This window comes from Natrix helvetica, assembly GCF_964273705.1.
Source record: "Natrix helvetica genome assembly, chromosome: 5".
Classification (NCBI taxonomy): Eukaryota; Metazoa; Chordata; class Lepidosauria; order Squamata; family Natricidae; genus Natrix; species Natrix helvetica.
In genome coordinates, this window is record NC_138551.1 from 52,175,480 (window position 1) to 52,425,728 (window position 250,249).

The window sequence follows — 250,249 nt, forward strand, 5'->3', positions numbered from 1 at the left end:
TCTTTTCCATTCCGGGTCAACAAGTCTGTAGTAACCTAGGAGGATGCAGAGGAAGAGGAGAAATAACTGAGTTTGCATCAGAACACCTTATAATGCATTCAGTGAGATTAGCATTTGGTTGACGTTTGGAAGGAAGAAAAACACACACATATACAGTAGACCACTTCCCCAATGATCTCATTGCTGCCTTGGATGATTACTTGTGCATCTAATTCATTCACTGGCAATGGTCTTAAAAGACATTTACAGAAAGCAATAGTTAGGGAGCTTTTTGCTCAGATAAGAGGATGGGCAATGGGAGGGATGTATACATATAATATAAAGAACACAGAAAAATAAGAATACTCATGTCCTTTGCAATACTGGAACATGGTTTTATTGAATAAAGCTGAATAGAGAATGATCAAAGGCTACTTTGGAGTGAGTGGTTAAGACATGAGGCTAGAAACCAGAAAATTATGAGTTCTAGTTCCACCATCAACTTCCAGAAAGCCAATTGGGTGATCTTGGGCTAGTCATTTTCTCTCAGCCCTAAGAAGCAGACTAAGAGCCGGGGTGGCACGGTGGTTAGAGTGCAATACTTCTGCTGATCACAGGCTGCCTGCAGTTTTGGCAGATCAAATCTCACCAGGCTCCAGGTTGACTCAGCCTTCCATCCTTCCGAGGTCAATAAAACGAGGACCCAGATTGTTGGGGGCAAAATAGGCTGACTCTGTGAACCACTTAGAGAGGATTGTAAAGCACTATGAAGCGGTATATAAATCCAAATGCTATTGCTATGGCAAACCACTTCCAAACTCTTGCCAGGAAAAGGATAGTCCAGGCAGTCACCAGGAATCAACATTGACTGGAAGGGACCCCCCCCCCCCCCACAAAAGGGAGGGGGATGCTGAAGATACACAGAATGAAGCACTTCTTCACATAATGTAGCACATTACAGGATCTTGTTCCCTTTGTTGATCTGATGGCAATCATAAAATAATATGGATTTAAAAAACAGAGAAATTAATGAAAACTATTTCAATGTGCTATTTCCAAGATAAGAGCGAAGGACAGAATGTGAATTGAAAAGTCATGAATCTGATGCCTCTTCTGTTCTTAACTTTGTGGGGGTTATGGAAAAGTATATAATCTCTGCAGTCCAAATTTATAAACTCAGATGCAAATATATTACTTCAGTGAGACCTAAAGCTAACAGAGAAGTAATAAGAACAATATCTTTCCTGGCGGAGTTTGAACTACAGTGTGCTGTACACCATTATGAACTTTTGGAGAAATGGCCAGGTATTAAATAAATAAACAATAAATGGAAGTGAAACCATCTTCAATATGAAGTATTTTGATCTGAGGCTTAACTATAGTTGGTTTTATGAATAGGATGATCTCCGTGCAAGGAAAAATATTGGGTTTAATTATTTAGAGAGAACAGGTAAGCATTTCAGATTATATGTGTCTTTACGCTACTTTTTCCATAAATATCTCTAAATGGGGATGAAGGACTTATGCATATCCAAGTGATGCATTTGAATGGCTCTTAAAAAAAATTCTAAATCACACAGTTGAAAGAACAATATGTCTTAATAGCAACTGTATTTTCAGAATTCATTTCTTAAAATAAATTATGCAGTCATGTAATATAGTTTATAAAAACAATTACTTAAAATATATAAAGTGATGCAAGTCAACAGCAAAAGAGACTGAAGAATACTTTCAAATAATAAGCTCATAATAAAATGATGCGTGTATTAATTTATTACTTTGTTCCCAGTGCATTTTGAGAGCTTCCTCAGCTGAATATTCATTTCTAAAGTTTCCTAATAAATTATCCGTACAACCTTATCTCAGAAATTGAAATCAACTGAAATGTGTTTATTTGATATTGTAACTGTAACTCAAGATGGCAACCTTTCCTCCTCCTTCCTTTTTCCCACAACAACAACCCTGAGAAATGGATTGGTTTGAGAGAAACTAACGGGCTCAAACTCACTTGGCCAGCTTTCTTGCCTAAGGCAGGACTGTAACTTATAGTCTCCTGTTTTCTAGACCCCGGCATTGACTGAAGCTGCATCAAGAACCAGAAATTAATTCCTAGTCGAGATTAGATATTAACGTGGATAGTTTGCTTACCATTCGAGGTCTGCCAGCAAAGATCTTCCCCTTCTTAAGTAGCACTTCCTTGGCATGAAGGTAATCGTTGATCACTACTGTGTAATGGGAACCCATGTATAGGGAGAAGACACTACCGTATTTTTGCTGCAGACTGCAAAATAAGAGATGGGGCTGCTTGGAGCCTCCTAAATGCAACAGGCTACCAATAATTGGCAGGGAGGGAAGGCTCCTGGGATAGTTGAGCTTGGAGTCCAGTTTCCCTCTTGCTACTCTCCAGAAGAACAAGACAGCCAGCATCAGGAACAAGACAACCAAGAGAATCATCATTGTCTCTCAGTTACCTGGAGAATTGGCGTGCGGTCCAGAAAAAAAGAAGCCAAGTGAAGGAGTCTCTCTGCATCAGCCTACATGTGGACTTTTATAAGGGGTCCTAGCGACATCATCTTGCCTTGATGCTGGTTAATCTTTAGCAGATAATATAATCTGGAGCGATTAGCCTTGCTTCCTGCCAAGAAATCAAGAGCAAGCTGCATCTCATTTGAACTGACCCGAACTAAACAAATCATAAAAATGTGTGTCCTTGCAAGAAATAAAGGGTTTTTTAAAAAAAACTTTTCTTGTACAATATTAACATTTATACTCTATATTTTTAAAAAGATCCTCAATATGCCTAAAACTCCTCAGGATAACAACAATAGTAGTATTAACAATAAAAAGAACAAAAACAGAGTGAAGCAAATAGATACAATAATACACTGGCAACTAGCAATACAAACGGCATGACAATACAGGTATCCTCTGTTTATGGTCATTTCTTTATTGACTATTAGAAGTTCTAGCATGTTGAAAAAAAGTAACTTACGATCAATCCTTGCACATGATCATCAGAGCACCCCCATTGTCATATGTTCAAAATTCAGGTGTTGGTAACTGGCATATACCATATTTTTCAGAGTATAAGACGCACTGGAGTATAAGACGCACCAAAGTTTTGAAGAGGCAAATTAAAAAAAAAGTAGTTAGGTAGATAGAGAGATAGAGAGGGAAAGAAAGAGAGAGAAATACAGTAGGTAGGGAAGGGGAGAGAGAGTAGTTAGGTAGGTAGGTAGATAGGTAGATAGATAAAGGGATAGAGAGAGAGAGAAATACAGTAGATAGGTAGGGAGAGAGAGACTAGGTACGTAGGTACGTAGGTATATAGAGGGGGAGAGGGGGAGAGAGAGACAAAGAAATAGGTAGGGAGAGAGAGAGAGTAGGTAGGTAGATAGGTAAGTAGGTAGATGGAGAAATAGATAAATAGATGATAAATGATAGATGATGATAGATAGATGATAGATAGATAGATAAATAAATGCAATAGGTAGGGAGGGAGAGAGAGAGTGTAGGTAGGTAGGTAGATGTTTCCAGGTGTATTTATCCATGTGCTGGAGAAGGAAATCGCTGACAATCTGCAGCACCTAAGCCTTTGTTTCTGCTGGCACAGCACTTGATCAATGTAATTCTCATCAATCAGTTAAACAGCTTTCCAAAAGGAAAAAAAAAGTTTTTGCACTCTGCAAACCTCCCAAAAATGACCCGTTTTTCAAAAAAAGACATGAATAGCCTTGGGGGGACTTGCAGAATGCTCCGGGGGGGGGGGGAGGCAAAAATGAGCAAAAAACTGCTGTTTTTTTGCAAAAAAAATTGCATGCATAGCCTTATGGAGGCTTATAGAGTACTGCTGAGGGCTGCGGGGGGGCAAAAAATGGCCCGTTTTTTGCTCATTTCTTCCCTCCCCAGCTCCCAGGAGCTCTCTGAAAGCCTCCATAAGGCTATGCACAGCCATTTTGGTGAAGGGGGCAGGGCTTCGGGAGGCCAAAAATGCTGTATTTGATGTATAAGACGCACCCAGATTTTCGGCCTCTTTTTTGAGGAAAAAAGGTGGTTCTTATACTCCAAGAAATATGGTATTTACAACGATTGTAGAGTCCTGGGGTCACCTGATCACCATTTATAACTTTCCCAGGATGGAGCATTGCCCGTCTCCTGTTCATCCATCTTCTCTTATGTTGAAGGAAGCAAGAGAGACCCTTTTCCACCTCCTTTGCCTGATTTCTCTTCTTTAGGAAGAGCAGCTTCACCCATCTGGTTTCTGTTCAAAACATGGACAAATGTAGCAGTAAAAAAATCCTCAATAATCAGAAAGAGCAGATTTTGGTTAAAGGCATCCACTATGATGGCAAGAAACGTAATTTGACATTCAAAGCTATTTGGTAGACACTAGATGGAAGACTAGAGTTTTATTTACAGGTAATCCTTGACTTATGACCACAATTGAGCCCAAAATTTCTCTTGCTAAGCAAGACAGTTGAAAAGTGAGTTTTGTCTCATTTTACAACCTTTCTTGCCAGTTGTTAAGTGAATCACTGCGGTTGTTAATTTAGTAACTCAATTGTTAAGTGAATCTGGCTTCCCCATTGACTTTGCTAGTCAGAAGGTTGCAGTCGGTGATTACATGATGCTGGGACACTGCAGCCTTCATAAATATATGCCAGTTGCCAAGTTTCTGAATTTTGCTCATGTGACCATGGGGCTGCTGCAATGGTCGTACGTCTGAAAAATAGTCATACGTCACTTTTTTCATGCTGTTGTAATTTCAAGCAGTCACCAAATGAATCTTAAGTTGAGGACCACCTATATTCATTTTATTTTATTTATTTATCTATCAAGTTGCTAAGCTGCCCATCATGCCTGCATACTGATTTAACCGACTGGACATAAAATTGGCTCTTCCAATTTGACTGACATAGCAGCAATAATGTCCATTGGGAGTGAGGGCGCGGGCAATGGAGATCAGGGTGATAGAAGCACTGTTGCAGTAATACCGATATTGTAAGGTATCACACAATCAAAAGTGTGGAACTTGTAGTGCAAGGCTGTGATGCTGCTTTCTTCAGAAAAACTAAACAGAAGGAGTTTGGTGTAGACTAGAGTCTAGATCCGAGATGGAGAACCTTTTTCGCCTCGGGTGCTAAAAACATGCGCCCTATCGTGTGTGCTTGCGTGCCAACCCCCATAACTTAATGCCCTCCGCACCGTGCCCCCTGCACATTCATGCGTGACCCCCCCCCCCGCTGCCCTGCACATGTGTGCATGGCTTTCTTGAGCCTGGCGAGGGAGAAAATGCCCCCCTGCCCCCACCCGGAGACCCTCTGGAGGCCCATTTTTCAACTTCCAATGGGCTCAGTAGGTCCGTTTTTCGGCCTCCGGAGGCTTCAGGAAGCTTCAGAAGTTCTAGTCTGGCCTTAGGAATGAAAGCTAGCAGGGAATCTTTGGGCCAGTGGCTTCTCAGTCCAGCTCAGCCCACAAGGTTGTTATGGGGAAAATAGTTGTAATAGTATTATATATGTTCACTGCTGTATTTATAAAGTAATAAAAGTGGAATATAAAACTAATAAATAAATGAAATAAATAAAACAGAGAGAAGCTTCAGCTACCTGGAAAGCAGGTAGCTGCATTAACCAAACTTGAAAGCTATATGGCCAGTTTAAAAAAAAAGGGGGGAAAAGAAATCATACTAAGAATCACAGGCGTTTCTGTTCAATGGATCTGTTCAAGATTCAGATCTTGATGCATAGACCCTTGTCTATGAGCAAAGCATGACAATATTTCACAATGCCTACTACGCAGTTAGTACATGGCTTCTCTTTCAATCAGATAAGGCTTTCTCAATTGTAAACTATGGGATTTAATGCTAATCCAAACATAATGCTTAAAGGTATAATTGAAATGCATGCATATCTCACAGTTAACAAAATTTTCAGTTTCACTTTAGTCATTGTTTCACTAAGGGCTCTTAACTATGGCATTGACTCCCTATCAGTATACCATAAAAATGAAGTATGGTAATTTTCTGGTGATTTCCAAAATTGGTGATTTCCCAGTAGGTTTACTGCAATTTCAGGAGCTGTTTCTGTTTCAGCAACAATTACATTTTCATGCTCAATTAATAAGCCCTAACACAAGCATATTTTTCTTCCTGCCATTAATCAGTTTGTTTCAATGTATCTACTCCCAGATTCCTCTGTCCACTATTTACCCCTAAGCAGAAAACATTGCTATTAAAGGCTACTTGATTTGTAGGAGTATATTTATGATCAATAATCTCATCAAAGATTGTGCAGACCGATACACCTGTCAACTGCCTTGAATTGGCCTGGGTAGTCATGGTTTGCAGGGACTAAGGATCATTTCACCCAAAACACATATCCCAGGAAGTGGGGCGACGGGGCTGGGGGTGGAGAACGCTAGGTTTGTATTTGGAAACAGGGAGCGGGCATCGCTACCTCCTCCTTCCCTCCAGCAGCGATGTCGTGCGGCGGACTCTCCGAGCCAAAGGCAGCGACTGCGGAGACGCAGCAAATCACGCAGGAGATAAAGTCACAGCTGGAAGAAAAAGAAAGCAGGAAGTTCAACATCTTCGATGCTGTTTCATATAAAACACAAGTGGTTGCCAGAATAAACTTTTTCATCAAGATCCATGTGGGGAATGAAGAGTACTTTCATGTGCGAGTGTACAAAAGGCTCCCCCATCAAAACAAGCCAATGGAGCTCACGAATTATCAGAGCAAGAAAGAAAAGCATGACGACTTGACTTATTTCTAAAGAGTCACTTAGAAGTTCTTTTCTTTTGATACATTCCTATGGGGTGTATATACATACATCTAAACATGTAGTGCTTATTTTGCAAAAGTTAAAAAAATATATCATTTTTTTACAAAGGTGTTACTGTTAAATCTGCACTACACATGTCTTAATTCTATTAAAAGCAAATGATGATATCCCAGGAAGTTAGAGGATTTTAGCTCTAGGAGAGCTGAAGCAAGTTGGTCGAGGCCAAGCCAATAATATAATTTCTTTAGCGAACCCAATTGGGCCCCTTCTCCAATTTTGCACCATTAGAATTTGTTCAATCCAAAATTTTAAGATTCGTCCTACAAGTCCCAAAATGTGTCTCTAACACCATTCTGAGACTAGAGACAGGCCTCATGAAAATGGGAGGGCAGAGTATGAGTGACCATACTAAACTATTGGTTCAAATTACCCTCCCCCCCCCTTGGTCTTGCCCCATTAACTATCAGGAATGATTTTCATTTCACATGGAAAAAAGGCAGTGGCAACTAAAATCTTGTCCATGGGTCTTCTTATCCAGGGCTTCTACTCAGCATGGCACAGGATTTGGCCAAAACACACATTAAATAGCTTGTAGCACACACAAAGCGCTAATTGGATCTAGCCAGGCCCTCAACCTTTATTGTCAATGAATGCTACAGGTACTCTGACACCCCAATGACATACTTAACTAATCTCTAAGTACCTAACCACTGGACTCTGCCTGTATTATAGAAACATTTGTATTAGGTCCATCTCACCATTACTGTTTTAAATACCCACAGTATACAGGACAATTTGGCACCTCCCTGCTGTTTGCAGATACTCACCCAACTACAACATCTAATGTTACCAGGTTCTTCCCAGCAGCACTTAAAATCTGTCAGATGATGAGCGATGCCATAAACTAATGAATATTTGGTTCATGTTCAAGAGTGATCTATACTATGACTTGGTTTTATATCTATTGTTTTATACTTTTTATACCTTTTAACTTCCTTAAAATTAGATTTCGACGTATCTTTTCTATATACATTTTTTACCTTTTTAAATTTACTAAGTGTTCGCAACTTTATGCTAATAAAGATTTGATTTGATCTACACAGTAAGGTTTGTACGTGCAATCTAAGTTACTGTGAGTGCAGAAAGTGTGAATAAAACACTCTGGTAGTGGCAGGGCATCCTGACTTCCTATATACAATTCACCAAGTAGAAATTATCAGTAGATATATACATAGACAATATTCCTTAGAGGGGCCAGATGGTATGTACCAGTATGCAGGAGCATGAATCGGCTTTAGGAGATAGTTACTGAAGCCAGTTAGATTAATTATCACTCTTTTATTTCTAGAAACTGCTTATACGCTACAGTCAAGCTCTCTTTATAGGTAGAATAGTATTTCCTTTTCAAAATTAGTCAAGTACATAAAGATATATCATATTTCATTGTCATTAATTATATACCAAGAATGACCCATATAATTGTTGGTATATGTTTATTGAAAATTCATTATTTTCTCTTTATTATTTAATATTTGTTATAAAATAATCATATTAATTAAAATTTAAACACTGCTTAGGTGTTTCTACCACCATTTTTTAGATTTGCTAACTAAAATCTTAATGTTCCAGTTATCACCAAACAAAAGTCCAAACAGAAACCGCATGAAAATCAGTTCCTTGTCCTCTACAATGGACAATACATACATAAAGTAAAAAAATGTAGAAACAAACATATGTGCATTTTGTGAAACAGGTGCTTGTGCCTTTTTAAAAACCCATGATGGTCCCCTGTGTATATGTCCTCTCAATATATACAATTGTAGAAAATTAAAAGGGTTTAAGATACTCCCAAACATTAAAGTACCCTTTGTCCAATGTATACAACGCAATGATGCATCTGCAAATACAGAATTACTTTTGGCTTTTACTGCAGCAGAATTTCCCATTTTCTGTGTAGTAAATGACAATTACAATAAAGTTGTGGGTAGAGGATACTATCGGGTAATGACTTACTTAACAATGATTACTGAATTAACCCAATTTATTAGAATTATACATCGAACAGAATGATGGTTACACATCATAATGAACTAACGCTGGTAGCTGAAGTCAAACGCTATAAATTACAGACTAGGCAACAATTTAGTACGGTATATGGTGCAAATCCAAACGCTGAATCAAAAGCAATCACACTTGCTATTGGGATGTATACTAAGTATTCTGCGGAGTAGAGAACCGATCAGTTTTTTTGTCTTTAGCTTTGGAATAAGTAATTCTGGGGCAAACAGTTAATACAAATATTTTAATTTTTTAAAATATACTATTTCCTGTATTGCGCAGGTAATATAAAAGGCAAGCGGCTTTCTTTTTTGCATAAGAAAAACCAATAAGAACTACCGTAAGATGAAATAAGCTAAGAACAATCAACTCATTTGCCAAAACCCGTTCGGGGCGCTTTTTTATGTTTTTTTGACCCCATTTTCTATCCGTAGATGCGGTTCTCTCGCTTCCTCTGTGATTATTGTTAGCGACATGGCGGTAACTCCGGCGGGGATGGCGGTGGATGTTCAGGCACGATTTGGGCATTCGGTGAAAGGACTGCTGACCGAAAAGGTGACCAACTGCGGGACGGATATAATCGCTCTCACTAAACAGGTGCTCAAGGGCTCCCGAAGCGCTGAGGTAAGTGAGACTACTACACGGTTCCCCTCCAACTATTATTCAGTCGGTACAAGAGGATCGCGGTGTATGGTGGGATTTGTAGTCTCTTTGAACGCTTCGGCGGGCGGCCTTTTTAAGGAAAATACTGTAGTACTAGAAAACTTAGGGCTGACCTAGAGTCGCTTCGTTTCATGGGATAAAGATGGATCAATTGATTCTTCCCCTTAAATGTCAGGGAATGGAACCGATGATTTTGACACGTTTGGATGCTCAGTTACAGCCATCCGATATTATACTCAGCACCTTTATTTTAAAACTCAAATAGTTCAGACTTTTTGCCTCTAATAACTAAGTTCATATACGTATAGTGGAAGTGCTCGGCTGCTGATTTAATCAAGCAAGCTAATAAGAAAGAACGGAGACTTGGGTTTTCTTCTTGAGTATCATTGGTGTTGCTTTCTTAAGGTTAAAAGCCTATTTGTTTCTGCCCCAAAGACCCAAGTTTACTCTTTTGAGCAAACTCGCTGAAAAAGTGATAAATCCCACTGAGATCCTGTAGTAGAAATTAATATTGAATGGTGCTGGGTACGTGTTGCACAATTGCTGAAACCTGTCGGAAAGTAATTTCAGTAAGGAATCGCTAGGAAAGTTTGAATGTAAGCATATCTTTATGCTTTTCCGATGCATACAGCTCCCATCATCCTGTTTACATGACAAAGGTATTCGCAGGAATTGCATGGTAATACATCTGAAGGACATCAGATTGAAGCTGGCTTGGTATGTCTTCCACCAGCCCCAAACTTCAATCCTTGATTCACAAACAAGTAATTTACAGATTGCTTACCCTTAGGATTTGTCTGCTGAACTAGCCCAATTGATGATCAAGACATTTGAGACCGTCAATTTAAAAAAAGATTTCTGTAAATCACTATGTATATTAGCATAATTAATAATTACCATAAATATTGTACTATACCAAGAAGTTTCACTTATAGCAATAGCCCTTATACTTATATACCACTTCACAATGCTTTACAGCCATCTCTAAGCAGTTTATAGAGTCAGCATATTGCCTTCAACCATCTGGGTCCTCATTTTACCGACCTCAGAAGGATGGAAGGCTGAGTCAATCTTGAGCTGGTGAGATTTGAACTGCCAAATTGCAGGCAGCTGACAGGCAGCAATAGCCTGCAGTACATATCCACTTATATATCATTTATTATGAAGATTCTACATAATTTCAGAAAATCCTTTTGGTTCAGAATGTCCAGTAAGTTAGTGCTTCTGGATTAAATATGAGTTCATAAAGTTATAATTCCCAAATCCTATTATCTCCTGAAAGCTCACTATTAGCTGCATTGTCAACCTTGAATAATAGTGGAAGAACACTAGCTTGGAGAACATAAAGTTCATATCTCTAACAATGACTTTCATGTCGTTTAGTTCCTAGGACAGGCTGCCAGAAATATGGTGATGCAAGAGGGTGCCATTCTGCACTCTGAAGATGTAAGTATGGAATATAATACTTGTCTGATAATATTAAATACATGCCTCTATGGGAGTTGCAGGACATGTAGAAAAGGAAATATCAAGTTCAGGGTTGAAAATGAAAATATTTTTTTATTTATAAAGTTTTTTATTTTTTCATTTTCATATCACATGTATACTATTACATAGCCAACATCGTATTGTATTATTACATGTTTACATCAATTCATCTTACCATCAACTCCCAAAAACAATTATTGGCTCTTCTGCTCTCCATATACCATATTTGTACCTTATCCATCACTTTCTTCTCCCTCTCTCCTCCTCCTCCCTACTTCCTTTCTTCCCTCTGTCATCCTTCCCTTCTCTACTTCCCCTTCCTCTCTCCTTCTCCTCTCTTCCCTTGCCAATCCTCCTTTTCCTTCCTCCCCCTTGCCCTCTCTCCTATCCCTCTCTTCTTTCCTTACCTCTCTCCTCTACTTCCCACTCTTCATCTCATTTACTTGGTGTATTTCAGCTTCCGAGCAAGCTTTTGTGTTGATGGTATTTATAATTCCTTTTCAATATACATATTTAATTTTAGCATGCATCTTCCTTCTTTTAAAAAAATAGAACAAAAAAGTATACATATATTCATTGTGCTTAAAAAAAAAACCCGCCTCCCTGCCCCAGTCTAATTTTGGCCGAGATGTAGACCTGCTTACAATTCCTAGCTATTCTCATCATTATCTTTATATAATTATACATCCTTACATGCTCCCAATTTGTAGTTCTGTTTTTAAATCTCAATAGTTTCCCATTGTAAGTGTATTTCATGTTCCCTCTCCATTTTTCCATATCTTGGATTAGATTACCCTTAATTGTCTATAAATGGCAATCCTTGCTGTTCAACGTTCATTACAATTCCCTTAATCTATTATATAGAATAACAAGCAGTAAACATCTCACTTTATTCAGCATCTTAAAAGTTCTATATATGTCCATGTTTCATATATTTTAATCCATGCTTAATTGTCCTTCTATTGTCATATTCAATCAATTCGCAACTCAGTTTAATTATCATGTATAAAAGTGAATCACAAACCTCTGCTTTACAACCTCCCCATATCAGTTTTATATTTGTCCATATTCCATATTCCATTTTAACCTTTATTTATTTATCTTTCCATTATCATATTCAACCAGTTAGCAACTCCATTTTATTGTCATATTTAGGAATAAAGCCCTTATCCTTACTTTATATTTTCCCATATAACAGTTTCTAGTTGTCTGATTTTTTCCTAGTAAGTCTTTTGTCCCACTTCTCTGTTTCTGTCTTCTCCCTTTTCTTTGTTTTGACACATCCACTCTCTTCAGTTTTCCCCAGGCCATCGTCAAAAGGATATTTTATATTTCTCTTTGTTGTGGCATAATCTCCTAGTTTAATGTTCCTTATGCCACTAACAACCTCCAAAACTTCTTTTGTCTGCTTTTTATTCCCTTTTGTTGGGACACCTCTCCCTTTTACAATTTTCCCTATACCACTGTCAAGATCAATGAAGATTTTTGTCTGCTTTTTATTTCCCTCCATTTCTACCCCTTCATTGTCTTGCCCCCCTTCTTCTTTGCCTTCTTCTTTAGATATCTGCTTCTCCGGGTTCAGAATTCTATTTAGGCTTGATTTTAATGATTTTAATAATTTATGCATATTTTTTATAATTTCACGTAGTTCTTCAAATTCCCAGCTTTCCATGATGTCCAGTTCCAAAGTTACAGTTAGTTATACAGTTCTTATTTAAGAGTTCTGATCCACCTTAAACTTATCTGCTTCAGCTACTGTGGGAAAGAGCAATGGGCGCCATCTTGGTCTTTTTTCTTCCTTAATGTCCAGTTCCAAAATTGCAGTTAGTTATACAAGTCTTATTTTGAGGTTCTGGTCCACCTTAAATTTAGTTAATTCAACTACTGTGAAACCGGTAAAGAAGCCAGGGCCATCTTAATCTTTTGCAGAGAAAAAAAAAGGGAAGAAAAAAAAAAACCTTCGTATTTCCCAGTTCTTGACTCTGTTATTATTCTTTCCCTTGCCACCTTCCACCTCCGGTCGATTATAACTGCTCAAAATATATCAATTGGAACAAACTTGCCAACAGCCAGATTCGAGTATGTTTCTCTTTGTCTCCTGCTTTTCCAAATTCTGATTTATGGCAGTTGGTTAATTAAAACGTCCCGCACAGTCAAGGTTAGGTTATCAGTTATCAGTGAGAAGAAGTGTTTTTTTCTTGATTTTTTGGAGTTGCTTAAGATATATTAGTTGGAAGGAGTTCAAACAAAGTAAATCCTTCAGAATGTTTGATTTCTATTTCAAATCCAGATTTAGAGTTTGTATTTGAGTGGGTTTGTCACTTCTCAGCTTTCTCCTTTTCTGTCCGAATTTGTTTCAAACAAATTCGGACTTTTTTTGGGGTGCTAGCGTTTCAACCTTCCATTTTCCTTTTCTTTCTTTCTTTTTGAAAAAATCCCGATCTGACCATCAATATTATTTATGCTCTCAAGATTTCTTTGCCTTTTCCAGGTTTGATTTATGGCTGTGGGTTAGATAAATTTTCTTACCAGTCTTTCATCTGTTCCTCACCCTCCTGTTCATTTGCTTTGACTGGAAATCAGCATCTTGTCAGCCATGTTGCAGGCTGCCGCCCCCCACTCCAATTCAAGGGCAAATCTCCGACCTGTGAGGGACCTGTTGCCTCCCTCCTGGGTCTGATGAGACACAGCCCCTTCTTTGCCCCCCCCCAGGGGGGTTCTGATCCAAAAAAGGATCCCCAGAGTTGGTTTGTCAGATAGGGTTCATGTGAGGCTCTTCAGAGTTGACATCCCCCACGTCTGTCCAGCTGGAGAACATCCTATCGAATGAAAATGAAAAGATTTTTATGTTGTGCATAATACCAGTTAGTCATTTTAATAAATAAAGGTAGGAGAAATCATTATGACACAAAACATATGCATTTCCACACATATGCAAGTAGATCAAGATGAAAGTAGTTTTTGCTAAGGGAGCATTTGAATGAAATTATTCCTGAGCCAGCCTAGGGATCTAAATCTCCCAAAACTGGAGGGTAAAAATGAATATTGCCAAACAGAAACAGTCATTTGCGAGAAAGTAAAGCAAAAGCACAACTTTCTACTCCTTTCTCTTGTGCAGAAATTCTTAACCTGAGGTCCATGGGTAGATTTCAGAGGCTTTGGGAACTTGGATGGGAAAAAAATCTTTATTTTCACATATATTACTGTTATGATTTCGCTGTTGTTTCTTTTAAAAAAATACTTTGATAACTAATACGTTTTCTTTGTAATGCAGCCTATATCCATGTATTAAATTGTATGCATTTAAATATATTTTCCTAAGTGTCTGGAGGTTTCTCCAGAGTCTAAAAGGGGTCCATGCTGCCTGGTGCGCATGCGCGCACACACACACACGTGAATCCTATCAAGTATATCAAATCTCTCTCTGCCATCTACACCTAATTTTGCTTTGTGTTTTTTCTTCTTCTTTATGGGCTGCAGACATACCATATTTTTCAGAGTATAAGACACACCAGAGTATAAGACATACAAGGTTTTGAAGAGGCAAATATTTTAAAAAAGTTTTTGCACTCTGCAGACGTCCCAAAAACGGCCCGTTTTTCGCAAAAACGGGCCTGGTTTTTTTCTTCAAAAATAGGACATGAATAACCTTTAGGACTGTGATGGCGAACCTATGGCACACGTGCCACAGGTGGCACGCGGAGCCATTTCTGAGGGCACGCGAGGCATTGCCCTGTCAGCTCCAGTGTGCATGCTCCCGCTGGCCACCTGATTTTCGATAGTTTTTTTTAATCTCCGGAGGATTCCCTGAAGCCTCCAAAGGGCGAAAAACAGCCCAATGCAAACCAGAAATGAGGAGAGAGTTGCCGGAACAGGGGAAAGACAAGCGGCAAGGAAAGAGGCTTCTTTCACTCGTGCTGGCTGCTCTGTTCCCCCCTCCCCGTCCCTGCTACTAAAAAGGATCCTGCCTGATCGCTGGAATCCAAAGGGAAATGAGGAGAGAGCTGCCAGCACGGGGGAAAGACAAGCGGCAAGGAAAGAAGAAAAGAGGCTTTTTTCACTCAACGTGGCTGCTGTTGTCCTTTTCTCCATTTCAGTGCTACGCCATCGAGGTTGCCCCACCCACCATCGCCCAGGTCCTCGCTTCTCCCAAGCATTTCTTTGCCTACCTGATTTCCAGCTCCATTGCGTTTCTTGCCATCGTGTGCAGAGAAGCAAAGTTTGTGGGATTAAAAAAAAACTTCAATCAATCAATTACAACTGGGGGGGGGGAGAACTCGCAAGGTTGGAATTGATTGATTGAAGGGTTTTTTTTAGTCCCACAAACTTTGTTTTCCTGCCCAAAATGGCAAGAAACACGATGGAAAAATGCTACGGAGGGGAAATTAAATAGGAAAAGAAATGCTTGGGAGAAGTGAGGACTCGGGTGATGGTCGGTGGGGCAGCCTCCATGGAGTGGTGCTGAAATGGAGAAAAGGGCAACAGAGCAGCCACCTTGAGGGAAAAAAGCTGCTTTTTCTTATTTCCTTGCTGCTTGTCTTTCCCTCATGCAGATAGCTCTCTTCCTCATTTCCCTTTGGATTGCAGCGACCAGGCAGGATCCTCTGTGCTAGCACGGGGGAGGTGGGGAATCTGAGCAGCCACCTTGAGGGAAAAAATCTGCTTTTTCTTCTTTGCTTGCCGCTTGTCTTTCCCCTGTGCCAGCAGCTCCCTTCCTCATGTGTCTATTGACTGTAGTGCCCAGGATCCTCTTTAATAGGAGGGGGGAATTTAGCAATTGGACTCACCGCTGCCATAGTAAAAAGGGCCCAATCTTTACACAGGAGAATGATAAGGGAAGGTTTTTTGACACAGGAACACACTTGAGCACCACCCCCACCCCAATCTCTACCTGTTTGCGGCAGAACAACCTCTCCCCTCACTGTGTGTTAGCCAAGGGGAAGCAGCCAGAGCAGGGAGTGGTGAGGAAGCCTTGCGAAAAAATGCATGGTCAACACAGGTGAGGGGGGGCATTAAGTTATGTGGGTGGGCACTCGAGTTTGTGTGACAGCGCGCACGCATGTGCTTTTGACACCTGAGGCAAAAAAGGTTTGCCATCACTGCTTTAGGAGGTTTGTAGAGTGCTCCTGGGAGGCGGGGGGGGGGACGAGCAAAAAATGCCCCGGTATTTATTTTAAAAAAAAGCATGCATAGTGTTTAGGAGGCTTATAGAGTGATCCTGCGGGCCCCGGGGGGGGGGGGCAACATTGAGCAAAATATGGCCCGTTTTTTTGCTCATTTCTGCCCTCCCAGCCCCCAGCAGCACTCTTCAAGGCTCCTAAAGGCTACGCACGGTCATTTTGATAAAGGGAGCAGGGTTTGGGGAGGCAAAAAATGCTGTATTCAATGTATAAGATGCATCCAGATTTTCAGCCTCTTTTTTGAGGGAAAAAGGTGCGTCTTATACTCCGAAAAATACGGTACATAAAAGATGTACTGGATTTCAGCAACACCTTTATGTCGGTTCAGAGGCATTGTTACAAATATTATACTTGAGATTTACTGTGCTACACCTTTGAAATTAAAAGATCTGTTTTGAAAAATTAGCAGCATGGACTGGAAACTTGGGCAACATTGGAATAAGTATCTGTGGACACATTGGTATTCATGGATACCATGTTGGACTCTCAGAGCACATTTTTAGGCTTCAGCCTAATGAGGCCTTTTCCAATTTGATGTATTCTGATTGGTTTGGCTTCTTAACTCTCATAATTCCCTACTATTGTGACCTTTCCTTTAGGAATATGGGGATTGTAGTCTAGCACAGTAGAAGGGCATCAGACTATGGAAGACTAGTTTGGAATGATGCCTAGCTTTATATTTTTCAAACAGTTTATTTAGCTTTTCTGTATTTTTTCCAAGGAGAGTCTTTATCACTAACCAAAATCTCTACAACTATATTATTCATTTTTATAGTGTTAAATTGTAGTGTACAAATGGTGGTAGTTACCCAGATTGATTGTTGTCTATATTGCTAATCCTCCTAGGGGGAGAAAACAATTTTGTGTAAGAGTTTAATTAATTCACCATCAACATCTTGTAAAAGCTTGTGAAAGCAGTTATTTTAAAATTAGAGATTTATCAAAACACTATGTTTTTTTTCAAAACAGCAAATACTATAAGAGCTAGAAAAACCTAGTATGTGATTATTTCTCATCATGCAATGCCAAATGTTGATTGTATTGATAACTTAATTGAGGGGAAAAGCATGTACTTCATACCTATCTCTTTGCAGAGTTTAAGAAAAATGGCTATTATAACTACTCACCTGCAGTACCAGTAAGTATACACACTGCACATACTATATTTGATGGAATTTCTAGTCCCTAGAAATGCAAATAAATACAAAAACACACACCCTCTGGTAGCATATTTTCAAATTTAAATGTTTTATTAAAGGGCACAAGCCTTCATGAAGATTTTCTCATTTTAGTCAGATACATTGTCTGAAAAGATCCTCCTTATTATTGATTATTATAGAGTAATGTAGCTCTCGTCCTACAGCTAAGATATAGCTGAGAATGGTATAGAATAAGTTTTGCAGGGTGGTGGTTAGTAATCAGCATTTTATATTTTTAATGTCAGTGTTATTGCATCATTTCAGGGAAGAAGTGAAGCATTACAGAAGTAAATGATCCTTAAAATCTATGCAGAATAGGAGGATTTTGCCCTGATTTTTGGAAAATTGTGTTTTTAGGAATATTCCTGTTTTGTCCTTTACCCTCCCAAACTGGGGGAAAAATCTGATTTTTTCAGTTTCACTCATGGAATCTGTACACAGATATTAGGGTGCCATATGTATCCAATGACTTACCTGGTAAAGATTATCTGGGATGTGCTGGGAAACTCCAACTTCTAATCTTGGTAAGATGGGTGGCTCTATGAATTGTTTCACAGAGAAATACATTCAAATAAATGAATAAGGCCTATCCCTTAGGAACATGGCAGCTAGAAGCAAGTCTTTTCCCTCATAGTTGATTTGCATAGGAAGCCTCTTTTTCCAGGTAATGAAAAAAATCTCACACTCTGTCTTCTGGATGTAAAGCATAACATTCCTCTGTACTTAAGAGGAATTGCCTTTGCTTGTTTACGAACAGAAAAAAGGGCAGGATTTGGTTCAAAGGCCAGAGGTTTGGAATGCAATGAATGTATCCCTTTCCAAGGCCCCACTACTTACTTTTGTAGGGTAGGGCAATCCAATGCAGCTTTGGGGCTATATTAAGTTCCCTAACACTGGAACACTTTGCCCAAGGTACAAGCATTCTTGGATACCAACCCAAAGGATAGAAAATAATTAAGGAGCTCTGATGGGCAACAAAAATTTTGCTGCCTTCAGTTGTCCACTTCACAACACAGATTTATTTGCATCATTACAAACAATCTAAATATGTCAGTTATTTCTAGAGATATCAGTAAAGTCAGAAACCCGTTTGATTTCCACGGATCCTCAGCAATAAATAAGCACTCTTTTTATCAATTCAAAATTCATTTCAACTCACATTGTGTTTTTCCCCCCTTTAGGCAAGAAGCTATTCAAAAAAAGTAAGTACACTGTTTCTATTTGATTGGGAGATTATCTACTTCAGAAATCTTTATTACTGCTTTTTCAAAATTTGCTTGCATCCATTTTGTTTGTGTGGATGTTTTTTAAATTGCAAATTCAATAGAATTAGGATAATGCTGCCTCTTTACAGAGCTGGATTAATTTGCACTTTATGTATTATTAAATACTAAATATTAATATTCAATATTAATATTCACCACAATGACTTAATGCTACACTAAATACCTTGCTTTTAGAACATATATTAAAATGTGTGTGTGTGTGAATAACCAGTGAATCTCAGGTGATTTTTATGGTGAGAAGACTAAGCAGTTGAGTAAATCAGATCTGGAATTGTTCTGCCTTTTCCCATCTTCTTCTGCGTTTTTTGGAGAGGGGGGTTCCTCCTGATTTTTATGAGATTCTTTATTACTGAAGCTTGCAATCTGGAGTAAGTATAGTAGTGAAGAAGCTCTATTGGACACAGTAGCATTTGCCTCGTGAATAAATATGCATATGATTTCATTGGAAAGGTACTTTGTATAAGGACTAGGTCAAATTCATTCCACCAGTAAGCATCCCTTTTATGACTTTTAATTGTACTTAATCTTAGTTTCCTTGTCTTTTCCTCCCTTTCTATCAGAAAAATGTGAACTGCAAATTATACCGTATGTACTGAAAAGATTGTATATGTAGTATGTAAGTCTAATAGTTTAGATATTATAGCTAATATTTTGTTTGTATTAATTCACATTTATTAAATTTATTTGCCTCCCACCTGCCAAGGCCACATTTCTTGCTATAAGTAAATTGTAAGCTTTTAACCTTAATCAGTGCTATATTAAATATTTAAACAGTAATGTTTGTTACACATAGAAATAAAATATGTCCCATTATTCCAGCCTATTCACTCTTATAGTACATAATTTGGGAAGAGGAGTTGGAGTTCAGTGGATAAAAGCAGCACATGCCCCCTTATTTTATTCTGAAACACCTTTACGTTGTGGAAGTCTTTTTTCTCAGCAATTATATCTAAATATCCATGTCCACTTGTTAAACTCTTCTACAGTGTTGAACAGTCTTCAAATTTGCGGGATCAGCTGAGCCATCTGCTGAAATGAAGAGAGGAGTTTGTAAGAGGTAACAAACAGCTGGAAAAGAGTGGAAGGAAATACACAGTGGTGGTTTATGGAATACCTTTCCCTGTTCTACAGATGCACTATAAGACTGAGTCAAAAGTCATCTCCTAGATGTAATGCCACAAAGTATGTGCTTTGTTCTATAAGATTCTGATCTGGAAATGTGGACAATTTTTAAATTACAAACGTTACCTTTATAAGAGGGTCGGTACATCGGTGTATTAAATTGCAGATTCTCTGTGTTGATGCCTGTTTCTCTTTAGCAGCACTGATTTCTTTAAGAATTAACTTCATTCTAAATAATCAAATACATCTTGTTCTGGTTCTGAGTACTTCAATGGGTGAATTTCTCCTTTTTTTCAGGCTGTTTGAAAACTCTTATAGTGTAAATGCTTTTCATAGTATGGGATCATAAAAAACATACAGATAGTCTTCCACTTATAATTGTTCAATTAATAATAATTCAAAACTACAATGGCCTTGGAAAAAGTTACTTAGGACCTTTACTTGCACTTACGACCATCGCACCACCTCATGGTCACGACTGCAATTCTGGCATTTGGCAACTGGCTTGTATATACAGCCATCAGCATTCTGCATGATCATGAGTTGCAACCTTTTTTGTTGCTTTTTGACAAAAATTGCCCATTGGGAAAGCTGGATTTGCTTAATAACTACGTAATTTGTTTAATGATCACCATACATTTTTTTGTAGAAATGGATCTGACTGAACTTATGACCACAACCATTTATGATAGAAGTTCGGGTCCCAATTTTGGTTGTAAGTTGACAACTATCTGTACAGGTGTAGTTGGCTGGATTTATACTGGTCATGATGGCTTTGTCAACTGCCCTTGTGGGTAATTCCACAAGCTATTTAAAGCCTAGTATAATGTGGGAGATTAGCCATTCTGTTGAGAAGGATAACTCCCAGGGCACGCTACCTCTAATTCATGAGTAAAATGTCCACTAATATAGAAAAAGTTTAATCCTATCCTATACAGTGCTGCTGGGAGAATTAACTTGTATGTGATTTCTATGTGTGTATAATTTTTTTGCTTTAATAATTCCATCTTTGCTAAGAGGCCAGAGTGGAGGAGGAAAGTGGTGCTATTTAACAAAAATCTGTTCACTGACATTCTAAGAAACTCAAAGTGAATATCTAAATTCAAGGAAAGTACATGTTTTCAAGATCTGGACTCTTTGTTTTTTCCACTCTTATCTTAAGTTAATGAGAACACAGTCTGCCTAAGTAGAAATCTGGGAGTTTACTTACTTAGATTTGCTTAAATTCCTAATTTAAGCAAGTTTCTTTTAAAAAAGGCTTGCATACCTTGTTCTGTAACAATGCTTACATTTAGACTATAATCTTGTATGTAATAATAAATATATACACATAATTGGATTTATTTTAAACTTAAACATTCACAAAATTCTGTTTCTTGTTGCATAATCTGTATTGTGAATATAAACTGTGATGAAACAGATCTAGTGCATGTATAATTTATTTGCAAAAAAGGGCTAGGTTATATATATTTCCTTATGGCGATACATCTGCTGTCAGGTTTGGCCTTTAGAATCATTCCTTCATTCTCCATAGTGAGGGGAGGAGTATCCAAGATGGGTTGACCTTGTCCTCTCATTGATTGGGCTGAGTCAGATAAGCTCTTTAGGCTACGCCCTGGTGACGAGGTACTATCCAGTTGTCGACTCAGCCCCTCAAATGCACAAGCTGCTTCCACGTGTTCCCAGGGAGAGGAACTTTTTGAATTTGGAACTGGCTGCCATTTTGGAACCCCGTGATCCAAGATGGTGGCGCCCAGCAGCACAGAGGATGCCGGCAAGACTCAAGCCTCCAGCCCAGCAGCCATCAGCCCCACCGGAGGAGCAGAGGAGCAGCTAACCAGGTCAGAGACTGCTACAGAGGCTGCTAAGGGAAGAGGAGGAGGCAAGGCAAAGGCAAAGGCAAAGAGAAAGCATGTCTCCTCCAAGGGGGCCAAAGAGGCAGGCTGCAGCTCCAAGCCCCCAAAACCTGGCTCCAAATATGAAAGGCGGAGGCACCGAGCCTTGGAGCACATTTGCCACAAGGCCAGCAGCAAGAGGGCTGCCCCTGGTCAGGAACCTGGGGAAGGATTTCAAGGGATTCTTTCTCTTGGCAGGACTGCAGATAGGGACCCCCCCCCCCACAGGTGAGGATTCCCTTTGATAATTTGGGCATGTGGGGGGCTGCACAAGGATAGCAATCACCCCCACACTGCACAGCAGCGGGATCCTCGCCACAGCCCTTCCCGTCCACACCTGCTGGCACAGGGGCGGGAATACCACCCACATCAGGGATGCCCAACTTCCAGGATACGATCATGCGGGCCTTCCAACAGTGCATGGCAGCAACCTTTCAGCAGCCACAGATGCAGACCCAGGCAGCCCCCGTGCCTAGGGTCTCGGAAGGACTAGAGACTCAGGAGGAAGATTTTCCAGGATCACCTGCCTCTTCCCAGGGGGACAGCGATTCAGATTCCGAAGAGGGCGAAATTAGAGAGGATAGACTCTCTGAGGACGAAGGCATGCATCCTCCCAAACCTACCTTCTCTGGTTTGTTCCAGCCCTCTGTACAAATCCCTTCTGTTCAAGGCCAAGACATCTGCCAAGCTTGGCAACAGGCCAACAGAATCCCTGGTACAACCCCTGGGGTTTTCAGTGGAAAACATTTTCGAGGAGCAGGCCATCGAGGCAGACACGGTGCCCACACCCAAGTCTTTCCTAGACATGATCAAGCGGCAATGGGCCTCTCCCACGGCAGGCCCCATGCCCACTTCCATGGACAAGACCTTCTTCAACGTGGACAGGGACATGGCCCAGATGCTTTCTCAACCCACCATCGACGCGCCTGTCACGGCCCTGCATACACCTACTAACATGCCAGGGGAACCAAAGGATGCCCTGAAGGTGGAAGACAAAAAAGCTGACCTTGCCTTACAGACAACGCATCAAGCAGCGGCCTGGGCAGTGAGAGCAGCCACCACCGCCTCCTTCTTCAACCGGTCTTCTCTGCTGTGGCTGCAAGACCTGCAGCAGTGAATTCCCATTTCGAATGGCAGGGCCCATCAAGACATCAGCAAGCTGGTGGCCGCCACCCAATTCTCCTCAGATGCTACCCTAGCTGCAGCAAGGTTTTCCTCCAGGGCGATCGCCTCATCTGTGGCATCTCACAGGCTGCTTTGGCTGAAGCAGTGGCAAGCGGAAGTACGCCACAAATGGCTCGTGGCATCGGCCCCCTTCACGGGAGAATCCCTCTTTGGAGCAGCCCTCGACCCATTTCTGGTAGAGAACAAGGACAAGCGGAAGGTGCTTTCTACTGTTCACAAGAAGTCCAGCTTCAGGGCAGTGCCATACCCTAGACACCCCAACTCCCGGGGGCAGGATTCCTTCAGGGGGTCGGAGTTTGGGTACTCGGGCCCCAGGCAGTACCAGGGAGGTTTTTCATCCAGGCAGAGATACCCAGATAGACAGCAGAGGGGCAGGCAGCAGAAGAAGCCCTTTCTAGGTGGCGGAGGAGGTGGCGGTGGGCACTCCTTCCTCAAGAACTAGACCTAGACCTAGCTCACCTCCCATTGGGGGGCACTTGGCATACTTCCCCTACTGCTGGGACTTAACCTCCTCCGACAAGTGGGTTCAGAACACCATTCGGTATGGTCTCTCACTCAAGTTCCTCTCCAACCTCCCGAGTTCCTTTCGGAGCTGCCCTATCTCAAGCAACCCGACCCGGAGGTTGCTGATGCAGGAGGCCATCCAACACCTGTTGGACATCAGGGCCATCCAGCCAGTGCCTCTAGAGCAGCAAGGCCAGAGGTATTACTCTATTCTCTTTGTAATTCCTAAGGCCTCGGGTGGCTAGAGAGCGATTCTTGACTTGAAACGCCTGAACCATTTCATCTGCTGTTGGAGGTTTAAGATGCATTCACTGCATTCCATCCTGGAAGGGATTAGGCAGGGAGATTTTCTCACCTCCATAGACCTCACAGAGGCCTACCTGCATATACCCATAGCCCCAGAACACCGTAAACATCTCAAGTTCTGCTACCTAGGGCACCACTTCCAGTATCAAGCCCTGCCTTTCGGGTTGTCGTCTGCCCCTCGAGTTTTCACGAAGGTAATGGCGGCATTGGCAGCTCACCTGAGGCAGGTTCCTGTTCGAATTCAATGTTATTTAGATGACCTGCTGTTGCTGTCGCCACTCCTCTCAACACCCAGCTCCCGAGGTTTTATTCCAGGTATCAGACACAGAGGGTGGAGGTGGTGGACACTCTCCGATGCCCATGGCCCCAGGGGCTCCTCTATGCCTATCCACCATTACCCCTGATTCCCAAGGTCATACAGAAAATCCTGCGGGAGGGGGTGGAGGTGGTGGTGATTGCCCCACACTGGCCCTGGAGGCCTTGGTTTGCCAATCCCCAATCTCTCGGTGGACAGGCCCTGGAAGGTCCCCCAGGAGAGGATCTCCCTTAGCCAGGGATTGCTGGAGCACCCGGATCCTCAGTGGCTTCAGGTGACCGCTTGGCGCTTGACCGGAGCATCCTCCCCCAGGGTGAAGATTATTCACGTGGCTCGCAGACCTTCCATGGAGCGCATTTACGGCGCTACATGGCATGCCTTTTCAACATCGTGCAGCTCCAGGGTCACGATCCGGTTCGAGCCATGATCCTGTAGGTTCTGGACTTCCTTCAGGCGGGCCTGGACAGAGAGTTAGCTCCCAACATGATTAGGAGACAGATCTCAGCCATCTCATCAGAACTTCTGTGCGGTAGGTCTCAGATCTTGACTCACCTGCAGGCGATTCCTCAAGGGGGCATCCAATCTTAAGCCACCCACTGTACACAGGTACCCTTCCTGGGACTTGCATAAGGTGTTGGACGCTCTGACAGGCCCTCCTTTCGAACCCTTGCGAACTGTGTCTCTTATGTTTTTGACTCTTAAAGTGGCGTTTCTGGTGGCCATCACCTCAGCCAGGCAGATATCCAAACTACAGGCACTGTCTGCCAGGGAGGATCTCTGCGTGTTCCACCAGGACAGGGTGGTACTAAGGTTGGACCCCTCCTTCATCTCTAAGGTGTGCTCCTGCTTCCATCGCTCGCAGGAATTGATATTGTCCAATTTCTGCCTGACCCCTCTCACCCGTTAGAGAGGAAGTGGCATGTTAAGGAATATAACTTAAACCTTTGTAATTAATAATGATGGATCGTGACCTTTCCTGGCAGTATACTTCTGAATACGCAAAAATAAACCCGAAGCAAGATCTAATAAAAACATTTTTAATATAAAAGAAAGTAAAAAATACAAACTTGCTAACTGAATTAATTACATCTTGGCAAGAGCTATGTGCCTGCCTCCTTCGGCAGGCGAACAGAAGATCAGAAGAGAAAGTTGAGGAGGAATGTGAAAGTGCATGTGCAGTAAATCATTGTCAGATAAGAACTGTGACCTGCGCAGTAAATCTTCAACACAGCTAGCAAACCAAAATAAATGCAATGACATGGCACACCCTAGACGTAAGGAGGGCTCTGAGGATTTACCTCAGAAGAACCCGGTCGAACAGGAAGTCTGAAACCCTGTTTGTCTCTTTCCAGCTGGGATCCCTGGGGAACAAGGTGACATCCACCGCCATAGGCAGGTGGTTACGAACCTGTATAGTTACCGCCTACCAAGCACGGGGTCTGCAAACACCAAGCTCTATTACAGCGCATTCTACACGAAGCGCTGCCACCTCAATGGCCTGGGCCACCCAGGCCTCATTGACTGAGATCTGTAGGGCAGCTATGTGGTCTTCCCCCTCACCATTCGTGAGGAACTACAAACTGGACTCCTTTGCCTCTGCAGAGGCTTCATTCAGGCGTAAGGTGTTGCAGGCTGTGCACAGGGCGGAGGTGACGCCTCACCTGGCATAAAGTTTGTGTGAGCTCTTAACACGAGTAACCCTCCCTAGGGACGTGTAAGCTTTGGTAGGTCCCATCCTGGATACTCCTCCCCTCACTATGGAGAAAGGGCGTTGGTACTTACCTGATACGCCTCTTCTCATAGTGGGAGAGGAGTATCCAGCCCCTCCCTGATAAGGTTATGTAACATGAACGTTATGTTTGATGGTTGAGCTGTTCTATTGAAGAAATAAATAAAGGATTGAAACTAAGATAAAGTCTGGAGTGGATGACACAGCGAGTCGGATAAGGTTCTTTGCCGATAACTGGGTGGTACCTGGTGACCAGGGCATGGCCCAAAGAGCTTATGTGACTCAGCCCAATCAATGAGAGGACAAGGTCAACCCATCTTGGATACTCCTCCCCCACTATGAGAAGAGGCATATCAGGTAAGTACCAACGCCCTTTTTCATTGCTGCTATGCTTCTTTAATTCACCTTGGTGTCATTACACTTCTCTACTTAAGTAGTAATCTGCTAGTAGTTGATTTGATTTTGGAGAGTCTTGGAGATACTCCATGTTTACAATAGTGAGCCATTTTAAAAGCAACTAAAAGCAGAGCTACAGTTACAATATGCATTCAAAATATATTCATTATGTCAATTCATTAACTAGTAATGTTTTTCATAATGCCCTTTGAAAAAGTATTCCTGATTTCCTTATAAAATTGCAACTTTTTGTTTGTATACAGGAATTACATAATAAATGGTTTCATTATATTAAAATTATATTATTTGATCATTATTGGTAATGCTGGTTTTCATAACCAGTAATAATTGGAGTAACTGACGGTTATTTTTAATAATATTCTATGCATATTTAAGTTTTGGTAGATATTGTAATAAATTAAAGTTCAAATAAAATATTCAAAATAAAGTGTAATTATATAAAACATCTATTATACAAGCATCTACATTATACTTCACTAAAGTAAATGGAATGTGGCTAGGTAGATGTAGAATGTATAAAATGTATGTAGGATTGAATATGAAGCACTTAAACTTTGATTGTGAAAAAGCTAAGTTAAATCAGCAAGGAATATTTGCGCAAGGAGGAGGAAATTCACATTGGATGCTTGTTGATATTAGTTTTAATTCTGCTACAGTATTAACATGCAATTTTATTGCTTGTTTATTGTATTGATTTAATGAGTTGTATTAGAATAGGTAAAAGACAGCTGAGTGTTTGATTTAAGCAGTAGAAATGGTGAAGACTGCTATATAATCAGTAAGCTGATAGGGGAGAAAAATACATAACTGGAATGGACATATATTCCCAATAGGGGATAATTTTTGAAAAGATTTTTTATGACTTTTTGCTTAGATCTACACATTTACCCAGCTGTAATATGATTGGTTTGAGCTTACCAAGCTGTGTAAAACCTGTTTATAAATCATAGTTTATGGCTTAGCATATTATGTAAATTAAGCATTTGTGGTATATTTCTATGCAAATGACATTTTTTCTCCATCTCTTACAATAACTTTCAGAACAGACATGTTTATGATATCCATGCTTATATATCTTAGTGCTGGCCTTCAGGAGGCTAACTATTGATTTTTATTGGAGAAGGCAGGCTTCTTTGTCTGCAATTTGAAACATATTTAAACTTGCTTACTTTAGAAAATCTTGCTTTTAGTTTGGTTTCTTTTCCTTTCACCCATATGTCCAATTTTGGTCTGCTGCAAGAAAGCTTAGTTAAGGAATGAGAACTAGTTAGACATCCCCTCCCCCCTCTTCTCAATATAACTGCTGTCTTGTTCCAAGACTATTTATTCTGTTTAGGATGAAATTTGCTTTTGCAGCTATTTTTTGAAGTATCTAAGTGAGCATTCATCTCCTGTTACCTCTATTATGTGATTAATGTCTGTCTTATTAAAACGAAGTGACTTGACTGGGATACCTTTGGGGGAGGGGGCTAAGGGTAAAGTTTGAACTATCTGCATAAGTGTGTTAGAGTAAATAACAGTTCTTGGTTTCAAAAATTGCACAAAGCCATCAGTTGCTTTGCTTGCTTTTGGTTTAGTGTGGCATGTGTATCTAGCCCATATGCAAATCATGATACCAACTGGTGGCAAAAAGGAATACCTGAATGGGCAGTTTCTCCTCCTCCCAAATTGTATAAGTCTATCAAGCAAGCAAGCAAGCAAACAAACAAAACAGAAAAAGTAGGCACATTGATACCATAGAGTCTCTGTTTTATCTGTGTTCTTTTCTATAATTCCTTGGCTGGATTTATACTGGTCATGATGGTTTTGGCAACTATGCCCTTGTGAGTAATTCAATAAGCTAGTTGAAGCCTAGTATAATGTGGGAATTTAGCCATTCTCTTGAGGGAAAAACACTCAGGTATGCTATCTCCAACTCATGAGCAAAATATTTTGAACTGATGCAGAAAATGTTTTATCTTGTCCTGTGCAATGCTGGTAGAGAATTAACTTGTGCATGTCCTATAGCTGTAGGACAATCATACACCAGGATGTTCTTTTAACCTGCCATATATCCACATGATGTTGCCTTTATCTTATTCCCAATCTGTCATCTCATCCCTATGGCATATGTGAAGCAGCTTTAACTTGTCCTTAGCTGTTCTGATATAAAGGTAGTGTTTTCTAATCTTCTGTTTCACTATAAAGTCCTCATCTTTCTTGTCAGATATTGTCCAGGCATATTTTGAAGGTACTTATGTATAATGTAAAAAAATTAGGAGTGACTTACAATGGGTAGGAGTTAGAGGAAAAAAGACTATGAATGTCTGTATTAAAATAGAGATGGTTTTCAACTATAGGTATGATAATCTATAAAATGTAAATAGGCCAAGGTATAAGAAAACACAGTTTAAACTTGGGTTATACTATTTCAATTATATCTAATACAAGTGTTATCATGTTATAGTCACTGTTATGAATTCCTGTGTTACTATTTACCATGATTTTTTTCCTGGTCTTTGTTAGGAATGACTTTTGACCAATCTGTACATAGAACAACTTCTTTTGCAATTACCTTTTGAGGATTTCCCTCCTTATGGAGGGTGTCAATGATGGTTTTCTGCACAACTGTCAGGTCAGCAGTCTTTCCCATGATTGTGATTCCTACCGAACCAGACTGAGAGACCATTTAAAGGCTCAGGAACCCTTTGCAGGTGTTATGGCTTAATTAGCTGATTAGAGTGGGACACTTTGAGCCTAGAATATTGCATCTTTTCACAATATTCTAATTTTCTGAGATTGTGGATTTGGGGTTTCCATGAGCTGTAAGCCATAATCATCACAATTATGACAGATAGTTTGAACTATCTTACTTTGCATGTAATGAGTCTATCTTATATATTAGTTTCAAGTTGCATCACTGAAATAAATGAACTTTTGCACGATATTCTAATTTGTTGAGTTTCACCTGTAAATTCTCCTCATAGTGACCGGCTTTTTCTCCCTTGCACATATAACACATATATTGAAGAAATGATGAGGATAGATCTGGCTACCCACTTACTTTGATGTGTAAACTATTTGGATTGTATAAATTTATATTTAGAAGAAATTGATGAACATAAATGAAGCTTAAACTCTCTGGAAAAGGAAAGAAGCAGTTGTGCAATTCATAGTAGTATATTTTGAAGATGAATTCATGCTTCATATTCCCCAGGACCTTTTCAGTACATCCAGTGTGCTTAACAGGATCTTGACCTTTATCCTTCAGCCTGATTTTGGAGCTGGTCTATCTATAAGATTTCTGTTCTCTCTTCCAAATTCATCCAAGGAAGGCAAACAGCTGTGTGGCCTAGAAAGATAACATGCCTATTGATTTATGTTAGGAAAGGTGGAGATGCTGAAGGCCTCAGAAGCATTTGTTAGATAAGAAATGGAATCCATTTAGAGATTTGCTAAATGCATAACTCTTTCTCATAAAGCCTAGTGCAAACCGGTTACTTTATCCCTGTAACATGATACAAGTTAAATACCATCCCCTGGAGTGCCAAAGCTTGATTTTTCAAATATCTAATATGCACAGTATACATGTGGAGGGAAACACAAGCATTTTCATTTAAGGCTTAATGTCTACCTTGAGAAATACAATTTAAGGAAAAATTCTCTTCTAATTACTGTAGAAACCTAGAGAAAGAGTGGACAGCTTGCAGCCCTGCCCCTGCATAACTCAAGCCTTTGCAAATCTTTGCAAGTGATCAGTTTATATGTCGGATAAGGAACTTGCCCCCCCCCCCCTTGGCTTTCTGAATGCAAAAGAAGAAAAAGAAAGAAAACCTTAGAAAAGGACAGAAGTGAAATGGTGAGAAGAGAAGATGACTGGTATAGATTTATTCCAAACTCCGATGTAGTTACATCAGTAAACTGTTGAGAGAGAGAGAGGGGGAGGGAGAATTCTTTAATGGCCAAGTGTGATTGGACACACAAGAAATTTGTCTTGGTGCATATGCTCTCAGTGTACATAAAAGAAAATATACATTCGGCATGAATCATAAGGTACAACACTTAATGATAGTCCTAGGGTACAAATAAGCAATCAAATCATATTAGAAAACAATATAAATGGTAAGGATACAAGCAACAAAGTTACAGTTATACAGTCATAAGTGGGAAGAGATGGGTGATAGGCATGCTGAGAAGATTAATAGTAATAGTAATGCAGACTTAGTAAATAGTTTGACAGTGTTGAGGGAATTATTTGTTTAGCAGAGTGATGGCGTTTGGGGAAAAAACTGTTCTTATGTGTAGTTGTTCTGCTGGTCAGTGCTCTATAATGTGGTCTTGAGGGTAGGAGTTGAAACAATTTATGTCCAAGATGTGAGGGGTCTGTAAATATTTTCACATCCCTCTTTTTGATTCGTGCAGTATACAGGTCTTCAATGGAAGGCAGGTTGGTAGCAATTATTTCTTCTGCAGTTCTAATTATCCGTTGAAGTCTGTCTGTCTTGTTGGGTTGCAGAGCCAAACCAGACAGTTATAGAGGTGCAGATGACAGACTCAGTAATTTCCCCGTAGAACTGTATCAGCAGCTCCTTGGGCAGTTTGAGCTTGGCGCAGAAAGGACATTCTTTGTTGTGCTTTTTTGATGATGTTTTTGATGTTAGGTGTCCACTTTAGGTCTTGAGATATGATAGAACCTAGAAATTTGAAGGTCTCTACTGATACTGTTGCCGTGTCCTTGGCAACATCTGTGCCCTTGGAAATGAGTCTCATTCAGATAGGTACTGTAATCCAAGGGAGTCTCTCACAGCTGTTCAATTAAAGTTAGGATTTCAATAGATACTCTCTGTAGCTTCAGCCATTTTTTTTCCTTTTACAGATATACTCTCCTTGGGTTGCAACATATAGCCCTGTTGTTTTATCTCCAACATAGTATCTCCAACATAGCATCTAACCTTGCATTTAGCTTTCAAACTGACTTGAGAGTACAGCAGATTTTAATTAAATTCCAAGGACAGTATAGTCTCTCTCCGTGTTTGAAAGTGCTTTATACAATCAATTTATTCTAGAATCATAAGATACAATTTAATAAGCTCTAATTGGGTTTGCATGTATGAGAGAAAGGGCATGAAATGAAGTGAATTTACTACTTAATCAAAAGACAATTTGGAGAATGCACTTTGGTTGCACAATGGTTGCACTGTGTGTGCACATATGTGCGTGCATGTATAGGTACAGATATGGATAGAGCAATATAATTGTAGATATAGACACTGCCTTAGATATATAGATTAATTCAGGTTTTGCTATTAGAAAAAAAACAGGGTGGCAGCTGAAGCTCTCTATTTAGTTCCGCCTAATTTCTGAAGTAAATTTTTCCTAGTTTTGATTTTTGCCGCCATGTTCTCTAGATATATCTTATAGGAAAGAGTCCAGTCCAGTGTTACTCCAAGGAAATGTTGGTTATTTCCTTTTTTATTCAAACCACAGTCATTCAGGTCTCATGTCAATTGTTTTGTAAGTAATCCATTCAACATATTTTGTCTTTCATAATTTTGACTTTCACATAACAGAAGCACAGTCTAATGCAGAGCTCTTTTGTTTATTTCAACTTACTTTCTCCATGGATTTCCACAATTTTGTGTCATTTACTGCCATTTTGCAATGGTTAACTCCTTTCTCTATCCGATATAACTAAAACTTCTTTGCCAGTCCTTTGAGATGTTTGTGATAGCTAACACAGCTAACATTATCAAAGAAAATTTAAATATAACATTTCTGCGTGTACATATGCTTGCTATTCTGTCAAAAAAAACCAAACAAAAAAACCATGGTTGAGAGTCCTTAGTTTGATTTGGCATTGCAAATGTATAGCTCTGTTCCATAATGCAGTTCTAAAATATACAACAGCCCCATCTGCTGTACATTCATTATTTTTGCTTATTGCTGCTTTGTTATTTGATTCCTGGTGATTTCTGGAGCTGTTAATAATTGACTCAAATGTAATCGCAAAGTATGTGAACTAAAACTAATTTATATTTTAAAAATAAATTCTTTCTATAATGGATAAGCAGATCAATTACCAATTAGAAGTTTTACCACAAAGTGTTTATATATATATATATATATCCGGTAGTTTAATTTTATCTTTTAGTATTTTTGGGATAACAGAATATGCTTAATTTCCATGGCTTAATTAATTAAAATGTATATGTTATATTGATATATATTATATTTTATAATAATAATAATGAAAATAGTATACTATTATTAATATTAATATATTAGTATATGTAATATAACTGTTCTCATACAGAAATTAAGCAAAGCAGAAAGATGCTTCTAGTTTTTACATTTAATTACTTTTTTTAGTCAATGGACATGGCTGTCTGAATTGCATATTACAATAAGAAAAAAATAGGATTAAAAATGAATTGATTTATAAAGAGGAATAGTAAAGCGAGGGAGCATAATAGAAAAAATGCACTCTAGTATTATAATTTGGGAATTATTTTTATGGACAGAAAATTCAATAAAAACATATTTTATGGAGCTCTGTAAATGAGAGACAGATATATCCTTGCACCGAATAAAGGAGTTAAATCTCCATATTGAAAATCCTTGTTCAGTTATGATTCTTTTGAAGTGACTTTTCATTAATGATATAGTGCTTAGTTTACTTCAGAGGAGATTTATAAAGATTAGCAATCACCCTGAGGCTATGAGCCATCTCTGAGGAAGATCACATAAGTAGTACCCAGGGACAAAACCTTTTCTTCAAAATTTATTTTAATTTTGAAACTACAAATACCTTTTGGGGCTTAGGTATGCATGCTGTACACCTACCTTTCTAACTAAAATTATGCCATTAATCTCATCTTTGAATCTGAAGATCCAGCTAAACTAATTGAATGAAAGAAGGCAACTGAAGTTGCAGTGGATGCTATTTAGCCTTACAGTATAATTTTGAAATAAAAATGGAAAATTCAGCCTGAAATTCACACAAAATACACAAGAAAAGACAGGTTTGAAATAGGATAACATATAAAATAAAACATGGCCTTTAGATATCCTACTTAATTGATGAATATTTTGACATTGGGTGCAAATGAAAATGTCTTATAAGGGACTGCTTGAGAAAGTGCACAAGGCTTGCCACTATTACTTGGGCCAACTCTGTGTTAGATCCTTATCTCTTTTGGCTAGTTAAGGCTGCCGGGATGGGACTTCTGATTTGGTCTGGGTAGTAGCTAATCATTCCTTGAGATAGGATGTGGTTCTATTGGCTCTCAAGGAGGCGGTGATGCACCCTCTCCAGAAGGGGCCATTGCTTGATCCAACCAGTCTAGACAGCTTTCATCCAGCCTCCAACCTTCCCTTTTTGGAGAAGGTTGTGGAAATGATATTTTCATGACAGATGCAGAAGATCCTGGATGAAGCAAATTATCTGAACCTTTTCAGTCAGGGTTCAGGTCAGGTTTTAGGACTGATATGTCAGCAGTGTGACCATCCTTGCTCTTTTTGACCTTTCAGTGGCCTTTGATAACATCGGTCCAGAAGGATATCATGGATCATGGTGTCCTGGACTGATTTTGGGAGTTGGGAGTGGGTTCCACTCTTATGCTAGTTCTTGTTCCTCTGGGAGCAATTCCAATTAGTGTTCATATGGAGAGAGAGATCCAACCTGCATCTCCTACTTAAAGTGTGCCCCAGGGCTCAGTTCTCTCTCCTCCTATTTCAAAATCTAGATGAGGCCACTGGATGAGGTGATCCAAGGTTTGGGATTAAGGTATGATAATATGCTGATGATATCCAGATATCCATTCCTGGTCCTCGTACAGTATCTCCTAGCTGAATTGTGAAATAAGAGCAATCAAACTGATGGTATCAAGTCTGGTATATTTTTGAAAGTTTAAGGGTTTTTTTTCTCCCCAAAAGTGTGTAACTGATTAATAATAGAGGAAAGGACAGAATAAAGACCCATTTGATATTGGAACCAGAAAAATATAAAGTAAATCTCCAAATAGACTTTGTCTTCTATTCTTTCTTCCTTTCACTGGTATTCAAACGTATTTCTGAAAACATTCTAGCTGGGATATTTCCTCTAATTACTTTTGGCATCAAAGATGTTCTTTAAAGTAAGAAAGAAAGTGCTGATGCCTGTAAAAACCAGCTTCATTAAAAAGACATGAAACCTTACTGCGAGTCTTCAAAATCCTGTTGAGATTCCTGGAGAGTTTTATCCATATTTCCTTTAAGCCTGCATTGGTAAAAAGGCCATTCCTAAATGCCAGATCATCTACTGTGTTAGAAAGTCAGTGAAATTAAGAATTAAAAAACAAAACAAAAAAAAAACTTCCTTCACTTTTCCTGACTTTGTGGTTAACCCTATACCTTAGTTGCCTAAATCAGGAAAACAGACATTGTAGCCTTTTAGGGATAGGACATTTCTTTCTAGCTTTTCTTTTAGGGATAAATAATACTTTTTTACTACTTGTGAAGTTGTGGTTTACACAGTATAGTATACAGAATGTGGTGCAGCCTCTACAGGCAAAAACTACACAAAGTTGGCCTAGGTCTAGGTTGCCATCAGGCTAAGTCATAATGTAATTTATCTGGTTTTCTGCCTATATGGCAGCGATGGCGAACCTTTTTTGGCTCACGTGCCATAAGTGGGGGGAGCGCAAGGGGATCGTGTGCAGGTGTGCCGCACCCATAATGCAATGTGCAACCTCCCCAGTGCGCATGCACGCACTACAGGCACCCCCCCATTTTTTCATGCTTTTTTTGCCCTCCCCAGGCTCCAGATGCTTTATAGGAGCATGGGGAGGGCGAAAACAGCCTCCACTGCCCCCCCGGAAGCCCTCCGGAGGCTTCAGGGACCTTCAGGAGGCTTCCCTGAAGCCTCCAAAGCAATCAAAACGACCCTCCGAGGGTTGTTTTAAGTGCTCCGAAGGCTTCAGGGACCTTCAGGAGGCTTCCCTGAAGCTTTCGGAGCGCTCAAAACGACATTCCGAGCAAACAGGAATTCACTTCCGGTTTGCTCGGAGGGTCGTTTCAATCGCTCCGAAGGCTTCAGGGACCTTCAGGAGGCTTCCTTGAAGCCTCCGGAGCAGTCAAAACGACCCTCCGAGCAAACAGGAAGTCCATTCCTGAACTTCCGGTTTGCCCGTAGGGCTGGTTTTTTGCGCTCTGGAGGCTTCAGGTGGGGGAGGCTCTTTTCACCAGCCCAGGCTCCTATAAAGCCTCTGGAGCCTGGGGAGGGCGAAAAATGGCTTTAAAAAAGGGTGAACTCAGCTGGCCAGCGTGCGCATGCGTGCTGGCCAGCTGACAGGGCAGTGCCTCACGTGCCCTGACAAATGGCTCCGCATGCCACCTGTGGCACGCATGCCATAGTTCGCCATCACTGCTATATGGTGTATACCGGTGATGGGATTCAAATTTTTTTACTACTGGTTCTGTGGGCATGGCTTGGTGGGCATGGCAGGAGAAGGATACTGCAAAATACCCATTTCCTCCGATCAGCTGGGACTTGGGAGGCAGAGAATAGATGGGGGCGGGGCCAGTCAGAGGTGTTATTTACTGGTTCTCCGAACTACTCAAAATTTTTGCTATTGGTTCTCCAGAACTGGTCAGAACCTGCTGAATACCACTTCTATTGTGCACCCTTGTGGTTTGTAAAACATGGTTTACTGGGTTAAATAAATTGATGAAATCAAACTATGTGACCTAGTAAGTGTATGCTAATGAAACTGTGCTGTGACTGATGTAATATTGTTTATATTACTGATACAATTTCAAATTTTGCATTTTACTATGTCAATTAATGGATCATCTCATAGGAATCAAATACAGCGCAGGCCTATCAGAAAGGCCTACAATAATCCCGATGACCATCAGATGGTAGCAAATAGCTGACAATTTAAGTATCTTTTTGTAGTAGTCCAGAATTTTGCAGCTGGGATCTGGTAGCCATAGCATACAGTTTAAAGAACTGGCAAAATATATGCACATATGAATTAGGCATACCTCTTAGACAAATTTAAAAGATAGTCTTGGTAAATTAAGACAATATTCATAGATAATAAAAATTAATCCTGTAACTTCATTTAAGATTGTATTGTGCCTAGATTTGTGATACCTGCTCTGCAATAGTATTTACATTTTTCTGACTAGCATAAGGCAGCAAAAGACTGATTGCAAGAGGGGGAGAAAGGAATAATAAACAGATTATACTTTTTTAAAAATATATTTTTATTACTTTTACATTTAAAAACAATGCAATACCGCGGAGTCGGAGTGACCATACATTCACATTATATACAGCTAGTTTCAACCATTAACAGTTAAACTACTTGATACATTGTCTATCCTTCTGTCCAATCACAATATATGCATTTGTTCCAGTCTTGTCATCTTGTCTTATACCAATCATAAAATCTATTCCATACCTCAAAATATTCTGATTCCCCTTTATTTTTAAGTTCAAGAGTGAGCCTATCTGCTTCTACACAGGCCATAAACAAATTATACTTATGCCCAGTCTAAAGCATTATCATATCTCCAAGCATCTGAACAAGTGAGCAATATTTTGCTCTTTAGACTTTCACAGAAATTAAACCAGTAATTACTTAGTGATTTAATCAACAATTTATGTTATATAACATCACATTATTCTTCAATTCCAAAGTTTAAGATATTTAGAATTAATTCCTAAATAGTGAATTAAATATTCATTTTATGATAGATTTAAAAAATGTACGCTGTGTATTACATTTATTTAAAAGAAATAGAATTTTCATAATAAAAATGCATACCAGAACCAGAATTGGCAGCCTTCAGGTGGAGAATTTGTCCATTTTGTCTGTAATGTATACAAACTTACCCCTGGTCATTTCCCCCACAAAAATATAGCTATTTACCCTTTTGAACATGATGAAAGCAATCTTGATGACTTGGGTAAAAGACTGACACAATCTCTTGAGAAGCTATGTTTGAGACTGTGGAAAAAAAGTTTGGATAAAAGACTGGCTAAGATTTCGGCAGAAATTGAACAAGTCCGTTCAATAGGGAAGACATTTTAGAGAAGAAGTCCAAAACAAGGGACTTGGAGCTAGAGAGAGGGTTGGGTAATTTGGCTACGCTTCAGCTTAGTGAGAAGGAATTTTATTTGCAGTTTAGGGCTATTCCAGAGGATTCTTCTGAAAATATGCAAAAAAAAAAAAAAAAGCTTGTTCAGGCATTAGCTGATTTACTGAGCTGGGAAGAGCTTGTGTAGGTGTGTCATATGAATTCATGTTTTGCTGCAATGAGGAAAACAAAAAAGATATATTTGGCACATTTTCTGAGGAAAATAATAGCTACATAGTCCTCATTTGGTTAGTAGAAATAATATTGGGGTTAATTTCATCCAATCATACATGTCATCCAAGATACTAAAAGCAGAGCATTCATTGTTCACTGTACTACTGGAAAGTTCTATTTTCCAACAAAACAGATGTGGAGACTCTAGAAAGAGTGCAGAGAAGAGCAACAAAGATGATTAGGGGACTGGAGGCCAAAACACATGAAGAACGGTTGCAGGAACTGGGTATGTCTAGTTTAATAAAAAGAAGGACTAGGAGAGACATGATAGCAGTGTTCCAATATCTCAGGGGTTGCCACAAAGAAGAGGGAGTCAAACTATTCTCCAAGGCACCTGAGGGTAGAACAAGAAGCAATGGGTGGAAACTAATGAAGGAGAGAAGCAACTTGAACTGAGGAGAAATTTCCTGACAGTTAGAACAATTAATCAGTGAAACAACTTGCCTCCAGAAGTTGTGAATGCTCCAACCCTGGAAGTTTTTAGGAAGATGTTAGATAACCATTTGTCTGAAGTGGTATAGAGTTTCCTGCCTAGGCAGGAGGTTGGACTAGAAGACCTCCAAGGTCCATTCCAACTCCATTATTCTATAATTCTAAGATCAATCTTGACACGGTTAAGTGGATCATCTGGGGGTCTTGCACCCAGCTCCCTTTCCTTTTCAAAAGTTTGGAGTGAATATTGCTCTTGAGCTAAATATATAGGTTCTGACATGTACTTATGGAAAATCCATTCATACTTTATATGGGTATTTTAGTGGCCAGATCAGAAGTATAACGAGATGCCTTGCAAATATAATTAATCCACTACTTCTACCTTTAAAAAAACAAAATTAACATTTTAAAGGGTTTTTATTGGACAATAAAACAAAACATCTAATTTATGGTACTATTTAACATACTGTATAATGTTTTGATCTCATGAAAACCCTGAATTATATGCTGTGAAGTTATTTTTATATTATGTCACTTTATCAATATTAGATGTCTAATCCCCAGGAAGAGTGTGCAATAAAGAAATGTCAAATGAGAAGCAGGGGGTCATATAAAAAGCAGGAAGCATTGTGCCTGAAGCCTGTTAGAGTTAATTTTTAATTACTTTATTGCAGAACCTCATAAAATCGCTGATAAGAAAGCAACAACACTGCTGCATATTTTCACTTCTTTAAAAGCAACTCAGACTGATTGCAAACAAGTCTTTATCTTCAAAGCACACATTTAATTTACTAGAAAATTGTAGTTTTAATTTTTAATTTTTTTATCAGTTTGAGATCTGCTTAAGCAAAAGAGTACAATTAAACTTTATAAGCACTCATGGACAATGAATGAATAAACCTGAACAAAGACCTTAATCACCATGCCTCCATATAGATTTATATATGTGAGCATTGTCGTACACCAAGCAAAAAATGCCAACTATTTTGGTTTTTTAAAAATAACATGTAATGGAAAAGAGTGGCTAAGGCTAATGTTGCTCCACCTGTTTTGAGCAATTTAGGGAGAACAGGTTGTTCCCAATAACAACTCTCTCCTTGCAAAGATAATCCTCTCTCTGCTGCCTATTTCCTTCACTTGACCGAGAACCGTTGTCAAACTTTATTGGTATATTTATTTGTTATGTTTTTCTCCTGTTTTGTTCCAGGAGCTCAAGGCAGTTTACATGGGATCTCTCCAAATGTTTATCCCCATTACAGCTTTGGTACACTCAGGATGGGATTAGAGTTTCCATGGATAAGGATGGACTTGAACCTGGGTGACCCCAAACTGAGAGCAGTAACATAACTGTGTGCAAGAGGCTGATAAAAGTCCTTGGAGTGTTCTCTAGAAACTGATATCCTTGAAAACCACATTCCTAAGCATTTATATCTGTTTCTGGATTTGTTCTGTCCATAATTCAAATCAGAAAAGCTGTAAAGTATTTCAGGAAAACATGGGTAAAGGGCAGCATGTTGAAAGTTGCTACAACTTTCTAAAACAATACTGGTAGGATGTATTGATTTCAAACATGTATATAATGCTCATAACATTTTGCTTTCTGGGCCCCTTAAATTTCAAGCCTGTTATTGGGAAAAAACAGAAGTACCCTTCCCTCCAGGCACCAGACCAAACAGTTTCATTCTCTGTCCTATCCCAGTGCTTGGGGGAATAACTAGGTCATCACAGCCTTCCAGAAGGCTAAAAAGGTAAGGTATGTTTGGCATTTGAATGACAAGTTGTAGGTTGTATTCCAAAAACTGGGTGGGCAGTAAAAAGAGTGCTCATGTCTTGATTTCCAAAATTTTGAATCCCATAGAGGTTCCCTACTGCCTACATTCTCCCTCTGCATATGATAGGATTGCAAAAATTTGGCATTCATACCCCCCTTCCTTGTATACAGCATACCTAGGCATGATAAGCGGTCAATTTCTTTTTGCTTTGTATTGGGGTTTTGACTGCCATTATAAAGTAACATTTCCAGGAGTTTAAAAGTGAGGTAAGAGAGGTAGATGAATCTTGAAAATTTCTTTGCAGAAAGACCTAGTGCTTGTATTAATGATGATTTAAATGGCAATCCTAAATTTTACTGGACCAAATATTTATTTCTGTACAATTTTACTGGCACAGTGCTATTGGTTTTTAATATTGACAGCAGAGGGAGACATGCTTCCATGATAACCAAATTGGAGAAAGGAAACAACCAGCCCCAATAGCAGCAAAGGGAACAGAACTTTAGGATCTTTAAAAAGTATATTTCTGTCATCATATTTGTGAGGTAAATGCTGAAAAATGTTATCAAAACATCCTGAGTAGACCTTTATTTATTTACTTACTTATTCATTCATCCACCAAATTTGTACAGCTGCTCACCTCATAAAAAGTACCCCTGGATGACATACAACAAAAATATAATGAAATATTTAGTTAGCAGTATATATCTTTGAAAGCCAGTTTTGTGTAGTGGGTAAGGCAGAAACCAGGAGACCAGGAGTCGAATATATTATAAGTGCAATTTAAAAGGATACCTGTGGCATACAAGATCTGGGTTATTAGTGGAAATCCTAACAAAATTCACTCAAAACATATGCAGAACTTCCAGAATTTCATTATCAGTGTATGTTTGGTTTGATTTTATCTATGCTGGAATATTGGCTGCCATTATGAGATTCATGCTTGAATTGTGCACCGTAAGAATATTCTGTTTCAAGAATTTTCTTGTAAATAAGTGTTGTATGTTAAGGTCTACTTAGTAGAGTAGTGTAAAATAAATATGTCCAAAATAAATCTTACATAAGACAAATCCAATAAAATAGTAAATAAAAATCTTATGTACCGGTAATAGCTCCAAGATAAAGAAATATCAGAATAGACCAACCAAAACTCTACCATTTACTGTAAAATGCTTTGGCAAATAAAATCAGTTTTGAACTAGGATCTTTTTAAAACCACACATTTGCCACAGGTCAATACACTTAGAAGGGAGATTGTGTTGTTGTTTTTAATCTGATCAGGTTTACGCAAAATGGTAATGCCATAAAAACTCTTATTACTGGTCATGTTTGTTGTGGGCTTGCACAAAAAGAAGCAAAAGATAAGACAAAGCTGATAGGTATATTTTGAGAAATGGCTAAACAAATGGCCTCAGAGGAAGAAAATGAACCAGGACAACACAGTGCCCCCCGACTCCCAATTCTGGGATCATTCCAGGATTCCATTATCAATGATAACAAAGGCCATGGAGAGGTCAAGTAAAACAATGGTGGACACACTACCTACATCCTGTTCCCATCAGAGATCAACAAAAAGCATAACCAATACAATTTTTGACCTGTAACCAGGCTTCAATGCTGACTGAAAGGAGTCCAGATAATCTGTTTCATCCAGGATCCTCTGGAGCTGCAGCATGGCCACCTTCTCAACAACCTTCCCCAGAAAGGGAAGATTAGAGATAGGACAAAAATTATCCATTAGCATGGGATCAAGCAATGGCTTCTTAAGAAGGGCTGAACCACAGCCTCCTTAAAAGGGCTGGGGCATCACCCCCTCATCTAAAGGCACATTAATCACCCATACATCACCTGCCAGGAGACTTTTACCAGCCTGGAAAACGTGGGTCTAAAACAGATGGCTGACCTCACATTCCCTAGAATCCTGCCACTTCCTCAGGAGCAACCGGTGAAATCATTGCCAGATAACTGTACAAGGCCATAGGCATTTCCCTGGACCTGTGTCCACACTAGTATCTAACAGGAAATGAATCCGAGTGGCTTTATCTTCTAGAAAATCAGCAGTTCCTCAGTGTGCCCCTGCAGATAAACATTCAAGTTATTACCTTTACCCAGAAGGAACCAGGTCATCTTATAGAGGGTTGCTAAGTAATTCACAAATGCAATTTCTGCAGAGAAATTCTGGTTTGCCACATGAATAGTTATGAAGTGGGTCTTAATATCTCTGTTCAGTCAAGATTTTTCTTCATCTTCTGCCAGTAGTGCTTGAGATGTCCCTTGATATATTTAATCTGTCTCAGTTATTCCATCTACCATGGGGTATAGATCCATGAGTCAGGAGAGATGGCTTGGGTACAATCCTTCTTTAAATCTCTGTTATCCTCCTATTGCAGACAGTGAATTGGGTCTCAGCAGGAGGTCTTAGCTGACCTTCAATTATAATCTGCAACTCCCTCTGAAATCCATTTGAGTCCATATCTCAAAATACCAGTTTATCATGCAGCAATAAGTAATAATGTATGGTTTGGTTTTCCCTTGGGGTATTTTATGAATGCTATTTGATTTATAAACTATGGTTCGTGCTTTAATTTATACCATATTCAGCTTAACATGAATTTAGCCAAAAAGCTGATCCTGCTGTCCTTCTGTGACATAAAGACAAACAGTTTTGGAGGACATGGCTTCATGAAAGAGGCCTGAGTTTATATTTGGAGACAGTTGTCCTAGATTAAAATAGTGTCTTTCCTCTTCTTCCAATGCAATTTTTGCAGGAAAAAAAAAGTTCTACAGTGATTCACTATGTTGGCAATGACAAAGTTTCATGCATTTTGAAACAGTGGTAGTCCTGTTTTTTTCAAAAATAACTAGTGATGTTTGCATAAATGGTTGATTTAAACCAGTAATAACAGTCATGTTTTATCAGCTATACTCTTAGTTCTATCGAAAATGAAGGCATTGTAAGCTTTTAATTCTTCTGCATATGGATGTACTTTCTGGTTTTATTACTTTGGGATAGTTACAAGAGAGTCATTTTGTGTATTCCATGAAATATATCTATATGTAGAACACAAGACACTGATTTCCATTCCTTTGTGGCTGTTACCTATTTTCAGCAATTGGTAGTTGGGGTAAAATTGATTTTTGAGCTCTGCCAGTTTTTCCTTCTCATCTAGGTGACAGATCACAGCTCAGCCCAAGAGTGTGGAATAGGATTCGAGAAAGACCCCCCTCCCCCTGCTCCTCATAATCTTGTCTATGAAATGTCACTAGAATTGTCATTTGAATAGTCACTGCTGAACATGGGTCTACCAGGCTCCTGAATTCTGGTAAACGCTATCCAACACCTGACAGTTTATTGTGACAGGAGATGGGACCACAAATAACCAGGCAGGGGGACACTCAGTGTGCCAATCATACACCTCTGCCTGATATTTTGCTTCTTTTGGGGACAGAAGATCAATAACAAATCGGCTCTTTGGGGACAGAAATAGCTCTCGTTTTCTGGCACAGAGCACCTTGTGAGCTGGGAACTTGAAGCTGGGCAGTAAAACGAAGGGAAACCCCGGGAATCCACCAGTCGCTGCCTTTGAACTGTCCTACAGTTAAAGCTAAAGAATTGGCAAGCTTCGTAACTCAGGTTTTAGGTTTTTAAGGTATTGGTTTGTTTTAAGTATTAGGTATTTGGCTGTCGGGCAGCACAAATCGTGGCTGACATACCTTTCTGCTGAAAAAGAGAAAAGAACTGAAGGAACGAAGAGCCGCAAGAAAGTATTTCTCACGAGCAAAACGCCGTCGGGAAAATTCGGATGGGCAACAAAGAGAAGGTTGCAGGCACAAACGTAGCGTGCCGGCGAGCAATAAGGCGCTCATAGGCACAGTTCATCTTCAAGCAGAGCTCGCTTCGCGGTTAAAGAACGCTAAGAGGCCCGGTTCCGGAAGAAAACTCTCCGCCCCATTGGCTGATCCTCTGACCAATCTCCGTCGTCCCCCCTTCCGATTGGCGTTTCGCTGACTCCTTGTTAAGGCTAAGATATACACAAGCATCACGCGCTCTTTTAACAGGAAAGAAGGCCGAGAGAAATGTCCCTCCCCCCCTCCCTCCGAGCTGTATTGCGGGGTAATGATCAACAATATAGGCAGGGTTAACATCGGTTGGGTAAAACTCGTGGATTCTGGGAAGAAGCCCAGGATAAACCGATTCGAATGAGTCTCCTTGCCGGTCTCGCTGGAGAAGGGAGTGAAAAAACAACAACCTCCCCCGGCTTCAATGTGTACCGCAGGCACTTCTCTCCTCACCCGCCCCCAACCACGGAAAAAAGTGGAAGGCCGACCTACCGGCCGGCTAGCCCTTGTCCCCACCCTGTATTCATGAGCGACCTGATTGGACGATTGTTCTTTATCTGCACCCTCCGCTGCCTCGCTTGCCTTCACCTCATTGGTTGATGCGCACGCGCGCGTCTCTCTCCCCCTCCCCGTCCCCTTCGGGGTAGGGGTTGGAGCAGCTCCTGGCCCAGGCCCGGCAGTCGCTTGTCATCCGCCGAGGACTTCGCTACTGGTGGCCCTCTTCGTTAAGCGCTGCCACAATGAGGTCGCTCAGTTTACTGTGGCCGCGTTACCACTGACCTTTATCTACTGGAATATGGCCGCGCCGCTCCCCGCGGTCGCTCCCAGGCTCATGGCAGGGCCGGGGGGAGGCGGCGAAAGGGAGACGCGGATGCTACCGCGGTCGCCGCTGCTGCTGCCGCTGCTGCTAGGAATTCTCCTCAGCCGGTGCCTGGGAGAGCAGCCCGCTCGCGCCGCCGCCGCCTCTTCCTCCTCCTCCTCCTCCTCCTCTTCCTCCTCCTCCTTGTTGCCGGGGGCATCTGATTCTGAGGAAACGGTGATAATAGGGTTACGGCTGGAGGACACGGACGACGTGTCCTTTATGGAAAAGGGAGTGCTCCGGGTGAGCGAGAGAACTCGTGTCAAACTGCGGGTCTACGGGCAGAATATCAATAACGAGACCTGGTCCCGCATCGCATTCACCGAGCATGAACGGTGGAGGGATGGGGAAGGCAGGCGGCCGCCAGCTGAACAAGAGGACGGTCCGGTCCCCGTGGGCTCCATGTCGTCGGCCCCGCAGCGTTGCGGCATCCGGACGTCGGACATCATCATCCTCCCGCATATCACCCTCAACCGCCGTACCTCGGGGATCATCGAGATCGATATCAAGCCGTTGCGCAAAACGGAAAAAAGCAAGTCGTACTACCTGTGCACCTCGGTGTCTTCCCCTGCTATCTTAGGAGGGGCGGGGAGTGTGGCCGGGAGCCCCGGTGGTGGAGCTGGCATTATTGGTCCCGATGGAGGGCCCTGGACTGAGACCACCTGGATCTATCACGATGGTGAGGACACCAAGATGATTGTAGGTGAGGAGAAGAAATTCTTGTTACCCTTCTGGCTTCAGGTGATCTTCATCTCCCTCCTGTTGTGTCTTTCTGGCATGTTCAGTGGTCTCAACCTGGGACTTATGGCTCTTGATCCAATGGAGTTGCGTATTGTGCAGAATTGTGGGACAGAAAAAGAAAAAAACTATGCTAAGCGCATTGAGCCTGTGCGCCGCCAGGGCAACTACTTGCTCTGTTCTTTGCTCTTGGGTAATGTATTGGTCAATACTACCCTTACCATCCTGCTCGATGACATTGCAGGTTCTGGACTGGTGGCGGTGGTAGTATCCACCATTGGTATTGTCATTTTTGGTGAGATTGTGCCACAGGCTATTTGTTCCCGGCATGGTCTGGCTGTGGGTGCCAACACCATCTTCCTTACGAAGTTCTTTATGATGATGACCTTTCCAGCCTCTTATCCAGTCAGCAAACTGCTGGACTGTGTTTTAGGGCAAGAGATTGGTACTGTCTATAACCGTGAGAAGCTACTTGAAATGTTAAGAGTCACTGATCCTTACAATGATTTGGTCAAAGAAGAATTGAATATAATTCAAGGAGCGCTGGAATTGCGCACCAAAACTGTGGAGGATGTAATGACTCCTCTCCGGGATTGCTTCATGATTACTGCTGAAGCTGTACTTGATTTCAACACTATGTCTGAAATCATGGAGAGTGGATATACACGTATCCCGGTTTTTGAAGGAGACCGCTCTAATATTGTGGACCTTCTTTTTGTCAAAGACTTAGCTTTTGTGGATCCTGATGATTGCACTCCACTCAAGACCATCACACGTTTCTATAACCACCCACTGCACTTTGTCTTCAATGACACCAAGCTTGATGCCATGCTTGAGGAATTCAAAAAAGGTGGGATGATGGTGGCTGGTGAAGGGAGTGGGGAAGGAAAATGTGAAAAGGAGCTTCAGGAGTATGGAAGGTACTTGATTATAGCAAAGAAAGATGGAGTTCTGGGGATATTAAATTCTGTGCTTAACATTTGGTGTTTATATGGTATAGCTCAGAATAGTAAACTGATTCTCTTGCCTTCACATATTTTCCTTGTATTCATAAACTTTAATCTACCGCTCCCATCATTTCTATTCATATGTATGTTATTGAATGTAGTTTAAAGATCAGTTTAGGTTTTTCACTGTCTAGTGGTTATTCAGATATTACGTTGAATTGTAACTCCAACCTGGACTCATAATTTGTCTTATGTGCACCTATGTGCTAATATCTCAAGAAACAAGAGGAATTTATGGGTCCAGATTGTATCCAAATGTATAGGTTAAAGTAATAAATAACAAGCATTCTCTTTCAATAGAAATGTATGCCTGGTATGTGCATCATGCCATATATGAACTTTTACTTATCTGATGTTTAGCTTAGTCTTGAATTTATTATTATTGGCAACTAGTTTTACATCTCAGGTTATCTTTCCTTGAATAGCAATTTTTGTTTCCTTTAACTATTATAACTATTAAATAGTTAACTATTTGTTAACTATTCACTAGTTGCAATAATACAGCCTCTGTTTTATATAGTAAAAACATTTGGTAGATGTGTATGATACAGAGTTCTTACATGGTAAATGCTTATATACAGATTGAGTTAAAATTTTAGGTCAATAATAATGTTGGTTAATGTTGGCTTTTTTCTCATTGTGCACATAAACATGATTGGGAATTGTGATTATGAATCCTCAGTGTATCTATACTGTACATGAAAGTTAAAGTAAGTCATCCAATATTACAACTTTTATATTATGTTAATATTTTAGGTAGGTTTTTTTTCTATACATTTTGTGAAATGTCTTTCAATAATTTATATCTACTAACAGACATTGGCGTTAAATTGTCACTGTTTTTAACATCCCAAAACTTCTGTTTAAAACATTGTTAGTATTTTCCACTGCTAGCCTAGCATACCACCACTCTGCTGACATGATTGTCTCTAGCTGTAAAGAGAAACGTTTACTTAAGTATCTGATTCTGGTTGTCACAAAACATTGTAAACTATTATTTATTTAATTTATTATTGGTGCCTTTTTACTGCCAGGGATATTTTCTTCCTCAGCTGTCCAAATCATCTGACTTAGTTATGCAGTACGCTTGATTTTTGGGAGAGGAAGCTGGTCTGCTCTGCAATCATGAACATGTTAAAAAGTAGTTTGGTCTGTGTGATTTATATGAATTTCATCACATATTCTCTTGTATCTTGTTACATTAACTAGAAATCACTGATGGCATCTTCTGAATGATACTATCTTTTTCTCCAGCTTGGTGAGCAAGAGCATATTTTATTGGTTCTCCTGTTATGAATTTCTTTTCAGCTGCAAACTGTCAGTACTAAGACTCATTTAGAACCATTCTAAAATCTACTCGTTTGGCTGGACTTTGGGATCAATTAAGTTGGGAAGCCATAGTGAAAGATATACTGTTGCTTAGTTTCTGTGCATTTATATGGGTCAAGCACTCTGAATGTTTAGAGTAGGCTATCAATCTAAAGATAATTGTGATCAAATTCTTGCAGGGAAAATATATTTGAAGATAGTTGGATTCAACATCAGCTTGAGATTAGCATTTGTTCAGTATTTGGATAAACAGTTTACTGCTGGCGTTAACCTTTTCTCAAAGTGGTACTTACTCTGTAGCAATATCACTTAGACTTATTCAGCTTATTGCCGCCAACAATCTGGGTCCTTATTTTACCAACCTCGAAAGAATGGAAGGCTGAGTCAACCTTGAGCCTGGTGAGATTTGAACTGCCAAACTGCAGCTAGCAGTCAGCTGAAGTAGCCTGCAGTACTGCACTCTAACCAGTGTGCCACCTCAGCTCATTCAAACCCTAACCCTAACCTCTGTAGCTGAACCTTTGCACAGTTGGTGATTTGTAGGCAGTTAAACTGCTAGTTAGATTTAAAAAAGTGCCAGTCTGAAACACTTACCTTTAGCTTTTTCCATTTAAAAGTTTACCCACCCTTCAGTTTTCTATTCACTCTGGTTTTATTTTTATTTTCATTTTTCAAATGAATATGTTTTGGTGAATAAAATGTTTTGGTAATCTATTATGTATCTTCTATAACCATTTGGTATTTTCTATAATATGAACCAGCCTTGTTTATTGGACTTTATAATTTATGAAAAGTGAATTTAGTGAGATTGTATTGCAATGTAATCACGAAGCTGTAGCAAATAGTACTATTTTCCCATTTTAGTAATGGTTCAAATTTATAGAATACCACAAAAGCAGTCTTGTTGAATTTATAATCATATTTACAGTTTAAATTTATATAGCCACCCATCTTACAAGACTTTGGTTTTAATTATACAAAATAAATAGATTAGTGTAAGTATGTAAAACATACACACAGAGGCACAGACACGCACACACACAAACACACACACACTATAGAAGCTAAAATGAGGGGAGAGGATAGATTTACTAACAAATACCTGTAAAATAACCCTTTTGTTTTTCAGTCCTTCTACTCATTTCCTTAATCCATTTGTTAGAGGGTTAGATTATTATTAAGCACAGAAGGATTATTTCTCAGTCAATATACCTAGGTTGTTCAGTGGTATTAGTAAAATATATTATGATTAAAATGAAGATACCCTGGCTGCAAAAAATTTCTTCCGGGCAATAACAAGTTTAGCTAAAGATTAATGTATACAATTCTGTTTAGATATGTCAAATTCATTATATGTATTTATAAAAAATATATATTGCCCTTCTATATTGATACATAATATTTAATTCTTTTTTCAGAGACTTATATATTCTGAAAGGTTGCTGGTAGAGATTGATTTATTTTCAAAATGAGAGATCCTTAAATTTAGTAAACTATTGTAGTATTGTGTGGGATGGATTAAAATATTATCTTGCTGTCATACTGAAATAAAAAAGTTATTTTCCTTAAATGGAAAAATTGCTTCTAGATTAATATTCAAATTGTGTTGTACACTAATATACCTCATGCTGTCTTTGTTATTTTATAACAATTTCTTGCGCCTTTTGTTCTAACAAATCTGTGTAAAACAGTCTTTGCCAGTTTCCATTTATGTGATTGAGTCTGCAAAATACCGTAACATTATTAACACTAGTATAAAAACAAGTTGACCTCTATATTTTCCTCAACTTGAAATCAACCCCTCCCATAGATAAGCAGAACACCAGAGCAGTCCTACTAATTAAGCCTAATGTAATTAGTTCAATGCTTTGACACCACCTTCCCCCAATATCAGTGGTTTTGAATGTGTGGCCTAAAGTCCTTTTTTGTAAGATGCAAGACACCTGAAGGTAAGACACCACCAGCTTACAAATTAATCAACAGAGTCCTGCATTGCGCATAATGCCAGACACTTCTTATTATTCCCAATAATAGAAATACACACTGGATTGTCCCATTATGTCTGTCATTGATTAAACATGTTTATTAAATAAACCACACTAAGTGAATTCACATAATATGCTAAGAAGTAAATACAGTGGTCTTTTTTTAAAAAAAAACCCTGATATTTGGTTTTATGAACAGAATTTGGGTTGATCCTGTTCTACTTGTCATCTAATGATAGGAGTGGATGCATGTTGTTGAGAGACTGGTGATGTAAGTTAAAGTTTAAGGACTATCTGATGTGAATGTGATTAAAATTTAATATGAATTAGGATATGAATGTGATACAATCGGATGAAAATTTCAGTAATAATTATATTACTTGATTCTTTTGTGTATATTCATCCTGAGTGATTGGGAGACCATTATTAGTTTTAGTAAGTACTCTTGCATTGATAAAGTGTTTCATTAAGTATCATATTATGGTGAATGCAAACAAGTAGTTTCTGTTTCTTTTCTCACTCTACATTCTTGATGATGTAAAGGGAGTGTTAATATGTTTGCTTCAATTTGCATCCAAAGCTCTGAAACTTGGGGAATTTTTCTGTGCAAGGTTTGGAGTATCAGAAGGTGAAAAAGCTGCTACCAATTTCTACTTAGTATTGTAGTAGAGATTCAAAATAGTCTTTGTTCTGACAAAAGCACAAATAAGCCAATTTTGATTTTTACTTTGTGATGTTTTGCTGAAAAAGCAAGAACTGTTAGCATATTTAATTTAATTAATTTAATTTATTAAACTTCTAGACCGCCCCCTCTCCCCGAAGGGACTCGGGGCGGTGTACAGGTACAAATTTAAAAACCATACACTCGATAATATACATAAGTAAAATTGAATTAAATATCCCCTGTACAAATTTATAAAAATTAAAAACTTAAACCTTAAAACCAAACCATAAAATTTAAAAATACAGATTGAGGTGGGAAAGCTGGAATTAGGCCAGGCCGGCTAGATGAAACAGGTGGGTTTTGAGTTTCTGGCGGAAGGAGCGGAGGTCCGTAGTCGTTCTAATGTCAGGGGGAAGGTCGTTCCAGAGGGTCGGGCCCATCACAGAGAAGGCCCTTCCCCTGGGCGCCGCCCGCTGGCACAGCCTAGTGGACGGCACCTGGAGGAGTCCCTCTCTGTGTGAGCGAATCGGCCGAAGGGATGTATGGGGCAGGATACGATCCCGCAAATAGCTAGGTCCTGTGCCATGGAGCGCTTTGAAGATGATAATCAACACCTTGAAACGCCTTAAATAGAACTACGACCAGATTTTCCTCATTAAAAGAAAATGGGACAGAGAAAATTACTTTTGTTATCCATAATCTTAATGTGTATAAGACAGCTCCATTTTGAAAATAAATTATTTATGGATGGGAAAACAGTCCTTTGAAGTAAATATGGTACTGTATCGTTCAGTTGTTAGCATCTATACTTGGATTTTCCAATTGTGGGATTTGGAACCTTGATACCCTTGATCAAAACTCAAAGCTCTAAGTAATGCAACATTTGCTGCGTTCAAATTATGGTAACTTTTTTTTTTTTACTTTAGTCTTTCACAGAAGCCCATTAGGTCCTCTTGCCACCATAGGGTTCTGTGGACCACAGAGTGGAGTTATCCACTCCAATTATAGTGTAAAACTATAATCAACCCCAAGTTGTGTGACTTGCCTTGAAATCAGTGGCAAGTATTGTTAAAAATCTGATTTGAAAATAGACGTATGGACAATTTTTCACTTGCCTTCCTTCCAGTGGACAAGTGATTTTAATGATCCTGTTTTTGCTTGAGCTTTCACTAAAACCATTGGCATTTTTTCTTGTCTTTTTTTAAAAACTGGCTGTTCTCAGCATGTATGAGTTCAAATCCCAAGCCTTCTATTTCTTAGTTTACCACAAAAATTTAGCTTGAAATGCCTTGTATTTAAAACTGTAAAGCTAGTACACTTAGTGCAGACCACTCTGTATAGAAACTTTCCCAGAGCCTTTTACAACACTAACTTCTTCCTTATCTGTTGTAAGTGTAGACCCAGAGACTTTGAGATTTGCTTCTTGTTCTTGTTTTATCTTTTTGTTTGCTACTATATTACACTACAAGTTTGCTGAGTTTGGATTAATAACTTGTTTTGCCAAAGAGCACCCACATAATGCTGCTTCAGTGTTCTAGTAAGTTACATGGATATCTTACAGTTTTCTTTGAATTTTATTCAGGATAGAACAATAGCTCTAGAATACAACATACTTTAAGCCCTTACATTTTAAAAATTGTTTGAAAAAGAAACACTGGAATTAAACTACAGTGGGTATAAGGAAACACGTTGAGTTGATAGCAATTAAGTGTTTTAGTGGCTTCTTCCTAGTATGCAAATATGCTTATCTAAATAGGGCAAGTTCTGTACGTGAAAGCATTCAGCTGAAAACAAGCCAAACGATTCTTGAACTGAATATCTGGCAAATGCTGCCTTTGTTGGTAAAACATGATGGTGTCAGATGGTAGCACCTAAGCTGACTGAATGATCCCAGAAAAAAGTAGTTTGATGAGAGACTACACCAAAATCTTACAAATGTAGACTAAACTGGGAAACTAAAATGAAAAAGCAAGGAAGTTATAGTTGTTCTGTTTCTGTAAGAAAATATATTAATACAATGTGGAAATAATATGGAATATAATATGGAATAATATGGATGAATCATCACAAATTTCTAAGGCTTAGTATTATTGAACAATAATATAAAAATAAGCACTCCCTTGAATCAATATTATTATTGTTCAATAATACTAAGCCTTAGAAATCAGATTTCAACGTTTTTTTTAAATTGAGAAAATACAGGGAATCCTCAGCTTGTGACCATAATTGAGCCCAAAATTTCTGTTGCTAAATGAGACAGTTAAATGATTTCCCCCCATTTTACGACCTGTCTTGCCAGAGTTGTTACATGAATCATTGGAGTTGTTAAGTTAGTAACACGGCTGTTAAGTGAATCTGGCTTCCCCATTGACTTCGTTTGTGAGAAGGTCGCAAAAGCTGATTACATGACCCCAGGATACTGTAACTGTCATATGAGTCAGTTGCCAAGCATCTGAATTTTGATCACATGACCATGGGGTGTTACAATGATTGTTAGCGTGAAAAAGAGTCATAAGTCCCTTTTTTTCAGTTCAGTTATAACTTCAAACAATCATTAAACAAACTGTTGTAAGTCGAGAGCTACCTGTAGTCTTTAATGAATGTATTGATGGTCAGAGAAGCAGTTTTAAACAATCTGCAGAGACAACAACATTTAAAGTTTAATATTATATAGCAAATATTTTAAGAATAAACCATATGCAGATTAAAGAAAAGGCCATCACTTTCTCCTACTGAATTAATCCGTGCTATCTGTATACATGGAGTTGGGTAAGTAATGGTGGTAGAGAGAGATATTTGTGCTTTTCTAGATTAGCTGAACTAGTATTCTGGCTGGGGTATGAAATCATGAATGATGTTCTAAATTACAGTTCAGCAACATTTTGAGGTTTGTAGGTTCACAAACTCAGATATGTTCTGTTTCCTTTTGGTTGGTTTTAATGAAATTACTACTACTTTTCAGTCTTAGGTCATCTCTGGTCTATTATGAGGATAACTGGAAATAAGAATTTGGCCAGCTATATCTGGTGAATGTAATGGTGGGTTTTGAACATAAAGGGTTTTTTAATATTCAAACACGGGACCATCATTTTCTCTTCTAATACACGCATATAACCCTACGCAATCACATAGTGACTAAGGACTGAAGGAGGTTTACATTGTCAGAAGTTTAAATATACGATAAATCTGAATATATACAAAAGATTGCAGGCTAAATATTTAATAAAGACTATTAGCAACGTAGTGAAATCAAATGGAATTAAATTGCAATTTCTTATCTGGAATGAGATCCTTCTGTTAGAATGGAATTATTGAGGAGATTGTGTAATGTAAACTTAAATTGAGACTCTGAAATGTTTGGTTCATTTACATATAGGTTAACAACAGTAGTACAGGAGTATTGTTAGCTAGTGTTTTGATTCCTGGTCCACATCCTGATATTTTTTTTTAGGCTTCCCTAGTTCCAATAATTGAGCTCATAAAACTAACCATTGACACTGGAGAATGCAGTGCTATGAACCATGCCACGTCTAGTGTGCGTGACCTGGCACTCACACACTGATTTGACAAGGGTCCTAATTTGCAGCCTGCCAGCTACAAACAGTAGCGTATATACTAAACTCTAATGAACTGCAACTACCAGCACATGGCTAATGACCCCAGATCAGCTGGCTACTTTAGCCTGTCTGTTGCCAAGGTCATCCAGTTTAGATGTATTTGGTGGAAGTTTTTACCTTCTGAAGAGATGTAGAACGGTATGAATAGGTTTTACTAATTCAGCTTAAGAGAAAAATCTTCAGCTTTTTAATAAAGCAGTTGTGTTTGAGGTTTTTTTAATGTAATCTTCATAGGTGCAAAAATATCATCAAAGTTCCTAATACATTATTCATTTCTATGACATCATGCAGTCTAAGGCAATAGCTGAGAAATGACTGTTGTACCAGAAAAAAAAATACACATTCATTGTTCTTTAAAATAATTCTGTGCTCAAATAACACCAAAATGGTAAGATTGAGTTTTGAATAAAGCATAATAAAGAGCCCCTCTCAGAGAGAGATGGGTGGTTTAGAAATAGGGAGGAAATAAATAAATAAAATAAAATAAATAAATGTCTGATACTGATCTTTAATTGAAGCTTTGAGAATACTTTCATTTGTTCAAACCTGGAGTATTTTTAAATTTTGAAAAAAGATGCAAGAGAAACTTTTAGTATCAAAGTGTGATCTAAACCTTATAGAAATTTAAATTGTGTAATTAGCTACATGTTATACATTATCTCCCAGAGTATGAATGTGTATAATAAATAATGTAAAGAAAAGTATTAAATAAATATCCGTTTACTTTAAGGCAGTTTTTCTCAACCTCAGCAATTTTAAGATGTGTGGACTTCAACTCCCTGAATTCCACAGCCAGCATAGGAATTGAACTCCACATATCTTAAAGTTGCTGAGATTGAGTAATACTCTCTACTATGATACTGGTTCATCTAGGATATTTCAGGAGACCCATTTTTAGCAAGGTCTTCACTCATTTTGTGATTGTTATACATTAATTACTTTGCTTAAGAAATTCATACATTAAACATATTTAATTACGGCGGTACCATAATTGATTTACCTGTATCTTTCTTTTGTCAAAATCAGCAGGATACAAGTTGTTAGTTCACACCTAGTACTAAATATTTTAGATCTACATTTTATTGGCTTGCTGTAGTAATGAGATATGCTTGGACATTCTTATGTATTAGGCAGAAACACTTGCTACCCGTTCAAATAGGAATATAATCTCTCATGTGCATCCTTCTCATGTTTTTGCTTATAATGGTATTACACAAGCTTGACATACCAGAAATGTTGCAGACTATTATTTTTGTATAAAATACCATATTGTTGAACATTTTTGTTGTTAAGGACAAACTATCAAAGTATCATTAAAAATAATCAAATTTTGGATCCCAACCGAAATATCTGCCTACAAATCAAAGCTGTTTTCATAATTTTTACAAAACTTGGGAATAATAATGTCAGGTATTTGTATGGTCTCTTTTGCATACGGAGGCAAAATGCATGGAGAGATATGATTATCTTAGGCTTTTCTAGGAAAGTTCAAGTGATTGCTTTGGGATGGGCAACATAGATAACTTTAAATGCAAGGTTAAACAGAAAAAAAATGGGAGGAGGGAATAGAACAGCCTTGTTACAGAAATAGAAAAAAAATGAAATAGAAGTTATTTCTTAAGAATTAAAAGATAAAAAAATAGTTATAGTAAAATGAATGCTAAGAGTCTAGGATAGGAATGTGTACTTCTCAAATACATGGTAAAATTATGTGTATCCTAAAAATTCAAGATAACTTCAGATGGTAAATTATTATTGCTTGGATACTCAGTTGGAAAAGAAAGTTTAATGCCTAGCGGGGATGGATATTATATAGCCTATGTTGATTAATGCCAGCCATTATTTATAGGATATCTTCCTAGCTTCAATAGCTTTATTTTCCCTCCTGAATTGCTGTGTGAACAGTTTTGCTGTTAGCGTTAGACGAAGAGCCATTTACAGAATTCCAGGGCCTTGCAAGATAGGAGACTCTAACTTCATTGCAGATGTGCATATATCTTTCCTGACCCTCCATGAACTCCTTCCCATCCCATTCTTCTGAGCAGTTCTTCAGAAACATTATCTTTAGGCATTTGAGAGTAACAGAAGCATCAAATGTGTGTAAATGCAGCCCCATGTAAAACCTATTACAGTAGTTTTAACTGTACGGTCATGAGGGTGCTTTTGCCAAGTCCCAAAAGGTCCACAATGGACCAACTAAATCTGGGTAAAAGTCCCCATGACCACAGTTTTCAAGTGTCACTCCATTAACCCGGGAGGGTACCTAAATTGTAAACCTGCTGCTTAAGGAGAAATGTGACAATTCAGAGCCAAGATTGGGGCTGGAATTAAGCAAGTTTTATTATCGGTGAACTGTACCTCCATGTTGCAGAGATCTAATCTAATTTTGATCTATCAAAGCCCTTACTGCATCCAGGCACAAGGCCAGAACTTCAAGGGCATCACGTATATATAGTATCACCAGTGATATATAATATAGCAAGAATACTGCATTCTATACTGCTAGATAAGTTGCTTAGCAGCTATACATAGAAATTAAATTGCATGGATGACAGGAACAAGCCCTGTAGAAACTCACATTGGATTAGCTACTAATGCAATTTCTGTTTATCCATACTAGTCTGCTTTATATGGATCTGCCGTTGAAAACCACTTGGAAGCTTCAACCAGTCCAAAACGTAACAACATGAGTAATGATGAGCATGTCTTGGTAAGCCCATGTAACACCCCTACTTAATGAGATGCACTGGTTGTTAGTTTGCTTCTGGGCACAATTCAACGTATTAGCTTTATCTATAAAGTCCTACATGGCATAGTGCTTGGTTAATTGAGGTTACTTACCTGGTTACTTGATCTGCCTTGCATAGTATCTGCCTGGTTGATTTAATCTAGCAGGGTTGGTATATTCCAGTTCTTTCAATTAAATAATGCCATTTATCAAGACCCCAAGAAGTGTGCCTTCTCTGTACCAGTGCCTGTGAATCTAGACAGTCTGTACTTTGCTGATGTTTCAAAGTCCCTTTGAAGATCTGACTTTTCACTCAGTCTATTGGTAAGAGCGTATGAAGGACCATGTAGGTTATTTCTTTTGTTACCAACTTTTTTTGCCACCCTTCCTCTCTTTACTTTTCATTTCTGTCTATTGTTTGGGTCCCTCACCCATTTTAAACTTTTTATCTATAGAAAAGCAGAGTTTCTGGTAGTTGGGTGGCATATACATTCAATAAATACTGATAAGGACAGCATAGTCCATGATATTGAAGCAGTGGTGGGTTTCCAAATTTTTTAGAACCTCTTCTGTAGGTGTGGCCTGCTTTGTGGGAGTGGCTTGCCGGCCATGTGACTGGGTGGGAGTGGCTTGCCAGCCATGTGACTGAGTGGGAGTGGCTTAGCAGTCATGTGACTGGGCGAGCGTGGCCAACTTGTAAAATGTGGTGAAACTCACTTAACAATTCTCTTACTTAGCAACCAAAATGTTGGCTCAGAATCTCTGGCATTTGAAGCACGCAAGTCTTAAAGCTGTCAAGTTATAAGACCCTTACACCCCTGACCCTTTAGAAAAAAAACCCGAGGGGTGTTCAAACTTGACAGCTTTAAGACTTGTGAACTTCAACTCCCAAAATTCCTTCTCTCGCTCTTTATCTTGATGATGTGCGGACGGGCAGGGAGAGGGAGCTGGAACCGGTTTTAAATAGCACTGTAGATTTGTGGAACCTCTTCTACAGAAGAAGTTAGAACTTGCAGAAACCCACCCCTGTATTGAAGACTCCAAGGGGGATTAAAAGACCAGGGGAAGTGCATTCCTTCCAGGCCCCAATAAAAGCTCTACATTAAGGCAAATGTGCTATTTCTATCGTGCTCAAGTCTGAATCCAGAGGATACAGAAAATGTTAAATCTGAAATTTTCTGTAGCTGAATTCCTTATTACTATAAGAATCTTTCCTAAGAAGACGAGATTGGAGATTGGTTGATAATTATCCAACGTGGCTGAGTCAAAAGATGGTTTCTAAAAGGAATGGCTTCATTACCTCATTCAAGATGTTTGGCACTACTCCTTTCCTCAATGAAGGATTAATACCAACCTGCACAGATGTCCTAGATGGGGCATAGATTGAGCTAATAGGGGGAAGAGCTCCTATCACTGTGATTTTCCTCACAGCTTTGGTCTAAACAAGCTCAAATTGATGCCAGATCATTCCATAGGATGTTGCTCTGGTCATCTTGTCAGACCCTATCCAAGTGTAGTCAAGCCTAGGGGGAATGTAAGCAAGAAACCCACAGACAAGTCATAGTAGTCTGCTGGATTATCTTTACTCTCATCTTTCCCTGAATTAACCTTGAATAGTTCTGTCAAAATATATTGATACTGTAAGGGTAACAGGCTATGGCTGTGACCTCCAGTAGTTTTTGCACTGTACTACGCCATTGGCTCATGTTCAGTTTGTGATCCATCAAGGCAACCAGATCCTTTATGTATACACTGTCCCCTACTATTTCTTTTGTACCCCATTATCATACTTTTCATTTTTCTTAGGGCTCTATATTAATGAGCATGCTCATTATTCTAGCATGTCAAGATATTTCTGATTCTCAATAATACTTTTCTGTCATGTTGTCTTCTAGAATCTCATGGGAGACCACTGGATGCTTTGCTGAAGCAAGATATGATATACCTACTGCATTTTTATGGTCAACGAAACTGGTCATTCTATCAAAAAACACTTGTTCATCTGAAATTCCTTCCAATCATGTAATCATAGTTTTGCTATTGATTACATGTCTGGGTGAGAGGAGGAAGGGAATCACAGAATGCAGGAGTTGTCAACATTCTAAAACTGCTGCTGGATTGCTTCCCCCTTAGGGTAGCACTTTGGAAATTTTTCAGGGTTTTGTTTTCTCTCTGCCCCCCGGCTTGATCTGGCCCATTTTCAAACCTAATCTTTCTTTTCTTGACGTCTTCTGCCACATCAAATTTGTTTCTGTTCAGATCAGTTTTTGCAGAGTTATTGTCCTGAATGACAAAATTCTGACCCCTTTCACATAATATACTTTTAGATGTTGAAGATAATAAAAAGATTAGGTTCATTTTGCATGATTTGTTTTTGATTCCATAGTGGTTCTTGCCAAGCAATGCATTATTTTCTATATATTCCCAATAATCTGTGTAATGTTTACAAACACATGAATCCTTGAATTGTATAACTTATTTCTCTTTGTATTTATTTAACCATTATTGAACTACCCCACATCTTGCATATCACTTCCAGGTATATTTCTGATTTTCAGCATCACACTATTTTCCATAGTCTCTTCTCCCTCTCTGACAGGATTCAGATTTAAGGTGTTATGAATGAAGTTTGTAAGGCACATTACAAACATAGTTTTCCCAAGTCTTATAAGGTTCAGTCTATCCTGACATGTTCCAGAAGCAGACAGAGTGATCTACTTGAAAATTATCAATGCCTCATTATAAGAGAGACAGTTTCTGGTGACCTTGAAAGAAGCTGTGGTGAATACTTCCTGAAAAGGATTCACTGGTAGCGGAGAACATCAGTTGGTCTCCAGTCTCCCCTTTGTTTAGACGTTATTGGGCTGGTGACGGTGGAACAACTTCACAGTACCCTAGAGGAAACAAATTATCTGGACTCTTTTTAGGCAGGATTCAGGCTTGGATTTGGAATAGAGATACCATTGGTCACCCCCTAGATGACCTTTATCAAGGCCCAGATGAGATAATGCAGCCTTCTAATCTTGTTGGACGTCTCAGTAGCCCTTGATAGCATTGACCATGGTATCTTACTGGACTGTGTACAGAGGTTGGAGATCAGAAGAATTGATTTACTGTGATTCCACTTCCTCTTCAGTAGTTGGTTCCAATTTGTGGTCATTGGTGAAGAGAGATTGATGGCTTCTGAGTGGGATACTGTAGGGCCTGTCTGTCTCTCCCCTACTTTTTTGATAAGCTGTGAGGGAGATGCTGTCAGTGTCCTTTCCTCATGCCTGGAGGTTGCCCGAGTTGAGAGAAGAAAGAAGAGAAGCGAATAAGAGTGAATCCTGGTAATTGAGTTGCTGTTGATATATCACGGTTCTCTGTTGTGAAAAGTGTGCTTTGACAGGGCGTATTACCCATCAGACGGGAAACTTATAACTTCAGCTCCTGATGAAGTAGCAGTTGGAAGCTGTGAGCAGAGATGCCTCAATTGAACTTTACCTGATGTATCAGTTGTATCCCACAGTTTCATGCCCTTTATCAACTCTTAGTTGGATAACTGTAAACCATTGTACTTGAGGCTGCCCTTGAAGATTATTTGGAAACTACAATTGGCCTAAAATATAATGGCCCACATATTTTCAGCATTGTCTGTTCCATTTCCAAGCATTACCCACCCAATATTAAGATCAAATGGAGAAACTGTTATTGACCCCAGGTTTTCAGAAGGTTTGGGAGGTGGCTTAAGTGCTGGTTTTTGGAGCCTTATACCATTTTAGACAAATGGTTATCCAATCTTTTCTTAAAAACTTCTAGTGTTGGAGCATTTACTTCTTTGTTGATGTTTTGAGATTTACTAGAGACAGTTGTTTAGGGGAATCATCTGCTGATCTGATCATACCATATTTTTACTGTTATTTTTATTGTTTGCATTACATTAATTCTAGGTTCTCTTGTCTTATTCATGTATGGTATGTTACAGCAGCCCACTTATCAGATTGTCCTGGTTGCTTAACATCTGACTTTGTTAATCCAGGTCATGTCCAAGTCAGCATGACTCTCTTACTTCACATCATTCTCATTTTCAAGGTTGGCAGGAGAAGCATTAGGGGATTAGGAGATCCTTGACTCCTACTGCTAAGATAGGTATCAGCTGGTATTCAAACCCTGAATTCCCTTGTCATAGGGTGGTACTCTAACTATTGTGCTGTCCAGCCTCTGTCTGAGGCAGCAGCAGCAGACATTGGAGGAGGATCAAGCAGAGGAAGTGCCATGGCAAGACAAGACTTTGCATGTAATATATAATCAATCAATAGACATTGAGAAATCCTACCAGTGCCTGGAAAGGACTGGATTGAAAGACAGCATTGATGTACTGATCATAATAGCACAAGAACAGGCATTAGACAGGCAGTGGTAGTGAGGGTGGGTTCCTAACCAGTTTACTACTGGTTCGCTGAGCACGCCCTTCACCCCCCATTCAATTCTACCCCCTGTTCAATTCTGAAGCTGACCAGAAGTCCGGTTTCCCACCATAGAGTCTCATCCTAGTGTGGTGTCCTTTTTCCTTTACTTCAGTGGTTCTCAACCTTCCCAATGTCGCGACCCTTTAATACAGTTCCTCATGTTGTGATGATCCTCAACCATAAAATTATTTTCGTTGCTACTTCATAACTGTAATTTTGCTACTGTTATGAATCATAGTGTAAATATCTGATATGCAGGATATATTTTCATTATTACAAATTGAACATAATTTAAAGCATAGTGATTAATCACAAAAACAATATGTAATTATATATTGTGAAATATTTTATCATTTTCATTTTTATTCCAGTGGGTAGTTGTCATAGGGGCCAAAGAACACTTCTTTGCCCAGGGGGCCCATAATGCTGTTAAGTCGACCCTGTGCATGCCAGCTATGGACTTGTGCCATAGAGGATGCCAAGAATGTGTGGTGGAGCTGAGGGCACCAGTTTCCATTCCTGGCCCTGCCATCTCTCTGACTCACTAGCACACCCAGCATATCCATAAGGGAGAGAAATTGAAACTCCCCTTAGCCCTGCCAGGAACAGGCCTGAGCCCCACAGGAAGAAGAAGCACACACAGTGCCAGGTGTCTGATCTCTTTCCAGGCAAGGGTTGGCACAGCAGTGGGACATGCCAAGACAACGAACCACCCTTCCCACTGGACTCCCCACACCAGAGGAAGTGCCCCCTTGCTCTCTGCCCCCTGGATTGGGTGGGACTGGACTAGAAAGCCTTTCCTGGAGAGAAGGAGCCAGATGCAGCACACAGCCAGGGGTCTTGGGGCTTTGGCTGTGTGTATGTGTCTGTGTGTGCAAAGTTTGCACTCTTGAGCCTCTTGGCTGGAGAACTGATTGGAGGAGGTGCCTGGTGTCTAGCTGTAGCCTTTCCTGGCCTTTCTCCTTAGCCCAAAAGAGAAACGGTGGAAGGGAGCCTTTGGGCCGGAAGGGGAGCCAGGCCAGGAAGTCACATCCCCCTCAGAGACCCCTGAATGCACCTTGCAAGGTCATCTTTTGGACCAATCTGTTGCAGTTTGGAGCCACAGCAGGGTCCTCTGGTACTTGCTTGTCCTCCTGAGGTGATGCCAACATGACTAGACTGGCAGCAGGCCAGAGAGCCATGGTGGCCGAGGTCTAGCTAGAAACCAGTGGTTGTGGGCTGAAGCCTCCTTTGGAGCCTGGGGGCTTTGAGCCAAACCTACCTCATGGGATCATTGGGGTGGTGGAAAAGGAAGAGTTGGGAGTATTAGGCATCTACATCCCCTGTTGATCAGCAGGAAAGGCAAGGTAAAAATCAAATCCATTTGCTACCATTTACTTTGAAATAAATGCACAAAATTTCCTTCTTCTTGGCTCCGCTCTTCTGCCCTTTGCAGCTGGGGGGAGGGGCTCACCAAGCAGGCTTCCAAGAGGCAATTCTGCCCCCCCAAACATGACGAGCCATGTTCCCTGCTTCCCTTCCCACAGCGGCAGCGGTGCAGAGCTTGGAACGTTCGCGCTGCTCTGAGCCCTGAATGGGGGATCTGTCTCCCACCTCCAGCTCCTTCCTCTGGGCTGCACCTCCTCCTTCCCATCAACGCTGGCAACTGCGCCCGCAGCTCTGGTGGCTTTCCCGCAAGCGAGAAGCCGAGAACAGGAGCAAGGAGGCTGGTGTCTGGCGGCAATCCTTTGGCCACGCCCAATGAGGCAGCGACGATGGAGGAGACACTGAGCTGGCACGGACCTAGAAATATCTTCGTGTGGGCATGAAAGGCGGAGACAAGGTGGAGCTGGGAGGGCTGGAGGGTTGTGAGAAAAGCCGCACTAAGAGCCGGGCCTAATTTCTCAGTTCAGAGGAGTCCGGAAAGCTGAGGCTCTCTGTAAGCCGGGAATTGTTCTTGGCGGGCAGCTGAGGGACGTGGAGGAAGGCCCGTGATAGTGCCGACGCCTCAATTACCGCCTGGGGCTGAGACGAAGGTTCACTTAGCAGTGTCTCGGTTCCTAAGACCATCAAAAATATGTTTTCCAATGGTCTTAGGTGACCCCTGTGAAAGGGTCATCCAACCCCCAAAGGGGTCGCGACCCACAGGTTGAGAACCGCTGCTCTACCTATCCTAGCCGAAAGCCCTATCAATTGTGGAGCTGACCAGAAAACCCGCACCTTGCCATAGAGTCTCCTCCTGGTGCACCCTGCTTCCCCCCCAACCGGAAGCTCCTCTCAAAATTGTGGTGCCAATTGGCGACAGGGAGCCGCAGCAGAGGGATGAAAGAGCCACATGCGGCTCCAGAGCAATGTGTTGCTGATCCAAGGCCTAGACTACCTGTGGACTTTCCCATCTAGACCTTCCCAACTCCATGTAGGAGATTCCACAGATGATCATGAAGAATAACAGAAATCCTGTGAGACTTCCAGATCCAGACTGACAGGCAGGTTCTAAGCAGTTAACCACACACTGTGGGATTAGACGAGGACCAAAAATCAGCAGTGGTGATAGATGTAGCATTGCTGAGTGATTGCAACATCAGGAAGGAGGAGTATCAGAAGCTAAAGAAGTACCAGGGCCTAAAGAGGAATTAGGGAGGATGTGGAAACTAAAGGGCAAAGTGGTCCCAAATTCACATTAATAGCTGTGTTACTAACATCAGTTGCAGTGTTTCACAACAACTGTGGCAAGAAAAGTCATAAAATGGGGCAAAACTCACTTAACAAACGTTTGGCTCAATTGTGGTTATAAGTTGAGGATTACCTGTATAGTTGGCTTGGAAGCAAATAGGTAGAGTACAAATCTTCCAAAAGAATTCTAGTTTAACAGGTCAGAATTCTGGCAGTTGCTTTAGTGTGGTTTCTGTACATCACATCTGAGTTTGCAGTATCTCAGCAGACATCATTAGGACATTTTAGGACTTGAAAAAAGCTCTAGTTTTGTGTGTCCTTACATTAACTCCCTCTATATATGTCTGAAGGATTATTGGTATTTCCCTCAGTTCCTTTTCACTTTCTCTTTATTTAGCATTTAGGTTGCAGGCGGTATGCCACGGTATGGGCGTACTGGATACCGTTCTGGTACGGTGCTCTGGAGGGCGCCTGCCCGAGCTCCTTACCGGTTTAAAAGACTTAAAAGGTCTTTGGCGCTTCCGCGTACGCGCACGTGCATGTTCGGAGACTCGCAGAAGTTATAAGATGCATGCGCGCACTGTGTGTGTGTGTGCACTGCGTGCGTCCATGTGGACAACACCGGGCCTGTTCCAACCGGTATGTTCCAATCCACCACAGCCACCACCCCTGCCGTCGATCTTTGGAGAGCGTAGTTTCCAACTTGCTGGTCACCCGAAATGCCTCTCCTTGTTCCCGTCCCTTCAGGACAGTTCCGATCCACAAAGGATCTTTCAACGACGGTTTGCCGGCTGGGTTTTTGCAGAGCTTGGTGGAGCTCGCTATTTCCCCAGTTGAGTTTGACTTGTAGTCTTGGAGTTTCTAGCATATGAGCAGACATCATTCAAGCACAGGTGATGAGCAAATGTGTGAATAGTGCTTGTTCTCATAAATAAAAATATAAATGAAAATAACAGACATTGTGGAATATAGACAGTTTTGTGTGGTGGTTAAGGAAATAGGCCAGTAACCAAGACCTTTTAGTTCTAATCCACCTTTGGCACAAAGCCAACTGGGTGACTTTGGGTCAGTCGCTCTTTATTAGCCCTAGGAAGAAAGCAATGGAAACCACTGCTGAAATCTTACCAAGAAAACTGTAGGAACTTGTCCAGGCAGTCACCAGAATTCAGCACTGACTTGAAAGCACAAAACAGATTAACAAAAAAAAAAAAAAAAAAAAACAGGATCAAGGCAATCAAGCAGATCACAGCCATATAAATAGGATCACATCTGAAATGCTTAGGATTTTGAATACAACCCCCCTCCCTCCCCCAATGCTCCAGTATGTCAGAAAAAACTGAGTCTCATGATGGATGGTATTTTAGTATAAAATTAGTATTGCACAATCAATGACTATAATATAAGCATCATCTCATATCTCCCCAACTGTACCTTAAAATATTTTATACAAATCTCAGAATACTTTATTTGGAGAAATTTAGTAAATGGCACTGAAAAAATATGACGGTTTTTCACACTTACAATCTTTGTAACATCCCTTTGCTCAGGTGATCAAAATGCAGATGCTTGGCAACTGACTCATATTTATGACTGTCGCTGTGTCCCATAGGCATGTGATCCCCTTTTGCAACGTTTTGACAAGCAAAATCAGAATATTTTATATTCTGTAAGCCGCCTTGAGTCGCCATGTGCAAATTCCCTAAATAAATAAAATAAAATTAATGGGGAGGCCAAATTCACATTAACAGCTGTGTTACTAACACCAGTTGCTGTGTTTTATAACAACTGTGGCAAGAAAAGTCATAAAATGGGGCAAAACTCACTTAACAAACGTTTGGCTCAATTGTGGTTATAAATTGAGGATTACCTATACAGTTGGCTTAAAAGCAAATAGGTAGAGTACAAATCTTCCAAAAGAATTCTAGTTTAACAGGTCAGAATTCTGGCAGTTGCTTTAGTGTGGTTTCTGTACATCACATCTGAGTTTGCAGTATCTCAGCAGACATCATTAGGACATTTTAGGACTTGACAAAAGCTCTAGTTTTGTGTGTCCTTACATTAACTCCCACTATATATGTCTGAAGGATTATTGGTATTTCCCTCAGTTCCTTTTCACTTTCTCTTTATTTAGCATTTATAAATGTTTGCCCTTTTCCATGATATTTCTTGTCAGGTTGCACATTTTCACCACTTCATCTTGCTTGAGTGCTTTTGAGGTGGGCTTGACTGTACGGGGAGTCCTTACAACCACAACTGAGTCCAACTTTTATGTTGCTAAGTGAAACATTTGTTAAGTGAGTTTGCACCATGTTATGACTTTTCTTGCCACACTTATTAAGTGAATCTTTACATTTGTTAAGTTAGTAACACAGTTCTTAAGTGAATTTGGATTCCCCATTGACTTGTCACAAGATTGCAAGAGCTGATCACACAGCAGTCATAAATATGAACCAGTTGCCAAGTATCTGAATTGTGATGATATGACCATAGGGATCCTCCGACGGTTATAAGCGTGAAAAATGGTCACGTCACTTATTTTTGTAACTTTGAACAGTCATTAAATGTATCGTTGTAAGTCAAGGACTACCTGTATTAGCTTCAATTTTACAAGGCATTTTAACTCCCTGACATATTTTGGGATGCCATCAAGTGACTTTTGTTGACTTTTATTTGTCATTACTACCTTATACCAGGGCTAGACTTTTGTTGTTGTTATTACCACCTTGATATCAGAACTATATCATGTGTTGTGTTTGGCTGGGCTGTCCTTCAATATTGTGTTGATGGTAAATATAGGTGCTAATCATTCATATGTGTGATTGAGAAAGATCTTGATTAAAGTAACAAATTGCTCAGCTGCCCCTATGGTTCTTTAATTACTTGTTCATGCATTTACATGGGTCAGCCTCATAAAGTAGCCTCAAGGAATATAAAGCAGATAATAAGTCTTTTATAATAATAATAATAATAATAATAATAATAATAATAAATATTTATTTCTTAGCCGCACCCTCTCCCGAAGGACTCGGGGCGGCGTACAATGAAACATATGAAATAAATATGGACAAAACAAACATATAACAGAGACATATACCGAGACATACACAAGGAGGAGGTCGGCTGATAAATAAAACAATTAAAATACAATATTTAAAAACCCCTAGATAATTAAATATAATTAAAATACCCAGTAAAAGCCCGTCAGGAGCGATATGGTTAGATCAAAGTTGAGCCAGGCCAGCTGCTTGGAATAGGTGGGTCTTAAGCTTAATACGAAAGGAGCGGAGGTCAGAGGTATTCCTAATATCCGGAGGGAGGTCATTCCACAGGGCTGGGCCCGCCACAGAGAAGGCTCTACTCCTAGGCGCCGCCCCCGACACTGTCTTGTGGACGGCACCTGGAGGAGGCCCTCTCTGTGCGAGCGGATTGGTCGCAGGGATGTATGGGGCAGAATACGATCCCGCAAGACACATGTACCTTTTAGACACATGTACCTTATGAGCTTGCAAAATGCAGTACACGTTAGTTTTTAAAATGTTCCAATGCTGACTGAATACACGCTGGAAACCTATACAGGTGGGTATACAGATGACCACTTCAAGAATCATAGTAAGCAACCTATTAGTAGACATAAAACTTAAGAATAACTGGTCACCAAATGAGCAAGTTGTTGAATATGAGACAAATGATTGCAACTTTTTATTAGGTGCCAGTTGTCTTCTGAGTTGTTTGTCCAACAAAATCCAAAAGCTTAGATGATTTCCATTATTTCCACAATCATTTTCCTTCAGCTAAGCGATCCTCTCCAGATTTCCAGAAAGAGAAAATAAGATACCAAAAATAATTACATACATTGACCATTGCTTAAGTAGTATGCACTGAAGGATAGCTTATGGTATGTTTAAATATCTCTATTGTTACTGGATTTTAAAATGGCATTAACTATTTTATAAAATAATTTGCAAAAAAATTAATATTAAGTAATAGAACCATATTTTCTCTAAGTGATTAAGTGATTCTTAAACTATTTGACCTAACTACCATTTTTCCTGGTCTAAAATAATGGCACTGTACCCTCAACTATTGTTTTACACAAATGTCTCAGCAGCAACTGTCCCAAACTGTCTATAATATAAGAAATTACATTACCCCCAGGATATGCATTAATTCCCACATGAGGATAATAAGCCCAGTTTAAGAACCACTAGATGGAGTCTCTTCGTACAGATGATAAGATTTTTAGTACTGTGGAAAGAAGTTTGGCAACAGCTTGGTTTGCATTAGGAGTGTTTAGGATTTATACCTTGATAAAAATTACCATATGTGTGTGTGCGCGCATGTGCACACGCGCACTATATTTTTGAACTGTACTATGTATCTGTATCTATATCTATCCTGAAACTTTTTTTAACAAGCAGTTTTGCTGTATTTGAAAAAAAAAAACATGTTATACAGGTAGAAGAAAAAGTACCTGAGCTTGAATAGTTAATATTTTCATTATTGACAGTAGCCTGAGGTGTTAGGTTTTAACTTGCTGCTAAGCTGATATTTTGAACAAGGTCCAGTTGCAAAAGTCTTTGCAACATTTCTGCCTTCTAAATCATCATGGTTTTTAAAATTATTATTAGGGGAAAGAATCTGTAAGAGACGCTTCCGGGAATTAACTGCTCATCCAGCTCCTGATTCTAGATGATTTTGACCTCAAATATTATTTAAGGAACTGGTTAGAGAGAAAACAATTGCGATGGATTCCAGATTACTATTACATACACAGGTTCTTACAACTGTTTCAGAGGTACCCAATGTTTGGTTTAGCATCCATGCTAGCCACAATTTCTGTTTTAGAAGAAAATCAAAGAGTAAAAAGATGATAGAATGGAAAGGCTTCTCTATATGTCTTTAAGATGCTCAAGATCATTTATTTAAGCTTTTCTTATTAAGATTCAGATGTATTATTTTTCATCAACAGATTGGGTATGGTTTTGTTTTTTTACTTTTTACAAATTAGGAAAAAAAAACAATTCTATTTGAGGAAAGACCAGGAAATTACAGTATCATCTGATTTGATAATACAATTTTATTCAATGTGTCTTGCTCTCAGTGTGCTTTACTTCTGTACAGTATCCAATTGTGGATAGAGGATTGTGTTATTAGTCTAAATAGCAGGTTGTGTTATAGGTTAGGCTAATATCACGCTTTAGTTATGTGACGAGTTCAGAGGCTAGATAAAGGACTAAGGAGACTTTTCCCCCCAATAAATAAGATAACATTTTAATCCGATTTATATACCAGTAGTCCTTGATTTATGACCACAATTTCTGTTGCGAAGCAAGACAGTTGTTAAGTGAGTTTTATCCACAGTTGCTATGTGAAACAGTGACTATGCTTATGATCTTACTTCAGCTTTCCAGATCTGTGAAAGCCATAAATGTGATGATTGGATATAAAGTTACTTTTTCATCAACATTATAACTGTAAATAATCATTAAAAGTAATCATCAAACGAGGACTACATAATTCTATGAGAAGGAACAAATCTAAAAAATATATTGCTACATCATTTTAATGTTGTCAGCCATACAGTCAAGTGTTCAATTTTTTTTTTGCTGAAAATACGAGTGGAGATTGTATACAATATTTAAATATTGTAGTTATAACAATGTGACCATTCTAAGAGGCATGCACATGCTTTAAGATAATAAAAATAGCTTTTGATGCATAATGAGTTAGGGCAGGAGTCCCCAACCTCCAGACCATATACTGGTCCTGGTCTTTAGCCTGTTAGGTATTGGGCTGCACAAGCAGCAAGCGAACAAAGCTTCATCTGCTTGCGCGGGACCTAGGTTGCATGCAACACCTCCCCCCCTTCCCCCTCCCCGGTCAGTCCACGGAAAAATTGTCTTCCACAAAACTGGTCCCTGATGCCAGAATGGTTGGGGTCTGCTGAGTTAGGACACTGTCTCCTAAAAACGGATTAATATGAACTTACTCAGAAAAGCTATTACTGTATTCTAATTATGGAATATTATTATATTTTATTATTTAACCAGCTTTTGATCTGGCAGAACTCTTTGTAGAGTGTTACTTGTATAGATGAGTTATTTTTAGTAGTCCCAATTAAAGCAAATCCTGGCATTTGCTCTTTCTAAAACCCATGAGAGCAAAATTAAACTTGATTTCTAACTTGACCACATGCAGATCTCTTGGCTCCAGACAATGAGCTAGCACTTTCCCCCCTCCCCAATTCATCTTAGCTCCTGTGGTGCAAGACTTAAAACTTCTGCAGGTTTATGAAATAATATTTTCCTGGCTTCAGATTAGAGAATCAGACCAAGGGAAGGGAAGAAAAATTTCTGATTTTCCGTTGTACATTAAGATATTTTGTTAGTAAGGGATTTAATGGAACCCAAATGATAAGATTTTGTTACAATCTTTAGTTTTACTTAAATTATAAAAGTTTAATGTGAAAGATATAAAAGAATATTTTACCTGTGAAGGTTTATAGATTTTCATAAAAGCAAATGGATTATTCTGTATATAGGTACCAAATCAATTTCATTGCACAGGATTTCCCTATCTATTTGATTGTCTCATGTTACTTTGTCTATGGTTTATAGAGTTGCATAATTATAATGTGCCATTTATCAAAATTAGAAAGGCAGAATGAATTCAAGAGTCTGTTTAGAGTTTAGACCAGAGATATTCTTATTAGGTATTCTATCAGAAAAATATAGTAAAGAAGATTCATATTTGATTGTACAGATAATAACAACAGCTAGAATTGTATTTGCACAAAATTGGAAAACAGATAAAATCCTATCACAAGGAGAGATAATAAAGAAGATATTAGATTGTGCAGAAATGAACAGGTTGACATTGAGAATAAAGGACAAAGAGGAATCAATGTACTACAGGACATGGGGACAATTTTATGATTGGTTAGAAAAGAGATACAGATAGAAAGAGAAAGGAACAAAGTATAAAACAAATAACTCAGATGACACATTATTAAATGGGGGGGAATAAGAAAGAATTAAAATGCAAGTATACAAAAAATGATACAAGTGGAATTATTATTAGAAATAAAATGTAACAGAAATCTATTTGTATGAAAATATAAAGTTGGGAGTGCTGAAATGCCACCCCGAGAACCCATCAGAGAAAGTAAATAAGGAAGGGCAACAACGGAAAGGAGGAAGGATGAGAAGGGAAAGGAAGAAAGGGTAAAGCAGAAGAAGTAAGAGAGGGGAATTAAGAGTAGGAGAGAGGGTAAGAAGGAGAAGAGAGGAGGGGGGAAGAGAGGGGAAGAAGAAAAGAGGAAGGAGAGGAGGAAAGAAGGCAGAAAAGGGAGGTTGAGAAGATAGAAGGAGCAAGGTAGTTGCAAAATAAGACAGAGGCATGGGGTGGCAAGAAAGTGACCCAAACTATTCTATATGTTTGTAGGAAAATAACGATAAATATTTAGGATGAATAGATAAATGTTAATAGTAATTATAAGAGTGTATATTTGTGAATGAATTTGAAAGAGAAAAGACAATGGACCAACTGTTTAGAGGGAAACCTGAAGATCAGATGAAATTAATTGGATTGCTTAATACTGCAGGATAAGAAACAATAAATCTGTGTCAACAAATACACAGAAAAACCTACATATTAGAAAAAGAACAGTGTAATATTCGGGAAGAGAGAATGCATGGGCTACCAAAATAATTGCATTCTGAATTTTGTGATTCCTAACATAAGATTTTTTTTCTTATAATCTTACATGGAAGAATAGGACCATATATTTTATTCCCCCCCCCCTTATTAGTTTTACAAATAACTGAAGGTGGTGAACATACCAACACACCTTCATCCACCTATTTTTCCTACAACACAACCTGTGAGATGAGTTAGGCTGAGAGAGAGTGAGTGGCCCAAGGTCATCCAGCTGGCTTTCATAACTAAGACAGGAGTAGAACTCATGGTCTCCTAGTTTCTAGCCTGGTGCTTTAATCACTAGACAAAACTGGCTCTCACTGATCCATATTTTCTTATATTGAGAAAAGAATGCCAGAAAAACAAGCATGGAACGTTGGAATGCAAAGATGATGCATCATCAGCTCTGGTGGGCTAAAATCCAAAGGCATTCCACTTAATAGTTCTCTAGTCCCTCCCATTGATCTTCCCAAGATACGTTGAACAAACCATTTATATGTGGTCTGCTTCTTAGCAATGCTATTCAAGTGGCCATTTCTCAGACATCTCACTCATTTATCATCAATTTTCATATATTGTATCATGTCATTCTAGAAATCACTGCATGCATGACAGTGGTGGATTTCAAAATTTTTTAGAACCTATTCTGTAGGTGTGGTCTGTTTTGTGGGAGTGGCTTGGCAGTCATGTGACCAGGTGGGAATGGCTTGGCAGTCACGTGAACGGGTGGGCATGACCAACTTGTAAAATGTGGTGAAACTCACTTAACAACGCTCTTGCTTAGCAACCAAAATGTTGGCTCAGAAACTCTGGCATTTGAAGCACGCAAGTCTTAAAGCTGTCAAGTTACAAGACCCTTGCACCCATAACCCTTTAGGAAAAAAAACCCCAGGGGTGTTCAAACTTGACAGCTTTAAGACTTCAACTCCCAGAATTCCTCCTCCAGTCATGTTGGCTGAGGAACTTGGGCATTTGAACTGTGCAGGACTTACAGCTGTCAAGTTACATGACCCTTGCACCCCTAAACCTTCACAACCCCCCCAAACCCTAAAACTTTATTTTTAAAGCATTTTGCACCCGGGGAAAGTCAGAACGGCACACCAGCCACACACCACCTCCACTGACTTTGAAGTCTTTCTCTCATGTGGCCAAAACTCCTCAGCGCTCTTCACCTGCAGACACTCCTTCAACCTCTCATCTGTGGAGGATACGCGGTGGTTCTCCTGGAGGGGCAGCCAAGGGGCACTTTCTTCCACCCATCGAATAGCGCGTAGGCTGAGGAAAGTGAGAGGGGAGGGGGGGAGCTGCTCTTTTTTTACACTTCTTGGCCCGAAACAAAGTGGTGGCGAGGAAGGAGAGTCTGGTGGCTGCAGCAGCAGTAGTAGTGGCTGCGGCAGCTGAAACATAATCCCAGGCAGTCAGTTCCAGGCTTCAGGCAGGAAGTCCAGTTGTGGACTTCAACTCCCAGAATTCCTCCTTCCCTCGCACAGCTGCTATTGCCGGGGTGCTGCCAGGACAAGCAAGGTCTTGGGAGGGATTTTCCCTCCTCCTCCAGAGAGCCCATGCCGAAAGAGATGAAGTTTGAATGCGGGAAAGTGGGGGGTTTAGTGGCCTGCCTTCTTCGCTCGTTCGAACGGGCGGAGAAAGAAAGGAGGCATGCAATAGCTTGAGGGCGAAGGCCCTCCCCTTCACCCTTGGTGACGGGGGTGCTTTATCATGTGCCTTTCTTTCTCCATCTGCCCGAATGAGCAAAGGAGGCACCGGCCCCAAACCACCTGCTCACCTGCATTCAAACCAGCCTGCCTCCTCCTCTTTCAGCATGGGCTCTCTGGAAGGAGAGGGAAGGTTCTTTCCAAAGACCGGCTTCTTTCCTTCCTTCCTGTGGCTGGCAAAACAGACATTTTCACAGTGGTGGCTGAAGCACAATCCTGGGCAGTCAGTTCTGGCTTTCCCTTCCCAAGCATGTCCCGTTGCTGCTGGAGCCACTTTGCTGAATCCAGAGCAGCGGCGATGGCAAGAAGAGGATGCCAGTGAAGCTCTCAGCCATGGCAAGAGCCCCGCCACCACGCCAGATTCAGGAAGGGCGTGGGCTGGTTTGAATGCGGGTGAGTGGGCGGTTTGAGGCCAGCGCCTCCTTTGCTTGTTTAGGCAGACGGAGAAAGAAAGGAGGCATGTAAAAAGCACCACCGCCACCAAGGGCGAAGGGGAGCATCTTCGCCCTCGGCTATCGCATGCCTCCTTTCTTTCTCCACCCGCCCAAACAAGTGAAGGAGGCACTGTCACCCGCCCACCCGTGTTCAAATTAGGCCACCTCCTCCCACACGGGCTCTCTGAAGGGGAAGGGAAGGTCTCTCCCCAGACCTGCTTCCCTTACCTCGTGGCGCAATTCCGGGACGGTGGGATATTATTTTTTTCGCCAGTACGGGGGCGTAGTCTCAGCTCCCGCCGCCTCCAGTCCAGCCCTGCATAATCTCCCCACTACCCCATCGACCTGGGGACACTCCCAGCTGCAGTTGGCATTCTCCTAGCAATCCTTCCTGGCTGCTCCCCCAGAGTGTCACGTGGTGGTGCGCGGGCTGCTGACTGACCCAGGGCCCGCCCGGAGAGGAAGGATCAGCAGGAGAAAGCCAACTGCTGCTGACAACGGGGCACAAAGGAGCAGCTGCCCAGCAGCTGCCGCATCCTGTTGCAGGCACCCAGGGTGGCCTTGATGTCCCGCCTCCCTGCTGCCTCCAATCTGCGCAATCTCCCCGCCAACCCACTGACCTCAGAACACTCTGTTGGACGGCCTCTCCTTCACGTCCTGTTGCCAGCTGCAGCCACATCCAGGCAGGTGCTGCGCCCCCAGAGCTGTCACATGGCAGTGGCGCGTGGGCTGCTGACCATCCCATAGCCCACCCGGCTGCTTTTGGAGGGGGCAGGCAGACAGGCAGGATTTCCCCCACCTCCCTGACTGCCTGCAGCCTCAGCGCCTTGGCTGGGTGGGCAAAGAAAGTGTGTGGGCGGGGCAAGCATGGTGTAGATGGGTGGGGGGAGCAAGTGGTGACTTGGCAGGGGGGAGCGAGCGGGGGAGTGAATGGGGCGGGGGCAGGCCAGGGGAGGGAGTGTTCCGGTATAGGGCCTCCGGAAGAACAGGTACAGAAAGACACACTAAATTTCACCAACCAGTACAGCCGTACCGGTGTGTACCCGCTGAAACCCACCCCTGATGCATGAGGATGTAAGTTTGTCTCCCTCCTTGATTTTTTCACACTTCAAGTGAGGACCTTCATTGCACTGATTCATCTCACACCCAAAGCCAATCAGCCCATATCTTTTGCTGTGCTTAATTTCTCTCTGAGGGAGGAAAATAACTGGGTCCCTCCATCTTAGTCCAACATTTTTACCACTACAGTATATTAATTCCAATACTAAATCAAATTTAGAACAGCAAGAAAAAACTAACATCCTTTAAACAAAAATAGATGTATAATTTTAGGCGCATTATTAAAAATACTGTAGGTGTTAAGATTAAATTCTCTAAACTGAATTGGTATCTTCATTTTAAAACTAAGAAGGCTTCATTTTGAAATATTGAAATTAACAGCTATGAATGCCTTTTATTCAATGATTATAGAATTCTTACATTAAAAACTACAAATGTTTTGTATTTCAAAATTAGAATTCTCTTTAAGCTACAGATATTTAATTATAACTACTTTTTGGTCTGGTTTAAAAAATACCCTTGTGGAACTTTGAATGTAAAATAAGCTATAATTGATAGATAGATTATATGTTGTCAAGTAGTTGTTAACTCTTAAGAACCATACAGATTTTCTCCATGACTCCCTAGTCCTCTCTAACCTAGTCTGTCTGGTGTTTTAATACAATAATACAATAATACAATAGTAGAGTTGGAAGGGACCTTGGAGGTCTTCTAGTCCAACCCCCTTCCTAGGCAGGAAATCCTATACCGTTTCAGACAAATAGCGATCCAACATCTTCTTAAAGACTTCCAGTGTGGGGGCATTCACAACTTCTGGAGGCAAGCTGTTCCACTGATTAATTGTTCTAACTGTCAGGAAATTTCTCCTCAGTTCTAAGTTGCTTCTCTCCTTGATTAGTTTCCACCCATTGCTTCTTGTTCTACCCTCAGGTGCCTTGGAGAATAGTTTGACTCCCTCTTCTTTGTGGCAACCCCTGAGATATTGGAACAATGCTATCATGTCTCCCCTAGTCCTTCTTTCTCTTAAGCTAAACATACCCAGTTCCTGCAACCGTTCTTCATATGTTTTAGTCTCCAGTCCCCTAATCATCTTTGTTGCTCTTCTCTGCACTCTTTCTAGAGTCTCCACATCTTTTTTACATCGTGGCGACCAGAACTGAATGCAGTATTCCAAGTGTGGCCTTACCAAAGCATTATAAAGTGGTATTAACACTTCACGTGATCTTGATTCTATCCCTCTGTTGATGCAGCCTAGGACTGTGTTGGCTTTTTTGGCAGCTGCTGCACACTGCTGGCTCATATTTAAATGGTTGTCCACTAGGACTCCAAGATCCCTTTCACAGTTACTACTACTGAGCAAGGTACCACCTATTCTGTACCTGTGCATTCCATTTTTGTTGCCTAAATGTAGAACCTTACTCTTTTCACCATTGAATTTCATTTTATTAGATAGTGCTCAATGTTCAAGTTTGTCAAGATCCTTCTGTATCTTAAGCCTATCTTCTGGAGTGTTGGCTATTCCTGCCAGCTTGGTGTCATCTGCAAATTTGATGAGTTCCCCATTTATTCCCTCATCCAAATCATTGATGAAGATGTTGAAGAGTACTGGGCCTAAAACAGAGCCTTGGGGTACTCCACTGCATACTTCCCTCCATGTAGATGCAGTTCCATTGAGGACTACACGTTGAGTGCGGTTGGTCAGCCAGTTACGAATCCATCTGGTGGTGATGCTGTCTAATCCACTTTTTTCTACTTTATCTAGTAGTAGGTTATGGTCTACCTCATCAAAAGCCTTACTGAAGTCCAAGTAAACTATATCAACGGCATTCCTCTGGTCCACTAATTTTGTCACATTATCAAAGAATGCAATAAGATTAGTCTGGCATGATCTGTTTTTGACAAATCCATGTTGGCTTTTGGCTATTACTTTGTTTACTTCTAGGTGTTCACAAATTCGTTGCTTGATTATTTTTTCCAGAATCTTTCCTGGTATTGAGGTCAGGCTCATAGGTCTGTAGTTTCCTGGATCTAATTTTTTCCCTTTTTTGAAGATGGGAACCACATCAGCTCTTTTCCAGTCCTCTGGTAGTTCCCCGGTGTTCCAGGATCTCTGAAATATATAATTCAGTGGTTCTGAGATCTCGTCTGCTAGTTCCTTCAGAACCCTGGGGTGTAATCCATTCATTTATTAATGAAAGTCTAAAATCTAAAACTATAAAAGAGGGACATTGTGTCTTCTAAGATAGATGTTAACAGAGCAGCAATGAATAGTTCTGCTTTCAGTATCTTGCACTCAGAACTGGATTTTAAAGTACATCTTCATCATTGGGAGTGTATAGTAACTAAAGTCATTCTTCTAATACACAAGACTGTAATACAGCGGTTCTCAAATAGTGGGGTGCGCCCCCCTGGGGGGGCGCGAGGCTCCATAAAGGGGGGCGCGAAGGCTCCCTTTCCATCTGGGTGCAACGGCGGTGGCGTGGGCGAGGCATAATATATCCCGGCTTGAAGTGGCAGCGCTGGGGACTGCTCAGAGACTCATCAGAGCCGCGGGCTGGAGCTGTGCAAGAAGCCTGCTCGGGCGGGGGTGGGAGGGAGGGAAGCCTGGCTGTCCCAGGCTTCCCTCCCTCCCCCCCCCAGCCCAAGCAGACTTTTTGCACAGCTCCAGCCCGCGGCTCTGATGAGTCTCTGAGCAGTCCCCAGCGCTGCCACTTCAAGCCGGGATATATTCTGCCATGACCTCGGCGGCGTCTTTATGCAGGTAGCTCGCCTCCCCGCCAGCAGCTCCACCGCCAACATTCCGTCTGGAAGCGGAAGCGCAACAGCCGCTGTTGGGGAAGGGACAAAGGGGCGGCGGTCGCCCGATCTTGCCACCGCCACCCCTTCGCCCCTGGTAACGGCGACTGTTGTGCTGCTGGTTCCAGCTGGGATGCTGGAGGAGCTGCTGGCAGGGAGGGAGGGAAGAAAGGGAGGAGGGAGTAAGGATAGACAAGCAAGAGGGAAAGAGGAAAGAAGGCAAGCAGGCAGGAAGGAGGCAGAAGGAAGGAGGGAAGAATGGAACTGGAAGGGAGGCAGGGAAGGAGGGAGGGAGAAAGGAAGGATAGGAGGATAGGGAAAGAGGAAAGAAGGCAGGCAGGCAGGGGGAAAGAGGAAGGAGGGAACTGGAAGGGAGGCAGGAAGGAAGGGAAGGAGGAAGGGAGGGTGGAAGGAAGGATAGACAAGTAAGAGGGAAAGAGGAAAGAAAGCATGTGACTACGGTGGGAGTCGAGGAAAGACCGGTGTGCTATGTTATGCAGAGGTGTACTTATAACAATTTTATAGACAAATTATACTATTTACAGTCGCGCGGGGGGGGGGGCGCACGAAATGTTTTCTTCTTCCTAGGGGGGGCATGACAGAAAATAATTGAGAAGCACTGCTGTAATACAAGTTAAAGATAAGGCATTCCAATAACAACTTTGCCATGTCCTTTATAACTACTCAATTTTCATAACTTAGCTAGGTTTCTGGAAAAGAACTTCTAATAAAGATTGTAAGAGCCAGCCCGATAAATATGGAGCAATTAATCACTAGATAACTAGTTAGTGTTTTAAAGATTAATAACAATTAATCGTCTCAATTCCTTGGAATGTAAAGGTGTACATTTGGCAAGGTGGCAGTCAGTGATACCCAGACTAGACAGAATTGTTACATAAACTTCCAAGCCCATTAGAAAAATGGCCAAATATCTATTAACTTGGAAAAGCTATTAACTTCTGTAAGCCGCCTTGAGTCGCCATGGGCGAATAGGTGGCAATATAAATTTAATAATAAATAAAATAAAAATAAAAAAGGAAGAGTTTTATTTTGCACCACCGGAACTATCTAGAAGGTCAGTTAAATATAAAATCGTTCAATCATGCAGTCATTCAAAGTGAAACTAATATTAATTACCGTATTTCTCTCACTATAAGACGTACCTAACCATAAGACACACCTAGGTTTAGAGGAGGAAAACAAGAAAAATATGAATATGGAGTGCTGTTTCACTGTGAATATGGAGCGTTGAATATGGAGCAGCAGTGCAAGTGAGGGCAGGATGCAGCGCCTGAGAGGACCACAGAGGCAGGCAATGACAAAGATAGAAGAGGCGGGGTTCAACACTTTAAAAGGACCCTGCCGCCACGGCCCGACTGCTATTCACCAAAGGACCAAGTCCATTCGCTCCATAAGACTCACAGACATTTCCATCCACTTTTTTTTGGGGGGGGGGGAGTGTGTCTTATGGAGCAAAAAATACGGTAATTAGCCAATTGTAGCAGGATCTATATTTTGTCTGAATTGACTTTTTTCCAGGGCGCTGCTCTGGAGAGTCCAAAGAAGGGTTAAACACAGCCAATCTGCCCAGAACTGAATTGAAAACTTTAAGCCATGCCTCTGGTGCTGACTATCCTCAGATTTTTTCAATTCTGCAAGCCCAGTGGACGCGCTTTAAGATTTTCTCCAGTTCTAAGATTGATTCCTTGGACTCTCCAGAGGAAGAATAATTTTTTAAAACAGTATATTTAAGGATTTTTAGAGCAGGCTGGTGAGTTTAAATTTAAGTTTGTTTTTTTCCCTTTTTAATTGGGTTTTTCTCACCCTTTCGGCTCTCCTGGAGTCCGGGGCTTTGCTCTGGCTCCTAGAAGCCGCAGGCAGCTGTTGGGGGAAGCGCGTGGGTCGGAGTGCCGACGCCAGCGCTGTTGGGGCACCCCTACTGGGGGCCGATTCCCGCTGGAAGCCCTCCGTTGCAATTTGTGCTTCTAGCAAGTCAAATTGCGGCGTGGGCTTCCAGGGCAGCCATTTTGGCTTCTTCCCTCTTCAAATTTGGCGCGCAAAGCAGCGGTGAGTTCCGGCCACCATTTTGGATTGCGCAATCTTCCGGTTTTACTTTTAAAAGTTTTTTGCCGCAGCTGCCTGGTGCCTGGCTCTTTGCAGGAGCCGTGTGGAGTCAGACTTGCCCGGTGTGACCGGCGACCTGGGCCCCAATCCAAGCAAGTGATAGCGGCGTGGGATCGTGGCCTGCTGGGTCGCCTCCCTTACTCTCCTGCAGGCGCTGGGAGCGAATTCTGCTCGCGCCTAAGAAATTCCAAGCTACTTCAGGCCTTGCAGTTTCTCTGTCTCCTCAGGAGCATCGTGCTGCGGTGGGCTTTCTGGAGGTGGTGAGTGGTGGTTTTCCCATCCCCCTACTGTCCCAACCAGTGATTGTTACCATGGCAGATCAGGCCCCTGAGAGTTCTGAGGGTGTCTCTTCCAGAGCCCCTGTAAGACAGGCCGGGAAAGCTGCCAGGGAGGCCATTAGAGGGAGTAAGCCTTACTCCAGGCATGGGCCCAAGCAGGGCTCAGGCCTAGACAAAGATGCATTAAGGCAGCAGTTCTCAAATAGTGGGGCGTGCCCCCCTGGGGGGGGCGCGAGTCTCCGTAAAGGGGGGCGCAAAGGCTCCCTTTCCATCTGGGTGCAACGGCGGCGAAGGCGTGGGCGAGGCATAATATATCCCGCCTGGAAGTGGCAGCACTTCGGACTGTGGATTTTCATTGGAGCCGCGGGCTGGAGCTGTGCAAGAAGCCTGCTCGGGCGGGGGTGGGAGGGAGGGAAGCATGGGACCGCCCGTCTTCGCCACCGCCTCTCCTTTGCCCCTCGTACCGGGATGCCGCCAAGGGCCTAGCAGAATATATCCCGGCTGGAAGAAGCAGGACAACAGCCGCCGCTACCAGGGGCGAAGGGGTGGCGATGGCGAGGACGGGCTGTCCCAGGCTTCCCTCCCTTTCCCCACCCCCCCAGCCCAAGCAGACTTTTTGCACAGCTCCAGCCCGCGGCTCTGATGAGTCTCTGAGCAGTCCCCAGCGCTGCCACTTCAAGCCGGGAAGCGCAACAGCCGCTGTTGGGGAAGGGACAAAGGGGCGGCGGTCGCCCGATCTTGCCACCGCCACCCCTTCGCCCCTGGTAACGGCGACTGTTGTGCTGCTGCTTCCAGCTGGGATGCTGGAGGAGCTGCTGGGAGGGAGGGAGGGAAGAAGGGGAGGAGGGCAGAAGGGAGGTGGAAGGAAGGAAAGAAAAGCAGACACGCCGGAGGGAAAGAAGAAAGAAGGCAAGCAGGCAGGAAGGAGGCAGAAGGAAGGAGGGAAGAATGGAACTGGAAGGGAGGCAGGGAAGGAGGGAGGGAGAAAGGAAGGATAGGACAATAGGGAAAGAGGAAAGAAGGCAGGCAGGCAGAAGGGAGGGAGGTGCAAGGAAGGAAGAAAGCATAGATAAGCAGGAGGGAAAGAAGGCAGGCAGGCAGGGGGAAAGAGGAAGGAGGGAACTGGAAGGGAGGCAGGAAGGAAGGGAAGGAGGAAGGGAGGGTGGAAGGAAGGATAGACAAGTAAGAGGGAAAGAGGAAAGAAAGCATGTGACTACGGTGGGAGACGAGGAAAGCCCGGTGTGCTATGTTATGCAGAGGTGTACTTATAACAATTTTATAGACAAATGATACTATTTACAGTCGCGCGGGGAGGGGGGCGCGAAATGTTTTCTTCTTCCTAGGGGGGGCATGACAGAAAATAATTGAGAAGCACTGCATTAAGGCGACAGAAGGCCTTAGAAAAACAATTTTCCAAAGCCGAACAGCAGGCCCAATCTTCCCTTTCGGTGTCTCCTGGGGAGCCCTCCAGGGAAATTCCTCCAGCCCAGGGAGGCCCCATTTCTGATAGTGAAGAGGAAGGTGATTCCTTGGCCATGGCAACTTCTCCAGGCCATTCCATGGCTGATCAGGCTGATCTCTTTGCCTGTCCCTCTGATATGGAGGAGGGACCAGCTCCAATGGGGCCCTTAGCCCCTCAACAGCCGAGCTCCGGGCCCACTCAAGGGGTTCGCCCCATTGAGGACCAAGGGCCTAACCTATCCACTGAAATGCAGGAAATAATTAACAGGGCCATTTCCCAGGGCATTGAGGCAGGCATGCGAAAAGGTGGCAAGCGCACTCGCAAGACCCACCATTTGCAACCCCAGGAGGATCCCAGAGAGATGACTCCTAGCCTTCCACCCCCGTCCCTGCATTCTTCAGTGGCCTCCGATGAGTCAGACTGGGAGGAAGAAGAGGATTTTCTTCCTAGGCAGGAAGCTGAATTCTCTGGGGATGAGGCAAGCCCCGCCAAAAAGCCGGCTTTTTCAGGCTTATTTAATTTGGATAATTTCAAAACCATTTTAGATAAGGCTAAGATCTCAACTCACATGGGGTCCACCCCCCCAGCTCAGGTGGTTGTAGACCCTGATGATCTATCTGGGGATCTCTTTGAGGAACCCATTTCGGTCCAGGAAATAGTTCCTGTACCCAAGATGTTCCTCAATTTAGTTCAAAGACAGTGGGCGCAGCCAGCTACCATGGCTACCCCCAGCAGCCATGACAAGAAGCTATATACGGTGGATGCCAGCCTGGAGGAGCTGCTCAAGCTCCCTCCTATCGATCCCCCTGTAGCGGCTCTTACCTCCTCTTCTGTGCTCCCTCCTGACCTGTTGGAGGGGCTCAAGGCTGAGGACAAGAGAACCGAAACTGCTTGTCACAAGACCCATCAGGCAGCTGCATGGGCCATTAAGTCCTCCGCTTCGGCCTCCTTTTTCTCCAGGGCGGCTCTCCTGTGGCTGAGGCAGTTGTTGAGGAAGATACCTGCCAAGGACGTTAAAGTCAGGCAGGATATCAATAAAATCATGGCAGCCACAGAGTACACTGCTGATGCCACTCTGAATGCTGCTAAGTTTGCCTCGCGTGCCCTAGCGTCTAATGTTACTTCCAGACGCCTCCTGTGGCTTAGGCACTGGAATGTGGATATGCGCTCCAAATGGAAGCTTGTTACTGCCCCCTTTAAAGGGGACAAGCTGTTTGGTGAGGTCCTTGATCCAGTCCTTGTGGAAAACAAGGAAAAAAGAAAGTGATGCCATCAGTCACCAAAAAGCCTGATCGTAAAGGTCCTGGCTCTTACAGGAGGCAGGCCTTTCGGAGCAATGAGCCCTCCACCAGCTCCGCCCCCTATCATAGGGCGTATCCCCAGCAAGGTGAGCGGTCTCAGGACCCTCAGTCCTTTCGAGACAGAGGTCGCCAGCAGCCCTTCTCCAAGCGGCCATTTCGGGGGGGCTCCGGCTCCCGACCCTTTAGGAGGTATAAATGACCATCACAGGTCAGCTCCCATAGGAGGGCGGTTGCAGTTGTTCCACGCCATATGGGAGCAGACCACGTCGGACCAGTGGGTTCTTCAAACGGTCCGCATGGGTCTCACTTTAGAATTCTCGTCCCCCCCTCCCCGCCACTTCACCCGGTGTCCAGTTCCCTCAGGGTTAGTCAAAAGATCCCTCATGGAACAGGAGATAAGGCACCTCAAGGAGATCAGGGCCATAGAACCTGTCCCAGCAGGCCAGGAAGGAAGAGGGTTTTACTCCATCCTGTTTCTGGTCCCCAAAAACTCAGGAGGGTGGAGGGGGATATTAGATCTAAAGAGATTCAATCACCACGTGACATATCGCAGGTTCAAGATGCAGTCCCTCCAGTCCATCTTGGGGTGCATCAGGCCAGGCGATATACTAACGTCCATAGACCTCAAAGAGGCCTACCTCCACATCCCTATCCGCAAAGCCCACTGCAAGTTCCTGAGGTTCTCTTACGCGGGCCTCCATTACCAGTACCGGGCAATGCCATTCGGCCTGTTATCGGTGCCCAGGACATTCACAAAGGTTCTCGCAGCCGTGGCGGCTTTTCTACGGTCACGTCCGGTCAGACTCCACTGTTACCTGGACGATGTGCTCATTCTGTCATCATCGCATCAACAAGCGGTCAGCGACCTAGAACACACCATGCAGGCGCTCCGGGACCACGGGTTCACCATCAACCTGGAAAAAAGTCATCTCGTTCCCACGACCAGACTGAAGCATCTAGGGGCCGTCATCGACACCACCTCGTGCACGGTATCCCTGTCCCCGGAAAGGGTGGCCAGCCTTCGGGAGATGGTCGTTCAGGTGCAGCAGTCACGTCTAGTCAAGGTGGTTCAGCTCTCACAGCTCCTCGGCAAGATGATCTCGTGCCTGTCAATCGTGCCTTGGGCGAGACTTCACTCCCGTCCCCTTCAGTGGCTCCTGCTTCCATATCAAAGAACAAACGAAAGCAGCTCAACAAGACTGATTCCAGTTCCAGCAGAGGTACGTCGCTCTCTAAAGTGGTGGTTGTCTCCGGCCCTGTTAAAGGGGTCGCCATTCAAGGAGCCAGTCAGGCTCACCATCACAACGGATGCCAGCCTGTTCGGTTGGGGGGCCCACTGCCACAACCAGCTCGCACAGAGCAGGTGGTCCCCTTCCAAAGCCGCTCACAGCATCAACTGGCTGGAGCTGAGGGCAGTCAGGCTTGCGCTGAAGCGCTTCCAGAGCACCGTTCAGGGCCACCACGTGCGCATCATGACAGACAATGTCGCCACCAAGGCACACATCAATCGACAGGGGGGAACGCGCTCCAGATCCCTGATGAAGGAGGCGGAGCTCTTGGGTCGATGGGCGGAGAGGTATCTCCTTTCTCTTCAGGCGAAGCACATCTCGGGCACGAGCAACACCCAGGCGGACTGGCTGAGCAGATCCACAGTCGACCACTCGGAGTGGCGTCTACATCCGCTGCTGTTCCAGCAACTGTCCCAGAGGTTCGGCCTCCCGCTGGTGGACCTGTTCGCCACCGCGGCCAACGCGCATCTTCCGCGGTTCTTCACAAGGTTCCACGACCCGAGGGCGGAAGGAGTCAACGCGCTGCACGGCCCGTGGCCTAAAGGTCTGCTTTACGCTTTCCCCCCGCTACCTCTTCTTCCCAGAGTCATCAGGAAGATCCTAGCAGAGGAGGCGGAGGTGCTGCTGGTAGCACCGTGCTGGCCCAGGAAAACCTGGTTTGCAGACTTGGTGAGTCTTTCGATCACACCACCATGGCGGATTCCTCCACAGGACATCTCTCTCAGCCAGGGGCCCCTTCAACATCCAGAACCCCAGTGGCTGCAGCTGGCCGTCTGGCACTTGAGAGGGATCTCCTAAGCAGAGGCAATTTGTCAGACAAGGTGATTGGCACCATCCAAGCGTCACGACGGCAGTCCACGACGCGCATCTACGACGCCACTTGGAAATCCTTCGCCAGCTGGTGCACGGCTCATGGTACGTCTGCGCCCCTTGCTTCGGTTCCTGTCATCCTGGACTTCCTGCAGGAAGGTTTGGACAAGGGCCTGGCACCTAACACCCTGAGGCGCCAGGCGGCAGCCCTGTCAACCATCCTCTCAGTTGAAGGCTACGCATCTCTTGGCCGGAATCCGACCATCCGCAGTTTTCTCAGGGGAGCGACCAACCTGAGACCCCCAGTGGTCCACAGATACCCATCTTGGGATCTCAATGTAGTGTTGCGGTCCCTCATCGGGCCCCCGTTTGAGCCCCTTAAGACGGCCAGTCTCAGACACCTCACATTCAAGACGGTTTTTCTGGTCGCTATCACGTCTGCTCGTCGCATATCGGAACTGGCTGCCTTGTCAGTCAGAGAGGACTTGTGTCTCATTCGTAACGACAGAGTAATCCTGAGGCTGGATCCTTCCTTCATTCCGAAGGTCAATTCCTGGTTTCATCGGGCGCAGGAGGTGGTCCTTCCGGATTTTTGTCCGCATCCTCGGCACCCGAGGGAAAAACGCTGGCACATGCTGGATGTGCGCAGGACTATTCGCAGATACATCAAGCGCACGGCCAGTTTTCGGAAATCCGAATCTCTATTCGTCTCCTTTCAACCAGCTTCTCAAGGCAAGAAGGTCTCTTCATCTACCATCGGCGGATGGCTGCGAGCCTGCATTGCGCTTGCCCACGTTTTACAGTCCGTTCCTGTGCCTCGCAATATCACAGCACATTCGACTAGAAGCGCCGCCACCACAGCTGCCTGGTCTACACAGGCACCGATTGAAGAGATCTGCAAGGCGGCCACCTGGACTTCTCTGTCTCCATTTGTCCGAAATTACAAACTGGACAGTTTTGCATCGGCGGAAGGGGCCTTTGGGAGGCGTGTTCTTCAGGGCATCCATACCAGCGGAGCGACCCTGATGGCTGAGCCTTCCCGCCCTAGTGACAGTTAGCTTGGGCATGTCCCTTCTTTGGACTCTCCAGAGCAGCGCCCTGGAAAATGACCATTGTCTTACCTGAAGGGTCCTTTTCAGGGCGCTGCAACCGAAAGTCCACCCCGCCCTGGGGTCTATTCTCCGCTGGTGTTTGTGAAGTCACAGTGTTGTTTGTTGTTTCTGTTATTGTTGTTTGGACTATTTTTGACTTGTTCCATATTAGACTTCCAGTTGAAGTTTCAGCGCGCAACTGTTCCACGTCTTCATTGAATAAATCTGAGGATAGTCAGCACCAGAGGCGTGGCTTAAAGTTTTCAATTCAGTTCTGGGCAGATTGGCTGTGTTTAACCCTTCTTTGGACTCTCCGTTGCAGCGCCCTGAAAAGGACCCTTCAGGTAAGACAATGGTCATTTCCCCTGCCACTGTTCATCCAGAAACATTACAGAGTTATGCCTCATTCATTAGCAGTGCTCACACTGCAGAAGGCATTTATCACCTTACCTCCTTTCCTTACCATTTTCTCAAATGAAGAAAAGTCAACTTTTCTTTGAGGTTCACATTTTCAATAATGTTTGTATATCAGGAACTTTGCTGAGTTTTCTATGAGAATAGTTTCTTACTGTTGTGTTCTTCCTGTGTAGTATCTGAAAGAATCTACAATGATTTTCCCCTCCTCCCTCATAGATATTTAATGTTATGTTTTATTTCTTTATAAAATTAATTGACTGTCCATCTTACCACAAGGTAACTCTGGGCAGTTTACAACAATAAAATATAAATATAAATATATTTAAAACATAAATACCGTATTTTTCGGAGTATAAGACACACCTTTTTCCCTCAAAAAAAAAAAAAAAAGGCTGAAAATCTGAGTGTGTCTTATACACAGAATACAACATTTTTTTGCCTTCTGAAACCCTGCCCCCTTCACCAAAATGGCCGTGCATAGCCTTTAGGAGGCTTATAGAGCTCCTGGGGGCTGGGGAGGGCAGAAATGAGCGAAAAAGTGGTCATTTTTTGCTAGTTTTGGGGGGGGCCAACCCCAGGAGCACTCTACAAGCCTCCTAAAGGCTATTAATGCCCTTTTTTTTTAAAAAAAAAGGCCTGTTTTCATGAAAAATGGGCCGTTTTGGGGAGGTCTACATAGTGCAAAACCTTTTTTTTTAATTTGCCTCTTCAAAATCTTGGTGCGTTTTATAATCTGGTGCATTTTATACTCCAAAAAATATGGTAAGTTAAAACAAGTCAAACTTTGATTCAATTAAAAATGGGAGCATGTGTAAAATGGGAGGAGGTGGGATCTGTTGTTAATCAATCAACCATCTCCACTGTGATGTTCTCCCATTGGAGTCCAAGCTAGCTTGTAGAATCAGGTCTTTAGGCTCTTGTGGAAAGTCAGGAGGGTTAGGGCCGGCCTCACACCAGGTGGCATGATGTTCCAGAGAGCAGACACAATGGCAGAGAAGGCCAGGGATGGATTCCTACTGGTTTAACAACTGGTTCGCTGAGCATGCATGCACAGTTTACAGAATAATTACCTTTCGGATTGCTGCTTGGGAAGGAAAACAGCTGAGGCACAACAATCCACTCTGCCACGCGAGTCAGCTGAAAAGATAAAGGTAGGTAAAGCTCAGGGTTGGGTGGGTGGGTTTGCTCACAACTGACCTTCGGAGCTACAGGTTTACCCAAACTAGTCCGAACTGTTAGAATCCCACCCCTGGAGAAGGCCCTTCTCCTGGACTCCGCCCACTGGCATAATCAATCCAATGGGGCCTGCTGCATGCACCTCTGCTGGCATGGGTGGGACGGGCCAATCCCAGTGGGAAGAGACGGTCCTTCAAGTATCCTGGATCCATGCCATGAAGCGCTTTATAGGTGATTACCAAACATTTGAATTGCACTCAAAAGCAGACTGGCAGCCAATGTAGCACGTGGAGCAGTGGTGTTACATGGGCCAATAACAGCCTGTGCTGCTGCACTCTGCACCAGTTAATGGAACTTCCAGTATTCTGGTGCTTGAATATGCATTGTTTATCACTAATCTTTTACCAGGACCCTGCTTTGAAGCGTTTCTGTAATTTTAGCATAATGCTGTAAATTTATAGCCAGTCAGAATATTGCTTGAATGCATGGTTGTTACTAAACTTGGAAGGTTTTTTGCATGTAGGTTTACTGACCATGGTGTATGGTAGTTAAATTCTCAGAACTACTCTTATGGAACAACTTCCTTTAAGGTGTTTTTTTATAAAAACAAACCACTTGTGGAAATAAAATAATGGATGTAGATATGTGGATTATATGTGTGTATGGGAGGTGGGGGGCACAGAGAGGGAGGGAAGTGCCAGCAAGGTATTTTATTTTAAATCTGTAGAAGAAGAGATGTGGATTTTGTTCTGAGAATAGAAATAAGATCTGAGCATGTGCTCGAATGAAAGCAATTTGGAGGAAGTCAGGTGAAAATGGGTTGGATATGAAAGCTTATTATGTCCAATATTGGTCTAAGTTAAGTTTTTATGAAATGCCCAGACACAACTTTCTGACATCCTGTACTACATCTTCCTTTAAAAATTATATCTGTTAACGGTTTTTTTAAATGGACCTCATTCAGATATGTCTTATGGCTTTATTTACTTTATTTATTTAAACTTCTACAGGGGTATGGCAGTGGCCTCATACATGGATGTCCAGTTCAGCTATCCAGGTGATCACCTCTGGCATTCTTCATGCAGATCTTCTAAGGAACCAGAGAGCACTCGCCATGGGCAGTCTCGCCCAGTATATTCAATAGTTTGCATATTAGCACCACAGTGGCAACAAGGGAAATCTTTCCAGCCCCATTAATACAGGGCAGAGGCATGTCGTCCAATATCACATCTAATTCTGTCCAATTTTGTCCAGAAAGAGCAAACAGACTGAAACCAGGTGGTTTAGTAGAGTCATCACTAACGGTCATGCCCCAAGAAGGTAACTTGGACCATTCCTCTTTTCAGGCATTCACAGGTAAAACAGGGTAGATGTTAAATGAATAGCTGTTTTCCATGCTGGTCTACCGGATTTCAATCTTGTGATGGACTGTGCATTATCCTGGTGAATAGGGAGCGTCTTGTTGTTCAGCATCCTTGACCATAGCTGAGCAAGAGCTTGTTGTCTTCTAATTTGGGGCAGTATGATGTTGCTGAGTACTGGTAACCAGTGCACCAGGAGTGGGATGCAATGTGTAATATGGGATGCAATGTAGTATTAGTGAGCAGGTCTCAATTGATATATTATTTTTCAAATCTGGGCAATTTTAATGCAGATAAAGGAGTTTCTTTAAAGAAAATAATAATTGTTTTCACTATTTTCTACTCTGAGTAAGCAATTCTGTCTAGCACGAGTCCTCAGAGCTTGGGGGTAGAGTACATAAATGATAGGGTTGTTTTTTTTTTACCACAAAGAACCAGAGGCTTAAAGTGTTGCTCACCATCGGGCTATTTGCTGCGCCTAGCGACATTCCCAAAGCTTAACTGAAACTGTGGAGCTTTTATTAGTAATTAGCTTGTTGCGGCTTTAGGGCTTTGACTCAAGTGATTGTTTCTCATTGGGGGTATTAATTATGAATTACAAACCTTTAAACGCCTATGCTCAAGAATGTGCATGTTTGCAGATATGGCTGTATTGCTGTTCAGCTCTGAGTCAGAAGCACGTTGCCCTTATTGTTGTAATGAAATGTATAGAAATCATGTTTTTAATGTTAGATGCTTTTGAGTTAGAAAATGAGACAATATAGGATGAACAAGTTTTCTAGTTCCTAACAAGAACTGATAAAATAAATACAATAAATAAATAGATGAAGATTTTAAAAATAAAATGGAGAGCATCCTTTTTTTAGAGCATGCTATTTTTGAATACAGCTTAATGAATATGCTAAACTTGAAACTAAAGGCAAAACAAGTTCCTGCCCCCGCAAAATATTTGCTTTTAATATTTAAGTATTTTGTCTATGTGTCCCATGTATTCTTGAACAGTGACTCCATCAGGCTATTATCCTTGAAGGAATTTATTCAACTTGGGCAAGTGGCTTAATTAAATACAAAACTGAATTTTAAGCATCTCTGGCTTAACTGGTAACTAATGACAGTTTTCTGGGAAATGAGAAGAGGTAAAGAGTGCTTGGATGGAGTCTCTTACCTTTTTTTGCCCATGTTGTATTTTTGCAAAGAAAAAGAACAGAATTATGAGATAGGAGGCATCTGTAATCAACTATAATGAAGAATTTCTTCTAATATTATTGCACAAGAAGGATTCCTTGAAAAACACTGATGTATTACATTAGCTGAATTACTTGATAATTACTATTCACATAAACCCATACCTACTATTAAATTTTAATGTAGATTTTTAAAAATACAGTAAATCATGTCAGAGGTTACCTACCTTAACCCCTAAATAAATAAATAAAAAAGCTATACACCAGCATTTTACAGGACTGGCTTATGAAAGCTGGAATGTGATTAAGACAATTGTTGAACTGCCCTGTGGTTAAAAGACTAAATTTTGTATAAATATGTGTACTTTTCAGGTTAGCAATATCTAAATAGGAAAGTTATCACAAATTCTATATTTTAATTGTTTTTAATTTGTACTTAACATTTATGTAGCTATCTAGCTACAAACTATTATTACACTTTTCAGAAATTCATATGACAGTACTATAATCTACAGTAGTACAGCATATAATTTATAGCAGGGGTGTCAAACTTGCCACAATACATTGTCACATGAGATATTGCAACTTTCCCCCCTTCTCTAAAATGGGGTGAGTGTGGCTAGTGCATGACGCATCCAGCCTGTGGGCCGCGAATTTCACAGCCCTGGTCTATAGTGTTATACATATACCAAAATGAAACAAGTTCAGTTTAAGTATTTATTTGTTTATATTTCTTTTTCATCTCAGAGTTTATTTTTATTAACTCAAATTAGAGCTTGTTTTATTTTATTGAAATAAAGATTTTCAGGAAATTTTTATTTTTATTAACTCAAATTAGAGCTTGTTTTATTTTTATTAACTCAAATTAGAGCTTGTTTTTATTAACTCAAATTAGAGCTTGTTTTATTTTATTGAAAATAAAGATTTTCAGGAGTTGTACTATTGAAAATCCTCAGAATGTAAATTTTGTTTACAGTATTAGTATTGACCTAACCCAACAATTAAATTCATTGACAATAATTAACTCAATTAGCAATTTTATCTTATATAAAAACCATGGGGGCAGTTCTGATGTTATGTTTTTATATTGCTGATAAGTATGTGAGAATATTGAATGATTTTATCATTCTATTTTGGATTTTGTTGGATTGAGCTTCATCAAACTCTGTAATAAAATAGATCCTTAGCCTCACATTTACGGGAGTTATATTATACTCAATCTGCATGGTGTATTTCAGATTCATAAAAAGATCGTCTCCCAAAAATGGCAAAGACTACTATTGCCTCACAATGAAAACTGGAACATTTTAATATAATAGGTATATTCTGCGGTCCACTGTTGAGAATAACACTTAGATAGTCTAAGATGGTAGCACTTAGTATAAGATAGTAACACTAGATGGTTAAGGCACCAGGCGGGAGATTATGAGTTCAAGTCCCACCTTAGTCATGAAAGCCAGCTGGGTGACTTTGAGCCAGTCACTCTTTCTCAGCCCAATTCACCTCACATGGATTGATGTGTGGAAAATAGGAAGGTATGTTGTTCACTTCCTTGAGATATTTGAAAAAAAGAATAAAGATGGGATAAAAATAAATTAAATAAATATATTTGGAACCTACACAATATTTTTTGAAAAATCAGGAAATATGCAAGGGATGGTCATGTAGCCATATATATATATATATCAGTAAGGCTATGATTTTTTGAAGCAATGGGACAACAGAGGGGCTCATATGAGTAACCAAAATACTGTAAAATTATCATAATCCTAAAAAGCATATGTTTCTGTTACATTTTGCTTAGAGGATTCTTTTAATAGCAGTGGGGAACCTCTAGAATTTTATCTCTCCTATCAAGACTCTTCAACCTGCTAAATTCTCCTGTCAGGTGATGTTTCCCTCATTGCAATCATATTCTCCAAAATCCACATTCCAACCCTTCTTTGTATGCCTTTCTTTGAAGGAAAGGAAGGCTGCTTGAAGTCACAAAATATGTTTGAATCACAAAAAAAGGGGTTTCAGCATGTTTCTCATTCATACATTTCCAGAACATGACTATCTTTCTGCAGTTGCTTATTGTTTTCTGAAAATCTGCTATATCCCCTATGCAGTTTTGGGAGTTACTTCGTTTTGGAGTATCAGCGAAATGGCTAAACTTCATGTTTCTAGTGACTATGAGACAGCATGGTAAAGTGAAGCTTCAGTGAAACATTTGTTCAGCAACTGATAGTAAAACTTTGGCTTTGTTAGTTAAACTTTTTTGTGGGTAGGTTTATTTTTTAGTCATGCTTTGTTTTTATCATGGTTGAGTAAACAAGCCACAATGGACTGATTCATAAATGTTAATTTATAAGTCATGATAAACCCATTAGGGCTCAGTGCAAAATAAGAACCAGTACACTCAGGCCATCTAGTTGTTATCTAGGGTTTCCAGATATTTAACTGTTGACTGCTGTTGTGGAAAAAATAATAAAACATTATCTAATATTTTTATTTGGTTCAAAGTTACAGAGTTATTATTAGAAAGACCATAGTAGACCTCAAAATACCTCAGACCTTTTTCATTTGTTTAGTTTTTTTTTTTTTCAACTATGGTACATTATGCTGAACAATTGCTTCCAATGAACTATGTTTGAGGTAAATTTGAGTTAATTTTTATTGGCAATCCATTCATACTTACTTAGAATAGATAAGACATAAGAGCATTGTTTAATGGCAAGAATCCTGCCCAGGGTGGGCTTCAAAAATTGCAACTACAGGTTTGCTGCCCTGTTGCTGGGTGGATGTGGCCTAGTCAGCCTCCTGCAGCATGGCGGGGGGGCGTGAGCTTTTTCATCCTTCCCAGGCTTCTGGACTTCCAGAACTTCCAATAGGCCCATTTTTTGCCCTCCCCAAGCTCTGGAGACTTTCCTCAAGCCTCCAGGAGGGCGAAAACTGCTTTCCCCAGCTCCGGAAGCCTTCTGGAGGCCAAAAGCAGGCTTGTTTCCAGACTTCCGGAACTTCTGGAAGGCCCTTTTTTTGCCCTCCCCATGCTCCGAAGGCTTTTCTCGAGTCTCCAAGAGGGCGAAAACTGCTTCCTCTGGGGTCTGGAGGCCTTGTTTTGCTACCATGTTTTGGTAAAACCCTAAGTAAACAGTTGACATCTCTACATGGTACAAACATGATATCTTTCTGCAAAACTGAATGTGTGTTTACTATTTATTCTGAACCCATAATCAAAAATAGGCTGAGTCAAAAGTTACTGGTGGGGACGCCCATATTTGCTCAAGTTTTCCCATCAACTTTAAGGGGAATGTTGATGATTTTTTTCCTGAAAACTAGTAATGCTTGGAATCTACTCTACCTACTGCCCTATATTGTTATGTAATAAAGCGGTTCAGGACAGGACATGATTACTCACAAACTTTGTTGCTGAGGCATATTGGAGGTTGGCAGTCTTGGGAGCACGAATGATACCAGCTTATTTTTCTGCAGACTTAATTTTATTTTTATTTATTTTGTTATGACTGCCTTCTCCAGTGGACTATCGGCAACTTCTAAAATCTAATGCACAGTAAAAAGGAACGTTCAAAGGAAGAATGGTGGACTGAAGATGGGTCTATGAAAAGTGGAACTGACAACTGGTGTGAAAAGCAAAGAGCCAGCAAGTAGATTGGCTCTTTGGACCATTTAGAACAAAGACGAGGCTGTGAAGTCACCAACAAGTGGTCCTCATGAGGAGCCTGCAAGACAATGGTCCTGGGGTAGGAGGTTGAGCACTGGGAGATGAGGGAATTTTCATCTTGCTCAAACTGCGGTCAGCATCTTTGAAAGGGTTATGCTTCCTTTTCTAATCATTTTTATTATAAAATATAATTTTACAATAGTTATAAAGATAATATAAAATCCTAATAGATTTTAAAAATATTTTTAAAAAATAGGACATGAGAGGGGACTAAAGGTTTAAATTAAAGGAGAAGAACACATAAACTTAACTAACAGTTACAGAATGGCAAAATATTCTAACAAATAGAAATACTGATGATCACTTTTGAAAAATGGAGACATATTAATATTAACAATGTCAACAGCAATATCTGTTTATGGATACAATATCTGTTTATGAATTAAATTATGAAAAGTACACATTTTATCTGACAGGTTAGAAACTGAGTTGGAAGTTGGTTTACAATGGCAGGTTACAAAAATGACATGAAAAAAGATGTTACATTGAAGAGACAAAAGAAACGGACGTTTTAATAATTAAAAAGAACATACAAACAGTTAACTAAAAGTGACTTGTATAATTTATCTTTATTGGGCTCCCAAAAGAGATTTGTTAAAGCTTTGAAGAATCTCATGAGAAAGGATAAAGAAGAAATGAAAAGAAATCTAATTCTACAACATTATTTGAAGGACTAAGACTCTGGATTAAAAGTAAGAGGAAGGAATATAAAATTGGTTTATTATATCAAAGTTAAAATAGGTATGAAAACTAGTTTAATGTTATGGTTAAGACATCAGGCTAGAAACTGGGAGATTGTGTTCAAATCCTGCCTTGGACACAAAGCCAAATGGATGACCATGGGCCAGACAATTAATCTCAGCCCTAGGAAGAAGGCAATGGCAAACCACTTCTAAAAAACCTTGCCAAGAAACCTTCAAAAACTGGTCTAGACATTTCTAAGAATCGGATATAATCGAACAGAAGAAAAAATAGATATGTTGTTATTTCTGTTAATCCGTATTTTTCTGATAAGCAGGACTGAAATCACAATGTTTTATGGATTTGTTTAGATCAGAGATGAGATATGGGAAGAAAAGATAATTTGTTATAATTTAAGAAGAGGTTAAGAAGAGTTACTGAAATTGTTTGTTCTTGTGATGTCACTTCTTTTATGTTTCTTTTTTTCTTTACTGAATTCATACTTTTTTCATTTGCATTTTTCCTCCCCCTCCCTTTGCACCTTTTACTTGTTCTTTCTTTTTTTTCTATCTTTCTTTTAGTTTGTGTTACTTTTTACTATAGTAATTCAGTTAAAAACATAAACCCAGCAATATAGCTCATATCAAAAACTACCACAACAGTAGAGCCACATCAGTCACATACACTACCCAGTACATTAATCCCATGCCTGGGAACAAAGCCAGGTTTTAGGGGCTTCTCAGATCCCAAGAGAGTTGGTACCATCTATGTCTCTGGAGGGATGCTGCTCAGATGGCAAAGACCACAACAGAGAAGGCACACTTCCTTGGTCCCACAAGATGGCAACAGTCATCTTGGAAGGGATCTGGAGCTCACCCATTCTGCTCAAATGTAGGAGGCAGGCAGAAACAATTGGAAATAAGTTGTTCCTCAGATAATCTCCATAAAGGGTTCTAAAGGTGATGACTATGTATGGGTGTATGTTGATATATTCAGCTCATTGACTTATTTTTACAGTTACTATTGAGGTATAAAACTATTTTTCTGAATGAACCAGGAATTTGTGATATCTGATTGGATAATATTTGTATTAGCTATGTATTTAACTTTAAATGAATGGAATTAAGTATAGAATTCTCTCTTTACCACTTGTATCTAAAATATTTATTATAAAAGTGCATTGTAGATTTCTGTAATGAAAAAAGTTGTGTAATAGTTTTTACAGAAAGAGACCATATATAACAGGATAACACTTGGGGGAATCTGATGAAATAAATTGAATTCCACAAAATCTTATGTCCTAAATCTACATAAGATACCATGAGATGACATGTTGTAACACATGTACTTTTTAAAAAAAATTATTGAAACTTACCCCACATGATGAATTTCCTCTGTATATTTTATATTATTTAAATTTATTATAGACTGGATTTGACATTTTTACCCACATAGCTTTCAAAGGTGTGTGTGTCAGAGGTGGATTGCTACCGGTTTGGCCTGATTTGGCCGAACCGGTAGTGGTAATTTGGCCTGGGTTGCAGAACCAGCAGCAACCCAGGCTGGCCATGCTCCTGAACCAGTTCCCCGGTGTTTTTTAGTAATTTTTTCATGTTCTGTGCATGCGCCAAACAATTTATAATCAAGTGTGCGTGTGTGCAAAACGAGCCGGCAGCAACGCCAGCAGCAACTCACCGTGTGTGTGTGTGTGTGTGTGTGTGAGGGAAATGTGTATATACTGTTTTATATTTTAACATTTTATTGTATACCACCCTCTATGAGGAAGATGGGCAGTCCAAATATGTGAAAATTAAATGCAGTAAAATAATAAAATAAAATAAATCTGCCTATCCCATGACCTTTGGAAGAACTTGATATTTTAGTTCTGGGACCTGTCCACTGTTCCAGCTGTGTATCTATTGATTGGAATTTATTTATTTATTTATTTTATTTATTAGATTTGTTAGCCGCTCCCTCTCCTCGAAGGGACTCGGGGCGGCGTACAATCAAAGATATATATTTGCTCAAGTTATAATAGTGTTGATGCTATTTCCTTCACAGAATTTAGACTTTAAGAACTTCTTCACTCTCTTGACTTCAGTGTGCTTGATGATGTCAGTTTGTAGGGTACCCAGATATTTTTAATGATTGCCTTCATCCGGACTTGTGATTTTATTTCCATAGAACATCTTGATTCCTTCAGTTTTCACTATTTTCCCCCTATTGATGATAGGATGCCACATTTGTCCAGTCCAAATTCCATTGCAATATCATGACTGTATACAGTTACTGTTGGAGAACTATTCTATTTCAGATAGTATTTTTCCATACAACTTCAGATTGCCCATATAAAGGTGGTGGGATAGACTGGTATATGCTTTAATGTTTAATATGTCTTGATTAGTTCGAGACTGTTGACAGAAGAATCAGTGCAATAAAAAACAATAGTGGCAAAAGTGAGTCTCCTTGAAAGATTCCTCTCTTGATATTAATATCTCCCAGTCTGTCAGCATTGATTAGCAATCACTATGTCTACCATTGTGCCATTGATCTTTTCACAAAACTTCTGATGTTTCCATTGACTTCAATTATTTCTAGGCACTTGATTATCCAATTATGTGGCAGGGATTCGAATATCATCTCCTCCTCCTCCTGCTTCTCCTTCTGCTGCTGCTCCTTCCTCCTCCCCCCCTCCTTCTCTATTATGATAAAAAAAAACAGATAATTTGATCTAATTTGTTATTATTCCCTTTTGTGTTAACTCTTGCCCCAGTAAAGGCTTACTGTTATTTTTTCTTTTTTCGTTACTCGTGAAGGCTTACTATTATATATCAAAATCATCCTCAATAAATGAATCACTTTAGCAACATCATTTAGAAACAAATTTTCAAATGGAATGACTGTATTTCTATATGAAATGTATTTTGTAATAGATTGATGATATGCTTTATTATGGCCTTAAATCTAAAATATTGAACTTAATTCAGTTGCAAGAAGCTTCTAAGGTAGTAAGAAAGTTCATTGGACTATTTGACTATTATATTTTCTTCTAGTAAACTGTCACTTAGTTAAGTGCTACAAGTACACAATGTGCCATAAATGATATTGTATACAGGCATACCAACTGAAAATTCCAGACAAAAGGTCAGTGACATAGAGTCCATAGTATAAAACAGGTGGGGCCTGACGCAAATACACCTGCATAAATTACTCTTGAGTGGAACAATCTTGCCAGGAACATTTTCCATTTTCAACTTCATGTTAGAGTCATTAAGTCAAATGAACTTAAACTGCTGGAAAATTGCAACTCCAATGGAAAATAAAAAGGTCACTGTGAGTTTCAGGGGGTTATAGGTATACTATTTGACCCCTGTAAGATTTTATTTTAAATACTGTGAATCTACTGCAATAGTCTTACATAGGTCAGCAACGTAATTTTAGGTTTCACTTACGTTATTTTTAAATGGTTTGTAATTATGCATAACAGATAGGATCTAGACAACAGAAAGAGATGGGCTTTTCTGTCTTCTAGTTCAGCAACTAACAACTCCTGAGGGTCGGACACCACTAGAATGGCATGTGGCATAGAAGTTTGAAGAGAGAGGAAGACAGAAATAAAGGACTTACCACAGTTTCAGACATAATATGTTCTGCACATACAAAAATAGGGCTCCCTAATTTGGGATATTGATGGGCACATTCAGAATTTTGAAAATATATTCTGGCCTTGCAAAATGGCTTCTGGGGGAGGGTTGTTAGTTGTCCCTGAGATACGTACGTTTTCAGTTCTCCTAAGAGAATGAAAGCATTAGAAAGTGCTCTTTCAATTCAGCAGGATGCTCTGTGCCCAGCCTGGTGCTCACTTACTGCATGCAATATGTTGTTCTGTGCTATCCCTGCTAGCAGTTGCCCTTTTAATGGTCAGAAGAGGACATTCCAAACAAAGTCACACTGTGGTTATTTTTTAAGAAATCAAATAGAAACTTTGAGAATGGAAAACTGGTGGTTTACCTTACTGCATGTCTTCCCCTCCTCTCCCTTCAGTTAAAAGTTAGATGGAATAGGGAGCATGGCAGACCCTAATGGAAGGTTCCACAGGCACACCAATGACCATAGGATTTATAAATATAAATTTGTGGCTTTGAAAGCATCATCTGGTAGCACAGTAGTTAGAATGCAGCATTACTGGCTAACTCTACCCACTGCTAGCAGTTTGCTTACTAAACAAGGTTGACTCAGCCTTCCATCCGTCCGAGGATGGTAAAAGGAGGACCCAGTTTGTTGGGGGCAATATGCTGACTCTGTAAGCAGCCAGAACAACTAGACATAAGGACAGTTTTTCCCCGAATGCCATCACTCTGCTAAAAAACTAATCCCCGCAACACTGTCAAATTATCCACTAAGACTATATTACTTTCCTTCCTTCCTTCCTTCCTTCCTTCCTTCCTTCCTTCCTTCCTTCCTTCCTTCCTTCCTTCCTTCCTTCCTTCCTTCCTTGTACCTATCTCTTTCCTGGTATCTATTTCTTCCCACTTATGACTATAACTATGTTATATATAGAACAGAAGTCTATTCTATTCTATTCTATTCTATTCTATTCTATTCTAATGAACTTTTTTGAATGACCGTATGATGTTACTGTGTAATAAGTGACTATTTCCAGTAAAGTTCCAACTAGTGTTTCTCAACCTCAGTATTTTTAAGAAGGGTAGATATCAACTGCCAAAATTCTGGGAGTTGAAATTCACTCATCTTAAAAGTTGCTCAGTTCAAGAAATATTGCTTCAAACAAATGAATTGAAGTCTCTTAGTTAGTATATTTTTGCAGTCTCACTAAACGAAATAACTATTTTTTCCAAGAATTATTATCATCAAATTGAGTAAATTCAGTAAAAACAAACATAACAGTTAAATAAAGGATTTTTTTTCAGCGCAATTTGAGCAAATTAGGGATTATTGGTGATGTTAAACTGAACTCCAAACCAGGGGTAATTATGATTGGCCAGAACAGTCAAGTGTGTGGATTAATTAATTTAGTGTAAATGAAAATGCTCAGTTCATTTTATATTTATCCCAGAATTGCATTGAAAATATTTTGATGAAATTTGTGTAGTTCTTACTTCCTTGATTTTGCCCACCTATGTCGTGCTTCTCAGCTAGACTTAGGTCTTAAAATTTGCAACCAAGATGAAAATGTATATATTTTTTGCCATTTCATTTAAGATATCAGAAAGTTTCAGTTCCTTTTTGACTTTAACAGCAGGATTAATAGGTTAATGTTAAGTGAACATAATAGACTAGTTGTGACATAGACATTGATTTTCATGGAGATGCAAATTAACATACAAGCAGCTAGCACACCAGTTAGATGCTGAGGAATTAAACAACAGGATTTCTTAATAATTTCCTTATTGAACCTGGAATATTTATGTTTATGTTTGTAATGCCTTCTGGGGGGAAGACTGGAGGTCTCAAATCTCAGATGACTTCTATGTATTCATATCCTGATCCCTTGTCCTGTTTTGGATTGGCAGCTTGGCGATTCCTATAACTATCTCTTATTTTTCTAGCAGTTACCTCACCTGGAATCCATTAACTAACCCAGTGTGAAAGTCAGAGGCTGTCATAAAATATCAAATTGCAAAAATTGACATAATTTCTATAATGCCTCTTCCTGGATGTATGGTTCATAGGCCATATATCTAGACTAAAAGATTTGGCATTATTGAAAAAAAGAAAAATGAAATATAAAAGCCTAAGAAAATAAATTACAAAAGCTGTTCAAATCAAGAGAAAACAGTAGTTGGAAAAACCACACACACACATACCACACAGAGATAGACACACACACACCCTCACACACACACACACGAAATAAAATGCCCCAAATAGACCACAAGATGACACTGGGCTGCTACAAATAGCTTGTTCTTTGCCCCAAAGAATCTGTAAAAAGAGATTGCTTTTATAGTAATCTTACAAATTACAAGAACTTTCTAGAGAAAATTGTATATGCTCATAAAAGCCTGACAGATAGATTGATTATATGCCATCAAGTTACTGTGACGTGATGCATACATTTTCTCCATGAAAATCTGTCCCTTATCTGGTTTTCCAATTGTGCATTCATTGCCACCACACCTAAGACCTTACTGCTGGTTGTCATATTCTCTTTCCTTCTACCTTTCTCAGTCTAAATGCGGCTTGTAGACTGCAAGAATTATTCAAAGTTGATGGCAACTAATTTTTTACAACAATATAAAAGGTATATGCATGGATGTTGCTGGACAGACAATATTAACTTTAAATTGACCATACACTTTAAAGTGTATGGAAGAGTTTTATTGGGTTTTATAAAAACAAACCAACAACAGTATCTGGTACCTAAGAGTTGAATTCAATTCCTGAAGAGGAAGCATTCAACTTCTACCCCAAGGAACAATTGCATTCCATTAATGAGGAGTGTTGAAAGGGTAGGACAGATTTTTTATCATAGAAGAGACAATGGAAGAAAATGTAGACAAGGATTCCAATCTCACTTGAATCACAAGATTGTCTACAAAAAGAATTTTCCAATACCTCCACTCCAATATTGCAAGATGACAAGGTGGGCAGGCAAAAATTCTATAGTGTATAGCAGAAATGAAACTAAATAAGTACTTAGTGGCTACAAATACATTCTGATTTTTAAAAAAACCACCAGTAAGAATCATCAGTCGTCTCCTGATCAGTCTGCCATGGGACCTAAAAGAGAATACACAAAAATTTGGATCAAAGTTTTATATGGTTTAAGGATGTTATAATGCATATCTGTGAGCTGTAAGGCATCTGCAAGAGAGGGGTTTAGCTTTAAACAGATTTACAACTGTCAGAATGCACCTACTATCTCTAGCAAAAGGCCATTATTGCTTTGACAGTGTGATGTAGGACAAGGACTTTAACAGAGAAGTTTTAATACAATGCTGCAGAGAAGAAAAAAGATTATCTTGATGGTGGTATGCAGTACTATTGCCTAGGCAAAAGGGGTTAAAGCATTTTCTCAGTCCCTAATGGTCAGAGAACATCTGAAAATGACTCAATTTTTCCCTATTCAATGGACTAAATTTTATTATAACCCACCTCAATAAAAATAGTTGATAATGATAAACTTACAGCTGTCAAATTGATTAGAGATGGTTGCCCCAAGCTAAATAGGGGCAGTCCTATCAACGGTGAAACGTGCTTAGGCTTCTGCAGGCATGGCCTCTCACTGCTCCCATTGTAGCTGTAAAAGAGTGGTTAATGTACCCAACTAGGCCAAGTTTCCTGCAAACTCAGAAATTTGAGTAAAAAAAACAGGCTCATGTATGTGATCTTTCTATCCACTTATGTTCTATAAGATCAAGAAAAGATCACTTTGACCATTTTTGTTTTCTGATTGAAGAGGGGAAAGAATGTAAAAAAAGACTCAATTCTGACAAGAATACAGTCCAGTAGAAGGAACATTGAAAGACTGAGGTAGATTATTTTTTTATTTCTAAGAGAATCCTCAGTACAATTTACCAGGAACATCAGCATGCCATTTCAGGCTCACTAACTAGTTTTTTAGATGGCATTGCTAGTAAATAGACATATAGGTGGAACTATGTTTTGGTATCTTTCATCTGTGGAGTTGAAGGGTATTGATAATAGCCTTGATGTGCTTTGTGTGTTGGTAAGAAGAGGACCATTCCTAAGGGAAGCATAGCTTTTTTTTTAATACGTGAGCTTCAGATAAATTTGCAGATATAGTTATCTTCAGGAACCTCCTCTTGGTCACCTACCAAAGTCATTGCCAGGGCTTCTTTCTGTCTTAGAGAGTATTTTAATTTTAGCTATCATACTAAATGAAATAATCAATATTGTTATTTAAATTTTTCTAGGTCCTTATTTTTAACAGAGATAGCTGCCAGTTGGTCAAACAGTCTCAGCTGTTAAGAAGCAATATTCTCCTAGTCGCTGCTGGGAGAGTCCGGAGTTCTTCTATAGCTGCGGAGGCTGCTAAAGACTCTTCGGATCTGCCAACAGTCCCCGGTGCCACTCCAAGCCACTCGGAGCATTTTAAAGTGGCACGAAAACTCCTTGGCTGTTTGAATTGCGCTGCCTGGCTACCTGAGCAGGTTGCCGCTGGGAGGGGTCACTAACAGAGGGACCTTACTCTGGGTCTCCAGGCAGTTCCCCCCCTCCCCAGAACCATCATTCTAGCAACTGCAGGGTGTTTGGCTGTTTGACCTGGCCATACCTGCTTTAATTTGGGTGCGGATCTGCGGGCGCTCTGGACACTTCCATAACGCGTCATTTTGTCCTGCCTGAATTCCACCTCGTTCAAGATAGAGACTAATAACCTTGGACTTAAATTGACTGTTTGCTCCTCGCCACATACAACAGCCCTGCAGTGTTGAACTGATTGGTTTTGCCTTGCCCCTTCAGCATGGCATCCACCAACGTAGCCGAGGAGATGGATCAAGCAGGCCCAACTACCTATAAGCATAGCAGGCCAGGGACTGCTGGCAAGGGTGAAGGTAATGGGCACCCACCAAAAGGGAAAAAGGCCAAAGATGTCTAGGGCCTCTGCTAAGTTGGCAGAGAGAAGCCAGAGGGCCCTGGAGAAACAATTCCAAAAGGCCCAAAGGCTTGCTTGGAGTCCTACTCCTCCTGCGGAGGTTCTTGCCGGGCCTTCCCCGCCCTCCTTCCATAGGGACATTTCACAATCCCTGGTGGGGGGGGGGATTTTGATCTATCGTCAGACCACTCTAGGGCGTCCCCTAGATCCCCAAGCCTTTCCCTGGTGGGAGACTTGATGCAGGAGGCCTGTTCCCTCATCGAGGAGGAGGTCCCCACACTCCATGTTCCTAGATCCAGGGGCCATCACCCAGCTGAGGACCAGGTACATAATATCTCCAATGAGATGAGGGAGGTCATCGCCAGCACAATATCTCAGGGCATTGCTGAGGTCACTGCCTGCCTCGCCAGGGCTGAACTAAGTCTAGGCCGCAGACATCAGGTTCCAAGAACCAGGCAGGAAGATTGTCTTCCCCGGCTTCTTCCGCTATCAGCGAGTCCGAGGCAGAAGAGGGGGGTCAGGAGGCTCCATATTTGTCAGAAGACAAAAACCCAGCCCCTGATCATCCCACATTTTCTGGGTTATTCAAGCCTTCCATGTTCAAGGCCATTCTCACTAAGGCCAGGGCTTCTTCCACCCAGATGGGTCTCCCAGGGCAGACCAATAAGGCCACGACAGAGCAGGGCAATAAGGAGGCCACTGGATTCCAGGGTCCAAGTCCCAACTTCTTCAAGGAAAACTCTCCACCCCAGGAGTTGGTACCGGCTCCCCAGCTTTTCCTGGATGTCATCCAGTGTCAGTGTGCTCAGCCAGGGTCATTGGCCAATCCGAGTGGGGTGGATAAGAAGATCTACTCCATGGAGAGCAAAAATTGAGGATCTCTTAAAGCTTCCTCTGGTAGATGACCCCATAGTTGTCCTAACTTCCAATTCTGTTCTTCCAGCTGATCTGCTGGAAGAACTTAAAGCAGAGAATAAAAAGGTGGAGAAGGCCTGTCATAAAACCCACCAGGCCACCGTGTGGGCCATGAGGGCTTCCTCCTCCTCCTCCTATTTCAGTAGGGCATTGCTCTTCTGGCTCTGTAAACTGAAATCCAAATTTCTAGCTGGTGACACTAGGTTACGCCAGGATGTCAACAAAATTATTGCTGCAGTCGAGTACTCTGCTGACGCTTCACTTAATGCCACCAAATTTTCCTCAAGAGCGCTAGCTTCCAACGTAACATTGCACCGTCTGCTGTGGCTTAGACACTGGCAGGCATACATGAAGGCAAAGTGGAAGGTCCCTTCTGCTCCCTTCAAAGGGGGGAAGCTCTTCAGAGAGGCCTTGGATTCAGTCTTAATAGAATCCAAGGAAAAACACAAGGTCTTGCCAGCCGTTACCAAAAAGTCTGACCGCAAGGGCCAATCTTATTTCCGCAGGCAGACCTTTTGGAACGCAGATCCTCCAGCATCTTCTGGAGGATTTAACTGTTCTTATTCCCAAACTCAGGATTGAACCCACGATAGGGCGTCGTTCAGGGACAAAAACAAACAGCAGGGTAACTGCAGGTCATTTCGAGGGTTTTTTTCCGACCACTCCTTTCGTAGAAATAAGTGACCATCACCGGTCCCCTCCCATAGGCGAGCGGCTACAACTCTATGCCGACCAGTGGGAGGAGACAACGACGGATGTCTGGGTCTTGAACACAGTCCGTCACGGCCTTACCCTAGACTTCCTCTCTGTTCCCTCATAGACGTTTGTCCGCTGCCCATTCCCAAAATCACCTCACAAACATCAACTGATGCAGGCAGAGATCAGACATTTGCTGGACATAGCGGCCATTGAGCAAGTTCCCGTGGGGCAGGAGCGGGGGGGGATTCTTCTCCATCCTCTTCCTGGTCCCAAAGTCCTCAGGAGGGGTGAGAGCCATGCTGGACCTCAAGAAACTCAACATCCATCTAGCGTACAAGTGCTTCAAGATGCAATCGCTTCAGACCATATTGGGTTGCATCAGGCAGGGCGATTTTCTGACGTCAATCGACTTGAAGGGGGCATACCTGCATGTTCCCATTCACCCAGCGCATTGCAAATTCTTGAGGTTCCAATTTGCAAACAAGCATTATCAGTACAAAGCTCTCCCCTTTGGCCTCTCATCAGCCCCCAGGACATTTACCAAACTTCTGGCCGCAGTCGCTGCGCATCTCCGATCTCGTCCAGTGAGACTTGTTTGCTACCTGGATGACATCCTGCTCCTGTCGTCATCAGCGGTGCAAGCACATCGGGATTTCAATGTCACCATTCGCAAGCTCAAACACCACAGCTTTTCTGTCTTTCGTATAGCTATCACTTCGGCGCACAGAATTTTGGAGCTGGTGGCCCTTTAGGTCAGGGAGGACCTTTGTACACCCGGACAGGGTCATTCTTCGACTGGACTCGTCCTTCCTCCCGAAAATTAACACCTTGTTTTATAGAATGCAAGAGGTGATCCTTCCCGATTTCTGTCCCCACCCCAGATATCCCAAGGAGCGCGTTTGGCATAAATTGGATGTACGCCACACAGTGCGCATATATAGAAACAGGACAGCTTCCTTCCGCAAGTCAGAATCCTTCTTCGTATCCTTTCAACCTGGTTCCATGGGAAGAAAGGTTTCATCTTTCACCATAGGACGTTGGCTGCGTGCTTGCATCAAGCTTGCCTACGAACATCAGGCTAGGCCTCGCATAACCTCTCACTCCACAAGGAGCACCGCAACTTCGGCCGCTTGGGCCACGCAAGCACCCATTGAAGAAATATGCAGGGCAGCGACCTGATCCTCGCCATCTCCATTCATTCGCAATTACAAACTGGACTCCTTTGCAGCTGCTGAAGCCTCTTTTGGAAGGAGGGTCTTGCAACGGGTCCCCACGGCTCTGGCACAACAGGACAGTTCTTCTTCCCACCCTGGGACTACATAGCTTGGGTTTGTCCCATGCTTGGATTCTCCAAGCAGCGCCTAGGAGAATGTCCGTTGGCTTATCTGAATGGTAATTCTCTAGGTGCTGCGGGAGTGTCCAACCCTATCCTGGGGTCGTCCGCTGGTGCATGAATTCCACCTCCAAGGGCATAGCATTTATCTTTACCGCATCCTTCTGGGTCTCATTGCTTCGTTTTTTAAACTAGCCTTTAAAAGGATCAGGAGGCATAGCTACACGAACTTCAAACTCAGTCCTTGGGCAGCAAGCTGAAATTAACCCATGCTTGGACTCTCCTGCAGCGCCTAGAGAACGACCGTTCAGGTTAGCCAGCGGTCATTTTGCCAAAAGTCTGCTTTAGACTTAGCTGGCTAGATCATTGCATTATGAGAAATGTCAGAAGACTATGCTCACAGGTCACTTTGCTTATTAGCAAAAGTTAAGTTCCTGGTGATCACTAAACTTCTGAGAGCCATCTCCTATTAGAGGAGACAAACTGCAGTGCCAAAGAACAAGAAAGAGAATTATGAAGAATTGAATAACTAAGCTGGGGTCATTTTTTAAAAAGGAAAATCCATATTGTGGGCTTTCTGGTTATAGCAGGCTTGTTGTGGTTCTATCAGAAGGGTCAAATGAAGAAAAATATATGCCTCTGAATGGACGTACCGTGTTTCCCCGAAAATACAACCTGTCCTGAAACTAAAGCCTTGCCATAGTTGTGGGCTGCAGATCGTACAACCATAGAGCATACTCCCAAAGCGACATCCATCCTCCGTACTTTGAAAAAAGAACCCAGGTGGCGGGCGGCGCCAGCAGTGGAGGTGTCCTTCATGAGAGCGGGGAGTGGAAAAGCCATTGCGCAACCCCCTCCTCTCCAGCCATACAGAACCTCATTCACTCACCTAGGGGCATTCTGAAGGCACCGAGCTGCGGAAGGCGGAGGGCGGCAAACAGGGGCTTGCGTTGCTTGTTGCCTTCCGGATACTGCTAGGTCGGTCAGCGGCCGGGTGGCTACTCACGAGCTTAGTCACTTCATGGCTACTGTGTTGCTGCTGTGACAGTGCAACACAGCCACTCGACCCTGAGGCTGTGCCCGGCTCTTCGGGAACCCAGTCTCAAGGGAGCAGCCGCCTGGCAACCCAAAAATAATAAGCCCTCCCCTTTAATAAACCCAAGGCCATATTTTGTGGGTCAAAAAAAATATAAGACCCTGTCATATTTTCGGGGAAACACGGTACTAATGAAAATTATTGAGCATATTTTGAACTGGTAGATTTTGTAAAATCAAACAGCTCATTGGAACCACTGTTCATGAAGCTGGAGCTTAAATTTTTGAACATGAAATGCAAAAGCAAGAGTCTTTTGAGGAGACTTTGCTGCTTGGAAAAACCAAAGGCAATTGAAAAAGAGGCCAGCAGAGAAATGACTGCAGAAACTTAAAGAAGATAACAGAAAATCTGAGCAAACTATTATCAATACCAAAAGATTTTGGTATGACTGAATGTTTGAACAGTAACAAGATAACAATTTAAAGTAAATTCAAGTAAGAGAATTTATAAACTCAAATCCCTCTGATTACTAGATATGTAATTATAGTGTGTTTAAAAGTCATTTATAGTGACTTATAAGTCATTTAAAACAAGGTTAATGATTATATTAAAAGGTGGGCGGGTTTGCTAATCATGTCTGGATCATTATAAACACAATACAGAAACAGAAAATAAGCAGATATTTTAGTATGCCTAAGAAAAAGTGCCTAAGGCATAGGGGAATTCTATGAATTGAAAAATGTCCAGATTTTAGGCTTATTCCATTGTTATTATTAGTAACTATAATATGTAATATGAAAAATATTTTCCAATGTCTATTTCAGTATTTTTGAGTTCTTAGATTCCTTCAAATGGTCTCTTGAATTTAAACTCAGAAAGCTGTTCTCCATAGAAAGTGCTGACTTGATTGTTAGACTATGGATTAAAGAAGGAATGCTTTGAGCAAAACATCTATAATCCACAAATATTATTCATTGAGACATAAGTTTCATAGTAGGACATATTTTAATTTCTGAAAGCTTCATACTTACTGTAGGTTAAGAATGCTTTGGGGGCTCCAACACTCATTCTCAGACTCTGCAGTCAGTTATGCTTATCTAATACTCTATAAGACTATAAGTCTAAATAGCACAAGTTTAAAGGAAATGACAGAAATAGATACCGTATTTTTCGGAGTATAAGACGCACCGGAGTATGAGATGCACCAAGGTTTTGAAGAGGCAATTTTTTTTAAAAGTAGGTAGGTAGATAGAAGGATAGAGAGGAAGAGAAAGAGAGAGAAATACAGTAGGTAGGTAGGGAGAGAGAGAGAGTATGTGTAGGTAGATAGGTAGAGGGATATAGAGAGAGAAATTGAAAGAGAGAGAGAGAGAGAAATACAGTAGGTAGGTAGGGAAAGAGAGAGAGAGAGTAAGTAGGTAGGTAGATGTTTCCAGGTGTATTTATCCATGTGCTGGAGAAGGAAATCACTGACAATCTCCAGCACTTAAGACTTTGTTTCTGCTGGCATAGCACTTGATCAATGTAATTCTCATCAATCAGTTAAAGAGCTTTTCAAAAGGGGAAAAAAAGTTTTTGCACTCTGCAAACCTCCCAAAAATGGCCCATTTTTCGTGAAAAGGGGCCCGTTTTTTTTTAAAGGCATGAATATTCTGATGGAGGCTTATAGAGTTCTGCTGGGGGTTGGGGGGGGCAAAATATGGCCCGTTTTTTGCTCATTTCTGCCCTCCCCAGCCCCCAGGAGCTCTCTGAGAAGCTCCATAAGGTTATGCACAGCCATTTTTGTGAGGGGGGGACGGGGCTTCGGGAGACCAAAAATGCTGTATTCAGTGTATAAGACGCACCCAGATTTTCAGCCTCTTTTTTGAGGAAAAAAGGTGTTTTATACTCTGAAAAATGCAGTACATTTGTTTCCAAAATAAAACATTTGAGGATAAAGAAAAGATACCTGTCTCTTGGAAAATATGAGAAAGCTCCCATCTCCCTTCTTTATATGTGCTCAAGACCCAATACCAGCGATGGCGAACCTTTTTTGGCTCGTGTGCCATAAGTGGGGGGAGCGCAGGGGGGTCGTGTGTGGGCATGCCGCACCCATAACGCAATGCGCGACCCCCCAGTGCGCATGCGTGCACTACAGGTGCTCCCCCCATTTTTGCATGCTTTTTTCGCCCTCCCCAAGCTTTATAGGAGCCTGGGGAGGGCGAAAACAGCTTCCCCCGTCCCCCCGGACGCCCTCCGGAGACTTCAGGGAAGCCTCCGGATGGTCCCTGAAGCCTTCGGAGCGCTCAAAATGATCATCCAAACCGGAAGTGACTTCCGGTTTGCTCGGAGGGTCGTTTTAAGCGCTCCGAAGGCTTCAGGGACCGTCCGGAGGCTTCCCTGACGCCTTCGGAGCGCTCAAACGACCCTCCGAGCAAACTGGAAGTCACTTCTGGTTTGCTCGGAGGGTCATTTTAAGTGTTCCAAAGGCTTCAGGGACTGTCCGGAGGCTTCCCTGACGCCTCTGGAGGGCGTCCGTGAGGGCAGGGGTGGCTGTTTTCGCCCTCCCCAGGCTCCTATAAAGCCTCTGAAGCCTGGGAAGGACGAAAAATGGCTTTAAAAAAGGGTGAACTCAGCTGGCCAGTGCGCGCATGCGCGCTGGCCAGCTGACAGGGCAGCGCCTTGCGTGCCCTGACAAATGGCTGCACGTGCCACCTGTGGCACGTGTGCCATAGGTTCGCCATCACTGCCCAATACCCTTTGTCTCTTTTTGCTCTTTAATGCTTACAAGAACTATCAAGGAGGCAAAGCGCAATATGTACCAATAAAGGTTGAGAGATTTATGTTCAATGTGCAATCTTTATTTATGGGAAAATGTAGATGAACCAAACTATGATGGGAAAATTGCAAGTCTTTAAATATTCTCTGAAGGAGTGTGTTGAACTGATGTGTTAGAATTAGGTCCTTGACTATATTGTTTGATAGTTTTTAAGGATCTTTTGATAATTCTGAGCCTATGGATCGCTGCTAGTGGGAGTGTCAAGTTTCTAAGGATTCTCTTAATTTTTTTAATTTTACCTGTTCTATTTCCAGATGCAGTTAATGCCTAAGGTTGTCTATGTGCAGGGAAATCACATGATTTTGTGTCTTCTGACAGTATTTGTTGATATATTTTAATAATAATTCATTAAATGTATATGCCACCTGACTCTTAGCAACTCTGGGCTTCTTACAGTCATTAAAATATGTAAAGGTACAGAACAAAAAACACACACAATTATATGCAGCACAAGACAGAACAATGATGGCAAAGTAAATAAACCCAAAAGGGAACCAAAATGAAGAAAGGGTCATCAGTCATCCTCTCCAAAGACCTGGGAAAAGAGCATTGATATGCATTTTTTGATAAAATTGCACAAGTATCTGCTGCATTGAAAGATATTGTTTATTTCTGTTTTCAGTAGGTCAAGCGCATTGTAGCTTATCTGGATATTTATATAGCTCAAGGGTGTCAAACTCGATTTCATTGTGGGCCACATAAGGGTCGTATTTTACCTTGGGGTTCGACATCACTTTTGTCGGGGGTACCGTGTTTCCCCGAAAATACGCCAGGGGCTTATTTTCTTTTGCCCCACGAAATATGCCCTTGGGTTTATTATCAGGGAGGGCTTATTGTTTTGGGGCTGCCGGGCGGCTGCTCCCTTGTGAACTGGCTCCCGAAGAGCCGGGCACAGCCTCAGTGGCGAAGCAGCCATAAGGTAACCATGCTCACGAGCAGCCGCCCGGCAAATCCCCTCTCCAGCCGGGAAGAGCGCCATTCACTGACCTAGGGGGTAATCCCTAAGGTGCCAAGCCATGTGGCGCTCTGCCCGCCCCCCAGCTCCTGCGGCTTGGCACATTCGGGATACCCCCTAGGTCAGTGCATGGAGCTCTGCCCGGCTGGAGAAGTGGGTTGCGTGAGCGCCTGTTCCACCCACAGAGAGTCTTCCAGCAGCCGGCCCACCATAGAGAGCACTCCTAGAGCGGCCAATGCTGAAAGACTCGGCCCCGAGTTTTGAAGTTGCGCGGAGTGGAGCGGGGCGGTGGTGGGCGGCGGCGGGCAGCAGCAGCCAGCAGCGGTGGCCTGGGAGAGCTGCGCAAGGGCTTGGTGAGGCTGTGGGTGGAACAGGCGCTCACGCAACCCACTTCTCCAGCCAGGCAGAGCTCCATGCACTGACCTAGGGGGTATCCCGAATGTGCCAAGCCGCAGGAGCTGGGGGGCGGGCAGAGCGCCACATGGCTTGGCACCTTAGGGATTACCCCCTAGGTCAGTGAATGGCGCTCTTCCTGGCTGGAGAGGGGATTTGCCGGGCGGCTGCTCGTGAGCATGGTTACCTCATGGCTGCTTCGCCGCTGAGGCTGTGCCCGGCTCTTCGGGAGCCAGTTCACAAGGGAGCAGCCGCCCGGCAACTCTCCCCTTCGGCCAGGCAGAACGCCACTCCCCAACCTAGCGGTATCCCGAAGGCGGCAAGCAACGTGAGCGCTCCCCCCCCGGCTCCTGGACTTGGCGCTTTCGGAATAACGCTAGGTCAGTGAGCGGTGCTCTGCCTGGCCAGAGGGGGGGTTTATTTTCGGGGGTGGGCTTATATTTTTGCCCACGCGAAAAATGTGGCATGGGTTTAGTTTCGGGACAGGTTCTATTTTCGGGGAAACACGGTACCTGTGGTGGCCCGAGCACTCTGCCAGTGAAAACGGGCTTCAAAGCTCTGATTTTGGCTGCGACAGTCTCCTGCAACCCTCTACCAGCAAAACTGAGCTCTGGAGGGCCGCATGCAGGCCTCCCAAGCTCCGTTTTTGCTGGCAGAGGCACCACTGGCCAGTCCTTCACTGTTTACAGGGTGGCCCCAGGGGCCAGATCTAAGCATCCTGCGGGCCGAATCCGGCCCTCAGGCCTTGAGTTTGTCACCCCTGATATAGCTCCTTTTTGTATGCTTTAGGTTGTTGTTATAGTTGAGAATTTGGTGTGTATTAGTTGCTTTCCAGTGGACTTGGATTTGTAGGGTGATATTGCTTTTTCTGCTGACAAGATTTTTTAGAAAAGAGAGTTTGTTGTTTTTTATAAATCTGATTGTACATGTTTTAACAGTTCTTTTTGCATTATGAATCTATGTAGCAGATTCATATTTTGAGTTGACAGTGGGATGGCTATACTTTCTAACCACTTTAGGGTTCATCTGATAAATTCACAGATTTAGCAAAAAATAAATAAAAATATATTGTGTGGCGTAGATCTCCATGTTTTTATAAGCTTTGTGTGGTCAGTTATATTGTGTTATGTCGTAACACTGTGTTTATACCTTTGGCTAGTTTAGGTTTGATTACTATGATTAAACTCTGTCAATAAACACAGAAAATATTGCATTTGTGTCTGCTAAATTCAATTATATTCAGACTAGTTCTCTAACACATCACAACTATTTTGTATTTTATTTCTACTTTTTGCCTTCTCACCCATATTTAACTACCTTGCTTACAAGAATATCATGGAGTATTTTGTCACGTGATCTCCTGAAATAAAGATATACTATATCTACAACCTTTCCACAAACACCTGGGTTAATACCTGATTAAATAATGAGATAAGGTTAATCAGGCAAGATTTGTTTTGAGAAATTCTTGCTGACTTCTGGTAATTATCATAGTATCTCAAGGAATGGTTTACAGATTGTGTTCTTTATGAACTTTAAGATGGTACATAACATTTCTGCCAGATCATCATCAAGTTTCTTCAGTAACTGAGGATTCAATTCATCTGGGTCTGAGAATTTAAACTCAGAATAAATAGATATTCCCTGATCATGCTTTTATTAATCTAAAGATTTAATTCTACTTTGATTGTTGCATAGTGGGACACATCCTACCTACTGGAAATGACTGAGCCAAAATAAGAAGCTAATATGTTCATTCTTTTCCTTTTATTTTGAAACTATCTGGAGAAGCCTTCTTTATTGTTCTTAGTATCTTAAATCAACTTTACCTCATGTTAAGTATTAAACTACCTGACACTGCACATACTTGTTCTTGGTGCCTGCCCTTCTTTCCACTTCTTATATTTGTCCTTTTATTCTTAACAACTCAACAGAGTTGAAAAGAAAGAACACATAAAAAGAATTCTGCCTGTTAACAGGATGTCTTTCAAAAACAGGAGCAAATGTGTGTGTGTGGATAAGCCACATATGAATTAGAAAAGGATTTTGATATGGCTGGGGTCTGCAGGAATAAAATTCCAGGAAAAAAAATCTGAATATGGAAGAGGCAGTTGGGCAATTGTATACAGGTAGTGCTTGACTTGCAAAAGTTTGTTTAGTGACCATTCGAAGTTACAGCAGCACTGAAAAGAGTGACTTAAGGCCATTTTTCATACTTATCTACCATTGTGGATCCCCATGGTCACATGATCAAAATTCAGACGCTTGGCAACTGACCCATATTTATGAAGCTTGCAGTGTCCCAGGGTCATATGACTTCTGACAAGCAAAGTCAATGGGGAAGCCAGATTCATCTACAGTTATGTTACTAACTTCATAACTTCAGTGATTCATTTAGCAAATGTGGCAAGAAAGGTGGTAAAATGGGACAAAACCTACTTAATGAATGTCCCACCTACCAATAGAAATTTTGGTCTCAATAGTGGTTGTAAGTTGAGGACTACTTGTATATATATGGATATTACTTGATCTTAGGCAAAAGGTTAAAAAGCTTATACATATATTTTAGTGCTTAATGTTGAATTCTCAACCATTCCCAATAACAAAAGGAAAAATAAAACTTCCATAGTACAAATTAAAATAAATAACTATAAAATCATGAAAAGCGCAATTACAATTTTCCTAAGCATCAAGGATCATCAAAGGCCATTTGGAACAATTATGTTCTCAATATGTTCCTGAAGACAACCATGTGGAGGCCAATCTCATTTCAAATATGAGGCTAGTCAAATGAACAGGTAGAATACAGGAAAGCAATACTTATCAATGATTTTCCATTAGGTTTAAAGAATGTTTTGTCAAAAAAAAATTAAAATATCAAATGCTCTTTTATAAAGCTTCTGGGAGATGTCAAATAATAGGACTAGGGGAATCATTTGTTTCCCATCCTATTAGACATAATTGCCTGGCTGATCTCTTTAAAAAGAGTGAAACTATTGTAAAACTGTTATTTCATTCCCTAACTCTCACAGATAGATTAGAAAGATACCATGGTTAATTGAACTGTAGGATATCATGAATTCTAGAAGGATTAGAAAATACTATCTCTATCCAAGTCTTGACAATTATCAACAACAGTATCCTGTTTAGTCTCTCTGTCATTCCTAAATTTAAATTCTGACCAGCTGAATATTATCTGAGGTCCAGATAATATTTATCTTAGGATGCTTTTGGTTGTCCAACAACTATTGTCTTAATATCTTTCTGTGAAAAGAGAAGGTTAAATACAAGACAATTAGATTATTTGCAGTTTTGTTTCTACTGTTTCTACAGCAACTCTTAGATATGCAATAGTGATGAATATCTGTAGCTCGGGTGTAGGTTGAGGATGAAGGTTCGTTCTCTGAGCTTGTGGCTTGGTTTCTGAATGTTTTGTTACCAAGCTAGATAACATCTTCAGCAGAGTTTAGAGGATCCTCTACACTCCACTGAAGATGTTACCTAGTCTGATAATGAAATGTTCTGAAACCAATCCACAAACTCAGAGAACAAACCTTCACCATCACTCTCAGATATATTTACATTTTCCCATTGGCTTCTTCCACCATGGAAATGTATTTATTGATTATCTGTGTTTATTAAAATTTGCTTTCTTGAAATTAAAGAATCTGTTTAGCACTTATTAGCTTTAGTCTAGAACTCCAGCAGAACAGACCCCATTCTTCCAGTGTTTCACTTACTTTTGTTTTGTTGACTAGTTGTTCTTTCTATTGTTATTATCAATTTAAGGTTATTTCATCTTGTGTCTTCTTCATTCATTCATTCATTCATTCATTCATTCATTCATTCCATTTTTGTCCAGTCATTGTTTCTGAACAGACTTCACCTCCTGAAGAAAGTTTTGACAATCTTAGAGGGGATGAAGAGTTATTAAATTTATTTATACCTATTGTGATGAATAATGAAAGTTACTTCTGTACATATTTTTCTTTCTTTCTCTCTTTCTTTCTTTCTTTCTCTCTTTCTCTCCCTCTTTCTCTCTCTCTTTCTTTCTTTCTTTCTTTCTACTTTTCTCTTTCTTCTCCCTCTTTCCTCTCTTGCACTTTTTATTTTTTCTTTCTCTTCTCTTTCTTTAAAGTTATTTTGTATTCGATTTTACTATTACAGTCAAAAGTCCTAATAAAAATTGATAATAAAAACAATAACTGGTTTTTATAATAAACACACACACACATATATATTTAAAATGAAAGAAAGATTTGTCAATTTTCTAGATATTATTTGCAGGACCTAGGCAGAGTTTGTCTTTCAGGTATTATGAGGATAATTCAATTATCCTATCATTCATATTTCATGTGTCCACAAAGGACCTATGATTTGATTTTGTAACTGGGTATCTATTTCAATTGCATAGATTTTTTTTATTTTTTTTTAAAAATCCTACTGTATGCCTTTTTTCCCCCTTCCTCCCTAGAAGGGGGGTGATTGGGATAAGTGAAAGTCTTCCCGGACTGTCTCCTTGGCGTTCTAGAACGCCCATCGAGAGTTCCATTGGAGGGGGGGGGGAGTTTTGCGTCTCAGCGTTCCAAAGCTTTGATCGCAGAGATCCTGGAGCACCGGGGAACTGCCAGAGGACTGGAAAAGAGCTGATGTGGTTCCTATCTTCAAAAAAGGAAAAAAAATAGATCCAGGAAACTACAGACCTATCAGCCTGACCTCAATACCAGGAAAGATTCTGGAAAAGATAATCAAGCAACAAATTAGGGAACACCTAGAAATAAACAAAGTAATAGCCAAAAGCCAACATGGGTTTGTCAAAAACAGATCATGCCAGACTAATCTTATTGCATTCTTTAATTAGTGGACCAGAGGAATGCCGTCGATATAGTTTACTTGGACTTCAGTAAGGCATTTGATAAGATAGATCATAACCATTACTAGATAAAGTAGAAGAATGCGGTTAGACAGCATCACCACCAGATGGATTCGTAACTGGCTGACCAACCACAATCAACGTGTAGTCCTCAATGGAACTGCATCTACATGGAGGGAAGTATGCAGTGGAGTACCCCAAGGCTCTGTTTTGGATCTAGTATTCTTCAACATCTTCATCAATGATTTGGATGAGGGAATAAATGGGAAACTCATCAAATCTGCAGATGATACCAAGCTGGCAGGAATAGCCAACACTCCAGAAGATAGGCTTAAGATACAGTACAGAAGGATCTTAACAGCCTTGAACATTGGGCACTATCTAATAAAATGAAATTCAATGGTGAAAAGAGTAAAGTTCTACATTTAGGCAAGAAAAACGAAATGCACAGGTACAGTATAGGTGGTATCTTGTTCAACAGTAGTAACTGTGAAAGGAATCTTGGAGTCCTAGTGGACAACCATTTAAATATGAGCCAACAGTGTGCAGCAGCCACCAAAAAAGCCAACACAGTTCTAGGCTACATCAACAGAGGGATAGAATCAAGAGCAACAAAGATGATTAGAGGACTGGAGACTAAAACATATGAAGAACGGTTGCAGGAACTGGGTATGACTAGTTTAATGAAAAGAAGGAGTAGGGGTGACATGATAGCAATGTTCCAATATCTCAGGGGTTGCCACAAAGAAGAGGGAGTCAAACTATTCTCCAAGGCACCTGAGAGTAGAACAAGAAGCCATGGGTGGAAACTAATCAAGGAGAGAAGCAACTGAGGAGAAATTTCCTGACAGTTCGAACAATTAATCAGTGGAACAGCTTGCCTCCAGAAGTTGTGAATGCCCCAACACTGCTGATGCTGTTGATATTATAGATCAGGGGTATCAAACTCATGTTGTCATGGTGTCGTCACATGAGGTATCACAACTTCTTTCCCCTTTGCTAAAGTGGGCCTGGGTGTGGCCAGTGTGTGACACATCTAGCTGATGGGCCGCAAGTTTGACAGCCCTATTGTAGATACTAATTTCTAGTCCCATTCTTCAAATGGAACCTATAATATTTCCAATGTTCTGTAATATTTCCAATGTTCTGGCATTTTGTAAGTCTCAGTTAGCTGACACCAAAATCAGGCTTTTTTTTTTAGGGGGGGGGGGGAAGGAAGCAATAAAATATCTGTCATAATGCCTTGGGGCAAACTCTGTAACTTATATATTTGCACTGGACATTAGGACATATATATGTGAGAGTGACATTACTATCTATGTTATCATTATTATCTATAAATGCTTATGCCTTTACCTTTATTTGTATGGCAAGGATGTTATATGTAAAGTCTGTTCAAAGTTTTCCTTACCCACGATTTGAGAATGTGTGATACAAGTTTTATTTCAATTATTTTGTGCTACATAAATTCTTTTCAAAAAGTTATGTGAATGAACCATGTTATTTTGGACTGTAAGTAAAATAACCCTCAGATGCTTGAAATTGGAAACTGGGATTCTGTACCTTCCTGCAACCTTCTCTCTGCAGAGTCAACCAGAAAAGATGTTGCACATTATTGGTTAAATATAAACTGGAAGCACACTCTCACTATTGCTCCCTCTCTGTCTGCTATAACTGAATATTTCTGTAAATGATCACATTTCTATATTTATACTTTCCAATTGCTTTTATAGAAACAGTTTGAAATATTTGTCACATTTTCTAATGGTGGGAAAATCTGAGTGGAAAATTGTATTTTATTCTGGTGGGATAGTAAGGTAAAATAGCTATTTGGGTAATCTGAATTCTTTTTTTAGATGGTCACTTCAGAAATAAACTATATCTGGTTAAGTGGGGCAGGGCCAATGGAGGAAAGGAGGGAGAGACTCTCAAAACTGCCATGAACAACACATGAGACAACTTGAGAATAGATACCAAAGGCCATCATGTCAGAATCTTATGTCTATATTTTTTCTTCAACCTATGTATCATAGGTTAGTTGCCCCTAGAGTATTTATATCCCTTTTGAGAAAGTGCTTCTGTAAAGTTTCTTCAGCCTATATACTCAATGATTAAAATATTGAGTATAAAAGATGATAAAAAACAAAGTTCAGTGATAAAACTCTAGGTCCAAATAAAAATCTTTATCACCATATTGCTGACAACAAACTGAAAGTCATTTACTTATTTATTAAAAGTATTTTGAAGGTTCTTGCTATTTCAGTAGTCTACAAATCCATTAAGATCAGAACTGCCAATTAAAAAACAAATAGAGTGAGTTTATAGCTATAAAAAAGAGAGAGACATAAACTTTGTCAATGTGGCATACCGCACAGGAGAGATCATTCCATAGGACAGTTGCCACAATAGAAACTTTCCTCCATATTGCCATCACACAGTAAACATTGTTGGTGCCTGCAAAGTGGTATAATTGGAGATATTCTTTAAGATAATCTGTGCTGTTATTTGGTGCTTTCTTTGCTAATAGTTTCCAAGTATCTTAATCATCTGTCTTGTTTTTACTGAATCTTTCTGGTTTCTCTAATTCCTTAAAGTATTGTCACCAGAGCTGGACAAAGAATGATCTGGAAATGATGCAGCTTACAATCACTTTCATAAATGTCTATGGAGATTCTTAGTCATCCAGGTCATGGTTGTCCCAAAGGAGCTTTTTCAAGAGGCAACTGAACTTTCTGGGTTTTTTTCCTCTTTGAAGACATTTTGTTTCTCATTCAAGAAGCTTCTTCAGCTCTGACTAAAGGATGGGAATGGTGGGGAATGGAAGGATTCCTTAAATCCTTTGGGACAACCATTTTTGTACATCACTTTATAGTCTCCCATTGTGTATTCAATTGACTACTATTCCAAGAATTTTTTCAACATATACAAAGAGCCTAGTAGCATATTTTAACTAATATATTTTATTAATAGTATGATTGGTTTCATCCAACTGGAGATCAGATTTAGGTAGGCAGATGTTATTCTGTGCAGTTGAAACTATTCAACTGGGAACTGAAGATCTTCGCACCTTTAGATAACTATATACATTGCAGTAATTTTAGGACAATCCTAAATAGGGTAAAATCATGCCCTGCATTCTAATAATATATGTTGGTTGGAAAAGTACAGAGCAAAATTTGGTTTGCCGTTGCCTTCTCCCTAGGACTGAAAGTAGCCCAAGGTCACCCAGTTAGCTTCATGCCTAAGAAAGAACTCGTAGTCTTTCGGTTTCTTAACCATTACATCAAACTGGCTCTTTCCAAAATTAGTACTTGACAAATACCTACTGACTTCTGGTAATCAAGGATTCATAGGGTTCTTACAGGTGCATCTCTTTATGATCAGCCCTAGGCTTTCTGAGGTATGTTACCAATGATCAGATTACAATACCTAAAGCACAAACTGACACAACCATACCTACTTACAATAACATTTGTGAAGAAACATAACTACAACATGTATGTGTGTTTGTTTTAATGACTGAAAAACAAGAGTGAATTTGCTTGGTAGGCTCATCCAAATAGAGATTGACACTGTCAGTATCTTTGTTAGGAATCAGGAAGGGCCTTGAACACAACCAAAATAAAATTAAACAATGCTGCTTCATTTCTCTTCCTAGAAATCGATATGAGTTATTCTTTGTTTGTCCTAGAGTGCACCTAACTCTTTCTTTCCCAAAACCACATTGTTATACATTGGAAATATTTTTTAAAAAAGAAACTTATCCCATCTGGGAGAATAGAGTATAGAATTGTGTTTCCTAAGGAAGCCAGCTAACTGTCCATACTAGTGGTAGGAAAGGTAAGATTTTGCTCTAGAATTGTTCTGGAACTCACCATGCTAGAGATGCCAAGTATAGGAAATGAAAAGCAACATATTAGAATATTTTATTAAGTAGTTTGATTTATAAAGCTATCTAAATAGTCATGTAACTTTAAGGGGCATACAGAAATGGTTAAAAGCATAATACAACAATAAAAACACATGAAATAATCATCCAGAATATGAAAACTTAAAAACTTATATCAGCAATTTACAAATCTGCCTTGGTAAGATCCTGGTATCAAAAGCCTGATCATTCATTTGATGTATATAGTTTCCAATTTCATTTTTATGTGGCTACATCTGGCTTATAAATATAATGGAATGTGTGGATGATCTTAGGGAAAAGAGGGGAAGAGATGCTGCCAAAGAAACTATCAGACAAGAGACATAAGAGCCAGCAATGGCTTAATTGGGGAGAAACTTAGGAAGGAGCTGTGAGGCAGTAGAAGAGATGGTGGAAATTTGTACCTTCTTGCAAGATTCTGTTAATATAGCCTTCCAATAAAGTAGAATTAGCTCATCTAGTTGTTTCCTGTCTGGTTTACCCACAACGGCTGATATCGGTAGACCAAAACAAGAAGTACACAATATAAAAAAAAATAAAAACACATACAGTAGTAGCTGAGCATGATCTAACCCAGTGTTTCTCAACTTAGACAGCTTTAAGATGTCTGGGTTTCAGTTCCCAGAATTCTTCAGCCAGCTTGCACACTGATCTAACCTATCATTTCTACAGCCCAGAGATTTACTCTAACCCACATCTAGGGCCCCAGACCTGAGCAGAAATCTAAATTTTCAAGACCTTACAAAAGGCCAACAGGGACAAAGCCAATCTAATCTCACAGGAATGATGTTCGAAAGGGCAACTGCTATGGCAGTAAAGGTTTTCTTCTGCGCCCACCCCCCAGCCAATACTCCTTAGCTGACTGTACGTAGGGTTAGCCCTTCCTGCCAGATTGGATATGATGGATAGAAACAGTTGAGGAGAGACAATCTGGTAAATAACCTGGTCCTAAGCCATGAGGGACTTTTAAGGTGACAACCAGCACCTGAATTTAATACTTTCTGAAGAACAACCAAGTCAGGAAGGGTGCAGACTTTGGGGAAAGTGCTGTTCTAGAGAACAGAAGTGACAACAGAGAAGGCATACTTTCTAAATGCTATAAGGAAATGTTTCCTTTGTGGTGGGCATCTAGAGCAAGGAAGAGAGTCCCACAGATAACCATTTCCAATTACTAAATGATGAAGTAAAATAAAATTAAGCAGTAAATAAATTATCAACCCAAGAATTCTATATATAAAAACACATGAACTAGGTGATTATTCCTGAAAACTATATGTATCGATAGCTTTTTATACTTGGTATGGAATTTATAAATCCATGCAGAGAAGTGAAAATGCAGCCAATTGCATAGTAAGTTTGAGACACAAATAACAAATCCTTTATATAGTTATATATCCAATTACTTCTGGTTTCTTCATTAAGTTTACTAAGCAAGCAAGTTTACTAAGTGCTGATCTTACAGCAGGATTGTCAAATTTGATTATGTCACATGACGTATCATGACATATTGTGATTTTTTTGCCTTTGTGGAGCTGTGGTGGGCGTGGTCTGTGTGTGACGCAGCCTGTGGGCCGCCAGTTTGACATCCCTGTCTTACAGTAAAGGATCCTGGATTAGCATCTTTCTTTTATTTATCCTTCCCAGATACTGTGACCTAAAATCCAGGATTTTGATACCATATTTGACAAATATGTATTTCATTGTTTTCATTTTGGTAACTAATTATTTTGAATGTAAGATAATTTGTCAAACTTGGAAATATTTCTAACATAAGTTTATGATGCCACATTTAGATATTTATTATGCATTGGGGGGGAAAGCAAGTTTAAGTCTCCTACTTTCTCTGCTGCTGCTGCTTATTTTTTTAATTGTTATTTCTTATGTAGATTTATTTTTTATTTAAATACTAAAGTAGTGTAATATTAATACCCAAGAAGAAAAATTCATATCCATTTGCTAATAAATTACTGGACTTGTCTTCCTTCTGTATTATGGACAATCCTGTATTTGATACTTCAGCCATTCTCTTTCTATCAATAAAATGCTGATTCATTTCTTAGAATTATATCTCATCTTTCTTCATGAGCTCAGGGAAGAATATTTCTTCCTCCACCCCCAGGCAACATTTTGAGAAGGTAACTTGAGTTAAGTGATAGTGTTCAGCCCAAAACCTCCAGTACATTTTCCTGGATGAGAGGAGACTTGACACCCACCCCATACTCCCAGTTCAATCTTAACTGTTACTTAAAACCTCTAGTCAAGTAGAAGTTGTTCTACTTCTTGGTTTTCTTTAGATATAACTTTTTAAACTTATATGTTATCATCAGATGATTAGTTTAAGCTTTTGTATATTGATAGAATCAAATTCAGCATGCTGTTTCTGAAAGCTGTGAGATATAAGCTTTATTACTTCTTTCTCTATTTGGGTGCCCAGAACTGTAAATATATCTGGAAAGTAATGATGAATTTCACAAGATGCTGCACAATTGGATTTAAAATAATTTGTATGGTGTGAACTAGACTTTCGGAGGACTAGACTCGGTTACTGGGCAGGAACAAAACAATTGCAGACACAGTATTTCCAGATTCTGGAAATACTGGGGTACAAAAAGTCTATAGAAGTAGTCCCAAAAGAGATGCACCAATTTGGTCCAGTTTTAAAAATTACAGAAGCATAAAAATACAGCATTTCTTGTTGGTTAGTCATGTGAACTGTCTTCATTATAACTTCTGATGCCAAGTACAAATTTTATCTCTGAGCAACTCTTTACCTTAAGCATGGAGACAATTTCTTCAAAGAATTCAACACTTTGAGTTTTCTGAGAAGCAGAACTCGTAAGATCTGAGCTGCCAGCATTCCACTTTTTTACAGGTGGTACCAGAACAGAGAAGGCCAACACAAAAGGCAGCATTGCTCATTGTACTTTTGCTACTGGTAAGCTAAACTATGCTGTGTTATGTTATATTTTTAAGCTGCTGTGACCTGTGATTTAGGCTACAGTATTCTTCTATTCAGGATTGCATTATAGAGATATTGTGTCTCATACAGATAAAATAATTTTAAAAATAGATAGAGAAATATGTTATTAGAGAAATAACAATATTCTCATTTATTTTATTGCTTGGTATTCTGTCACATTGTGTAATTACTAGCGTTTCTTCACAAAAATGTGGCCTCATTTTTCCACACATCTTTTTTTGCCTTGTTTTTCTACTTCCCTTTCCAAATGCTCATAGTTTGCATGCATTCTTTTACCCCAGCTCACATATCTTCTGTATGTCATCACAAGCAAAATATGTCCCTTGGACTGTCATGCTCATCTCCTTTCCTTGTATTTTTCTATTTGTAGGAGTAACAATGGCAGCTATATGTGGTACATTTATTGTCCTGGGTCACGTGCCTTTCTTCTTTTTTCAGTGATGTGGCTGGCTTGAGGATCACAACTCATCACCTGAGGAATATGAGGAAGTGAAGGAAAAGGTAGAGGAGAGAAGGATTGTGCATGATCTGCTGTCTGCCAAAGATGTGGTTCATGAAACTAAGCCAAAGAGGTTCATCTGCCTGAATTATCTGAACTAGAATTAAATAATGGAACTTAAGTACCAGTCTGCTAAACCAGTACAGTGTAATGAATTTCCAGAAATGGATGCTGAAGTTCGCTGCCAGGGAGATAGGGTTCTCTTAAACGATTTAAGGATGTACTGAGATTTCCAACATTTAACATCATGTGTGAAGCAGCTGGTTCTGATCATTTATTGTTTTCCTCCATGGTTCTTGAAGATAAGACTGCATCTTGAAAGAATTCCAAGAATAATAGGGAAAAAAAGTTGATCTCTTTTGATACACAAAGCAATCATTCTTACAATGTGTTGTAGAAGTAACTTTGATTTTAGGGAAATAGACACTGATTCTGCCTTGATTTTTTTTAAAAATATAATGCCATTAATGTGGTACTATCAATGTTTGTCTCAGTTTTATTTGGCAATTGTAATCTAGATTGTAATTTTACCACTTTCATTTGGTGAAACAATATAACACAACATAGTGGTTATTTCTGGCACAAATTCAACATTTATACCCAAGTGTTACAGTGGAACTAGATGCAAGAAAAGTTACTTTTGACAGGTATTCAAAACCTTAAGGAACTCTAAAATGAATTTGCCGTTAATGGTGTAAGGTTCTTATCATCCCTTAATAAATTGATTATTAATGCTCATCTAATACCTAAAATTTCATGAAGATTTCCTCTGTTATTGATATGGCCTGTGAAACAAATTACTTTCCCTTCTGTAGTGCTTTTGTACTTAAAATGGTTGGCTAATAAATTGAAGGGAGGGCAGTATCAAAAGTGGCAGAGAGGTAAAGGTGCTATAGCTGTGATGGTGAACCTATGGCACGTGTGCCACAGGTGGCACGCAGAGCCATATCTGAGGGCATGCGAGGCATTGCCCTATGTCAGCTGCAGTGCACATGCTGATTTTCTGCCTTCCGGAGGGTGGGAGAGGCCATTTTCACCCTCCCCAGGCTTCAGGAAAGCCTCCGGAGCCTGTGAATGGCAAAAAAACAGTCCAACGGGCAAACCAGAAGTTCGTTCCTGAACTTCCGGTAGGCATGTTGGACCATTTTTCGCCCTCTCCAGGCTTCAGGAGGCTTTTCTGAAGCCTGGAGAGGGCGAAAAACAGCCCAATGGGCAAACTGGAAGTTCAGAAACGAACTTCCAGTATCCCCATTGGACCCGTTTCTTTTGCCATCCACAGGCTCCAGAGGCTTTCCTGAAGCCTGGGGAGGACGAAAAATGGCCCAACGGGCCTACTGGAAGTCCAGAGATTTCAGTGAGGCCTGCATGCATGCGGGGGGGAGCAGGGGGGAGATGTGCGTGCATATGTGGGGGAGGCATTGCATTATGGGTATGGGCACTCAAGGGCACGCTATTGTGCATGTGCGTGCCCTTTTGGCATCCGAGCAAAAAAACGTTTGCCATCACTATGCTATAGGGTAGAAAGCTTCAAAATGACATTGGATAGAGAATTTACTAGAGGATATCTATCCATCACGTTTCTGATTGTTATACTGCATATTGATGTCAAAAATAAATCTATTTGCTTAAAAAACTAAAGGTAGTTATGTTATTTAACATTAGATCCTTTGTTTCTTTTGCTTTGGATGCTTTTTCTTTTATAAGCTTGATGGATGAAAGTAACAGGTTACATTTTTGCATAATTAGCAGCATTTACTATCTGCCCTTAAAAAATATTTCTCAAAACATACGGGGTTTATATACATACTCAAAACAAACATAAAAACATTTAATGAATGCATACTCCAGATAGCATCAAGTTGAGATTTGAATTTACTCTGTTTCACTGTCTTAGTCGGGGATATAGATTTTTTTCTTGCCTAGTAGCAAGGTTGGTTCCCATGTGGTAAAAGGCAAATTTGGAAGAAATATAAATAAATGCACATTGTTGGCACCTTTTTTCTATAAAACAGTCCTATCTATGTAGAAACCTCAAATTATTAGAAGTGGCAATAGGTATTAGAAAATTGAGACATGTTGGCAATGAATTCAGGAGGCAACACTTTTAAAACTCCTAAGATCCTGAACTAAGTCAGTAATCTATTGCAGTCACACAACATTTTTCATTTGGTAAAGCCAGTGAATTTCGTTTCCTGATTTTAAAAGTTTAACCATGCCTTTTACTTATTGAATTGCACGCATCAGGATGAATGACTAAGGTGTCAGTACTTTCATACCCAATTATTTCTCCCAATATTAAAAATTAGATTTTAAAACATGAATAATGACTGTGCATTTTTCTAGCGAATTCTAAGAATTCTCTTATTTCCATATAATTTTGGAATAAAAGTTGATTGAGAAAGAGAAGAATAAAACATGATAGTCATTCATCAAGTTGCTTTCTCAACCATGTTACTGTTAGTTGCTATATTAAGTAGAGCGCCATTTTTGTTATTGTTTTTATAATGTCGTGTGAAACTTGACTATCTGTTTGTTCTCTGTCTGAACTTTCCAACACTCTGGTATAATGCCACTCTAGTAAGCTCAGTGGGTTTATGATATTACTCTAGCAGTCTCCATTTAGACAAGAAGTCATGTTTTGAGCTTGTTCATCATTGGGAAGTTTACAAATAAAAGAAAAAGCAATCTAAAACAGAACGGTTTGTGTCATTGATTTCCAATAGCTATTACTGGTGTAGGGGTGGGTTCTGGCAGTCACTACTACCAGTTCGTTGTGGTCGCGCCGCAGACGCTTGATGCGCAATGCAATAAAAATTGTTCTGCGCATGCGCAGAAGCAAAAAACAACATGGTGCTGCCTAAGGCCCCGCCCAGAGAACTGGTTCAGGGGCATGGCAGGCCTAGATCGCTGCCGGTTCCAACGACCCAGGCTGCCAAACCACTACCAGTTCGGCTGAACCGGTCCGAACCAATAGGAATCCACCACTGCACTGGTATCAATGTGCAGATATTTGGGGTTTCTTATTTTTCCTTATTTCTTATTTTTTCTACTTTCTTAAGATATTGATCTCAAAATACAAAATGGCACCAATATGGCAAATCTGACTGACGGAGTAAAATAATAATTAGAAGTAACTTTTATTAACTTAGAAAGGAAATGGACTATGGGTTCTCAGTGGAAATAGAATGTCCTTCAGAATTCCTATCCAGCAGGGTCCAGTGAAATTAATTGGCAACAACAAAAGTACTATGCTGACATGCTGAAGGAAATTAGGTTTCTATGAGAACTTCTATTGCTGCATTATAAGTATATTGTTATAACTAATACCCTTTTGTGCACATTGGTTCATTTTAAGAATCATAGAAAACATTTCCATTATTTCAGTTTGTCTATCTCAGTTCTTCTCTAAGCATCTAAAGAAACAAAAAAAGCTTCATTCTCTTCAGGATCTTTCTAATATTTTGTTCATTTTCCACTTCCTTTCTCAGTTTGGACAATTGTCAAATCTTCAGAATTAGTGATATTTTAATGTGGGAGTTGGAAAGATTGGTTTCAACTGTATGGTCAGAGAGCTATTGAATACACTATATGTATTTGAATAATGTCAAGTCAGGGGGGTGCTTGTTTGTTCTAATCATAAACAAGTGGAATGAAGAAAAAATGATATAACAAATGATATAAGTAGTTCTTAAATTTCTTTTCGGCAATCATATTTGGTTAACTGTTAAAGTAAAGAACTCATCTAGATTCTTTTCCGAAAAGTTTACAAAGTTTCCCTTTCCCTCACCACCTCAACCTCATCACCAACCTGCTTTATTATATATACATGTATTTATATATGCAGACATACATTTACATATAAACCTATCAGTGTCACTACTTGTTAACCCAAAAAACCATGATTTGTCTGGCAATGAATTTGTATAGATAACTTCAAAAAAAAACATAGGTAGTTGTTAGGTGGTCTGTAGTCTTTTAAGATTTCCTATTGATTAAAATTAATCCTCATTAATTAATATGCATATGCTTTGTTGATTAACAATTAAACATACCATGCTTCATTTCTGTTTCTAAATCTTTGGCACATGCTTCACAAATATTTCAGGAGTAATTATCTAAATTCTATGTAAAAATACACAATGTAACCCATCCATTTCAAATATGTATTTTATTGCTGCTTTTTACACTATTTTCATTAGATGCAGCCATGTCAAAACATACATTCCTGGGAAGAAGAGCATTATAGAAGTAAAGTAAGCTGCTAATTGTATTGCAAATTAACTAGCCACACTACCTAACATATCAATAGCTTTAGGTTTAGAGGTCCAATAATTTTTTCCTAATATTTGCATGTTAACAAAATCATTTTAGTGATATCGCAATGTATATTTTATTTCTTCTAAAAGGAGTTTAATTTCCATAGAGCTATAAAAGAGCAAATATGTATACTATTAAAGATTGGAATAAAATGTCCGTTATTCATGTTTCTAATTTACTGTTTTAAAGCATCAAAGTCTAAGATAAAAAATTAAGGGTAGTGAATCTCTATGAAACTGTGTGTTATTTATTTTCATTAATATGTTTTATTGACTTCAAATTTAAAATGTAAACTCATTCAAATGGATAGTTTAAGTCAAAATGATTCCATACCTTTACTTTTATCTGCACAAAATACTGTGCACACTGTGTTTTGCTACCAAATAAATCTCTGTTGTCTTTCTTTGACACAATTACAATAACTAGAACTTATGTTGATTCTGAGATATCATGTAACATAGAACCCATTTTGTGGATTGCAAATTGATAACAAAATATAATTATGCAAGGAAGGGTTTTCATTTTTATGGCCTAATGAAGTTTGTGATATTGTGCATAATTATAAATGCAAAGTATGATTGTAATCATGATTCACACTGTAAAGGTTTCTTTGAGACAAGCTTTGCCAGTGTGGTTCAGTTGGTATTTGAAGTATGGTCATCTGCATCTAAACGAGTAGCTCCAAGACAATCAGATTATGTAGTAGTTACTTTGGTGAGAATATCGCGTAAGAGGAATGGAAACTTCATTTTAAGTCTAATATTAGACCTTGCTTTGGAAAATTCCTTTTAAATGATCACAAGCTGGGAATAGCAAAAGAATTTAACTTTCAACAGACAGCATTCTCAAAGAATTTGCTTATGTTAGGTCCCTGGGAAAGCAGATGTGAAGTTTAGTGAACTGAATTATTTTGACCTGATGCAGTATTTATGTCAATTATTAAGGTCTTCTCCCTGATCTACTGTTTCCAGAATATCTTTAAACATCCATTTGCTTGATAGGATATTTTGATTGTTCGTTCAATAAGCCTAAGATATTTGAACCAAATTCTAACTTATACAAATGTTTTTTTTTTAAAAAAATGTTTGCATCTTCCATTGAGGTAGTAATCTAACATCTAGAATAGATATTAAAGAGTGAGTGTCTGAATACAACTATTTTTTTTAATTATGGATAATTGTGCTGTTGTTAATAAGGAATACTTTTATGTGATTAGTCAAAACATCAGTTAATTTATAGATAGCCCTCCTTTGCCAGCCACTTGTTCAGTGATCAGTCAAACTTATAATGATGCTGAAAGTAGAGACAATTAGCTCTCAAAGTTGTGGTCAACACCATGTCCCAGCAGTCCTGTAATCACAATTTGGTAACTTGCAACCAGCGCATGTAATGTGATGCTTAACAATCCATAGTGATTCACGACTGCAGTCAGATCTGCTGCAATTGAGTAAGTTGGCGCAGTCACGTAATGCCATGCTTAACTACCACACTATTTAGCAATTTAGTGACCAGTCCTAATTCCAGAGTGTAAATGAGGATTAGTAGTATTTTTCTTTGATGTACTGACATAATATTTAGAATTAACTGGGCTCCATTATGTTTCTATAAATAAGAACTGTCAAAAGCAGTGTTTTGTTGGGATATAATAAGAGCCATATAAATATGACTGTGTGACAAAAGCTTAATTTTTCAGAAGTTAATATCCCTTTTTGTATATTTTTTTAAATTAAAACTTTTGAACAAGAAGAAAAAAAAACTAACACAGACCAGGATAAAGTAGGGGGAGAAAAATAAAGGGAAAACAATGCAAAGAAGAGAAAAAAATAGAAAAAAAAGAAAAAAAGGTATGAAGAAGTAGCCTCCAATATTATTCAGAGCAGTTATATGTATAAATATATTTAGTCTGTCTCCAAAATTATCTCATTCTTCTTCTTTCTATACTCTATCCTGTGTAATCATCGAAACATTTTTGGTTCTTTTTTTTCCCCATTTTTACACAAAAATTCCAGGAGAGACTTTCAGTCACCAATAAATGTAGATAATGCTTTTTTTTTTAAATCAAGCAAGTCAATTTATCTATTTCAGCAAGATCTATTATCTCCACCAACCATTTCTTCATAATGAGTATGTCAAATCTTTCCAAATCTATGCCTATGGTAATTTTGCTGCAATAATAATTTATTGAAATGATCTTTCATAGTCCATAATGTTCTCTTAAACTACATACCAGTACATAAAATTTGACAAATAATATAAATGGATTATCCATGGCTTTACTGTGGTGAAAAGGGTGATACAGATGCAAATAATCCTTCATTTACAACCATTAATTAGTGGTTCAAAGACTGTTCAAAGAGTTATAACAGCACTGAAAAAAAGTGATTTACAACCAGTCCTTACACTTACAATTGTTGTAGCATTCTCACGATCACTTAATCAAAATTTGGGTGTTTGATAACTGTCCTATATTTACAATGGTTACAGCATTCTGAGGTCATTGCGACAATCCCAGCCAATTTCTGACAAGCAAAGGCAATGGGAAAAATCAGATTCACTTAATTACTTCATGTTTCACTTAACAGCTTGAACAATTCACTTAGTCACCATGGCAAAGAAGGTTGTCACAACAGAAATTCTTGTCCCAATTGTTGTTGTAAGTCAAGGACTATGTCTACTGCAATATTGGAAAGATAAATGTATAGCCCCATTCAATCAATGGATTGAAAACGTGATTACATTTACCGCCTATGGACAGATGGCCAATACAGGTAGACTTGGTACAGTCAAATATAATGAAACTTGGAGCTCATTTATACAAAATACAATCGGTTAAAAATAAATAATAGGGTTATATAAATATATTAGAAATTAATAAGTACAATCAAACATGCTTTAGAATGTCATATTTAATCTTCAGCCATTTGCTCTTAACAAATTATAGTCTTTACCTGCCCTTCAGTAAAATACTGTTTTGATTCTCTAAAATCTCAAGTGATCAAATTGAATTGTTTGTAGATGAATGGTATAGCACATAATAATTAGCAATTTAAATATGAAATAATATCCTGAAAAGAGCGCAATTGATGAAAGCAATTTTACATTTATTTAAAATTTAAATAATAGGCATACATAATGCATATTAGTATATAATTATGCATACATAATGTAGTACAAACTAGATTTTGTGCATAGAGGTTTCTTGGAAGATACGTTATTTGTTTGTTTGTTTGTTTGTTTGAGTTTATATGACTGCCTATTTGCTGCCAGTGACTCTGCGTGATTGATAAAAATATTAATATCTGATGTTTAAAATTACTATTTTAATATAAAGCTTTGTTTGTGCTTTGATATTTGGATATTGCTTTAATTGACTTTATGCAGGTTGGACTTGTTTTGTAATATATTTTATATATTTTGGATACAAAAAAAATCTAATTCTGTTGCATTTGATATGGTAATGGTGATAATCTTTGTGAAATGGTTAAAGATATTAGGAATATCATGTTTCTTGTTACAAGATTTAATGTTCTACAAGGTGAAAAACCTTAATGGGATTAGATAATTTGTGGACCAACCTACCCCCATTTTGTGATTCCCAGAGCACTTCCAGATTATACTCTCAAAATTTAGCAAAACTGCTAATCTGTAGCAGTACGATTTTTCCTTTTTGCTGCTTTAAAAATAATACAAATAATATATCCATTTTGCGCCTTAATTCCATATCCAACCTTCTCAAAAAATATTGAAAAATTGACTCCAACTACCTAATACTCAAATAACCCTACTTCCTATGGTACCCAAAAAGAAAAAAAATATCTCTAGTTATGCTTGCCTCTAAAAATTCTTGATAAACTTTTAGGTAGGTTTTTTTTTAAGCATCAGTATCCCATAAATTATATGGGGTTTTTTGGTATATGTTTTATTTACAGTTTTTCTTTAACAACCAACATTTTATTTTGTGGACAGTGTAATGAATAAGTTAACCTATTTTTCACACAGTGCTCTCCATAAATTATATGTTGTTGCATTATACAGATATAATCTGTGTATCATTTTGGAACTGAGTAGTCAGTCCTTTTGCTCTAAAGTCTAATTTCATGGTCTACTACTTTGTGCAGGTAAATCTCACTTGGCAATTGTGCAGCGGGTGAATAATGAAGGGGAAGGGGATCCTTTTTATGAAGTCTTGGGCATTGTTACCTTGGAAGATGTAATTGAAGAGATCATCAAGTCTGAGATTCTAGATGAAACAGATCTCTACAGTGAGTATTAAGCACCACAGTATTTGCCCTCAGAATTATATAAAGGCCTTCTTGTAATAAAGTTTTCTGTCTTTTTATTTTTTGAGGGAAATTACATTTTGAGAAGAATTAAATATGAGCTAAGATTAAAAGCCTAGCCCAATTTAAAATGCATGTGACTGCCTCTGTATTGTAACAAAAAGAGACGCTCTTATCACTGGCAGCTATTTTAGAAGATAAAGGACAATTTTTTCACCATGTGATCAATTTTATATCCTTTAACTTAGCCCAATGCTTTAAAATGATCTGTTGCTTTTATTCAACTATCATTCTTCTTGTCTTCTATACACGGTATTTGAGAATGTAAGAATATTGTCAGGAATTAGGCAGCAAAATATTGGATTAGCCCTCAGAAGCACTGTGTATGACTTCTCTGAAAATGTCAGAAAAGGTTTATTACCGCAGTGCATGGTTTGTAGTACCTCATGTGCCATCACTGCAGTTTGTTGTGGAAAAGAGGCGGACAGTTGTGAAAAAAACAATGTAGATTGGACTGCAGACATTTTGGAAGATGTACATGTTTTTTTGTTATGCTGTCATATCTGATCAAGCATATTTACAGATGCTGAACTGAGTAATAAATGCAAATACTGAGGCTGAATCCTAACAACGCAGAGCTTCAGTTGGGAGGGTGTGTTCTTCAATATGTGAATTTGGTTTATAATCATTGGAGGCCCAAATGAGTTCTGTGACCTGGAACATTGGTTAGTATACCAGCTATGCGTTTTCCTGGACAGGGGTATCTTCCACTAATGGGTTTTTAATGGAATGCAGGCAGCAGCCAAATTACTGAAGGAGTATCTACCGTATACACATTTTACTACTGCTGAAGTAACTGCAGTGACTGCCTATTAGTTTGTAAACAAACTTCACAGTATGCAACTTCCTAAATAGTTTGAGAAGAGGACGCTGAGCAGGTCACCTTTGGAGATATAACCTTGTGAAGTCAATTAAGGAGATCCTAGTGTTTCTGCAGTGACTACAATTTTCTGAGATCCCTATGCTATCCTTTCTTTAGGACACTTTCTACATTATTAATCAGTTTGCTTTATGTGATATACCTTAAGCTCCTATTAAACATTCTTTACCTATACCTTTTCTACATGAATGCTGTTCATTAATGTTTGTTTTATCAGATCTATATAGCTGCCCATCTCACACGAGGTGACTCTGGGCAGCATGCCTCAAAACCACTGGTTTATACATATTATAATACCAACTACATTAATTATTTAATTTGTTAAAATTGTTTTGTTAGAAACAATTATTGAAACCAAGATTGCAATAGGGTCAAAATCAGAATGTTATGGACGATGTATCCATGATACAGGGTCCCTGCTGTCAGGGGATCCCCAGGCCCGATGCAAAAAGCATGTGTTAAGACTTTCAGGGTGGCTATAAGGGTTGAGACTAAATCCAGGGCAAATAATATTGCAAAGGACAGGTGCTGTGGCAGAAAAGACTTTTTTTCTAGGTCCCACAAGACATATTTTTTTAATGGATGAGACCTACAGCATGACTCTCCTGCCAGTCTTGATGGGATGAGTAGATGTAATCAAGGAGAGGCAGTCCCTCAGATAACATGGCCTCATGTCATGTAGGACTTTGAAGATCAAAACCAGCACCCTGAATTGTATCAGGAGACATATTGGTAACCAATGCAAACTATATCACAGACCAAAGGTGTAATGTGTCTTTTTAGAGACATATATATTGCCTATGCCACTGCAGCTGGAGCTTCTGGATGCTCTTCAAAGGCAGCGGCATTGTAGTAATCCTTTTTGAAGATGACCATAGACTGAGTAATTGTGAGCAGAACCTCATGATCCAAGAACAGGGGCAACTGGTGCATAATACAAAGTTGTACAAAGCCCCCCCCCCCCCGCCCCCCAATGTATAGAATGCACAAATGATCTTGGGGCAAAAAGGGAAGAGATGCTGCCTAGGAAATAGATGAGATGTAGAGCCCCAGTGGCTTAACGTTAGGGAAAGAAACTTAGAAAGGACCGTTCCTGATGGATCTATCAGTTAAAAGTGACAGGAGGAAGTCTGTGCCTTCAGATTTGCAAGATTCTGTTAATGTAGCCTTCTTGTAAAATAAAATTAGTTTATCTAATCTTGTTTCCTGTTTGATTTTCCATAATGTCTTTATATGGGGGTCAGAATAGGAGCCTTCCTTTTGCAGCCTCCTTCACAAGTCCTCTGGAATCATGAAAGAGTTGAGGAATTCTCTAACTGGTTTGTGGAGGAGGAATGCTGAGGAAGAACTCTGTTTCTCAGGCAAACTTTACCTGATATCGGATTTCACCCAATGCTTTTTTTATGAAAAGGATTATTACATTATTTTGTACATGAAAAATAGCCAACAATTTAATCTGATCCCGTAACTCCATTAAAATTAATGTAGTTCTCCTATTAGCATAAAAAATGTGTTGGTACAAGAGAAACAAAAATGTCAATTATTTTTTGCCTATCATTATTCAAAGGAATGTTGGATTATTTTCTGCCCGTTATTTCTTTTCCTCATTGTTGTCATTATTTGTAAAGCCAGGAACACTTCCTCAGGGCCATAATTTTTAATGCAGAAAAGCAGCAGTGGGAGCACTCTGACAGGCCTTTCTTTACATGCTAGCCTAATGAAAACAGATCCTACAGTAGTTCGCTTTGATAAGGTAAAGACTTTGATCAAAAGTTACCCGACATCACAAACTTTTAATTAGATGGGTGGAGTTTCTCAGAGGTTTGTGAACTTTTATTACGTAAATAATAACAGCTTATAATAATTGGAATAAATGCAAAAATAATAAATTGGAATATAGAAATGAAATCATAAGGTAAATACTGGAGCGAAATGTAATGAATCTTTTTTTTTGTTTTACCTCTAGCTGATAACAAGACCAAAAAGAAAGTAGCCCATCGGGAGAGAAAACAGGATTTCTCTGCCTTCAAACAGACAGATAGTGAAATGAAGGTTAAAATCTCACCACAGTTGCTTTTGGCAATGCACCGTTTCCTAGCAACAGGCAAGTGTGGTTTTTTTCAAGTTCTTATCTCATTAGGGTCGAACTGCTAAATTGTTAACAGAGTCAATGAAATAGTGGATGGAGTAGAGAAGCTGTGTTAGGAAATTGTATATTGTGTCTCCTTGTTCATTATATTTTCCTCTTATACTTTATGTTCAGTCCTGATAGAAATTCTGAGAGTTTAACAGAAGTAGAGCTTGTACAACCTAAAATTGTACAAGAAGGCCAGGGTAAGGAACAGCATCACATTGCTTTCATAGACTTGATCAGGCTAAAACTGAACTGGATGCCACTAGGAAAACCATTTAACTTTCTTTGCCTTTCATTTAATTAAAAATAGTTGCTGGAATGAAACAACCATGCAGGAGCACTGTCTGTTTTCCACTTTTAACATATTAACGGAAGGGACCTTGTAGGTCATTAGAACTGAGGAGAAATTTCCTGACAGTTACAACAATTAATCAGTGGAACAGCTTGCCTCCAGAAGTTGTGAATGCCCCAACACTGGAAGTCTTTAAGAAGATGTTGGATCGCTATTTGTCTGAAATGGTATAGGGTTTCCTGCCTAGGCAGGGGGTTGGACTAGAAGACCTCCAAGGTCCCTTCCAACTCTACTATTGTATTGTATTGTATTGTATCTAGTCCAACCCTCGTCCAAGCAGGAGACCCTACCCATTTAAGATAAACCTTTCCCTTTTCTCTCCCTCCATTCTCCATTTCCTTTTTTCTTTTATATGTGTGCCTTTTCCCTTTTGGGAGGAAAAATATTTTAGGCCAGATTTCCAGAGGTAGAGAAGAGCAAAAAAAATGGAAGAAGGATGTCTTCTTTAATTGCTTCCTCCATTTCTGGTCTCTCTTTATGAATAGACAGATATTACCTGCAACCTAATATTGCCCAGATGGGTTGATAAATTCTTGGGCAGTCTGAGCAGTGACATGAACTTAATGCCCAAGGCACAGGACAGAGCTAATAAATAACAGAGATGTGTTGGCCTGAAATATTTGCCATTCCACTTTTATATTTATTTTAATAATATGGTAATCAATATATTGTCTTAACAAATGTACTGTACATTATCAATCAAGTTGTTTTTATGTTTTCAGAGGTTGAAGCATTTGGCCCATCCCAAATGTCTGAAAAGATCCTCCTGAGGTTACTAAAGCATCCCAATGTGATTCAGGAGCTGAAATATGATGAGAAAAACAAGAAAGCCCCCGAATACTACCTCTATCAGCGAAACAAACCTATTGATTACTTCATTCTAATTTTACAGGTCAGACCTATGATTATAAGCATTTGTTTCTCCTGCAACTCTCCTCTGACCTGCATGACTATTTAGGGACAGTCTCTAATGTCCGAAGGGTCATCATTATTCCTGCATTACCTTGTTATTTGTTCTCCCTGCATTGGGCAACTTAAGACTTGGTTAAGCAAGATACTATTCATCCTAATGGTGACTGAATGGCTTTAAAAAAATAAATGGCAGCTTCAGAGGTATTGGCAAAAGGTCCATTGGTAAGAGTGGGAGCTCTTTTTTTCAGTGCAAATAGTGGGAGGATGGAGCTGTGCTGGTTTAAAATATCAGGGGGAGGGCAAAAGTCAAGACAACAGTTCCTCCTTCCAAATTCTAGTCTGAGTCACTTTTTTTAGAAATACTTCAATCAACACCATCTTATTTAATGGGAAAATTATTATGTGTCTATTAAAATTTGGGGGGTGTCTGATTAAAGGAGCCTTGTATTTAGGAGTAGAAAGTACTGGTACTTTAAAAAAAATCATAATTACATTGATAAATGTCAGCTCTCTCCGGTAAACCAGATAGGAAACATGACAAAATGAACTAATTCTAATTTATTGTAAGGCTACATTAATAAAAACTTGCAAGTCTGAAGACACAAATTTCACTACTTGGTCCAATAAAGTGGGTCTTTCTTAAGTTTCTCTGACATAAAGCGACTGCAGGCTCCTGCTTCTCTTGTCTGATTGTTTCCTAGGCAGCATCTCCTCTTTTCCCCCAAGATCTTTCATACATTCCATAACAATAAAGCAGGAGATGAAAGAAAAAGGCACAATCTGAAAATGACCGAAGAAATTGCTGTTGACCCTTTTGAAGAAAAGGTGAAAATATTAGCCTATGTAAAAACAGGGCCATGTATTACATTCTTATTCAGTTATTCAATGTATTGATCACCATACAATTTTAGATATACTCCTAATTAATATTAACTACTTTTAATTAATCATTAAAATCATCCAATTAATTCCATAATTTAAGTCCCTGTAGATGTTTTCAAGTCACCATTTCCATTGCTCACTACGTTGACTAGCGATACTGAGAATTGTAAGTAACCAACATATGGAAGGTAATGTTATCTGAATTTTGGTTTTTGGCCATCATCAAAATAGAGTGAAAACCAAATTATTTTAAAGTAGTGGGAACTAAAGTAGTGGGAAACAATTAAGCAGCAAATATGCTTGAAAAATCACATTTCTTCCCAAAAGTAAATATTTTTAAGTCAATAACCAGAACAGATGACATTTTGATAAAATCCTGGTATGCATATTATTAACTCACGGCATTATTTTATGGGTAATCTGCAATACAAATTGGACTAATCTTAGTTTTGCCTAATAAACTAAACAATTATGTATACTGTAGTAAGCAAACAGCACCACCTACCGGTTTGCTTTTAAAACAAATGACAACAAAAAAACCAAACAATTTTGTGGTCTTTAGATCTGTTGTTTGACAATACTATTTAGTTTAATGCATTACTTTGGTGTTTTTAAATAAAACTGAAATCTTCTACAGTATTTCCACTTAACTATTATAGTTTTGATATTTTCACAAATCAATTCACAAGATAGTCTGAACGTTTGTTAGGAACAATATCTTTTTCATTGATAAAAATAATTTGATTTACACAAATTTGTTTACCTCAGATATCTATGCAGATGTTATTTTTAGAGAGAAAAATAAACTATGAATTCGGAAGGCTTTGTCTGATCGCCAAAATAACATGAAGAGTCATTAAGTCATGCAGAAAATTTGAAATATGGTCGAGATATGGTTTAGTATATTTTATATTATAATTGCAGCTTTACTTGTTTTTATGAGGTATTTTTAAAAGCCTTTAAAATTAGTCATAAAGAAAAAAAAGTTGCAAATCTGATCTTATTGAGCTTGTTTAATAATATATATTACTTTTGATTGAAAACTATTTCTGTATACTTAAAGAGTATATTTATTTTCATTTTACTTCTCTTGTATACTGAATGTACATGTTTTAAAATTCAAACAGACTTTTGTTCCAAGAGTTGCTACTTATACGATAGATAAAATACACAGTAGAAAATTCTAATAAATGATAGAAACTCCTTTGCTCAACACAAACATAGTGACTTGTTTTATACTAAAAAGTGAAAGAATCTTCTGTTCTTGGGGGGGAAATGTTTTTTTTGTTCCACACACAGAAATATACTTACCAATTTTGGATAATAGTTTATGCTTTTGATGTAGTCAGTGAAAACCTGTGCCACAACGTTTATATTGCATTAAAGTCCTTATATAATTAGGTGCTAAGAATGATCCCACCTAATGAATGTTTCAGCAAAAGCGTTTTAATCTTATATTACTAATATAGTTGTTTTCTTGGCCTCTGTGATCAGGATCATAGTCTATTCTTGAGTCATTTATCTGCTTAAGTCACCTCTAGCTTTGAATGAATGAATTCTTTGTTATAGCCAAAGGCCTACAAGAAATAAAGTCCAGACAGTAATCCAATACTGAGTTACATAATGAATAATACAGTGTGAAACAAACAGATTGTAAGATAAAAGCAACGAGGAATAAGTGCTATAGCTAGAGAAGGAACTGGTTTTGATAGTATACTCTTACTATTTATTGCTGTACTCCATATGTTACATACAGAATTTGGTTTATTTATTTATTTAAAAGATTTGTATGGCCACCTATCTAACCATTTAATAAAACTATCATAAAAACAGTAAAATAATAAAAACCCTGAGCCATAATTGTACCCCTTGAAATGTCCCCATTGAGGACACATCAGTCTCAATTGTAATCTTTCCATACCTTCTATGCACACAATGTCAGCACCTCAATAAAAAGTGAAGTTTGAATGGCCTTCTGGAAGACTAGAATGGTGTGGGGGGGGGGTCTGTCAAATCACCAGTGGGAGGGTAGGAGCAGCAGAAAAGGCATATTTCCAAGACCCCACAAGATTTCAGGGAGGAGACCTTGAGTATGCCCACCCTATCTGATCTAGTGGGTGTATATTCTTAGAGACAGGCAGTGCCACAAATAATCAAGCCCCATGGCTTGTAGGGCTTTAAAGGTGATAACACCTGGAAGAAATCAGGGAGCCAGTACAGTTTATACAATAAAGGTATAACATAGCTGAGCCTATGAGCACCCAATACTCTGGGTGCCTCTGTGTTCTGGGCCAGTTGTAACTTCCAAGTGACTTTTAGGGGAGATTTAGAGCTTTACAATAATGCAGCCACGAGGTAACGATTATGTGAATGATTGTGGTCCAGAAAAGAGTGCACAAACAAATCTGTAAAAAAACTCCCCTTGCCATGGCTATATATGCTCATTAAGCAAGAACAGTGAATCCAAGAATCCCCCCACCTCAAATTGCACATCAGCTTAGTTCAGAGAAATGCAATCCCATTGCTAGTCAAAGATGGCAAGTCACCATTCCCTGGTGGGCCAAACACCCAATGCCAATCTGGCAAGATTAGTCTGGGTTGAGTTGAAGTCCCCATCCAGACCCACATAGCCTCCAGGCACTCAGAAACACTGCAATAGCATCACTTGCCCAGCCCCAGTAGAGAGGGACTGTATAACGTAAGCCTCATTATATACAGCATTGTGTGAAGACATTTCATTTGTATCAAGTGTCCTTGAGTCAAAAGAGCAGGTACAAACTTTTATTGGCTTGTTGTAAATCTGCCTTCCAGCAGAGCAGAAGAGCAAATGTGAAGTCAAGCTTGAGAGAAGGCTTTGTGATGATTTGGGAGTTCCAAGGTGGCAAGATTCCATTTCCAGGATGCAATATTAAAGACTAAGGTCAACTCATTTGCTACTCAGCGTACCAGAAATTATTATTCAAAAAGTACCTTTATAGCTAAAGTTCTCGGGAAAGGATTTAAGTCAGTAATTTAGACTCCAACTTGAAGATTTTTAATGGTGCTCAAAATTTGTTTTATAACTCAAAAGGATTTTACCTTCCTCTGTGCTGAGTCTATTTTTCTCTCCTTTGCTAGATCTAGTCATTGTTTTACTACCTCATATCAAAATGTAAAGAAAATAACTTAGAGTGTAAATCCTTCTTAAGATTTTTGATCATTTCAAGGGATAGTTGCATTTTAAAGAAGATGATGGTTTCTCTATTACTCATGCAGACTTTGTGAAATGTACTGACAGTCTTCCTATAAAGAAAACTCTCATTATCTTTCTTGGCACTTCTTAAAAACTAGGTCATTAAAAATATAGCTAGAAATATCAATGACTTTTTCCCATTTATACCCATTTTGTAAAAAAAAATTCCATTTTTCTTTTTTTCTTGAAATTATAGTCATTTAAATGAAAAAAAAACCCAAATCAAATGTAAATGTGAGTGTGGGTCATTCTGTCTTGGCTATTTATATCCATACAGGCAATCCTAAACTTATGACTATGATTGGGACAAGAACTTCTGCCATAAATCATTGTGGTCATAAGTCAAAATCAGATCTGATTTTATGACCATTTTACAGGGGGTAGTTAAGTGAATCCAGCTTCCCCAATGGGTGTTGGCAAGAAATATATATCACATGACCGCAGAATGCTGTAAATGTGTGCTGGTGGCCAAGTTCCCAAATTATAACCATGTGATCAAGAGGGTGTGTGATAGTTGTAAATGTGAGTACTGATGTAGAACCAAATGGAAAAAAGTAAGCCAATTTTCCCAAGGTCGTCATAACTCTGAACTTGGTTAAACAAATGATCATAAGTCAAGGACTATCCTTATGTACCAAATGAAGCCGAACAAATTATTTCATTTAATCCAGTTTGCATTCCTGCTGTTGTTCTGGTCCTACCATAATTTCTCACCACACTGAAAAATATTTGACAATGAGATCAACTAACTAATTAGAAAAACTTTATCGGATTAAGAAGGATAAACCTTTGAATGTTTGTTTCAGTAAAATTTATTCCTGGTTGGCATGATGGCTGTAATATTATATCTTATATAGCAGTGTATATATCTTTATATAAACAATTTATTTATTTTATTTGTTGAATATATTTCTTGTCTTTTTTCCAGGAGCAACATATAGCTTAACAAAGAGAAATCTATTTGTCCTGTGAGCTAGATTGCACCGAGAGAAAGTAATTGTCTCTAAGTCACCACTAAGTTTCTATAACTAAGGGTAGTTTTGAACCTAGACCTTACCATTCCTACTTCAGTCTCTTAAATACTATTTCACACTGAGTCCTGGTGGTTCCATTTGATTTTCCACTTTAGGACCATGTCCAGGCTACCCTTTCTCAGTCCCATAGAATACATTTTCCACGGGACTGCACTTTCAGCTATCTTAAATCTTATTCTTTCTAGGATCCTCCTGAATTTCAGTCACGCAAATATCTTTCTGCCATTCAATAAGACATTCTATCATATTGACTTCATGAGTCCTGCTTGGGACCAACCTACCACCAGCCTTTTCATAGCTCAGAGGCTTTTTACACTTTATAATAATTACTCTTATAATAATGCTATTTGTTCAGCTGACTATGAGATGGTGCCAATTATTCATTTTTCTCACAGTGCACTTTTGGAAATACCTCCGCCTTCCATGGAAACTTGTGCCTCTTCTTTGATGGACAGGATTTACCAATAAGACTGTTGACCTTTCTTTGCTCTTATTTCCATTGGACTTACAGTGGGATACACATTTAGGCTTGGATCAAATAAATAATTGCTAGTTGGTAACAAAATGATGATGTCACATCTTTTATTTAGAACCTCTTTGCAAAGTTGCTTAAAGTTTTTAGTTTTTTTGGAATTAATCCATTCAGGTCACCTCAGAGATCCATTGTTCATATAAATAAGCACAGTAACATCATTCTCTGTCCATGATGCAAGTTACCTTGCAAATTTTAGAAAATATGTTTCAGCATTTTTGTAGAAATGCATCCTGTCAGAGAAGACAACGAAACCTCCATCCATCTAAAATCAGTCACATTCTTATAGATGATAACTCTATCATTGTGGTAGAGAACATTATTAAGGTTTTGCTTTAATAAACATTGAGCCAGCACAGATATTTCTATGGATCAGAATTAAATCACGATCCCTGTTGCAAACTTTTCTCCATCCTTAGAAGGAACCTCTCCTCCATGTTTTTTAAATTCACTTCTCTTTTGTCTCAAGATCATTTTGAATTTTCTTTCTGTCTTATAGAATATTAACATCAGTTTGGATCATCTACTAATTTCATAAATCCCTTCTATTTCTTCATTCGACTCATTAATATTAATGAAAATAGTCCAGGGCTAAGCTTTGTGGTATCCTATTTTATATCTCACTTCAGTTTGAGAAATGAACATTCAGTTTCAAGAATGGTTTGCGTGAGTCAGCTGATACTTGCTAATCAGACTGCCACAGAGTAGCTGATTATTATTTTTTTGCTAGTCAAGATACATTTATTCCTACTGCATTTCCATAGTCTATAAAGGAAGCTACCTGGTAAAAAAAATAAATTAGCTTTGAAAAAATTGTTCTTAATAAATCCACACTTTTAGTATTTTCCATATTATTTTCAAGTCTCTTAACATTAATTGCCTTAAAATCAAAATCTTCCCAGGTATCAGACTGACTGGTCTGCAGTTCCTTTCTTCTATAAGGACATTGCATTCCTTCTTCTAGTCATCTGTTATTTCACCTGGTTTGGAGAGTTTTGGCCAGATCTTCAGCAATTTCCTTTTGTTCCCTAGGATGCAATCCATCTGGCCCTGGAGATTTGAACTCATTGAAGGTCAGTATCTGACTAATATTTCTCACAAGCTTGAACTGGAAACCTGTTCCTTCCTCGTGTTCTTCATAATTCCCTGGTGGAACACATATTCTTTTCTCAGAGAAGACTGAGCTAAAATAGAAATTGAATAGTTTTGCTTTTGTTATCTGTTATCATTTGTTATCTTCAGTTAGCAGCTGGTGTACTATTTTCCCCTCTTTCTTTTATTTTAAACATACCCAAATCATCTCTTTTTGTTATTCCTGAGATCATTTGCCAATTCAGCTTATTCCGAGTTTTTACTTTCCTGATTTATTCTCTGCAAATTTTGGCTACCTGTACGTAGTCTTCTTTAGTGATCTAGTAGCTCTCTGTTCATTTTTAGCATTTCCAAATAGGATGTTTGAAGTGGTGAATCTCACTTGTTCGCATCTGTTAAACCCTGGTTCCATTTTAAAAGCATTCATCTCTGCTAACATTCATAGGGGGAAGGAGAAAAAGCTATTTAGATTTTATCCTCTAATCAGGACCCCAACAAGGAGAAAAGCACTGCACTCTTCACAGGCTCTCAGCTGAAGAAAGCTGTCAGCCCTCATGTGTGAATTCTCACTTGTGGTAGATTTCTGCCTCTGGGGCCTGAAAACCATGTGATTTCCAGAACTAGTGTGATGAAAGTACTAGTAATAAAGTCAAAATTAAGCAATGCAAAACCAAACTGAATGCCAAACATACTGAGATGAGTAATTGGTGGTAGTCTTTCCTGTTGGTAGATCACAGTAGGTTGTAGAAGAAAGGACAGCACAGAAATGAGTATCTGCTGGCTGTGCTACTGAGGAACAGCAAAAGTAGGCTCTAAAATAAAACACTTGGTAGATTTTCCTCCCAACTCAAGTGAAGAAAGCACTTTGCTATAGACATGATAGTAGCAGGATAAGAACTGTTATTGAATTCTATTATTTTTTTCCTTCTCTTAGGTTATATTTGTTCAGTTCTTAATAAATATTCCTATTTTTGTTCTACTTATTTTTAATTCACTTTGTTTCTCCAAGTTCCCAATGTCTTTGGTAAAATTGGCCACCTTCAAGAGAACCTAAATTGAAACATTGAGCTCTTCCCGTCGTAATCAACTTCTTGCTAGACTCTGTGAAGCAGCCCTCGGTTCCATCTGGGAAAAACAGGAGCCATTCTCTTTGTCCACTAAACATGAAACATCAGGTCCCAACAGCTTCTAAACTTTCCATTTTTTAATAGTTTTTTTTATTTTTATTTTTCAAAACAAACACAACACATAAAATCTTCCTTCTTTACATACTGTAGAAAGTGTTATTAGTTGGTTAGAAAAGGCTTTTGTGCATCTCTTCCACAGTCATCAAGCATAATTCATATTAACTCAAGTATTTTAACTCAGATATTTATACATATTACCGTCATTATACCTCCATTTTCATTTGACTATAATTGTTTAAACGTCCTTTATCATAAAATATACCAAGATTTAATACATAACCACAAACTGGTATTTCATTTACTATTTCTAAAATCCTCCAATGACACTAAATCCTTATGTCCTATTCTAGCTAAACATCCATAATATTTAATAACGAAGTTTTCTGTCCTTCTTTCCAAATCACTGATTACAATTTACATCCCATTTCCTTGTGTTGTACCCATAAATATATATACGTTATTATCATTATCCCTCCTTTATTTGACTATATCCTGCATCATATCATTTCTCCCCCTAATAATCAAGACTTAACTGAATCTAACTTAATACTTTTTTTAAATTAACCTTTATATATAATCCAAAAGGGTTTCTAATCTTCCTTTCATGGGTACCATTCAATATTCATATCCAATTATTACTTATCATAACACTACATATTGTATACATTATTATCATTATCAATTGTTTATTGAATTATATCTATTATCACTAAATTTCGCTAAGTGTAGCTAGTTTTAAATTATACTCTTCCATCTATCAACCTGTATCTTTCCAATAGCAAAACAGTCTCATATCTTCTGCCATTTGTGGTGTCAGTCCTCTAATCATCTCCTTAATCAACTTTGTATGGACTCCTCTTAGCAACTCTTTGCTTATAGAATCTCTCATGTAATTTCGATGCCCTTCTTCTGTTTCCTTAATCAGCTTATCTTTCATTGTCAGTAGAGTTATCAAAGATATTGCTAATAAAATTTCTCTCTTTAAATCCATAAATTCTTTTTTTTTCCTTCTTCTTCTGTCTCTTCTGGGGTAGATTTCCCCTCCATTTAATTCCTCTTTCAGTACTCCACTCTTTCCCTTTCAGAGACAAACCAATCGCCATAAATATCAGCAATTTTCATTTCTATATATTCATTTTCCTCTTCGTTTTTTAGGATTTTAACAGTCACTTTTTCCATTTGATTGGCATCTTCAACTTCTTCATGATATTTTGCTGTTAGTTGCACTAAAACTTTCAACTTCTCTATCCTCTCAGGTGTATCTGATAATTTCTGTATTTCTAAAAGTATCTTTTGCAGACTTAAAACTTCTTTCTGCTGTTGAAATTGTGCCATTATCTCCAGCTAACAAACACTGCTATTCTAGCTTAGAAGGTTTTAACAGAATTAAATATCACAATAACATTTCACCTTTACTTCAAAGGAACATCTGTGTGCTTTTCTTTTTAATCACTCTCTATAAACAAACTGAGACCTTGGAGTGCCAAGCCAGGATAATCAGTTTTAAAAAGTATTTCATTTTCCAATACACAAACTTCTAGCCTCCGAGTAGCAGTGTTGCAATGTATTTCTTTGTTTCTTTTTGTATCTTTTTTGTATTTCAAGTTTAAAAAAAGTCCGATTCTTAAATGAGTTAGAAAAACATCCACAGTAATGAAAGAGGAGAATTTTAGTCCATAGATTACAGAGAGTAGTAAAAGAAAAAAAATAGAAGAAGGAAACTTAATCCATTCATTTTAAAGGGCTTGCATAAATTCCATCTGTGAAGATAACATTTAAAAAGTAAGATAACCCACTGTCCAAAACCAGTCCAAATTTAATTCCGCCGCTTATTTCTTCTGTTCTCCAATTTAAATTAACATTAAGGTTTTTTTTATAGGCAGTCACTTTTAAAACAGTAAAAATTCCTCACCAGCTGGAATCACTTTCTCTTTCCATATCCTTCCGTTTTGGAGCCACCCCAACTTTATCAGCCAAATGGCTGGAGTTTTTTGTCACCGGTTTGAAGAACTTCTCTTCGATCAATCAGGGACTTTGCGATGTCCCTGAAATCACTAAGATGTATTCTTCCTGTTCACCGTCTCTGCGGGACGGTTTAGGTCCATTTGGACCACCCAGTGGCAAAAGTATTGACTGCAATCTCAGAGCATTGAGATCGCACGTCGTGTCATCGCGACTTCGGCTCCTCCCCTCAGCTTCTAAAATTTCCATTTTTGTATGCTGCTAATTAATTTGGAATTTGAAGCATGCAAAGCTTCAAAATTATAAATACCAGACATTTTTTATATGTACTATCAGTGTTGAACAATTACACAAAAGATAGAATTCTTTGAACCTGGTATAGAACTTGTGATTCTTAAAGTAACAATGCTATTTTCCCAATTTTGGAATTGATGTATTCTGCTCACATTGTACTTGCCATTTTCTTCCACTTTCACCACCAAACTGGCTTTAGTTCAGGCAACTACCTATCTGATCCTTTAACGCTTGCTTGCCTGGCCTTTAAAATAATGTTATGAATCTACAGAGGAGAAAATAAAGTTATGGTATATATTGGAAAGAAACATAAAGCATTCTTTCAGATGTCATTGGGAAATATATATGGCACTGTCCCACTTAGTGAACCTGTTTAATTTATAGCCAGAATGGTTTATTTAAAATGTTTTATGTTCAATTATTGAATATAATTGAGAAAAACAGCCTCTGAGGTATTGAAGGCAAACCAGTTATACTTGGGAACACATATAAAATAAAAACTATTTTTGAAAAAGAATAAATGTTTGCTGAGGTGAATGAATTAATGGGTCTGGCTAAAGGCCAGCATTTCCTCTAATTCTAAATAGGAAAGTTATCTTTTTTTTCCTCTGCAGGGAAAAGTAGAAGTAGAGGCTGGGAAAGAAGGAATGAAGTTTGAAGCTGGTGCTTTCTCTTACTATGGAGTGATGGCTCTCACAGCCTCACCAGGTAATTTTTCACCATCTCCATCTGAAACTGCTGTTAAGATAAATGATGGCATACTATATTAGCTTAAGTCACTCAACCTGGAAGAAGTCATATGAATCATATGCATTAATGTTTATTGGCAAGAAAGTACCATAGTACCCAGATGTGCTATTTTAGTGAAAATCAGATAATAAAATCATTGCTTTCGCTACAATTCACAAAGACAATTAACTTCTTTTTCATAGCAGATTGAAAAATAGCCTGATAGAATCTTATTTAGTTGAGGTTTGCAAAAAACAAATGCCAGTTTTATTCAACAAGGATCAAAATTGTTCAGCAATGATAATTTTGATCCTCTCACTTCTAGTAGGTGATAAATAGATTTGTTAAAACCTAAGCTTTGGGGAGTCATGACAGAGTATGTTAACAATCCATAGCAATGCATCTATCACAAGGATTATTTTTATCACTTTCTGTACTTAAGTACAGTATTTTACCTGTATCCTTCCCTGTAAGGGAAGAAACTGTTGTTATCCTGAAGTATTCTGATACAGTTTGTTTCAATAGAGAAAGACAGTATAGTCTTTCAGTAGGTTCAGACAAACCTATAGAGATTTATTTTTTAAAATCTTTTTAGAGCTAGATTTCCAGCTTCCCAATCAGATACAGCACAATTTATTTTTGTTAAATCAGATCAGGAGTAAAGGACAACTTGAGTCAAGCTCTGAAATTTCTCTTTGGCTCCATCTTTGTGCTACTGTTCTGTTGAGAAACCATTCTTGGTGCTTTTGATAGCAATATGTTCAATTTTAGAAGTATTTGTTAGCACATATTGGTGTTGCCCTACTCTCCTACTTTTCTCTGTATACCTGCTTTTGAAGGAACAAATTCCTTTTCCAGATATTTGATCACTTCCTTTGTTGGAATGACTCCTCTTCTTTTACAACAAGAAGGTGAAAAAAATTGCACGCTTGATTTCTGTATGGGTTGATATTATGGAAGTTTCTTTCTTTCTTTCTTTCTTTCTTTCTTTCTTTCTTTCTTTCTTTCTTTCTTTCTCATTTGCTATAATAATTTCCATCAAGATGGCTATTTACCTTCATTTCTGGAATAATTTAGAATTCCTGGATTAGGATTAAAAGAGTATGTAGCTGCTGCACTTGTTGACAGCAAAAGATTATAAAGAAATAACACTATTTTGTATCTGAAAAAAGAAAGCAAAATGATTTCTTTCATTTTTTGCAAGGATTGTTTTTTTTTAATCGCCTGTTTGAATAAGAGGATGAGCTTTGATTAATACTTATATTGTTAACACAAATATAAAATGCATGTGTTTTTATGGGGCAGATACTTCCTTTAAACAGCTTATGATGATATCTTCTGTTGTATATCTTTAACTTCTGTTAGTAAGATTATTCTAAAAATATTAACAGAACTGTATTTCCAAATTCAGAGAATTTTGAACTGTAACTAAGAAGTAACTAAGAAAGAAATATGTATTGTTTGACATCTGATTTCCTAAATGTTATTATGTTTTATTTTCCAATCAGTTTTTCATTGTTCTCTTTATGTCCTTTGCTTACACTTGAATTGTACTTGATTTCTTCACCATGGCAAACTGATTATGTCTTTAAAAATATTAATGTTTTCTCTGATTTTAGTCACATCTCTTTTTCCCTTCTCTAGTTCCTTTATCCTTGTCTCGTACCTTTGTTGTCAGCAGAACAGACATACTAGCCCCAGGCAGTCCAGGTAAATATTTTGCTTCTTCTGTACCTCTGTTGTAACTTGCACCTACCCTGTAACTAATTAGTAACAGTTTTATATTCTGCATATCATCCTTTTAGAGAAGAAATGGTTTGGGTATAATCAGGGTATAACCAGAAATAACCAGAAACCAGAAATGGATATAACCAGAATTAAAACTTATAACCATAATTTTTTATTTCTGATTAGATAATAAATGGATATTGAAACAAAAACGAATTGTGTCCTGATATTTGTTGGGTCACCGAAACTTCTGCCTTGACAGTTACCATTTTTCATATCTTTAAAAATACCACCAAAACTAAACATATTTTTGAAAGCTAAACAAAATATACAAATTGTTCTATTGCTATGGATTAGTGTAAACTCCTATATAGGAGAATATAATGAGTTAATTCTTCTAAAGCTCTAGGAAGAGTAGAAACATTGACTCCATGCAGTCTTGTACTCAGTGGGGTTTTCCATGTGGAGTGAAGCAACAAAAACGGAAGCAGTTGTTTAAAACGGTCCATATGTTGTCCCCTTAAGGTAATTTCATTCAGAGGTTGTCATGGATGAACTACTATATTCCTTGAACCAGATTGCACTCTGTCACAGTCTATATCTGATGACAATCATAGCAGTCACATTTGCAAGCAATGCCAAAACCAATAAACTGAAAATTCAGCAGATTTAATTCTTTTGCCGCTGTGTGTATTGTTTATAGGAAGGCCCATAGCTCAGTGGTATTCATGTGGGAGAATGCAGTTCAGTCCAATCCAGGTGGGGCTATACCAAAATAGTGACAGGTCTGATCTAGATCAATCAATAGTCAATGTAAACAATATTAGTCTGGATGGGCAAACCTCTTTCTTTGCCCAGGTCTTTAATTCTAATATATTGTTTCCACTCTATCTTTCTCTGTCAAGATTTCTTTGCTTCTTAAACTACTTTCAGCCACTTCATTGCCTTATTCCTGTTTCAGCCACGAAGCCCTTAGCTTTAGAATCCATAGAATCATGGAGCTGGAAGGAACCTTGGAGATTTTCTAATCCAATCCCCCTGTTCAAGGCAGGAGACCTTATATTATCCCAGAAAAATGATTGCCCAATCTTTTCTTGAAAACCTCACGGGATAGAGCATCAACAACCATGGGAGGCAAGCTATTCCATTGATTAATCATTTTCACTGTCAGGACATTTCGCCTTAATTCCAGATTGTATCTCTCTTTAACAAGCTTTCCCCCACTGAGTCTTATTTAGAGAATAAGTCAACTCGCTCTCCTCTGTGACAACCCCTCAAGTACCAGAGGACAGCTGTCATGTCATTCCCTAATCCCTCTCTTTATTAGGCTAGAAGACATACCCAGATCTCTTTATCTATTTATCACATGATGTAGCCTCCAGTTCTATCATCATCTTCATTGCTCTTCTCCGATTTTCTAGCTTTTGGTCTCTGGCTTCTCTGTATTATTATTATTATAATCAGAGTAGACTTTTGACACTTAATTATAGGAATGAACAACCTTTCCCATAATTTAATTCTTGTTTGGAAATTGGTTTAATGATTGATTTTCTGTGACTTCATGTATTAGGGGAGAAATTATCTAGGATAGTTGATACAAAGACTAAACTTTCTCCCAATTAATTCCTCATTTTTCAACTACTCCTATAGCTGTGTCATAAACAAACTGTTTGTGAACATTGAGCTAGAATTTGTTAGAATTCTTGCTTACTGGTTCTTGCTTACAGGTAAGTAGGAAAAGAGCTGTTGTTTGGTTTGCCTTTTTCCTGATGCAATGTCTCCAGTACTATATCATCTGTGAGAATTTAGCAGCAGATCTGATGGGAGAGGTGAGCTAGGGGATCGGCAACTACTGTAGGTGATGGGAAAAGTAAGTGCCCTTAGGTAGGTGGTAACAGCAGGAAATAAAATAATTAGTGCATATAAGGAACCACAGAGATGACCTTGAAGAAAGTATGCAATGGAAATTACAAAAACGTGATTTAAGCCTAGGATTTTTTAAAAAAGGCTTCAATTGAATCTGCCTTAATTATCTTGTGTATAAGATGGAGGGATAGTATTTGATAGAGGATTGTATTCGTATTGAACACCAATTTTATCTATTGTCCATTGCAGTTATTTTGTTATTTTTGCAGTGATATGCTGAGATGAACTTCCTATAATATGCAGAAAAACGTTTAAAATGGCCACAATTAAATTCTATTCCGCTGTTGGTGTTTGAATAGCTAACATAACTACCGTATATACTTGAGTATAAGCCGAATTTTTCAGCCCACTTTTTGGGCTGAAAAATCCACTTCGGCTTATACTCCAGTGAACCAAAAAAAAAAAAAATGTGGCTCTTTAAACATTTTAATGCGGCTCTTCTGTGTGCCGGGCGCCCACTTCCCTCCCTCCTCTCGGGCTTCGGAGGGAAGCTTCTGCATAAGCCCGGCGAGTGACAAGTCTCCCAGGCTGTAATTTGCCGAGCTGTACGCGCGCGCCTGTTTTCCACGGCGTGGAGCAGCGGCGAGATTCTGGGCGGCGAGCGATGATTCCGGGGGCCATCAGTGGGGGGGGCAGGGTCCCCCCTCGCGTTCCTCATCTTCCCGGATGGCCCCTGGAATCATCGCTCGCCGCGCAGAATCTCACCGCTGCTCCACGCCATGGAAAACAGGCGCGTGCGCACAGCTCGGCAAATTAAAGCCTGGGAGACTTGTTGTCACTCGCCTTTGCAGAAGCTTCCCTCCGAAGCGTTCCGAGGGAGGGCTGTAAACTTCCCTCCGAAGTCTTGGGATGTTCTGAGGAGCCCCCCAAGGCAAAACGCCGCTGCCAGGTAGTTAAAAGTACGTCTCTGATTCGTCTCTGTCAGTCTCTCTCTGATTCCCTCTTTCTCTCCCTCTCTCTGTTCCTCTGTCTGTCTGTCTCACTCACACACACACACACTTTTAGTAATTTTATTGTTATCTACCTGTATTTTTATTTTTGAAATTTACTGTGAGCTGCTGCATTTCCCAGCCTCGGCTTATACTCGAGTCAATAACTTTTTCCAGTTTTTTGGGGTAAAATTAGGGGTCTCGGCTTATACTCGAGTCGGCTTATACTCAAGTATATACGGTAAATACTACAAAATGATTCTGAAACTTTGCCAAGCTTCAGTAATTATGTGGCAATACATACTTGGGCTTTTTTCTTTCTTACAAATTGAATTTGAAATAGCAAATAGAACATAGGGATTGACTTCTGTTGGTACAGATTGCTTCAGCCAATCATCTTCGCTGGCCTGAACGAGATCCCTGCCACCTTGCACATGGCCATGGCCACTGAGTTTGCTTTCTTCATCCTGCTGATGAAATGTGCTCAGCTGCTGGCTGTGCCAGGCCTTTTTTCTGAGACCACTTGCAACATTTTTCCAATAGTGTGCAGCCTTGCGCAAGTTGTGTATGGCCACCTTGTGAGGGTTTGGAAGGCTTCAAAGCCTTGTGAAAAGAATTATTTGGAAAAGAAAGGTTTGATGCAGCCAGCAGCCTCACATACTTGGCCAGCACTAGAAGAAAGAAGATGGTGATGCTCAGCTATGGTGGCAGGGCCACCAACTGCGGGACACCAACATAACATAGATGGCAGAGAGATATGGATGGGGGATTTGAAGTGTCTTTTTGGTCATAAGTGTGAAAGGGCTGCCATGCACTCAAATTTTAATCATATGACCAGGGGGATACTGCAGTTGGAAATTTTGGAGACCAGTCATAAGTCAATTTTTTTTCAGCACCATCATGATTTAAAATGGTCTCTAAAAGAATGGTCATAATATGAGGACTATCTATATGAGTTTTGCATTATTAATTAACACCAGAGTATAATCACGTAGGTGAAAACTGAAACATTATTAGTTTCTCTTAGAGCATCTGTAAATTGAAAATTAAGGTTTCGTTTAGAATCATCAATCCGGCTTTCATTTTTTATTTTATTGACATACTGGTCTGTAAATAAGTTGCAAAATCATTTTAATTTCTCTTATAATTTAGGACATATTACTTGCTTATAATGCTGTGGAAAATGTTTCTAATCCCCCAGAGGTTTTACAAGCATTTGACATTTGTGAATTTTATATTGTTGTTATGTTATGTTTTATGTTGTGTTTTATGTTATGATATGTTTATGTTACATTATGTTTATATTAATTATGTTTATGTTATTCTAAACTATATGATACTGTTTTTATTAAAGTATTTTATTTTGAATTTGAATGCATTAATTAGTGTTCAAATACATTCATTTGTGTTCAGAGTGGTTTTAGAGGTTGAACAAGAAGATTTAACAAAGGACACACATCTACATCCTTTGTTTGCTGAATAAGCCACACAAATTTAAATTCAAGTAGCTTGTCAATTATCTCAAGTTACCCTCAGTCTGTCCCATGAACTGATGTTGGTTTTTGGATTTCAATTGCATTCTTCATATTTTTCTTTTTCTTTCCCCCCCAGCTGAAAATAAGTCACCACCTCGTTCTTGTGGCTTAAATCATTCAGATTCTCTTAATAGAGGAGATCGCATTGATGCCATGACACCAGCAATAGGGAATAGCAACAATCAGTTGAACTCCTCATTTCTTCAAGTATATGTTCCAGATTACTCAGTCAGAGCAGTCTCAGACATTCAATACGTCAAGGTATGAAAGGGGGAATCAATTGGATCTTCTACCTGTAGTTGTAGACTGGGAATATAGGTTGTCTAAACTCTTAATTGTCAACCAGTTCTTTTGTCATAAAACACTCAACACTTGGAAAGAATTGTTTTAGATGCAAAACATTTTATCTGTTTAGAGGTGATCTTGTACTTCTTTTAGGGAAGAACTAAATGCTAACTGGATAAATTAATGAGGTTTGCTCAGTTAATGGCAGTTTGAGAGCTATTGTTGGAAGGAATCAGCAGTTAAACAAATCCTCCTTATTGACTATACTTTCACCTGCCTTCTCTTTCCAGCTAATACTTTCTAGCCACTAATGAGTGGCTAGAAAGTTGGAATTAGTTGGAAATCTTATGTTTTTCTCTTCATATATTATTCTGTTTCCATATTGTTTGATTTCTTTTTTTTTATACTTTAAAGGCATCTTTTAAATTTAGCTAATGATTTAGACAATGATTTGAATGTGGGTGGGAAGGATGGGTATTATGTGTGAGAATGTGGATAACAGAGATAGAAAGATAGCATGGTCGTTTTTTATTTATTCATTCTCACTGCTGGAAAGTGTCTTCACCACTTGGTCTGTTATTAGCATATTAAAAATGGATTATAGGTGTATAGCAACATAAGAACAAAAATAGATTTGCAAAACTGAGACATCTGGGAAAATAGGTAAGGTACCAGAAAACTGGTGACAGGCAAATTCTGTCTTGAGCTACCAGATTCATTCAAATGAGCATTCTAGAAGCAAATGTCTGTGTATTTGACATTTACATATCTAGTGGGTGGCAAGTTATTCTGAACTTTTTATTAAATTATTTAGGTACAGGTGATGGGCTTGGGATGTGAATGACACAGAGCTAGGAGGTATATTGTAATAATTTCTTGATAGGTTAGCAGACAAGACTGAAGCTTAACAGAATAATGTATTTTTTATTAACAAAACAATCAAAGGTATAACTATTACATGGGTAAACCTGGATTGTTTCTGAAGAACTATGTAAATTGAGGGTGTTTTTTTGGCCCCACTAATAACAGAAGAAGGTGTTAAATGCAACTTACTGGATCGAGATGACACAGTTACAGAGGCTCCTGCTAAAAAAAAGTGTTGCCCTGGAAAACTATTAGTGTCTTGTTTTGAAGAGTCTGCTTGCCTAATTGATTTGTAACCTTTTGTTTAAGGCCCAAATAGGGCTTCTCTGTGTTCTTTCTGGTCATGGACCTTCTTCACTTTGTCTCCATCCAGTTTTGTTCCTTCTTTGTTACCTTTAAAGGTACATCTATTCCTCATTCAATTTCCATTCTTTGTGCATAGATGTGTTTTTCCTTTTTTTATGATTCTGTTTGAAGAATATGTATATCTTTGTGCATGTTCTTGTGAGTTACTCTGTGGGAGAGTGGTTTGTAAGCAGGTGAGAGAATAATTGGCATGTGCAAATGCAGAATCAATTTTATAAATTGTATACATTGCTAATAATTTGTGGTTGCTCAGTTAATTCTTTTTTTCTCCTGGTCCCTTCTTTTTATACATACAGACATAAGTGTGTGACATGTGAGTTCATTTGATGCCTCTAGTTGTAGACATTGTAGGAGAAGAGGTGTGTTAATGTCTGGTAGAAAAAAAAACAGGAGTTTGGTAGAATCTCATCTGATGAACTAAACTCTCGTTCATGACCTTATACCTTTTAATAAAGTCTATCAGATGGAAAAGGTATTAACTCCTGATTTTTTAAACTCATTTGGAAGTCTCCAAAATTGGTTTCTTAGCAATTAGTTGTGGAACTGGATAATGCACAAGAGTTTGCTCTGTTTATTATTATTATTTGTCTAGTCTCTTTTTTGAGGGAGCATGGGTGATTATAAATTCAGGATTATCTTTAAGGTAAATACAGTGGTTACAAAAAAACGGAATGTAATGTCTAAGGCAGTGTTTCCCAACCTTGGCAACTTGAAGATGTCTGGACTTCAACTCCCAGAATTCCCCAGCCAGCATTTGCTGGCTGGGGAATTCTGGGAGTTGAAGTCCAGACATCTTCAAGTTGCCAAGGTTGGGAAACACTGGTCTAAGGTATATATCTACCTGAATATATTAGCATTTGGAATATTATGACGGGTTCCTATCACAACATTTTGGTTTAAAACTGTGCAGGCACTTTTAAGAAAATAACTGCCAGAAAGTAGAAAACACCAACAACTTGCATTGACGTAATATCCTGCAGTGCAAACTTTGTACCAAGCAAGGAATTGCCTACATGATTTCTATGGGCTGGTCAAATTTATGACTCTATTTACTTAGTTACATATTTTTATCCAGTTTTTCTTCTTTAAAGCACTATGAATGTTATTTGAGAGAATAAGTGCTTTCAGTCAACTAGAATTTCTCCATATAGAGGGAGAAAAGATTTTAATTAGCATTCATAGACTGCAACTGTCTTTTGTTCTGCCAAATGTTGAGTATTCAAAAACTAGTGCTTTTGTACTTTATGCTATAATGAAACAAATTATTTTTATGTATTTGTTTAATGGAAACAAGTTATAATACGCCTGCTTTAATAATAACACTAATATACATATTGTCCTTTCATCAGAAGAGACAGTGTATAAAGGACACTGGGTTTAAATTTGCTCAGGGAATGGAATTTAGTCAACAGCCAGGAGTTGATAAAGCAAGAAATGAAACTTCTAGCTGCCCAGGGATTCAAGAAAGGAACCAATAGAAAATTGGAACAGCCATTCTAAAATACAGTATAGAGCATCCATTCACAAACGAAATACATTACTTCCAATTCAAAGTTACTTCCTACTGGTGAGCTAAATCTCAGAGGTTACAACCTTCCACCCTCTACCCAGATGGGTTGCATCATAAGATCCTCACGGAAGCAATAATGACTTCCAAGTAAACCTTTACTCCCAAGATTCTGTTTCTTGAGGCTCTGGACGTTTTGCTTCTCAGGCTTCTGGCTGATCACTCAGGCAATCTTATTATTCCTATAGTTTAAACATGGATTGGTGGCATCTTACCCAAGTCTGAGATGCAAAACACACATTCGTATGGGTGTTTCCACCACCCCCTTTTTTTTGTTTGAGTGAGAGCTGAGTGGTGGGGAACCACTGCCTTTTGAGTCTTTCCCCAAACTTGTCCTCCTTCTCTGAAGAAACCATGACATTGAGTATATTCAGAAATTTAAACCATGCCTAATATTGAATATAATAGACATCTATGGAATCTAATAGACATATATAGAAAAACCTAGTCCGTTCAAGGTCCTGATTTTTCCTCCTGGGGCTTTTCTCATTTGGGGAGTTAATCAAAGGCAGATTAAGAAAAACAGCTTTGTTCTCTTACTAACTACATAGAAAAGAATCCTAAATAACTATTATAATATGTGTCAGAGATCTCATTTTGCATTAATTTGAATAAGATGATTATGAAGGTATGCTAGTTTTCATAAAAAATAAATGCAGATGTTTTCAAGTACACTTTCTTTACAATGTGGCTTATTAAAGGTTTGGTTTTTTTTTGCTTTTCATCAGAGCAGGAAGCAATTTTTTATTAGGGTAGGATAATTTCAACTTATTACCTAGAAATAAGTGTTCGGATTTTCAAGTTAGGATCCTTTAAAATCTGCTTTTAAAAAACTTTATAGACAAAATACTGTGAAATTTACAGGGAAATTTCTGACAAATTTCAGAATCACAAAGGAGAATTGATGAAGAATAATAATGCTCCTTCCTGAATCTACTGGAGCATTTTGAATACAATGATATGAAAATTGGAGTTTTGATTCAGAAAGAAACATTTGGTCTTTATCAACCTAAAGAGTTACAACAGTCAGTTAGTTAAGCTTACAGAGAGAGGATTATACAATATTAGGGGTATGGGAGAGGAAAACTCAGATGGAGTTTGCAGCATGATTGGGCCCTGGAGCAATAGATGAACTTGCTGCATCACTGGTTCTAGAATTGGGGCAGAAAAAAATTAGAGCCATTTATTCTGCCTTGAATAAACAGAAATGTATTCTAAATGATCCCAAACTGCCTTGGAATTCAAAATTTGTGGATACTATTTTGCTTATTTTCAATAAAGGCAAGTTATGATGTATGCAGCATCAGGAGTATTATTATTAATTACCAACTTCTTTTTTTGTATCTTTTAATGTGCTTGGTATAGATCTCAAGACAGCAATACCAAAATGCCCTAATGGCATCTCGAATGGATAAAACACCTCAGTCCTCGGACAGTGAAACCACTAAAATAGAACTGACTCTTACAGAACTGCATGACGGTTTGCCAGATGAGATGGCAAATCTACTGAACGAACAGAACTGTGTAACTCACAACAAGTCCAACCACAGTATGCATAATGAAGGTACCATCTAGGAATTGTCACACGGCTTTCATCCTCTTTCTCTGATTTCCATCTTCGTCCCCGGTTCACCAGGACCAATCCTCCCTCCTTTGCCTTCTCTCCGACTGTGACCATCATTAACATGTGCTTATATCCAGAGCTCTGAGACCAAAGACATCCTGGGAGCAGGAGACAACACTGGGAAGAAATGGGAGCTCAGAGAATGAGAGCACAGAAAGAAAGAAAGAAAGAAAGAAAAAGAAACAAGCAGCAAACACCTAAGCAAAGCTTGGCAATGATGAGCCATCTTTTTGGGACAAATGGCAACATTATTCCAAGTGGAGCAGAATCAGGTCTATTTTTCCCCAGTTATATTGGTAATCCTTTTAAATATATGCTGAAAAGTCAACGCAACTGTGGTTTATTTTTTCAAGCAATATCATGAATCTTTTTTTAAAAAAATATTTTGCAGTGGTAAATATTGCAGGATATTTATTCCCAGTTAAACTCTACTGTATTATTTGTGACTTTGTTCCAATGGTCCCATCTTTCATTTATTGTTTTTCCCCTTAGATAAAATGACAAAGTGTTGTCATTTGTAGAATGTATGGTTGGGGGAAAATATGAATGATCCTTAAAGAACTTAACACAGGTTGCTCCTGAGACTGGAGAAAAGTAAGTGGCTCCTTAATCCTTCTGAGTTGTGCATGAAGACATGTCATTTAAGAGGCCATAGTTTTGAGTCCAGGAATAGTGGAATACATGGGCACCATATGAAAAAAGGAAGATATGTGTCCTGAAAAATTGCATATAGTATTTTATTTATTTGGGAGATAAGTAGCAATTTTTGCTGCTTCTCCTTTGCTGAGTGCATGTCTAAACTTTGGAGTATTTTCAGAGTCTATGTATTGTCAGTCATGCCACCCTTTACTTTCAACAAAGAACTTGTTGTAAAAAGTATGTTATTTGTTATTTAAAAATGCTGCTATGCTGATAGCCAAAGTCAATCCTCCCAAAGGCTTTGTTTTTAGAAGATAAATGCCCCTGTAGATGCTGCTGGGCCAGCCTCTTCTCTTAGATTTAAAAATTCCTTTTAAGATAAAGTCAGTACGTGTTAGAGGAGTCTAAGCTGGAAGAGAGATGGGATATGTTTTTAACAACTGGGACAGAATTTCTATTTTTCCATACATTCTTTCTTTAGAAATCCTCTTTTTAACCCAGTTCTTAATCAGCTGTTCAGAATTTTCATCAACACTTGGGCATGAAAAATGAAGAGGCAAATCTCTTTAGGATGTTCCCTGAAGAACGTGCTACCCCTCAGGAAGTTGCAATTTATTTTGTGGCATCTTGGGAGCCTTCTCCAAGGAATGGCTTGCAGTTACATATTTAAATAATCTCCTTTGACACTGCTGATGAGATCGTGAATTGCCTGTGCCAGTCTCTCTGCTTACAAGAAATATGACCATGAAAATCTAGTATTACTGAATGAATCAAAAGGTTCTATTCTGCAGAATAGCATTCAGGGCTGACCTCCAGAGTTGTGTTCGCTACGATGACCTCCTGAGCCTTGATTGTTTTTTTTTCCTGCTCTTACTGGAAGCCTGAATTTGCAGGGATACTTTGCAGATGATGTGTTGGTTCTTTGCAGATGTGGAGTCGGACCTTATGTAAATTCTCTATAGCTCTGCTTATGCAAATATCTTAACCCCAAACAGTTGTGCGCCTAAGTGAAATTTATTTTATTTTAGGTTGTGATTCTTATTTTGCAGTTTAATCTGTAAATATGAAAGAGCTGTTTTTTTCCCATTGTGAACCACAAGACTTTTTGAGTTCCCACGAAGCACACTGTTCTCCATTACAGTAGGCCATTGAGCAGGATTGACGTTTGAAACTTTTTTTTATTAGCGTAATACTTTAACCTATTAATTTTTTTCAGGCTTGTCATGAAATGCAGACAAACTACTTTAGAGGCTGCACAACGCAATGCCCTTGAATATTGAATTTTCAAATGTAATGTGCTGTTGAAAATGGTACATTATAATTTGGCCTGTTAGGACAAAGATAGATTCTTAACTGTTTTTGTGTCTGTATTTCATGTATTTCTTTTCATATTTTGTTCCCCATAACACATACTGAATTGTCCAAATGATTATGCTGGTTCATCATGAAAAGATTTTCTAGAACTTCCTAAATATTTTAAATATGTATATCAATATTTTGTAATTATTTCAAATCAGTATATATAGTTGAATGACTTAAGTATTCCAGTCCAGAGCCTAGATTTTAAGAGTGACCTCTGTCCCTGAAAAAAAAAAGGTGCCTGGAAGAAATTAGTAGCAGGCCATTTGTATTATATAGGCTTCCCAGCCAATGCCAAGCTAAAGGGGCTCTCAGTTCAAAAGAAGAGGTAATGTTTTAGAAGTTGATGTCTTTATATCTGCTGTCAAAATGTGCATTACAGTTGGACTTTACTTTCTGATGAGTGGTCTCCTTTCCTGTTCAAACTTCAAGATTCCATCATGTATTAAAATGTAATGTGTAAAATTAACATCCATTGGATTATCTGAATTTACTCATGTCTTTAAGAATATTACTCAATTTATTTAAATTCTGCTTTTCCTGTACTATGCCAATCATTTTATCCATTTTTAAAAATATCCAAATATATTTTGGGAAGTAATGTGACTTTCACAGTCACTTTAGACTGGAATGTTTGGGGCCTTTCCCATTCAAAACCACAAGGCAGGAAAAGTTTGAAATCTTTGACAAAACTTTGACAAAAGTTTTGACAGAAATCTTCCTGGCTTCTTTGTCCCATCTGCTCATGTTGTTTTCACTGTTTCTTCTTCTGGGATTTGGTAGCCAGCAATGGTCATTAAGCTTTTGTATAAGTCTTAGAGAAATATAATCCTTTGAACCATGTTTGTTTTTTCTTACACTAGTTCTTCAACTGCCTGTGAATTAGTTTTGCACTTACTAATGTGAATGCCTTATATCTTTTAGGACAATAGATTGCTAAGTCTTCATAAAGTGATAACTATTTCTTGAAATGTTTTGTTTGTGAGGTAAGATTTCAGAGATCATCGTAAATACTTCATTTGGTGGTTGGAGTTAGCCCCAAGTGTTTCTTCTCTAAGCTTGCATACTGTGGGTGTAGAAGATTTGCAAAGTTTCACTGATCTTAACCAGACACCTAAATCACAACTTTGAACATTTGGGCTGAATGTTCAACATTTGAACATTTAAGCATTAATCATCCAAGTGTGGCTGAAGATTAGGGCTATGCAATTTAATGAAGTGCAGTAAATCAAATTACATACCTTTGCATAATTAATTTCCAAAATATTTTGTATGCTTTCTCTTAAGGAGCTAAAGTTAATTTCCAATTCCATGTGAAGTATGTTGGCATATATGAAAGCAAAGAACAATATAACCTAAGTATTAAATCCTTTGTTTTTTGATACATAAGCATTAATCATCTGCTTCCCCCCCCCAGTATACCCCCTTTTAATGTTTATAAAAATGAAATATAGCATCATCTTACCCCTTCTAGCATGTGAAGAAATAGTACTTGTGCATAACTTTTTTTCCCCCATTTTCTTCATGTATAATTGTTCTAAACTTACCAAGTCTTGCACAGAGATTTTATATCTCTGTGTCAGGAATTAGTTCTGTGGGTTTGTGGTAATATGGTGGATAATATTCCAGGGCATTTTTTCACTGTTCTAGCAGCCTTAGGAAACAGGTAGCATAGTATCCAGCAATAACAATGTCAGTTGATCCAATGGTCACTAAGGCGTTTTTTCTCTACTGTGAAGCTCTTATGTGATCTTTCTGATCATATTATGTCCCCCTATATAATGCTCTGGAGACTGCTTTGAATTTGTAGAGATGGCTTTTCCATGTAGTGAGCTGTATATAAATAAGCTTCAGCTACATGGTTTTGGCTGCTTGTAGCAATAAATCCCTTCATATATATAAGCAGTTCTGTAATTTTGAGCAGCTCTCACATGCCGGTTATTGTGTGAATTATTCATCAAGACAGCCCAGATATGTAATTTGTCAATTAACAATGCAGGCGGAATCCCACCAGTAATTAACATGTTTTATGCTCAGGGCTAATAAGACAAAAGCAATATTGCTAGATCCACCATGGAGACACACAAACGCCTTGTCCCTCAGGTAAATGTAATAAAGAATTTTTGGAAAGGGTCTCAGAAACATTAAACACTTAATACAAGATAGCTATAATAAGGCCAGCATGTCCAAATGACTACATTTCCCTCAAGTGATGTGTATTTTGCTATTTTGATGTGGCAACAAGGGCAACTGGCAAGCAAGGAAGGCTTTAATTCCATTTTCAGACATTTTTCTAAATTGAGAAGAGTGGTGGTTATGGGGGTGGCCTGAACAAAGCATGAGAGCTTGGACTTTTGCAATTGAAACCAGACAACATTTGAACAAGAAGGCACATTCATGCATTATTTCTAAAGTCCAGTTAGAATCATTCTTACGTCTCTGTGTGAAAATCTCTAGCTAATCTGTGCTTTGTATTTGGGGATCAGATTAGCTGGCTTTTAACGAATACTCTTGCTTTAAAACCAAAATGATCTTATTTATTTTAAGTACCAAAATACAGTCCCTCCATTTTACTACAGAAGAAAAACATGTCAATTAATTAAAGTTTATTTGTTTCAGCCCTTGGATTCTGTACAGCATTTTCTGTGATCTTTAGAATGGGGCATCTTCATGATAACAAAAAACGGAGGGGGGGGGGATTATTTTGCAGCATTGAACACAGTCAGTGATTCCTTGTTTTGCCTCCTTTGGATTATGTACCATAATCTCTACTGCTTCCTCTGAGACCTATCCCCAAGAGTCTTTGCCACAAGCAGTTATGCAGATGAAGCTAGATTAAAATAGGCTGAATTTGCTGGTTACAGTTCATTTCCTTTCTGTAATATGTGTAAATTGTTATTGCAATAGGCAACCAGTTGAGATCTACATGCTTGCTGTATCCTTTTCCTAAATTACTTCTGGCAGTTAGCATTGTTTCCACAGAAGTGCCTGTCTACCTGCTGTAGTAATGCTGCAATGACGTATCTTTTTAGAAAGTGAGTGATACTAAACCATCTTCTGGTTAATCTTAGAATAAATGTAGACTGAATTAACATTACAGCAATGAGCCTTGAACTCAAAAAGATGGGAGAATGAATACAGGGTTAAAAATAATTTATCTTTAAATGTACGAGGTGCTAGAAAGTGCTTGAGCCTTGTGATGTTTTGCTGTCTTTAGAAATTGTCTAATTTTGCTTAGAAGTCAGAGAATTGTGCATAGTTGCACAATCTACATCTAGGTTAGCTCATGGATGAAGAAGGGAAATGTGTACACTTTTTGATGGGTATCTGTAGCACATTTGTGCTATTATAAATAACATGGTGCTGTATCTAAAGGCACAATAGGCGGCTAGGATTTGTTACTGAAACACAGTAGATATTGTATAGGGGTTTCCTAAGAACTGTTCTGTTATTTATGATGTACATTTCTTCCACTTATTTGTACTGTTTCATACATTGACATTTTATGGTTATTGTTATTTCTTAGCTGTAATTCCTCTTAGCTTGATCCTACCACTGTATTTACATTTCTTAACTGGCTGTAGTATTTCTAAATAACCTGTTTGTGGGTTTGGAGGAGCTGATGAAAAAACAATCACAATACGATTTTCAAGATTAGGAGTTAAACTGGTATTGTAAGGGAGAAGGTAACAATAAAGGTGAATACCATACTTCATGCGTAGGCTTAGAGCTCTTAATTCCATACTTCGTTTTTTTCAGAGGTTTATCTGGATCTCTACAGAATGTTCTTTCTCAAAAATATTTGTATTTCTCAATGAGCTACAACAGTACTCCCAACTTTTTGGGTGCCTGGGACCAGTTTTGTGGAGAGGTTTTTCTGTGGACCACAGGGGACATGGTGTCATACTCTTCCTGCATCTCGTGCGGGCATGGATGGGGGCTTTGCTCGTTTACGCAGCCCAGTTTCTGGTGCGCCGTGGACCGGTGCCAGTCCCCAGCCCATGGGTTGGGGGCCTTTGAACTACAATACAGTAGCTACACTTAAGGTCATAAATTGAAATTTAACTCCATCTCAGGAAAAGCTTTCCAATACAGTTATAATAGCTTTCTCCCCCATAAATGTTGCACAGAATTGCAGATTTATATAGATGTAATACAGTATATCAAAAGTATAAAGTTCCAAGCATTGGATTCCAGTTTTCATTATTACAGATTGTTGACCATACTTTGGTAAGAATTCAAAGTCTCCTCACGTAATTTATTACTGCACTCCAAAATATCTATACTTTTTCTAGGTTTGTTGTTAATGTTGCCTTGTAGCTATGCATTCTCTCTAAGTGGAATACCCCTAATAGTATTCCATACTATGTTTATATAATTTTTGAAAATGCACAAGTGAAATGTACACATTTAATAATCAATCTGTAATCCCAGTGGAGTACCATTACTCAAGTGGTATTGACAATTTATTCTATTTATTTTGAACTTGATTTATTTGTATATTTTGCAATTTTATTGAAAAGCAGTTTATTTCTGTTAGATAAATGTGTTTTTCCTGTTGACCTTTCTTTGTTTTAAGTGGCTTCTTCACATTCCATGCATCATCTTTTGTTAATAAGAGGACAAGATAGTAATTTTCTAAAAGTAGGTTCCAGGGAGAATGGAAGGCTTCTTCCAAAGGAATGTTTGACTTCCGAAAGTCTTTGGTCAGGATGTGACTTTGTTGTTCATGAATGGTTACTTGCAGTCTTGTTAATGGTCACAGTCACAAGCTAGAAAAGGAGAGAACATTATGCTGGTATTTGTTTTCAGTAGAAGCAAAACATTATCTTTTTTTAAAAAAATATTTGGGATGATATTAAGCTGGCCTTCCAATTTTCCTTCCCTCATGGTGTGATATTCTTATTCCTAGTGTTAATGGAAGATTTGGGTGTCCAATTAAGCCCCTTGTTATGGTATTATGTACTGAACAAGCTGATGATGGATTTTTTTTCTTTCCTACTACGAAAGACATATATTACATTTATTTTTAATCTAGATAAAAAGGCTGCAGTATTCATCTAAATCTAAATCTATCTAGAGAATATTAATCATATACTTCAGTTGTTTCTATGCATTTGAGTTTTTTTAAGACACCAAAAACAATGATTCCTTCTCAACTTTAAGTGAGTCATCCCTCAATGTTAGTAGAATGCCACACTCAAATAAAGCAACCAAACATTAAATTATCTCATTTAGCAAAAGTAAAGAAGTCTTCAGACTGCCAACGCTGTCTTTTTGTATCATTATTTAGCCTCCCCCCCCCATAAAGAAACTGAAATTCAGATTATGATTTCGACAATTCAATAGGATTCTGTCTAATCATCTTTAAATACTCTCTATAATGTATTTTATTTTATTTTCCTATCTTTACAATTTTTGGGGGGTAAGTTAAAATGTGTTTGAATGTGAATGGTTCATGTCATCTGGTGAACTTTCTAAGGATTTAAATACACCTCACCCATACCATGTCCAGTACCTAAAGTGGCTTTAACAGAAGAGCTGCTGGCTGAATTTGTACTGCAAAGTAGGAACCCTTTAAACAGATTTTGTTTCCTGCTTTCTTCTAAAAGAAAGTCAAAACTAATACAATACGGTATCAGCTTACTGGATAAATAATACAAATACACAATGCTTAGTGAAAACTACTTAAAATATTAAAATATATGCCTAATATGTGTAGATTGCTTTTCATTGCTCTCTCCATGTGACTGAGATGGCATGGTGACATGTCAATCAATCATTTCTGTACTAGTGGAATAAAATAGGAGGACCCCAACAAATCACTGTTAGATGCAATGACTATTTTTGCTGCAGCTGTTTTTCAGGACAACCAGAATGCCTTAGACACTGAGACCTGCATCCAGATTTACTGAAGCAATCTAGAAGGCATAAGTTAATTATATTTAAGACCAGAACAAACAATGGGCTATGTTTGGACTTACATGAATTAGTCTCCATTGCCACAATTGGATCTTTTTTTTTCTATACTTCTGGTTTCCTCAAATCTGCTCTGGAGGATCTAAATTATTTTGCTGTATATGATACTACTGGCGACAAATCCCACCTTCCAGCATTCCCCCATCTTTGAGCATCTTCTTTCTTATTGAATTATTGAGGACAAATTTGAAGGGGTGCTGGAAATGCTTGCTACCATTGTAAATAATATCTTTTAGAAATAAAAGTAGTAGTTGAACTGACTACGTACCACCAGAGCAGTTAAAAGCTTTTTTCCCAAACTAAGACAAGATGACTATAACCTGCTGAAAGGATTGATGGGGCAACTAAGAGCTGGTTCGCAAAGGCAGAAATCCACAATAACACAGAACAGGAATGCAACAGGTTAAGTGTGAGTTATTGGAACTCTAAGACAATCTTGATCTGTTGCCTATGGGCAGCCTCTTCCAATTCTGATTCCACTGATAATAGGCAGCTCATTATGATGTAGGTCTTCATCTCCATTCCAAGATTAACCTCTGGATGAAATTCAAATTGCCCACCATTGCCATCAAGTTACAGCAGAATGCAATGAGGTATAGTTATTGGGAGCTGAATATCCCAGAATTGCTCTACATTTCATGAAACATATGTACTTTTCATAATGGTTATTATCCCTGGTTTAGATGTTATTCACATAATATATTTAAACTTGCTTGTAAAACTTTTGTTAGCCAGTCTAACACTGATGACTTTACCTTTTTTTTGCAACTTCAGAAACACATGAAAACTGCTTATGAATATCATAATTTTTTATTTGCAGATCTGTCAGAGCAGTACCAGCTTATTCTGCTGATTTGCAATTCACTGTGTTTAATAATGGAATATAATTACTATTAAATGATTCAAAATAAAAATTGCAATATTTTAAAATAGGGCCTCTTTTTCTGTCTTCTATACACCAATGGCACAGAATGGTGAGAGATATGTTTACACTCCAGGAAACGGCTTATTATTTATATGAAAAAGAAACCCGGGCATCCTTGCACTAGAGAGTAACTATCAGAAAATGTGCTTTAATTTAACAGCCTGAACTAATTAAAAGGACAACAAGCCAAGCCCTTGGAGCCTTTTACAAATATTATGAAGCTGACCTTCATTGAATCTCATTCTTGGAATGGAGGTAAAAACAGAGTGGCCCAACAAGGACATCCTGTTGAAGGCGTTCTGTTTTGTAAAGGCTCTGGAACCATTTGATGCCACATATTCCAACTCTGTAGGAGTGAGCTGAGTGGCTACTAGCTGAAAAAAAGAATCTCACTCTGACACAGAGCTAAAGTTTTAGCAATAATAAGGTAATGAAAAGAGGCACAAATAAAACTTCCTTTTTTAAAAGGTTGTTATTTTCTTTATCTGGACTATATGAGCAGTTGTTTTCTCTGAGGTCATGCACGCATACAAAACAACCTCTTTCCCCCACTCTCCCATAAAATTTGAGCGTAAAAAGCATAGTTCTCTCCCCAGTAGAAATAATCAGGGCAAAGAATAAGCAAATGGCATAAGGTTCCAGAACACAGGCACCACATGCCTCCATCAGAATGACAAAGCTTTCAAATTTCAGCCACAGAAAACTACCTATCATACATCCAAGAACAGATGGTATATCATTTCAGAAATCATAACTTATAAAAATGAGTAGAAGCTGGAAAGCAGTAGAGCAAAGGCAGAGGACCGTGCTTGACCGGATGAACTGAAACCTGAAAATACTCCCATTTTTACACCTTCAGGATTGAGTAGAGAGAGAGAGATGACTCTCCCCCTAAAGGGTCAAATAACTATAATTGCTGTGATTACTGCAGGTCATGGAAATGTTCCTGACAGAGGCTATTTTAAACCAGTAGAGGATTAAAAAATACACAAACAAGCCTTCCTTTTTATGTGGGTGTGGGTGTGGGTGCATTTGTGCTACCTATATGTGGTCTTAATTCAGCCAGCACATTATTTGTATATATGGAACAGGTCTGCAAGGAATAAGCTTGCTAAAAATAAAGGGCTCCTGAATAGTTTTTGTTTGCTTGCTTGTGTATCATTCCCCACCTGGGGGGAATCAGTTCCTGCCAATTCCTGCTATAGCCACATTTAATGAAAGTATTTTCTATTCTTCCTCTTCTTCCTCTTCTTCTTCCTCCTCCTCCTCATCATCATCCTCATCATGGCAATGTGTAATCTCTTGGGGTGTTTGAGGGAAGAGATTGGGTGGTTTAATCTCACTAACAGATCTGGTGAGCTGATGTCGTTTGTCAGAATCTTTGAAGTCCACGGAAGTGCGATTACGGGTAGCCATTGGGGATTCAGTCTCATTGATATCCACATGGGTGTGCTCCACTGTTGACTCGTGTGGCATCTGCAATGGAAAAGAGAGTATCTTTCCCTCAGTGCTCCGAGAAATTAGGTGACTCATCAGCTGCATTACGCGCAGACACTAACATGGATTTTCATCTCTATACAAGACCACAAAGAAGCTTACAACAGCAAAGACAATACATTAAAACAAACAAATGCAGCAACATTGTATTAAGCTGCTTACATTTTGCAAAACTAAAATATATCACAAGGCAGGGCACAATCTGTCTCTCCTGCAGAGGAATTTGTCATCCTAGAGTGGTGAATATTTACTGATGTAACAAAAATGGAAGAGTTAAGTGAGGAACTCTTTGTATAGGAAAGCCTGCAATTTTTCTTTATGGAGGGCTAACTGACCCATTACCAACACCTGTTTACAAATTATTTCCCCAAGCACTCTATTGGTCATAAAAGTGATATGGGTGTAGATCTAATATATATTATATAACTTCCTTGTTTAATATGAATCAGTCAGATATAGATGCATTCAGGTTCAAGTCAATGTGTCTCCATGGGGAACATTTGTCAGAACTGCTCCTTAAAAGTAGGATTTCAAACTGCCCCAAGAATTCAGAAAGGAAAGTTATTTCAGAAAGGAGCACATTGGTCTACGACTCTACCCTGATCATACAGGTAACTGATTAGCCTCATTTTTCTTTTGCTGTATGCAATGTCAATGCTATACAGTAGGCTATATCTTCTTTATGTTGAGAATGCTTTACTCTATAACTTGAAGAGTCAGAAAAATGTCTGGACCATTCTGTCTTCCTGAATAAATGAGAATCTGTGTTTCAACTTACCAGCACGTGGGCAGCTCTGAAGAGGTAACTGAAGGGATAATATAAGAGGTTGATGAAAGATGCTGCATATAGATCTGCATACCGCATCACTTGACTAGCAAACAGCGTTTGTCGGGAACCACTTCGGAACAAACTTCCCATCATTCCGTAGCACATATCCATGTCATGAGTCACTTTCTAAAATCAGAGAATGAAATTAGTAAGCATTTGCCAGGATCAAACAAATCTTTCTAGGAGTGAGAGCTTTAATAACTATGTAAGGGATCCCCATTTAATTCAGGGGATGCTAATTCCATTGATTAAAAAGGCTGTCATTGGAAGCATAGAATAAACCTGTTCCTGCTAGACTACAAATAATGCTTTGTTCTTCTGAACCCTCTCATTCAGTTAGAGAACAAAAGCTTTTATAGATAAAAGCTTTTAGGAAATATTGTTCATGAATTAAGTGTTCCTTGTAGTAGCAGGCCATTAGGGCTTTGTGTTTATATAGCTTGACAACAATGGAGCCATTTTTAGAATAAATAAAATGGGGTGGGAAGCAATGTTCCCTCTAAGGTGCGTGGCTGCGCGGCCGCACACGTGGCAAGAAAACACCGCGCAGCAGTTTTCAACTGCCGCGCAGTGATTTCTATTGCCACATGCTCCGGAAGCTGGGGAGGTCCTTTGCAGGCAGCTAGAATGGGCTGCCCGCAAAGGACTTCCCCGGACTTGCTTTGATGAGCACGGGGCAACTGAGGGTAGTTGTGAAGCCCCAAAGCTCCCGCCGCCACCGGAATAACTGCTGCCACCTCCTCCTCCTCCTCTAACAGCCCTGCCGGATTTGGCGCCCGGCGCTGCAGCTGACTTGAAGCCAGCAAAGCTCCAGCCGGCATCCCCGCGCGTGGCAGCGCCACCTCCCCTCCGCTCGGAGCACCTGAGCTCAGCGCCGCGTTACCCCTGCCCCCTCCTCCTCCGCCGTGCTTTTGAGGAGCCATGAGGCTGCGGGAGCCAGTAGGAAGGCGGGGGGGGGGAGCAGGGGAAAAAAAAGCCTCATGGCTCCTCAAACAGCACGGCGGAGGAGGAGCGGGCAGGGGTAACACGGCGCTGAGCTCAGATGCAAATCTGGTGGTGCTGTTGGAGGAGGAGGAGGAGGAGGAGGTAGCAGCAGTTATTCTGGTGGCAGCTTGTCGGCATCTTCAGCAGCAGCCCTGCCCACGATGAAGAAACCAAAGATGGAGCAGATCCATGCAGATGACGTCGCTGCAACATGACTGGTGGAGGAATTCTGGGAGTTGAAGTCCACAAGTCTTAAAGCTGTCAGGTTTGAAGACCTCTGCGTTTTTTTTCTAGGGGTGGAAGGGTCTTGTAACTTGACAGCTTTAAGACTTCCATGCTTCAAATGCCAGAGTTCCTGAGCCAACAGGACTGGAGGAGGAATTCTGGGAATTGAAGTCCACAAGTCTTAAAAGCTGTCAAGTTTGAACACCCCTGGAGTCTTTTTTTCTAAAGGGTTAGGGATGCAAAGGTCTTGTAACTTGACATCTTTGAGACTTGCACACTTCAAATGCCAGAGTTTCTGAGCCAACATGACTGGAGGAGGAATTCTGGGAGTTGAAGTCCACAAGTCTTAAAGCTGTCAGGTTTGAAGACCCCTGGGTTTTTTTTCCCCAAAGGGTTAGGGATGCAAGGATCTTGTAACTTGACAGCTTTAAGACTTGCATGCTTCAATGCCAGAGTTCCTGAGCCAACATGACTGGAAGAGGAATTCTGGGAGTTGAAGTCCACAAATCTTAAAGCTGTCAGGTTTGAAGACCCCTGGGGTTTTTTCCCCTAAAGGATTAGGGGTGCAAGGATCTTGTAACGTGACAGCTTTAAGACTTGCATGCTTCAAATGCCAGAGTTTCTGAGCCAACATTTTGGTTGCTAAGCAGGAGCGTTGTTAGGTGATACTGATATTATATAACACTTTGAATTAAGCGGGTACCTTGAAGAAACATAACTTTGAGTTTCAAATAATACTGATTTCGTTGTTGTCTTAGGTGACATCTGTGAAAAAAATTCAGGTGCTCAGGCATGAAAATGTGCCGCTCAAACACTATACTTTTCTGCTCACATTGAAAAAAAATTAGAGGGAACATTGGTGGGAAGTACTAAACTCTAGAGCATACATAAAGAATGTTTATGGCCCAAAAACTTTTAGTCCCCCCACAAGCTTTATATATATTGTTGCCCCTGCCTTCTACTTTCTTTAGCCATCATCCCACTTGTTCAGTCTTACTTTATCTCTGATGCCCAAACCATAATTTTATCAATATAGCATGCACTCTCATGTTTTTAGTTCTTGTAATGTTTTTCTACAATTACTTTTCCTTAAGACTTGTTTACACATAATGGGGTGGGTGTAAAATATAGAGCCTTGGCATGAGGTCATATATCATACAAAGCCAAAATCAATGTGTAAATGTGGCCATGGCCTTCAAGCTTCCTCCTAGTTCCTCTTTTTCACTCATTTCATGGCCTACATCCTGTAGAACAGCCATTGCAGAATACTTCACTCTAACATCATGCTGAAGAAAGGGAGGTTTTAATAAGGGGGCAAAAAAGAAAACCACCAAATGGTGAGCATTACCTTAATACGCCTCTGGATGGAACTGATATCGGGACGTTCATTGCTGCTACTATCCAAATGCCTGTTGAAATTTAAAACAGTAAAGAAGTACATAAGGGGGTTTTAAAAACTAACATGGAGAAAGCAAAGACTTATTTAGGAAGGTGACTGGGGCTCACACATAGCTTCGTTTTCAGATTTTATGTTAAATCCGGAAGTCATTGAATTGATGCAGCCACTGTAAAATGGTGAGGTTATAATGGCATTCTGAAAAGATGCAATATGTGGCTTATGCTGTGTGAATGAAAAAAAAATTCTTACTTGTATAGCTCAGCCAAAAAGATGTCTAGACTTTGAAGTTCTTCGAAAAGGCCTAAGTGAGGAAGAAAGTAAAGGTCATTTCCAACTGGAAGTCAATGAAGCAAATAAGCCTGTCTATCAGGCAGCATTATTTTCACCAAAAGAACAAGAAATGTCAGGCGGCACAGATGCTTGCTTGCTTGCTTTATAATGGCAATATGAAATCCTACTTGGAAAACCACCTGCAATTGTCACAACAAATGTCACCATTTTTTTAACAAGGTGTATACATGACAATTCTTATTCTTCATTTCTAGTCTCTGAATGGTAGGAACAATTACAAGGCTAAAAAGAATAATATGCTTGCAGTCAATCTTTCTAATATTTCTGCAATACAATACAATAGTAGAGTTGGAAGGGACCTTAGAGGTCTTCTAGTCCAACCCCCTGCCTAGGCAGGAAACCCTATACCGTTTCAGACAGATGGCTATCCAACATCTTCTTAAAGACTTCCAGTGTTGGGGCATTCACAACTTCTGGAGGCAAGCTGTTCCACTGATTAATTGTTCTAACTGTCAGGAAGTTTCTCCTCAGTTCTAAGTTGCTTCTCTCCTTGATTAGTTTCCACCCATTGCTTCTTGTTCTACCCTCAGGTGCCTTGGAGAATAGTTTGACTCCCTCTTCTTTGTGGAAACCCCTGAGATATTGGAACACTGCTATCATGTCTCCCCTAGTCCTTCTTTCTCTTAAGCTAAACATACCCAGTTCCTGCAACCATTCTTCATATGTTTTAGTCTCTAGTCCCCTAATCATCTTTGTTGCTCTTCTCTGCACTCTTTCTAGAGTCTCCACATCTTTTTTACATCGTGGCGACCAGAACTGAATGCAGTATTCCAAGTGTGGCCTTACCAGGCATTATAAAGTGGTATTAACACTTCACGTGATCTTGATTCTATCCCTCTGTTTATGTAGCCTAGAACTGTGTTGGCTTTTTTGGCAGCTGCTGCACACTGTTGGCTCATATTTAAATGGTTGTCCACTAGGACTCCAAGATCCCTTTCACAGTTACTACTACTGAGCAAGGTATCATCTATACTGTACCTGTGCATTCCGTTTTTGTTGCCTAAATGTAGAACCTTACTCTTTTCACCATTGAATTTCATTTTGGCTACCAAATGTCTCCCAAATGAAGATATCTAAGAGAGTTGGGGACCTCTCAGAATTATAGTTCCTATTTTTGGACCTCTCATTGTTCTACTATGTTCATGTTTTTATCTTTCCAATGTAAAGGCAATTGTCTTTATAGTCTTTTATTTAAATAGTTGCCTGAAGCAACCTTGTACATTTTAATGGAAAAGTCGGGTATGTTTTGAATATAATAAAAACAAGAAACATCAGAAGCATTCGTGCATTACTCCGAACGCTGACAACATTATTGTCAAAGGAAATAACTTCTCCCAAATATCAATCCAAAATATATTAGGAAATGAATTAGTTTCCATAGGTGTCAATATCACATTTCAGAATGATCTGGAGAAGTTTCTCTTTCCTAATAGACAGATCCACCCAAATAAGTAGACTGCAAATAATCCATTGGGAACAAGGCAAGTACTTTTCCAATTTTTGTATACCCAGTCAAATCTGAGGTTAGAATATTAAACACTCACAGCTTTTGTCTGTCCAGACATGAAGTTCCTGTGCCAGTTCTGGAATCACTAAAAACGTTCTCCAACCTTGGCGTTTTTTAGACTTCAAAATATCTCCAAATATATGGTCACCTATATATAAGATGTCTTTGCCTTTGGCTCCCAGGAGATCGCATACTGTGTCGGAGGAGCCTGAGGAGATAAGAGGAGAGTCTTAGGAGCGGTGATGCTTTTTGCCCTTCACAAAAATCTAAAATGTAATGGTGGAAAACTCTTTGCTTTTCATGTGCTAAAATAGTTGTGACTGGAAGAAGTCAAGCACATTTATATGTAACTCTTGCCTGCTCTGCTTTACTGATTGGAATGTTTTCATTTTCAGCCCAGTGCTTTCAAGTGGCAAGTTCAAGGTCTCTCTCCCTCCCTCTCTCTCTCTCTCCCCCCTCCCCCTCCCCTAATGCACAGGCTGGATGCAATGCATGATACATGTATTTTATTCTGGAGTATACAAAATCTGAAAAATCCAAACAAATCTGATTTGGAATGCCTGGCCCTTGGGGTCTCTCTGATGCATTCCTTAACAGCAGACATGAAAAGGGATATGTGAAAGTGAGGGAGATACAAGCTTCTTCTTCTTGTTGTCCATTTACAGCCACAGATTAGGGATGCTGGCACCTATATTTCAGCTAAATCTGAAAAGCCATGGTTTGTCCGTCCCTGCCATAAAGACTACATACAATGAATTGGAAAATAACTGTACCCAGCAGTTTATCCTGCATAAATCTCTGCTTCCATCAACAGAGAATACTCTTGCTCTATAGATGATATGACCAATTTCAAACTCTAACTGAAGCGGACTAAAAGCAAAATCCCTTTCTGTACTTAATAAAATAAATAGCTTTGTCTCTGTTTTACCTCCAGAGTAGACAATACCATGCTGCAAAGGACCTGTGTAGGTTCCAATCTTCAACTTGCCAGTAACCTGCAAAGAAGGAGACAGTTGTTTTCATGAGCCACTTTCATTTTCCACTTGAGGGGATAGGAAAGCTCAATGGAAAATGTGAAATTTGCCTATATATCATCAGCACTCTTTCACTATCTCCTACTCCTGCCTCAACCTTTGTTAAAAACAATTTCTGCAACAGCAAGTTTTCTGTAACCTACAAATGATTCCAGGAAAACACTAGCGAGAATAGCACAAACCTATACTGCCAAATGGTATCGTTAATACAAATGGTGATCACAACCAATTCCTCCTGCACCAAAATACCTCCAGCACAGATCTGGCTTTGACATATTTTACTTCTGACAAATGAGGTAGGTGCAATTGCAGTGGAACTGATTTCTAAATGAGGATTCCTAAGTTGTTTGTAATAGCAAAAAGACAGCACAGATTACAAGAATACTTAAAGATCTATTTGAAAATTATGCTGTGTTTTGGAGGAGGAGCCAACGTCGTGATGATACGGACGTGCGGTCTCGATGCTCCAAGACCGCAGCCGATACTTTTGCCACTGGGTGATCCAATTGGACCTAAACCGTCCCACAGAGACGGTGACCAGGAACAATATGTCTTGCTGATCTCAGGGACATTGCAAAGTCCCTGATCGATCCAAGAGAAGTTCTTCAAGCCGGCGACAAAAAATCCAGCCATTAGGCTGATGAAGTCGGGGCGGCTCCAAAACAGAAGGATACGGAAAGAGAAAGTGTTTCCAACTGGTGAGGAATTTTTACCGTTTTAAAAGAGACTGCCTATAAAAAACTTAAAAATTTAAATTAGAGAACAGAAGAAATAAGTGGCAGAATTAAGTTTAGAATGGTTTTGGACAGTGGGTTATCCTACTTTTTAAATGCTATCTTCATGGATGGAAATTATGCAAGCCTTTTAAAACGAATGGATTAAGTTTTCTTCTTCTATTTTTTTCTTTTATTATTCTTTGTAACCTATGGACTAAAATTCTCCTCTTTCATTACTGTGGGTGTTCTTCTAACTCATTCAAGAATCAGACTTTTTTTAAACTTGAAATACAAAAAAGATACAAAAAGAAACAAAGAAAATTGCAACAATAACACTGCTACTCGGAGGCTGGAGGTTTGTATACTGGAAACGAAACACTTTTACTTTTCTCACTGATTATCCTGGCTTGGCACTGCAAAATCTCACTGCTTATTTATAGAGAGTGATAAGAAGAAAAGCATACAGATGTCCCTTTGAAGTATATCTTTAACCAGAGAAAAGTGAAAATAAAACGTTATTGTGAATCTATGCTTAATCTTGTTAAAACCTTCCAAGCTAGAGCAGCAGTGTTTGTTAGCTGGAGATAATGGCACAATTTCAACAGCAGAAAGAAACTTTAAGTCTGCAAAAGATATTTTCAGAAATACAGAAATTATCAAACACATATGAGAGGATAGAAAAGAAGTTGGAGATGTTTATCAAGTGGAAAAAGTGGTGGTTAAAATCCTAAAAACCAAAGAGGAAAATGAATATAAAGAAATTAAATTTGCTGATATTTATGGTGATTGGTTTGTCTCTGAAAAGGGAAAGAGTGGAATACTGAAAGAGGAATTAAATGGAGGGGAAATCTACCCCATAAGAGACAGAAGAAGAAAAAAACAAAAGAATTTATGGATTTAAAGAGAGAAATTTTATTAGCAATATCATTGATAACACTACTGACAATCAAAGTTAAGCTGATTAAGGAAACAGAAGAAGGGCATCGAAATTACATGAGAGATTTTATAAGCAAGGAGTTGCTAAGAGGAGTTGATTAAGGAGATGATTAGAGGAATGACATCACAAATGGCAGAAGATATGAGACTGTTTTGTTACTGGAAAGATAGTTTGATAGATGGAAGAGTATAATTTAAAAGTAGTTAAACTTAGTGAAATTTAGTGACAATAGATATAGTTAAATAAATAATTGATAATGATAATAATGTATACAATGAGTAGTGTTATAATAAGTAAATAATTGGTTATGAATATTGAATGGTACCCATGAAAGGAAGATTAGAAATCCTTTTGGATTATATATAAAGGTTAATAAAAAAGAACTAAGTTAGATACAGTTAAGTCTTGATTATTAGGGGGAAAATGTTATGATACAGGATATAGTTAAATAAAGGAGGGATAATGATAACAACGTATATATAGGTATGGGTACAACATAAGGAAACTGGATGTAAATTGTAAACAGTGATTTGGAAAGAATTAGAAAATTTTGTTATTAAATATTATGGATGTTTAGCTAAAATAGGACATAAGGATTCAGTGTTATTGGAGGATTTTAGAAATAGTAAAGGAAATGCCAGTATGTGGTTATGTATTAAATCTTGGTATATTTTATGATGGACGTTTAAGCAATTATAGTCAAATGAAAATGGAGATATGATGATGGTAACATGTATAAATATCTGAGTTAAAATACTTGAGTTAGTATGAATTATGTGTGTTGACTGTGGAAGAGATGCACGAAAGCCTTTTTGTAACCAACTGATACACTTTCTACAGTGTGTAAAGAAGGATGTTTGTTTTGAAAATAAAAAATAAAAAAAATATTTAATAAAAAGAAAATTATGCTGTGCTTTCTTAATCAAACCAACTGGCCCCAACTTATTTCTATTTTGCTATTAAATATAGTTGCCGGGTTATTATTTTTTTTAAAATGTTTTTGGTGCCTGAACTGATCCCTGCATTTTTCTGGCAAAATTTCAGTAATGACTTGCCAGTGTCTGTTTCCATGGGCTGAGAGAACATAAGAGGCCCAAGGTCACCCAACAGGACTAAAACTTATGGTCTCCTGATTTTTAGACTGAAGACTTAATCACTACTACCCCAAAACTGGATGATATAAATACACTTAAGGGCTGATATTCAATTATTTTCAAAAGGGGAAAAATTATACTATGATGTCCACACCCATATTCTACTTAGCAAAATAGTAATATTGTCTCCTCTTCCAGATGAATCTTAACAATGTAGACTTACTGTATCCACCTGCCTCAAGACTGTGCCTTCTCCAAAAAACAGAGGCTTGCGTGCATCCACAAGGATGAGATCGAAATAAGACTGCCATGGTCGATGGGAGATACCTGGCTACATTAAAAAAAAAAATAGAAGCACATCTCATGTAAAGTTCAAGTAAACAAATAGTAATAATTCATGTAGGTATTGGCTAACGCTAGTTTTGCAGCAAACACCACTAACTGTACTCTGTACTACATCTAGTCTGATACTGCAGCTACTACAATTGGTTAATTATAGTGCTTGACAAGATACTAAGAAAATATCATCTAGAGAATTCATGTTTCCTATGTTTCCCAGTGATTCGTTAATTCAGATATATGATAACATCAGAAATATAAATCCTAAGTAGAAGTATTATTTTGCCTAAGGCTCTGATCTCTTATATATTCAACATATAATTGCTAATATTAATTGTGTATCTATTAATCCAGGATATGCCATTACTCCTTTTATCTAAGCTGTTTCTACAATAGAAATGCAAATAAGTAAACAACTAACATTAAGAGGAATCAGTGCTGCTGATTAAAACACAACTAAATAGTTCAGCAGCAATTACTATTATTTAACTTCAAAAAGCTGCCTTATCTGGCATGTGAAGATATATCAGTCTTATTTCTGCCTGACCTATAACAACCAGTGACGTGCGGTGAGGTTTATGACTAGTGAGGCACTGACACAGTGCTGGGTTTCAAATATTTTTAGACTTGTGGACTTCAACTCCCAGAATTCCACAGCCAGGCATGCTCAGTTCCGATTTAAAGCGACAGCATTTGTTTTTCTCCTTTGCTCCTTCTTTCTTTTTCTTTTTCTTCTCCCTTCCCCTCTTTCCTCCCTCTCTCCCTTCCTCCCCCTCTCTCAAACGCACGCACACACACACCCAGAAGTTGGATTGGACTATCTCTCCTACCCCCTTCCCTCTCTCACTCACTCTCAAACAAACCCACACACACAAAAAAGTTGGATTGGATATCTTTTCCAGTGGCTTGAAAGCAGTTCCTCTGCCATACCCCCATTCCCCTGCTGCCTTCCCCAAACACCTCCACCATTGCAAATGCAGCCTGCTGTCTGGATGGGAAATGCCTGGAACACAATAAAGCCCACCCACTCACCTCCTGCTGGCAGGCTGGGGTGAGAGGAGAGGCAGAGAAGCCGGAGGAGAGCCGATCCGAGCCTTCCAAAAGAAAGAGGCTGGGGGAAAGTGTGTGTACTACAGCATGGCTCTTTGCCTGGCTTCCTGCCTCCTCCTGTGGTCTCCTCAGTGCTCGCTTGTGCTCTCCCTCCCGAAGTGTAGTTTGATTGCAGGCGGAGCCACGTTGCCTTTTCAAACTTGTAATCAGTGAAGCTGGGCTAGATTTTTATATAGTTTTATCCAGCTGTGTGTGTGTGAGAGAGAGAAATGAATGGGGACCTGGAGAGGAAGTCACTACACTTGGGGAGGGAGAGCACCAGTGAGGAGACCACAGGAGGAGGCAGGAAGCCAGGCAAAGAGCCATGCTGTAGCACACACATCTGCCCCGCAACGTGGCTCTGCCTGCAATCAAACTACACTTGGGGAGGGAGAGCACAAGCGAGCACTGAGGAGACCACAGGAGGAGGCAGGAAGCCAGGCAAAGAGCCATGCTGTAGTACGTATGCAGTTCTCCTGCCTCATAGTAGAGGGTGCTTTTTAAGAGGCTTTTTTTAACAGTTAAGCAGAGTCATCCACGGTGAGGCAGTAACTAGCTCAGCCTGACCTCAGCTCTCGCCTTTTTCCTTTTACATTTTTTTTCTTTTCATGATGAGTGTGGTGAGGCTGTGCCTCACTTGCCTCAGCTGACTGCACGTCACTGATAACAACAAATCTAGGGCAACTGACACCATACTTTTTCAATCTGAATTTTACAAATACATAAATAGCTGCCATATATTTCCAGTGCCTAGGACCAAAACTGAATTCTATTCCTGAATTATTCAAGAATAGATAATGAATAATGTCTAACAATGCAATAACATGTCTCTTTGCACCTACCTTTGGTCCATGTGGAAAATCAAACAGATATGTCATAATTTTCTGAAAGATAGATAAGAAACAAAACGTAATATGTAGTTTAAGTACCAAAATTAGAGGGAATATTTCCCATTCACACATTTTTTACTTAAATCAGTTCAGTTTCAGCAAAAAAATTCAACCAGCTTTAAATATGTAAGTTGTCTTATCTTACATAATAAATAAGATTTTAAAAACTGGACACTAGAGGGAACTAGAGGAAACTAAAGATTACAATTAAATAATAATAACACTTAAAATTCCTTTTATAATTACACAATGAAGGAAAATATTTTAACATTGGACAATTGAAGGATATTTTTGAACAATGGACTCAGAAGTTAATTTTAATAGTATCTACCTCTATAGATAGACTGTATCCAAAATATGTTATAACAAGATTTTACACTGGATATACAAAAGAAACCAGCTGATGTCTCAATAATTAAAAGGGATATACAAATAATAAAAAGTGACTGGATAATTTTCCTATATTGGATTTACAAAAAAGGCATGTTAAAGTTTTAAAGAGTTTAGTGAGAAGGGACAAAGAGAAAATAATATTAAGAGGAAGTTATTTGAAGGGACTAAAGAGCAAGATTGTTAAAAGTAAAAGGAAGGAATATTTGATTTAAACAAGATTAAAATACATATGTTATTATAACAATGGACTTTTGTTGATATTAGGACTAAAATGACAATATTTTTATTTTTTATAAACAACAGATGGGATATGAGATCATCTATTGCATTTCAAGGGAAGGTGATAAGTTTCTAACATTGTTTGTTCATGTTGTGAATATATTTACATATTTTTTTCTTTAAATGTATTCTCATTTTTCCTTTCTTTTCTTTTTCTTTTTTCTTGAATACACTAAGTGTTTTAATCTCTTTCTGACAGTTCCAAGAAATAACTTCTTGAATCCTATGCTACAATTATTTCTAAACAATTTTGTCACAAAACATTCTGATCATAAATAAATATAAACATTCAGAAGCATTTAAAGCAACCAAATTCCTAACTATAAAATGTAACTTATACTTTCTAATTCCTGAATACATTTCACTTCTTCCTATTTCCTTCAGTGACTCACAATGCACGGGGGTTCACAGTAGAAATGCTTACCAATCAACTTCCTTCTGCTTTGTATTTCAGAGATATCCAAAGTAGGTCAACTCCTTCAATTTGCTCAAAAGATAGGAGTCCTCAGACACTGCTACAATAATGTTTCTTACCTTGGACACTCTTCTGCAGTTCTTTATTACAATTAAACTTAAGACAGAAAATGAACAGAGCCAAAGAACAAAGAATAAGATAGAAATTAAAGTAGCAGCTTCTTGCATGATGTAAACTTGAATGAAAACCTTGGGGAAACTTAGAAACCCACAGACATTAGTGTGACTGTTTAGTTGACTTCGAATGAGAATATCACTGGTCTTTATGAAGATGTTCCAGGTCAACAAAGAAGTTGATTGAGACACCGAGTACTGGGTAGGATGTCTAAAAAAAGTTGTACAGGCTTGGCTGAACTTTTTTGTCATATGATCAGTTAAATATTATTCTTGCTATTAATTACCAGTGCTTTGGGAGGCAGTGTAGCCACAGGAGTGTCATTATCATATAGTTAGCATGTCACCTATGCTTGTAAAATATAAAAGCAATCAATGATGCCATGTTTGAATGCCATTAATGTGAATGACCTTGTCCATTCCCTGCAAATTGTGTCTTTGAAGTTTGAAGAAAGCAGAGGATGGATGAAGTATCCTGAAGGTTTTGAGCCTGAAAAGCACCTGCAATTGGCTCTTATGTTAAAAGAAAGACTAAAGAATGTCTAGAGACGATTCAATCAGCTCTGGAAGAGAGCTTGAAGAGACTTTAAGCTTCCGTTTTACTTTTTCTTCCCAAAAAAACTTTTGCCTTTCTCTGTATCCTTCAAATGGATTCTACAAATACTAGAATCTGGGTATTATATGGAATGAGTTCTGTCAGTTTTTACCTGTAGTACATCTTGTAGTACATTTATTAGATTTTTATTTTGCCTTTATTACTTTATAAGTAACTCAAGGTGACAAAGATACATAATACTGTTTCCTCCTCCTAGTTTCCCCATGGCCACAGCCCTGTTAGGTGTATTGGGCTGAGAGAGAATAACTGGGCAAAGTCACCCAGCAGGCTTTCATTACCTAAAGAAGGACTAGAACTCACAGTCTCCTGGTTTCCAGGCCAACATTCTTAATCACTACACCAAACTAACTAGCTAAAAAGAATGGGACAATGACATGAATACCCTTTTGGGTAGAATATCTGCTATCTTGCCAAATACAGAAAATATCACCTACATGGCCATAGGGCATAACGGAAAAATAGAAGAAGTTCCTACGCGGGGGAACCAAAGCAAAGAAATGGAAGTACAGAAAAGGAATGGTACAAAAAGCACAGCAGTGTATTTTCTCATCTTCTGAACAAGAAGAGGAAGTTAAACCACTATGGATGCCTTCCGTATACACAAAAAGCAATTTTACCTATAATCAGAGAAGCAGTTATTTATGTGTCTGCAAAGAGAACACCAGAACTGAAAAATTCCGAATTTCTCTTGACATTGCAAGCCTGATATTCATTTAATGTAAAATTCAGATAAAATTAGTCTCTAACATGTGTTCTTAATGGATGAGAATGGATACTGCATTTAAACCTAAAACTTTTTGGGGGCAAAGCTGAAATACAATTCCCAGAAGAAAATTGACCATTATAGTCTTGCCATGACATGTTAAAATGTTAGTGAATTTAACTGAAAAGAATCCTTGCATTTCATACTAAATATATTAGAGAAACTTTTATTTTAAATATTTTATTAATAAACATATAAAATACACACACAAAACTTAGACGTACAACACATTTACACAGTGCAATACAAACAGGAGCTTCCTGTTCTTTCTAGTAGCAATTATCAATCAATAGCGGTCACCTTATATTATTTCCCATTCAATTGTATTTCATTTGAGTTTCACCATTCTTAACTTTCTTATTTTACTCATAACTATTGTTTTTGAGTTTTGTTACATTTCTTCAATGATTCTTGTTTCTTTCCTCCATCCACCTATACCATTTATCCCATATCTGGTAGAATTCTGATTCTTCTTTTCCCTGAATTTCTTTAGCTAGTTTGTCCATTTCAGCACAGTCCATAACCTTTCTTATTATTTCATCTTCACTTAGAGTTAATTTGTTTTTCCATTTCTGGGCAAAGGCAATCCTTACTGCCGTAGTTATATGTAGTATTAAATACTGGAATTTTTTTTGTATTTCGCAGACATTATTCCTAATAAAAAAAATTCCGGTTTCCATTCTATTTTAACCCCCGTTATTGCCTCCAGCCAATTTTTGATATTAGAGAAACTTTTATAAAGTATTTATATGCACCTCAAATCCCTGCAAATTAAGTTTCAGACCAGTAATCAAACCTGGAGAAGAGTCCAGGATTGTAAATTCATAATTTGGATTTGATTTTTTTTTGCATTTAGAGCCTCCTTTATTATCAAATGAAAAATATACAACTTACTGAAAGACTTCATAAAATTTTACTTACATCAGTATATTTATAATCACTGTTTGTGGCAAGAAACACCTTTCCCACCTCATTCATGCGACTCAGCAGCAGTGGAAGCTTTCCCTAAAATGACAAATATTGACATAAAACTAATTCTCAAACATTTCAGTTAAAATTTATTTTGGGGTACTTCACATAACCTAGCTGAAATAGTACCATGCACCCTCCCATTCTGAATAATGCCAAATACATATTTCAGTCTGCTTAAAATATCTTCTAAAATGTTACACATCTTAACTATGTGGTAGTGAATCGCATGCCAAGTTCTGTGCATATAATATAGTTGATTCAATGTGATAGCATAAAGGGCACCTTTGTTAGTGCATCCTTACTACGTGTTCAGTTCCAAACAAGAGGATAGTTACAGTTAAAGTTGGATTTTGAATGGAACAACTTCTCATAAATAATTTAATAATGTATGAAAAAGTGACATTTCAACACATTATGGAAACAGCTGCCAAATAGATTTTACAGAAACAGTTACAGTCTTTATTTTTGACAGTCATGAACAGGGATGCACTGAACACCTTCCCTTTGGATGAAGAGAAGCACGAAAGAATGGACACAGCTTTGTGGAATTATCAAGTTCAGAGAGTGGAGGATGTCATACTCAGGAATCCTACATCCCCTTTAAATGCTGCAATTCGCGATCAAATTTCAAATGCCTGGCAATCTGGTTGCATTTATAGAGCCCTGCAGTCACATGACTGGGTTTCACAGTGTTTCCCCCCCAAAAAATACAACATTTGCTTCCAAATTTTGGCAACACCGCAACCATACTAAAGCATAGGTTCACTGAACAACTGTAGCATTCATTTAACAATCACGTCAATCATTTTGCAACCACCGTATTCACTTAATAACTGCTAAAAAAAAAAAGGAACTGACCCATTTTTATGACTGTGATAGGCAGGTGCCATTATGATCAAAAGTTGAGGACTATCTACACTATATGAAACTTTTTTTTAAAGTATGACTTCAAATTGGAAATTCTGAAAGATCTATTTTGGATGTGCATACAGCCAGTGCATTTGCTATAAATTTCTTACAGTAAGCATATCCCTTAGGGGGGAGTATATGTTCGATTTTCAATGTTATCCATAAAGCGGATTAGTCCACACTGTTGAAAGTTACTTGGAAATCAATGAATACAATGGGCATTCATATGCCAGAGTGATTTTTTTTCTTCCGATAGTTGCCTAATGGTGAAATCTGATAATAATAGAATCGAATAGAACAGATTAGAATGGAATATAATTCTTCATTGGCCAAGTGTGATTGAATACACAAGGAATTTGTCTTTGGTGCATATGCTCGCAGTGAACAGGTCCTCAATGGAAGGCAGGTTTGCAGCAATTGTTTTTTCTGCAGTTCTGATTATCCTCTGAAGTCTGTGTCTGTCTTGTTGGGTTGCAGAACCAAACAAGACAGTTATAGAGGTGCAGGTGACAGACTCAATAATTCCTCTATAGAACTGTATCAGCAGCTCCTTGGGGCAGTTTGAGCTTCCTGAGTTGGCACAGAAAGAACATTCTTTTGATGATGTTTTTGATGGTAGGTATCCATTTTAGGTCTTGAGATATGACCTAAAAATTGAGATATGACCTAGAAATTTGAAGGTCTCTACTGTTGATACTGTGTTGTCGAGTATTGTAAGAGGTCTAGTATGGGAGGGTTTCTCCTAAAGTCTACCACCATTTCTATGGTTTTGAGTGTGCATCAGTGTGCTGTTCTCTAGTTGTTCCTGCTATTTCTAGAAATGTGGTTGGACAACTGCAAAAAGGGATTATTATCATCAGTTTTCATTTAATGGGAACTTCCCTGAATTACGTGACTGCATTCACTGTCTCACATTATCTCCACCCAGTTTCAATTGCCTCAACTGGGACTCCATCCATTCCAGCAGCGTAACCATTTTTGCTACCTTTATTGCCACTCTTACTCCCTCAGATGTTGGCTCAGCATGCAAGGCCTGAGATCCCAGCCTCTCAATGAGTGGTCTATTTCTGGGTTTCTCATCTTTGCAGTCACTCGTTTCAAGATTTTATAAATATCCCATTGGCCTTGTGTTTGTTGATTTAGTTTCTTCACTTAGTTATAAGAGAACGGCAAGGAGGGGGTGGTGTTTTTGTGCAGCTTCTTCCCGTTCCAGAGCCCTGGTGCTCCAGTCTCTCGCTCTGGCTTTAATTGATGGCAAACTTCAGATCTGAGCTGCCCGTATCATGTATTGTCTGCCAACTTGACCTATGTTGGTCTACCGATTCAAGGCATTCATCCAAGTTCCATACTTGTGTTTGGTGTCAAATAGTCAGGCACATGCTTTTGGCATATGTGTAGATAGCTTCAGAGACTTGTTTTTTTTCCACGTCCACATCATCAGACAATGTCAGAGTAGAAAACCAGTTTGCTAATGTTGTTTAAAATTCTTTTTAATCCTAGTTCAGTCAGTTTTGACCAGTACTGCTCTACTGATAAATCATCTGTCATTTTACATGTTGGAGTTTAATTTGAATTTTTGCCCCCAGTAAGTAATGGTGAGAGCCACAATCATTACTTTGTACCGCATGTCCAATTTGAAAGATAAGAAGTATATGCTTCCAGTTTGATTAATATTAATGCCATTTAATAAGAGAAAGGGGAAATACTACACTACCCCCATCAATAAGGACAATATTTATTAGAGCAATTATATCATTGGCAGATAAAATTACTCTTGCTTGGTGGACTTCCTGTTTTCCATCCACTATTTTAAGTGACTGGATAGTAAGACCAATCAAAAATTAGCAAAACAAATCATCATCTATCTTCTTTCTTAAAGCAACTTTTTGAATACTTACATCTTTCACCACATACTTGTATAGATTCTCAACTGTCTTCTCCTTAAGTGAGCCCTGAAACAACAGGGGGAAAAAATCTTACATGACAGCAGAAGCAGTGATCTAATAGGTATCTTACTTGGGTTTCATATTAATATAATCTTCCATGCTGTCATCATGCATGAAGATGTGCAAGTGACTCTAAAGACAGAGAGTTCTTTGCATAGTTTCATATGTCAAGAGATTAGTCTTGATGATTTCATTGTAGAATTGGACATTTATGACATAAGAATGAAATATGAGTCAAAGTGCCACTCAGATGATGGCACATAATAATTTCTGTTCTAAAACTGAATAGTCTGAAACCATATGATAGTTTAAAGCTACAGGGTGGGGCTATCCTCAACTCTGTCTGGCTGACAGGCCACCAAGGAACTTTATATAAATCGCTGAATAGGGTGGAGAAAAAATTGAATATAGCGTAACGGGACTGGCAGCTGTTTCTGTGATGGGTTACAGCTACTGATCTCTTGAGGCAAGGAAGAAAAAGAATAATTAAACTAAGGGGAGAATGAAAGAAGAATAAAAAGTAATTCATTCTGTATCACATCTTATCCAATTATCTTGCTCGGGTACTACTGGTATTCAGAATTTATTCATCAGGGAAGAAAAATAAAATAAAATTATTGAAATGATACTATAATTCAAAACTTAGAACTCTGTGAATTAAAGAGATCATCTAAATGTCAACAAAACGCAGGTTACCTTATAATGAACCCAGTCTACTGCATCTCTCACATCCTGGAACATGCTTCTGAAGGACATGAAAAGGTCTCCATCTTTAAATCCTGTTTCACAGCTGAGAGACAAATGGAATAAAACAGGCTTGTAGAAAATTTCAATAGGTTTGATAAATGTTATGTAATTAAAAATGACATAACATTTTTGGTTTGTGTCCTTAGGTATAAACTGAAAGCACAGTTTCCCATCCCTTCCCCCTAGGTTTTTGTTTACATACTTTATATATTTCACGAATAGGCATTATGCATCTGTTCAAATCTTCACTGATTCAAGGGAAATCATTTTTTCCAGTGAGTGACAAACCCTGTTATCTTACTAAAAGTTAAATCACAATATTTTATTTTAAAAAGGAGCAAGCCTTTAAATATTTTCTTCACTCTGAAAATAACCACGTCACTATGCTGGGTTTTTATACAGTTGCATTGGAAAAGCTGGCTACAACATGCCCTTGTTGATTTCATATAGCCAAGATAATACTCACCTTGAATATCTGTCACAATTAGTAAAGAAATCAATCAGACAAGCCAACAGATATGTCTCTGCAAGAAAGCAAAACCAAGGCAAGACCAGATCTTAAAATGAACGATTAGTCAAATAGACATACCCGTAATTAATCTAAATCAAGAATACATTCATAAAAGTGTTCCTTTAAAATTAATAGCCATGTACCTACTGATCTGGACTACATAATTCCCCCTCTCAATTCTCACCTGGTAAGTTGAACAGTGTGTTTAAAATGTAAAACCTGTCAGTATCATCTCTCTGAATGAATTTATTAGGATACTGTTCTCGTATTTCTGGCCTGAGGAATATAAAGGACAAAAGAATATGGTAGTTAATGATATCAAATCAAAGCAATTCCTCTACTGTATATTGTAAGGTTCAATCAACAATCAACAAGACCTATGAGAAAGCCAAGTTATCTCTTAAAATTTCCAAGAAAAAACTGAGCGCTGAGTAGATTATATGATTTCTTGAAAGTGACATCTAATTTTTTATCCGGGTACTTGCTTTTGTATACAAAGTATAAGTTGGATTTTTGAAACCATACTTATTGACTAAAAGATCACAAAAATATTATATTGGTTTACCAATTTATTGATGGGGGGGGGGGGGGAAACAGGAAGAAGATAATGTTAAAGTTAGATAATTTCTGTCAGAAACTAACAAACCTCAAACTCACTACGAGACGCTATACCATGTGGAACAGAATATATCCCAGCTGTGAATAAGATCACCAATATTTGCATCACTTACCCTCTCATAAAGTTAAAGCCATGTGCACACACTAGGATGTTCCCATAGGCATCAACTTTTAACAGGTTTCCATAAAGAGAATCAAATACCAGGCCTCTATTAAAAAAAAGAAATGCAAGGATGGATGTCAGCATTTCATAATAAGCAACGATGAACAGCAAGACTTTGAAAGATAGTCTGTTGGAATGGCATACCTGAGCCAGTTCTATCACGTTCTGTCCAAATTAGAATCTGACCCTAAGGAGGACACTGATGATAGAGTCCCATTGAACTTTTGTTTAGCTGCAGAGGAAAAAATAGTCTGCATTGCCTGGTTTAAATGTACAATTAATCTATTTGCTTAAAATTAGTTCATTTATCTTAACACCAAGGTATTTTGCCAGAACAGTTTTGGCAGCATTTACTTCTCAGAATTTCACTACAGTTTGCTAGACTTAACCCAAAATTGTGGTTAACATTTTTATTAGTTCTAACAAGCCAACTTGAGAAATAGTTCTTTGAAGTTTGGTTTATTTGAAGCTGACCATATGTACTATTAAACAAAAGTTGCCACACCCTATGCTAATGTCTGGTCATCTAAAAGAATAAGAGGGACCATATGGGCCAATGTTCACTGAAGTTTTTCTACAACTTCCTAAAGCAAGTTTGACTATGATGTGCACATACAATCAATATGGATGCAGTACACATTCAAATGTTATATAAACACTAAAATATCTCAATGAAATATTAGATGCTAGCAGCTTACCAGGAGGGCTTTCATTAAAACAAGTTATAAAGTCAAAGTGCCCATAACTATGAACTTTTTATGTTTCAGTGCAACAATGTCCTAGTTACATGGAAAGACAATATATTGAATTTAGACAATCAATGAGGTACAACAGTTGAGGGATGTATAATGCTTCCTCTGCTTGATAATTATCTACCGCCTCCCCCATTTATCCCTCTGTAAAATTCTGCTATCAAAATAGCCTCAATTGGCTGAACAATCCTTGAAAAAGAGTCTGGATAACTGAAAAAAAAAGTAAACTGCTATATTGGGTGTGGCTATAAATTAAGACTTCAGATTGTCTATTCTTTTTTCTCTGGCTTCATTGCCAATTCATTTAATGTGCTCTGTGGGTCTCTTTCCTTCCCATTAATGTGTCATGGTTTTTCCTTACCCATGATGTGACATTATCCTATAGTGCATTTCTCAGACCCCGCTCTACATCAATAGTTGCTGTAGAAAGATAGGCATAGAATGTTCAAGGTATAAAGAGTTTAATTTTTATGTTAAGTCAACAATACTGAGAGAAAGGTGAGACTGTGATTCAAGAAAGTAGAGTGGAGCATATTTTCTGCAATGTGTAGTTTGTCACCAGGTCTGAGAGAACAAAAGAGTTAATAACCAGATCTAATAATAATAATAATTTATTAAAATTGTATACTTCCTTTCAACACCACTGAGCAGCTCACAACAATCAAACTAAGAAATTATAATAAACTGCAACAGCAGAAGTACATGGCTTGACCAAATGCATGTGGACTTCACATAGAGATAGTGTAGGAATGGTGTAATTCAGGGATCCCCACCCTTGGGCCATAGACCAGCACTAGTCTGCCCCTGCCAGGAATTGGGGCTGAGCAAGCAAATTTAAACTCATCCACGCATGTGTGGGAGCCAGGCAGTGCATGAAACCACACACACCCGTTCCGTGGAAGAAACGCCCTTCCCAGAACCAACCCCTGAAGTGCAAAAGGTTGGGGCCACTGATGTAAGTGACTCACAATGAGTCTAGAATCTAGAATGTAATCTTCGTCCACATGATACTGTGAAACTTTGGATGCTTCTTAGAAAAATGTAAAGTATACACTGGGGAAAAACAATGTGGACAATAGATTTGTCTTTCTTTTTTTTTACTTTCTCATGAGTAAGACTTGATTCCCACATTTATTCTTGTATACTATGTGCTATAAGAATTTTTCTACCATATTTTTATCAGGGAATATTTCCCCATTAAACAGCATCTCAAAAGTTTTACATAAATCATCATTAAAAATTAAAGAAGTGAGCCTAATAAAAAGTATCAAAATGTGAAGCTTTTTAAAATATACATTTTATAAAAAGGCTTCTATTCTCCTTCACTACCTACTTTTAGTAAATGCACTATACCTTCTAACAATGTTGCCAGAAAGATTCAGGGAAAGTTTCACAGAATTACATAATATAAAGGATTGGAAGGGTCTTTGAAGATTCTCTAATCCTACTCCTGACCAATGCCAGAAACTACTACTGAACTATAGTATCCTTGTCAGATGGTCAATCATGATGCTTTCAGTCCCACTAAGTTCTTGCCAAAGCCCCAAGCAACTTCAGAAGTCTCCAACATAGCACAAAGAATTGTCTGAGAGAAATGTGTAAAATGTGACAGTCCCGATACACTCAAGAAAGTACCTTAGGAAATACACAGAGCATTAAAAATTCTGGAATACCCATGAATATTATCCCCAAATGATTTTCTGAACAGTAGTCATTTAGTTGTCGTAAATTAAGCTTGACATTTATAAAATGGCAAAACATTAATCTAGAGGAATATTTATGCCTATCTGCTCTGCAGTTCTCTACTATTTATTTGTATTTTAAAACACATTATCTGATAACATATAAACTTAAATTTTCAAGATACATGTGCAGTTTACCATATATGAACTATAGCACCTTAAGCTTAAAAGTACCATTTAAATTGTACAGACCAAATACAACTTTAAATTACAATTATTTACCTGGTAGGGAATGTAGGATCATAGACAAAACTAAGCAGCTCCTGAGGATATCCAATTGAAACTAACCGTTCGACTGTTAAGTCAAATCCAAGGGATTCATATTCTGGAGATTTATACACTGTGGTAAGATGAGAAGATTCCAATTAGAAAATACAAAAGAGAAAGCAAGAGAGATGTCACATCTAAGCAAATCAGAAAATTTTCATTAATTTTACCAGTCTTTACAGACAGTTCAGCAGACATAAAGCAATGACTGAGGTATTGTACTTCCGTAACTCTACTGATAGAAGTGGATACAAGTAAAGCTGCCTTTTGCAATTGACTGATGGTGATTTTTGGCAATGGCAATGGTGTTTAATGGTGCTCCAGGTGTTTTGGCATTGTGCTCAAAGCACTATTACTACTGATACTATCTTTCCTTCCTTTTCCATAGTCATTTGTTTTCTATTTGCAGGTTGTTGTAATTTTCTCCAGTTATGTCTCTTCTATTCTGCTGTCTCAAGGTATTGCCATATCCAGACGTTTTTAACTTTCTTATTGACAATTGTTAAGTCTGGGGTATTCTTCTATTTGAATTTGAAAGTTCCAGAGCCCTTTAGCTTCTTCTTTTTCTATACTATGTCCATTTCTAGTAGTAGTAGTAGTATATAGCTGATTGTACGTTATTTAAGATCCAGTATATGGTATTGTGCCAAATTTTTATTTGATGTATAGGAGAGCACACATTATCCAAAGATTTTGATAACAGTAGTTCTTACTGCAGAAATATGTAGACAGCAAGTACGTGTATACACAAATTGTCAATTCTAAGAAAAAAACCAGTTCTTTCTACCATTCCAAAATAACTTCAGCTGATAAATACATGTATTATGAAAAACATGGTATATATTCCATCAAACCATATTATAAACTTGACTAGAGTATGCATGTATAACCAAGCTGTATAAAAACGTAACTGAATCTAGAGGTTTTTGGAGGAAAGGGAACAACTGGCTGTGGAAAATCATTCAATAAAACAGAATAAATAAATGATAATATGCAAGAAGCTCATAGCACATCTGTAGCCCTTATTGAGTACTGCAAATGCTCAGCAATACTCCCCCAATCTACATAAAACCATAAAGGGAAAAAAACCCTAAAAGCAATAGACTAGAGATGCTCTGTTAAGGGTCACAATCACAGTCGTCTCCATTCCATAATAGAAAGCCAATTGATCCCTAACATTGCATTTATTATATGGAAGCAATGTGGTATTTCTACTTGGCCAAATCAAGAAAGGTGTACAATCTTGGAAACATTGGGAAACCCTTGGTAACTATCCAGCTAATATTTTTAGAAGGTGCCCCAAAACAATCAAAAGTGCCCTTTGATATTTATAGGACATGATATGCCATGTTGCCTAAGCAGTGAACTGTTTCACGGATTGAACATGTGTAACCAGAGCTATTTTTTTTCTGAAAGATTTATGATATCTACAACTAGTCAGATATAATATTAGTGATGAGGAGTTGCAGTTTGCAACAGAAGGCAACAACTAGCCAACCTTGCTTGTTTTTGTAAAACCTAACTGGGATTAACTAGGAAAATGAGAAAATATCCCAGAAAAAGGCAATCTTTGTACTGTTGCCAAGAAAACTACATGAACTTATCCATGAAGTCACCAGGAATTAGAATTGCCTCTAAGAACTCTTGTACAAGTTCACTCTAAAAAGAGGAAAGAAGGCTATAAAGTACAGGAAAGAATCTTATATTTTAGCAGAGAGAAAAAAATTAAAATTCTGAGAATTTTTTTATAAGCAAAGAAAATTAAGAAATATTGTAAATTCTGAACCATTGCATGATACAGATTAAGTAAGAAAAGATTAATACAATGTTAAATAACATTGTAATTTGACTGTTGCTGTTATGAGAAACGGGGGAGAATTTGGATTTTGTTTGTTCTTGATTTAATTATTTGATTTTATAACTTTTATGGAAATAATTCAAATTGCCAACAATTTTGTTTGAGTGCAACAGTTTATATAATGATGATAGACATACTATATGGAAATATATAAAGGAAATTCAGATACTAAATACAATAGTAAAGACACAACTTAAAAAATTATAATGAAATTTTAATCCTGAATTTTCTTGCTACTAACCTATGCTTTTCAAACAATATTTCCAGAAAATATGGGATTCCTTGAAATTACCCAAGATTCCCCAATGAAAACAGCAGTAGTTGTTTACTAATATCAATTACTATCCAACAGCCACTCTATGAACATTTTTGTGTAATTTGGTATCACCACATCATGACTATTGTCTTCTAGGCACAGCTTTAGATTCATGTGTGGCCCAATAGTGTAAACAGTCCTCTTTTTTGGTGAAGTTGATTAATCAGACAAATCAATCTTCTGTTAAAATAAAACCATGGCATCACAAAATGAAGAGCAAAATAGTGATGTTTGACACAAACCATCCGTTTCTCTACCTTCCTTTGATAACTCGATGTCATTTTCAGGGTTCAAGTCTCTCTCCATGGAGTTTCATCACTGTTTTTTCTCTAAAGCACTTGTATGAAAGATATTTTATGCTATAGACTTCAGGGGGAAATAGACTTAATAGAAAATTTATAGTAAATATTTTATTTTCAAATTGAAATTCCCTTCATTACAAACCAGCAAGTTAGGTTTTTTAATAACACATATTACATCAAAACATAGAGGAAAAAAGTATTTGGGTTTTGTTCTCAAAAGGACTAAAATAGCAAATCAAGAATAAATATAACCTATAGTTTACAAAAGTCCTTTAGCCGTATTTTTTATGGAACAAATGTTGAAAACTGGTTTCCTTCCATTTTGAGTGAAAATCCTCATTATCATCATTAGGTCCTTTTGCAGAGCACATTGGACAACGTATTTTCCAGTAGTTTCGATCATTCACAGAGGAAATAAATGATATATTTTAACATAGGCCCTAAATGGGTTAGCATAAAGAAACAAAAAGAAAATTCCCGGCAATCCCGAAGTACATTAAAAAAAACCCAATTTCCTTTGCATCACTGCCTCATCAAACACAGATGCCTAAACCCACAATTGGCTACCAAAAAGTAAATGAAAATAAACTCCAATGCCATAAGAATAGCAAATCACTGGATTAAAAGTGAAGAGCTGGTGATTGTAGCAGTTAGTACCAACTGACTTTGACTTTTTCCACAAAATGGAGCCAAAAAGAAAGCACAGATGCAAGCTGAAATTCGTAGATCAAATCTGATGCAATGCATCAATTTATGAAGCGACTGTAGTCATGTATTCTCTTTCCAACCATTTTTTTACAACCACATGTATTATTCCCATAGAAGGCTTTGGGGTTTGTACGACCTCAAATACTTTGCACATAACACACAAGGATGTATAACAACATAGCTCTCATTTAAAAGTCACACAAATTATAGCTTTACACAATTTCTAAGAAACAGTGTAAGCTGCCTTCTTAAGTCTCACTTTTTCCCACAGAAAGAAAAATTAGTAGTTCTCATTATTTTTTTGAAATCAGGTTTATATAAATTTACATTTGTTCCTTGTTTATCCTCACTTCTGTTTTCCACCACCATCTTTCTCCGTTGCTTTCTTTGACTCAATTTTAGATTACAATTTTATTGCACGGATTTGACTTTATGCTATTACTCTGAAAAGCATTATTCATTCTGAGAGCTTTATATAAATTAATTGTGTCATGGAAATATAATGACCTATCATATGTTGTTTCATCATTATAATATGAGGTTCACTGAGCACCAGGAAAAGCTCTAGCAAAATAGATCAATAAATACATGCTAATTCAGTGTATTTGGGTATTTTTTAAAACATAAGTATTTAATATTAAATAAAGCTATTTGTTCAATAATAGTTTATAAGTTTCTGCATATGTACTAGGAAACCTATTAAGATTCCAAACCTGAATGCTTCAACAGAATATTAAATCCTAAAGCAAAATTGGACAATTTAAGCCATTTAATGCACTTAGTTATTTAAGGAATCATTTGCATTTATTGTGCAATTTAAAAAATACTTAGTGTAGGAGTGAAAAATTTCTTATCCATGAAACACCATTTTCAGGGTCCTCTATCAGTCCATATCAATACATGTTTATTTTAGCAAGTTTTTTTTTTTTTAATCCACAAAAGTTGGAAGGTAGAAGAGACCAATGCTCTGCTTCTCTTTTCCTGCAACCTATCTCCGAAATACACAGAAATTAATTTATTATCTGTCTCCATAGAAATTCTGACTCTCTATTTGCCTGCCTGTCTATGCCAGCTGAGTCACCTTGGACTAGTCACTCCTCTCATCCCTAGGAAATAGGCAATAGGAGACCATGTCTGAAATCTTACTAAGAAAACTGCGGAAAACTCTGATGAGGAAATCCCACCTGGCATAGTGAAAAGAAGTAGATACCGCTACGCACGATCAATTGCGCAGTAAGTCCACAAGCCTACCAAGAGATACACTGAAATCATCAGTCAAGGCAACAATTTTAATTTCAGATTAGCGAGGGCTGATTTGGGAAATGGAGCAAAGCTGAGAACACAATCCAGCTGTCGGGCGTCTTCAGATCCGATAACTGTCAAATGCAATATTCAATCAAAAGCACTGTGTTCAAAACTATTTCAACCATTTAAAGAATGCAATTTCCTTATGAAATCATAAAAGAATCCCAAAGCACAGAAAGCTATATATTAAAATATATACAGGACTTTCATGCATGCTGGGGTTACTTGTTAAGACAGGCACAGAAGCCACATTAATAGCCTTTGTGGGGAGAAAAAAAAAATCTGCAGCCGCTCCACCTAGCATAATATACTGCTGCCAAGATTTTAACTCACATGAGGCAGAGGCAGGTGCAGAGTGTCACTCCAGTCTTGAAGGAGTTACACTGGACTCTCCTGTCAAAAAGAAAGAATCAAACTGACTTTAAAAAAATAAGAGCAGTGGTGATGTATTAACACCAATATGCTTGCTTGAGCATATTATGTAGCAATATGTTGGCTTGAGGACAATCAAAAACCAGCCAGTGAGACATAGTTTACATTTACTGATCTATAGGCAAGATCCCATATTCAAACGACAAAATGCTCTTAGATTCAAACAGTAAAAAATTGCAGGAGACTTTAGCACAAAAGGGGTAAGGTGTTTGTATGAATAATGCTCCTATGAAGATTTTCTTTTTTTTAAAAAAATAGATATTTGACCCCAATACGTAGTGTTACTCCAGCAGCAATATAGAGTGTATAATAAAACATAAACTTATCAACTTGAGGCCATTGTTTGCTGTATACGAACTGACTTAATTAAAATAGTTGACTTTTTTTCCCCATTTCCTCTACCACAAAAGCCAGTTTAGTGCACATTGGAAGGAAAGAGGATAGCACTGCATATATAATGCTCAGGATTCTGAAAGAAGATAATACATCTATTTATTGAGACATATGCTACAATAAATATTGAAATAGAATAGAACATAATATTTTATTGGACCTAGTGTGATTAAATACACAAGGAAATTGTCTCCGGTGCAGAAGCTCTCAGTGTACATGCAAAAAAGCAGCAGAATAATGAAAATATTAATCGTACCAGTAAGAGGAGATAATAAGGATAATAATAAAGCTATAGTCATGCTACTTGGATAAATACATAAACACATTAGACAGCAGTGTGAGAATTAGGTGTTTAGCCCTGTGTCTAGTTGTCTTGGAATGCAATACCTTATAGCACCCTCCTGAGAGAAGGAGCTGAAAGAGTTTGTGTCCAGGATGTGTGAGGTCTACAGCTATTTTCTCAGCCCTCCTTCTGACCCGGACAATATAAGATCTTCTATGAAGGCAGGCTGGTTGCAATTATTCTTTCCACAATCACAACTATCCATTGGAGTTTGTACTTGTCCTGTTTGGGTGCTGTACCAAACCAGACAGTTGTAGAACTACACATGACAGACTCAATAATTCCTCTGTAAAAGTATATCACCAGCTCCTGGGACAGTCTCAACTTCCTGAGTTGATGCAGGAAGAACATTATTTGTTGTGCCTTTTTAATGATGGTTCCAATATTAAATGTTCATTTCAAGTCCTGGAAAATTTAAAAAAAACCCAACCCTGAAGGACTCTACTGTTGATACTGTGCTGTTGAATATGGTAAAAACTGGTAAAATAGAAGGGTTACCCTCGTCTCTAGTTTTAAGTGTATTCAGTTTTAAGTGTTACGTAATGTGAAGAAATGCTAATAGATTGCAAAAACCTATAGAACAGTGATGGTGAACCTGTCAGCTGGCCAGTGCACGCATGAGTTCACCCTTTTTTAAAGCAATTTTTCGCCCTCCCCAGGCTCCAGGGCATTTATAGGAGCCTAGGGAGGGCGAAAAGAGCCTCCCCGCTCCCCCGGAGGCCCTCCGGAGGCTTCATGAGCTTCCCTGAAGCCCCTGGAGCGCAAAAAAACGGCCCTATGGGCAAACAGGAAGTTCGGGAATGGACTTCCTGTTTGCTCGGAGGATCGTTTTGACTGCTCCGGAAGCTTCAGGGAAGCCTCCTGAAGGTCCCTCAAGCCTTCGGAGCGCTCAAAACGACCCTCCGAGCAAACCGGAAGTCACTTCCAGTTTGCTCGGAGGTTCGTTTTGACTGCTCCGGAGGCTTCAGGGAAGCATCCTGAAGGTCCCTGAATGCTTCAGAGCGGTCAAAACAACCCTCCGAGCAAACCAGAAGGTCCCTGAAGCCTCCGGAGGGCTTCCAGGGGGGGCGGGAGAGGCTGTTTTCGCCCTCCCCGGGCGCCCTCCCCGGGCTCCTATAAAGCCTCTGGAACCTGGGGAGGGCAAAAAAAGCATCCCAATAATGGGGGGGTCGCACCTGTAGTGCACGCATGCACACTGGGGGGGGGGTCGTGCATTGCATTATGGGTGCGGCACACCCGCACACAACCCCTTGCGCTCCGCCCACTTATGGCACGCGAGCCAAAAATGGTTCGCCATCGCTGCTATAGAAGAATTAAGCAAAATAAATTAAGAATACAGAAAAATTATGAACAACTCACGCTTACCGGGGCATGGCAACCTTTCTCATTTATCAGCCTGAATACTGAAATCCAGGAACTCACCCTAGCACTTGCACAACATCTGCCCAACTTTAACACTGATTTCCAGTGGAAAGCCAAAGGGGTCAATAATCAATAATCAATAATTTTATTTGATTAGCCGCAACCCTCTCCCGAAGGACTCGGGGCGGCGTACAATCAAAACGGATAAAAAATACACATAAGACAAACATATATACAAAAAGAACAGAGACATATACATATGTGCATGGAGGAGAGTTGACTTATAAGTGAAGGACAATTAAAAACACAATTAAAAAACACAATTAAAAACACAATTTAAAATCCCCTTAAATAAAATTACTAAATTAAAAAAACCATCAGGAGCATTACGAAGTTATGGTTGAGCCAGGCCAGCTATTTGGAAAAGGTGGGTCTTGAGCTTAACACGGAAGGAGCGGAGGTCAGTAGTGGTCCTAATATCCGGGGGGAGGTCATTCCACAGGGCTGGGCCCGCCACAGAGAAGGCTCTGCTCCTAGGCGCCGCCACATGGCACTGTCTGGTGGACGGCACCTGGAGAAGTCCCTCTCTGTGTGAGCGGATGGGTCGTAGGGATGTATGGGGCAGAATACGATCCCGCAGGTAACTAGGTCCTGAGCCATGGAGCGCTTTAAAGATCGTAATCAAGACCTTGAAACGCACTCGATAGACCACAGGAAGCCAGTGCAGCTCGCGCAGGAGAGGTGTCACATGGGAGTACTTAGTACTCCCCATAATCACCCACGCGGCCGCATTCTGGACCAACTGCAGTCTCCGAGTGCATTTCAAGGGAAGCCCCATGTAGAGAGCGTTACAGTAGTCCAGGCGAGACGTCACCAGCGCATGGGTGACTGTGCGTAGGGCGTCCCGGTCCAATAGGGGGCGCAATTGGCGCACCAGGCGAACCTGGTGGAATGCCCCCCTGGTCACGGCTGTCACATGTTCATCCATGGACAGCCTGGCATCCAGGAGGACGCCCAAATTGCGCGCCCGCTCCACGGGGGCGAGTTGAATGCCCCCAATGGCCAGAGATGGAATTATCTGGTTGAACCGGGGAGCCGGAACCCACAGCCACTCCGTCTTGGAAGGGTTGAGCCTGAGTCGGTTGTCATCCATCCAGACCCGTACGGCTTCCACACACCGGGACATCACTTCGACGGCCTCGTTGGGGTGGTTCGGGGTGGAAATGTACAGCTGAGTATCATCAGCGTACAGATGATATCCCACCCCGAAACCACGGATGATCTCACCCAGCGGCTTCATGTATGTGTTGAACAGGAGTGGCGAGAGGACCGACCCCTGTGGCACCCCACAAGTAAGGGGGCTTAGGGTCGACCTCTGCTCCCCTGCCAACACACGTTGCGTCTGGCCGGAGAGGTAGGAGCCGAACCACCGCAAAACGGTGCCCCGGACCCCCAACCCCTCCAGTCGGTGCAACAGGATACCATGGTCGATGGTATCAAAAGCCGCCGAGAGGTCTAATAGGACCAGGATAGAGGAACAACCCCTATCTCTGGCCCTCCAGAGATCATCAACCAACGCGACCAAGGCCGTCTCTGTGCTGTGCCCAGGGCGAAAGCCGGACTGGCGCGGGTCTAGATAATCATTCTCCTCCAGATGTCGTGGAAACTGAGAAGCCACCACACTCTCTACAACCTTCGCCAAAAAGGGAAGGTTGGAGACAGGACGATAATTGGCCAGCTCCGTAGGGTCCAGGGAAGGCTTCTTGAGCAAGGGTCTCACCACCGCCTCTTTCAAGGCGGCCGGGAGAGACCCCTCACCCAACGAAGCGTTCACTAGGCCCAGGAGCCAGTCGCGTGTAACCTCCCAGGATGCCAGTACAAGCCAGGAGGGACACGGGTCCAGCAAACATGTGGTAGGTCGCAGTCGTCCACGCAATCTGTCCAAATCCTCGATGACAACCAAGTCAAACTCCTCCCAAAAAGGTTTCTCAAGACTCGCCACCGGCGTCTCGACTGGGCCACTGAAGGGGACCCAATCCTTCCGGATTTGAGCGACTTTATCCTGCAGATATTTCCCAAACTCCTCTGCCCTACCCTGTAAAGAGGCCTCCCGTGGCCTCTGAAACAGAAGGGAGCGGGACACCCGAAACAGGGCGGCAGGGCGGTTCTCTGCCGATGCAATGAGAGCGGCACAATATTGACGTTTGGCCGTTCTCAATGCCACTAGGTACGTCCTTAAATGGGCTCGTAACTGTGCTTGGTCAAATTCGGATCGGGAGGATCTCCAACGACTCTCTAGGCATCTCTTGCGGCGCTTCATCACCCTTAGCTCCTCGGTGAACCAAGGAGCCAGGGTGGATCGTTGCCGCCGGAGAGGCCGCAAAGGCGCCACCCGGTTCAAGGCCCCGGTAGTCGCATTATTCCACGCGGCCACCAGGTCCTCTACCGGAGGGCGGGTCAGGGCTGCAGGAGGTGGCCCAAGCTCCGTCTGGAACCTGTCTGGTTCCATCAAGCGCCTGGGGCGGAACCATCTAGTGTTTTCCGGTTCCGCCTCCCCGCAGCGAGGGGTAGCACCAGGGAAGTCAAGTCGGAGGAGTGAGTGATCTGACCATGACAGAGGAGTGATGGTTAAATTCACTCCTCCCAGATCACTCAACCACTGGCGAGAGACAAAAACAAGGTCCAGGGTGTGACCTCCCTCGTGTGTCGGGCCCTGAATCATTTGAGTCAGGTCCATGGCTATCATGGAAGCCATGAACTCCCGAACCCCCTCTGATGCTTCTCCCACCGACGGCAGGTTAAAATCCCCCATCACTAAAAGTTTGGGGGTCTCAACCGCCACCGATGAGATCAGCTCGAGGAGCTCAGGCAGGGTCGCTGATGTATGGCGGGGAGCCAGGTATACTATCAGCAGGCCCATCTGCCTCCCAGGGCCCCATTTCACAACAAGGGATTCACATCCGGACGTCTGTAGCACAGTGGACTCCCTCGGCTCTAAGTCCTCCCGGATAATCACTGCTACCCCACCGCCCCTTCCCCGGGCCCGGGGCTGGTGAAATGCTTGATAACCTGGTGGGCACATTTCCACAAGGGGTAACCCTCCCTCGTGGCCCAACCAGGTTTCCGTTATTCCCGCGAGGTCCGGCTCCCCCTCCAAAATTAGATCGTGAATGAGGGGGGCCTTATTGACAACGGACCTCGCATTGCATAACAACAGCCTCAGGCCCTGGGCCTGCAGATCCTGACCACCTAGAACGCGGGGGTTGGTACAAGCGACCGGGTGTAACCAACACCCACGGTCTCCCAACCGACTGCGGGTGGCTGAATATTCAGTTATATAGGAAGATATATAACTTTTTTTGTGACCACAAAAAAGATGCCAGGCTTTGCACTATCATGCCAGCAATGGACAATTCTGAATAGGATTTGCACCTCACACAGCATCTGCAGAGACTTTCTGTATTAATGAGGCATAGTATGCCACCCCTCAGTGTGACTGCGGGGTCCCACGTCAAACTACAGATTACATGGTGACCAGCTGTAAAGTGTGGATATATACTAGTCCAGTATCTGATGTTTTTAATATAAACAATGCTGCACTTCAATGGTTAGATAGCCTAGACATTGATATTTGAACACAGATATTTTAAATATTTATATTTTATTGTGTTTTATCAATCTAGGTGAAATGTTAATACTGCTAGTCTGTGTATGATATGCCGTACACTAAATAAATAATATTGAGAATAGAAAAATATGAAGGACGTCATGACTGTTGACAAAACACTTCTGGAAAGGATAAGAGTTGCAATAGAGATACACTTTCTGCAAAATAGGCAGAAAGTTTGGGAGTTTTTTTATTTTAAAATTGCAAGATCTGGTGGCTTTCACAATAGTTTTTGTTGTGTTTTTTCTCATAGTTGAGGAAAATATGCTGCTGGTTTTTAGCAATATGATTGGAAAGGATCTTACGGAACTTAGGGGTTGCATATGGTCATAGGGACTTAGAATGCCCACTTCTTAGAGTGGTGGCCATAAGGACAATAGTGTAAAACATGACTAAAGAAGGAGCACACCTCTTTAAATTTCTTATAAATACAGAAGTATACTGATAAATGCTGACAGAGAGGAGAAATGGGAAGATGAACTAATAGCTTTCATAATATTTACTTTTGAAAGAAAAGATCACCTGATGCATTACGGAAGATAAGCCAAGCCTAATTCGCTAGACTAATGTAGTGATTGTGTACCATTTCTGAGTAAACGTGTGAACTACATGTTGTAAATTACTAAAATTCATCTGAGAAGTACTTTATGTGAGATATTTCCATATTTCTAAATATAAGAGCAATTCCATTGATAAAACTCAAATATGCTGCTTGTGTGACTATATATGCAAGAACACACATAAGAACATTTAATTACAGAAGATGCTTCTTCCTATTTTAGCTACTGCAGAAGGAATGACTACTCTTCTTTAACCTTGCTATAAAGATTAGAAGCCAGCTGTGAAAACAAGCACATTCTATACATATCCATCTCCTCTCAAAAGCAATTACTATTCTCTTTTAACGGCAGCAAAGAGAAACGTCAGTATCAAAATTAATCACACAAATGTGAAATATCTGTTGAAACAAAATCTGGCAACCATTTTCAGTCAAGTTTCTGCTTTTACCAGACTCTACTAAGTTTAATAGAAACAACCATTAACTGATGGACTGTATGTGATCTCTAGCATTCCTTGGTAATACACTTATCAAAATCTGGCAAAAAGAACTGGTTGTTTTCCATAGCATAATTCTTTCTTCCCTAGTATAATATTGAAAATGGTCTCTTGGAAGACTATTCGATATTGCTAACAGACACCATGGCAAAGATTAAATATTTTACCTGATAAATTTGACATGTTCTGCTCTTTTCCTGCCATTGCTACATTCAGGATTGTGTTTCTATCCCAACTGACTCCAAATTTTAAAAAAATCCTTCATTTCTCAGATTTTTAACTCCAACTTCATCTTTTTTCCTGCCAAAGTCTATAATTCAATTTTTGATGCTACTTCTGAATTGTTACATATGAAATATAGCTGACTTTGAGCCAGAGACCATCTGTCAGCCCAACTTGCTTCACATGGTTGTTGTGGGAAAATAGGAGTAAGAAAGAGTAGATATGTTTGCCATATCTTCGTTATTTATAAATAATAAAGATGAGGTTTAAATAAAGTAAATAACATTTATGTATAAATCACCCTGAGCCATAATGGCTAAAAAGCAAGTCACAAGGATAATGAAACTGTATTATTGCAGGCTCTTCTCTTTATATAGAGAATTTTCTCCATTTGTTCTAGACTTATTTTTATTTGCAAGAACTTCATCTATCGTAACTCTATCCTTCTACAGATGGCCAGTACTATAACAGTATACCCCCCCAAAGAACAACACCCTCCTGTTATTTCCATCATATGCCACATGTTTTGATTTAAAACACATAAATATTACCATTTGAAAGCTTTCCTCATGTTCTATTCCAAAAGTTACATAATTTTAAAAAATCAGGAACACATACAATAATCAGTAACTATTGTCATAAAAATCATAATTAAAAGAGTAATGGATAAGATATATATCCTTCCTCTTTCCAAGCAGCAATATTGTAATGGAGTCTCCGTTAACTTTTTATTAATTCTCCAGATCTAGCTAGCAAATTGTTCAATGTTATTTTTCTGCCAGATGCAAAATGACTTTACTTGAACTACTTTGTTTCTCAGCACTTCACTGTTCTTTTGCTAGTCAATATTTACTTTCCCTCTAGTTTTCAACAGTGATCTCATGATCTAAGCCAGGGGTGTCAAACTCACGTCGTCATGTTGTCACATGACATATTGCGACTTCCTTCCCCCTTGCTAAAACAGGGGTGGGCATGGCCAGCATGTGAACATCCAGTTTGCGGGCCGCAAGTTTGATGTCAGAGTTTTGGCAGCGTGACTATTATTATGAGATAAACCCAGGAGCAAAACACAGCACAGAGAGCCTTCAGACAATTAATAATGGTTTATATACAAAATAAATACAAGCATAGATATGGAGATAAATCCCTTACCAGCTACGAACACAAGAAGAGAAATGAAATACATGATGAGAGAGAGAAACACCCTCTAATATCTATATCTATAGACTTGTGTGGACCTCCCATCAGAGTCTTAAAGAGGCGATACCATAGATGCTTTGAATCAGCCTCATTGCATCAGCCTTACATTACATTACATCAGCTTACAACCTTTCATCAGCTGGCAGCTATTAAATCTTCCTTACCTGACATTTGACACCCTTGATCTAAGCTTAATTAAAGATGCCTAGTCTTTACAGGCTGTTACCTCTTCTCTTACAGTTAACTTGAACATCCTGAATAGCTTTCTAGGCTTTGGACATTCTTGAACAATACGAAATGGACTACAGGGATTCCTGGGCTTTAGGCAGGCAGAATGCCCTTAATACAGAGAGTTACAGATGAGAGAAGATAGTAAAGTGATTTCAGGATTCAAGGATTCAGTGAAAAATATTTCAAGTACTGGAAAATCTCCAAAATTCCATTAATGTTGCTATGTATTCGGTGTACACCAACAGCCAAAAGCATACTGATAAGTGCTGCATTATAAATTTGCATTGGACACATTATCTGAAATTAGTGTAGTTAAATCAAGAATTCTGTACACAACTTTTAAAATATGTGTGCATTTTTTATCCATCTCCTGGTTTTTTATATTTAATCATAGATGAGTTACTGCAATTAAAAATGACTTAGTGCCAATACCTTATGGATTTGCAATTATCTTTTTCAGAAATGTTGAAAACTATCCGTACAAACAAAACGTTTGTTAGCTAAAATGTTACTATGTTTAATCACTGAATTAGAACCAGATATTCTGTAAAGTGAAGTTAAATTGGTCCTAGAAACTATTGCTAACTCAATGCTGCAGGAATTGGCAAAATATCAGCAGAACTCTAAAATATGATAACAGGATGCAGAAAAGAATTTTGTAAACAAATATGGAAAACAACTGTGGCCAAGGGAGTGAAAAAGATCCATTATATTTGAGTACCACAAAAAGGTAATGTTAAGGAATATTCTAACTAATGAACAATTGCACTAATTTAACAGCCTAATAAGATAATGCCCAATATTTTGCAACACAGATTTTAATAATACATGGAACAAGAACTTTCAGATATAGAAATGGTTTCAGAAGAGATGATGGCACCCAAGATCATTCAGCTAATAGCCAATGCAAATGAAAAAGGGGGGAGATCCAAAAAAGATATCTATTTTTGTTTTACTAATTATACAATGGCTTTTGACAAGATAGTCTGAAACATAGTATGAATGTTCTTTAACAACATGGTATACCAGAAACCTCATTTGCCTATTGAAAATTACTATAATAACCAGGAACCTTCCATCAGAATGCAATATAAAGCAACTAAATAGTTCAAATATCTTCCTAGGACAAAAAAATGACAGAAATAGGAAGGTCTAGCAAGAAATAAAATGGTTTCTTCTTTTTCCCTGAGTGTTCATATATCTAGATAAAATTTACAGGATAGATGACAATTATATAGGAGTAACAATTTCCTATATTCTGAATAAATTAGTACATCTGATTTCAATTAATCTTTTAGAATAACAGTCATTTGCTCAGACCATTTCTGCAACCTTCCAGTAATCCAGTGATTTTTGTAATTACAATTTGATTGAAATCTGTCCTCAATTCAATCCTATTGGATTGACATATTCCTGTGATACGAATGTTTACAACTGAAGGTATTGAGGAACTAGAAATAGAAACTGCTTATTCACAAGACTGCTGCATCATGTTAGGGATGTGCAAAATATTCCATTTTTCTTCCAGACCACAAGCTACTTCTATTAGTTTAGGTCTGGAAAACAAAATTATCTCAATTAAATCAAAACAATCTTTTTTAAAAAATGAAATTAAAATAATTGATTACAATAATTAATTATTTAAATCTTGGAAGGACAGATGTGTTTTAACCATCTTCTTAAATAGCAAGATACTAGAAGCCAGAAACATCTTGAAAACACATTTTACTTCCAAACAATTGCAGGACTATTTCCAGAGCAGCTGAATCAGCACTGCCTGGAGGAAGAATGGAATGTTTCAGAATTCCTTGGAACATTCTGTCTCCGAAATGTAACATTTAACACACTTATAACTATTGCATGCCCAAATACATAAAAAGAGGTCTTAGGCAATAGTGCAGTCAACTGCGGTGGTAGCAAAAACAGGGCTTTCAACATTGTTTACCCTCATATTCACATTTACCATGATTTGGAGTGATTGACTGTAAAAGACACTCTCAAAAGAGACCGGTCAAACTCCTAATCTAAACCCCCTGCTTCTATAATATGAGCAAACACTATAGATGCTATTTAAAATAATAATAATAATAATAAAGTCCTGGCTTAACGCTAGTAAAATGCTTTGCCTTTACTCAATCATCAAGCTATATATCAGAGTTAGAGTTCCACAATGGGACTCTGGATCACAGACAGGCGAAGTTATACCTCTCCACTATCACTCCACAACTGATTACAAAACCACCGCAAATTACTTCCTTCCATTGGGTATACAGAATTATCAACATGACAGAAACAAATTGCAGCATAGCAATTTTTTATTGCGTTAGACAGCCAGGCAAATATCTATGTTCAAACTTATAACCCAAAATGCTACTTTAAAATAGTTTTAAAATGCTATGCATATCTAAAATTGTTTGGAAAAACAAAAAAATATCAAAGAAAGAACATGGATTATTGTAACAACATGTGGGTAATATGTGTGTCTTTAACAAGTTAATAATTGATTTAAAATTTCCAAAATGGAATACTCAATTTTCGTGCACAACATGCAAAACACTAATTACTATCAACTACTTAAATGTCTTTAAAAAGCATAACTACTTATTTATTTTCCAACTGCAAATAGTTGCAAGATGTACTGAGTGTCAAGACAAATATTGAAATTAGGAGATACAAGCAACAGTAATAGCTTTAGAATAATTGGTCATCCTCTGCTGAAGCTAGCAGATATAAATATGAACTATTATTCATAAATACTAGGAAAATGTCCTTTCATGAAAAATTACTTTTTCAGTCAACTCTGCCTGGCATTAGTTGGGGGAATAGAAATATTAGTTGGCCAATTCTAAAAGAGAGCACCACAAAGAAAAGAGACAAGAAACAACTCCTTGATAGAAACATAATTATCAATACCACTCTAAAGACTATGTGATCCAGGATAAAAATAACTAAGATTTATTATTGGCAGATAGAAGTGAGGGTGATTTATATTCATTTATTAGAATGTTTAAAAGGACAGGATTTATACAAAACAATAAGAATGTAGTCAACTGCTATCTGTTCTTTAGTTCTCTCTCTAAACTGCTTAAGCAGAGTTTAAGTAGTTTCTTAAATAAGTACTTACTATCCCAAAATATTGTAAGACATTCTTGCTTTTGTTAGCAATTAAGGCTCAGTTATGAAACATAGATTTGTATACATACCAGCTAAAGTATAATCCATATCAAATCCAAAGCACTTTATTTTTTCCATGGCTAGACTTCTATTCACAAAAATCCTGCCAAAAAAAAGGTAAGAAAACCAATAGTAAGTATTGTTGATATGAAACCTACGTAAACAGCATGAGGAACACATATGCTTCAAACTATTCAAGAGTTATTAAGGGAACATGCCAATGGACAAAATGACCAAGACACATTTACAGTGATCCTGAGCACATTCACTTTGGAGCAAATGCCATCGGACTCAGGAGACTTATCTGGGAATAACATTATATTGTACAGAATTGGGCTGTTAATCTCCTAAATGCAATAAGATTGCTGGATGCTATCAGTAGTAGTTGCATTTAAAAGTTTTTTAAGAGAGCTGAATTTTTCATTTATATTATATGTATGAAAAGAATTAACACAAATTGCAGATACCAATCAAAAATTTAAAAAAAGGATAAAATAACGCTCATTTTTAAAAACTCAATGAAAACAAAAGCAATATACCAAGAAGGTGTCATACTGGTTGTGGATTGATAGTTTGCCTATTAATTACATAAATTGTTTAATATTAAAATTATTCTCAAAATCAAGACTATCTCATTGTATTATTAAATAATTCATTTTAAATTATATTTGACTGATTTAAAAAAAGGCCATAGAAATTACACTCAAATTCCACCAATATATAAATGCATAAAAGGTCATGTTAAAGTTGCCCCAGCAAGTTTTACCCCCGCTAATCGTGACCAACTTTAGAAGGCAGTGCTCATCTCTATTTCTTAAGCCAAAGAGCCAGCATTGTCTGAATGTTTTGGCACTCATTTGGCCAGTATGACATCACGCCGCAGCACGAAGCATATGGCAAAACATGGAATACTGTTACCTTCCTGCCTGCTTATATGCAGTACCTATTCATCTACTTGCCTTTTCATGCTTTCAAACTGCTAGGTTGGCAGGAGCTGGACAAGTGATGGGAGCTCATTCAGTCTCACGGCACTTGGGTCTCGAACTGCCAAGGTATGGACCTTTAACAGTCTAAGACTCAACATCTTAACCACTGAGCCACTGTGTCCCTTATGAATGCATAAAAATGCATTATGCACATTAAATTAATTTAAATCAACCCCTGCATTAGTAACTTTATATTCAAAAATATACACAATTGTTCTTGTAATATTCAATTCAGTTCTGACGAAGCTTCTTGGATCACAAGTGAAATGTTTGCAAGGAAAAAAGCAAAAAACTCCAATTGTCTTTTGAAAAGAACCTTTTGAACCATGACCTGAATGATTGAGACTCTCCATAAACTTCTCTTTTCTCCTTTAACATTTCATCCTAGAAGTAGCATGTAAGTGCATTATTTATTACATCACAATGTTGCCATTCTATGCACTCTCTCGTGTCCCTGCATTCTTTACTTACCTTTAGTTTAACTTCCTGTCTGTCTATCCTTTGTTCTGAATGCATTAAAGAAATGCTGATCTCTTTGGACAACTTATCTGAACCTAACTTGCCTGGGCTTGCGAACTTCCCCTAATTCCCCTCTTGGCCTTACTTTCTCATGTACAGTAAGTAAGTCTTAAAGTAAGCCAAAACTTAAAACAAAGGAGGAAATGAAGGAAGAAATTATATCACGGGTGTCAAACTTGCTGCATCATGTTGCTGTCACATGATGTCTCACAACGTTTTCCCTATTTGTGGAGCTGGGGGGGGTGCGCATCTGGCCTGCGGGCCACCAGTTTGACATTCCTAGTTAGATCCTTCAAGCTAAATATCATTCAAGATATTTATTGAAAAGAATTGTAGTATTCAGCATAAGAAATACTTTTGACTGCAGTTTATTATCAGAATCAATGATATATTTCCCAGTCAGTCACTGCTCACCTTTGTAAGGGAGTTCAGTGCATGTTTCCTGCAAGGCCCCTTCCAGACAATATTGCATCACTCTTGAGAAATTCAGATCTTAATTTGTTGATTAAATACATGAATATCAGATGCTTGGCTCCTCTCATTACTGTGCTATGCCTGAACAATTAGCTAATCTAATTGCATTTTCAATACTGCAGTTTCAATTCAGTTATTTCTGGTGTCTTTCAAAAGTTAAAGAAAAATATTTTGAAGATGTTGCATTATTTTTTTTTAATTGCCCTACTATTAAATATGCACTCAAAAGAAGAAAATTATTTGTTTGGGAAATATGCTTTAGAAAAGTAATTGAATTTTTGTTTATTAAATAAAGTACTGAAAATATGCATTCTATAAGACAAGGTTTAGATTTGTAGAATAAAGAAGATTAAAGTAACATTTCATTTGTACAAGATTATGAAGTATGGTAAATATTTAAAAAATGAGCAAATATATCCGAAGATAGAGCATTATTAACTGCTTTTAACCTCAGAGATTTCCCTTCCAAAATTCAAGTACTATCTAAGCAGCTACTCTTAATACAAGACAATTTACAATTACGAACATTAGGATTCCAAACTATTAATATTTAAGGTCAAACTATTACATTTCTGCACTGTCAGGCCGACCTCCCTCAGCAACCAAGAAAGAAACCACTTAACTCCATTCTGCAGAATTAAGAGTACTTTTACTGGTTATGAAAAGATAGCAGTTAAGCAAAGCAAGATCTGAGGCAAAAGTATGCGAATCATACATATCAATATGTGACCAAACCCCCTCCCCCTGGTAACCCTCATCCCAGTGTTCAATCTGCAAATCCCTTAGGTGTCAGGTGAGTTCCATCTTCAAGGAGCATAATCAGGTTGGTATGCAGGACGGTTAGCCTTGACCGACACCAAGCACTAATCTCCAGCATGCACAGTAGACGGTGAGACCAAAACTCCCTTTTTACAATTTCTCCTGCACTTAAACTTCCCCTCCCAAATAGCCCCCCCCTCCTCGTTTCAATGGCAGCCAAAAGCAAATAGCGGAACAGAGCCTGACATGCACTAACAAACTTACCTCATCATCTTATTTGGATGTTCTTCTTGTAATATTTGTAGCTGTCAAATCCACGTTACCTATTTTTTAAAAGGCTCCCTTCCACCATATATCAGCAATTTTGCTTTTTTTCTGGCTGGATTTCAGCATAGCACTATGTGTGAAACAAACTGGGAGATGCCACGTATCTGTTTAGAGAGTTCTAGAGAACCCAGATCTGCAGCTAATTTAATAAGTTACAGGATATCACTGTTCAATACATCTCCGTTTGGAATAGAATCTCTTTAGCTCTATGCTTTAGCCTTAACTTTCAATGCAGCTCTAAGAGTCACAATTTCCTGGCAAGCTGCCTGCTCTGGCAACGAAGCATAGAAAGTACAACGGTGGAATGACATAGGAGGGAGGAGAGACAGTTAAACACGACAGAAGTTACACAACAGCTACCATCAGAATATACGAAAGACACTATACACAGAAGAAATATTGCAAATTTATGATGCACCACATGAGCCCTTGGGATATCAACTGAAAAGCAGCATTGCTAAATATCATCATGGCTTTGAGTAAACAAGGTATGATTCATCTTTCTCATACACAAGTTAGATGGTTTGATCTCTGGCAACAGGATCATCACAAAAGGGCTGTGGGGCTTTTTTGTACCCTCTCAGGATTATCCAGATTATCCAGATATAAACATAGATATTAGTTTGTAAATTAAAATGAAATTAACCATAAAACAGTCCACAGAACCTGAGTTTGGGAATCTCGTTTGAAAACCAGGAGAGACTGAAGAAATTGCATGTTCAAATCCACAACCAGTTAGCAGTCTGTTTGGACAGAACAGTGTCAGGGGTGGTAAGCGCACCACCACAATGAAAGGATTGTTCTCTCTGCACTAGAAGGGTTTGTTCCAACCAAATCATTTGGAAGAAATAATATGATTCCTTCTAATTTTACAGAAACGTCTTCCTTCATACAGTTGACCTCAAAAACGAATAATTTCAACACTATGTAGGACAGCAAAAAAGAACCAATTTGTGATGGTAGTTAAGACATCAGGCTACAAACTGGGAGACCATGAGTGCTAATCCTGTCTTCGATATAAAGGCAATTGGGTGATTTGGGCCCATGCTCTTTCTCTTAGACCTAGGAAGCAGGCAACAGCAAATCCTTCTGAAAAACATTGCAAAGAAAATGTTTGTAGTCCCTAGGAATGAAAAGTGACTTGAAGGCACATGCCTTCACATGCACATACACATACAAACACAAAGCAAGGAAAGAAACATGTTTAAAAATGTCCCTCCCCCACTATATATTTTGCCTTATTTTCTACTGACTCAAAGAATATGATCTTGTTCCATGTCAGACAGAAATGTTGGTGTCTCTCTGAATACTAAACAATTCTGTGGTGATCAGCATGGCAGCAAATAAGGACTACTGAACAGTTATGATGGTTTTTATATACAAAGGAGACTATTTGGAATATAGAAAAATATTTATAGGTACTTTTTAAATGCAAGCAGATTCTATAGCGGATTTGTCATTCCACAAAATATTGAGTATTAGCTTGTAAGAATTAGAGGCAATGTCACTTAGAATGAGTGAATGGGGGTTGTATTAGGGATATACAGTAGGCCAAAAGATAAATATTCCTTGAAACCAATTCCTGTTTAGATCTCTCCCACAAATGGATTGAAGGCATTTCTCAATATTGCCCAACCTGCATCGCATCCTCTAAGATTCAGGTCTAGATAAACATTTTCCTAGATAAATAGCTTTGATCCTTAGCAGTCAGAACACTTAGATTATGATAGTGTTTAATTCAGGGTGATAAACTGGAAGGCTATTCATACTGTGTATATGTGTGTGTATTTGTGTTACAACCCCTGGTGTGTATGTATGTATGTATGTATGTATGTATGTATGTATGTATGTATGTATGTATGTATGTATGTATGTATGTATATATATATATATATATATATATATATATATATATATATATATATATATATATATATATATATATATATATATATATATATATATATATATATATATATATATATATATATATATTTGTTTTCGTAGATTTTCATGGGTTTAGGTATGCTGTTCTTGTTGTATTCGGGTATTTTCTTACACGGGAAAAGACCTGAATACAACAAGACCAGCATATATATCTATATCTATATCTACACACACACACACACACACACACACACACACACACACACACACACACACTGTATATGTATGTATGTATATGTTTTCGTAGATTTTCACCATACATACATACATAGATACATACATACATATATATTCTTATGGAAACAATACAATTTATCAATTATTTATCCTCCAGCCCACATATGCCAACTGAATTGGATAATTGAAGTAATATTTGATTCTGATGTATTGCTAAAAATGGAAATGCTTACTTTTCTATGCTATTTCTATTAATTGCTAAATAATGAATATTGTCAGGGAATTCCAGTAATGGCTCAGAGCAGGCTGTCAAATGTGTGTGGCCCGCATGCCGGATGCATCATGTGCTGCCATGCCTACCCCCGGTTTAGCAAAGGGGAATCAGTTGGCTCAGAATCAGTTGGGGAAGAGATGGGCAGCTGAGAAATTAAATCAGACAATCAATGGTGCAATGCATCTATGTGAATGCCCTTATAAGGCCATATAAAAATATATCTAATCTTTTTTTGGCAATATGTTCATTTTGTATCAAATTTTAGCATCTAGGACTGCACTGTACAGGTGTCATCAAAATGAGAAATGACAAAAGTATTAACAAAAATAAAGTTTTAACAGCAAATTCTCAGTAACGGTATGGGTGGCTAACACACACACACACACGCAAATTTAATTTTTGTCTGAATTCTGAAAAAAAGCATTTAAGAGAGCCAATTGAAGAGGCAAAAATTGAAGACTCACCTGTTCCGATTAGCGGGCCTGGCATAATTACAACTGTTCCTCCTGGTAAACGTACTATTAACTGGTTATTTTAGGGGTATTGTTTTTAATTTAATTTGTGTGTGTCTTAGGGGTTTTAAAATTATATTTATATATACTGGCTAACTGTACAGTTCTTTTAATTCTATTTTTAACCTCCTCCATATTTAACTGTACATATTTAATTCTTCTATTTATTGTATTTTGATATATTCTTTGCATGGACTGTACACCGCCCCGAGTCCCTTTTGGGAGAGGGGGCGGTCTAGAAGCACAGTAAAATAAATAAATAAATAAATAAACAATGTCATAAAACAGCTGCATGGAAGTTTATTCAGCTCATAGGTTGATCCCACCCATTCCCTAGACAAACTCAGAAGTTGGTGATGCTGAAAGATGTGGATCTTTGTTTTTATACTTTTTTTGTGGCTGCTACGTGTATATGTTTTTAGCATTTTTAATATTGTTAGCACCTTAGAATTGTGTCACTGAGGTAGGCAGCCACCTAAATCTACTAATTAAAATGAAATAAAAACATATTTATTTATTTGGAAATCTTCATTAGAAGTGTTGCTAATCTTATGAAAATTATGGATATAAACAACCTAAGCAAAATCAAAAACTTCAGTGATATAATTTCCTTTCCAGAATCTTATCACAACTATACTGTCTCCATATAATTACAGGCAGTCCATGAGTTACAACAGTTCATTTAGTGACCATTCAAAGTTACGTCACTAAAAAGTGACTTACGACCGCTTTTCACCCTTACGACCACTGCAGCATCCCCATGGTCAGGTGACCAAAATTCTGATGCTTAGCATATTCATGATGGTTGCAATCTTTCCGGATCATGTGAAACCTTCTGACAAACAAAGTCAATGGGAAAGACTGATTCACTTAACAACTGCGTTATTAACTGCAATGATTTACTTAACAACTGTGGCTAGAAAAGTCATAATTCACTTAACAAATATCTCACTTTGCAACATAATTTTGGGACTCAATTATGGTCATACGTCTGGGGTCACCTGTATTTTATTAACAGCAACAGCAGCAACATTTTGACACGGTAACCCCTTCATTTTTAAGTTGCATTGAAAGAATTTGATTTGTGTATCTTACAGGTTTAGGGATTATCAAAAGAACTGGAATATTAGAAAAATAACCCCTCAATGTATATGATACATGGTCATTACTGTCATATGTATGATTATGCAGAGGAATTAAGGAATGCACAATTGTATATTACCATGTTTATATATGGAGACAAATAATTTCTTCTATTACTGTAAAAAAAAAACCACCTGGTATTTCTTTATTCAGCCCAATAAATTAAATAAAGGAAACTGTTCCAAAGTTCAATATGACTTATTCTTAGCATTGCATTCTTTATTGTTTAATATCATTTATCAAGTAATAAACAAGCAACAGTTAGAATTTTTCTGTTGGACACTTCATTAGTGGAATGAAAAGGTGGAAATAGTTTTAAGATTGAGGTCATTTAGAATTTGGCTTATTATCAGATATCAGTTCTAGTTAAAAATATTTTTTTCTGAATTTTACAGATGAAAGATACTATTATTTTAAAAAATTAATACAGACCAATACTAGCCTAAGAATTTCAATTATTATTCAAGAATAGTTTGTGTATGTTCAGTATTACTGTATACATGTCCCATACATTAAAAACTGAATTTAATTTTTATGACTGTTTACCAAAGAGTAAATGATGTACATAGAAAATAACGTTTTTTTAAAGTAGGAATTGGTATGCTGTTAGCTCAAGTACTCTGATTTTGGCAAGCAATTTATTCTGTTTAAACATTCGTTTAGTTTATGTTTCCACATTTTGAATGCAAAGCAAATCTCTGGTGAAGCCATAGTACACATTTTGTGTCTATTTTTCTACCCCTAGGACAGAGAACTTTCTAGTCTCACACTGGTTCGGTGAAGTCTGTGATATAAATATAGAAAGATGCCTAAAGTGAAACCAAAGTAAGACCAGTGGCATATCATAATACAGAAATAGAGGCCTAACTTCCATATTTTTATGCCAACCTTACACAAAGCTGTCTTTAAAAGAATAGAAAGTAAAGCACTGAATCCTTTCTCACATCAGATATATTTAAAATGAGTTATTTGTAAAAACATGTGCACCGAAATAACTAATTTTATTTTATTATCTTGCAATATTACAACCCCAATTCATTATACACACATAAAATAAGTTAACACAAATACCTGGATTCTGCTTCTTGGCCATTAGCAACAGAGAATGGAAACCCAACTTTTTCCATTGTTTAACCTTTACTTGCAACAGCTGTTAGACGCCAAAGAACTGTATGTAATAATCCAAAGGATGACGAGAAGTATTCCCTCAGAGTTAAAAAATAGACATCACAACAATTTGGTGTCTCATACTGAACCTCCTTCCTGTCTAACTACAATCATACTGCGTGATTGTACTCCTACGGAGGGACCAGCCTCTATTACTCCCAACCCAGATACATCAACAATGAGTAAAGGAGATAGCATTTTTCTTCTGTGTAGCGAAGAACTTCCTTCTACTGAAATGAGTGTTTCATTTCTACCCAATTTCATGCTATCAGTAACGGCTTATAAAAGAATAGCATCTTATTTCCAAATATTTCAGTAAGTCAGTGGCTGTATAGTCAATTTCTATTTTTGTTTACACAATAAGCATTTCCACAAATAGGCTATAAGTTATAATAAGACTTACAGTTGACACCAGCTATGAGTCTAAAGCTAGCTATTATTTGGGATGAAGTGGAAGGGAGGGAGAAAGGAGGAATTTGTACTGCATAAATATTACACATAAAATAAGAGGTTGTAACCAATTTTATATGGGTCCCCATACTTTATCTTTCTTAAATTTACAGTCAGTACTATCTATTCTAATGTGTGCTTTATAATACAGATTTTCCTAATTAATATACCTAAGATTCATTAAACATTTCAGGGTCTTTTTTAAAGTCTTACTGAATTGTATTTACAACAAAACATAAAGTAAAATAAAAACATTTTGTACAATTTAATATCTATGATAATCTATCAGGTACTAAATCACTGTTCACTATACAGGTTAAGCCAGTCTTACAGATGACAGCTGTAAAAAAGCTATGCGCAGCACCCACCCAGGGTGATGTAACACAACAGAGTCATCAACAGATTCAGTCCAACTTTTAGTTATCCTTGTGAAATAACTAAAGGCTAAATAACATGCAATTCTCTAAATTCTATATAGATTACTCCAAAATATATTCTGGCAAAAATATGTATTATTTTTAAAAGAACCATCGGAACTTATTGTAACTGCAGCAAATTTAAATAACACGATCCTCTAAAGTCACTCATAACACTGCTGACAACCATTCCACTCTCTAGCTTCTTGTGAGACATTAGATGTAGAGAAGAGGGCAATTTTGGATCCTAGGGATTATATCTAAAAGTGTTAATAGTCACGCAATGCAAAGGATAAACATAGTGATAGAACAATATTATTTAAACAGACAGAACTGAGATTTCTATTTGTTTAATTTCAGTCAGTCTAAATCAGGGGTGTCCAAACTTGGGAACTTTAAGACTGGGAGTTGAAGTCCACAAGTCTTAAAGTTCCCAAGTTTGGACACCCCTGGTCTAAATAATGCCTTACATGTCAATTTTTTTCTTTCTTTCTCAGATCTATTGACATATTGCACTGCCAGTTTTGGCAATTCCCTGCTCTTTTGAAGGATGGAGGAAAGGAATCTGTGGATCTCAAAAAAAGAATTACAAAATCTGCATCACTACAGTAGAAATGGGCACAGTGGTGCTTAACAGTTAGTGAATCCTGTTGAATTTTACATTAACTCTGCATAAATATGACCTAAAATGTGATCTGTTCTACATACATCCTAAAACTAGATAGAGAGAACCCAACTAAACAAATGAGTCAAAAACATTACATAAAACTACATATTTGGAAAGCTACATGAGTCCTAGTGGATAATCACTTAAATACAGGTAGTCATCCACTTACAAACATTTGTTCAGTGACTATTCAAAGCAGTGACGTGCGGTGAGGTTTATGGCTGGTGAGGCTGGTGACGCCATCAGGAAGGCGGGGAATGGGACCATGTGTGCTGGAGGCTGAGGCTGCCTCAGTCTCCAGCTCACGTGATCTCATTCCCCGCCTTCCTGAGCGTGCTCCACCGGCTCGCGCTCCAGAGTCCTTGAAAGCGACTGGGGAACGACGAAAACCTTCCTGCCTCTGCTGGACTTTGCACAAGTCCAGCAGAGGCAGGAAGGTTCTCGTTCCCCAGTCGCTTTCATGGCTTCGTCATCTGGGAGCGCCAACAACATTTCTGCCTCCGCAGCTCGCGGGCGCAGACGGACGGAGGTAGCCAGAGTGGCGCCGAGGCAGTCCGGCGGGTGAGTGACCGAGCATCAGGCTGCCTGATCTTCCATCGCTCGCTCACTCTTTCGTCCGCCCGGACCGCCTCGGCGTCGCTCTGGCTACATCCGTCCGGCCCTGCTCGGGAGCTGCAGAGGCAGAAATGTTGTCGGCGCTCCCAGATGACGAAGCCACGAAAGCGACTGGGGAACGACGAGAACCTTCCCCCAGTCGCTTTCGTGGCTTTGTCATCCAGGAGCGCCAACAACATTTCTGCCTCCGCAGCTCCCGGGTGCGGCCGGACGGATATATATAATATTATATACTATTATTTCATTAAGAGAGGTGAGGCTCTGCCTCCCTTGCCTCCTCTGACCGCACATCCCTGATTCAAAGTTACAAAGACACTGAAAAGAGTGACTTATGACCATTTTTCACATTTACGGCTGTTGCAGCATCCCCATAATTGTATGATCAAAATTCGGATGCATGGCAAGTGGTTGATGTGACCCCCTTTTGCGAATTTCTGACAAGCGAAGTCAATGAGGAAGCCAGATTCACTTAACAGTGTTACTACCTTAACAACTGCAGTGATTCCTTTAACAATTGTGGTAATAAAAGTCATAAAATAAGACAAACTCACTTAAGAAATGTTTCGCTTAGCAACATAAATTTTGGACTCAATTGTGGTTGTAAGCCAAGGACTAACTGTATGAGCCAGCAGTGTGCTGCAGCTGTCAAAAAAGCCAATTCGGTCCTAGGCTGCTTTAATAGAGGGGTAGAATCAAGATCACACGAAATGTTAGTATCACCTTATAATGCCTTGATATATTACTGACCAAGGGGAGCACATCATTTGTTGAAAGAAAAGTTCACATATTTTTGCCACACACAAATATGTAGTTTTGGATCATTTTCCTCAATAAGTAAATAAAAAGGTAAAATGCTTTGGATTCTTTTGTTTAATTGGGTTTTCCTTATACAGTCTAAGGTCATTTTTATGCAGAAATATTGAAAATTCAACAGATTCACAAACCTTTAAGCACCCCTGTAGTAGCATCAGACACAGCTCGGTAGCTATAGATCTGTGTATATGAACAGCTGCTCTTCTATAAGCAGGAAAACTAAAGAAAACCTGATTTTATTTAAAAACATATTTTAAATAGCACATCTTTTTAAAGAACCTGTTACGGGAACAGGCTTCCAGAGATCCTGAAATAAGAATCTTTCTAAGTTCAAGAGTTTACTTTCATTTCCTTGCTTCCTGTCTGAGTCAGTAGCTTTATTCTACTGGCCCACTTATCCATAATTGCCTTCTATGCTTGATGGCTTGATTAGCAGGTATCATCCCAATTTAGAAAATACACACAAACTTTGGAGAGACGAAACAAATTAACTTAAATAGTAAAAGCAAGTGGGTCCTTTGGATTCTATGTAATTTTTGATTATACTAAAACCTACTATCAGGCATTTTATTCATGTAAAATTGTAAAAAAAAAAAAAAATCTGCTTACCCTATGGGTGGTATAATGTTTTCCTCAATCAGGGTCTTCTACCAGAGATCTGGGAGTTTGAGGGTTCTGTGCAGTATATTAGCTGTTCCTAGCATTGCATTCTTCTGGACAGAGAACTCTGATTTTGTTCCTGGGATTTGTTCGAGCCACTCTCCCAGTTATGGAAACTCAGGTCTGAGTACGCCTACCACCACTGGAACCACTTTGGCTTTTACTTCACTTCCCCTGTTCTGAGCGATTGCTGGGACTTGCTTTTAGATCTTATAGCCATTTTACACTGGTGTGATGTGTCTTCTTTTTCTCCTATATGTTCTTCCAGTGCTGTTTAATTTACTTTGGCTATATCCTCTCTGGTTGATCTTTCAGCCCCTGCTACTTTACCAGCTTCTCATACTCCTTCCTCATGTTGCTCTCACTTGGCTCCTTCCTGCATCACCACTATGCATTGGACTGTCTCTGAAGCCTCTCTGCACAGTCTCCACCTTCAGTCAGTAGATTCCCACTTCTATGGATCTGGTGCTTAGTGCCTGATCACTGCTACTATGGTCAAAGCCTTAGTGCTGTCTCTGTAGTAAAGCCCTTTGCAGCCAGTGGTACGTTTCCCCAATGTCAACCACTTCAGCTTTCATGATCAGCACTATCCTTCCTTGTGTTAACCAGTCTGCTACCAGATGATTCATCTGTGCTGCTAGGTATTCCATGTACTACTTGTAGTATTTTTAGCCAGTATGTGTGGATCATGTCTAGGCCAAGTGATGGACTAGACTAGTTACTGTGATGGTAACTGGTTCCTGTCCTTGGAAACTCTTGTAGTTTTCTCTTAGGTATTACACCCACTTTGCATTGGGGTTATATGTCTTCTCTTTCTTCCACATGTTCTTTCTGGTCAGTTTTGGCTCTTGATGGCTCTGCTGTTACTATGTTGTTGCACTGCAGTTGGGAGTACACCTTAGATGGTTTTTGTATTGTTTTCAATAGCCAAGTCTTATCCCTTAATTTTCACACCTTTGTAGTTACATCAGCTGACTAACTTATTTCCAAGTTGCCTTGATCTTAGCCTCCCACCTCATTTTCCAAGGGAGAAAACATTATTTTACTTCATTTATGCATTCAAATGTTTCACTGACTCTTTTCTCACTCTTATCCAGCATCCCATAAATCTTAATTACCGTATTTTTCGGAGTATAAGACGCACCAAGGTTTTGAAGAGGCAAATTTAAAAAAATGTAGGTAGGTAGATAGAGGGAGAGAAAGAGAGAGAAAGACAGTAGGTAGGTAGGGAGAGAGAGAAAGTAGGTAGGTAGGTAGGTAGGTAGATAAAGGGATAGAGAGAAAGAAATAGAAAGAGAGAGAGAAATACAGTAGATAGGTAGGGAGAGAGTAGGTAGGTTGGTAGGTAGAGGGAGGGAGAGACAGAAATATATATATATATAGAGAAATACAGTAGATAGGTAGGGAGAGGGAGAGAGAGAATAGGTAGGTACTTAGGTATAGGGAGGGAGAGAGAGAGAGAGAGAGAGAAATACAGTAGGTAGGTAGATAGATGTTTCCAGGTGTATTTATCCATGTGCTGGAGAAGGAAATCGCTGACAATCTGCAGCACCTAAGACTTTGTTTCTGCTGGCACAGCAACTTGATCAATGTAATTCTCATCAGTCAGTTAGCTTTCCAAAAGGAGAAAAACGGCCCATTTTTCACAAAAACGGGCCTGTTTTTTTTAAAGGCATGAATAGCCTGGGGGGCCTTGTAGAGTGCGCCTGGGGGAGGGAAAAAATGAGCAAAAAATGGCTGTTTTTCACAAAAATGGTCCTGATTTTTGTAAAAAAAATTGCATGCGTAACCTTATGGAGGCTTAGAGTACTGCTAGGGGCTGGGGGGGGCAAAAATGACCCATTTTTGCTCATTTCTGCCCTCCCCAGCCCCCAGGAGCTCTCTGAAAGCCTCCATAAGGGTATGCACAGCCATTTTGGTGAAGGGGGCAGGGCTTCGGGAGGCAAAAAATGCTGTATTCGATGTATAAGACGCACCCAGATTTTCGGCCTCTTTTTTGAGGAAAAAAGGTGCGTCTTATACTCCAAAAATATGGTAGTATAAACTGCTTAATTTGAGATTTGCCAGTCCAGCTTACTCTGGATAAGAATCAGTAAGCCAATAGTCCATCTTCACCAGCCACTAGAACTGCCTAATCTATTTTAGCTATTGCAACAGAAACCCCATTACTCGGCTTCTCTTCCCTATAAACCTCTTTGATCTTCAAATGTCAACTTGGAAGTTTTTAAGACTTCCCAATTTATGCAAACTCAGTATCTACTCCTTCTTCTTCTGTGAACACTATCTTATGATAAGTTAAACTATTTTCTATTCCCAGCAATCCTCAACAAAGCAAAACACAAAATTTGTTTAGGCAATTGTGAGAATGTGTAGCTAATCATATTGTCTTCTTTTATAGACCTTCTGAGGGAGAGCAAAGAGCAAATGGACATGAGTAAGAGTCCATGTGGATTACATCATGGTGATTAGAATGGCAAAGTTTAATTATTTCTCCGCCCTTACTGTCTCTGGATACAGTTGTTCAGCAGCCCATTTTTCTATGAGAGATTGGTTACAAGATTTTTACGCATTGCTATAAAGACAGTGGTGGGATTCAAAAAAAATTACTACTGGTCTGTGGACGTGGCTTGGCTTGGTGGACATGGCTTGGTGGACGTGGCAGGGGAAGGATACTGTAAAATCTCCATTCCCACCCCACTCCAGGAAAAGGTTACTGCAAAAATCCCATTCCTTCCTGATCAGCTGGGACTCGGAGGAGAATAGATGGGTAGGGTCAGTCAGAGGTGGTATTTACAAGTGCTCCGAAATACTCAAAATTTCTGCTACCGATTCTCCAGAACTGATCAGAACTTGCTGAATACCATCTGTGTATAAAGAGTATTTTGAACGTATAGTGGATAATCTAATATAGAGTTGACTGAAGCACGATCTAGTCTTCTGATGACTTTGGACCAATGTACCAGCCACCTCTATATTATATCTATATCTCTCCTAGCTAATAAATGTCATCCAGGTGATGATATGTAGTTTGGTCTCTGCTTTAAGAAAGAGAGGGTTGGTATGCCCCTTCCTCAAGAAACTTTGTTAGACCCAATTGTTGGATAATTTTAATCCAGACTGACAACTTTTGCTTATTGGATAAATTTCTAAGAAGGCATTAAAGGGCTCTGGAGGGTATGGATTTTGTTTGAGTCCAGTTTCAGACCATAGCACAATATCAATAGTCATACTTGTTCTTGATCCCTTGTGCAGCTGGGATGGAAGTAGCACAACTGTCCTGGCTCTACTTGATTTCACAGCAGGTTTTTGATACCAGCAAACATGGTATCCTACTAAACCATCGTCAAGAATTGAGACTGGAGAACACGATGGCCTGATGGCTCTCATTTATTTGTGGATCCGTTCAGGCAGGGGCAGGGGGAGAGAAATTGAGTTTGAGAGACTCCTTTTAAATGGGGTGGCTCAGAGCTTGACTCACTCCTCCTATTTAATTTCTATATAGGATCACTGGTTGAGATATCTGTTGGTTTGGGGTCCAGTAACATCAATATGCTGATGATACCCAGCTATCCATCTTAACTTTGAACTGACCAAGTGATGTCCTAATGCTTGGAAGCTGCATCAGTGTAGAAGGGAAACAGACATGTTCAATCCTGATATGATCGAGTGATCCCCCAAGGCTGGAGTGGTTCCATCTTTAGTCCTGAGTAGGATTGCACTTTTTTCAACACTGGTGTGCAACTTGAGCAGCAGGCAACAGATAGCAGCTCTGGCCAAGAAGGTCTTTGCACAAAAGTACTCACAAAAGTACTCACTTTTGTTGCCAGAAGTTAAAGACATTAATGGCTGTGTGTTGCATTATTTTGAGGGGACAGCACATTTACACTGTTACGCAAGCTGTATACTCACTACTTTACCTAGTAGCCAAGTGTCATTTCTTCAGTGTTGTCACATGAAAAGATATGCTTAAATATTTACAAAATGTGAGGGAGTGTACTCACTTCTGTGATATACTGTATTTTAACCTTGATCAGATAGCAGATTCCTATATTGCCGAGACCAGCAATGGCAAACCTTTTTTGGCTCGCATGCCATAAGCGGGGAGAGCGCAGGGGGGGTCGTGTGTGGGCATGCCACACCCATAATGCAATGCACGACCCTCCAGTGCGTATGCGTGCATGGCAGGTGCTCCCCCCATTTTTTGCATGCTTTTTTTGCCCTCCCCAGGCTCCAGAGGCTTTATAGCAGCCTGGGGAGGGCAAAAACAGCCTCCCCCCCCCGGAGGCCCCCCGGAGGCCCTTCGGGGGCTTCAGGAGCTTCCCTGAAGCCTCCGGAGTGCAACAAACCGGCCCTACAGGCAAACCGGAAGTTCGGGAACGGACTTCTGGTTTGCTCGTAGGGCCTGTTTAAGCTCTCCGGAGCCTTCAGGGGTCTTCCAGGGGCTTCCCTGAAGGCTCCGGAGGACGAAAAATGACCCTACAAGCAAACCAGAAGTCACACCTCACGTGCCCTGACAAATGGCTCCACGTGCCACCTGTGGCACGCGTGCCATAGGTTCGCCATCCCGGGCCTAGACCAATGGTTAACATTTTTGGCACTGAGTGCCAAAACTGGAGCGCTTGAGCTGGAGCTCCAGAACCTGGAAGAGAGCAGCTGTCCAGCGTGCATGCGTGCAACAGAACAGCAGCTGGTGACAGCGCGCGTGCCCACAGAGAGGGCTCTGCATGCCACCTCTGCCACGCATGCCATAGGTTCGCCATCATGGGCCTAGACAATGGTATTTTAACTTCTAAAGCAAGAGTATCAATGGACCTTAAACTACAACTTATATAACAAAACATATTTAGACTTTATTGGACTCCATTATCTTTGTATAGAAAAAGCATGTGCAAAACAGCATTTTGTTGGAGATGTAATAAGAACAATGCTTCTTTACAGCACTTATTTTTACAATGGTCTATATTTAGGAAGAAAGTTTTGGGAGAAGTAGTGGACTATAAAAATGTGACTGCAACAAAAACTAAAATTTTCCAAGGAAAATATTTATTTGAATTATATATCTAGTACATGTAATTTGATAACTAGAGAACATAAATGGATTCTCCATTATTTTTTATTTATTTATTTATAAAACGTATTGGTCCCCATCTTACCTCAGGGTAACTCTGGCTAGCTTACAATTAACGTGTGTGTGTGTGTGTGTGTGTGTGTGTGTGTGTGTGCGCGCGCATCTATATATAAAACATAAATATGTTTTATGTTATGGCTAAAAGATTGATAATGCAACTTTGTAAAGATAAATATATGACCCCATCTTACTCAATGAAGATGTGCTTACACTTGCCTAAAGACATAGATTTTGTATGGACAAGTATAATGAAATATAGGACTCATTTATATAAAATATAGTAAGTTAAAAAGAAAGTATGATAGTTATGTAAGTGTATTAGAAAAAATCTAAATATATGTAGTTGCATAATGTTTGCATTGGATAACTGTATTCCTAACTGTAAATGTTAATTGTTGTAACAACGTATTATACTTTATACAGGTAGTCCTTGACTTATAACCAGTAGTTTAACAAGCATTCGTAGGCCTGATGGCTATGGTAAAACATCGTGCCACCTTCTCTCCACACATGATCACATTTTGGGCCTGTTCACATTTATGATTGGTTGTCAGGTGTCCTGCAATCATGCGATCGTCTTTAGAAATCAGAGTAGAGCTTTTTAGAATGCTGGGTTCACTAGTGTCTTTCTCTTCCAGACAGGAGAAAGACACTAGGAAAAGAGGTGGGTTCCAGGGGTCAAAATACTTACTACAGGCTCTTAGCTTCAGCATTCTAATATTATCAGAATAAGTTATCAAAATTGTTTAATACATGTTGTGATGAAAGGTGAATTCCATTTACTTTTTCACACTTTTTTGTTTTTCCATTTGTGTAATCTAATTAGTTCTTTTTCCATTTGTAATCACTAATAAAATTATTTGACTAAAAAGGAAAATTAATGTTATTTAATAAACTGTATACAGGTAGTTCTTGGCTTATGACCATAATTGAGCCCAAAATTTTGTTAAGTGAGTTTTGCCCCATTTTACGACCTTTCTTGTCACAGTTGCTAAGTGAATCAGTACAATTGTTAAGTTAGTAACCCAACTGTGACGTGAAACTGGCTTCCCCATTGACTTAGCTTGTCACAAAGTCACAAAAGAGTCCGGGACACTACAACTGTCATAAATATGAGCCGGTCCCCAAACATCTGTATTTTGATCATGTAACCATGCAGAGGTTGTAACTGTGAAAAACAGTTATAATTCACTTTTTTTCAGTGCCATTGTAACTTTGAACAATCACTAAATGAACTACTGTAAGTCGAGGACTTTCTGTACATGCTGTCCAACTCCCAACAATTCTGGACAGTTTACAAATGTTATAATTAAGTTGTAAAATTAAAGATTGCACTTTAAGGCTTTTCTTATTCATTTAGTACTTATTCGATATTATATGCAGCACAAGAAATTACTGGTTTTGGATAACAGTTTGATTTTTCCCCCCTTCTATAAGCTGCCTATTATCTATATTTGTAAAACATCTATGGAATGTTTAGCAACGTGCTAGAGCAATGAGGGTTGCCTTGACATTGGTGCCATAGACCAAGCACAGCTTGAAAAAATAGTTTCCATTGCATCCACTAAGTCCGATGAATTTTTCCTTCATCCAAGGATGGTTACACTATATTTGAAATTCAGAACAAGCCAAAATAGTATAGGAATGACAAACGAATTGAACTGTTTCTTCATTATCACCTGTTGTAGTTTCAATCTGGTTGTTTTCCTTCTATTCTAACAAAGTATATTTATGGTACACCATAACTGTCTTCTTATATCTTCTCCCGGTTAAATGTTTCAATACCATACATTACAGTCTCAATTCATCTTAAACTTTTCATAATCCAGTTATCTGTCATTTGGGGAGAGAATAAATCAAGGGCATCCTTATTAAAAAAAAACTAAAGGGAAAGTTGTGCAAACTGTCACCTAGGATTCAATCTACCTTTCTTCAAACTTCTATCTGCAAAAGTCACAACAGCAGTTGCTATAATAAAGCCTTGCTTGATCAAAACTGCGGCACAGTGAGTTTGCGCAAGAGCACAAATAACATCACTAGGGCACCTAGGAGAAACAGAAAGGAGCAGAAGGGAAATGGGAAGCAATCCAGAAAAAAATCAGAACCTGTAATCAAGAGATTTGTAATAGGACTGTGTTCCCCCAGATGGGCCCTAGGATGCTTAAGACTTTAAGTGTTAACATCATCGCCTTAAACTCTGACAGTGGACAACTGGCAATCAGTGAGATATTTTAGTACATGCATCATATCTCTGTACCTTGCACCTGTCAGCAGCCTAGTTACTGCAACTTTCAGGGACAGTCTTATATAAAGTGTGTTGCAGTAGTCAAGATGAGAATTAACCAGGACTGTGGATAACTATTACCAAGTCCAAGAACTACTCACAAACTCCAAATCTGCTCTTTCTGGGGAAATGCAACCACATAAAAACAAAGGTTCATCTCAATCCCTGAATCCAGCTTCTTCTTGACTATCAGCACCTCCGACTTCTCTGGATGCAATTTCATTTGTTTTCTCTCCTTCATCTCATAATCAAGTTTTAGCAACATTCAAGGATGCAAATTGCTTTCTTGAAATTAGGCTATGTAAACGAATAGAGTTATATGTATGTGATACTTAGGATTTCAGTTTTCTTTCAGTATAGTAAAGAAATGCTTCTAATTGTAGAAATAGCTTACCGGTGATATGCTTCCCGACGGTACTTTTTCAGAGCATAGCCATCCATGTTTGCAGGAAGATCTGCTGCATTTTGTAACCGGTCACTCCATGAAGTTGTCATTTTTACTGATTGGTTTATGGTATTTTCTTCAAAAGTTAATAAACTATGGAAAAAAACAAATACAAAGATCTATTTAATATAAATACAATACAATAGCAGACTTGGAAGGGACCTTGGAGGTCTTCTAGTCCAACCACTTGCCTAGGCAGGAAACCCTATACCGTTTCAGACAGATGGCTATCCAACATCTTCTTAAAGACTTCCAGTGTTGAGGCATTCACAACTTCTGGAGGCAAGCTGTTCCACTGATTAATTGTTCAAACTATCAGGACATTTCTCCTCAGTTCTAAGTTGCTTCTCTCTTTGATTATTTTCCACCCATTGCTTCTTGTTCTACCCTCAGGTGCCTTGGAGAATAGTTTGACTCCCTCTTCTTTGTGGCAACCCCTGAGATATTGGAACAATGCTAGTCCTTCTTTTCATTAAACTAGACATACCTAGTTCCTGCAACCATTCTTCGTATGTTTTAGTCTCCAGTTCCCTAATCATCTTTGTTGCTCTTCTCTGCACTCTTTCTAGAGTCTCCAAATCTTTTCTACATCGTGGTGACCAAAACTGAATGCAGTATTCCAAGTGTGGCCTTACCAAGGCATTATAAAGTGGTATTAACAATCACACATTTCCAAAGTTTTGTCTAATGCTTTCTTTTTAAAGACAAGAGTATTTGAGATGTCCACAAATACCTGATATAAACAATTTAAATTAGCTAGTTGAGTAAAACACAAAAAAATCCAGAAATGTCAGAAAAATTTGGAATTCATACTTCAATGTGTAAGCATTATGATTTTAAATTAATCATTGTATCTAAAAATTATATTTATCTGGATATAAAACTATTTATATTGTTCCCACCTATTCATATTTCTTAATTTCATGGTGAATCATAAACCTATCATCAACTCATTTCTTCTGTAATTTTATTTACTTTAAATATATGATTGCTTCTTTTTAAATGATGTCAAAGATACAACCTAAAAATAAGGTTGTCTGAACTCTGTCATACTTTTATAAGTCAGTGGGATAAGTACATTACAGTACAGGCAGCCAGCCAGCAAAAATTCTTAATTATAAGCTACTGAAATTCATGGCACCTTTCTTAAATTACAAAAATCTATTTTAAAGTTTATGCATCTATAAATAGCTTCAGATAAATACAGAAATGTGTAAACATGCTAAATAACTTGGGAATTTATTTTTATTGCATTACTCCTGCCATTACCACTATTAAATAACTGATTATTCCTTTTGTAAAATATTTTCAGAGATTTTCTATCATCATCTGATATTATGGTACTGGACTATTATTCAGTTAATAAAATTTTGTAACCTTTACACTATCATTTAGGAATAATATGACAAACACTCATAACTTTACTGCCCAGATCACAAATATTTTCTCTGTGTCACTATATTAAACGGATACAATAATAGAAACTAGTTAAAGAAAAAGAACAAAGCTATGCGTCAACCACATTAGCTGATTGGTTCACATGACATGCTACTCCCCTATAAAAGGTTAAATGGGGTTAGATGCACCGCCAGCTGTTGTAAGGGGAAGAGAATGGTTTTTAACCACATTTGGAAATTTGCCTGAGGCTAGGAGTGTTATTTGCCAATTGTTGAATTTAAATTCCAATTCTGGAAACAACAATCCTGTAGCTCACATAACAGATGCAATACCAGGAAGGCCTCCTAACTTGGCTAAAGGGCAGTAAACTATAGAAAATCATTAAAAAATAAAAGACCTTTAGATGCATACACCATACAACAATTCTGAACATAAGAATTAAATCTTAGGTAGAAAATGTTCTATGTTCTAATAAAAATTGCTAGGTGCAGATTTTAAAACATTCAGATTTTGCCCTCTTTTCCATATATGTACACATATATACATACATACATGATTCATCATATATTAAAAGATGTTGACCAGAGGGAGCACAGTACTGATCTAAGATACTATTATAAAAAACTACTAAGTTCTTCCATGTGGAACACTTCTTTTCTATGTTCTAAAATCTTTTAGAGCTGCTGTTAAAAACTAAGTAACAAAGTAGTGTAACCAATCTCAACTTTCAGATTAACAGAGCATGCAATATTTGGTTTTTTTAGCAACAAAAAACAAAAAAGGAGGAAAGATATTAGGGGTTATTTCACCATAGGGGACAAGATCCAGAAAAACAAGTATTTTACGAATAGTTATTATTCTTTTACTAATTATGTAGTCATATATATGGCTTTCTGCATTTGTCTAAAATCTCATCAAGAAAGTTCCAAAAGCAGGAACTTAGCAGAGGCCTCTCTCCTTCTATTCTATCTGTGTATGTCCAATATTGAAATTCCCATACCTCCCAATTAGTTTCCATGGAAAGCTATAGTGATCACAAAAAGCTACACAGAAACAAACTTCAGAGCAATGGACTATTTTCAGTTCTTTATAATGGACAATGTAAATTTGGAATGGATTTTGTTAATAAAGAACCACAGTTAGAAATAAGTCATTTGCTTTCCTTTGTGGTATCTGTAAATGCGGCTTATTTATCAGAGAAACAAGGTCAAAAGAGAGAGAAGTAATAACTTTTCCCAAAAGATACCATTGTTACAAAGATGTCCAATCTATAATGATGAATGAATATTGAAAGATTGGACCAGATTATTAATTAGCATAATTTCAAATTAATCATGCACACACAATATTCTGTAAACAAAGTAACTGCTCACATGGAATATTCTTCAATGAAATACTCCAAAATTGTTAAATCAGATGAAACTTGAATATATATTAAAATACAGAATGAACAGAACATCAAATGATTGAAGTGAACTCACTTTGTAAAATTATGACCAATAAGCAGAGGGTTTCTATGACCTCTCAATAAGCTGCAATATAGCTGATGATGGTGCATGGCTGCATTCTCCATGTTATGTAATCCAGGATGGACAAAGGATTGAGACCTTACTCATTTTCTCCACCTAAGACCAAACTACATAAATTTGTCCTGCAGTCTACAAGTGAGATGTTTGCAAAAGCAAAACAGTATCAGCTGCTGGAGAGAAACAATTTAATAAACTATCTGCATTTCAGTTGTGTTGTCAAAGAAAGATGCAGACAAGGTTAGAAAATAGGGTCACGACATTGGAATATCTCTACCTGTAATCTGATAGTCAATGCTGTAGCTAAAATAGCTGACATAAGACCCAAATTTTGCTGCACATTTTTCTTAGTCAAGTGATCACTATATGCTAGCTGGCTCAGCGTTTACTGCCTGTCAGAAATTATGTAAGGTAAGCCTAATGCAAGTTTAGATGCATTTTTAAAAATAAACGACAGGGTTTATCAGAAATAAACTAGAGTTCCCATATTTATCTATAGACTTGGATGGTCAGGAGTGAGGACACTGAATCGAAGGAATTGTCTTCTAATGAAAATAGAAAGTCTGCCAACTTTCTTGGGATAGCAAAAGGTATCTTGTCGAAGTCAGGGATTATCTGACAAGATCACAACTTCTTTGATGGTCTTTTTAAGAAAAAAAATAGACTTCAATGTTCAATGCTGGTAATGGCAATATAGAGAAAACGATGTGGGTGAATGATGAATACAATTGGATAAGTAAAGTAGGCATAGTGACTTGTGACTAAGCCATGCAAGAATTGAAGTTAATCTGAAAAGAATCCAATGAAAAGCATGGATTTACATCTCAGAATGACAAGATAATCAAATATATCAGTTAGCATGTCTCATGCTTGAAATAATCTGCAGAGGAAGGCGATCCCAATCTGATTGATGATTACCAGCACCAAAGAGAAGGCTCAAATTGTTCCTTTATTGTTCTATGAATGACACCGAAAAAAGTGGAGACGATCCTAAAAAAGTTGGAAGAAAAGCTCTAGAAAAAAAGGGTGGTAAAGTGAAATTCAACTGAATTGGTAATCTCACCAATATGAAATATATAATATCAATTAATATTTTGTGATTATTGGGTGACGTGTGCGCAAACTGCAGGAAAAAAGGTTAAAAAGAGAGGCAATAAGAAAAACAAACAAGGAACAGCACTGCAATCAATCCAAAAAAATACAATAAAGAATATTATATATGAATTTATTATTGTTCAAGATCTTAGTGGAAAAGATAACAGCTGCAATTTTCTTTGCTCAGTGTTCAGAATAATGCATAGTAAGTTGTATAATGCTATAGCATAAGTTGCACTATAATTTATAGTGGTATATAATAATTTATATATTCTGCTCACAAAAGCTATACAAGGAGGATAGGATTTAGTAGCAGCAAAACAGTGACTCTCCTTCTCTTCTTGTCCTACCAGCACATTTTGTTGCCTAACACAGATATTCAAAGAACAACAGAACTTTGAACTGCTACTACTAATCTCAAAAAATCCTAGTTCTTCGGCAATGATTGGACACAGAATCCAGTATAATTCTTGCAGTTCTACAAATTAAAGTGTATTGTATTTAAACTGTCAAAACTGTTTAGATCACGGGTAGCTAACCTTTTTATACCTACCGCCCATTTTTGTATCTCTGTTAGTAGTAAAATGTTCTAACTGCCCACCAGTTCCACAGCAATGGTGATTTATAAAGTAGGGAAGTAACTTTACTTTATAAAATTTATAAGCAGAGTTACAACAAATCCTTACCACCCACTATGAAAGCTGGAACGCCCACTAGTGGGCGGTAGGGACCAGGTTGACTACCATTGGTTTAGATGGAAAACTGAGGTAAACAAATCCCTTGATTGATTTCTTGCCTAAAGTTTCACAGAAAACCAAAGGAAATCTGAAAAATAAATCGTTGTATGCTATATGTAATATGCAAGCATTGCCCCAAAATATAAATAGATCATAAATCTATATAAGTGCAAGAATATTACAATGGTAACTATACCCCCCCCCAAAGAAAACCATCCATTTCTTTTATAAAGGAAAATCGGATAAATAAAATGATATAAGCCCACTGCTTGGCTTCCTCAACTTGTTAATTAAACCTTTCCAGCTTTGCGGACCGGGGGGGTGGGGGGGTTGCTGGTGTTGTGTGAGCAGCAGCAAGCTTGTGCACATATGCAGCTGCATTTGCGTGAGTGATGTGCATGTGCAGGCACTGCTCATGCAAATGAAGCACACATGTACACTGCTCATGTAAGTAAAGTTGTGTATGGACGTGCATGCTCTCCCATTTCCATGGCCCACTTGCAAACACCTGACAACTTACTAGTGGATCATGACCCAGAGGTTTGGAACCCCTGAACTAAACTGATTTAACTCCTCCTCTTGAAACCATGTTTGGGTCTGGGTCTGTTGGTGTGTATGCATGCATGCATGCACTGCAACATATTTGAAAGAGATGCTTCCCACAAATGGAAGTGCATTTGAAACAGATCTTTGGAAAATATCAAAGCAATTGTTTTAACTCTGGAAGCAGCTTTTGCTACCTTTACATCCATGTGTGTGCATTCTGCTCATGAGAGACAACCAGGAGCAGCTTCCAAATCCATTTTTGCAAATACTGTAATATGGCCCCTTTAATGATTCAAAATGAGCCGCTTCATATTGGTGGTACACACTGTGAAGTTCCTCCTTTAAAAGTCTTATGCTATATTGAGGATCAATCTGTTCAGTTCATCCTACTCCATATAAGTTGGGGGGAAAGTGGTGGAAATTCAAAGAGTCTCTGCAATGGACAGGTTCATCAGCTGAGGATCACAATTTCCAGGAGTTCTAATCCACGAGGATTAAAGAGGCTCTCAAAGCAGACACTCACCTTCTACAAATGAGGGTGACAAATGCGGATTGAGATAACATGTTCAATACTATTCGTCCTGAAGCTTCTGTACTTTTGCCCTATTATCAGCCAGTATACCTGTAATCTATTTGTTTGCTTTCAACTAAATCCTCTACATTGTTTGCTTTCAACTAAATCCTCTACATTTTATAATCTTCTAAATCAATTTTTTGATAAACATAAGACAATTCCCCAATTTTGTGAGGTAAGCAAAAATTATCTTCAAAAAAATACAGTTACTCCCTTTTTATGACCCTATAATCCTTTAGTAAATATAGTATATTGCCAATGTCAATAGCAAGCATTTTTAAAATGTTATTGATGAATATTTAGGATTATACACAGCAATTAGAAATCCTTACATCTATAGATACAAAACAAAAGACCAGCAGGTCAGATGTCCTTATTAAAAGAGCAAAGTTCAAACAGTTGAACATTTAAGGAGTTTAATTATTTGCAGTTTCAAGGACTGCAGTTAATTAATACCACAAAATACAGACGATTTATACTAAACATTTTAGCTAATATATGATTACTGCAAGTTGCAACAGAACATCAATGACAGATGTTCTTAAAAGCCTAAAGGAAAATAAAACACATGTTCAGATGCCTCTTACTCAACCTGACAGTTATCTCTCTGATGTAATTTATCAACCATGACCTGGTTCAAAAACCTTCCCCAAGGCCACCTACTTTTAAATAAAGAACGTCAACTCAGTTCCTGCAAAATGTTTTTCTGAAAGAGCCAACTTTTGCTACCAACTACTTACTCTACATACAACCTTTGTCCCTCTCTTTCAGCAGATTTTTGTGGTTGCACAATGAAATTATATGAAGAACAAAATGTCAACTGTTTTTCCAAACTACTGCTCAATCTCAACCACAAGGCCAAAAAATACTTACATTTTTAACAGGACCTATCTAATACAAAATCTAATGCCCGAGTCTGAAATAAAACTGACTGTAGTACTGGCATTCTTCTAACTTACACTTTATCTTACAATTAGCTGATTTGAACACACATTTTTACCCAAATGTTTTGCAAAGTTTTGGCAATCAAATCACTCCCCATCATTACTGTATAAAACATAACCCTTTTCCCAACTAAATCATCATTTTGGATATAAGGAATTAGACTGGTGTAATCTGTTTTTAGTCCCTCAAAAGGCTGTGATTTGCATAGGAACATTCTTTGGCCAATGTAAAGTGCCAGTCAATTTGATGCATAAAATGTATTGCCTGAGTTGCAATCTCTACTTGCTTAAGGCCAGGACTTTTTTTTAAAACTGTACTTTTCAGATGTCAGGTCTTTATTCTGTTCCTCCTCATCTCAATTATAACTTCATTCCAAATTTGCAGTTTTCTCCCTGCATTTCTTTACTGCAGCTATGTACCATTTGTATCCATCTCAATTTTTCATAGACACTAAAGTTACTTCATTTTCAAGTTTTATTGTACGTGGGTGCCCTTGTTCTCTCCAATATCTCTAATGAACGTTGTTTCTTCTATCAATCCTTGAGATTCACCCGTTTTCTAATCTTGAAGGTTATTTTGATCCACATTTGAGAGGAGAAGGGGTTAAAAAATTAGTGCCGAAAGGATCCCCCCATGCCCTGCTGCTAACAACACATCGGGTGACAGAAGGTGGGCGTGCAGGCATGCAGCACCGAGCAAAATGATACCACATCTCCATCACGGAATGAGACTCCAAATGGCAGGCGCAAAACGAGGGGATTGGAAAGAAAGTTTGGGAGGTTTCTCCTTACTTTTCACTCCCAAAGAGAAATATAGGAAGTCAAGCTTCAAGAAGATATCCCGTCACTTTTTAGGTGACATTTTGGTAGATACTTCCACCCTATATGTTTATCCTTATGTATGGGGTCGGTGAAGGGAGAGAATGTTATAACCGTGCTTGGGGGTTCAACTTGCGAGATTGGGGCAACCTGCCTGCCTCCTTTCTCCACCCGGTGGGGCGATTCTCCCCTTTAGCCTGGATGGGGTTTCTTCCACTAATTCTCCCGCGCTGCGTTTAAATGCATCGATGGGTGAGGAGCGCGCGCATCCGGAGGACCCTGCTACCCGCCGAGGGGAAAGGGAAGGGCAGCCCCGTCCCTTTCCCTGAAGGGGCGGGGGGGTTCAGGGAAAGGAAAAGAAACAGGACGGCGCTTCTCTCTTCCTTTACCCCGACTGAGACAGGAGTCGGCGGGAGGGTCATCTGACTTCCCGCGTCTTGCCTGGCAGCTCCGCTTTAAAGGCACCGCTCTCCTTCCTCTTCCCCCTCCCCGTGAGGGCGCGCGCGAGTCGCTGCCGGCTCTTCGGCCCCCGCTGCCCCGCTCACCTCTCCGCGGTCACCCGTTGCCACTCGCTCTCGCCCTCGCCCAAAAGAAACCGCAGGACTGCTGTAGCGCCGGACCTCGAAAGCCGCGCATGCGCAAGACTAGCCCTTCCCTCCATCGCTTTATTCCTCCCCCCCACCCCCCTCCACCCCGGCCCCTCAATTAAGGGACCAGAGACAACGTGCAATGCTACTGCAGAGCCGCAAAGCTTAACCCGCGGGGCTAAAGATCAGCGCGCGTGGGAACTGGACGCTGTTTCCTTGTTGGATTGACTAATTCATATTTTGCAAATTGGGAACTATAGCAATGAAGCTGAGGTTAGCCCCCCTCCCCCCCCCAAATAAAATGCTGGCTATAGTCCCGTGTGTGTGTTTCGCTTAATTATTCTTGTCACTTTTTATTTGCAGTGATAAAGATCTAAAAGGCCAAGTTAGAACATCATGGAGAAAATCTTACCGATGTAGCGACTAGGAATCGAAAAGCCCTTGCTGTCACAGAATCAATCAACCCAATGACTTTATGAAGAAATGCCACTGTTTTTTTTTTTTTTTTTGCTGGAGATCAAGATAACATTAGTTCAAGATAACATTAGCAAACCAAGTCTATTTTTTGGCTTCGCGTATGTGGGATCCAATTTATATCAGGGACGAAATGCCATCATATCAACCGTTGCTCGCTTAGTTTACTTGGCAAAATAGCAGACGGGAGGAGCAAACATTTGCGGAGCGTCCCTAAAAGAACCAAACGCTACCAGTCATGCGCAAAGGGGAGGAGACTTGGCCTGCAAATAAAAACGCGAACAGAGAGAGCTGTTTGATAACTTCGCCAACTGGAATGTCACTTTGCGGCGTTTCATTTCCCAGGCGATTTATGCCAGCACCCAGTTCAAAAGTAATATAAAGCAATTTGGGTCTGAATAATCGCGCCTCTAAATATCGTTGCAAAAGCTTAAGGCTTTTCACTTTTGTTTTTTTCAAAGCTATTTTTGAAAAGTTAGATAAAAGTGAAACTTATTTCCAAAAATTGTATTATTTTCTCATGTATTTTTCACGCATTTCGTTTCATGTAGTCAATGTAAGGTCATGGGTCAAAATCCTGGGGGGGGGGGGGAGACAAAAGGGAAAAAGATCTGTGGATTTTTTTTGTTATTATTTAAAAGGTGACTAAAAGAAAAGGAAAAAGCAAGAAACAATTGGTATGTTTTTTATCCAGGAGAAGAATAGTTCTGCTGCTGCATCAAGATTAGGCTTCTGATCTTAAAAGCAGAATTTGGCCAATGCCAGAAGTGTAACATTGTACTCAACAGTAGAGTGTGTGTGTGTGTGTTTGTGCGCGCGCGCCATGTATATATACCAGCAGATTTATATATATAGGTGAAGTCCATTAAACAAGGTGAAATATTGCAGGATCCAATCCAGGTCGGTAACTGGGACCAGAGGTTTAGTCTCCCGAGTTTTCAGGCGCATGCTGGAGCCCATCTTCAGGGAATTTCTCTAGCAAAATGTGGTTTTGAGCTATTTTATGTGTAGTATTTATGTGGTGCCTGGTTGTGTGTAGCTTTTTAATTGTTGCTTGAGATGTTGATGACCAGCTATTAAGTCATTGGCTGGGGTTTCCTTGTGCTGCCAAGCCTTCTGCTCCTAAGTAGTTGATAAGCCATTGGTAAATAATTTCTTGGGCTCCAATCATTTCCCTGGCTATTTGTGTCGCTGCTTGGCCAACAATCTTAGTAGCTTCAAAATTGAATATATGAGGCTACCAATGAGTTTGGATCTCCTCACCTGACCGCTCGCTTGGGTTCTTGTGATCTGGTGGTTAACTTCCTCCCAATCTGTCCTACATAGTCGCAGGGACAATCCTTGCAGGGGATTTCCGTGACCAACCCAGATGGGATCCTGCAACTTTATCCTGGGACACATATATTTGTCTTCATTCATGAGGTGAAATATACTAGTTCCTAATATCTCTGTAGAAGAGGCTCTACAATAAAACATGACTTTAAAAACTAGCAATTTTATTAAAAATTACAACAAAAATGAATGCAAATGTAAAAATTATAAAAATAAAAATGCAGAAAAGAAAATAGATAATAGATAAAAATAGGAATATAATAAAAGAAATATATAAAAAAATGACATCATCACTCCTCATCATTTCAGTCTTCATGAGCAAACTCCATGAAGAATTACCAGTGATAACATAATTTCAGTTTTGATCAAATAAACTAACTTTATAATAATTCTTTTTTACTTTTAACAATCTGGATCTTTAATCCTTTAAAAATGTCTTAAAACTAGTCTTCTTTTCACTTACAAAATTCAGGGAAAAGAAGAATCAGAATTCTACCAGATATGGGATAAATGGTATAGGTGGATGGAGGAAAGAAACAAGAATCAATGAAGGAATGTAACAAAACTCAAAAATAATAGTTATGAGTAAAATAAGAAAGTTAAGAATGGTGAAACTCAAATGAAATACAATTGAATGGGAAATAATATAAAGTGAGCGCTATCGATTGATAACTGCTATTAGAAAGAACAGGAAGCTCCTGTTTGTATTATATTGTGTAAATGTGTTGTATGCCTAAGTTTTTTGTGTGTGTATTTTATATGTTTGTTAATAAAATAAAATAAAATATAAATAAAATAAAAATGTCTTAAAACTAGTCTTTTCACTTACAAAATTCTTCAAAGACTTTTTCCATCTGTGTCAGTTTTTCTTGTTCCTTTTCCATAACATATTTAACAGTCTCATCTATCATGGCAGGCATTCTTAAAATTAACTTCTAGGTCTATTGTTCAAAAGTATCTCAATGTGCCCAATGTTAAAATATTTTGTATTAATGTCAAACTTAAGTGTTCTTTATTAATTAAAATATTTAGTTCCTTTTGGTTCCCTCTAGTGTCCAAACTTCAAAGTCCAAAACACAAAGTGTGTTTTTAAAAAGGATTCAAAACAAAATATTTTCTCGTGGAAATAATTCTTATTAATTCCAAAATCTTTTTTTTTTAAATCAATATTTTACAAAATCAAAGTTTTAGTCACCCTCTGCTGTTTCACTCCAGAAAAATAACTCCTTAAACTTGTATTTAAAACTTCTTTCACTAAGATTTGAACTTTGAAGGTAATTCATCTGGTGCTGTAAAACCTATTGAGCCAAAGGTTCGTAATAGTTGAAAAGCAGTTAACAAGTTCCAAAAGTGATTAGAAAATAAAGTATGTGAAGTAAAGTATGTAATGTGGAAGGAAGTATGGTTGAGTGTGCCATAGTTTGAGCAAAAAGATAGCTCTAAACAAGCCAGTGACAACTGTCTCGCAACCTCCTCATGAGAAACAACTGTATGAGCAATTGTGGGCAATCTCATGTCTCTTCTTAATCAGAGAGGAATTATGAACTGGTCTTGCTGGGTCTTCATTCTATTATGAAGGAAACCCAAACTTCAGTTTTAAAACTGTTTATCAATAATTTTTCCTCCCTTCAGAATTTGGCAGTGTGCATCTTAACCTTGATGGGTTTTGCAATAATAGAGCTGCATTATTGGTATATAATAAAACAGATGATTGCTTGTTTGTTTTTTTAGGTTTTGGTAGAAAAGGATAAATCTATTAACCATTGGATTTATTTAGAAAGTAGACTGGGCTTTTTTATTTCAAAACCTTACTTTTTAGACAAAAAATTAAAATTCAGTACTCACTAGTACATTTGCAAAGATCCCTCATTTCAATGTTTTATTAGAAATTTAAGCTATTAAACCAAACTTTATCAGTGTAGAACAAAAGTGATGAACTCTTTGGCTAGATCAGATTATTGATCTATATTAGAACTACAAAACTCTGGACAACCAGCAGATGGCAACCAAAAGACATAAAGCACTATTTTCTGCCATACAATTACCATTTACAATTATGTGGCCTGGATAAGAGAGACTTCTTCTGATTCCATCTGCAGCTGCCTTTAAGTTATCAAGATATCACACAGAAGATTAAAATTACAAATTTGGACAAGCTGAAATGAAATATCATATGAAAGGACAGATGACAGGCAGGGCTCAGGCAAAATATTTCTTAGCCATGTTACTTGAGGTCATTTCTAAATGAATATCTCTAGAAGTTAACTTGAGAGGCCCTGTGTGTATTATTCTTACCAGAGTTTCCTAAATGTGCATAGATGGAGATTGGTGAATAATAGGAATGGGACAGCAAAGAGACAATAACTGGAAATCAATTAAAGAAAGTGAAACAGAAGCTGTAAAGTTTGAGAATTGGGTAAGATGAAGCATCTAAGAAGGAGAGAAGACAAAGAAAAGGAAGCAAAGTAATTCCTCAAAAAAAATAAAAAGCAGGAGTGTAAAAGAAAAAAAAATGCAGAACATCAACAATACGATAAGTTCCTATCTAACACCCTGATAGGTAGTCAGCTGTAGGAGGAATAGGGCATATGTGTGTGTGTGTGTGTGTGTTACAACCCCTGGTATGCCCAAATATGGGAGGGAGCTCACTCCTCCTCCTTTCTGTCCTTCGGCTCATTACAGAGGACCATCCAGGCAGAAAACCTGGATATTTTTTATTTATTTATTTATCTATTTATTTATCAGCACAAATACAACACACACACACACACACACACACATATAATGTATGCGCCTTAATCAATTGTACTAAGTGTTCTTAGTTTGAAAGATATTTTGTCATGTTAGTGATAGAGTGATTGCATTCTTTGTTTCCAGACCTCAGTTCTTTACCCACCTCCCATTCTATACATGTATTAGTAGGATCTCCCTTTCTTTCTCCTATTAATATTGATCAAGTTAGCATCCTTTTTTCATATTATGCTAGGGAACCCAGTATAATATCCATGTTTGTCTTATAAACAACAGCACCTAGCTGAATGTGATAGATGCAGGCTTAGTTGTTTAATAGCTGGATAGGAGACTGCCAGGAAATATCAGGGTTGTAGGACAGGAAAGCTGAAAAACATCCTGAAAAAGATAACAGAAATCACTTTATTATTGCTAACAGAATATATATAGACACACACATACAACTATCAGGAGTCAGAATTGATTCAAGCGAGTCTATCTTTTATCCATTCACTTTTAAAGGCATGAGCTTTTGGGGAGAAGTAATTAGCCCAAATCAGGCAATAATAGATACATACCTATGTGTCATATTAAGCTCTAAGGCAGTTTGTATGGTTTTGACTTTGAGGAAAAGTAGCTATTATATTTATTTAAGAAGCCATGCCATAGCATTGTGTATGAAGCCAGAGAGGTGAGTAGACCTCTGGTTTGAGGCAAATATTCTCTCTAATATTTTGATAAGACGATTCATGTTTCTTTGATTATACATCACATATCTTACTTTAGTCAGGCCACTTTTGAATCCAATCTTTTGCATCATGTAGTTCAATATTTGTTCCTCATTTAGTGATTCACGTTATCAAAGCAGTTCAGACCAAGAGTGGGCAATTAATTTCCCCAAGGGGCCAGATGAGAAACTGAGACTGTTGTTGAGGAGCAGACAAATGTAAAAATGCAAGGGCATGCACACACGCACATATGTAAATGGGGAAAAAAGTCACTTTCAAAATAAAAGCAATTCAATTGTACTGCATGAATGGTGGACACTTATTTACACTTGATTTCTTATTTCCGATTGATCTTACACGGGCTGGCAGGGACAGCCCAAGGGCCAGATGTGGCCTTGTGGCTGTAAAATGCCAAGGTCTGATTTAGACTACCTTTTCGTTATCACATTTGATTAAAATTTCTTCCAATTAAGATTTAGTTTTATATTTCTTTCATTTAAACCTTGTGGTTTTGTTCTGTAGCTAACAGTTTTAATCCATTTAATTGGTAAATGGGATAATCCCCAATTCAGCATATCTGATATCAGGGCCACTGATGTTGATTGATTTGTAAGGTGGATGTTGATTCCCCCCCCATCCGTTTATTAGCCTATATCCCCTGGATTAAGAGTCTTGAGAAATAATAGCTTAGATGGATTTGGATCCCCATTAAGCCATGATGATAGGGTTTATTTTGGTTTTGGCTCAGCATTTTGTATGAACCCAGACATTACGATTTACTTAATAAATTGTGCTTAAGCAATGATTTAGTGCAAATAATAAACCAGGCTGGTAATTCCTGTACCACTTGTACTCTCCCCTAAAAAATGTTCCTTTGCATATTTGAAACATTATTTTGAATATTCCCGTCTATTTTATCTTAGCTTATCCTATCCTTAGAGGAAACTGCTATCCAAATGGCAGAGAAGGCAAGCAGACAGACAGATAATGTTGGTGCAGCACCTTTCTTTATGGACTCTCTGGGCCAATTTATTCTCTTTTTCTTGGTGTTTGCTCCCCAGAAGGTGCTAGCACACAATAGAGCTAATTTCAGGCCTATTGCTCTCTAACAGACAATTTCACACTGTAAAAGGGAAAATAGTTAGGGCCTCTCAAAAAGGAACATTCTGGTAGCCAATTACAATGACCCTTCAAAACTGTATAGTTGCAAATGTTTGTTCATTTGCACTTTAGATAGAAAGCAGGCTCAAGGTTTGTAAATGGGGTAGTTGCTTCTTTGTTTTTTGTGGGTGGGCCTCATTTTATTTTAGAAATGATTTGCTGAGGGCTTGGATATCACTACTTGGAGAAGTACAGCAAATGTATCTAAATTGGTTAAGAGCTTCAGAGGGGGCCAACTTGTTGGATGGTGAAAACAGCAAATTCTCAGCAATCAGGACTGAAAACAGATATTCTAAAAATAGGTTTCTCAGAGTTATTATTTGTAATATTTATTTGAAGGAAAGTGAAAGATATAGCAAAATAATTCTAGATATATATAGGCCATTTAAGGCAGCAACATTGGGTTTTTCCCCACTTTCCCATGTTTGTTCAGTGTAAAAGGTACGTTGAGAGAGGAGAAATGAATTGCATTGCTTATTCTAAGATTTATTGAAGTGAAAATTGAAATCAAATCACTTGAAAACAAATTGAAAATTGAAATCAAACCCCTTGAAAACAAACTTAAAACCCATAACATAAATATTAATAGGAGAGCAATAATAAAAAAGAAAACACAATGTTATGCTCTGAAAATAGCATGTCCCTTTGAATGACCATTTTCCAGGATGTAAACAAGGGAGATGAGGGGAGTCACTCTTGTTAGGGCTCACAGGTACAGAAAATTTGGGTCCCTTCTTCATGTATTGCTTCTTTATACATGCAACAAAGTTGATCACATTACTGGGGCCCAACAGGCATTCTAGTTAGTGCAAAGGGAAAAAAGAAGTGAGTGAGTGAAGTATCATAATGAATGAATGTGGAATGACTTTTGCTCCAGTAGAATATCTGAAATAACATGAGAAAGAACTGGACTGCACAGTGGAACTAATGTGATTGGATAGCCCAGTATCTGTAACGCTTGTTTGACCACTCTTTCTGTTTTACTGAGCTGCTTGTGAAAATTCTGGTGCTAGAGAGAAATAGCTTCTACATGTGACTTCCCTCCTCTCTTTCTTTGATCTGCAACTGGGGAAGCTCACTGAGGAGACCTATTGCTTTGGAGCCCTGACAGTTTTACTTATACTGTGGAGAGGACCTAAAGGTGTACAGTAAATGTAAAAGCAAATTAAAAAAACATACATGCAATCTTATCTTTGTTTCCTTGTATATGGATAATTTAATATTGTGGACTAATTTTTCAAAAAAAGTTCTATACTTCTTAAATCTAATTCCACCAAGAGAGACTTGTTGCCATTTTCTAAAATATTCCAGTATTGCATGTTTGATCAATGTCACATAGTAATATGTAATAGAAGTAATACAAACTCCAGGCTAATTTTTATTGGGAAGGAGATAATTGTTTCATTTTCTATTTATTTAAGTGCAGTTTTTGTTAACATTGGTCACCACGATGCCAGGAATTGGTGAGGGAGAGTCTTAATTTTGTTGACTCATCTAGTATTTGATACTACTGACCATTCCATTGAAATATTTGATCAACACTGAACTCAAGGATATATATTTTTTAAACAAAGTTTTATTGGTTTTTTGGTGTTTTACAAAAAGAAAAGGTATGGGGGAAGTTACAAATTGTGGCAGCCGCAAACTGCGGTAGGTATACGCCCCCTCCAGACTCATGGTGTACATTTGCATAGCATTCAAATATAACATAATAACATATAGTCAGTGTGGTAAATTCAAAGATAATTTCAATCAATTTGTATCATGTGGATTTTCTTACTTATTTGTGTGATCTGAGCTTTCTTGATGTCGTCCCATCTCCCCCCGTTGGCAGTGCTCCGGCCCCTCCCGTGTCTTGTGTATCTACTGGGATGTCTTCTGGTTTTTCTAGGAGTAATTTATTTTTTTCCATAAAGGCCTGCGCCTCTATGGGTGTGTTAATTCTGACCCTGTGTCTCCTCCCAGAATATTAACATACCTTCAGGCAGCAACCAACGAAACCACACCCCCTTCTGGTATAATTTATTCGCCAATTGCGAATAATATTTTCTTTTCTCCCTCACTTTCTTGGGGATCTGTTTCAGTATGGTTATCTCCTTATCTTTGTATATCAGGGCTTGTCCCCTTTGTGTATTCAGGATTTCATCTCTTGTGCTTTTCCTAAGAAATTTAATGTGCACCTCCCTGGGGACATTGTGTGTTCTAGCATATGCGGAGTTCACTCTACAGACCAGGTCTATTTCCCACCCCATCTGTTGTTTTTCTTTCTGGGTATACTCAGCCAAGATAGTTGTCATGATGTCCCTAATGTTTTCATCATCTATCTCCATCACATTCTGAAATCTAAGATAAAAGGACATTCTCTCAAACTCTATTTTCATTTGTTGGGTATCAAGCTCTTTGTTTCCCTTTTGCACGCCCTCCACCCCCCCGCCTCATCTCAGCCGCCCCCTGCTCCAAGAGATCCAGTCTCTGTGAGTTCTTATCAATTTTTTCCTGGTTCCCTCTAATTTCTTCTTTCATCTCCTTCAGCTGTTTCTTAATTTCCTCTTGTCCCTGTAGAATTTGCTGAAACATTTGGTGAAACTCCAAGTCCGTAGTTTTAACTTGTTTAAAAGCTGTCAATGTTGATTGTGTGCTCGGACTTGAGGTAGCAGATGTCGGGGCAGAGGCAGCAAAGCCGGACTTTCCAGGAGGTGGTCTTTTAGATGTCATTGTTAGTAATAAGGAGTCCAGTCAGTATAGAGAAGAATCAGTCAGAGTGGTAGAGCAGCCAAGGGAGTTCGGGGGGTAGAGAGACCAGGCACAAGGGAACTCTCTAATCACCCTGGCAGGAAACAGACGTTTTTCACTCCAGAAAGTTCAAAAGTAAACAATCCACAAGAGAAGTATCCAAATAACACGGAGACAAAGACCGGAAGCCTGAAGCTAAAAGGTGGAGTCAAGTTCAGCTTTCATGAAGACAACGGAAGTGTGCCATCTTGCCCTGCCAACTTCGAGTACTGAGGCAACAAATAAAGTTTTCAGAATTCAAAGTTCCCAAAGATCACATTTTCTTAAAGCCTAAGGGTTTAAGTCTGAAGATCCATTTAGTTGGAGTGTGACCTCTTTGGTTTGGCTCTCCCCGTCCTCCTTCCCTGGGGCTACGAGCACTTTTGTTTCTAGCCGCTTGTCCAAGGGGGGGGGAAATCCCCCTCCCCTCCAGCCGCACTTCTCCAAGTTAAACAAAGGTTCCAATTAACACAACTGACAAGTTTTAGGATTGGTAATAGGTATGAAGGGAGTCTACACCTCACCGCATCGCCGCTGCATCCTTCAACTATCTTTTTTTCTTCCGGACAGCCTCACAGCGAAGACGCTTCAGCGCGCCTCCCCTTTGCGCTCCTCGGTGCCTGGAGCGAAGTGAGAGCCCCCTGACGGCCGCCGCCAATGCAGGGGTCCTCCTGCTGCGCCGCTCCTCCGTCAGAATGCCTCTCCAGGGCGTCCTGTGCCCCCCAAGGAGTGGGGAGCCCACCGGGGATGCGCGGGGCGAGCAGTCTCTGCCCGTCGCCGTCAGCCACCGGAACTGTAAGCCCTGAACTCAAGGATATTGTATTGCTGTAGTTTTATTTCATCTCTTATTCCCTTACAATTATAATTCAGCATCTTGGCTATAATTTCTGGAATTTTATTTACTATTGACAAGTGGTTTCTGGACAGTAAGTAGAGTTTTAAGATTGGACTTTTACAACAGCAAACTCTATTATTTTGGGGGCAGGGGGAATGTCAATAAAGAAACTTTTTGAAGTCCTGAACTAAATGGATTGGATGTTAATAAGTATTTAATAAGACTAATTCAAAATTCAAGAGATAACTAAAGATGAGTGATATTTAATGCTGCAGAATATGTACTGAATGGGCTACTCTCCTTTCTGGTGTCAAACTGGGTTCAGAAATATTAATTCCTAATATACGTTTCTTGTTTTTGTCTTAGTATGAACCCAACCACTGTAACTTTTAAGCCAGATGTATTGTGGTTTATATAATAAATCCTGACAAGGGAAAGTATCGCTTAGCATATTTTGTGAAGAAAATTTTGGAAATGTTTCTGGACTTATGGAAAATCAAAAGGTATCCCTGTTCAGTATTGGTTGTGCGTCAGTTGCAAAATTTTCTTTCTGGAGAAATTGGATTTGGCGATAGTGATTTATGCCTCAGTTAATTTAATAATAATAATAATAATAATAATAATAATAATAATAATAATAATTTAATTTAATTTGTTAGCCACTCCCTCTCCGCAAGGGACTCGGGGCGGCGTACAATAAAAAATATATATACATACATACATAAAGATACACACATATACATACATATACATACATGCATGGAGGAGGTAATAATTAAATATACATTACATTAATAATAATAAAAATTAGCCATTAAAAAATACCCCAAGATAATAATACAATTTAAAAAGGACTGTCAGGAGGAATAGGATAAACTACGGTTGAGCCAGGCCAGATAATTGAAAGAGGTGGGTCTTGAGCTTTACACGGAAGGAGCGGAGATCGGAAGTAATCCTGATGTCAAGGGGGAGGTCATTCCACAGGGCTGGGCCCATCACAGAGAAGGCCCTGCTCCTGGGTGTCGCCCCCTGACACTGTTTAGCGGACGGCACCCGGAGAAGTCCCTCTCTGTGTGAGCGGATTGGTCGTAGGGATGTATTTAGATCAATTTAGATCAATGCCATCTCCTCTATATCAAACTGTCCCTGAAATGTCTAAAAGAAAATTTTGCTGAACTAAGCCCTTTAGGACAGTGCTGGACAACCTCTCATATTAAGAGCAAAGTTTCTGTTTGTGCCTTGACTGAGACCCTCAGAAGCCAATTATGTTGTGACATCCATGGATTGGGTAGAGATGACATCTTTGGTCATTTTCTAGTTTGAAGATGGCTTAACGAAAAAATCATAATCAAAAGGGGGCATCCATTCTGCCTTAAATTCTCTCTAGAATTAAAAAAAACCCAACCTCTAATTTTCCATCCTGTCAGTTCTGGGAAATGAATGACTGGAAATGGAATTCTCGTGACCATATACAGCTCAGATAGTACTCATCTAATCTAAAGGCAAAACAGAATTCTGTAGGTTGCAGACATTTGTTTCTAGGTGCCTTTGGTAAGAAGATAAGCAACCAAATGATAAATACATTAGAAAAACATTGTTCTACTCTATCTTTTATTAGATGAAGTAATTAAGTTTATAAAGGAAGATTTAAAGACAGTTATACATAACAGACTATCTATCAGGTTCTGAATAGTAATCTATTTAATCATCATGGAAGCTAAAAACAAGGGATGTGATCCAGAAATCAAGAGACCATGGTGCAGAAGCAAGATAGTGCAACAGATTAAGTTTGTACTTAATTGGATTTTACTGTCATGGATTAGGCACATATTTTTTTTAAAAAGAAAATCTATAAAGAGGCATGAAAAGAGCTATAAATCCTCAGGCTGGTGTTTTTGGCTTAAAGCGCGGTCGTAACTGCAGTCTTTCTATAAATCTTGGGGGGGGGGAGTGCAATCATTGTTTCAGTAAGTGGATTGATTGGCTGTGTGGCTGTATCATGATTGATAGATTGGTGCTGATTGGTGCTGGTTGTGTGTCCGTTGTTGTTTTGTGTTGTAACGGCCTGGTTGGTGGGTGGGGCTCGTTTGTTTACCAGGGCTGGTTTCCAGATGTCTGGCAGGCAGGAGGCATCGTCACATTTATTCGTGTTGTGGGGGTGTTTCTCTATTTCGATAGCTTCCATAATTATTCTCTTGTTGAAGTGTTCAGTTTTGGAGATTAATTTGGTTCCTTCAAAATCAATTTCATGTCCTGTTGCTTTAAGGTGCTAGAAAAGGAAGGAAGTTTTTTCTTTTCTTCTTTTTTCCCTTTTTTCCTTTTTTCTTTTCTTTTTCTTTTTCTTTTCTTCTTTTCTTCTTTTTTTGAAGCACCTCCGATCACTTCCTTCCTTTTCAAACTTCCTCCCTTTTCCCTTTTCCGCAAGACCAGTGTGTATATGTGTATGTATGTATGTATATATATATATATATATATATATATATATATATATATATATATATATATATATATATATATATATATTGTGTGTGTGTGTGTGTGTGTGTGTGTGTGTGAGTTTGCGTAGATTTTCATGGGTGTATGTGTGCTGGTCTTGTTGTATTCGGGTCTTTTCCCATGTAAGTTTGAGAGTATCTTGGCGACGTTTTGACGAGGTCCCACTTGCCATCTTCAGGCTGGTGCCTTCAGCTTCGTGCTTGTGTGAGCAAAGCGTGATCGGAGCTGCCGGCTTTCTATAAATATTGGTGTGTGTGTGTGGAGTGCTGGCTTTGTTGCTGTAAGCAGGTTGGTTGGCTGTGTTGTTACATCTTGATTAGTTGATGGAGTTGATGTATGCAGATTAGTCGGCTGTTTCATAACATCCTGTGTGGCTGAGGTACTAGCTGTGTGCCCATTAGTCTTTTGTGTTGTAATGACCTGGGTAATGGGCTGTGTGATGACATCCTGAGCTCTAGTGTAGTGATATCCACAGTCCTGTGCTGCAACATTCTGGGAGGTTGGCTGTAACATCCTGAGCCTTTGCGTTGTAACCTCCTGAATTCTGTGATGTAATATCCTGAGCAGATGGCTGTGATGTAACATCCCAGGCTTTGGTTTGGCTCTGAGTTTGCGGTCTGGCCATGTGTTCATGGCGCATGTCAGTTTGCCGCCATGGTTTGGCTTCTGGATGGTGGTTGCATTTTGTCTATGGGATGGGTTTAGGTTTGAGTCTGGTGAGGGTGATTGGTGGTGGCGTCCTGTGTTATTCTGGGTCCGGTGTCGGTTTTTGTGGCTGGGACTCATTTGTTGACTAGGGCTAGTTTCCAGATGTCTGGTAGGCGGGAGGTATTGTCACGTTTATTCATGTTGTGGGGGCGTTTCTCTATTTCGATGGCTTCCATAATTATTCTCTTGTTGAAGTGTTCTGTTTTTGAGATTAATTTGGTTCCTTCAAAATCAATTTTATGTCCTGTTGCTTTAAGGTGCTGGAAAAGGGAGGAAGTTTTTTCTTCTTTTCTGACTGCGTTCTTGTGTTCTGCGATGTGTGCATTTATTCTCCTATTAGTTTGTCCAATGTATGTGGCCGGGCAGATTTTGCATGGTATTTCATAGATTCCTTGGTTTTCTAGCTGGATCTTGTCTTTGGGGTTTTTTAAGACGGAAGACTGTCTTGATATTGGGTTTGTGAAGAAGCTTGCTGATTTTATCTGTGGTGCCTTTGATGTAAGGAAACTAGCCCTAGTCAACAAACGAGTCCCAGCCACAAAAACTGACACCGGACCCAGAACAACACAGGACACCACCACCAATCACCCTCACCAGACTCAAACCCAAACCCATCCCATAGACGAAATGCAACTACCATCCAGAAGCCAAACCACAGCAGCATCACCAACTGCTGCACCCCCCTCCAACCCCCACACAAAGCAAACTGACACACACCATGAACACATGGCCAGACCACAAACTCCGAGCCAAACCAAAGCCCAGGATGTTACATCACAGCTCAGGACATCACAGCTCAGGACATTACTTCATAGAACCCAGAAAGTTACAATGCAAAGGCTCAAGATGTTACAGCCAACCTCCCAGGATGTTGCAGCACAGGACTGAGGATATCACTACACTAGAGCTCAGGATGTCATCACACAGCCGATTACCCAGGTCATTACAACACAAAAGACTAATGGGCACACAGCTAGTACCTCAGCCACACAGGATGTTATGAAACAGCCGACTAATCTGCATACATCAACTCCATCAACTAATCAAGATGTAACAACACAGCCAACCAACCTGCTTACAGCAACAAAGCCAGCACTCCACACACCCCACCAATATTTATAGAAAGCCGGCAGCTCTGATCACGCTTTGCTTGCACAATCACAAAGCCGAAGGCACCAGCCTGAAGATGGCGATGAGTGAGACCTCATCAAAACGTCGCCAAGATACTCTCAATCTTACATGGGAAAAGACCCGAATATGCCAAGACCTGCATATGTATGTATGTATGTATGTATGTATGTGTGTGTGTGTGTGTGTGTGTGTATTTGTGTTACAACCCCTGGTATGCCCAAACAAGCTAAATAGCTTGAAATGGATCCATACTAGTCTCCCTTTATTTATTTATCAGCACAAATACAACACAACATATATATATAAATCAACTGATAAGGAAGAGAGCCCGTGGCTTAGTGGCTAAGACTCCTGCCTAAGATATATACAGCCCGGGTTCAAATCCCAGTAAGGGTATGGCTAGCTGATGAGAGCTAATTAGCTCGAAATAGATC

General features: G+C 39.0%; 4 protein-coding genes and 1 long non-coding RNA gene across 11 annotated transcripts in view; 2 read left to right on the forward strand and 3 right to left on the reverse strand.

Moving 5' to 3' along the window:
* Nucleotides 1-2,579, reverse strand: part of CYP17A1 (cytochrome P450 family 17 subfamily A member 1) — a gene marked incomplete at its 3' end in the record, with an annotated part of 14,298 nt that extends 11,719 nt beyond the window's left edge. Inside the window, exons 1-2 of the mRNA XM_081954062.1 lie at nucleotides 2,128-2,579; nucleotides 1-35 (exon numbers count right to left, since the gene is read on the reverse strand). The exon at nucleotides 1-35 is cut by the window's left edge and continues 104 nt beyond it. Of these exons, the coding sequence (XP_081810188.1) occupies nucleotides 1-35; nucleotides 2,128-2,436 (344 nt within the window). The 5' untranslated portion in view covers nucleotides 2,437-2,579. The remainder of the gene's footprint in view (nucleotides 36-2,127) is intronic.
* A 6,675-nt stretch (nucleotides 2,580-9,254) lies between these two features.
* Nucleotides 9,255-20,024, forward strand: BORCS7 (BLOC-1 related complex subunit 7). Its single transcript, XM_081955649.1, has 5 exons — nucleotides 9,255-9,444; nucleotides 10,867-10,929; nucleotides 17,246-17,289; nucleotides 18,532-18,552; nucleotides 19,623-20,024. Exons 1-5 carry the CDS (start codon nucleotides 9,295-9,297, stop codon nucleotides 19,672-19,674), a joined length of 330 nt encoding a protein of 109 aa, XP_081811775.1. The 5' UTR covers nucleotides 9,255-9,294; the 3' UTR covers nucleotides 19,675-20,024.
* A 19,981-nt stretch (nucleotides 20,025-40,005) lies between these two features.
* LOC309393421 lies at nucleotides 40,006-43,589 on the reverse strand. Its single transcript, XR_014175586.1, has 2 exons — nucleotides 43,369-43,589; nucleotides 40,006-40,310 (listed from the first exon to the last, which is right to left on the reverse strand). It is a non-coding gene; the product is annotated as an uncharacterized lncRNA (long non-coding RNA).
* A 511-nt stretch (nucleotides 43,590-44,100) lies between these two features.
* Nucleotides 44,101-160,298, forward strand: CNNM2 (cyclin and CBS domain divalent metal cation transport mediator 2). The gene is made up of 8 exons (XM_081953713.1): nucleotides 44,101-45,941; nucleotides 131,564-131,707; nucleotides 134,632-134,769; nucleotides 135,874-136,043; nucleotides 146,893-146,986; nucleotides 148,652-148,717; nucleotides 153,202-153,386; nucleotides 157,573-160,298. The coding sequence occupies exons 1-8, from the start codon at nucleotides 44,291-44,293 to the stop codon at nucleotides 157,780-157,782; spliced, it is 2,658 nt and encodes an 885-aa protein (XP_081809839.1). The 5' UTR covers nucleotides 44,101-44,290; the 3' UTR covers nucleotides 157,783-160,298.
* A 3,996-nt stretch (nucleotides 160,299-164,294) lies between these two features.
* Nucleotides 164,295-235,518, reverse strand: NT5C2 (5'-nucleotidase, cytosolic II). 7 transcript variants are annotated; one of them, XM_081953717.1, is made up of 19 exons: nucleotides 235,407-235,495; nucleotides 227,172-227,315; nucleotides 207,489-207,562; nucleotides 190,846-190,963; nucleotides 188,080-188,175; nucleotides 187,533-187,624; nucleotides 187,304-187,361; nucleotides 186,787-186,880; nucleotides 186,043-186,096; nucleotides 183,185-183,268; nucleotides 179,577-179,618; nucleotides 177,530-177,637; nucleotides 174,454-174,520; nucleotides 173,563-173,733; nucleotides 171,917-171,968; nucleotides 171,617-171,677; nucleotides 169,009-169,185; nucleotides 168,081-168,209; nucleotides 164,295-164,601 (listed from the first exon to the last, which is right to left on the reverse strand). In XM_081953717.1, the coding sequence occupies exons 2-19, from the start codon at nucleotides 227,270-227,272 to the stop codon at nucleotides 164,557-164,559; spliced, it is 1,623 nt and encodes a 540-aa protein (XP_081809843.1). In that variant the 5' UTR covers nucleotides 227,273-227,315; nucleotides 235,407-235,495; the 3' UTR covers nucleotides 164,295-164,556. The 7 variants fall into 7 exon arrangements, with proteins under 7 accessions (XP_081809843.1, XP_081809842.1, XP_081809847.1 ...); XM_081953716.1 differs by lacking the exon at nucleotides 164,295-164,601 and having other exon boundaries at nucleotides 166,600-168,209; nucleotides 235,407-235,518; XM_081953721.1 differs by lacking the exons at nucleotides 164,295-164,601; nucleotides 227,172-227,315; nucleotides 235,407-235,495 and adding exons at nucleotides 188,274-188,361; nucleotides 195,713-195,772 and having other exon boundaries at nucleotides 166,600-168,209; nucleotides 207,489-207,554.
* Between the last annotated feature and the right edge of the window lie 14,731 nt (nucleotides 235,519-250,249).

Excerpts from the sequence above, each read along its gene's own strand:
- NT5C2 (XM_081953716.1), bottom strand. The coding sequence starts at position 227,272 with ATGACAACTTCATGGAGTGACCGGTTACAAAATGCAGCAGATCTTCCT. Across the intron at positions 188,176-190,845 it reads GATCCTACATTCCCTACCAG|AGGCCTGGTATTTGATTCTC; the intron begins GTAAATAATTGT and ends TTTTTTTAATAG. Across the intron at positions 168,210-169,008 it reads TCAGAGCTGCCCACGTGCTG|ATGCCACACGAGTCAACAGT; the intron begins GTAAGTTGAAAC and ends TTTCCATTGCAG.
- BORCS7 (XM_081955649.1), top strand. The coding sequence starts at position 9,295 with ATGGCGGTAACTCCGGCGGGGATGGCGGTGGATGTTCAGGCACGATTT. Across the intron at positions 9,445-10,866 it reads AGGGCTCCCGAAGCGCTGAG|TTCCTAGGACAGGCTGCCAG; the intron begins GTAAGTGAGACT and ends CATGTCGTTTAG. Across the intron at positions 18,553-19,622 it reads CAAGAAGCTATTCAAAAAAA|TGTTGAACAGTCTTCAAATT; the intron begins GTAAGTACACTG and ends ACTCTTCTACAG.
- CNNM2 (XM_081953713.1), top strand. The coding sequence starts at position 44,291 with ATGGCCGCGCCGCTCCCCGCGGTCGCTCCCAGGCTCATGGCAGGGCCG. Across the intron at positions 45,942-131,563 it reads GCTTGAGGAATTCAAAAAAG|GTAAATCTCACTTGGCAATT; the intron begins GTGGGATGATGG and ends TACTTTGTGCAG. Across the intron at positions 148,718-153,201 it reads ACTAGCCCCAGGCAGTCCAG|CTGAAAATAAGTCACCACCT; the intron begins GTAAATATTTTG and ends TTTCCCCCCCAG.